The sequence below is a fragment of the Chelon labrosus genome (assembly GCF_963514085.1).
Source record: "Chelon labrosus genome assembly, chromosome: 18".
Taxonomy (NCBI): Eukaryota; Metazoa; Chordata; class Actinopteri; order Mugiliformes; family Mugilidae; genus Chelon; species Chelon labrosus.
The window spans coordinates 24,269,289-24,517,632 of NC_140351.1; the positions used below are offsets into that span (position 1 = coordinate 24,269,289).

At 41.2% G+C, this 248,344-nt stretch overlaps 5 protein-coding genes across 5 annotated transcripts; 2 read left to right on the forward strand and 3 right to left on the reverse strand.

The window, feature by feature from the left end:
• Positions 1–33,909: 33,909 nt before the first annotated feature.
• fars2 (phenylalanyl-tRNA synthetase 2, mitochondrial) lies at positions 33,910–152,346 on the reverse strand. The gene is made up of 10 exons (XM_084565952.1): positions 152,176–152,346; positions 132,405–132,721; positions 130,680–130,766; positions 129,896–129,955; positions 129,226–129,394; positions 128,579–128,741; positions 127,552–127,683; positions 71,102–71,262; positions 67,724–67,881; positions 33,910–37,070 (listed from the first exon to the last, which is right to left on the reverse strand). Exons 2-10 carry the CDS (start codon positions 132,701–132,703, stop codon positions 36,932–36,934), a joined length of 1,368 nt encoding a protein of 455 aa, XP_084422078.1. The 5' UTR covers positions 132,704–132,721; positions 152,176–152,346; the 3' UTR covers positions 33,910–36,931.
• A 4,075-nt stretch (positions 152,347–156,421) lies between these two features.
• Positions 156,422–191,912, forward strand: lyrm4b (LYR motif containing 4). Its single transcript, XM_084566145.1, has 4 exons — positions 156,422–156,440; positions 156,762–156,923; positions 167,536–167,656; positions 191,540–191,912. The coding sequence occupies exons 2-4, from the start codon at positions 156,838–156,840 to the stop codon at positions 191,585–191,587; spliced, it is 255 nt and encodes an 84-aa protein (XP_084422271.1). The 5' UTR covers positions 156,422–156,440; positions 156,762–156,837; the 3' UTR covers positions 191,588–191,912.
• Positions 191,913–198,619: 6,707 nt separating this feature from the next.
• Positions 198,620–199,923, reverse strand: ppp1r3g (protein phosphatase 1 regulatory subunit 3G; the record flags this gene model as incomplete). Its single annotated transcript, XM_084565987.1, has 1 exon — positions 198,620–199,923. One exon carries the CDS (start codon positions 199,921–199,923, stop codon positions 199,099–199,101), a length of 825 nt encoding a protein of 274 aa, XP_084422113.1. The 3' UTR covers positions 198,620–199,098.
• Positions 199,924–204,211: 4,288 nt separating this feature from the next.
• Positions 204,212–207,873, reverse strand: cyb5a (cytochrome b5 type A (microsomal)). Its single transcript, XM_084566771.1, has 5 exons — positions 207,414–207,873; positions 205,849–205,977; positions 205,552–205,581; positions 205,351–205,385; positions 204,212–205,226 (listed from the first exon to the last, which is right to left on the reverse strand). Exons 1-5 carry the CDS (start codon positions 207,549–207,551, stop codon positions 205,142–205,144), a joined length of 417 nt encoding a protein of 138 aa, XP_084422897.1. The 5' UTR covers positions 207,552–207,873; the 3' UTR covers positions 204,212–205,141.
• A 1,544-nt stretch (positions 207,874–209,417) lies between these two features.
• cUnh18orf63 (chromosome Un C18orf63 homolog) lies at positions 209,418–229,469 on the forward strand. Its single transcript, XM_084565653.1, has 14 exons — positions 209,418–209,857; positions 210,740–210,818; positions 211,935–211,991; positions 212,121–212,359; positions 217,100–217,176; positions 217,293–217,369; positions 217,755–217,894; positions 218,133–218,229; positions 219,104–219,189; positions 219,832–220,018; positions 221,702–221,894; positions 222,204–223,000; positions 223,329–223,412; positions 228,975–229,469. Exons 1-14 carry the CDS (start codon positions 209,691–209,693, stop codon positions 229,095–229,097), a joined length of 2,403 nt encoding a protein of 800 aa, XP_084421779.1. The 5' UTR covers positions 209,418–209,690; the 3' UTR covers positions 229,098–229,469.
• The last annotated feature ends 18,875 nt before the right edge of the window (positions 229,470–248,344 follow it).

The following is a 248,344-nucleotide window of genomic DNA, read 5'->3' on the forward strand; positions in this document are numbered from 1 at the left end:
ACTTGTACTGCCTCTTTTATCTTATTTTATTTTCCCTGTTTTTATCTGTCTTTTTTTTCTCTACAATTGGTCTTCACTTTGTGCTCAGTGTACTATTGTGTGTCTCTGAGGGTGTTTTATGTTTTATGTTCCTCTGCGTCTTGCCATTCTATGTACCGTGTATCCTTGTATCCATGTTCACCTTATGTTATGTCCTTCCTTGCCTATACCTAATTTGTACAGTGTCCTTGGGTACCTTGAAAGGCGCTTTTCTAAATAAAATTTATTATTATTATTATTTCCTATCACTGTAGAATTGATTCTCTTTGAGGAAGAGCTATTATTAGCTGGGAATCTAGGAAGTTTGGAAGAGCTATTATTAGCCAGGAGGCTAGCAAGCTAGGACGACCTACCATTAGCTGGGAGGCTAGGTAGCTAGGAAGACCAACAATGCCTTCTTTCACCTGCGTAATATTAATCATATTTATTATTAAAATTAGGAACATCCTGATGCTGAAAAACTAGTTCATGCATTTGTGTCTTCCAGGCTGGATTACTGTAATTCATTACTGTCTGGCTGTCCAAATAGCTCTTTAAAAGGCCTTCAATTGATTCAAAATGCTGCAGCAAGAGCATTGACGGAATAAGAAGGTGAGATTATATTAGTCCAGTTTTAGCTTCCCTTCATTGGTTACCTGTAAAATCCAGAATAGAATTTGAAATCCTGCTTCTTCCACTCAATGCCCTTGAAGGCCTAGCGCCTATCTTAAAGATCTCATAGTACCAAATGATCCCAATTGATTACTTCGAACTCAAAGCGCAGGCCTACTTGTGGTTCCTAAAGAAGTCGAATGGGAGATAGAGTGTGTTGAGGAGGCCGTCACCCTCTCTACTCTCTACAGTTTGCAAGTTAGGCTTAAGACTTTCCTTTTTGATAAAACTTATAGTTAGGGCTGACTCAGGTGACTCTGAACCATCCCTTGCACCGAGCTCCTATCCTCTAATTTCTGTTCTGTTACCACTCACGCAATTGTGTGCTACTAGGACAATCCAGTCACCTGTAGAGGTATTTTTTCTCTGTACTGGCTGTAACACACACTGAAATCCATATGGAGTGTTACTAGACTTTCTTATAAGAATTGAGTTTGACTACACTGGGCTAGTTCTTTTCTGGGTTCCAATCCAAATTTAGACCATTCTACATTGGTCTCCAAACTTGGAAGCACAAACCATGATGAACATACAATAAGATGCTTAAAGGTGTAACAACATCACATCCGCCATCTTACTTGGTTTCTTTGTCCAAGCAGCAACCTCTAATTTCTCAATTTATGATGATTTTTTTTCGAACTATATGAAAAGTAAGAAAAAGTAATGTAGAATTAAGGGCGTAGCAGCTTTGAGTGACAGGTGGGTGTCCTCATGGGTTGCTAGCTGTTTTTAGTCTTGGCTCCACTTACACTCCACCTCTTTGGCCATTTTTGAGTTGACTTCTATTATGCTATGGTCACGCTAGTGGTGAGGGAGCCACAAGCTGCAATGCATTTACAATGGAAGCTGACGTCCTTCACTTGTCTCTGCATGTCTGCGAGACTTGTGACATCAGAATCAGAATCAGAATCAGAAAAGACTTTATTGCCAAGCATGTTTGTATATACAAGGAATTTGCTTTGGTGTTGTTACGCATAACATGAAAAATTATGTCAACCTGATGTCAGCCAATCATGTGCATTTGCTTCACCTGTCAACATCGCAGGCAGTACTGACCGAGTTGTGCCTTTGTTGCTCGTATTGTGAACACACAATTAGGTGTAGTCAAGTACTGTCAAGATGGACACGGCCAGAGGTGCTACAGAACCACTCTTTGGGAAACACATGGGTGACATCGTGGAAGATTCATCCATCCTTATAAACATAATGTAGTTGCTGATGTTCTGCTTTATAAGATATGTTTTGTTTCACTTGGTGGTCTTTCCTCAACAGAGCTGCTCAAAATGCTCTTCAGTTTACCATACATGAATTCCCAAGTGCATCAGCACCAACTAGATTGAGTAAATTTTAGACCTGTGATACCTCAATTGCTAAAGGGGAGCTGGAGCTCGATCTTCTCTGGAGACATTGACCCTGATATGTTGATCATTGGCATCAAAGACTGGTTCTGGATTTGCTTTATTCTTATCAGTCAGTTTAAAAAGCCAGAACTGTACATGTACATTGGCAGATAAAACAGTAAAAAGTTGTCTTCATACGATGTGACCATTAGTGTCTCAATTATACTCCTTAGTGGTTGCTTTCCATGACGCTGCAATGACATAAGGAGCCGTGATGAAAACAGGTATTGTTGTATTGGACCTCAGAGTTCAGCAACAGTGATGACTTCAGAATGAAAGGGAAAGTCACAGAGAGACATTTCATTTCTGAAAGCTGAAGCAGGCCGACAGCTTGGCCTCTGATAAGCAGAACCAAAAATAACATCCTCTGTCTTCACTGGGATTTCAACTCCTGGTATAAATTGAGTGGATATTGGAACGCGTTCCCTCCGGGGGAACAAACCTGAGAATCAGCAGAGAACGGAATCAAGGCTGTGAGCTCTGACTGTTTGGTGGAAAAGGCCGGCCGCCATAAATGTGTCCAGCAGTTTGTCACAGCAGAGGAGGCTAAAACGGAGTTTGCTGATGTTTAAATGGGTCACAAGTTCTTACTTTGAGTTAACAGCCCACATTTCATCTGGAGGACGCGTTGCAGAAGTAGATTAGTGGGTTGGCTGAGAGTTTCTGACAGCAGCTCTGCAGCATTTCTGCCTTTAGAGGATCATACACCCAGACTTGTTCTAAAACAGTGTGCTTTAGAAACAGAACAAGCTGGTTTTTGGTTTACTCAGTAGGCGTTGAGCTCCCAGTGTCCAAGTTTAGTTGCAGTTGTATTCATTTCTGGAGACAAACCGTAATGCTGCTAATATCATAGTTAAAGTTAAAAGAATAGACATTTTGACTTGTGTTGTGGTCTTGTATCTTTCTGTGGTCATTTTGTGATCATATGTGTCTCTTTGTGATCATTGTGTGGGTCTTTGTGGTTGCTTTGGCATCTCTTTGAGGTCTTTTTGTGTGTCTTTGTGTCTATCTGTGGTTGTTTTGCCTCTCTTTGTAGTTGTATGGTGTCTCTGTTAGGTATATTTGAATGTGGTTGTGTGGTGTCTTGGTAAGGTCTTTTGGTACCTCTTTGCGGTTGTGCGGTGTCTGTTGTTGTAAGGAGTCTATTTTTGGTCAGTTGGTGTCTCTTTGAGGTTGTTTTGTGTCCCTTTGGGAAATACTCTCAACTTTCTTGCTGAAATAACTCACATTGTGTGTGGTAAAAATGACTGCAGTCGGTTAGCTTAGTTTAACCTAAAGACAGGAAATACGGGGAAATGGTTAGCCTCTGTCCAAACATAACTAAATCAACCTGTCAACCCTTCGGAAGCTTAGTGACAATTTGTACAACTCCTTGTAGCTAACTTGGTGTGTTCGGGCCATGAAACAAGATGGGATTCCAGGAAGTTGCTGGTATCAACAACAAAAAAGGGACTGAGGGGACCCATTAATCATTTGTTAAATCTGTCCATCATCATCCTGACAGTCTCATCGTGCAGTGATGAATCATCTGGACTCTTTTAAGCATTATAATCGAGATTCATTCTGGGGTCAAATGGAGGATGAAACAGAAATATAAATAAGATTAAAGAGATCTGTTTCCTTTTTCTGTATCTGTACTGAAAGTTGGATTTTCATTTTTGGAAATCATCATGCAGGAATGTGCTTACCCCTGCCAGCACCCTTTAGAAACGGTACTAAATATATTACTGTTTCCAACTCCCTGTACCAACTTGAGGGTGGCAGAGGGCACTTCAGCAGGGCCGAATCACCTGGACGCTGCAGCCTCCAGGTTGATGTCCAGCTGCCTCACACGTGCCTGTCATGTGATAGTCTATTGATAGAACAGCAAAAATAATCTGGCAGGCGAACAGATACACAGTCAACGTCCAAAAAGCCAGCTGGCAGGAAGAAGAGGAAGCCGCTTCGCAGCTTTCCCGCAGAAAACCAACAACATGCTCAGGCTTCCCCAGAAGTTCAGTTTAGTTCATACTCTGGGATTTCTGTTTATCCATTTTCTGTGATTAATGGTTCTGTTCGCAAAATGACTCCGAAGTAATGTCTTCTCGTTCTACAGACAACAGCTTATATCACTGCTTCTACACAGTAAACGGGTTTCTTTTCATCATGACTGCACCATCCATCTGAGATGAAGTTCCAGAAAGAATTTGGTGCAGCTCCAACTCAGTGACGACAAAGCAAACTCTATCTGTTGATGAAAATCATACCATATGACCTCATTGTGCAGAACAGCTATTGAATGGACCTTGAGGAGACAAACAAATAAGGCAGGATTCAAGACAGCTTTTCTTAATCTTATGTGAAATGTTAAATGAAACTAATTAAGGATGACTTGCAGAGACTGATCAGACCCTGTAGCCATATACAACCTGTCACCTCTCCGTATGCCGAGGCAGAGTGTATATAAATGTGTACTCTCAGCCTGGAGTGGGAGACACATTTAAAGCTAAATAAAGAGATTTAAACACCTGAACAGGAAATAATTAACACAAGCACTAAGACTAGAGCTCTGTTTGGGGGTCATTGCTCTTCTTTAGTGATTTAGTGAGTCATTTTGCATCTATTTGCTGTCATTTTGCTTCTGTTTATGATTATTTTGCAGTATTGGGAATTTTTAATGTTAAATTTGTGATTGTATTTTCTCTGGTCATTGTTTTATAATTTTGTGATTGTTTTGCATCTTTTTGTGGCCATTTAGCTTCTTTTTATTCTGGTCAGTTTGCATCTTTTTGTGATAGTTTTGAATTTTTTTTTGTTGTTGTTTTGCATCCTTTATAATAATTTAGAATATTTTGATGGTCATTTTTGTGTTTTCTTTTTGTTTGTTTTGTTTTTTGTGGATATTAGAGTTATTTCCTGATCTTGGTCTCTGCCTATGTGATAATTTTATTGATGTGTATGGACATGTTGCACTTTTATGACAGTTTTGCATACTCTTTGAGTTTTGTTTTTGTCTTTTTTTAATGTGACTACTAAATGATTACTGAGACCCAGACTGCATACTGATGTAAAGGATGACACAAACCCATTTCATTCCATCAATACCTGACGTCGTATTGAGATCTCCAACACACTGTGAATCTTTACAGGGCGATCAAGATAAATACAGTTTTCTAATAGCAACTGCTTCAAAACTGAACTGTTGATGCTCTTTAACTGAACAAAACCGACTGTCAGACAAAGTTTTCCTGTGATGTGGCGACAGGCTTGGATTAGTGTAACAAAACAGGAGGACGTGGCAATGTGACGGACCGGCTCACCCTGGAGAGAAGAAAACCTCCATTAATCAACTGTCAGAGACGCTGAGAGACAGAGCTGGACACTGTAGGTCATGACAGCAAACACACACACAGACACACACACCAGCCTCTTGCTCAGGGAGTGTGCTAATGAGTTTATTACATTCAGCCCTCAGACAATAAATGAAGCAATCAATCACAGAGGGAACATCTGTGGAGCACCTCCTTAATCGCACACCAGCCTCATCAGCACTTTAACAAGGCGAAGATGAAGACGACGAGGAGGAGGAGATGGGCGAGGAGTTGGAGAAAATGGGCATCGTTAGATTTATAGAGGAGGAGGTGAAGAAGGTGGAGATAGGCGAGGAGCAGCCGGAGAAGTGACACACAAAGAAGGCTTGATTTTCACACTTTCAGAGAGGGAACCGGAGGAGGAGGAGGAGGCGGAGGAGGGGAAGCATTAGAGAGGAAGGCAACATCTGTGGAACATTTTAATCACACCGCAGCTTCATCAGCACTTGAGGAGGAGGAGCAATATTAGAGGATATCCTCTGCAGCCCTATAAAGTTGTGCACACAAGTCATTTGCGATCAAACACACAAAGAACAGAACGAAGCAACATCTGTGCAACACTACCTTAGTCCCTCAACACGCCTGACAGGACTGCAACATGTGGAGGAGGAGAGGGAGGAGGTGCAATAAAGACATCATGTGAGAATCACAGCTTGAAGAATGAGGGAAAGACGAGCTGCCAAATTGAAGGCTATAATGCTGATGACTTTGTGTATTCTCCCCGCTGAAGCATCCTCCCACTTATTTCAGCTGCTGTGTTTCCATTTAATGCGTCTGTTGTGTCTTTTATGTTAATTTTGCACTCCCAATCAAACCCAATCAAACAAATGGAACAGAAATATTATACCCGTGTATTTGTTTATTCAAGAAAATGAATAGTTTGTTCATATCTGTGAGCTGAAAAAAAAAAAAGTGAACCCTTTTCAGTATGTGGTATGACCATGTGCAACAATAACCACAACTAAACATCTCCGGTAACTTCTGATCAGTCATCTACAGCAGCTTGGAGGAATTTTATCCCATTCATCAGTATAGAACCACTTCAGTTCTGAGATGTTGGAGGGTTTCCTCACATGAACTGCGTGCTTCTGGTACTTCCACAACATTTCTATTGCATGAAGGTCAGGACTTTGACTTGGCCATCCCTAAACATTCATCTTGTTCTTTTTTTATTCATTCTTTTGTAGAACAACTTGTGTTCTTGGGCTCGTTGTCTTGCTGCCTGACCCAGTATCTCTTAAGATTCAGCTCATGGACAGATGTCCTGACATTTTCTTTTAGAATTCTTCGGTATAATACAAAATTCATTGCTCCGTCAATTATGGCAAGCCATCCAGGTACCAGATGCAACATGTGCAAACAAGGACATGTTTCACAGACGGGATGAGGTTCTGATGCTGGATCACAGTGTTGTTTCATCTCCAGACATGAGCCTCTTTGAACTAAAACCTTTCTACTTTGGTCTCATTTGTCCACTAAACATTGTCCCAGTAGTCTTCTGGCTTGTCCACATGACCTTGGGTTCCATTGTGACCTCTCAGACTATCAAGCGTCTTGCTTTTGGACGGATCATTGTTGGTCGACCACTCCAAGCAGTCGTCTTAAATCTCCTCAATTTGTTTTCAATCAGTCTGACTGTGGATTTGTGGATTCCAAACGCTTTAGAGATGGTTTTTATATCCTTCTCCAGCCTTATGAGCGATGGACTGTGACAAATCCCTGATTTATTCAGACTAAACGGGGCACTGAACAACACCTGAATCTGAGTTCATTGATTGGAAACAGAACAGATCTACTCTAATTTGACCTTGGAAGTAACTTGTAGTTCTAGAGTAGGTCTAGAGAACATGTAATATTGTCTCTTTCCCTGAATAAATACACAAGTATAATATTTCTATTTAATTTGATTGGGTCATCTTGGTCTATTGTCAGGTCTTGTGTGAAAATCTGCTCATGTTTAAAACAGTGTTTTGAAGTGTAACTTCTATCGAAACTGGAAAGCAAGAAATCACTGAGTCCTACTGGTAGCGGTAGTGGAGAATGGTAGCCACACCCACTAGTGATGTCATGACCCTCACCTTCACAACCGCATCAAGGGGACAAAATCTGCAGGTCATCCTGTGCTGAATACTGACGTCTGTTTTTCTGTCTGTGCAGGGGATTTCTACACATTTTCCTCATGACTTTCAGACACACATGATATTTCCCTGTTCACATACTTAATCCAGTTGGATGCCGCTCATGCAACGTGCAGTGCACCTCCTCATCGTGTGTTATTGAGTTACAGCAGTGCTAACTGAGTTAAGGACGGTCTATAAGGCGTTCATCCCTCAGGCTGTGCTAAACTGAATTAGGGAGAATCAAAGAGAGCAGTGATATTTCAGGGAGCGTCTGCCTTCGCGCACAAATTAGTGAGGCAATAAACAAGTCGGGGATCTCTGTCTTATCGCGCTGTTTTCTTTTTGAATTATCTTAGGGAGCGTCCACTTCTACACAACACATTAATGAATTAAATGACTTTGGGTGCGTGGTGGTGACAGCTGAGCAGCAGGAAGGAAATTAAGAGGTCAAATGATTGCCTGAGAAATTTCTACATTTGTGGATTTGTGTGTGCGGTCACCAGTATTAATTTCCTTGTTAAATATCATACAAATGTGAATCTCAGATTTTACTTAAGAGCTATAAAAATGCAGGCATTAGGCATTAAAATATGTCTCCCCATGCGTCCCCAGCCAGCACTTGAGAACTGATCTCAGTTTTTCTGTCTATAAATAACCAGCGCCATCATGTGGTCAGTGTTGCAACAGTTGTTGTCTCTAATGGATCTCTACCTGATGCTGGATCAGAACCAGCCGTATGCTGTGTCTGCGTCATGACTTGAGCAGATGATCCTTATTTTGGAACAAGCTGTAAAGTCTAACTCTGTCACTGAAAACACACACATTAATTTCCTATTTATCTCTTAATCTCTGCCCTCATGTTAGTTATTTTAGAAACAAAGCTCAGGTTAGAAATGATACTTCACATACATCGACATGATTCCATCAATAATGAATTAAATGATGGTAGGTTTCTTAATGACAGAATGATACACAGCCTAATTCAATCATTTCCTGAGTTCAGCCTTGTTTAGATTTATTTATTTTTCAGTTAGTCAATAGAACAAGGACGGAATATTTTAATAGGCTCTCATTATTAATGAACAGACATCACTTACAATGCTTTCGTCTTTTCAGGTGATAAGAGTGGCCTGAAATGAGGTCAAATGTGTGATCTCGGATTAAGATGATTAAATGTGTCCTGGATGTGCCCACGCCTGTAGTTTAAGCTGCACAGTTGCAACTGGATTGCCTAGGGGGGATGTAAATGCAAGTGGCATCTCATTATGTTCATTTGTGGTAGTTTACACACACACATACACACACACACACATATCTATCTATCTATCTATCTATCTATCTATCTATCTATCTATCTATCTATCTATCTATCTATCAAGAGCTTTACTGTTTCATTACATGACTTAACGTAAGAGAAGCAATCAAACTGCTCTGGTTTCGTCCATCTGCAGGAAAGACACAGCATCAAACAGATGGAAGCTTTCCAAAACCAAAATGCTGCAGTTTGTTTAAATGCTTCTGTGACATTTTGAAGTGCAGCCTATGATTTTACTCAAACAACCTTCCCCCTGGCACCTCACTTCATTCAGACACCTGCATTAGATCATTTCCCATTCACATCAGGTGCTAACATTTACCACATTATCAGCGGCAGGATTTACAGCTGACATTTAGGCATTTAGAAGACACTCGCGCCCGTCAAAGGAAATTCCAGCTGAAGATTCTAAATGACTAATTGAGAGGTTAAAGGTGGGAACTGGCCTGTGCACAGCTGCACCAGATTTTAGTGAAGGGGTAGCATCAGAAAGCGTTCAGAGGTCATCAAATCACATAAATAAACTGAGGAGAATTCAAAGCGTTCCTGTTACACAGCGGGGAATGTCTGAGAGCAGTCTGACCTCAGACACACACAAATAAAATAAAAAACTTTCCTCTCTCCCAGGTAGACTACAACCTGGAGCGGTTTGTCTCAAGCAAAAGTAACCTGTTTCTATGACAACACAGTGCAGCTCACCTGTTACGATGTTGTAGCCGATCCCACAGCAGTTTGTTCAGACCCTACAGGTGCAGAGAGCAACTTAATTGATGAACTCTTTGAAAACTGAGATTCCAGGGTAGTCATGGCTTTATTTACAGCTTCATGCAACAAGTAAATCAAATCATTCTCATTAATAGTCGTAGATGATTAGAAATCTATGAGATCATCTTTTAAAATGTGACAGCTAAACTTTCACACCGACACAGCCTCATTCTGTTTCACATGGAAAGAGTAGCAAGGATGATACGATGTAATTGAAAACAGGACAGATTAGAAATTACCTTTGGCTTATGATGGGAAGGAAGAGTGACGATGCTGACGTAGACGGGGGTCGAGGACGGCCAGAGAGAGGATCAGAGAGCGAGGACTACAAGAGTCTCACTGTTTAAATCGTAAAACAGGTTTTTCTTCATGAACCAAGACCTGACAAAAACTAATGTCTGAGATTTTGTTTCAGAAACTTGTCTTTGAGTGAAGAAGCTGCAGGTAAGATGGGATAAAATACATCTGAGCTTTGACGCTCAGCAGACAGGTAGTGTTCACAGCTGCCAGACACATTCACGGGCAGTGATGCAACACGCTGACGAATCCATCCTTTCTTTCTTTCCATTCCTTCATTTCTTTTCTTTCACTCTGTACTCATCATTTTCCTCTTTACATCATGAATTTTTTTCTTTCTTTCCATTTTTATTACTACATCTTCTTCTCCTTCTATTGCTTCTTCTACTCCTTCTGCTTCTTCTGCTTCTTCTTCCACTTCTTCTACCACAGAACAGATTAACAACAAGTACTTGCGCACACCATTATTCTATTTAGCAATCATGCAAGACAAAATTCATTATTTTGTTCCATAATTCACCAGATACTGTAGATTATGCATTATTTTTTCAATGAAGTATAAATATTTAGCACAAGACTGAAATTTACCATGCATAAAGACTTTGTCAACTATTCAAACACACTAGTAACTGCAGTACCTTAGCAACCTCCACAAAACGGAAAGGCAAATAAACACCTCCTTTAATCTAAATATCACCCCCTAGCATCGCCTAAAGCTTGGTTTATTTACTTTTTTTTTTTGCTTCGTAGTTTAAACTCTTTTTTATTAAGTTTCAGACATTATATAAGAGTATAATACTTTTACAAATCTTTTCAGTGCAAAACATGGTCTTCAGAGAAAATAAAAAAAAAACATGTTCGTGCTACAAGTTAGTGTTTTAGTAATCAAAGATTGAAGGCTTTATTTAAAAATGGGTGAATGGACAAAAGTAAATAAAAACTTAAAAAAAAAAAAAGGATGAGGGAGACAGTCAGATTGGGTTGCCATGTTTCATGAAATCAGGTGTTTGTAGCATCCTAAACAGGGCCTACTCAGCTTCCCTGTGAATAAATACCTCCTTAATTCTTTAATCCACCACCTGGTATCACATCCTCCGACCAAAAACAACCACCAAGAAACCTCAACACTTTAGTCACTCTGTTTGTGATCATCCCAAACACTGGGACACTGTCTGCAGTATAAACTGTCAAAAATGTATTTATATAACGCATATTTTTGTTCTCACAGTTTCAATTGTGAGTTAAGTTTTATGCGTCTGACACCAGAGGACTTTCCTTTTTTCCCATGTGACTTGAATGCAGCACAGCTCCCTCTTTACACTTCTTTCTACTGTCTGTCTTTTGACAGAGGATGTAATGGATGAAGGGGGACTCCTCTCCCTATCCTCAGTCGTTTCCACGGAGATAGATCACACGGATTCCTGAGGTGTTTAGTTTCGCCTCCATGGATAAAATGTCTTCATCACAACCTATGTGTGTGTGTGCGTGTGCACGCCTGGGTGTGCGTGTGTGGCAAGATGTATAAGGTGTGCTAACACTTCTAAAAATACCTGCCTATACACACTGATTTAGCTTCTAAGGCATTGGCTTGGAATTTCCAATATGCTGTCTAAATCAAACCCATTACAACCAGTATGTGTATGTGTGTGTTTGAGTGTGTGTGTGTGTGTATTTCTCAGTGTTGAAATATGAACAGGTAGGCAGTATGCAGATCAATTTTAACCGTAAAACACTCTGCCGAATGGAAACAGAGAGAACGAGGGAGAGAAAGAGGAGGAGAAAGAGAGGGAGGGAAAAAAAAGGACAACCCAGTTAAATTGCCATGGCAACCACTACTCATCCTAACAGCACTCCGGTGATGTGCGGTGCAGGCCTTCCCATTTCCCAGTTGCTGTTTTTCTGGAAGACAGAGAGAGAGGGGAATAAGTCTCTGGCAGTACAATAACCATGAGCTGTGTATTTTATTTTGAAAGAACTCCATTTGGGATTTGTAGAGATGTTGGAACTGTTTGTAAGTGGGTTGAGTCTCCTGTCGAGCTTGAAAGAGACAGCAGGACTGACCTTTCTCTCAGGAAGTATTAACTGCATACAGTACACTGCAATGGTCTGAGGCACTGAAAGTAAAATTATTGTCATCGTCAGTAAACTTCAGATAAAGTGCAGGAAACAGCTGCACAAGTTCAGATAACCTGATAATTTCAGATATGTTTGACTCACATGTCCTTGCAATTTGGACGTGCATAGAGGGGAGATGTTGTGGATTTTGTGTGCATATGAGTATGTGTTGGATGGAGGGTATGTAAAAGGTTTTTATCATCATCAAGGTTTGTGCTTCCAAGTTTCAAGACCAATGTGAAACAGCTCAAATTAAGGTAGGAACCCAGAAGAAAAACAGTTCTACGTTGGCGGAGAAGTCCCTTGGAGTCAGGGACATGCAGAACTTTCTAATCTAAAAAACGGTATTTGAACCATTCTACTGGTGTCCTGACTCGAAATTGTTGGAGCAAAGGTGGGATCAAAGTTGGACATTTGAATTTGGAGGTCTATGAGGCTAGTGGACATTAGATGAAATTGTCCTTTTCGTGTTGGCTTTATTTTTTGGCTAGGGTCCACAATGGCAAAAATCTGAGCGAGCTCCTATTACCTCCGAGACGAGAAAGTCAGGAAGAGTTAATATTAGCTGGGAAGCTAGGAAATTAGGAAGAGCTACTATTAACTGGGAGGCTAGGGAGTTAGGAAGAGCTTCTATTAGCTGGAAGGCTAAGAAGTTAAGAAGAGCTACTATTAACTGGGAGGCTAAGAAGTTAAGAAGAGCTTCTATTAGCTGGAAGGCTAAGAAGTTAAGAAGAGCTACTATTAACTGGGAGGCCAGGAAGTTAGGAAGAGCTACAAAGCATCGTACATAGCTGGCCTCTCATGCTAATGAGTTGGTCTACATTTTATTCATTCTAGAGCATCATGTTGTTGTGGAGATATTTGTGGATTTAGTTCTGGTTCTCTGAGCTGATCAGCCAATCAGAGTGATCTCTCTGACCCATTCATTCTGCAGACTGAGGTCTAATTAGAGTGAACGGAGCAGGAAAACGACAGAAAAACTTGAGTGACTGTTGGCTCGGTGTGTCTCATAACATTTAAAATAGAATGTTGTGTAATATCACATGACACTAGTTTGTATTCAGTAAGTAGTTGTGTTTATCATTGAATTTATCATTTATGTCAGCCAACTGATCTATTATAGTTAAACACCTGATTATTACGTTTTACTACAGAGATTATTGAACAGTTCAGTTATTCTGTCCTAGTTTTATATTGTTGCTGCAAAAGTGCCATAAAACATCATGACGTCTTCAGTGGTCACTTCTCATTCAGCCTCTGCTGCTTCTTACTTTTCATTCCAGACACTTTGAGCTCATCTTATTGTCTCACATGAGGGAGGGAAGGAGTGGTGGGGGTGACAGATGGGTGTAGTCACTCACCCTCCCTCCAACCCTCCCACAAGCAGACGCTGGAGACGTGGTGTGGGTGTGTGGATGCATGCGTTTAGTGGATTTGCAAAGATCAAGTCAAAACCTTACAGCACACACACACACAGCGGGGGCACCGGGTTCGCTTCATATTCATCGTGACTGAAACTGTGGACAATTCATTCCACTGCAAACAACACGAGAGAGGCGGGAGGGGAGAAAGGAGTGAGACATGAATGAAAGGATGAAAGGAAGCAGCCGATGGATAGCGATGATGAAAAGATAGAGCCAGAAGTAACTGAAAATGAGTCCATGATAAACTGACATCGGTTTCTTCTATCAGAAATATGAAGCTACTTTTTCTTCTTTCCCCTTCTTTTTCCTTTTCTTTTTACATTTCAAGGACAGATGAGTTTTTATTTAAAATCCTCCTCAGACTTTCTTCATGTCTTCATCAGAATTTTGCTCATGGAGAAGAATATTGCACAAGAATTTCTACTTGAAAGTAGCTCAAAGATAGAATGAAAGTGGAGGTAATGAGGTAGCTGGTATCTGTAATTAGTCCTTATTTGGATTTTGCCATGTGGGGGCCCCACTGTGGGGGGAAAGAAGCTGTTGTAAAACCATGTTGTGTGTTATGTTATACTAAAGTATATAGTTAGCGAAATTCTTGTTCCAGACAGCAAATGCCTGCATTTCCTTTCGGCCAGGATGAGTTGATTAATGTAAAAATCAGTTTCAAGAAAAGATGCATGGAGCTTGAGTTTCTGCTGGGATAAACACTGCTTAGTGCAAACCAGTTTTCTGGGAAAACACGCTCCTCAATGGAAACTAAAGTGTGGATCTCAGCAGTACTAGATAAGTGTATGTTATCTGTGTGTGCATGTACATATTTATATCTTTGATGTGGAGCTGGAGAGGTAGACTGGGTGATGAAGAGTCTAAATAAGGATTGGGAATCACACAAAGACGTCTCCCTGTCAGCTGTTACAACTGTTTTTCTCTCTGTGTAATTACAGTGACATTAGGATTGTTGCTGTGAGAAGCAGTGAGCAGAAGATTCATTTACAGATGATAGATGAAGGTTCACATCTGCAGCTCAAGAGGGTTCGTTACGGGAAGTAACGTCCTCAGAGAACAGAACCGACAACAGTGGTGAGGGTAGGAGACGGAAAGGTCAGAAAGCAGAGGAGACACATGAGCAGTTTGTGTGTCGACAGTTTGCCCTTTGAGAGCAGCGTCATATTTGATGGATGTCCATTTCCTGTGTGTTTGTGTGTCCATGTATTACTCACATTGTGGGGACTTTTATTTCTTTAGGGACATACAAAATGTGAATCTTTAAATCTTATTGTTAGCCATGATAGATCTCACCTGAAGTTATTATTTAAATCCATGTTCTGGTGTTATAATGATTTCTAATATAAAACACACTATGTGCTTTTTATTCCAACTAGTGGGATCAACTGTGCTTCTTCAATTGGGATGTAAATGTTAAAGCGAAGTGTTTCTATAACTAAGAACATAGTGTGACTTGTCTTGACTGGAATAATTCATACAGACTTTCACTGTAACACATACATATGTTCATTTATTCAGCGAAGCATTTGACCAATCGAACATTTCTTCATGAACCGAGGCAGAGAGAACAAATCCCAACATTCATGAGGAGAAGCTGCTGGACTAGAAACATGGGAGCATATAAGACATTCATTTTTGGTGAGTTGAACCAACCAAGAGTCCTGTTTTTTCCATCCATTTAAAAACTATTTTTGTGTGTGAATCTGGTCTCAAACTGCATCAGTATCAAAACCAGTGACAGCTCTGACATTATTCTTTTACCTTGTTGAAATATCCCTGAATTTAATTGATAAAATTATTGTAATTCTTACCAGACAGTGAATCTTGATTCTCTTCACATCATCTAAAACAAATCATTAAGTCTCCTTAAATCATAAAAGCAAATTGCATCATTTGGATCCTTTAAACTCCCTGAAATTCCCTCATATCGGAATTAATCTTTGATTTTTCACAGAACGTCTTCTCGGATCATGAAAATCCCCCTGAATCTCCTTTAACTGCTCAAAGCAACCTTTAAATATACTTGGTATTTGGTATTTATACTTCAATACCAATGAATCACTGAAAGAAAGTCCTTGAAAGTCCCACAGAGAGAGAAACTTCCAGAAATTCAGTGTATCATTAAATGTTCTGGAATCATCTAAAAATAAACTTTGAATCTCACTGAATATCTTTGAATTATCTGCAACAACACAAAAATGCAGAGACATCTTGACAATTTCTCTGCTTCTTTTTGATCTGGTTCAGTAGATCAGTGGTTCCGCCCTTAAAGTCACCAGCCTGCCTGAATGACTACAGGCCAGTAGCACTCACTACAATCATCATGAAGTGCTTCGAGAGAGCGGTACTGGCCCATATCCAGAGCAGCATACTGGACACGCTGGACCCCTGCATTATGCCTGCCGTCCCAACAGGTCCGCCTTGGACGCCATCGCTGCTACCCTCTGTCACCTGGAAAATAAAGACTCCTACATCAGGATGCTCTTTATTGACTACAGCTCCACCTTTAACATGTTCATACCCCACAAACTCACCCACAAGCTTTCTACATTCGGACTGCACCCCATGCTCTGTGACTGGCTCCTGGACTTTCTGACTGGCAGATCCTTCATATCATGAAGTTTGCCAAAGGCACAACCATGATGGGTCTCATCAACAGAAATGTTGTAAATACAGTATACAGGGAGGAGGTGCAGCATCTTACAGCCTGATGTTGAGCCAACAACCTGTCTCTGACAAAACCCAGCACAGAGCGACCTCTCTCCGCTGATCATCAACAGATCCTCTGATGAGATCATCAAGGGCAATGAATTCCTTGTTGTTCACCTGGCGGAGATCCTCACCTGTTCACTCAACACCAGCTCCATCACCAAGAAAGCCCAGCAGCATCTCTACTTTCTGCAGAAGCTGAGGACAGCGCCCCCCCATCCTGACCACATTTTACAGAGAGCATCCTGAGCAGCTGCATCACTGTCTGGTTTTCTAACTACACCATTTCAAATCGCAAGACCCTGCAACGAATAGTGAGGACAGCGGAGCAGATCATCGGAGTCTCCCTACCCTCCATCACAAACATTTTCACCACAGGATACATCTGCAAGGCCAACAGCATTGTGGATGACCCCACAGATCCCTCTCACACTCTCAGACTGTGTAACAGTTTCTTCTCACAAGCCATCAGACTCTAGAACTTGCTGAAACTGGACTTGTACATATACATGTACACACACTCACCGACAACCGCAATCAAAATACACATGCACAATACACACACTCACCCGCAACCACAATCACATCATAACCTATGCAACCTATACTATTTGCATACATCTTGGCGTCTTTGTACACACCATGCTGCTAATCACTTTGTGTTTACAACCCCCCTTACTCTCTGTTAGTCTGTTTATTAGTCAGTGCTGCTCTCTGTTGTTGTGTAAGGTCTTTTTATGTGTACATTGTCTCCCAAGTGTTTTTTACTGTCTGTATTGTATTGTTTGTCTTTGCACTGTTTGCACTGTTTTATGTTGCCCCTTGTATTGTACCTAAGTCCAAGTAGCTCTCTGGTCTTGAAGGAACATCCTCTCATCTTGCTCTGTACTGCACCTGCTATATCTCTTTGACCGTTGACCTTGAAATCACATCTAAGCATTCCATGAATATCACTTTAAAACATCATATCATTGTATCTTGTTCAGTCATCCCAAAGATCCTTGAAATTTCTCCCTGAACTGTTCCCAAATACCATGGAACCACCTAGAAAAGCACTGAACTAAATCACTGAATCAAATCACTGAATCTTACTCAATCATCTAAAACTTTCTTTCAAACCCCCTGATTCTCCCTAAAATGTCTTGAAATCTTTTTTAATGGTGTCTGAATCAGAAATGTCTTGGACACGTCAGCCTGGAAACAGTCTCAGCTCGTCAGTGTGTGAAGTCCTTTCCTGGCAGAGGTCACTTTAAGTCTCTGCACAGATCCAATCAATCGTGACCAGACACAGCGGAGGGCAAACCTCCCAGGACGCCCACCTGAGCACACACATCTATGTGTGGATGTGACGGTGAGAGATGAAGCACTGTGAAGGTGTCTTTAAAGTAATCTACCACTTGGTCCCCGTGTGACGTCTGAAGGACACAAGAGTCTGCTGCTTCAGATGAAAAGCCCATTTTTGAGTCTGTACTGAAAAAAAAAATAAAAATCACTGTAATTACTGCAAACCAATTTAAGTGTAATGGAGGGAGGTTTATAATCAGCACACACAAACATACCCGAGGCCTTCTCAAGGCACACACAGCAAACAACAGTAACACACCAGCTCCTAATGAGTTGTTGTTTACCAAGTTGATTGCTTCGCTTTCTCTCATGTCGACACAAGAAAACACATAATCTGACTGTTCAAGGGCCGGACACATCACGGCCTGACGCACCGACGTCACAGGTTCAAATCTCAGTGTTAACTCTGATGAGATCTGTCTGCAATTAAACACCGCAGCAAAACAGATAAATGCGTTTAAACTGTGTAAGCTTTACTCAGAAAAGTATCCTTAAAGTATCCTTGAGACATTTAGGAAAACATATACTTCCTGAAATCTCAAATTTCCTTGAATCTTTTGGAAAACATCATTTTGAGTTGCTTGAGATTTTCTTAAAACCTCCCAAAATGTTATGAAAAAACGTTCAGTCTGGTAAATAATTTATGTTACAGCAACAACTAAGAGGGTTTTTAACTCCATTCATGTTCTGCTGTCAGACAGGTGGTTTACAAGAAACTCTTGTGTCAACATGCAGATACAGGCAATGTTCGAGGTGAAGAATTCAGTTCAATTAAATTTTATTTATATAGCGTCAATAACAATACAAATCGTCTCAAGACGCTTTACAAAACCCGGCCTGAAACCCCCAGAGCAAGCCTAAAGGTGATGGTGGCAAGGAAAAGCTCCCTTTTAACAGGAAGAAACCTCGAGCAGAACCCAGCTCATATGGAGGGACCCATCTGCCTAAGGCTGACTGGGTAGAGGCAGAAAAGAGAGAGAACAGCATAAAAATGAGATAAACATACATCTGTCATAGATATCTGACTAAAGCGTACATGTAGAATCTGATGATGATACAAATACAAGATATAGCTGATGATGTTACATGACAGTTTGAGACTGTAAGAGGAGTCATAGGCAGATTGAAGAAGTGTTCATTCAGGTGGGAGTGGATAATTGCAAGAGGCCATGAAGACTGGGCAGGTTGATGAGACCATGACAACAGATGTAGTATGGAGCTCTACAGGAAACACACAACTCCAGGCCAGATGTAGAAGTAAATCTGCCTGAAATGTCCTCATATCTCAACTATAGAAAAAACCTTAATAAGAAGAATCTTCCCAAGTCCACGACCTGAGCATACTAAACAGCTTTTTTTTGTATAGTAATGGTCTTCTTGCAATTCTTAAAACATTCTTAAAACGCTCTGAAATATGTTAAAAATTCCCCAAATAATATGACAATCCCTTCAAATCATCTGGACAATTCCTAAATCAATTTTGGTTGGTTTCCACTTTGAATGAACAGGAACAGATTTGAATACCCCATAGTTACTGCCAGATCTAAAAAAAATAATCTCTGAAATTGTTCAGAATAATCATCTAAAGCGTGTATAAATGTCTCAGAATTTCAGAAGAATCTCTTCGAATCACCTTAAAAAGTGGAATCATTCCACCTATTGAACATCTTAAAACCTGAGATAGTCAAAAACCTCCTTCAACCATTGAGGAGAAATCCCTAAATCACTCTGGCTTTATTGAGACAATCTCCTAAGATCTCATTAAATCACATGAAACATTCTTCATATGCCCTTATCCCTGAAGCAACAGAAACCCGTTGAATCTCCTTGAATCATCTGAAACACAAATCCTTGAATTGTATGAAACACACTTAAAACTTCATGTACATTCACAAATCTCTTTGAATCATCTCAAGTATTCATCACTTCACTTTGAATCGATTTGAACATCTCTGAATATTCCAGAATGAGCGTTAAATTCCCTTGATTCATCTGAAACAAGATTGTCGTGAATTGCTTGAAACAACCACCTGAACTCATCATTAAATCTCATTGAATCAGATGACAATGTATCAACAGATTAAAAACAAGCTGAAAACCCACACAATTATCATCTTGAATTGCATGAATCATCTTAAAACTTAAGTGTTTCTATATTCACAGATATCCTTGGATTGTTCCAAAAAATCTTGAATATACAGTCAATGACTTATCTGTGATTAATCCAACATATAAATCTCATTGAATCCTCTGAAAAATCTTAAAAATCTGATTAATTCAACTTAAATCTCCTTTAATCAGTTTAAAAACCATTAAATTCAGCTTGATTACATTGTAAAACTCATTTAAAGTCAGCTTGAACCAACTGAAAAAAAAACTAAAAGAAATGTCATTGAATCAGTTGGACATTGTTGACATTTAGATTCATCACCTGAAGAAAAACAAAAGAGACACATCCTTTAAAGTCGCTGAAATGATCTTAGAACTGTTATATTTATCTAAAACGCCCTTGAACCTCCAAGGATTAGTGCTGAAGTTCCTTGAATCACGTGGAAGAAAAAAAAACATATGTAATTGCACAGAAGACAAGTTTCTTTTGAACCACAGATCTAAGGACACACCTATAGGCCCGGTATACAACCACCAACCCCGCGCTCAGTGTGTAGCGTAGGCTCAAACTAAATTATACTTGGGCGCCAGACAGGAGAGTAAATTTATATTTTCAACCTGCCAAAATTTCTTAATCAATAAAGCCTGGTTAACTCAATAAATACCCATGCTACAAAAGGGATAAAAATAAACACTACCAGTTTCAATATAGTTCACTAAATTCAGGTTTAGATGTATTTAAATTATACAACTCATATACATAAAGACCATATCAATATATCATGTCATTAATTAAACCCAAACACATTTCCCTAAAAGGGTCATAAATCAAACAGAAATTTCCATCAATTCAAAATCAGGTCAAAATAACAACCAATTATAATAACAAGAAAATATGTCAAACAAAAAGGTCACTCTTCAACTTTCAAAAGAAAATCCAAAATGTCCATATATGAATTTGTGACTCGGATGTTTGAATGTCCTTTGTAAATGGAAACAGTCCAGTTCAGTTCAGTTCGGTTTTTGTGGGGAAAAATGAAGATATGTAAGTGATTTGGAGTGGTGTGCAAGGAGCAGGAATATAAGAAGCCAGGAGAGTTGAAAAGAAGACTTAACTTAAGGGAGGGTAACGTCCACCATGGGAAAACAAGTCAGTCCATAAAATCCTCCTCCATTGTAATACGACAGACTCCTGGTAATTCACCGGCAGCTTTCCTCCAAACAGTTTAGGTGTATCCAGCTAGTTTTGGGTTAATCTTTGTTTGTTTCTTTGAAATAAGTAATTAATTATTTTACTTTTAAACGTATTATTTCCAAAAACTGGATGTTCCCTTAGTTATCTTTTTGGTTCCTCTCACTTCTTTGTTCTCCTCCATGCAGCTTGCTTGTTTGAGAGGGAGATTTTTTTCTCAGGTGTGTCCCATTTATCTCCTTCCTCCACTTCACTTCCTGTCTAGGAAGAAAGGGACTGGGTACTCAGGTCTCCGCTATACTCTTCCCCCCCTTTGACAAGGCCACGTTTAGTGGGTACTCAGAATTTCAACTTCGCGGTAGACTATCAAACTAAGAAACCTAGGAACTCTTCCTCGTCTGAGCTTTCCTGGAAAATATCCATTAACTTCTGTTTTTCTAACCACTCTAAATCCTCAGCACTAGGGTAGAAAGGTTTAAGATTACAAATATGTACAGTTCTTACATCCTGACCTGTATCCTCCAAAACCACCTGGTAGTTTATGGGTCCAAGTTGCTGAACTACCCGGTAGGGACCTTTCCACTTTTTGGCAAGCTTTGCAGTGAATTTGTCCTTGGCATGCGACTGAGGAAAATTTCTAACCCATACTCTCTGTTTTGGTTTTAAATGGACAGTACGGCGGTTTTTGTTATAATTCCTTAGTTGCCTTCGTCTTGATGTCATTATATTTTCCTTTACGATTGTCTGAAATTGTTGCAGTTGATGGACAACATCATAAGCAGGTACATTAGGAGGGTAAATCTTCCCTTTCAGTACTTTGTCCATTGGGCTATTCAACTTCCTTCCAATTTGAAGTTCTGCAGGTGTTACACCGGTTGTTTCTTGTACAGCAGAATTGATGGCAAATCTGAACTCTGGAAGGTATTGATCCCATTTACCATGATTGTCATCCACATAAGAAGCCATCATGCACTTTAAGGTACGATTCACTCGCTCTGTCATATTAGTCTGTGGGTGATATGCAGTGGTGAGTTTGGGAGTCACTGTCCATTGCTGACAGAGTTCACGGAAAACTGAAGACACAAACTGAGGACCTCGATCAGATAAGATGTAATCAGGTACACCCCATCTGGTAAAAACTTCCTTCTTTAGAATTCGAGCTACCGTTTGTGCTGTGGCATTCCGTAAAGGGAAAGTTTCGACCCATCGGGTAAAGTAATCGACCACCACCAAGAGGTATTCGTGTCTTTCTGGACTTCTTGGTAGCGGACCCATAAGATCAATGCCTAGCATTTCATTAGGGGCAGTGACGATGGTTTGTTGAATTTTCCCAGCTGGTTTTTTATTATCTGCTTTTAAACTCTGGCAAACTACACATTTTTTGATGAAGTTTTTTACATCTGTCCACATTCCAGGCCAATATGCTACTTCATAAAGTCTCTTATAGGTTTTGAAAATACCACTGTGGCCACTTAAAGGGTTTTCATGATAGTTCTGGATTATCTCCTGAACCAAATTGTGTGGAATGTAAAGCCTATAGTGGAACTGATTTTCGGAGGTTTGTTTCTTGTGATAGACTTTATCTTCGAGAGCAACAAAATCCTGTGCAGTCTTTTTGTTTCCTTCGGCTAGTTCTTTCATGATTTTCTGCACATTTTTATCCTTCTGTTGTTCTTCCCAAATCCTGTCAAGAGATATTGGAATATTCTCATCTGTTTTTATAGAGTACAGGCAGCATTTTATCTGAGAGGGAATCCGTGAAAGGGCATCAGGAGCACAGTTTAATTTTCCTTTCCTGTATTCCACAATGAAGTCAAACCGTTGCAACCTTAGTGCCCATCGGATCAAGCGACTTGTAGTTTTTGTTGATGAAAGGACCCATTGTAGAGCAGAATGGTCTGTAATGACAGTAAAGAGTTTTGGTTCTAGAAAGTGCTGCCATTTCTCTAGTGCCCAAATGATTGCAAGGCACTCTTTTTCGGTTACTGAGTAATTTCGTTCAGCTCGGTTTAGGGTACGACTTGCATAAGCAAGGACCACTTCAAGTCCATCGGCTAGTCTCTGAGTTAACACAGCTCCTAGACCTGTGTCACTAGCATCAGTATAGACTAGGTATGGCAAGTCTGGGTTTGGATGACCTAATATAGGTGGAGAGGTTAGATGGGATTTAAGTTGGTCAAAAGCTTGCTGGCATGCCTGACTCCAGATAAAAGGTCTTCCTTTTTTCTTCAGATCATTCAGTGGTTCTGCAATTTTCGAGAAGTCTGGTACAAACTTATGGTACCAACCAGCAAGCCCCAAGAATCTCTGAACTTCTTTGAGATTCGTTGGTACTGGATAGGATCGAATTGCCTCAGCTTTATCAGGGTCAGCGCTAACCCCTTTACCTGAAACAATGTGTCCAAGAAATCTGATCTCCTGTAGGCAGAATTTAGACTTCTTGAGATTGATTGTCAGATTGGCTTTGCGAAGTCGTTCCATTACAGTACACAAATGTTCAAAATGTTGAGTCACAGATGATGAGTAGACAATTATGTCATCCAGATAGACGAGACAGACTTGTCCCCTCAGTCCATCCAGGACTTTCTCCATTAGCCTTTGGAAGGTGGCTGGGGCGTTCTTCAGACCAAAAGGCATGACATTAAATTGATACAATCCAGAATGGGTAACGAAGGCAGTTTTGGCTTTACTCTCAGGATCCACGGGTACTTGCCAGTATCCACTATTTAAGTCAATGGTTGAAAAAATGGTGGCTCCGGAAAGGGATTCCAGGATTTCGTTGATGTTTGGGAGAGGATAAGCATCTGTTTCAGTGACTGCATTGACTTTACGGAAGTCCACACAAAATCGATGGCCTCCATCTTTCTTTGGTGGGAGAACTACAGGAGATGCCCATGCAGAATGGGAAGACTCAACAACTCCAGAAGCAATCATCTCTCTTAATTGTTCTTCCACGATAGCCTGCTTACCAGGGGATATTCTGTAAGCTCTTTGTTTTATTGGTACACAGTTAGTTGTATAGATGGTGTGCTGTAAAACATCCGTTTTTCCTGGCTGATTGGTACAGACCTGTGGGTTAGACTCCAGTAACTGTCGTAATTGATCCTTTTCACCATTTTGTAGGTGAGCATCAGCCACGGCCATATTGATGTAATCTTTGACTTGCAGTCGCACAGGCTCTAACGACAGAATGGGGGGTGGGACGGAGCTTATCAGTGAAAGGTTCTGAATGGGTTGATTATTTGTCATTTGGGAAATAGTTTTGTCTTTATAATCTCTATTCCGAGAAAGGTGAGCACTGCCTGGTTGGAAGGGATAGCTAACAGAGGGCGTGGACTTAAAACTGTACACCATATCAGTCACACTGATTATCATTCCAACACTAGAAATGAAATTGAGGCCAAGAACTACACCATAGGCTAGAGCTTCTGACCCAAGTACAGCTACAGGTAGAGTGGACAATTTTCCTTGAAGATCTACTGAAAGGACAGCCCAGCCCATAGGGGTAGCTGCCTCACCATTAGCCAAATACAAAGGTCCTTCTACCCATGGTTGAAGGTCAGTCTTTGACCCTTTTAGTTCTACCCATAGATACTCATGAATGAGCGTGTAACTTGCTCCTGTATCAACTATGGCTTTTCCCTGCCATGTTCCTATAGAAATGGGTACAAGGAGCTGTTGGGGAACAGAGGTGGTATCAAGCGACTTGCATTCATTTTCTGAATTTATTTCCTTGGAATTTTTCTGCATCCGTTGGAATGTCTGTTGGGTAGGCTTTTTAGATCTCACAACTGAAACAGAACCATTGCCTTTTTGTTTTGGAGTCCTCTGAGTAGGTTTTTGCATTTGTTGCCGGAAAGGAGTATTGGGATTTTCAGGTGAACGGTAGTGTGGGCAAGAACCAGGAGGATGGTCTCCTTTACATCTCCAACACAAAACAGAAGGTTTGATTTTATCTGGTTGGACAGAGTTGAAGTTTCTTGGAAAGGGGTTAACATTTCTAACACTCATTCTCTGATTGTATTCAAGCTGTTGGTCATGGTCTTTTTCAAATTGATGACCAAGGCGCACTAAATCTTCAACAGTACCAACTCGGCCTCTAAGCTGACTAGCAAGGGAAGGTTTGATGTTTTTTAGAATCATTTTAACAATGCTAGCTTCTGTGAGAGAAGGTTTCCAGCGTTTACAGAGAGCTGTGTAGGAGAAGGCAAAGTCTCTAATGGTTTCATTCTCTTTTTGTCTTCTAATTCTGACACGTTCAGCTAACTCATCCTCGTAATCTTCTGAAAGGAAAGCTGTTAGGAAAACAGTTTCAAACTGACTCCAAGTAGTTACTTTCGATCGAGTTATCTCCCACCAATCACGAGCAGTACCGTGGAGGACAGTTCTGAAGGTGGCTAGAATATCAGTGTCAGATAAAGGATGTAAGGCAAGAAAGTCATGACATTTAGACAAATAATTGAGAGGGTCAGGATCATCATCAGGTGATCCATATGAAGGGAAAGTCAACCTGATATGATCACCTTTTATTACAGGAAGGGTTGCAACTGTAGTAGGGGATGGTTTGTCTGTACAAGCACTGGAGCCACTAGAACCTGAAAGCAATGGGGTAAATTTGGATTCTACCATAAATGATTCCACTTTTTTTTCTAGAAAAGAGGTTTTCTGTTCAAGGTTTTGTAAACTTTCTTTACTCTCTACCTCCACTTTGCCAATGTTTATGGTTAATTTGTTTATCTCAGCATTATTTTCTTCAGTTGATTTTGATAATGCGTTGACACTTTTTTGTGTATCTGCGTGAAAACATTTGAGCTCTTGCTGAATTTCCACTTGAAGTTGTTCAACCATAAAGCGAATTTCTGCCAAAAGGGAGGTTTCAGAATTTTTCTGTTCCTCTTCCACAATCATTTTGATTCCCTTCATCATCTTATCCACTTCCATTTCCATACTCTCTTTGTGGGATGTTATTATTGTAATCAGCTGACGATGATTTGCACTTATTTGAGCATCAAGATGTTTAAGTTGTTCATTTGAGGAATGGTGATTTCCTTTCACATTCTCGGTCAGCTCTTTAATAGCAAGACTTTGTTGTTCCATTACTTTATGCACTTGGTTCCAGTCCTCTTGAGTCTTTACTGCTATTTGGGTGAAGTCCCGGGCAGGAGTAGGGATTATTCCTGGAAGGTCACACTGAGACTGTGATATTGAATATGGAGAAGAAGCTGAGAGGTTTACGCCGTCTCTTTCAAAATTAGGTAAAAGATGCACATCCTCAGTTTCCCAAGCAAGGGATTGGTTAATAGTATGTGAACGGTCTACAGGAGGAAAGGATATAGGATGGCCAGAGACATCAGGTGTCCCTACTTGAGGCTGATGTGGAGACATGAAGTAAGTCTGTAAATGTGCACCAAAAGCACTTCTTGCAGCACCAAGGTTAACAGGGGTTTGAACATCAGGAGCTTCTATATCAAGAGAAACTGATGAGGTTTCTGAGGAAGGCTGATGTCCAGCCATAATGGGAGGGGTGGTATGATCTCTGAATGGAATATGTAATGTGAATGTCCTTTTATGTAAATTAGCACTAGCATTAGCAAAAGATATTCATCAAAATCAAAACGCTTAGCAATTTAAACACAATTGTAGTTGAAAGCAGTACAAAGCAGTACACACAACATTTGCAGAGTATATGCATAGAAAGTTCAAAAGGTAAATGCCATGGTGGGCCCCACGTTGGGCGCCATTTCTGTAGCGTAGGCTCAAACTAAATTATACTTGGGCGCCAGACAGGAGAGTAAATTTATATTTTCAACCTGCCAAAATTTCTTAATCAATAAAGCCTGGTTAACTCAATAAATACCCATGCTACAAAAGGGATAAAAATAAACACTACCAGTTTCAATATAGTTCACTAAATTCAGGTTTAGATGTATTTAAATTATACAACTCATATACATAAAGACCATATCAATATATCATGTCATTAATTAAACCCAAACACATTTCCCTAAAAGGGTCATAAATCAAACAGAAATTTCCATCAATTCAAAATCAGGTCAAAATAACAACCAATTATAATAACAAGAAAATATGTCAAACAAAAAGGTCACTCTTCAACTTTCAAAAGAAAATCCAAAATGTCCATATATGAATTTGTGACTCGGATGTTTGAATGTCCTTTGTAAATGGAAACAGTCCAGTTCAGTTCAGTTCGGTTTTTGTGGGGAAAAATGAAGATATGTAAGTGATTTGGAGTGGTGTGCAAGGAGCAGGAATATAAGAAGCCAGGAGAGTTGAAAAGAAGACTTAACTTAAGGGAGGGTAACGTCCACCATGGGAAAACAAGTCAGTCCATAAAATCCTCCTCCATTGTAATACGACAGACTCCTGGTAATTCACCGGCAGCTTTCCTCCAAACAGTTTAGGTGTATCCAGCTAGTTTTGGGTTAATCTTTGTTTGTTTCTTTGAAATAAGTAATTAATTATTTTACTTTTAAACGTATTATTTCCAAAAACTGGATGTTCCCTTAGTTATCTTTTTGGTTCCTCTCACTTCTTTGTTCTCCTCCATGCAGCTTGCTTGTTTGAGAGGGAGATTTTTTTCTCAGGTGTGTCCCATTTATCTCCTTCCTCCACTTCACTTCCTGTCTAGGAAGAAAGGGACTGGGTACTCAGGTCTCCGCTATAAGTGGACAACTGGTTCTACTGTCCACCACCTGAGCCATGAACTCTCAAACAAGTAGCAAATGAAAGAAAACATGAAACAGCATCACGAAAACCTTAAACTTGGCATAAATTTGAAAAAGAAAAGACCCCAGATCGATCTTGAACTGCAGTCTCTCAGGTGAAAGTCCTGAATTTGCTGAGAGCCTCCATGATTCTTCTGCAGATGGATAGTCCATTTACTTTAAGTATCAATAAATATGGGTGACTATTTCATGCAAGACTTTGATCGCTGAAAATATCCTTAAAATGTATAAAATTAATCCTTTAATCACCTGAAAAACAAACTTTAGAATTTGCCGTGAAGAATAATTTGAATGATTCTATTAGCCCCTGATTCATTTTCTGCTGACTGACTAATACATGCAGCTCTCAATAAAATTAGTCTTGTTGCTGTTTTGGACTTTTATTTGTTGATCAGTGGTTTTGGAGAGAGGAACAAAATCATCAAATGTCCTCTGAAGGTCGACCTACTTTTGATTCTTTATACTTTAAAAAAGTGAACGCAGGCCTTTCCCTCTGAAACAGCGTCACTGATTAAATATTCAGGTGTGTATTTACTGTGTCCAAACAGTAAGCCTGGCCTCAAACTGTCAGAGAATCAGCTCTAACTCGACCAGAGTGACGGGCAGAGCCATCGAAGGCAGACAGCCCCGGACACCATGATTGGCAGGGTGGCATTTGTCTGTGTGTGTGTTGAAGATCCAGCCAGGCAGGGGATAATCGTAGCAGCCAAAGCCAGCACATTGTCTGGTTTATTTCAGTCATTTTGTACATTTTTCTGACTTTTGTTTTAAGTTACTGATGCTATAATTACTGGAAGTGATATCATGATGGCGTTGAGTGTTTGGTGCAGACAACAGAGTGCAACGTTTACCTAATTTGTCTGTTCCAAACCAGCAAATTAAAATGCTCTGTGTCAAGACAGGTAGCTGGGATGGGAGTTTTAGGACCCAAATGCAGGACTTAAGAGCAGGAGTAGGCGAAAAAGGGTTTTTATTTAACAAAAAAGACAAAGTTAACCAAAAGCACTGCTGAGGCAGGGTATCCAAAAACCAAATCACTAACCAAAAAACTATGAAATAAAAACTAGAACAAAACATGGAATATCTGTGGCATGGATAGACGTGAAAAAACTATGGCATGAGACATGGCAGACAAACAGTATGACACAACCAGGAACAAAGGGGAAGGCAGGGCTATATATACACACGCGAGGAACAGAGGGGTGATGAGACACAGGTGAAGCAAATCAAGAAACCAGACAAGGTGAAACCAATGAGCTAATCAAAAGGAAAAAAAGACATGGAGTAACACAAACAGGAAATCCAGAACTTAACAAAATAAAACAGGAAACAGAACAGAAAAACTAAACCCTAACCATGACTATGAAAAACCAGGAACTTAAAATACAATAAACAGAAACCCAAGAAACTAAACAAACCATGACAGAAAACATGACAGACAGAAAACATGACACTCTGCAGTATTGTTGCAATTTTTGGCAAGTTCAAATTGTGTTTTGCCAGAAGTATTACATTACTTTTGTTACAATGTTAACTGGCAACAATTAGTACTAGTTATTTTATTTTGGAAAATAATACGGTAAAAATCTGAATAAGCTTACTGTGTCAAATTATCCTATTAAGTACTAGGGTGGTAAATCCAGAATAGCTCCAAAACAAATCAGGCCCATTTGCATGACCCTGGTCTCTATAGATAGGTAAGACCTCAGAGAATGGATTCTTGGTGTAACATTGTGGTTGTTACTATGTCTGATTAAGTTGTGATAAACTAAAGAATACATTTACATTTTCGTCTTGGCCTAAGTTAGATAGTAGAAAACACCCTGATAGCAAGGATATCATTTACAGAGAACAGAAAAATGTGTCCTTGTACCTGTTAAGAAATATTTCTTATCACCGGTCAACTCAGTCTGGGACCTTCTAAGCCAGTGTTTCCCCTCTGGATAATTTCACTTAGATCCTTAGGCAGGTAATCCACTAAAGGCCACCATATGTCCATGAAACTGTCGTCATTTCCTTTTAATTTGGCACTTAGTCTTTCCATAGGGAAATCTCTAAAAATTTCTTTGTACCACTGAGTTAGAGTGGGAGATTTCTCACTGATCCAATTAAATAATATAAATTTTCTGGCTAAAAATAAGAGTTTATTGAGTAATGTTGATCTTTTCACATCCATAACTATATTCAGAGGTGGCAACCCCAACAGAAACTGGCCTGGACCTTTACATATCCTATGTTTAAATGTTGCTGTCACTTCCTTAGATACACATGACCAGAACTTTGATATTCTTGGACAGCTCCAGAAGCAGTGTATACATGTCCCACTTGTTAAATCACATTTAAGGCACAATGGTGATCTATTAGGGTCAGTTTTGTTCATAACACGAGGTGTCCCGTGCTGTCTATGAAGTATTCTATATTGTATGTCTTTAAATTTATTGTTGAGAAACAGAGAGTGAGTGGTCCCAATACATTCCTTCCAAACATCTTCATCATATACGCTTTGAAGGTCCTCCTCCCATTGCTTAACAAGCCCATCAACATTGTGTTGGTTACAACACAATGTTGAAGGATGTTATAAAAGTATGTGATAAGACCTTTATTCAATGTAAAATGAATTATGAACTTATCAACTGGTCCCTTCAGTGCTTCTGTTTGAGTGGGCTTGACATTTGTGTTGATAAAGTGACGGACTTGAAGATAAGTGAAAAAGTCTTTTTGTGGAAGCCCACTGTGAAAAGGACATGAGGACATTGTTATCATCAAGAAAATCTCCAACCACTCTCAATCCCCTTTCCCGCCAAGAGCAGAATACAGCATTTTCAACACCGGGTAAGAAGTCCCTGTTACCCATAAGTAGGGTCAAATAGGAAAAGGCTCCCCTTCTACCCATAAACCCATGTCTGTCATGCCAGATCTATTAAGACCATGCCAACCCAATACTTTTAATAGCTGTGAAGTATTGGGTTGTCCCTTACTTTGGGCAGGGCAGCTTTTTAACAAGTGAGTTCCCCTAATAATCTAAATGGGACACAAGCCCAGGATTCAGTTATTTAAAGGGTCCTCTATTCCCTTTAAATAACAGTGAACCCACTGATATATGAATCTGCTATGACAGGTCCAATTATATAATATAATATTAGGAAATGCTAGACCTCCACTGTCTTTTGGGAGCTCTAAAGTTTTTTTTTCTTTTGCCAAATAAACTTTGAGATATCCCTTTCAACCCCTCTTTCTAACCTTTTAGAAATAAACAAAGGCAACATCTGCATGGGATGAAGCAACCGAGGTAGAACATTCATTTTTAACAAATTAATTCTGCCCATCCAAGAAATTGGCAAATTCATTCACCTGTTAAGATCGCTCTTGATGTCTTCATGTACAGTGTTGAAAATTTGTCTAAATAAATTCTTAATGTTCTGGGATACAGAAATACCTTGAGAAGTATGAGAATCCTGAAGTAGACCAAAGGAATGGAAAGTATGGTATGTTTGGCACGTTATGACCATATCCCACCGGCATGGCCACTGACTTACTAAAATTAATCTTGTATCCTGAGAAGGATCCAAAGGTCTGAATGACAGACATTAAAGTCGGTACAGACTCATCTGGACTAGTGAGGAAGAAGAACATCATCTGCATATAATCCAATCTTATATGATGCGGATTTCATTTTGAAACCCACTATGCTGTTATGGTTTCTACTAAGTGAGGACAAAGGGTCCCCCTGCTGAGTGGACCTCCTCAACTTAAACTCTGATGATTTCATACCATTTACAAGTACACTCGCTCTGGGGGACAAACATATCAGCTTAATGAGTATAATAAACCCCTCCCCAAGTTCAAATTTTTCCATGATGATGAATAAATAAGGCCACTACACGCGATCAAATGCCTTTTCGGTGTCGAGTGAGATAACAAGACCCTGTGCCTGATTAGTATTTGCATGTTGATGATGTTAAGTAATTTTCTCATGTTGATATAAGAGTTCCTGCTTTTAATAAAGCCCGTCTGGTCAGATCCAATTAAGAGTGGCAAGTAGTTCTCAAGTCTTTTCGCTAATATTTTTGAAAATATTTTACTGTCCACATTCATCAGACTAACAGGGCGGTATAAGCTGTACTCGTTAGGGGGGTTTCATTTTTTTAAGGACTAAAGACATATTGGCAGCATATAAAGAGCATAGTAGGGAGCCTTCCTCTATTGAGTGAAGGTACATCCTTAGCAGAGGTCCATCTATTGAGTTTACTCATTTTTTATAGAACTCTGCAGGGAATTGATTGCATTTTTTATCTCTTCACTGGTTATTGGTCTTCCAAGAGCGGATTTATCTGCTTCTGATAAGGAGGGGAGACTAAGCTTTTCTAGAAAACTCTCTATACATTGTAATGATGTAGTGGATTCTGACATATAAAGTTTTTAATAAAAGCTCTTCATTATCTCCACCATCACTTTGGTCTCATAATGATTTTTCCCAGTTTCGTCCTTTGCAGCCTACCAGCTGCTAAGTGTGTAAGTAGTCACCCTGGTTTATCACCCATTTCAAAGAGTCTGTGATCTGCATAGAAGGTACTTGCTTCTGCCTTTTGCGTCAAGGGAAAAACTTTAGATGGCCTTGCTCTAGGGGGGTTAGGGTTAGGGGGGCCATACATTCATTTTAGATGAGACTTAGTCAGGGGGCTTTGGTCCACCTCAGGGTCCATAACACAGTTAAAGTCTCCTGCAAGTATACTGAATGTTGCAGACATTGTGCATTGCTCTCTTCAATCCTTCTTTGACACCAAGGATCCTGATATTATTCCTCTGTGATCTTGCCTCCTGGTCATCCATGCGGTTAGTGAGTTTATTTTCTGTGTCTGCTAGCATGCTTTCCAAACCAGCAATGATGTCTTCAGCATTGGAAATCTGGGTTTCTACCTCCTCAATACGCTGTGATTTGCTTTCCAGCTTGGCCGTAATAATATCCAGTTTGTTGGAAATCATGCACATTTTCTCTTTCATGATGGCAGCAACTTTAGCCGCAGTCTCTGCTGCTACCGCAGCTACAAGGTTAGCTCCTGCTACTTCGCCATCTTTAGCAGTAGACTGTCGACTTGCTGGCTAATACTTCTCTGGACCGATGCTTTTGCGGTTTTGTTTGTCGGCATTTCTCAGCCAGAGATATCCATCGACCACTCACGTTTCAATATATTAAGTATGGCTACAAATATGACTCTCAAAATATAAGTTTGTGGATAATTCAGCCGGAAGCTATCTGGTTTTGATCCTCTCAGTAGGATGTTGTCACTGGAACCCCAGGACTCTTATTTTTGAACAGGGTTCATCGGGTGAAAAGGATTAAAGAGCCAGTATGGTATCTCAGCTGTTATTTCTTAGACTGTACTGCCAAAAATATAGAAGTATGGGTGAGGCATCGATACCGTGGCTCCACCCCTGAACAATTCATCCAGTTGAATTACCACATTTCTGACAGTGTTTCAACATCAACTGAATATTGTAACAGTCAAGGAAGTGGATTTAAATTCAAATGCATTCGAGTGTATCTAATGAACTGGCAAGTGTATTACCTAACGTTAAAAGAAACATTTCATGTCGTTAACATAAAGTAACTGCGGCTTTACTAGGTTGACGTCCACTGTCTAAACTCTTTAATAATACATCAATGTGATTTCTAAGAGGCAGTGATGGTCCTCACATAGACAAAAAAACGTGTGTGTGTGTGCCGCTCACTACCAGAATTCATTGCATTGCTGAGTGGAGTGACAGGAGACGTCATTTAATGCCTCAGCGCTGGCACACAGGAACCGACAGAGTGGCATTTGGACGCTTGTGTGCAGAGTCTTGTCAGACTTTGTGTGTCCATCAATCGATCGTCAGTTTCACATGAGTAAAACACCAGTGACCCCATTAACCCTAACCCACAAAGAGATGATATATAATTCACTAAATTCCTCCCGACATCATTAAAGACGGTGTAGAGCAGAGAGGGGCGACACATGTCACTTATGTACTGCATTCGTTGTCCAACCCATCCTCTCACAATGGACATGAATAACACTTGTAACCGAGAAGATTAAAACAAACAACACTAATCCACATTCTGTTCACATGTGCAGCAAATGTCCCAGTTTAACATTACCTAAGCAAGTCAGCTGGATTGGGGCTGAGCATCTTAACGTCAACACATTTTCCATAGTGGCTCAGAGCAACTTCAGATGTTTCTTTTTCAGCTGTAAGTGTTGGAAAGCTAAAACAAAGATGGACTGGACTTGTTGGGTTTCTTGAAGACATTTCATGCAAGTCTTAAGTTCTATTAGGAAGATCTGTAAGTGATGTCCACCTGAAAGTCACATGACTATAATGTCTGTAATGATCTGATACTCACCTGAACCTGGAGGATGTAGTTCATTTAAACCGTGGCCGTATTTTCAGTAAGTAACTGGATAAAACTTCTCAAGTCTTCAGTGTAAGTGACTGGTTGGAGATGGCTTCCTTTACTCCTCTTTCAAACCATCTGTCTTCACTGGCTAAAGTGTGGACACTGTTGTCCTCTAAAGAGTGTGCCTTGTACTCCTGACCAGTGTAGGTGTCCTGAGTCCTTATCTAAAGCTTCCCACCTGTCATTTAGATCTCAAGAAGCTGCCTTTGTTTTATTTTTTTTAATTTTTATTTATTTATTTATTTTATTCGGAGTTACATAGTTACAATATTACAAACAGAAATCCTCATCTCATTGTTCCATCTTTTGTCCCAGTGCTCCAAATATCTTTTTAACATAGCTTTTTTAAACAAAAATACACAGACACAAGTCAAATAATTAGACAGTGGAGGAAGAATTTAACCAAACTCTTTTAATGGTTTTATCTAAAGAAACAAACACGTCGTAAAAATAACAACACACAAACTGCAGTTTTAAGTAAATCTCTCTCCATTTAACATAGAAAAGAAAAAACAAAACATTTTGTTACAGTTAAAAGTTTCCTCAGATAAAGTTGAAAGTTGACTTCTGTTCATGTTTCCCTCCAAGAAACTTCAGGCTCAACATCAAGACTTGAGTCTGGTGTTTCAACCAATACAGAGAAACACAGAGTACCTCAGCACCAACTGGATAGTCCTCCAGTCAATCAGAGTCATACAGTTGGAAACAAGTTCAGCTCCATGGTGTTCAGAGGATGTTGGCGTTACTCTTCTCGCGTTACATTTTGTTTATAATGTATTCTGATCAGAGCGACTCCAGACTGCTTGACTAAGGCCCTGTTCAGACCTTACATTAACATCTGTCCTGGGCAATCTGACATTCCCTGTCCAGCTTTATGTAACTGTGTTCACATCTGGCTTTAAAATGCATCTCCAGCCATCACTTGAAATCTGATCTCAGTTTCTCTGTATGTAAATAAACATCACCAGCACACGGTCAGTAAAATAGTGTAACAGCTGCTGTCTCTAATGGATCTTGAAGTGAATACATCTCTACTTCCTTCCATTGGTCAAACTGACACTTGACTTCCAGGGATATAGCAGCTCCATCTTGCGAGTTTGGAGCCAGAGTCTGAGCAGTAGGGTCCAAGAGTGGAGCCATGTGGAGCCGCATAATTGTTGACCCGCCCACACTTCCGCCAGACTCACTCATGTTTTCATTTAATTAATACTACGCTCCCCGGCGAGGAATAAGCGGGTACAGAAGATGAATGAATTAATACTACGCTCCGCTCTACCTCCACCAGTTACAAAGAAATGTTGGATTATACACTGTACTTATTTATTACTTTTATTCCTACTCTCACAGTCCTATGGGACCATTGCACAGAGCGGTCGGCATGGCAACTTGTACACATCATGATGTCACATCGTGTTTCTATAGCGTCAAATAACTAACTGAAACAAAACGTATCAGACACTTGAACATACATCAGCATTATATTAACAAATTACAGAAATGATCCTTGATAAAAATTTAGTTGACAACAATATATTTGGTGTTTTAATTCAGCCCTGCAGTGACTGTTTAGATTCCAAGTTTTGGGAAAATTGTCAGAAAAATGTCCAAAGTGACTTTTCTCATTGTAGGCAAGAATTTTACAGCTGATTGAAATACTGTAATTCCAGGACCCGTGTAGCATGTATGCAGAGGAAGACTGTCAGTGAAAATTTGAGACCCAATCTGCAACACAAATCTGCAAAAATGGCGTGGTAACACAGTCGTCTCTTTCTGATATGTCAGCTGATTAATCTAAGCTTCAGTGGAAACACAGCTAAGAGTTGAAGGGCTGTTTGAAGTCTTTGCAATGTTCCTGATCTTTTGTTTTGTATGTAACAACTGTCTAAATGGCTGTTCATAAATAGAATTTTTTTTAGGAGACAGCATTCTGTTTAGTGTGTTAATGTAAAAAGTGTATTTGAACGCCACATAATGACTTGAGGAGAATCTGAAACTCTCCAAGCTGTGAAATATGTTTATGAAGACTCATTTTGGTTCAAATCATCCATCAATAGTTTCTCATGGTGCATTTTTACTTCTATTTGAAAAGAAAGTTCAATTTTCTGGAGGAATTTAGGAAAAAACGTGCCCTTGTGACAAGAATAAAATCCACAAACATGACTCAAACGTTACCTCATTTTTATTTGTTTGACGGTTTCTTAAGAAATAAAAAAAATACTTCTGAGTTCAGGGTGTCTTGTTTCAACATGGAGGAGCTTCTGGGTCTCTTTGAACTTTCAGTACGATCAGTATGAGGACAAGTGAGTGTGAGTATGATGTTATAAATGATGGGGTGGGAAAAAAAACAGTTTCTAAACATTTAAATGTGTGAAATTCAGAAACAGTCTCAGCGACATGTCTGGTGGATTTAACACTCTGTTCATGCTGCATGTATCAGCTGAATAATGTTCTCTGTGGTCAGTAACAGAACAGCTGCGGAGGTCCGGCTGCCGTCACAAAACCCAACTTGCGCCTGAGGCACTCTGCTGCCGGTGGGTGACCGCTGGCTGAAGATGCACGGGATGTTTTTGGAAATTAAACGTGACACACGTCAAATTCTGATGTCTGAGCTTGAAGAGGAGGGAACACAGGAGAGAGGATGACGTACTGCTGCGTGTGTGTGGGTGTGTGTGTGTGTGTGAACCGCTGACAGCAGCATCAAAAGCAGAGTGTGACGTCTGGACTGAAGTCAACACGTTTCTCCCTGCGGCGAAATATCACAGCTACGAGGACATGACGAAGCCACAGAACAGCTCTGAGTGGATGTGTGTGTGCATAAATATAGAAATATATATATATGTGTGTGTGTGTGTGTGTGTGCGTATGTGTGTGTGCATGTTGTTTGAAAGAGAGAGAGAGAGAGAGAGAGAATCAGTATCGGCCCTGTACTCCCAGCTCACTCTCTGCAGCCTGTTCGATTTGTTGGTGGATGTTTCGAACCTCCTCCTGGGTCAGAGTTCGCTCCATGTGGCGGTAGATGATTCGATAACACTGGCTCCGCCTACCAGACCTGAGAGAGAGAGGGAGAGAGAGAGAGAGATAACAAGATTAGTGCTGAAGTTTATGCTAACTCTAGCTTTTTTTATGCTAACTTCTACAGAGGGATTTAAAATAATCAATCTTAATTTGAAAGATTCGATAATGGTTAATAAATTCCTTGGATCGATTTTTAAATATCTGCCATCTGCTGCATCCTCTCTCTGCAACGAGATTAGTGGGCGTGAGAGGGAGATCCAGAACATGCGACTGCAGCTACAACTCTGAGAGCACTGTCAGACCTGAAAACTTTTTTTGATTTTTCTGACAACAGAAAAGAGCTGGACAAAAGCAAAGACACATGAACATTGAGAAACTCGAGGGAAGATACCACAAATCTCTGGAACCAAAGTATCTAAATGAATCACTTTAGGAAATCAGCAGTGACACCCAGCCCTATTGACTTCATGTTTTTTTATATTCTCTTGTTCTGTCCCCTCCTCCTCTGCCATTTTCTATGGTCTTTATGTTGTTTATAACTTCTTTGTTTGAATTAAAGTATTTTTGTTTGTTAAAGGGGAATTACTGTTTTTTACAACCTGGACCTTATTTCTTTCGTGTTATTTGGAGTCCTTACGAATATATTTAGCTCCAGCAGAGTGCCGCATAGTATATCCATATAGTGGGAGTGACTGGGGCACTGAAACGCAGTCTCTAAATAACACATTATCTGGTGCGAAACTCGTTCATTTCACCAACATTTTGTTATTATACGCTAGTGCTATTCCCCGTTGAGTCTGGAGTTAGCTGTTATCATCATCCGGGGTCTGTAGATTGACCTACTAACTTCTGACCTGGATGATGTCATCTCTGAGCGCTGTGCCAATACCTGTCAATATTGGTGAAATGAACGAGTTTCACAGCAGATAATGCGTTATTTAGAGGCTGCGTTTCGGTGCCCCAGTCACTCCCACTGTATGGATATACGCGGCGCTCTGCTGGAGCTAAATATCTTCTGAAGGACTAAAAATGACACCAAAGTTATATGGACGAGTAAGCGATGGTATTTTAAGCCGGAAATAAGGTCGATTGTAAAAAAAAAAAAAAAAAAAAAAAACGTAGTTCCCCTTTAATGAACATTATTGTGTCAGTGTCCATGGCAGATGTCGTTTAAGTTACATTGCAGAATGTTTGACAAGATATGGATTATATTGTTACCTTGCCAATGAAGTAAGCTAGTTACCTGTTTGTTACATAATGAGTATTGATTGATTGAGACCACTTGATTACGCAACTATGTTAGCTTCTTTTGTACAGTAACAACGGGATGTTACGTTTTACATATAATTTATGAGTTAAGATTCATGAAAAAGCTTATGGGTAAGATATTCATTTAATGATGATTCATTATGAGAATGTTTTTTTGTTCATTTCAACCCATGTATTTTGTTCATATAGTTGTCTAGTAGTTAGCATAGAAGGAGGAATGACCTAGAATGCAAATTAATGCCTGAACTGAAGAACATGATTCAAAACTGGAGGGGAGAAACACTTTGGTTCTGTTCAGTTCTCCCACTAACATCCATCCAGGGCAATCTGATCTCAAATGTCCATCTTTAAGTACCTTCACACCTTGCATTTAAATGCGTCTCAACATGAGTCCCCAGACAGCACTAGAGATCTGATTTCAGTTTTGTGCGAAGTCACTTGAGGCACAGTAGAATATTTTAACAGCGTCTGTCTCTAATGGATCTCTACCTACTGCTGTTTCAGAACCATGAACAATGCTATCTTTCTTGTGTGTGCATCATGACTTGGGCACATACGTTAAGTTATTATTTATTGATCTCCGCCCTGACTTTAGTTATTTTCTAGACCTGCACAAAATCCTGAAAGCTTCCATATGCACCGTAACCTCCGGTAATAAACGCAAATAAAGACACCAGTGTAACTCTACACGGCTCTATGCACATTACCTTGAACGCATCAACAGCTATTGTCTTTTCCGGTGATCATTTATAATAGTGCTTGTTTGTTTTTTTTCTGAATGAATCTCTTCCACAGATCACCCCTGTTGACTAGGAGGTCTTTAATGTGACCCAGGACTCACTGTGCGTTCACACTACCAAAGGACACACTAACAATCCAAGGACCGATGTTAATGCAAGGTCTGAACAGGGCCTTTTACTCCCACTCTTCTCATTCTTTTCTATCCTCTTCTCTACTACTTTCTATCCTCCTCGCCTCTCTTCTTCAACTTGCTCCTCCAGTTGTCCAAGTTACTTACAGGTCATTAAAACGGAGCGACAAAAACTAAATACAACACAATACTCTCTCTCTCTCTGCAGCTCGTGAATAATTGAACATCAGTACATGTGGAGGAAATGTCAGAGAGGGAGAGCGAGAGAGGGAGGGAGGGAGATAAGGCTTTAAACGAATGAAGAGACACAAACACAATTACACATCATATCTGTGTACACACCCCACACAAACACAAGCACACACACAGTCGGTGTGAACGGTATTTCATGTGATAGACTGTTGTTGCTGAATAATTGATGTCTCCATTAGGAGACCGATACAGTGACACCAGTAAAGTCTGCACCCACACGCCTACACACGCACACACAAGGAATAAGGAATATGTGCAATAAATATGTACATTACCTTATGCATGATAAATAAGTTCCTGTCACATATGCATAAACACACACACACACCCACACACCGTATACAGCCACAAGAGTGATGGACAGAGAGAACAAGGACAAGGAATGGAAAATGTAGCATTAGAAACATTAGCTACAGTTAACCTAGATTCATAGGAAGCTTCTGCTGTATTTACCATTAGTGTCTCTATGGCTCAAGCTACCAGGACAAAAAGTTTGAGCTCCTTGCAGCTTTTTAAATGAATTAATTTAAAGGAATGCAGCTAAATACAAAGGCTAGTCTGAAAATGTCCAGTGTCCATGGATGGTGAACCAAAACTGGTCGGACTGAACCATCCAAAATTAAGTTAAGCAAGTCATTTTATGTGCTGGATAACCATAGCATTCGACATGTAAAAAAGTTCAAGTATGACCTGTTGAACGGGCCCAGCTGCCACCACACTAGCCATAATAAAGAAGGTGTCCTAAGCTGAATCCTGAGTAGGGATCAAGTCTGTGATTAAAACAGAAATAAATAAAACAGCTTTAATAAAACATGCAAAGTTCCCTCTGTGATACTCTCCTCTGAGGTATTTATAGTTTATAGGTGCCTCACACACACAAACACAGAGCTAGGACAGAACAGAAAATAAGTTGTCAAGCTTATGTGTTTCAGTTTTGTTTTAATTGGTGCAGCGAGCTATTCATAGGATTTTAATTGCTCGAGAAGAAAATCCCCCACTCTCTCTTTTCCTTTCTTTCACACCACAGCACTTGATCATCCTCTTTCCCTTTAATAAAAATCTTGGCTTCCTTGCTGTATGGTAATGGGTTATTTCTGTTACCTGTACTGTGAACACACTGAACACAGCAACATGTGTCATGGTATAAGCAAAGTTGAAACATGTCCAGTTATCTATAACTTTTTTTTAAACTTTGATTTCCGTTGGATAGTTTTAACACAAACATCCACTGCTGCCTAGTAAATGATGAATTCAGTGTTTAGAGACGCGACAACAACAGCATGATTTAAATAAATATTCAAAGGTGAAAGAATTCTAGAAGGGCTGGATGCAGACTGCAAACAGAAGACAGCAACTCTCATTACATTTCCCTCCAGCATTTACTGGAGGTCATGATCAGGCTAAACCAACAGACATACATCATCTGTAAGAAGAGAAAACCTTGAGATTCAGATTTTATTTACCAGATGTCAGCAGCAATAAAATTCACACTACATCACGAATTAATGATAAAAATACAAGTCCTTCAACCTACACAACAATGCAGGAGTGCGCTGGCAAAAAGCTGACTCATATCCGTGAATCTTGGAACGTCTCGGGTTTAATGACTCAAACCGCATGGACTCCAGCAACTGCATTATCCCAGGACTGTTTGTCTTTTTTAGTCTCCATCAATGATCACCTGACTGTGGAGGAACATCTCCTTGGTCTTATTTGGTCTTCAAGTAGTTCTTCTTCTTCTTCTTAGAGAGGCTACTTGTCCTCTGAGATTTGACTATAGAGCCTTCTTCTGACAGGACACTATTCAGAATTTGGATCAGTCAGTGAACACATCTTGACGTATTAGATCATTGATTTTGGAGTGTTTTAGAGCTCCTTGACCTGTCCCCATTAAAACACACTCAATACTAGGGATGTCCTGATCCCATTCCGTTCTTAAAATGACTAGATCAGACTGGATTGGTATCCATAAACATAACCCCAATATTTGGTAGTTACGTGTTTTCGGTCTGCCATAAACTACAATCATATCCCTGTAGAGTCAAAGGGTCTTCTTCCTCTTCTGTTTTAATGACAGTCAGCTAGCATCAAAGCTGCTCAAAAGAACAAAGATGAAGAAGAAGAAGCCGTCACTGTTTTAGTGGTGGTTAGCTAGCATCAAAGCTGCCAAGAAAAGAGGAAGGAACCAAAATCATGTTACTAAACATGTCTGCTGTGTGGAAGTACTTTACAAAGGAAAATTAAGTAAGTCAGACAGTTATTTGTAAATTGGTCAATGTGGACATTTGGTGAGGTGGTAGCAAGAGATCATCATTCAATACTACCAACTTGATACAACGGCAACAAAAAAAAATCGCAAAACAGAATCCACGGAGTCCACTCAGGCAAAGGCTACACCAAAACAATAATGTCAGTTTATGGCATTGGATGACCAGTCCATTTCTGTAGTAGAGAACACAGGTATGGGCTACCCTCTCCACAGTACATTAACTTTATTGGACTTAATTATAAAGTATTAATAATAACACATTTTATTTGTGGGCACCTTTCAAAGCACTCAAGGTCATCTGTTAAAAAAAAGCATAGTAGAGAGTCTATGGTGCAATATGTTGGATGGCTGAGGAGGATCTGAGAGTACGGGAGGGTGTGTATAATTGGAGAAGTTCAGACAGATATGATGGGATTGGTTGTGAAGGGCCTTAAAGGTATGTGGCATCTTGTATTCAATATGGGATTTTATTGGAAGCCAGTGGAACTGCTGAAGAACTGGGGTGATGTGGTCCATGGAGGGAGTTCAGGTGATGATACGAGCTGTAGCGCTTTGGACCAGCTGTAGTTTTGGAGGCATTTTCGGGGTAGACCAAAAAGAACAGAAATGTAGTAGTTGATACGTGATGTAACGAGGGTGTGGAAAAGTATGGATTGGATCGAGGGGCAACAAAACTTGATCATGACATCCCTACTCAATGACACTAATCCGATCAGCTTGATCGATGACCTAGAGACAGTGTCCAATCTTGAATTTCTGAGCCTTTCCTACTGTTTATTCCTTTGCTTAGAAAGGTCCAGCTCTTAAGTTACAAGCATTGAACAAAATAAAACAATAACTGGGCATTCAAATGCATTTGCAGAGTAGCATCTTGAATCCCTGCAGGAAATGATTATTCGTATCAGCAGTATTGAGCAAAAAAGAAATCAGCTTTGATGGGGTCAGAGGACAGAAATCATGTCTGACAGCATCGCAGCCAAAACATTAAAAAAAGGACAAATAACATGATCGATCTGATGTCAGACGTTCAGCAGATAAAGGGATGGAGAAAGAGATGGAGAGATAAAGGGATGGGGAGGGGCTGGGCTTCAAACAGGAGTGTAGGATTTCACTGGGGGCAGGGAGGGGAGACACTGGACGAGACTGAGTGGATGATGATGGAGAAACTTGAAAGAGGAGAGAAAGGGAAAGAGAGGCATAGGGAAGGAAAGCTAGAGAGATGGAGTTAAAGAGAGAGGGATCGATAGACAAAGAGAGGAGAAGATGAGAGGAAACTAGAGCAGCTGCCAACGCCCTTGAAAGCACCAAACTGATCTGATACAGAAAAAAAAAACAGAGGAGGGAGGAAACAAGGAGACAAGTAAGGTAGGAAGAAAGGACCCCCTTCCTCCTGTATCCCTCAGTTTGATGCCAGTCTGGTATTATCTTCACTTCTGTTAATTTCTTCTTTCTAACGTGAAAAGGCACAAACCCCCCGGGGTTTGTCAGACTTCCTGAAACAAATCTGATCTTGTTTTTTCTTCTGTCTGTGTGTTTTTTTTTCTTTTAATAAAATACCTGTGTGGACATACAGCAACCAGGGATGTCCCAATGAGTAGTTGAGGAAGATGTAGGCATTTTTAAAAATGGTTGGATCAAACCAGGCTTGAACCAAGCCTGATCTTAAGCAGTTATAAACCACCTCCCTGTAGCATCAAAACCTCTTCTTCTGCTTAAGAGGCGGTTAGTGTCAACGCTGCCAAAGTTCCCAGAAGAAGAATTGAAACAAATTTATGTGCCCAAACATGCCTGCTGTGTGAGGGAACTTTACTCTGGAAAATGAAGTCAGTTGTTGAGGTGCTCGTATGTATAGCACTTCATTCACTCATTAAATACATGATAAAGTGAAATAAAGAAAAGTAATAGATGTGGTATTTTTTAAAGAATAAATGCAATGAAACTATTAAGGAAAAAAGAAAGAAAAGATGGCAGGAAAATACTAAAAAAAGGAGAGAGGGTTTCATCATGGTAAATCATTTGTACACATGATTCTATCCTCTTCTTCTTCTTCCACTATCTTTTCTTTTCCCTCATCCATTCCCTCCCCTTTTTCTTCAGATTACATAAACGGATTAAGGTCCATATTTGTCTTCTGGTCTCATCTTTATCTAAATGGTTCTTGGAGAAGAGACTAGCTTGATCCCTCCTTCAAAGACTTCCCATCACTCCCTCCTCTTCCTCCTTTCTTTCTTTGCCTTCATCCCTCCGTCCTCACCCTCCATTGGGCCAGAAAAGAGCTGAAATCAATTAGTATTCTATTAAGTGGCTGTGATGTGTGTGAGTGTGAACCGGAGGCTCTCTCCTCTGGTTAATCTCCCCACTTAGATCCTACCTAATTGGGACGGACAGTCAGATGGAGGTGACGGAGGATGGGAGGAAAACCAGAGGGCAGGAAGGAAGGGGAGCTTTGAACCGCCGACGGAAAACACGAAACACGCAAAGGCAGAAATGTGATGCAGCTAAAAGCACGATATTCAAAAGAGAGTATAAATAAACCCTGATATGAATATTAATAAGCTGGAGAGAATACTCTCAGCTGCCAGAGACAAAGTAGTAAGACAAACTTCACATGAGTCTACAGCAAAATCAGAGCATTCTGAATATTTTTGCTGCTGGTACGAGGTCTTTAGTCCAAGATATGAACAATGACTGTATAATATAATCTTTGACATACAGTAAATGTAATCTGTGCCCCAGTCTGTGCCAATTAAGGCAATCCCCAGGGAGAAAGTACATCTCTGTGTTGCCTCCTCAAAGAATAACTGAACTGCACAAGTACTAGCAGATTTGAGAGAGAATAACCCAAATCAGAACCTTTTTTGTAAGAAAAACTGAAACTAAATCAAAGTCGAAGAGAAACAGACCTTATGATCAATAGAAAAAGACATGTTCTTAGTAGCAAAACCCACAAAAACTAGCTCCTTTAAATGATGTGATGACGCTTCCAGAGCAGAACTGAGCAGAGATTGGTCACTCAGACCTTTGCCCTTGCTGAGGGCTTGTGGAGATGAGGTGATCTTGGCCTTGTGGGAGCAACAGAGTCTGCCTTTTCTTTTCGACTGCACCAGATTGTGGACAGAATCCTGGTGGATTTTTCCGGACTAGAGCCAGAGCTCCTGCACAGCCGGCTAACTGCTACAGAGCGGCTCTGACTAATTTATGCATATGTATTAATAGATCACAGGCAGCTCTCACCAGGCCGCCATGCGTCCTCTGCTCAGAAAAAAAAGGCCAAATAAACAACTGAAGCAGAGAAGAGCTCTGTCTTCACTCGGCAGACTAAAAGGCCGCCGTTCACATCTCTTTGGATTTAGTTTGTTCAGTTATTTTCCACTCAAGTCGACCATTAGAAGAAACCAAAGACAACTTCAAATACCATCAGTGACATAAACAATGTGTCAACATGAAAACAGATTACAAGGCAAATTAATTTTGTCTAAGTTTCTATTCATTGTGCTGTCTGTAATTCTTGAGAATAAGAAAACTCCAGGAAATATTTCTCAAGATACTGAAAGGCATTTAAGATCGGTTTGGCAGTGCCTGATCACGGTGCCAAAGTTGCAAAGTTGTTGTTGCTAATGGTATTCAATACTACATGTGTCTCCTTTCATTTAAGTCATCTGTTGCTGTTCTGTGTTGATTATGTGAGGAGTTATGATTAAAGACATCAAATCAGATGGCAAAAGGACCAAAACTCATGATTTAATCCATTAGTGGAAAAGAGGGGTAGGAGAGTTGGTGGTAAAGACAGAGGAATGAAAGAGGGCTAGATCTTTACTCTGGGCATCCCACACAACCTCAAGAGACAGAGGGGGGCAATGAGGGAGGAGGTAAAGAACGGAGGAAGAGGAGTGTGAATTATTAACAGCTCAGTCACTGTAGCAGGGAAGCAGCCTGTCTGTCAGAGGTAATAATAGACACAAACACAGTTCACTTAGGGTGAAGTCTGATCACCTTATCAATGTTTCAATATGGGGGGAGCCAGTCTGAGCTCATTAATTATTCATGAGGCTGCAATCTGATTAGACCATTAGGACTGTCAGAGATTATGTCACCTTTTACTTTCTTTGGGTTTATGATGAATCTTGTTTGTGTCTTTGTCAAACTCTGGCAGCTAACTTTTATAAGTAATCAGCTGACATGCCCTGTGTTTGTCACTAAAACAGACAAAAACGATGAAAAACTACACTAAAACACGAGAAAACAAGATAAAAATGAATCATGTGGTGGCTTGAAATGTCACCTTGGCACCGACCGGACCGTCTGCGTGTCTTTTTGCCGGCCCAAGTGTCCTTATACTGTATTTATACAGTGTGTGTGTGTGTGTCGCCTACTGTCCATCTGCTGGAGCTCCAGGAGACATGATGAATGTTTACCATGACTCAGATTCACACACTCTCTCCCCCCTCTGGGTGTCTTGTAGCAGGTTTTCTTGACCCATCAATCAATTTATGAGAACGACACAAACAGACGACATGAATCATGAGCAAGTCCAAGTGCTGTTCAGAAGAACAGAATGCAGATGAAAACTGGATGACGCGGAATATCGTTTAGCTTCTTACCGTGTAAATAAAGTAAACCATCACTGAGTCAGTTGTACAACGAACAAATTAACATTTTAAAAATGTGCATTTCACCAAAAATCATCAAGCACTTCACTTGCTTTTTGTTAACTTCACACGTTAAAGTTGAACATTGAGCTGCCAAATCTGTCGGGGAGGGAAATGTGGGATATGCTGCTGTAACATCTAAGATGACTGTGAATGATTAAATTAACAGCAGGATAACCGGACATCACACTGAACAACTGCACTCAGGTAGCAATACCACCACTAACCACTAGATGGCTGACATTTATCAGTTCAGCACATAGACTGTATATAAATATGGACAATGCATCCCCACTTCTTCGCATTGGTTAAACTGACACAAAGTTTCCTGGGGATATTCCGGGGTGGGTGCCTCACGTGGTAGAGATTTGATTAGAGAACAATAATGACACACCAGCACACAGGTAAAAAAGCTCTCAATGCTTGTGGACTTTACCCACACTGAACCTTCTGTTGGATCACTTTTGTTCTGAGTATTGTTTGTCTAATTCTGCAGCGCGTTTTCTGCAGCGCCTTTTCTTCACAGTGTGTGATTAAATTGATTGATTTTGTTTGTCTCAGTAGGATGAGCGGGTTGTCGGTTTGACCCCCAGCACATGGACCACATACTGAAGTGTCCTTGAGCAACAAATGAGATAATGTCACAAAATTCCAGCAGCCTCAATATCGACCTTTACAAACCAGCATCAGTCAAACATTGGAGAGCTGGAAATGCAGATGCACATTTTGCCTGGGGGATAGTCTCATTACCCATGATTCCTTGCCCTTGCTAATGCAAAAACACTTGACATTAGCGCAGTGCGATTGGCTGCTCAGAGCATATGGGCTCCACTTCCTCTCTGTTATCGTAGTGAATAATTCAGACGGCTGTTTAGCTGACGGCCTCGCTGGCATTTCCCCTCTGCTAATTGCTCGTTAAGCGTTTCATTTGACCTTTAACAGTAGGATACAATTTGGAGAGGTTTTGTCTGTCCGTGTTTTTAGTGTTAACTGCTCACACTCCCTTCAGGTCGTACATTATATGTGTGCACACAGTTTAAACTCCATGTGAATCAATGCAACAACAGGTCTGTTCCACCTTGATTTGTGCAGATTTAAATGCCTCAACTGTAAAAGGAAGGCCTATCCAATATTTACATTTTATCCTACTCCTAGTGAACTGAGGCGAAAACGAACTTTCACCAGTTCAAAGGTCACATCTGAATCAGTCTGGAGAACTAACAACCATAATTACAACTGATTAATTAAATAAAGTGAAAAACCAAAAGGCCAGTGAGTCAATGAGTTTATCAGAACACTGAACAGCTACTGGAATCTGTTATGGACACTCGTATGTAGCATTTTTAGGTTAGTCATAGCACAAATTTTATGATAGTTTTTATTGTTTCACTTTGTCCAGTACTTGGTGCATCATCTTTACATGTGTATTACCGTCCCCTACTGGACTGGAGTATGGATAAGTAGATTTACAGCAAGTTTGGTCTCCAATTTAGTTTACTTTTGTAAACTTTTGGGCTGATGCATTCATACATGTGTGTGTATGCATGTTTGGAATTAGAGAGAAGTATATCTGTACCTCCTTAAGTGTGTGATGCATCCTGACTTTAAAATCATTTTAAAACTCAAAGTAGTCCTAGTGCATCTTAAAGACCAAAAATGGTACGGCCTCAATAAAGAAAGACAAGACTTAAGGTAGAGCAATCAGAGGTTGGGATGTTCTGTACAAGTACCAAATGACTGTGGCATTTAAATACATTATTCAGATGATTGCAGTAGTGGACATCCCTTGTAGGTAGGTATAAAATACCTACAGAAACTCTCACATTAAATGTCGGAATTTACAGCAGCTTTCAGAGAGGAAACCTGATTCTTTCCTTTACCTCTACAAAAAGTGACTTTCTGCAAACAGCATTTTGTCCACAGGCAGCAATAAAAATTTAACAACAATACATGCAGCTGTAGGCTGAAGGCCACAAAACACACACACACTCTGTACAGTTAAAAACACAACACAGTTCAACAACAGAGCTGCTGGTTAACACAGCAGCTGTCACTTCATGTACAGTAGCAGCGTCCAGGAGAGAGTACACATAAAACCATACCCGCTTTGTTTCTCTCTCTCTCTCTCTCACACACACACACACACACACACACACACACACACACACACACACACACACACACACACACACAGTGATAAATGTTTAATGGGAAGGTGCCACTCCAATAAAACCAGCAGCTGCAGCAGCTTGTCTGTGTTTCTTTTGCTTTATTTCCCAACTCAACAAATGCCTCATAACAACTTCAAGTCACAACAGAATGAATTGTAATTACAAAATGATCGATGTTCAACAAAAAATCCTAAAGGTGAGAAGTCTGACGTGACGGGAAGCTACAGAAACTGTGGATTCAGGTAAACACAGGTGTCACTGTCCACAACAGTAGACAAGTGCCCACAACAGTGGGTGTAGCATAGCCTTAGCTTTTCTAGGATAGCAATTAGCATTCCGACAATAGCAACTAGCATTCCAAGGACAGCAAATAGGGGTCCTAAGTTAGCCGTAGCATCTGTACAATAGCAACTAGTATTCAGAGGCTAGCAACTAGCAGTCCTAGGCTAGCAATAGCATTTTAAGGACAAGAACTAGCATTCACTAGGTTAGCATTTCCTAACAGCATTCCTATGTATGTTAGCTATTGCTATACTAAGCAGCCACATTCCTGAGGACTATTTAGAAGCCCATATATACTGATCAGGCATAACATTATGACCAGGAGAAGTAAATGACACTGACTATCTTGTTACAATTCAATGTTCTGATGGGAAACCTTTGGACCTGGCATTGGTGTGGATGTTACTTGGACATGTAGCACCCACCTAGATCAGACCAGACACCCCCACCCCCCAGCAATGACACTCCTTGATGGCAGCAGCCATCCCCAGCAGGATGCAGCCTGACACAGACACACACACAAAAACGCTTTAGGAACAACTCAACAAAAATAATGAAAAACAGCACAAGGCGTTGACCTTTTGAGGAAGCAAACCAGTAACTAAAGGGGCTCCTTGTTTCCTTGAATCTCTACAATAAGGGTAAATAGTGCAAGGTTGTCATGACCCACACAGACACAACAGCAATGGGAAAATACAGCCGGTTGACATAAACCCAAATTGTGCTTCAAATCACGGTTTTCTTGGGCACTATATACCATTAAGGCCAACCATTTACAATTGTATAGTACCATTTACCATTCAAAGCAAATACATTTACTTACAACATATTTTAAGCACGTGTATTGCAAATTGTACAAGAGTGTAACTTCCCTTTTGCCACTGTTGCTGCATGTATGTGAGGTGTGCCATCTCTGATTTGCATTTTACTAAAGAAAAACTGCCACAGTGTTGTTTTAATCAAGATCATTATTAGGGAGAGAAAATAAAAGAAGCACATTAAAAACACCACTGTGAGAGAATATTAATTTGAGTCCTAAACTGGGTTTTTAGCTTGAGAAATCTGGCAGGAAGACAACAAGCTTCCCCTCTCTCATTCATACTGTATATTTCTCTTCTCGCTCTCTCTGTTTTTTTTTCCTATCTGTACCTCCCTCTCTCATCCATTTTCACTTCACTTTTATTTGAAGCCACTGGACTTACTGGAGACAAGACTTTAGCCCAACCGTGAATGTGTGTGTGCGTGTGCTGTAGTTCGATATGAGTTGAAAGGCAAACAGGAAGGCACTTGAGTGAGTGTGAATGAGTGTGCGTCTATTAATCATATTAAGATGGAGCGAGAGCAGGAAGAGAGCATCTTTATCAGTGAAATGGAAACAGCAACAGCAGCAGCAGTGCCTTTTGCTCGACCACTAAAGCCTGGCAAAGGGTTTGCATGTCTTCCTGTGTTTGTGAGGACATATTTTGGAGTGAGTGAGGACATTCCTGCATTGTGGGGACATTTTAGCAAGTCTCATCTTTGAGACAGAGCTTCAAAGGGTTTGGTTGAAGTTTCGGACTTGTTTCTAGGGTTCAGACTCAGGGGCCTGGGAGCACATTATGTTCAATGAGGGTCCCCATAACTATAGACAGGCCGGTTTGTTTGTGTGTGTTTGTGTGTGTGTTGGTGTGCCTTAGCGCCTCCTTGCCTGCCATGCAATCATTCATAATACATTTTCATGATCTCTTGAGTAACATGAGCCTTCTGTGATTCAGGCCTGTGAGTGTTCTTGTTTTTGTGAAGTTCTGGGCCATTTCCTGGACAACTGTTTAAGGGTTAAAACCTGTTCAGATTGGTTTTAGGGTAAAGTTTACAATTATGTTATGGTTATGGTTACAGCTCGGCAATGGGAGGCTTAGGGTCAGGGTTAGAGGCTTAGGGATGCATTACTGAAAACCTGATGCAGTATGTAAATATTTTTTTGTACCATAACATATTTACTTTTTATATAGTTTCTCTTGTCTGCCTTATTCTATTTTTTGTATCTTGCACTGTTGTTCCCTGCCGCTGCAACACCCTAATTTCCCCACGGGGATGAATAAAGTCTTATCTTATCTTATCTCATCTTATCTTATGCAAATGGGACAAAGATACCTACCTACCTACCTACGTTTGGACGGAATGTTCAAACAAAAGAACATCCGGTCAGATTAAAAAGCAAAACAGAGAATCATCACTGATTTATGATGCAATCTGTTTCCTGGACCAACAAAATTTATCAGCATCAAATCTGAAACTGCTTCCTGAAAGATCCCAAAACATTTGATTGCAGCCTTTCTAACTTTTCTCCTTATTCCTCTCTCTTTTTTTGTCTCTACCCGACTGGCCTCAAGTAGGTCCCTCCATATGAGCTGGGTTCTGCTCAAGATTTCTTCCTGCGAAAATGAAGTTTTTCCTTGCCACTGTCACTGTCAGTGGCAAGAGTGGTCATGTTGTTAAGCGTGGTTTACGCACGTAGCCTACCCCGGAATATGTTCCATTTTTATTAATCCAAAACAATCAATTCCAAAATTGTGGGGATGGAGAAGCAGCTGGAAATACTAAAGTGGAAATACGTTACTACCAAGCGGACCAGTCATAACTCTTGCGGTCTCCGTCGTTGTGACACAGTTACATTTCTGGAGAGGTGCACGTCAGGCTACAGAGTTAGGTCTGAGTACTGTCTGGGCTGACGCCATAGCTACGACGTTGAATTGATGCAGAAGCCTAAACCACACATTAGAGTTACCATCGCTTAGAAGAAAACGAGGTGTACAGTTCTGATGGATTGTAAAAATCAGTAGTGGGTTTTGATAGCCACCATCACAGTACACTTCCTGTGTTGTGTAAAGTTTTAATGCAACATTTTCCTAAAAAAACATCCAAAACACCTAAAGCTTTATACTGACGCTCTTAATTAGGCAAATTAAGCAGTTTTTAAAGGCAACAGCAGAGCTTCTCATTGGGGGGTCATAAACTGAAATTCCGGCTGTAGAGTGTAGCAATAAATAAAACATAAAATATCTCTCTACCTTTGCAATACCTAACCTCTCTAAGGATAATTCTAATTTAATGACAGGATGAAGTTGCCTGGAAGCCAGACAACCAGACAGACCTACCCCACGCACAAAATGTGCAGTAATGTGTAGTAATGTGTAGTAAAGTTGGTCTGGAGTCTCTCTGTTAGGAACTGATTATGGTCCAGCAAAGATCTGCCAGGTGTTTGTGTGGGCTTCATGTGGTGATGGAAAGAAGAGTAACAGTGGCATAGTCATATATCACATATGAGCGCCGTGGAGTTGAATTTGTTTACAACTGAACGTCTTTAATTGATTGGAGGACCATCCAGCTGATGCAGAGGTATCGGTGGAAACACGCCACATAATAAAATCCAGACAGAGTGTTACCAGACTCTGATTCTGGTAAGAGTTGAGTTTAGTTCTAGTTCACTTTCAGACTCTTTGTAGTAATGTAGTTCTTGCAATACCTTATGGGGTTTTAGGAGCCATGATAAGAGGCAATTTAAGATGTTCAGAAGGCCAATAAGATGGTGCAGAGGTAAGTGGTGATCTCCTGTGGATCATTTGAGAGGTTCTAGGCATAGCTGAGGAGGGTTTATGTCCTTTAGGCTATTAAAGCTCTATTTGTTTCCAACTAAATGGCTGTGAATGGTTGGAGGACTATTCAGCTGATGCAGGGATATTTCTTTCTCTGCATCAGTTTAAACACACCCTGTAATGAATGAGTTCAGTCTGGTAACACCAGGCTATGACTGCAGTTGAAACGTGTAAAATGTCTGCCCCTCTCTGGGGGATAGGAGTTGCCAATTTTGATGGCAGCAGTCGAGCCGAGCAGAAATTTGGTGTATTGTTGTTTCTCTCCATCAGACTCCAAGGAGGAGCAAAGAGAGCATGAAACAAAAGAGGATTTGCTTTTTCATCTTTCATTCTCTCCAGCGAGGCTGCTGCTCGACGCGACTATTAGCACACAAAATGGCTTTCTGCTTTTCAATTACCAGCTGCCCAGCTCACCCGCCCTCTCTCTCTCTCTCTCTCTCTCTCTCTCTCTCCATCACACACAATGAAAAAAGGACAAACACATCCTTCTGTTGTAGAAATCCCTTTAGAGAGTGAGTCATCCCAAACAATATTTACAGTCTCTGACAGTCCCTGTGTATGTCTGAAATACGGAATAAGTGTTATTAAAAGAAAGTATATATTGAAACCACAACTACAGAAGCAGAAGGCTTATACATTACATTCAGAGCAAAAGTATCTGCAGAAGAAGTGTTCACACCCTTAACACAAGGAAAAGCATAAATAGATGAAAACTAATCGACCTTATTAAAGCATGTAATAAAACAAATACAAGCAAATAACACCAGGCGTTGATTGAGTTAAACTGATTTGAATAATTCCAATTAAATGTGAGATTATTTTATGCTGAATTTTAAACACAACTTCGCACTTTTATAACAACTTCCGAATCCTTTACGTAGCTATAAAACAGCCCTTTCAATATTTGTGAAGGTTTAGTATGGTTACAAGAGTTTTTCTGGTGTCTGGTGAGGTTAATGGGGGAGGCAGTCTTCAGTAAATCAATTAACATAATCATTACTAAACTCTATCTGTTTGAACAGAACCTGCTCACTAAAGTATCATCTACATTTAAACTGACTGTCTGGTTGTCCATCTTTCCGTAGCTGACAGCTGGTCCCTAGTGGACGTTCCAGGCGTTGGTTGCCTGGGTAATCCTCATGTATATTTACCAGTGAATTAAGCGGAAAAAAAAACCAATAAAAATAAAAATAAAGAAATAAATATTGCTAATGTTATCAGCATGGTGAATTTGGTAGTAGGAACCAAAGTGGTGGGTGGTGTTTTCTGCAGGTAAATGTTTGGGTAACCCAAACTATGTCACTTATACTCTTCTGTCCTTCACTTCATTGCCGGGAAAATCCAACCTGGCTGGCTTCTTAAATAAAATCTTGCTTTTTGTCAAGGTCAGTGTTGACAACATCTAGAGGTCGTCATTGCCCTCATGTCTGACTGAAAGGATTGCAACGTAGAGGTCTCCCTAAACTCTCTGTTGCAAAATACTGCATTTACATTTGAACACCTAATAATGTGAGGCAAAAGCAGCAATGTTTTTTCTTCCTCTCTGTTGTCTGTCCCCTCCATTCGACCTTTGACAGAAATGATCTGCACTATGAGGTCAACAGAGGAGGCACAGTGTTCATGCCCACGAGTGAGGACTCAGTCAGTGTCATTTTTGCTGAGAGCAACAAAAAACCCTGACGGAGACTCAGAACACAGGGAGACACAGGGTCTCTGGAGTCTTTCAAATTCACTGTTTTATTTATCATCCATTTGGACCTCGTCCCCGACCTTGGCCTACAGTTTTGGAGCTGGTTTGTTGGCTTTAGCTGAGGTGCTCAGATGAGGGATTTATGGTTTCAGGATCGTAATGGAGAGACTCGACTCTGGAACGGAACCAGGATGTTTCGGTTGTTCAAACACGACTTGGCACCATTTTTAAGAATGAAGATGTCGTCTCATTCCACTCACCACACTAAAATGGATGGTTGGAAATGCGGTTAATTGAGGAATGAGCTTCAAAGCATGAAGCAGGTTCATTGATTGAATGTACAACTACTATACAGGAAGCCACTGCACATAGTACTAACTCTGTGGCACTGTATCTCCTCTCGTATCCCCCTTAACTTTCTGTATGTTTATGATCTGTGGAGCAGCTTGTTTCTGATCTACAGAGCATGTTTCTGATCTGTGGAGCTGCATGTGGAGCTGCATGTGGCACTGCATGTTTCTGATCTGTGGAGCTGCATGTGTCTGATCTGTGGAGCTGCATGTGGAGCTGCATGTTTCTGATCTGTGGAGCTGCGTGTTTCTGATCTGTGGAGCTGCATGCTTTCGTTGTATAAAATAAAGCAGCTGCACTGCAGCTAAAACTTGTTATAAGGCTGTTAATTACTGTATAATTTAATAGTCTGACCAGGCAGAAGTAAAGACTACGGACTGAATCTTTTATCAAGGTTGTCGAGCCGGTAATGACTGAATATTATCTAATTATTTCTCTCCAGTGTTTGGGCTTCCTGTGATCACAGAAGTTAATGCACAATGACTGCAACTTTTTAGTGAAAAACTGGAAAGAATCACTGAAAAGGTTTCATAGTGTTTCTTGTCCTCTTTTCTTCTGCAGTGATTCGATGCCTGCGCAGCCTTAAGGACTTTTCTACCTGGATCAAAGCTAATCATGAACACACACTTCAGAGTAGGTCAGAATAAAAAAAAAGGACAGTGTGGCTGAAACTTAATAATGAAAGGCTCTGTGTCGCCCTTTCCTTCCTCCTTTCTTTCATTTTACTGTTCTTCTTCCTCCACTTTCCCTTCCATGAAATGTTTGTTGATTTCATTCAAAATGGGTTTGACTCAGTCGACCTCTGTGTCAGAGTTAAGATTGGTTTATACTTCCACGGTCAGTCTACGCTGGCGTAAACATTTGTACCTGTGTGCTGGCGTGTCAGCATCGGTCTGTAACCGTTTCTATCACACCTACATGATAATGAAAACTCTTCTTCTTGTCAGTGAAACTTGAAAAACTGCAGCAAAATGGAATTTTCTGTGACAGCAGCGAAACGCTCCCCTCGCTCACCCCGAGTGACCCAACCAAAGCTGCTGACTGCATGATTCACCAGGGCAGGACAGAAGGTATCTGTGTTTGTGTGTGTGTGCCGGAGCTGGCAGTGGAAGCAGGCACGACCAGTGTGCGTTCTCGGTTGGCCATATGTATGTCAGCTGCAGCAGCCTCGGCTCGAAACTCCACGTCAGACCGTAAAAATAAATCACAGAGAAATGAGGTGAGAGTCAGGCCACGGAGATCTGGTTTCCTGCTGGTTCACAGCGACCAAATGCAGAAAGAAAGAACACTGAAACACAAGGCGACAAACTCATTTTGCCCTGGAAGTAAAAACTTAATAATTTTCAGGGCCAGAAATTGATCTCTTCAGTATTTATATATTGATACGCACGTCCTCTGGTGATCCCATTTATCCTGAAAGAACAAAGTCCTCCTCGCTGAAGGCTACTTTTTCTCATAAAAGTGAAACATGAAATAACATCTTGTCTCTCACTCTCTTCTGAATCACTTTTCCTGACAGTTAACACTTTCCACTCTGTCTTTTTGAGCTCATCATCTGTGACAGCTGTAATTCTTTCTCTCTGCTTCATTTCTGCACTACACAGACCCTCTAAACTCTGTTTTACTCAACATTCATTTATTTATTCACTTGTAGGAACATGTGGTCAACTGTAGACACTTTTTTTTTCTTAAATCAAAGTTGCTAAGAGTAAGGAATTTCTAAGAATCTAAAAGCTCCCTCCTCCAGTCACCAAAAAGCAACGTCTATTTCTAAATCAATGTTGCAAATATGGTTCACGCAGCATTCACCAAAAGAACCGCACAGGCATGCCTTGTTCATCCACATCTGCTTGCTCAGAGGCTGTTGTTGTTAACTGTAGCAAAGCAAGTTTTGAAATCGGTACCATGAAGACAGCAGAGGAGGCAGAGGAGACTTCTCTTGCTGAATGTATGTGTTTTGCACACAATATGAAACGGAGACAGCACTCAACGAGATCTGGACTGTATCAGTGCTCAATCCGTCACAGTATCACTGCGCGGAAGTACGATGAACAAAGATGAAATGTCTACAGTTGCAGTTTTCTAAACTGTGGAGGCCACATGTGTCTGATCAGTGGAGGATGTTTCTGATTTGAGGAGCTGCATGTTTCTTATAACTATAAAAATCTTCTATATAATATATATAATCTATATAATCTTCCGTGTCAGGGGGAAGTGGAAGACGGACTTCTGAGAGACTTCCTTGCTGGCAACTAGGAAAATTAATGCAACAAACAACCCATAATGCAACACTCTTTAGATGGCACTGTAACACTGGCTCTCTCTCTCTCTCTCTTATGAAAACGAAATGATCTCAATGATATGACTTTCCCACAATTTATAAGAATAATCTGACAGAAGAATTTGCCTTACTTTGTTCTTGTTGTCTTCTGTTCATTCGTGTCAGATGTGTATTGTGTACTATATTTTGTGCTTGTCTTTTATAAACAACACAGTTATGTGCATGTGCATCTGGAATGTTCAGAAACAGTTAGTGTGTACGTTTGTGTGGTGGCATTTGATTTTTTTTTAATTCCCTGATGTGTTTATCATCTTAGTGAGAGTGAAGCCATGTGTATATTGTGTGTGTGTGTGTGTGTGTGTTTGCCGGCGTAACCTCTATGCTCAATTACACCCAGATTACCCAGAGGCCCTTGGGGCTGTGGCAGCCGGTGAGCTGGCTGATATAAATCTGGTCTGTTGTTGATACACCAGCTCTCTAATGGCCATAAAACATTACTGCTACACACACACAGCCATAAACTAACTGTACACACACACAAACACACTCTGTGCAGTTAGCAGCACACACGCACCAATACGTAACACACACAATATTAGGACGCTCAAGGGAGATAGTGGTGCAGTACCCTTATATGCTAACATTGCAAGGTAACCTAGATGGGAGGAGGAGGAGGGGAGGCAGGGGTGGACATAATGAAAAAAAATTGAGAAGACAGGAAAACAGGGAGGAGAGAGGAGGAGGTGACATTTTGAAAAGGTGAATAGGATGATGTTGACATTTAGAGAAAAGCGAGATAAAGTGAAATCTAGATCCCACTTAGAAAACAGGGAGGTTGAAACTCTCAAGAGACATGACAAAACACACTGCATTTGTGTGTGTGGTTTACACACAGTTCATTATCACTATTGGCAGCGAGAAAACAAACGTTGTGGTCGCAGTTTCTTTTAATTTAGTCCTGATCGCAAAGATTAATTGAGGAATGAGCTTCAAAGCACGAAGCAGGTTCATTGAGTGAATGCACAACTACTACACAGGAAGTACAGGGAAAACACTGCACATAGTAGTAACTCTGTGGCACTGTATCTCCTCTCGTATCCCCCTTAACTTTCTGTAAGTATGTTTATGATCTGTGGAGCAGCTTGTTTCTGATCTACAGAGCATGTTTCTGATCTGTGGAGCTGCATGCTTCTGATCAGTGGAGCTGCGTGTTTCTGATCAGTGGAGCTGCATGTTTCTGATCTGTGGAGTTGCATGTTTCTGATCTGCGGAATTTCAGAGATCTGATTGATAAAAGAATATTTTTGTCCAGTATCTGTGCACATTTTGTGTAAGTGGCCCCGCAAAAAGTTCTGAAGTGCCTTTTTTCCAACGATTTACTCGTTGGTTCATTACATGAGCTAAATTACAACATTACAACTGTTTAACTAAATTGGCTGCCACTTTGAAGCCATTCTAAACTTCTGCTTTTACATGGTTATCCACAATTTTGGGCAATTTTGTGGATTACAATTTGTAGTTTACACATGTAGGCTTACAACTGTAGGCCCTGGCCCAATACTGACTGGATATAAAGGTGGTTAAACCCATATTGGCTAATTCAAAAATGGCCAAAGAGGTGGTGTGTGAGTGGAGCTGAGCCCAAAAGCAGCTAGCAAACTGCGAGAACATCCACCCAACGCTCAAACACACTATTTAATTCTGCATCACTTTAAGCCTTGATATAATTTAGACACGTGAGTGCTAAAAAAAAAATCATTATGAGAGACTGGAGAAATTAGCTACAGAGACCAAACCTTTTGGAGCCTCTAGCAGACATCAAAGGCACTGCAGCTTTTGGCCCTTCCTGTATTAGTTGCATTTTTCAGATACAGAAGTTAGAGCTCTGTGTCCGTCTTTTTGTTATAATTACCAAACAGTTAAGGAGTTTCTAGGACTGTGGAATATGTAAGCATTACCAAAAGAGCACAAATATCAGGACTGTCAAGACTTTTTGGTACCAGCTATTGTTCTAATAATTGTAGACCACAACAGAATGATAGGGAAAGAGGCTGAATCAACCTAAGTATCCTGACTGACCACTTAATGCATCCTGCTGAGGTCGAATGATGATAAAAGGAATGATGGTGGTTACATCCTTGTATCTCTCCAACAGCCTGATTGGTTGTGGGAACAGAAAACAATCATACATTATTCAACTGAATAACACGCTGCAACCTGCACGCCGGAAAATGGCAACTTTCTCTCTCGCAGGTAACAATGCTCTCTCTACCAATGGCCCTGTCTTCTCTTTTGTCATCTGTTTCCTCCCTCCGAGTCGTCACTCTCTTTTCCCCCTTCATCTTTTTTGGAAGTGAGGGTTAGTCTTTCTCTCTCTGTTAAATCATTCATTGAGTTGTGGTGGGTGGCTGCCTCTCTGTCTCCTGCTGAGCCTGCAGACGGTGGGATGAGGGGGGAGGAAGAGGAGGAGGAGGATAAAGTGATGACAGGAAGACAGGTAGAGGAAGAGAAGGCCGAACAGAAAGAGAATGAGCGGAAAGACCACCCTGCACCCAAACTACAGCTTTTTTTCAGTCGTCCTGGTTAAACAGCAGATTCACGTCTGTTTTAGCTCAATGTTTTCAACTCACGAAAAACCCAAGTACAATGTTTAAAGACAACTTCCACCAGAACTGTGGAAAGAAGAGTTCATTTGTGGATTTGAGTTCGACTGTTATAGTAATTTTTTGTATTTTTAATTCTGACTTAATCTTACCAATGTAAATTTAACTTCTAATTGCTCTAACACTGCAGCTGCCTCCATCTTTGTGCATGGTTTCTAAGATTACAGTTATTCTGGACTATTTTGAGGCTAATGAAATGTATATCTATTGAATGTAATTTCCTGAACTTACTCACCTAGCATTAGAATTAGCATGGACTGAATGTACTTTTGTTCCCATTTTTAGCATATTTCTTCTTCTGTATTGGAGAACTAATAAACAACAACAAAAACAAATAGGTAGATACAACATAACTAGTTTCAACCCCAGGCTCCCACAACAAGATGTTGCTGTGCTGTAATGTTTGTTGTAATGTTAAAATGTGTCTGAGGAAAATGCTGATATTCCCAACAGCCTCATCATTTCATCATGTCTTTACATTTTCTACATTAGGTTACCTGGTTGTTCGCTTGCTAACTGTTAACCTCTGTGGCTTCAAGGTGCCAACAGTTTCCAAGCAGCGGTGATCCCCCCCAGTTACAGCTGATGTCACCAATTAAATGCCAACCATTTCGTGTGCATGTCTTCCCTTGGTGTAATCACCAGCTCATCAGTTCCATCTGAAGGTGGTACATCCTGGGACACAATGCATATGTCTGCTCTGATCTGATCTGATCTGATCTCTGTCTGACGACATGAAGACTGAATCTCGGTGCATCTTTGTTGAAAACATCCTCGCTCTGCTTATTTGTGACTAAGGCTTTTGCACAGTGCTGGCCGATCTGTTAAGTGCTGAAGCCGGAGTGTGGATGCGTGTTGATGTGCATTGATGTGTGTCTCCTCTCCGAACGAACCATAATGTGCATTATGGCTGTAAATTGATCTAAAACCCACTAAAGCTGCCGGAAACAGAAGCCTCTCAGATATATTTCTCTTCCAAAGTACTTCTAAAGTTAATCGAATAAGGGAGGAGAAAGAAAGAGAACAAAGTGCCTCTCCCTCCCTCTCTCCCCCTTTCCTGATGGTCTCTCCCCTTCTCTCCTGCTCCATAAACATCTCATGTAGTAGCAAATCAAAGCTGATGGCTCGCCATGATTCCCCACAAATCTGCATTTATTGGTTGGTAATACTGTCAGCCACGACCAGGGCACGACTAATCTGATAAGCCGACAGAGCTGTCAATCACGCTGACAGAGCCCTCCTCATTCACGGCTCCCCCGAGAGAAAAGAGAGAGGGTAGAGAGGGGGAGATCGAGTCTGGCTGACAGGTAGGTGTGCTGCTGTGTGGCAGTATTAAAATAGTTTTCTCTGCTTACCTCTGTATACTGCTCTCTGCATTTGCAGATGATCAGCAGTAAAACCAATAGAAGCAGTAGCAAAGGTGTGAATTTATCGGTCAGGCTATTTTTAATCCATTAAACAAAAACCCCACATTCAGCATGTCTCTGAATTCCTCCTGGTGTCTACTTTTGAAATGGTTCACCAAAACTAGACATATTAAAAACAATTCTTCATGGAAGAAGTCCTGAAAGTAGACAAAGAGAACCCAATCAAAGAAATGGAAGAGAAATATTATACTTGTCAGGAAAATGAGCCAATATAACATACCTTTGAGGTGGCTTACAATCCTAGAGGTACACTTACTTTTGCAGCTCATGGATAAGTAATATTGGCTGATTTTAACTTATGAATAAATAAAAAACAATAGCAAACAAACACACAGAAATGTGTGTTTCATTTGTTTGATTGGGTTCTTTTTGTCTACTTTCATGACTTACGAAAAAATGTGCTGATGTAATTAGGTAAGCAGAAATGTAGAAAATTCTAGTATATACACCTAAGATCACTAGGTACACTAGTGAATGCATTCTTCTACCTTCGTGACAGTCCTAATGTTCAGTAGATGATGGAACAGCGTCAGAATTGTGTTAATTCAACTGGATGATCATTTTGGAGGATGGAGTTTGTAGTGCCGTTAAATTGGATTGAATTAAACACACTGACTACATACTTTATACTTTGTCCTAGGTTTATATCCCGATAAGCACAGTTTGTGCAAGGCAAATGTTTTAAATGTCTTTAAATGTATGTCTTATTACATTAGCATGGATCAGTTGGATTAAAGAATTACTACACATAGAAAGGTAAACAGGAACTTTTGCAGAAAATATGAAGCCACTTCATCCACTTTTGGTGAAAGTTGGGGGAGGAGGTAAGGAATGGGTCGAGGAATAAATAATGCCCATACATGTATACACTGCCTGGTCAAAAAAAAAAAGGTTACCACCAAAAAAAAAGGTCACCCACTCTACTGTTTCGTTGGACCGCCTTCAGCTTTGATTACAGCACGCATTCGCTGTGTTTCAATAAGCTTCTGCAATGTCACCAGATTTATTTCCATCCAGTGTTGCATTCATTTTTCACCAAGATCTTGTATTGATGATGGGAGAGTCTGACCACTGCGCAAAGCCTTCTCCAGTACATCCCAAAGATTCTCAATGGGGTTAACGTCTGGACTCTGTGGTGGTCAATCCATGTGTGAAAATGATGTCTCATGCTCCCTGAACCACTCTTTCACAATTTGAGCCAGATGAAGGCCTAGGCTGCTGGGACGATGCACTGAGCACATGTCCTCTTCTCTCTTCTCTCTCTCACACCCTCCACTTTCTCTTCTCCAGCACAGAGCTCTTCTCCTCTAACTTCTTATCTACTACTAGTCATTCAATTCTGTGCTGTTACTGTGTAGCATGTTAACTGCTGTGTGTCCCTCTGCTGCTCTGCTCTTACTTTTACTATTAAACATAGCCCTGAGTTCTACTGTTGTTTTTCTTTGATTTGATTTCACCAAACGTTTGAGTGATCGCTGATCACGATCAATCAGGATTTTTTTTCAAACTACATTTCGTCCTCAAAGACGATGGCTCCCTACTATCCTTCCAGTTTTTAATAATGCGTTGGACAGTTCTTAACACAATTTTAGTAGTTTCTACAATCTCCTTAGATGTTTTCTCTGCTTGATGCATGCCAGTGATTTGACTCTTCATCAGTTGGGGTTAAATAACTTGTTGCCATCTTAAAAATACTTACCAATGCAGTAATTATCCAATAGGAGGCTCATACCTATTTGCTTAGTTAAATCCAGGTGGTGACTTTTTTTTTTGGCCAGGCAGTGTATAATAATAATAAATAATATGATTTGTAATTGTTGTTTTGATACAATGCCTTCAATTTTGTATGTGCTGATGTTAACAGTAACTATAATGATGTCAATCAAATATCCAGATATGAAATATTAGCTCGTTTTCCTGAACAGAGTAAGAGTCATTTGAGAAGAGTTTTGTCGTATGTCCTTTGTTTTGTTATTTGGACAAAAGGTGGTCATTTAACTGGATGAAAAATTGGATTGAATTAAAAGTGTTCCTGTTTGGCTAATCCACTGACTACAATGTAAAAATAATAGGAACATGTGTCAGAACAACATCTACAAACCACAACCTCCAAAATGAAAACACAGTTGAATTAACAGTTCCGTCAGTTATTCGAAACTAATTCTGAACTAGTGTACCTCATGAACTGGTTAGTGAGTGTATTTATTGTCTTGAGCTAATGTTGTTCTTCTTGATATTTCCAATACTTTCTGTCACTTGTCCTCCCCTATCTTTGTTCACTTGTGTGCCACCAGTGATTATAAAAGGGATTTTCATATTATAGTCATGCTCATACATAAAGTTTATACCCTCTGTCTGTTTCTTTTACCTCTCAAATGGACCTCTAACATTTATGTGGCCCTAAAACGGTGTGTAATGTGTGTTTAGGTGGGTTCACGCTGGTCCTGATCAATGTCTGCTCCTCTTGTAAAAATAAATCCAGTAAAGGTAAAGAGGCTCTGGGGACAGACTTGTCGAGCCTCTCTCAGCTCAGAGTCAGAAACCTTTATTGTAAATCAGAGCAACAGACGAGCATCAGTCAATACGAGCAGTTATTAAAAGCTGATTGGTTGATTCGGACGGAGACAGCGGCACTCTGACCGCTGGTTTAGGTTTCTGAACGTTCTTCCTCATCAGTTTTTTGGACCGACTAAGAGCCGTTAGCAAAATTTAATATGCTGACTAATGACAGCAGATGCAAAGCAGCAATCTATCACAGCAAACAGATTAAAGAGAGAGCGATGGTGTTGTGTATAAGGTGAACGAGTCAACCGGGTGCAAATGTCTTCAGTTTGTCTTTTAGAAACTTCCCTGACAAAAGAGTAGAAGATCATTAAGTCCCTAAACAAACCTGATCAGAGCTGTGTCTCTTTAATAACCTTCTCATCCAAACATTTACTTGTCCTCTCTAGTTTTACAACCTAAACAGGAAGTTATTTTTCTGACCACAACTGGAACCATTTTGTTCCTGTAATATCACCAATGCTGCTGCTGCATGCCTCAGAGGACACAAAGACAATTTAATTAATATTTGTCCAAAGTTGTTTAAAAAAATACACAAAAGTAATGAAACGCATGCAGCACATGGCAAAGCTGGCAAAGAATTGCAGAATAACTGGTGTTTAGTGTAGATTACTGAATGTAAAAAGACGTCAAACGTATCAAAACAATTAACTACAGGGAGATAATGCAGCCTGGTTCCATGTGTTCCCCAGGTAAAACATGATCCATCAGACCAGACCACCTTCTTCCATGTCTCCGTAATCCAGTTCTGTTGCTGGACAGGGGTCAGCATGGACACCCTGAATGGTCTGCAACTACACAGTTGTATACAAAACAAACTACTGGTCTACTGTGTGTTCTGACTCCTTTCAATCAGGACCAGCATCAACGTTTTCCTTCCTTGGACCACCTTCCTCCTTCTTTGGCTTCCTCCTCTTCATGACCCTATCTCTGGTTATTCTCCTTTCTTGGATTGTTGTTACAGTAGGTACAGACCACTGCAGACCAGTAACACCCCACAAGAGCTGCAGTTCTGGAGATACTCTGACCCAGTCTTCTAGACATCCCAGTAAGTCTCTCAAAACCTTCCAGTTTAACAATTTCCCATCTTCTAACAACAACTTTGAGGACAAAATGTGTAACTGGATACATCCAGTAACCAGGATACTAGCATTTATGTAGTTTCAGAGGGGCACAAAAACTTTTAGGCTGCACTGTATCTGATATTTATCATGTATGCTGAGACCAGGGATTCTTAAATTAAACCCTGACACAGAGTCTTAATCATGTGCAGTTGTACTTAAAGTTAATTTACACGTCGTATATTAGTGCTGCACAAAATACCTGCATTGCACCTTGTTTCTCCCCTGTCTATCTCCCCCATATTATTTTTAATTTTCTGTGTTGATGATGTCTCTGACAGACTTCATGACTCACTCTGAATTGCAGCCTAATGATAATGACGGAGGGAGGGCTTGCTCTACACTGAGTTAATTACAGTTATCAGTTCTTAGATTAGTGGCGCATAAAATATCTGCATTGCACCTTTTTCCTCCGTCTCCATCTCTCTAGCTTCACACACACTCGTGACTCCACACGCGTTGTCTTTCTTATGTCCAAAACACAAGCTGTACCTCTGACTACTTCAAAATAAAAGCCTTCACTGTAGAAGGTATTTCTATTTTTTAAGTATATATTGACTGATTCAAACGCATCAGTGATCCACACTGTTACAGCGGCTGACCACACACTCCGGTTTTGATGCCACAAATACTCAACCAGAGCACTAAATGTGGATGAATCTGCAGCTGAAAATAGTCCCCCAAATACCGTATTTATGGCACAAAAAATAAATAAATAAACAACAGGAGGTGAATACGTTTTACCTTTTTTTCTCATACATGTATACGGAAGCTGTTAATAGCTACTTTGGAGTGGATCTTGGTTATAAAAAAAAAAAAATCAATTTTCCGATTTAAATCTATCCTGATATGAAAGATCTGATATTCATTCACTAAATCATCGGATAAATTTTTTTTAATATACGCCATTTCCTGCATCGTTTCATGAGAAGTCTCACTGCAAAGACATTAGCTGACGTGTGAGGGAGAACCAGAACAAGCTGCAACTCTGAAACCACCATCAGAGCTGAAAGCTGATGGATTTAAAAAGTATGACAGAGAAGAGCTGGACAACATTTGTTTTAGTTAGAAATAAAATAGTTTTGAAACTGAAATTAATTGATATTGAATCAAACGAGAAATTAGTAGCAATACCCAGCCTTAAACTGCGGAGTGCATAATTTTCCCAAATGCAAACAGTTAAGGTGTTAAAACTGAGGCTCAGGCTGACCTGAAGCCGCTGTAGACAACTAATCAGCAGTTACTGGAAACTGAGTCGTGCTGCATAAGGGTGTCACAGCAGATACTGAAAACTAGGGTTCACTTACCTCCTCACATATATGAACAAGTGATTCATTTTCCTGAATTAACAAATATGCAAGTACAAATTTTCAGTTTAATTTCTTTGAATGGGTTCTCTTAGTCTACAGGAAATCCACTCATGTTTTGAATCATTTTTATGCAAAAATGTAGATAATTTTGAACGTCACTGTATTCATGTAAAATGTAATTAAAGAGAGAACCACACATAACCTTGCAGGTACTTGAAGCATCATTCAACAAATAAATTTTTACCAAAACAACTTGTTCAAAGTTGGTTTGGGGGTAAAGGTTACAGCTACATTATGGTTAGTGTTAGGGAATGAGTTATGTCAATTAATGTCCTCACAAAGGTAGCCATTCAACTGTGTGTGTGCGTATATGTGTGTGTGCAAGCTCAGCGGGGAAAAGGTCGCTATTTAAAAGACATTAAAATCCTGAAAGATGAATAGTGTCGGACATTTTTACGCACTGCAGGGCCCTCACTGCACACACACACACACAATCTTGCATTAGCGTGTGTGTGTGTGTGTCAGGGTGATCTGAAAAAGGAGTCCTCAGCCATAAGGTACCAACCTCCCACTGCTGCCCTCTACACACACTTACTTCCTAAAAAATGAGATGTCAACAGCAGGCACTGCAGGCTCAGAGGTGTACGCCAAGGACAGTAGCTTGTGTGTGTGTGTGTGCGTGTGTTGTCATTTAGGCAGTTTTTACCGTACAATTAGGAGTGTGTGTGTTTTAATTAAAACTGATGACTCTGCCATCAGTAGCCTTTCTGTTCTGTCTTTTTTAAGTTCCTTTCATTCTTTCTATCTCATTAGTTTGAGCTCAGAGACAATATTTTCAACAAGTGTAGACCAGCTGATCAGAGTGATTCAGGAGAGGCCAGCTCTACAAGACTGTTTGTAGCTCCTTTTAGCTTCTTATCCTCCCAGCTAATATTAGCACTCCTTAGCTTCCTAGCCTCCCAGCTAATAGGAGCTCTTTCTAGCTTCCTAGACTCCCTGCTAACAGTAGCTCCTCCTAGCTACTTAGCATTCCGGTTAACAGTGGCTATTCCTAGCTTCCTAGCTTCCAGGCATCTCAAGTAACAGTAGCTCCTCCTAGCTACCTAGCATTCCAGCTAACAGTGGCTATTCGTAGCTTCCTAGCTTCCTGGCATCTCAGGTAACAGTAGCCCCTCCTGGCTTCTTAGCATCCCAGCTAAAAGCAGCTCCTCGTAGCTTAGCTTCACAGCAAATAGGATGGGCTAGCTTCCTATTAATACCCTGTCCTAGCTTCCCAGCTTTTCCTAGTCTAAGCCTCCAAGCTAACAGTCGCTCTTCCTAGCTTCCTGGCCCCCCAGCTAATAATAGCTCTTCCTATATTCCTAACCTCCCAGCTAATTGTAGCTTCTCCCATCTTCCTGGCCTCCCAGCTAATAGTGGCTCCCCTTAGCTTCCCAGCCTCTCAGCTAACAGTAATTCTTCCTAGCTTCCAGGCTAATAGTAGGTATTCATGTTTCGTAGACTCCCAGCTAACAGTGGCGCTTCTTGGCTCCCTAGCCTCCCAGCTAACAGTAGTTCTTTCTGGCTTCTCAGCTTTCCAGTTGATAGTAGCTCTTCCTAGCAAGGACCAATGACTTAATATTTGCATATTTGTATGAATGAATGAAGAAAATATTGTCGAGATTATTGGATATTGTTTGAGCAATGTGACTGAGAGAAGTTTGGTGCCCATAGACCGATTCAACAGAAGTTTTAATCCTGTTTCTCTAACCACAAGGCCACAGTTGCCCAAGTGTATACATGGATTATGGCAGGCATAATTTCCTCATGGGATAAAAAATAATTTCTATGACTTATTTATGTGTTACAGACATACAAACTCAGCTTGTGTGTGCATTTTCCTACTTTGGGTGTGTGAACTCGTCCGTAAGTGAGACTTTCTCCACCAGATCTCCTCCAATGGAGCGCACCAGATCGTAGAAGTCGTTCTCAGTGAAGCTCTCTGAGCCGTCCGGCAGCCAGAAGGAGATGTCGTTGTGGAGTGGTGGGTATTTACTGAGGGGCTGATAAAACACAACAATTATTATTAATTATATCCAACTCTCCTAAATGATCCTTCAATTTCTATTTGTGACATTAGCAATCAACATTTTCAGATTTTACATGTCTTGTTTGGCTGAGGTTGTAAAGACGTAAAAACAAAGATGTTGGGAGTGAAACACAAGTCAGTGCATGAGCTGCAGATACAAAACTAATGTGGGAAAATTATGAAAGATATAAACGCAGGTTTATTGGAAAAACAGAACGTGAAAAACTAAGTGAGGCAAAAGGGGAAGAGTAGCAGCAGTGAGTAAAATTTATTAAAACTTTATCAGGAAGACTGAATAAATTTGGTGTTTTATGCAGCAACAGATAGAGAGAGATTGCCTCTATTCCTTGCTCTTTATGTTAAAATAACCTTTAACACACAACAAAGAAGAAGAAAGTGTTTTCCTTTTGTTCCTGACTCAATTTAATTCTGTTGGTTTTAGTCAGAATAATATTTTAGTTTATTTATCATTTCATTTATTTGAATTCATTTTTTTTTATTATTTCTTCATTGTTTTAGTTTTACTGATAGAAAGGAAAGAAGGAAAGAAGTTCCACTGGTCTTATTATACATTTTTATTACTCAGATTCGTTGTCTTTTGACCACACGGTGCAGATGGAGGAATGTGGTTCAACGCTATTGTAGACTGCTGACACGGGTCAGCTCCCTGGACAAACAGCATTGACATGCTGGCTTCCTGTTGGGGCCCCCGACTGACGGTCACAGTTCATTACATGTGGATGTGGGAGCTGGTGAGTGTTTAGGGGAGAAGTGGAGAGTGTCGGCCCAGGAGAGCTGCACTGACCCCGGGCAGGAGATGAGCCATGCTCTCCTGGTCCCTCAGGAGGAGCCGAGTTCATCAGTTAAACTGACTGAGAGGAGGACAGCAGTGGGACAGCAGGGTCTGTCCTCTCCCTCCATACACCTCCACCTTTTCCTACTCCTTTTCTTGCCTTACACTTTTTTAATCCATTGCCTGCAGGTGTTTCAGCATCCTCTTTTTTCTTTTCATTCCCCTTTTCTTCCCTTCCTCCCCTACTTCATCCTTCCTTTAATTACATTCTTTTTGTTTCTTTCTGTTTTTTTTCCTGTTATTCCACATCTCTCTATTCATCTCCTCTTCTCTTCCAGCCTTTCCCTTTTCATCCTCATCTCGTTCCTTCTTTCTTGCTTCTTTTGTTCCTTCATCTTGTCTTTCTTTTCATCATCTTTCTTTCTTATTTCTACCACCCCTTTCAACATCTCCAGTCTTTCATCTTCTTCTTCTTCTTTCTTTCTGCCATCTCTCTCTTTTGATCATAGCTTTCTTTCTCCTTTCTTTTTCTTTCGTCCCCTTCTTTCATTCTTTCTTTGCACCATATTTCTTCCTTTATGTCATTCTTTCCTTTGTTCATCTCTTTTCTTTCTTTATTTCATCATATCTTTCTGTCTTTATTCATTTCATCATCTCCTTCTTTCTTTCTCCTTTTTATTTTTCTTTCTTTCTCTTTCGCTCTTTCTTTTTCCTCCTTACATATTTTTCTTTTTTTACCCTCTTTTTCCTAAACTTGAACCATTTTAAATCCCATTAAATGTCAGTCCAGTTTCCCTCCATAATTTTCTTTTTTCTCTTTTATTGTTTTCTTTTTTAACTTTTAAAATATCCTCAAACTTCCTCAAACCCTTCATGTATTCCTTCCTTCTTTCCTCGCATATTCTCTCTATTAATTTTCTCCCTCCCTCCCTCACCTCCCTCTCCTCCCTCACCCTTGAAACTTCTTCATTACAGAAGACAAGAGTCGACAAAAAGCTCCTTTGGCCGGGACAGAGTCACCGCTGAGTGAACCCACAGCGAGTGTGTGTGTGTGTGTGTGATGATGAAGGTGGTGATGATGAAGATGATGATGGTGGTGGGGTCGGGAAAGTGGCTGGTGCCAGCTGATGTGAGCCCCCACTGTCAACATGTTTTATACATGAGGTTAAGAGGCTAGAACACACACACACACAAACTCATGTTTCTATCTTTGTGAGGACCTCCCATTGACATAATGCATAACCTGAACAATTGATTCAATATTGTTACGATGTTGCATTTAACCTTGGTTCAGTTTGCAATTCAGTTCAATTGCAACAAAGTTTTGCCATGCCCTCAACTCTGTGTTCTAGCAAACAGTTTTGTTGTTGGTCATAAATTTGCAGAAAAAAATAATCTGCTTTGCTGTGTTTTGTATGGAAAGGTCCCTATCAAGTTTTCTTGCCCCCCGATTTGGTCCCGATCTTTTAATATTCAGTATGAGACAATCCGAGTCATGATCTGATCTCAAATAAACTAAATGTCCTACCCTGGAGATTCATATCTCAGGAAGGCAGCTGACAGGCTGGATTGATGGGCTGGAGGCAGAACACCAAGAACAAAGTCTCATCTCTCTAATAAGACGTGTCAGAGCTAGTCATTATAGAAGCCGTAACTTAATCCCATCGTAACTTGCAGTTTTTCATGACCGGGCCAAGGACCAAGCTCCTATTGGTCACGTTGAGGAATTTGCCATACAAGTTGAGAGTCACAATTTTAAAACGTAGCTTTAATAAACCTGGCTGTTACCAGGCTGATATGTCGAGCTAAACCTGCAAACTACACTTCTAGTTCGACTTCCGCTGTTAAAAACCTTCCTCAGGGATAAAAGTTCCTCCAGCAAAAAGTGAGGCTGAAGGACTGGGAGATTCAGCAAATACCTCCACTGATGCATCAAAAGAACTTAGTCTCAGATTCCCTCCAAATCGTCGTTCTCAGCAAAAATGGACAACAAAATCTAAAATATATTCTGCTCCATAATGATTATTGCTGGACAGTGTAGAGGACATTTTATTACACGCAGTAGGTGGGTGTATGGGAGGTTGTTTGAAGGAAATGGATGGGTTTGAAGACAGAGTAGTGTAAATGTTCAGATAAATAAATGAAATACATGGGGGAAGAAAAGGGAAGGAGAATGAGAGCAGCTTGTTACAATAAATAAAGCCAGACAAACTGTTCTGATGAAAATCCTGTCTTAAGAGGTCTAAAAGACGATGGGATTGTTTTGAAACAAGCATGAACTCCTTCTGATAGTAAAAGTCTGTTCCTTCTAAATAAACTATCATTTGAAAGTGATTTTTATCATTTGACATAAAACCTTAGTGAATTTCCCCGTGTTGTGTTGTGGAGTTGGTGTCGGTACCTGGAAGCAGACATGCTGGTTGATGTCCTGCACTTTGAACTGTTTGAGGAAGCGTTCGTCATGACTCCAGAACAGCCGGATGTCTGGGATGTCATACAGGACCATGGCCAGTCTCTCTAGGCCCAGACCGAACGCCCAGCCCAGCTTGTTCCCTGCCCCCGCTGCAAAAACAAACACACAACAAACTATCAGTGTCTATGCTAACAAATAATTGTATTCATAGAATTAAACGTCCAAACTGCAGATCGATGAAGGTCAGTGTTTCAACCCAGCATCTTGTAAAAGACTTGAGAACAAGTTTGATTTCCATTGTGGGCAGACACTTTTGTGGGCAGACACCAGTTTTCAGATCATAAACCATCCCTTCTAGTGGAACATTTAGCATTTAAAATGCCAAATATTTCCCTCAGGAGCTGATGGAGACCAAAAATATGTCTACAAGCCAATGATATTAACAGTAATTATGTATTAATGTAAAAACAAGTCAGACAGAAAACAGGTGAGGGAATTATCTAATCAAAAAACAGCAGAACTTTGTTCAAAAACATAATTGAGTGTTAAACAGGCCTTGTGTAGTCTGAGTTTAAAATAAATTATAAAACTGCATCCTGATTGGTCAGCGAGGGCTTCTGCCTGGTTCCTACAATAGTGTTCAGTTTTACATGAAAAGCCACCAAAGACGGATGTATCTGCACAGATGCTACTGCAAACCTGGAGTCGACATGTAGTATGAGTTGTGGGCCACTTACACACTATTAGGGGGAATAATATTCAGTGCAGTGCATGCAGGTTTTCAGTTTGGATTTGTTTATTTCAGTGTATTAAATTGATTTTAAAAGTGGTTGTTCCAGGACTGCATCTGAGGTATCATATATATCTTAATAACTTATCTTACACTGATCAGGCATAACATTATGACCTAATAGAGTGTAGGTCTCCCTTGTGCTTCCAAAACATCAGAGAATGGACATGGACCTTCTGAGGGTGTCCTGTGGTGTCTGGTAACAGAATATTGTTAGTAGGGGCCTTTGGGTCCTATGGGTTGAAGGGAGGAGCCTCTGTGGATCATCAGTTTGGGATCTAGTGAATTTGGAGGCCAGGTCAACACCTTGTGCTGTTTTTCATGTTTTTTAGTTGTTCCTAAACTGTTTTTGTGTGTGTGCCTGTGTCAGTCTGCATCCTACTGGGGATGGCTGCTGCCATCAAGGAGTGTCATTGCTATGGGGTGGGGGGGCCTGGTCTGGTCTAGGTGGGTGCTACATGTCTAAGTAACATCCACATGAATGCCAGGTCCAAAGGTTTCCCAGCAGAACATTGAGTTGTTACAAGATGGTCAATGTTATTTACTTGATATCTACAGTCAGAGGTTTCAGTGTTGTGGCTGACTGGTGTATATTAGGTACCAAGTTAAACAAATCTTGACTTTGAGGTGATGACCAATGGGAGTGACTGACGCAGTTGACTGAGTACCCAAACCGTTTGCCTAAAGGATACACCGTCCACCTGGTTTTTGTTTCTTTGGTTCCTACCACCAGATTCACCATGATGATAGAGGGCTTGGAGCGTCAGGTGAACCCGGTGACGCTGATGGTATTTTCTTTTCAAATAGAAAAAGAGATAGCATCGTCCATGCACCAACAATGTTTTTATGTTCTGCTTGTTTCACTAGAGGGTCACCTAGGCTACCAGAGGCTGGAACACAAGAGACCAACTGTCAGCTACAAAGAGATGGACAACCACGGAATTGGTTTATTTGTGGACGGTGCTTGAAACATGAGTATGGAGTTGAGACATTGTCATCACAAGACTGAAGTTCTGGCACCGTGAGACTAGAGAATAGGCTATATTAGACTCTACAATTCACATACATGTCTCTAGCAGATCTGTGGAAGAATTATGTTTCAGTGGTTAAGTGAACAATAAAATTTGTTTGGAGACAAAATATTTGTGCTGGAAGCCTTTATGCCTGCCGACAAAGCTATTAAACAAGAAATATACAACCAATATGAGTCTGCAGTACTGTCAGTTTAAGCACTCTCCATCTTTACTTGGTGCTGTCAGTCACTTTGTTGGAGACTTAGTGATATTTTTCAAACAGTAGATTTCTCATTCCAGAACAAAACTCCTTAACCGCTTCAAGGCAGGTCAAAGCAAAGGGCAAACACACAGTGGAATAAAGGATTATGGGTAAATCCGAGGATTTCAAGCTTTTTTTCAGCCTGGGACCTAGATGAGAGGGAAGCGGTCTCTCTCTGGGACAAAGACTAATTTTGACGAACCAGTTTCCTTTCTGAAGCATAGACCCTCCAGACACTGAGTCTGTGACCCATGTCAGGCTCGTGATGCACAGTTTAAGAAAAAACAAAGAGAGAGAAACTTAGGATTTAATTCTGAAGTTAATTGAGCTCACTGGGGAAGTGGAAGTGGCTACTCAGGCCACATCTCTGTTATGCTAATTCCATCATACAGACTGTCAGACGTTCTAAACGGGTTCTGAAGGAGGTGGAAATCTGGCTAGTAGGAGCTATCCCTGCTCTTCAGGACTGTTTTGAGCACACTGACTGGGACATGTTTAGGGAGGCTGCAACCGAGGGCGAAATTACAAAGTTGGAGGAGTACACAGTGTGTCAGTGACTGGTTACGTCAGTAGTGTATTGAGGACGTGACAGTCTCCAAGATCATCACCACACGCTCCAACCAGAAGACGTGGATTAAGCGTGTGCAGCTGTCCAGACACTTTTTTAGATCAGGTGACAGGAGGGCTGTAACCAACTACAGGACTACTTCACCTGCCTGTGACTGTGATGCAGCCCTTCCAGACACGTTGAACGACTTCTATGCTCGGTATGAGGCGCAGAAGTCCAAAGTCCAAAGTCTAAAGTTTAAACAAGCTGTTCAAGAAACAATAGGAGTCCTGCTAGCAGCCTCAGAGTTAAAGGAAGATAAAAGTTTCCCTTTTATATTGGTAAAATGTTCCCATTTTATTTGTGCAACACCAAACTTTAACATTTAGACCCCTACGGCTGCAAGTCACACACAATTGTTCAGCCAAATTTGGATTGACAAATACAGTACATTCTTCAGGTTCTTCTATGGACATAAAAAATACATCTCATAAATAAAGATCTCAAATTAACAAAACAATCAGTCACTCATCAGACACATGAACAATACGCTATATAAAAAACAATATTCTACTCTTATTTAGTTTTATTATTTTGGGCTTTTTTCCAAATAAAAGCTAGTGCAGATTCAGTTCAGTAGATGTAACGTTATTCAACTGGCTAAGAGACCAGTGAAGTCTGACCTGCTGGTGGTGCTAAAGGAAAAATGAGAGGATTACTTAAATATCTAGGATTCATCCATATCAATATCTGTACCAAATGATCTGCTAATGCATCCAATAATAGTCTACAAAAGCACTACAGAAAGTGGAAAACGCCTGTGAAGGCGTGCGTACGCCTCCAGAAACACTCATATTGACTTAAAGCCGTTTTGCAGAGCCCTTGTTTCACAAGTCTTGAAATCCCTCTGAGCTGCTTCCTCCTTGTCATGACTGAGGAGGATTTAACAGGTGAAATCAATACATGCTCTCAGCTCTAACTGGATTCAGACGGAGTTCTTCATTAAAAGCCTAAAACCTTAAGATCCTTTTGGCATCTGTTTCCCATTTAGTAGCTCACGTGCTGCTTTTTCTCTGACACAAAAATACAGATGTGAGCTTTTTTTCTCAGACTTGAAACAATTCTGAGCCTTAAAAGTTGAGATACTGATAAAGCAGGAAGGAACAGTACTGTCCTGAGTACAGGATGAAATAATATTAAAGAGAAACTGTTGAGGATTTTCGTCTACTTGCATTATTTGAACAAATTTGCCTGTTTGATGAGCTTTTCCTGTCATTTCCCTTCATTCTCTAAATGTCTGTGGCCACTTCTATTGTATTTATTTTTTCTATTTTTGTATTTATTTGATGTTTACTTTTTATTTCTTCTTGGTATCATCCTTAAAGGTGACAGAGAATGAAAAAACGTTTTTACCTTGTCTTAGTTGAATAACGGTAGTCTGCCCGCATTCACGAACATACGAAAAGTGCTAGACATTCTGAACATCTCCTTTCATAGAAATTCCTCCTTTAGAAATGTCAGCCAGAAAATGGCCCAATCTGAACAACGGATACATATTACGTAAAATGCATCTCACTGCCCCCCCACTCTCATTCAATTCCCTCCCCTTCAAAATAATTTGCATACATCCGCCCTCTCGCCTCCAACGGGAAGTACATTGCAGCAGTGCTTGCGGAGTTCAAGGCGAAATGGCGAGTCGCGTTCCGAGGTGTGCTCTTCCAGGCTGTGCAAGCGGTGTGCAAACTTTCCATTACATTCCCACCGAAAGAAATGCACGAGATGCGTGGCTGCTGTTCATTTATAATCGGATTCCAACTACATTCAACCACAGACTGCTACTTCGTTTGTGAACGGCAGTCTATGGCGAAAGATAAATTATTTTCTGGTCCTGATCGACTTGTGCCTTGGATTATACATATGTTGTTTTTCAGAATAAAAAATGATTTTACATGTCAAGAATGTCACAGTTTGTCGCAAGATAGTTAAGTAAAACGCTATGGAAAATACGTAATTAAACGAACTACAAGTCCCGCATGCTGGCGCGTACAGAACCGACCAAAACTCCCTTCGGTAAGTAGAGGGGCGGGACTTCGGCTCTCTATAGCGAAGTTTACATTCTTTTGAGTGGCAGCAAATGCAGCCAATCAGCGTCAAGTGCTTGCATTTCATAATGAGGTTGCCAGTTAAGCCCGAAGGGGCGCCAAATAGGTGCAAAACCACGCGTTTAAAATCCCCCACCCTAATATAGCTTTCTGAGAGAGGTTTTTAGGAAGCTTCTAAGGCATTACAGACCCAACCAAAATTTTGTTGTCTGCATGTCACATCACAGATCAAGGATAAATACCCCGTTCAATCATTCTATGTCACCTTTAAACTGTCTGCGGCTGCAATACTGCAAATTTCCCCACTGTGGAATAAATAAAGGATTATCTTATTTTATCTTATATAAGTAAGGCTCTGTTCAGACCTTGCATTAACATCTGTCCTGAGGAATCTGATTGCAAGTGATCAGCGTAAAGTACAGATGTATGATGCACTTAGGGTGTTCGAGAGATCCGATCTCTGACCACATGGAAGTAGTTGTGAACACACAACCAATCCCTGCTTAGTTTTCTTTATTCATTCAGAAAACTAAACATTCAACCACTATAGCGAATGATCGCCAAAAACTGAAAAAGCACTGTGATGTGTTCATGTTAATGTATAAGGAGATGTGTGTAGTTAAGTTCCGCATTTCCCCAGTAGTCGCTGGTGTCTTTATTTTCCTTAATTACCCAAAATTGGATTGTGCCAAAGTAATGACACACACACACAAAAACAGCGCTTTGGAGTCACTTGACCACTGTGAAGGACGTAGAAGGTTTTGTTCATCCCCCAAAATGTAATACTACATTCATACTTTGTACTTTTTCTTACGACTTTTGCCTGACTTTTTTGCTTTTTGAAAAGTTTTTGCACAGCATAATGGCTTTGGGCTCAAGAAAAGCAACTGGCAAACAACTTTGTTGTTCAACTGACAATGAGGAGTTAGCTGAGCTAGTTAAGCTAGCAGTTGCGGTGGACGTTTAGCTCATGACTAAAATACACTTCGAAGTAAGATGGTTACCATACAAGTGAATATAGTGAAATGCACTGACTACATGAATACACTCGAGAATTGTCTGACCGAGGTGAGCTGGTCAAATGTCCATTGGCAGGCGGGCCGCACTTTCTGCCACGATAGCTGATATGGAGGAACGGTTGCACAGAGAAAACATCCGAGTTCACAGGACACCAGAAAATGCTGAGACAGCACATGCTTTTGCGTACCTATTCCTTATACCAAAATGGTTTGCATTTGGTATAAGTATAACGGTTTGGGTCCAGTTGAGATTAAGTGGGCTCACCACATAGGCACTCCTAAAGGAGGGGCCAATCTTTAACCTGTGCCTTGAACCCTAATTGTAAAGCTGCCGCACTTTACTGAGAGGGACAAGATCCTCAAAGCTGAACGTAACACTGCCATGGAAACGAAAGGAAAGACCATCCAGTTCACTCCTGATTATAGCCTTCACACCTTCAAGCGCAGACTGGCCTTCTCTGACGTGATGGACACCCTGCAGAAACTGGATTTTCGCACTATTCTTTTGTACCCTTCAAAGCTGGAAGCAACATGTTGAGGGATGAGCGAAAGACTTTGTTGATACCACCAAATACTGAACCAGCCACTTATTCAGGTAATTTACTCGTTGTTTTGTCTACTCTTTAATGTTGTGCATGTGATCAACTAGTGTAGTTGTAATATGTACGTTTCAGTTCGCTGATCCAGAATTGCTTTCTGGCGACTGGGGTATCGGGCAGCCTCTGCATTGTTGGACACCAAAACTAGGGGCTCTTAAGTGGTACTGAAACGGAATTTTTCCATAATCATATTTTCAGTGGGGATGGTAGACCTTCTTACATCAAAGCTGTTATATCTGGGCACTAATTTCTTTTATTTAGTTTATGTTCCATCTTAATATGAACCTGATTTTCAACCCAACTTAACCTCAATACTACTGCATCTTGAGGGGTTCTCATTTAGTTCTTGGGGCTGACATGAACTCTTTTGTGAATGTAGCATTGGATAAATCTGTTCAGCATTTCACACCTACCCAGCTATGAGTTTCCAATGATTTACAGAATGTTTTGTCAGTGCTTCGTTTAACAGATCTATACCATACAATTAATCCTACATCTACATCTAAATACACATTTTACTCATCTAGACATCACAGCTTCACAAGAATAGAGAATATCTTAGCTTTGTCTACGTCTTTCTATGAGATCCATAATGTTGTGATTAGGCCTCACGTTAGGGGTTTAATGTTTAAACAAAGACTTTGAGGTTTTTCTTAAGGGCTTGTTCAGACCTGCATTAAGATCTGATCTGGGCGATCTGATCAAGTTAAGGACAGGTGTGAACACCCCTAAGACACACTGAGATCGCATTTGAGAGATCCGGTCTCTGACCACATTTGGAGGTGGCCTGGGTTGCAAGTGTCCACATTCCTTTGGTAGTGTGAATGCAGTAAATCCGGAGTCACATTAAAGACCTCCTATACTCAACAGGGGTGCTTCTGTGTCAGTGGAGTTTTGCCTCATTCATTCAGAAAAAAAACATATGACCGCTATTATAAATGATTGCCTGAAAAGGAAAAGGATGTGTAAGTGATGTGTGTTCATTAGTAATGAGAGCCTTTTAAAATATTCTGTCCTTGTAGCTGTTGACTAACTAAAAAAATAAATAAATCTGGGGTTGGAGTTATAATCTGAGTTATGTGCAAGAGTTTTGATCTCCGCCCTGATGTTAGAGATCAATAAATAAAAACTTAGAGTGTCAGCCACAGTCACGACACACACACATGAAATAGCGCTGTTCTCAGTTCTGGAGCAGTGGTAGAGATCCATTAGAGACAGCAGCTGTTAAAATATTCTACTGCGCCCCAGATGATGTCGGGGTTTATTTGCATACACAGCGTGAAAATGAGATTGGATCTGGAGACGCATTTGGAGACACATGTTAATGGCAAGTCTGAACGCATGCACATAAAGCTGGTCACTTCGGATTGCCAGATCTTGACCAGAGATAGGCTTAACACCTTCATAGAGTTTAATACAGGTTCAGTTAATGTCCCTAGATTTTTACAGGATGCCATAAAATTCTGTTTTAGGGACTCTTCGGTCATGTTTTCATTTCATCTGAAAAAAGGGAGGCCAAACAAGCTAATTGATTTGGAATTACATTTTCGGAGGTTCTACAAATGAAAATGTCAGTGACACAGACTGAACTGAACTCCTTGTTAAAACGCAGAGTTTGTAATGCAAAGAAGCAGAAGAACATATTATTTCATGGACTCAGGCCAAGTAATCTCTTAGCTTTAAGAAGAAAATAAAAATCATGAAAAGTATTCAACCATCATGGCCTTCGGGAAATCAATACAGAATTTAAAACTATTCTAATCTTAACCAATCTGAAATTTCATTTGATACGAGTATGTGCACAAACTTTCTTGAGGAACTCGATCTCCTGTTTTCGCCTGATGATGAGTCCAAGTCACTTAATACCCCTATTTCCCTAGAAGAATTAAAAAAAGGCTCGCATTATCATGAGGAAGGGTAAGTCCCCAGGCTGGGATAGGATTCCACCAGAGCTGTATATTGCATTTTGGGATGAATTGGAACCATCATTTTTATATATGTTTACTATGGCTTTTGACAAGGGTGCATTCAAGCAAAGTACAAACACAACTATAATTACATTACTACCCAAAACAAACAAGGATGTCGAATCCTTGTTAGCTTCAATGTGGTAGTTAAAGACCTCACTCCCTTCTGAATGGGGACGTCAAATTATATGCTAAGGTACTTGCAATCCGATTGGCAATACATCTCAACAAATTAATACACAATGATCAAAATGGTTTTATTAAAGCTGGTTTAGCTTCTGATAATGTGCGCCTGTTGCACATTGTACACGCAGCAGGTAGTACTGACTCTCCCTGTTCCATTCTATCATTAGATGCTGAGATAGCATTTGATAGGGTGGAATGGGAATATCTCTGGATTGTTTTGGACCGATTTAGGCTGGGGACACATTTCCTTAGTTATGATTAAAATTCTATATGCCAATCCCTCTGCAATGGTCTGCACAGGTAATTTATGATCTACCCAATTTTCTGTATTTAGGGGAACCCGTCAAGGCTGCCCTCTTTCACCACCATTATTTATTCTATCCCTTGAATCGTTAGCCTAGAAAATCAGACAACCTCTGTCAATATCCCCACTTACTTTTTGTAATACACATCATCAGTAATCATTATATGCTGATGATGTTCTCTACGTAGATGAGGCTGCCTCTTCTATACTGCATCTTCTATCTACCTTTGAGTCATTTAGTCCATTATCTGGATATAAAATAAACTGGAATAAGTCAGCATTGATGCACTTAAACTCCACTGCATGTCATGCAGAATGGGATCTTGAGAGATGGATGAACCTTCTACTATCATTCCAAGCTTGTATATCAACAATAAAGTTCTACCTTGGGTAAACTTTAACTCTTCTATGAGAAACTGCACAAATTGATTTCTAAGTTTTTATGGGAAGGAAAGAGGCCTCGTTTAAGTCTTACAACCTTCCAGCGAGATAGGTCCCAGGGAGGACTTGCCTTGCCAAATTTCAAGATGTATTTGTGGTCATTTGCACCGAGTCCTCTTTCCAAGCTCTTCTGTCACTTTGAGATTGACTGAAGAGGATCCTTATCTCTCTGATAGACTACACCACAGGACACTCTCAGAAGGTCCATGTCCATTATCTGATGAGTCACAACTGTGTTGGAGTCACAAGGGCGATCTACACGATATCAGACAGGTGGTTATGCCTAATTGATGTATAATTCAGTTTAATTCAATCCAAATTGTTCCAAGACAAACCTCAGCCAAGAGCCTAAAACCCTCCAGAGCAAGGTCACGACAACGGTGGGAAGAAAAAAACTTTGAATACGAAGTAAACTTGCGCAAATGCTAATGAATTACATTCAAGTGAGAGGAAAAGTATAAAAATTACAAATCGTTTAATACAGAGTTCTCTATTTGCGGAGGCTCAAAAGAGATTGGACACGTGACTCAAATTGGGCTTCACAGCTTAAAAGATTTGTGGAATTTCCTAAATTATTTCTTCATCATGAGCTAGGAAAAACATAGAAGGACCTGGACATCCGCGGAAAAGACAACGGTGTTGGATGATCTCAAGATCTTTTCCATGGTAAAGATTAACCTCTTCATAAAATCCAGATAAGTGAGGAACACTTTGAGAGAGGTAGGCATTCCACAATCCAAGTCTATGGCTCTGTATATCCGTATGTCTATAACATCCAACCTGGGATGTGCGTCCCCCACCAGCACTTGAGATCTAATCTCAGTTTCTCTGTCTGTAAATAACCAGCACCATCATGTGGCCAGAAGAATATTGTAACAGCTGTTGTAACAGCTGAATGGATCTCTACGTACTGCTGAATTAGAACCATGAACAGCTGTTAGTCATGAGTGCGTCATGACTTGGGGAGATGATCCTTATTTTGGAACGAGCTGTAAAGTCTATCTCTCTCACTGAAATAAAACATGTTAAGATCTTCTTTACGTGTGTGAAGATGAACTTAACATTCGTTCATTCATCTTCTATACCTGCTTATTCCTGGTAAGGGTCGCGGGGGTCTGCTGGAGCCTATCCCAGCTGTCATCGGGGTACACCCTGGACACGTCTCCAGTCCATTGCAGGGCCAACACAGAGAGACAGACAACCATTCACACTCACATGCACACCTACAGCCAATTTAGAATCACCAATTAACCTAATGAGCATGTCTTTGGACGGTGGGAGGAAGCCGGAGTACCCCGAGAGAACCCAAACAGACACAGGGAGAACATGCAAACTCCACACAGAAATTCTTATTTATTTTAAAGACAAAGTTCAGATTAGAACTGAACCTGGAAACTTCCAATCCTCAGAGTAATGTCACTACTGAGCTGTTTGAAGCAGAGAAAGAAAACTCTGTGCTAATAAAGGGAAATGAAGACACCGGTTATTATTGAGAAAATAATTCCAGGTGCATAATTTACATACATCAACAATGTTTAGTTTTTAGTTAGTTAACCGCTACAAGACGGAACATATTATAAAACTCCCATTACTAATGAACAAACATTTTAGTGCTCTTTTCCCACCTGTACTTTAAGTCGGACACTTGTGATCAGATCACTGAGACAGATGTTAATGCAAGGTCTGAATGGGGTCTACTGTAAAGAGAAGACTTCACAAGTGGCTCAACACAAGGTGGAAAACATCCACCTCAAGAACAAAAAGACCAGATAAGATCCAACCATCCACGCTGAACATCAATATACTCAAATTACGTCTATGAAGATTCTCAGTGATCCAGGTCATGGTTTATCCAAATAAACATATTCACTATATAAGTATGTTTTGAGAAACAGCTTATGTAACAGGAACATGTATCCAACATTTGCGGACCTAACAGCAAGTACACATTCAAGTTCATGTTTGTCTTTTGTTTTATTGTTGGGGTCATGTTGCTCCAAATGAATATGTGGCTGTTCTCATCGATTTGATTTTTTATTGTGTTGCATTTAAAGGCTGAAGCTCATGATCAAATACTCAACAATTCAGATATTGTCTATCGTTTACAAAGCGCCAGTATCATTTTCACTTTAAATCAGAACCAAGATCTACTCTCTTCTTTGTATCAAACATCTCTAGTCACCTAAATTTGATCTTAACACTCAGTGACAAAGATTTCCTGTGTCAAACTACTGTCACCTAAACGTTTCATGTTTTATATTTTCCATTGGAAAAACCAGCCAGAAAGACTGTGTCTCACCGTAGAAAGAACACAAAGCGTTGAGCCACCAGAGGAGAGATTAGATTCCTTTATTATCACTTGTGCATAAATCTGCAGGAATAATTAGTTGTGAGCGGCAGCATCGTGGCCACAGGCTGTTATTTTGCTTTCAGACTCATATTCTGAGGTCAGTGGCTGGGTGAGGAGTGGGCGTTCGGGCTTGGGATGTAATCTGGACATTTTTCTAAATATTTGTGTGTGGGGCCATTAAAATGCATCCCTGCTAATGGACAAACACACCCACCAGCACACAAACACAAAAAGCGAGAGGAGGCCAGAGCACACAAGCAGCAGGAAGAATTACCTGCTTTGATTGGAAATGCTTTTGCTTATTATGATGATGCACACACACACCCTCCCGGTAGGCGAGTCTGGCCGTGCATGCAAACACACACAAACTTCCTCCTTTACATCCTGGTCTCGTCGGTCCCGGTCCAATCAGAAGCTGGGGAATGTGCTTTCTATGCTAATGAGCGCGGGGTTGAGGGGTCACAGGAGACGAGGGAACACGCTGGAATAAATCTCCACTTCATGATAACGCACAATCAATCAGATCTCTGAACCTTCTCCTAATCCTCATCCTCCTCTTCTACACCTGTTGTTTTCCTCCTTTTCCCTCCCGCCTCCTCTACTCATCGTCTCCATCTCTGCTTCTCTTTTATTCTTAATTAATAATTGCCCTCTCTGTAACTCTTGCCTCCATTAACATGAAACTTTCCTTCTCTTTCTTTATCCTTCTGATTTTTAATGCTCGTTTTGTGTGCTCCGTTTTCATTCAGTTTTAATTTCAGGAGAAGATCTGATAAAACGGGCCAAGTTTTATCAGGTTCTTGGGGGAAGAAGGACTTCATTTGTGGCTCTGAAACGTGGTGGCTCCCTTGTTGTACCAGTTGAAGCGTCTCCTTGCTGCTGCACGCCATGCTGCTCCTACAGTGACACCGTTGGATCGCGTTTGATGCTTTGACGCTTGTTTGTGCTTTTAAATTCTTCCATGAAGTTTTAGGCTTCCATTTCCTGCACATGCTGACTCTGATGCAGATGTACTGTATGTGTGTGTGTGTATATATATATATATATATATATGTATATATATGTATATATATATATTATGTAGCTCTAATTACTAAAACTGCAATTCATTTTCCATAAAGTCTAAACTGAGGCGATACCGAACTGCTTTCTTTCTCCTCTGATTCTCATATCATTCATCTACTCGTTATCTTTCTCCTCCGTCCCTCCATCATTTCTCATTCCCTCATCTGCATCCGTTCCCTCCTAATTATATTTGCCATGAATATATTTATGATTGTATTATTAGAGGCTTTACGCTGGTGGTTGTGGTCTTAAGCTGCAGGATTGTGATGAAGTGTAATGATTACATAGGCCGCCGCTGCTGCTGCTTGTAATTAGATGGGGCGACTGCAGGTTTCTGCAGGTGGAATCAGACCTTTTTTTTTTTTATGTGGGTTGAAATCAAATTTAAAACCACCCATTAAAAACAAAAGCAAAAGCAAATAAAGAAGATTTGTCAGAGAAGAGGCAGATTCCTATACACTCGTGGCTGGTATTCACGACACAAAAAGTCCTGTTCAACTGAGGAGGTTTTTTTTAAAACACTTTCCTTCTTGCAGAGCTGATGTTTATACGCTTCATCTTTCGGTTGGAACAACCTCTGAGGCTAAGCAAGGACGATTTACTGCAGAACTAAAATCAGCACTCTTGTCAGATGCATGGCTTCTCAGTGTCCTACACGGACACCATTTTGAAATCATGTCAGCAAAAGAAAGTCTCAAACGTTAAACTTCTTTGACTCAATTCCCTTAAACTTTTCATCTATAATTACAAATTCCCTCCTGCAACTTGAACTGATCTGAAGTTCAAAACTGCTGATTTTGTGTCATCTCATCTTTGAGGTCAGAGTGATAATGACCTGGAGACTTGCAGGTGGAGACATCTGCAATCTGCTGGATGTGTTGTCTATACCTTCAGAGGCTCTGTGTGGTTCTAGCCTATGAAGGTTTGGGGTCAGGACAGATTCTGTGAAATAATGATTTGTGGGTGGATGACAGTGCTATGAAGATATAAAGTTCTGGGACTGGTTTATATTTTAAGATAAATTTAAGGATCTACAAATAGGTTGTAGTTAAACTGGCAATTTGGGGGCAGGTAAGGTCTCTAAACTGCAACCAATTAGTCAAATTTTTAGTTTTAGTTATTTTTTTTTCATACATGTGCAACCAGCATTTTTGTTCATTTTAAAATTTTGTTGAAAATGGAGTAGGGACCAAGTTGCCAAAACGCGTCTGGTAAACAACATAGAAGGGGTTAAAAACTGAAGATTTAATTGACAATTAGGTGAGATCTGTTTTTTGCCAGATAAAAGTATTGAAAGGACTGTGGTTCTACAGGTGTTAAGTAGTGCTGCCAGGTCCAGTGGTTTCATGCACAATCGGGCAGTTTTGAATTTTATAGAGCTGATTCCGATCATAAACTCTTTTCTGATCTCTTTGTAATCTCCTAGATCACGTGTGGACTGTGCGACTGTATTCAGTCCAATAAATAGATCAGTCAAAGTTAACGAGAGGGTAGCGCTTACATTGGTAAGTACTGAATCAAGTTAGTAGTATATATTGACGGTCTCGTACTACCATCCTAACAAACGTTCACACTACACAGTAAAGCTGACCGAGTAAAGTCAGGTGATTTAGATTTTTCATCTTCTTGGATTTTTGTCAGCCTTTGACAGCTTTGACAGCTCTGACTCAGAAGAAGAAGAAGCGTGGGACAGGGTTTTGGTTCATGGCAGACCTCAAAACAAAATGCCTGGATCTGACCCCATACAGATTTTCCTATACCAACTGGGACATCCCTACATCAAAAGGGGAGCTGGAGGACTAGAACTGGACCGTGAGCCTGGTGGATTGTTGTTGTTTATTTGCTGTTTTTGGTTTTATGACTGATATAAAAACCAGAGCTCTTAGGTTCAGGGAATCCAAGATCCCAAGAGTTAGGTAGTGGGACCAGTTTATAAAGTGCATATATGAGGGCATCACAGACTCCTCCACTGCTTTGCACTTGTGCTACAGTGTTTTTGTACGGCTGGAAACTTGTGTTTATTGGCTTTTAAATGTCAGCACGAGGAGTCTTTGCCTTTGGCTGAATCAGATCTGAGCAACTTGGGAGTGTCAGCCCGTCTGGATTGTCTCAACCACAGGGATCAACGTCGAGAGTCATCCAGAGCTGGCAGCAGATTAAATGACGTCAAGGCTAACGAAGAGCTTTCAAATGAGAGAAACCATACATATGACATACGAGACACTGATGTACAGGCGGCCAAGAAGAAAGGCGGGAAAGACGCTCGTCTAACGCTTCAGAGTCTGAGTGTGGCAGAGCATCAGTGAATTAAGCGGCAGTGTGGCGCACACGTCAGCCAAAACAGATTGCACGACACCCAGCAAGGATAGATGGCCCAGAAGCAAATATCAGTGAGTGTGATGAGACAACCCTCTGCCCTCCCTCCTTTTACTCTCACTCTGCTCTGAAAAGCCAGGCCCCCTCCCTCAGCCAATCACTAAACAGGGGTGAGTTGTGTGCGCAGCCTTGTCGCCGTCTGTCAGTGACGTCCGTGCTTAATGGTCACGTGACGGCTGCAGTGACGTGAACAACGTGAACAGTGTGTCATCTGCAGACTGATGTGATTGGATTTGTCATGCAGACAACGAACATGTTAACATGCGGCATTTAATCACGACATCATTTGTCCCACTCAAACAATCAAGGTTCAGAAATGTCTGACGGCGCCAAAATGTTGAACAAAATGAAGGACAAAAAGGACAAAATCAGGCTAAAACACCAGGGCCCGTATTCCTAAAGATTCTTAGCGCTAAGAGTTGCTCCTAGTGGCCAAATTCTAAGAAAATTCTTAGAATCATGACGTTTTCTAAGAATTTCATCTCAAAGTTAGGAGTAGCTCCTAGTAAAGATAAAAGGTATTCCTAAAGAATCTTAGCTCTTAAGAGTGCTCCTAAGGTGAGATCTGCTAAGAGCAGGGAGGAGGACTTTTAGGAGCCTTAGGAGTTTCTTAAGCAGAGGAGAAAATGGCTGAAAGAAGAGGCAGGAGAGATATTCTCCAAACACTGAATGACAATCAAGCTTGTTACAATCGCAATATCACCGGAAATGAAAGTCATCACAACACTGAGGTATTTAGCAACAGGAAAAATGCAAAAATGCAACAATGCAGCAGTGATGACTTGGGGCCAAATCTACGTCTTAAACACTTTTATTCTCATTGACCAGTTGATCCAGAAGCAAACACTGTTCCTCTGTCCAGTTGGGTTTCCTACTTCATTTCTTCTCCACTGCTGTTCGGTTTGTGGAAGATTTGAACGCCAACCAACACTGCTTCTTCTAGGCCGGTTAGCAATCACAGAAATTGATGAAAGCTGAGACATTTCACCCTCGTTAATACCAAATGGATGAAGTGCAAAATGTTACCAGTGTGGTAAATGATTGAAAGCAAATAAATAGAACTATCAGCATGTGAATACTGTGCAAGTGGGACTGAGTTTAATCACACATTTTATAGGATACTTTTTAAAGTATAGCGTACTATTTATTTATTTTTATGTAAAGTATTATTTATAATTATACAGTCTTCATAGAGATTAGATTCTGTTATTAAGTCTATTAATTTGACGTCCATTCTAGGCCAATTATCATCAAAACTGTATTTTTATCTAGCTTTTAGGATCAACCAATCACACCTCTTGGAATGATGACTCATACCTAGCAACGGGGTCAACCACACCTCCTCACTAAGATAAGAGTTTCTGTCCATTCCTTGCTAAGAGTTCTCTGAGAATTTTCTGGAATCACTCCTAAGCTAAGACTCCTAGCTAGGAATTTTTAGGCTAAGATAGGAGCTCTCTGAGAGGATTCTTAGAATCTTTAGGAATACGAGCCCAGATGCACAAGTCCAATAGGATACCCATTTTCAGTTGTTTCTGGATGTCTGAATCCTAGACATTATACAACAAAAACAGAATACGAACATGGCGCTAAAATGGCTATAGCAGACTAAAATATTCTAAAAGACACAGTCAAATGTGTTCAACTTTTGACTTTGTTTACACCAGTGATATGGTGGCTGTACCACTCATACACATCTGAAATGTTCTATCCTGGAAGCAAGACCAAAATCTTCCACCCATAAACAGTTGGTCTGGAGTCTCTCCGTTAGGAAATGATTATGCTCCAGGCCAATCAAATCTTCTGGTTGGGCTTTATGTGGTGATGGAGAGAAGAGTAACAGTGGAGTAGTCCTATACGTCATCTGAGAGCTGTTGAGATGAATCAGTTTACAACTAAATGGCTCTGATTGGTTGGAGGACTAGTCAATTAATTCTGACGTATTTTTTTTATCTGTTATCTGTTGAAACACGTCCCATAATGAAATCCAGATGACTTAAATTCTGGAAAGAATTAAGTATTGATAGGCCAGACTGCATGCTGCGTATTTTCTACTGGATATTTGAGCAGTGAAAATACCAGAAGAGATAGAACCTAACCAGAATGACAACACAGTTAACATTCAATCGAACTGGGGCTAAACCTCCAGAGAATACTTGACTTTAGTGAGGCTAAAACACAGGATCTACTGAGCAAAACGTTCTAAATTGGAAGTATTGGCTGGAGTTGAGCTTAAAGACTAGGGAATACTGGAAAGACATCCAGACTGTTCTATATGAAACATGCGATCAAATGACACAAGCTTCGATTGGTTAAAAAACTAAGCTAATTAGATGTCACTAGAATTTCATTTATGAACAGTGCACTGCTAGGAACAAATCAGACAAGTAGTAGTCGATCAAAGAGACAATATCTGTTAATACTGATCCCAACAATGTGAAACCTCCAGAAAATGAAACAGGTGTATACTGTGATCAGATTTAATCTGCACTGGCTTCATTTCTGTCGATACATGTTGCTCTTCGCTTCAGAAGAATCTGCTTCACTATTTGTCACGCTCTCATTTTTCATTCAGTTCATATCTCCCCTCCCGACACTCGATCACTCGCTCTCCCTCCACTTTCAATTACAATTCCTGTCCCTCTCTCCCTCCATCACTATTTCTTTTCTGCACCTCTCCTGTTCCATCACCCCTTTACACCCCCCTCTCCTGTTTGCCATTCGCGTACGGTCTGTTTTGTCACCGTCTCTTCCTCCCTTCCATCAGTCTTCTCTCCCACTTCATCCCTCTGTTTCCAATCTCCACTCTTCCTCCAGCTCTCTCCATCACTCCTTTCCCCTCCTCCTGATATTTTTCTGCAGCTCGCTGCTCCTCCTCCTCCTCCTCCTCCTCTTCACCTAATCCATTTCTCCAGCACATTTCCACCATCACTCCTTTTGTCTCTTCTGATTCACCCTGCACTCGTTTATTCTAGCTTTCCACTCTTCCACACAGCCCTCATAGCTTCCTCATTCATCCTTCCATCCACTCATCTTTTCATCTTCACTAACAGCCTATTTTATTCTTCTATTCCTGCTCCTTTTTCTTTTCTCTGTTCCTAGGTTATCCTGTGTGACAGAGGTTGGATAAATTGATTCTTCTGACTATATCAACAATAAATCTGACTGTGAAATCTCCTGTGATTTTGGACTAAATACTGTAGAACACATTGAGACTACAGGACTAGTCGATATGTTTAAAAAGTGGACAGAGTCTGTCAGTTTGTTGTTCAATTCTGCCATCTTGCCACACTGCAGTAAGGAACGACACATGTGTTTAGTACTTCCTGGTGATCCAGTCGCTTCCTGTCAGGAGTCTCTTTGTGTATCAGCACCTCGCTGAGCTGAAAATTTTTAGCAGAGCTCCGGTTATAACATGTTAGCAAGGTTCTAAAGCAGCAGTTATTGACGTAATCACTGACGTACTTCAGTGCGTCGCAATGTTTACATCAACTCCTGCTGCCAAGACTACAGAAAAAGACAGAACATCTCCAAACCCCAATGTCAGAAGTGTCTGAACTCATTGCAAAGAGTTCAACTAAATCAGCAGGTCTTAAACTAGGGCTGCAACAACTCGCCATGGATGACGTCCACATCCAATACGTGAATTTCCTTAAGAATACGTTGACACATTGCAATGTTTACTAAAAAAGCCCGAACCCAAACATCAAAAGTGAGGAAATTCAGTCCCCGACTGTTATGAACTGTTTTATCTCGCAGAAGAAGCAAAGCAAAAGAAGAATTAAAGAATGAAAACCACTCCCCACTGTAACTGAGCCTCTGAATATTTGGACGAATCCAGGTAGGATGGCCGGACGGATGGACGGACAGATGGATATATCAGCCAACCTTCCTACACAAACAAAAAACTTCTTTACTGTAACGGCTTATTTTACTTTCTTCATTCACAGTGGTATGTTTTCCTTTGATCAAGAGACGATCCAGCCGATCAGCTATCTGTTCAATGTACTTAAATTGTTTTTTTATGGACATTTTGTGGCTTCATTTTAATGTTATTAAGTTGGAGGCTTCAAATGAAATGATACAAGCACATTATATTGTTATTGTTGCCTTTTGTTATTTTTAAATTATTCAAAAGAACAAGCACAGTAAGAATTGTGCACATTTACACATTTCTGTCTTCTTCATTTGAAAATAACAGATAAATGAACATTCATTGAAGCTTTTGTTGTATTTTTCCTGCTATACAGAAAATATAACTATTCTCTCAATTAAAGCATATAATTACTCCAAAAAACATTAAAATTAACACTGCTGCCCCAACTTAAAGGGAAAGTTAAAGATACCTGGTGATAAATAAATAGTTAAATGTTTGGTTAGGTTTAGAAAAACATCCTAGTTTGAGTTAAAAAAATAAAAAAAAGTAAAAAAAAAATAAAAAATAGTTAAAGTTTATCTGAAACAGGTAATGAATATCAAGCATTTTGTTGGCCCATCTATCTACACCAACCTCCCCTTCGCTCATGTCACAGATACCACGGCCACTCAAGCTTGTATTTAACTATGCGTCTAGCCTTTTTAAACAAAAGACTGGTGCTGAGGATAAATAATAAGAACTTGTTCCTGCGTCAGCCCCAGTTTCAGACAGTTATAGTATTGGACTGGTTTGAAGAACAAGTTAATATGAAGGCTTCACACAGCCACACACTCATCCGTCACCATTAGCAGTCCTAAATAGACTATTGGCAGCCTACACCAGCCTCCCAACACCATGATTTATTGGTGGAAACTCTCAGTGGCAGATCTCGAGGAGGGAAATATGATTGCAGTGCAACATGGGAGTCAAACAGGCAGAAAAAAAGGGTAAATGGACCATAGCTTATTAAAGACTTAAACTCAAAATGATCATATTCTCTGCAATTGCTGCACAGTTTATGACTTTTTACTGTTGGACGTAAGGCTACTTTAGGCACCAGTCACACAGACGTACAAGACACTTTTTGTGTCACTAAAAACTACCTTCAATACAAATATAAAAAAGTTGGATAAACGCAGAGCATTTTGAAATGACTCATATAAACATATATGCTAGAAAGCTATAAAGTTTTTTTCTGCAGAATTTTCCACATTTCTGCTTAAAAATGACGCAAATCTAGACAGTAGACAAAGAGAACCCAATCAAACAAATAAAACAGAAATATTGTGCTTTGATATTTGCTTATTCAGGAAAATTAGCCAGTATTACTTATCTGAGAGGTGCAAAAGTAAGTGCACCTCAAGGATGACAAATTGATTAAAATTGATAATTAATCAGTGTACAGAGTGCCCTGTTTTGTTATATAAAAATAATAATAATAAAAAAAAAAATAATGGACTCATCTTCACATGTTTGTTGAAGTGTATGATGGAGCTTTCTAAGGAGCTTAGAAAAAGAGTTGTTTTTCATCATCAGGCTGGAAAAGATCACAAAACCATCTCTAAAATGTTTGGAATCCACAAATCCACAGTCAGAGATTGAGAACAAATTAAGGAGATTTAAGATGACTGTTACCCTGCACAGGAGTAGTACACCAACAAAGATCACTCCAAAAGAAAGATGCATAATAGTCTGAGAGGTCACAAAGGAACCCAGGGAAACTTCTAATCAACTAAAGGCCTCTCTCACATTGGCTAATGTTACTATTCATGAATGCACCACCAAGCGAACACTGAACAACAGTGGCAAAGACACTGCTCTCCAAAAAGAACATTTCTGCATATCTGAAGTTTACTAAACATCATGTGGACAAGTCAGAAAACTGTTACAGTTACAGAAAAGTTATTAATTGGTTTCCTCTTTACAGGTCAGTATCTGGTCATTAACAGATCCACGCAGGTTTCGTATGGTCAACACCCACAGATGTTCCTAATTAAACCACAGCCCCCCACCAGTCTTTTCGAACTGATGACTTGAATGAAACATTTTTTTAAGAAACTCTACAAGTCCAGTTGTCCATGTTTCAGCTTTGTTATTTTGGATATACCATGAGTTGGATGACTCAGAACCTTTCCAGATGTATCTTCCTCAGATATTGTGTTCATAATAGCTCCAACGTATCTTAAAGACCTCATTGTACCATATCATCCCAGCAGATCACTTCGGTCTGACAGTGCAGGCCTACTTGTGGTTCCTAGAATTTCAAAAAGTAGAATGGGAGGCTCCTCTCCTGTGGAACCAGCTCCCAGTTTGGGTTCGGGAGGCAGACACTCTCTCTATTTTTAAGGTCAGGCTTAAGACTTTCCTTTTTGATCAGGCTTATAGTTAGGGCTGGACTAAACCATCCCTTAGTTATGCTGCTATAGGCCTAGGCTGCTGGGGGACGATGCACCAAACACATGTCCTCCTTCTTTCTTCTCTCTCCTCTCTCGCATCCTCCACTTTCTTTTCTCTGGCACAGAGCTCTTGCCCTCTAATTTCCTATCTACTACTAGTCATGCAATTCTGTGCTATTACTGTATAGAATGTTAACTGCTGTGTGTGTCCTCCCCCCCTCCTCCCCTCCCCTCTTCTCCCCTCTTCTTGTGAGTATCTCTGGCCTGGAGTGGTGTGTTTCCTGTGGAGCTCTATACTACATCTGTTGTCGTGGTCTCATCAGCCTGCCCAGTCTTCATGGAATCCTGCAGTTATCCACTCCTACCTGAATGAACAATTCTCCAACCTGCCTATGATTCCTCTTACATTTTCAAACCGTCATGTAACATCATCAGTTTGTATCATAAGATTCCACATGTACGCTTTAGTCAGATATGTGTATCTATGACAGATGTCTGTTTATCTTGCTGTTCTCTTCTCTTCTCTCTTTGCTGTTCTCTTCTCTCTTTCTTCTGTCTGTACCCGGCTGGCCTTAGGCAGATGGGTCCCTCCATATGAGCTGGGTTCTGCTCGAGGTTTCTTCCTGTTAAAAGGGAGTTTTTCCTTGCCACCGTTGCCTTCAGGCTTGCTCTGGGGGTTTCAGGCCGGGTTTTTGTAAAGCGTCTTGAGACGATTTGTATTGTTATTGACGCTATATAAATAAAATTGAATTGAATTGAATTGAATAAAAACGGTACGGTGAGACGGCAGACAACATGAATACCTCCCACCACAGCTGTCAAAGGTGCAAAGGCCTAACATGTTGCTAGATTTAAGGTAAAATAAATTTTAGATATTCCAAAGGGTCTAATAACTGCAGGAACTTTGGTGTCCACCAGAATTGGACACCAAATAAATAAAGGTAAAGTAGAACTCAAATTAAATATGGTTCATTAACTAACTAACTAACTTTACACTGTCTGCCTCTGCTATTGAGATTGAGAAATAAAATTAAATTACAATTACAGAGCAAGCGCTGCTTTGAGCAGGCCTCCAGGTGAAAATATGGATCATGGAAACAGTCTGTGATGGCTGCCTGTTATTGAGTTTTACTCCTGAATTAGTAAAGAGGGCAACATACATTATGCAGAGTGATTAGTAACCTGGCAGTGCTCACCTCACTGTTAGTGGATCAATATGGTGGGAGAGGGGGTTGGGGTGAGCGACAGAGACAGAGCATCGTGAGAGGGAAAAACTGTAAGACAAATTAAATCAGCTTGAATCAGGCTGGTTTAAAATGGACACCTTCGATTCTGGTCTGCACGAGACATTCCTCTGTTTAAATGAGGCTAAAACTGAGGTGGTGCAAACAGGGCAAACATACTGAAGTTTGATTTTACTGCTGCCTCAGATCTCAGATATAACAGACTTTCCACTAATGTTTGGTTTTCTACATACAACATAATATTTTTATTTCCAAAAAGCAAGCTGAAACAAGAGCGACTACACCTGCAGGGTTTCTAGTCTTCAGTTCTAAATGACTGGTGGGAGTCTTATGTTTTTTATTCAGGAACATCTTTGGGTGTTGTCCACCTGTAACTCACCTGACTATGTTCTGGAACGACCAGATACTCACCCGGAATTAGAGGAATCAGTTTTGATCCACTTTCCAATAAATGTTACTCTAATGAAACATAATGAGCCGGAGATTCCAGGCTCAAGGTGACAACAGGGGTGAAACGTGTAGATGTTGTTGTCCTCTTAAGAGTGTCGCCTGTCCTTCATGTGTAAGTGGACAGCTGAGTCCTGACCTAAAGAGCTGTCTCTCCTGTGCTGAGTCTTGCATTTGTGAATAGTTGTACAAGTCTGTTCATTCCTCAATGCACTGATCTGTAGATCTTTTAGAAGTGAAGACTTGGATAAAAGGTCTTAAAGAAACTTTGCAAGTCCAGGTGTCTTTGTTACAGCTATGTTTTTTGGATAAACCCTGACCTGGATGACAGAGAACCTTCACAGACCCTTAACAATTTGCCGCATTCCAGCATCAGAACCTCATCCCATCTATGAAACATGGGGGTGGTAATGTCCTTCTTCGGGCCTGTTTTGCTTCACCTGGGCCAGGGCTGCTTGTCATCATTGATGGACCAATGAATTCTGAATTATATCAGCAAATTCAAAAAGAAAATGTCAGGACATCTGCCCATGAGCTGAATCTTAAGAGAAACCGGGTCATACAGCAAGACAACAAGCCCAAGAACACAAGAAGTTTTACAAAGAATGGTTGAAGAACAAAATTAATTTTGGAATGGCCAAGTCAAAGTTCAAAACTTAATCAAACAGAAATGTTGTGGAAGGACCTGAAGCAAGCAGTTAATGTGAGGAAACCCACCAACACCTCAGAACTGAAGCAGTTCTGTTCTGAGGAATGGGATAAAAGTCCTCCTAGTTGCTGTAGATGACTGATCAGAAGTTACCAGAAACTTTAAGTCATCATGTTATTGCTGCTCAATAATACTTTGGCAACTCACAGATATATACAAATGCATCATTTTGTTGAATAAATAAGTACACATGTATATTTCAGTTTCATTTGTTTGATTGGGTTCTCTTTAGCCTTATTTGCAATGGGATCAATATTACCTGGAGATGTCTTGTGATTTAGAAATCACCCCCCCCCCCCACGTCTGTGTTTCCCTGGTTATGTCTCTGCTACTTTCTGCTTCCACTCCACTACATGTCAGAGTTAATATTATACTTTTTATACCTCCAGATTCGGATTAATTCTAAAAGATATATTTTTTAAATAAAACCTGATGTGATGAGATTGTATTGATACCAGGGGGGAATTTACAAACTATCTGTCAGTATTTACTGATGTAATGAGCGAATTATTGCAGCCCCAGATAAAATCTAACATATCAAAATGTCCTGCCAGGCATGTCATCCATCTCATCATCCTTTATGTTTATGTTTTTAGACTTTTTTATCAATAAGGTCAATGATATCAAGCAGAAAATAACTCCTCCAGACCGCATCTTACATGTCAGTAGGGACATCCACACATATTTTAGTAATTTTACACCTGTTTTTATGCCTGTTTTATCTGAAATCATGTCCCAGATGAAATCAACTACGTGCAGTCTTGATATTATACCAACAAAATTTCTAAGAGATGTCATTGACACAGTTGGGCCCATTATTTTACTGATTATTAACAGCTCGCTGGAAAATGGCATTTTTCCTTCTAGTTTTAAACATGCTGTGGTCCAACCTCTTTTAAAGAAACCAAACCTTGATCCGTCTGCTCTTAGCAATTTTAGGCCAATTTCCAGACTCCAGTTTTTATCCAAAGTTTTAGAAAAGGTGGTTTCATCGCAGCTTTTAGCATTTATGTGTCATAATAACAACTTTGAGAAGTTTCAATCAGGTTTCAGAGCTTTACATAGTACAGAAACTGCCCTCCTTAAGGTAACAAATGACCTGCTTTTAACAGTCGACAGAGGGGAAAGTGCAATTTTAATACTTTTAGACCTCAGTGCCGCATTTGACACTGTAGATCATGACATTTTAATTGACCGCCTCAGAACCTGGGTTGGCATCAAGGATACTGCGCTTAGTTGGTTTCATTCTTACCTTTTAGAGAGAACCTTTGCGGTCACCATAGGTAATTATACATCATCTACAGCTCAAATAACCTGTGGTGTACCGCAGGGTTCAGTTTTAGGTCCAATTTTATTTTCTATTTACATGCTTCCACTAGGCCACATCATCCAACAACACGTCTCTTTCCATTGCTGTGCAGACGACACACAGATATACCTTCCGCTGAGACCGCATGACCCGAGAAGCCTAGCTGCTGTCTTAGACTGCCTCAATGATATTAACTGTTGGATGGCACAAAACTTTCTTCAACTTAACAAGTCAAAATCAGAAATCATCTTGTTCAGTCCCCCAAACACAGACACCAACCTCATTACAAATAGCCTTGGTCCACTCTCCACTAACATTAAACCCGCTACCAGAAATCTGGGAGTCATATTTGATTCAGATCTCACCTTCGACAAACAGATTAAAACAGTTGTCCAGTCCTGCTACCTCCAACTCAGAACCACCTCCAAAATTAAACCTATACTGTCTCATTCTGACTTGGAAAAAGTTATTCATGCATTAATTTTCTCTAGACTAGACTACTGTAACTCCCTCCTTTCCGGCATAAATCAAAAGTCTCTCTCCCGCCTCCAACTGGTCCAGAACGCAGCAGCTAGGCTTCTCACAGGTTTTAACAGACGACATCACATCACCCCAGTTTTAGCTTCTCTCCATTGGCTCCCTGTTCGTTTTAGAATTGATTTTAAGATTTTACTGATCACTTTTAAAGCTCGTCTTGGCCTGGCTCCACGCTATATAACAGAAATGTTGACCCCATATGAGCCAGTTCGCAGCCTTAGATCTTCGGGTGGGGGCCTCCTGGTGGTCCCAAAGTCAAGGCTTAAATCTAAAGGTGACCGAGCTTTTTCTGTTATTGCCCCTCGGCTTTGGAACGACCTACCTGAGGAGATAAGGCTTGCAGAATCAGTAACCTCTTTTAAATCACTTCTTAAAACTCAATTTTATAGACTCGCCTTTTTGTGATGTCGTCTTCGTTTTACTCTTTAATTTTTAAGTTTTGACTTTTAATTTAACTGTGTTCCTTTTATTTGTTCTGCTTTGTTTGTTAAAGCACTTTGTAAACCCTGTTTTTAAAAGTGCTATATAAATAAAGTTATTATTATTATTATTATTATGATTTCGTTCTTCTGATGGTTTTGGGATTTTTCTCTGTGAAAGTGTCTGCATTATATCCAGCAACATCTTGACTTGCCACCCTAACAGCTGTCCAAACTTTGATTTATAACACAGCCTTCACAATTCTTGAGTGAAAAGAGACAGTGACATAAAAGACAGTGAAAAAAAATCTAACAAGAGCACAAGCATCAGCAGCAGATCTCTGGTTTAAGACCAGATGAAATAAATTATAAAATGAAAGCAGAAAATAGATAAAACCATCATCACTTCCTTTTACCCTGAAATGATGGTGTTCTTCCTGCCTGAGTGGGTGCACACACAAACATGACTCAGTTCTTTGTATTTTTTAGCACTCTCAAATTAAACATACAGAAATACTCTGGTTCATGACGCAGCTTCCCACAGTATTTCGAAAAAATAACTGCTGCTGTTTGTTTCAGAGCTAACTCCACCCGGCCGGCGTAGACGTAGGCAGGTGAGATCAGGCTGTAATTATGGATGGATTAGTGGGAAACGGCCAGGCTCTGGCAAGGGTTAGGTGCTGAAGCTGTTCACACAGCTTAGCGGCCTGATCCCCTTTTTAGTGGAGGTTAAGACACTTTGTCATCCACGCAGCAATAATCAACAGTCCCTGAATGCCGGCCCAGATTATAAAAAGACTAATGAGAGAGGCAAGGAACTGCAGAGGCAGGCAAGGCGAAACAATGACAGAAACAGTAAAGACAGAGTAGTTATGGAGATTTATGGGACCAAAGTATGAGTGAATTACACCTGAGTGACATCTTTAGGTCTTTGTTATGTCCCAAGGGACAAAATGTCATCATTCAATCGCCCATTCCTGATTGATTGTGAATGATTGGACTGTTGTTTCCATTTGACCTGTCTCATTAGGAGTTGAGGTGACTCTCATTTGGTCAACTTATTACAAAGCAGCTGATTGGTCAAGAGTGCCAACATGGCCGCTGACTACTATCTTCATTGGAGCTGCTGTCTTTATAATTGAAAACAGGAAACCAGCATTAAATTCATTCTTTACATGTTGCATGGCCATCCGTATTTTATTATTTCATTCAGTCCAGTAACATCTAATGTTTTAGGTTGGTTTGTTATAGTCTTTGTCAGTTTTAGGCTCTTTTGCTCAAATAATCTCTCATGTTCCACCCCATGTTTCATACAGGACTCTCTGGAGCTCTCTGGAGCTCTCTGGCTTTAGCAGCATGGGAATATTCACTAAGCCTTTAGCTCAACTTCAGTCAGCTCAGCAGTGTCTTAGCTTAGCTGGGAGGTTTAGCCCAGTCTTAGCTCCATGTTTTCTGGTATTTGGTATTTTTACTGCTCAAATATCCATCAGAAAATAAGCAACATGAGCCCTGTCGTAGCCAGACTCCATTCTTATCAGAATGTGGTAATGCTTCATTTGGATTTCTTCATTTCTAGTAATGTACTGTTCATTTATGACAGTACAGAAATATCTAATGTTGTAGCTTGTTGGTTTTAGCCTCTTTTGGTCAAATAATCTCTCATGTCTCATACTGAACTCTGGCTTTAGCAAAATGGGAATTTTTTTTGGCTCCATCATGTTCTGGATCTTCCTCACACATGGACTAATTCCACAAGATTTGTGGCATGAAAGTGGCCCGTGGAGAAAGCAATGAGATTTCTAATGAAAGGATGTAGGAAATGGATATCAGAACTGCAAAACTGAGAAAGATTTGAATGAGAATTTAATTCCATGTTTTTTTAAACCCAACCCTAGTAAAGATTCTTGTCATTCTTCTGTCCCTGACTCAACTGACACATTAACTGACAGTAATGAACTGGAATGATCATTTTAAAGACCCAAATTAAAAGACAAGGACTTTTGCTGATATGGTAACATCTTGTGGTCTTCACATCAGTCCTGTGTATTCCCCAGGTTGTACTGAGCTCTGTTTAACCCTTCCATGTCCCCTGCCTGCTTACTGTTTTCATTAAAAAGCAGCACCATACGGAGGATAAATTGTGTCCTCTCTGGACTAAAAAACTGGATAATGAGACACGAGAACGTCGCCAGCAGAAGGAGGGAAATCCCCTTAACTCCAACACCTCCACAAACACCACTGTGTGTGTGTGTGTGCCTCTCCATCTGTCTACCTCCGACATGGACGGGACAAAAACACTGGTTGTCTCCTCGGTGTTGTCAAGGCCCTTAAGGTTCTGCTGTCTTCAGGGACGCCCACTCATGTTTGCCTGAGCTTCATCTGCTCATCGTCATTCTATAAACCTACACTGACAGTCAAAATGATTATTGATAGTAATCTAATACATGAGGGTTCTCCGTCAAATAAATTTTTTGGTGGTTTCTGTAATTTTAGGTGGTTTATATAATTCTGATGTATGTTCAAGAGTCAAAAAAAAAAACAGGATGTGACATCATGATAACTGACAGTTGCCACTTACAACCGCTACAAAGTGGTCCAGTAGGAAAAAAATAAATAAATAAGTGCAGTGTATAATCCATCATTTCATTGTAAATGGCGGAGGTAGAGTGCACTATGAAGTTCACTATCACATAGTCTCCAGCCTGGAGTTTCGCCAGTTACAGCCAGTAGCAGTCTCCAGCCCAGAGCCTTGCCAGCCACAGACAACGCCATGTTCCAGGCCACAGCTCAACCAGCCACAGACAACACCAGGCTGTAGACCAGAGCCCAGCCAGCCGCAGCCAGCAGCAGTCTCCAGCCCAGAACCCAGCCAGCTGCAGCCAACACCAAACTCCAGCTCAGAGCCCAGCCTTCAACACACAGCAACAGTCTCGAACACTGAGCCCAGACAGCTGCTGCCAGTACCAGAGAGGAAGATGGAAGGAAGAAAACATCATATCCTGTGGCCCAAATCCAGCCAGAAGAGAGTGGGAAACCATTGATTCAGACCTGGTCCTTCTACTAGAACAACAGAAGGGTCCAGTTGAAAGAAAGCTGGAGAACATGGGAGCCATCATTTATAGCTATGGTGCCAAGAGGTTTGGGACAAAGGATAAGAACCAGAGGCAACAGAAAGGCTTTTCAAACCAGCCGAAGTCCAGGAGGCAGCAGGAAATTGATAGGTTGGTGAAAGAAGACAATTGAGAAAGCAGTGGAGGAAGGCCACAGAGACGGAGAGAGTGGGACCTGATGCTCTGATGTGAAGCTGGGAAGATCAGAACACCTCAGACGGCAAGGCAAGAGGAAAGAAGGGACAAGGACCCTCTTCTACAGCAATCCCTACAGCTTTGTCAAAGGCCCTTTTGATCGAGAGAAGTGCCCATGAAAGGCCTGAAGGAGCACCTGAGAAAAACTTACTCTGATGTTTGGAGGCATGAACCTGCCACCATCCCGAATGACATGCCATGAATTCAAGCACCCGAACACCAAATGGATCATACGGGCATCTCGCTGGTTAGTGGGAGGTGAAAGGACCAAGAGTGGCCTGAGTCTGCCGCCAATTGGAGCCTACATAGGTGACGATGACATGACCGGCATTACAACAACAAAATCATGCACTAGACGCTTGCTGCAGCTCCAAGAAAACATCCAGCGGGCACGAATGGAGTTCAAGCCAAGCAAATCTCGCACCATCCCCACCCTTAAAGGCTGAAAGGTGCGGTTCCACATCAGCGATGAACCAATCCCAAGAGTCCTAGAGAAGCTCATTAAGAGTCTCGGACGATGGTATAATGCAGACCTCAGAGACACCCAGCAACTTGAACAACTCCGGCAGGACATGGCTAGCGGCCTCAGGCAGATCAACAACACTCAATAATCCATGCCAACAGACTGGGAAGGCTAGTGAACTCACATGTGCGAAAGTGGCTCGGACTCCCCAAATGTCTCTGCAGCGTCGGACTCTACAGCGACAGACCCCTTTCACTGCCAATCCTTAGCCTGGTTGAAGAGGAAGTGGACCCCAGCCACAGCTGTGCAACAGGCCAAATGTGCTCTCCTCCATCGCAACGTCGTGGACCACGTCCAACAAGGCAGAGGAGGTCTTGGCCTTGGAACTGTAAGACCTCTCTGGCAAAAGGCATCAGCAACCGAACGTCAAGGAGTGTCATTGCTTTGGGGTGGGTGGGAGTGCCTGGTCTGGTCTAGGTGGGTGGAAAGTAACATGCATAGGAACGTGTAACACTGTCACAAGACGGTCATTGTTATTTATTTCTCCTGTCAGTAGTTTTAATGTTGTGGCTGATCAGTGTACACTGCATTTATTTATTTTTTTTAATGCAAGTACTCATATGGATTCAGACTTTGTAAATGCCCTTAGCAACTGCCAATCACAGCTATCTATCATGATGTCACATCCTGTTTTCATAGCGTCAAGTAAAAAAATAAAAACGTTTAAGAAAAATGGACACTTGAACATATACATATATACACATATTAACAACCTAAAATTACAGAAACCATCTTGTAGACATATATAGACATACAGACCTATCTTCCCTTATGACACTGAATGAACTCTGAAGTTTATTTGATGAAGAGCATCATTTGGTAAAAGTTAGAAATGGGTTCTTCATTTATAGAAGTTGTGTTTATTATATATTGGTTAATCAAACCATCAATCAATTGAAAAAAGAAAAACAGAAAAAATAACAGTTTGATGCAGCCCTTGTTATAATGACTCTGTTTGGCCTCTACTTGACATTTACTCCCATTACCATCCAACTCCTCATGTTTCCTCTACCCAAATACTGACAGGTTAAAAACAGGAATAAGACTAGATGTTTCATGGCGTCAGACGTAATTAATCGCTGGCAGAGAGGTGAACAGTGGTTCAACCTGAGCCTGGCTGCCCATTACCTTAATAGAGACGTCTTACGTGTTAACTGGACTGACACAGCTGAGGGAGAGGTGTGAGCATGACGGAGTGTCTCTGAAGAATCACAGCTGCCAACAGTAGAAAGTAATCACTCTCTGTGGAGGAGGCAGCGTTTAGATCGCGAATCGCTGGCTAACAGAGCCTGTCCTTCCGCCCAAAGCAATGCTCAGCAAGACAGGAAGTCAGATAAAATGAGACACTCTGTTACAGCTGCTTTCACACACAGGTAGAGCGGAGAGGAGAGAGGGAGGAGGAAGAGTGGGTGGAGATGGATGACCATCTCATGACCACATTTTCATGGACTCTAGTGTTCATCTACTAATCAGAACCACATCAGACTGATGGATCAGATGTAGAGGGCTGGTGTAAACCTTTCCCAGCTATTGGAATAAATCCATTCTTTCTGAGAATGTTTGCTCCCCATCAGGTGAGGGGTTCCCAGGAGGCACAGAAGCATGGAGGTAGAAAAATAACCAGTTAACACAAGTGTTTGAAAAGATGAACCAAGCTGGAATCCATGTGGGCAGCAACATTGGAGACGTGGAGACATCTTGATCATCTTCTTCTACTCTATCAATTCAGGGTTGGAGACAAAGATGGAGGAAATATTACTTCTCCTCCTGTTTGTTCTTTTTTAACTGCCTCTAGCTATAGCTGGATCACTGAATATTTGGACTCTCGCAAGCGTTCAAGTCTCTGTTTATTTTTCCTCACTTTTGTTGTTTCACTTTTTTAACAAACATTACCAGACATTGACATATTCTATGCAAATTGACGCATTTACATCATGGATGACACTGAAAGTTTTTTCCAAGCAACAAAATCATCTTCTACAGTTTTCCTTGACCCAATGAGGAGGACGACCCAGCAGCAGTGCAAGCTGATAAATCTGATCCTCTGCTTTAATCCTCTATCTTCACAACTCATTCCTCACAGCTGCAGAGAATTTCTGTTATTAATTCTATTTGAATGCAGCATTTCTTTGTTCTACAAAGCTCTGAATCTCAGACTGATGCTGGATGCTCACACTTCACGAGGAGCATCTGAATCACCTCCAAAATCAGAGACGATGTGGACTGGACTGACCTATCCGAAACTTCGATAAATTCTGTTTGCCGAAAGATGGCAGGTAACCATATGTGCTTGGTCTGACTCACTTCATTTGGCTCTGGCACCAAATCAGAAAACTGTAGACACATCAAGTACATACAAATAATAGATACAAGCAAAAAGGCCCCTCCAAAAGGTATCTCTTTTAGTGTCCAAATATTCAAATCGCAGCCTGCCTGGCAGACCTGAGTCAGGGTTTAAAAACCTGTCGATCATGACCAACATGAAGAGCGAATTTGAGTCATTTTCTGTTTCTTGTTGGTGACAGTTGCTTAAAAGCATCGCCGTCCGTCTGATGTTAGGGCAAAGCGGCGAGTTAAATGCATCATCAGAGAGTGATTCACGGATTATTCACTGTGATTTATCTCTGCAGGCTGCCTTCGCCGGCAGTGACCAACCAATCACCTTCTGGATTCCACATGGACATCATTATTAATCAATCAAGTCTGTTGTTTGTGAGCTGATCATGTAACGTCTCTAAAAGGCCACCATGACGACCATCAGCATCATCATCATCATCATGAGCTTCCTCTTAGTACCAATGAAGGAACATGTTTTATAATAGATAAATACTAACCTGTTTCCATGGAGACTAATGGCGTTATCAGATATACGTGTTCACATCAAAACAACAGTCACTACAGAACCTTACTGATGAGAGGAAGGAGGGGGAAGAAGAAGAGGATCAGGACAAGAAGGAGGAGGAAGAAGAATAAGGATGATGAAAAGGAGAACACAAAGAGGAAGTAGAGAAAGAGGAGCAGAAGGACAGCACGAGGGAGAAGGAGGAGAAGGAAGGACAAAAGGAGAAAACAAAGATGATGGAGGATAAGGAGGAAGGGAAAAAGGATAGGAAAGAGTAGGGAGGAGGTGGAGCGTGAAGGTAAGAAGCAGGAGGAGGAAGAAGGAGAAGAAAGATATATAGGAAGAGGAGAAGGAAGCGTAGGAAGAGGAGAAGGAAGCGTAGGAAGAGGAAGAGGGGGACAGAAAGAATTGAGGGAGGTGAAGGAGGAAAAGAAGAAGAAGATGCAGGATTAAGGAAGGTGGAGGGGAAGGAAAAAGAAATGAAGAATGCAAAGTGGAGGGTGGGGAAGGAGAAGAGGAAGTATCTTCTCTATTGATGCCGCTGAATTAATACCACAGAGGAAGAGAAGACCCTTGAAGCCATTTTCTTCAGATTTTTAGCGAAACACTAGAGTCATGGAATCATTCAGACTTTTCTAAAAGTGCAACTCCAACAAAAACAACTGGGCTTGACTAGACTATTCAAGGCCATGTCAATATATTTTTTTAAATCCTACTGTTGCTTCACTAGGTAATAAAACAATCGGGTAAAGGCAAAGAGGGAGCATTAGAACAGATTCTCCTGCTCCTGAGGTAATCAGGCCTACAAACTGAAATACCTCCAGTCTGCTCCAGCGTGTCATGACTCTGTCTCTGGGAGTTTTCTGTTCAGGGCTTTCAGTTATTTTTCCTTCTCTGCGGTGGCTTGTGTTGTTCTGAACGCTCCCTCACCCCTCAGCGGGACAAAGTTTTAGCAGTATGGAATAAATCTCTGCTCCACCAGAGCTCCTCTAATAAATGACTCCTATTGTACTCTGGGTTCTCCCTGGGGTTACACTCTAGTCAACACTTGTATCTGTCTTCAGACGGTCCGCCGCCGCTCTGAGCTGCTTCTTTTTCTGTCACGCTTAGATTCATTCCGCTTTTGAGCCGACACTGGTGGACTAACAGTAACGCTACACAGAGTTTAGATTCAGAAAGTGACAGCAGTTAAAGTCTGGAGCCACACTTGAAGCTACAGACGTTCTTCGACAAATTAAATAGTCAAAGCGAGAGAAGCAACTACAAGAAGTCTGGAGTTAAGTTTTAAAATCATCACACACTCAAGGAGAAACTCGACAGATTTCCGTCTCTCTTTTTCTTTCTCAGGGACGTGATCTCACAAGTGAACGGATGTAAACAAAACATGATGCTGTACAGAAACAACTAGACGTCAGTCTGCTGATCCACACTCCAGTCCAGTAGGTGGCAGTAATGTACCTGCAAGCTGCTTTTTTTAGTTGCCAATCAAACTAGACACAGAAGGCGAAGAAGACGATGGCAAAAAGAAGGAGAGGAAGAAAAATACGGAGAAGAGGAAAAAGAAGAAAAGAAGACAAGGAGAGGAGGAAGAAGAAGACTAAGAAAACAGAGAAGATAAGGAAGAAGACTAAAATGAAGACGAAGGGGAGGAATAAAGATGGCGAAGAAGGTGACGAAGAGGAAGAAGAAGGAAAGGAAGACAAAGAAGAGGAGGAAGAAGAATAAGACAAACAGGATGAAAAAGAGGAAGACAAAGAAGACAAAGATAAAGACGACAAAAAGGCAGAAGAGAAAGAAGAAGACAACGACGACAATGACGAAGTTGAAGAAGAAGAAGACGAAGAAGAGGGAGACAAAATGGGAGACAAAGAAGCAGACAAGGAAAAAGAAGAAGCAGAAGACAAGAAGAAGAGGAAAGTGGTGACGACGAAAAAGTAAAAGTAGAAGAAAAAACAAAAGAGGAGAGGATGAAGAAGAAGAAGAGTGGCTGCAGCAGATGTTAATCACGGTGGAGAGATGTAGAACTGAGAAGTGGACCAGCAGCTCCACTAAACATTTATGGCATAGCTTTTTGTATATATTGTGTATTGTTCTATATTTGTTGATTAAAAATATCTTGTTCTTGCCTGTCATGCTGCTCACATGTGCCTTTAATTGCTGTCCGGGACAAATAACGTTTTCTGAATCTGAATCTGATTCTGATTCTGAATCTGAACAGACTTCCCCAAGTTGAATTTACCACAATGACTTAGTCAGCGCCGGCTCTTAGCCTGATTCAAGGCTTCCTCTCTACTTCCTCCTTCCTCATCACCTTCCATCCTAACGTGCAGCTCTCCTCTCATTTTCCTGTCTTCATTTCAGCCTCGCAATCAGCCAGCTCTAATTACTCTAAGCTTGTTATGCAGCTTGTTGACATGCATTAATTAAGAACAGGAGGAAAATATAAATCCTGGATGCACATTATTTGTCCACTGGTTCCAGGGCTGTATTATCTGGCTACGGGTGCGGCTGCTGAGAAATGACCAGGGAAAGTTCCTCTGTGCACGTCTGCCATTTGTCAGAGATTGAGAGTTTTCACGGTGATGTGACCCGTAGGCAGGTGAAACCTTTTAACTGGCTGTCGTCTCATTTCAGAGATGCATGGTGTCAGAGAGAGGCAACGTTTGCTTCATTCTCAAAGACCCAGGAGCCGATAACGTGATATGTGAGGTTTCTCTAGTCAGTCTCATCTAATACACTTTTAATGCAGCTATGTTTCATCGGTTGGAGAAGAATAGAGAATTTTGTGCTTGTATTAGAGTTTTTTTTTTGTCCTGAACAAAAGTGAGAACATGATTGTCAAAGACAGACAAGAGATGAACTGGACAGATCAATACCATCAGCAGATTGAGCCACATACAAGGTTGTATACAGTACACTGGAATATACTCATAAGTAACAGGACACTGCAGAATGTGTCTGTGAACTTAAGACCATTTTTGTTTTTTGGGCCTGTTGGTCATGTTGGGTTTTATCTGGCTGGTTTTATCTTGTTGTTTTGTGTCTTGTTTCGTTGGTTTGTGTTTGATCTCGTTGGCTTGTGTCTTGTTGGTTTGTGTTTTACATTGTTGGTTTGTGTCTCGTTTTGTTGGTTTGTGTTTTACATTGTTGACTGGTGTGTCATCTTGTTTGTTTGTGTCTTGTTTTGTTGGTTTGTGTTTCATCTTGTTGGTTTGTGTCTTGTTTTGTTGGTTTGTGTTTTATTTTGTTGGTTTGTGTTTTACATTGTTGCTTGTATGTCAGCATGTTCATTTGTGTCTTGTTTTGTTGGTTTGTTTAAACTTGTTGGTTTGTGTTTTACATTGTTGGTTTGTGTCTTGTTTTGTTTGGTTTTATTTCTCTTATGTATCTTTGCTTTTTTATTTTGTTTGTGTGATGGTTCTTGCTCCATTGTGTTTTTAAAGTCTAAAGTCTTCTGTATTAACACATTAACATTTGTACTACAATCTTTGGGAGCTTTGTACTTGGTAATATGCAGCGTTACAGGCCATATAGTATTAGTATTAACACATCAGCGCTGGTAGAACCAGACGTAGAAAGGTCTTTGCGGCCCAGCCGCTTCCAAAGATAAAGACATTTTTAGCCTTGCTGGTGTGTAAAGGTGGAAAGACGAAGCATACAGCAGGAGCAAGCACATCGTTAAGCTCCTCTCGGGTTTGTCCTTCATGTAGGTGAACGCTCCTTTCCTGTCACACAGAGGCAAGATACAGTCCTGACCTTTTTCTCCTCCACTCGGTCTGACACCAAACATGTTCCTCCTTCGAGGCCTGAACACTGCAGGAAGACGCTCTCACCTCGCCGACTCCTCGCTCTCACCTCGCCGACTCCTCGCTCTCATTTTTTACAACCACAGACACAAATGAGGTGAAAAGCTGAAACAGTGATTCACTCACGGAGGATTTTCTCCTGTTCATTCACACTTTCACACATAATCACCTGCCTAGGCTGCAATTTCTCCATGCTTTGCTCAAAGGGACATAAACGACTGCATTAAGTCCAATAAATAGGGCTGTCAGACTAAAGTAGTGTGAAGAGGGGACCTCCTACGATGACAAACACTGTCCAGAATGTTCTTCAGATGAACCTGAATGTGTGTTTTAATCGATACCAAGAAAAAATTACCGCTGCATCAATTGGATAGTCCTCCGGACAATGAAAATATAAAACATTAAGTCATTAGGGAATTCTCGACAAATGTCTTAATCACACTGTTCACCTGTTCAAGTTATATCGCTGTATTTTTTTTTCAACAAACGTGATAGCAGACACAAAACGTCTCACTTCTCCTTCTCTTTGTTGTAATTAAATTCCATTCCACGGCACTCAGATGACGTGGACACACACATTAATAAAATAATGACATTAAAAGGAACTTGAAAGTATAAACACGTCAACTTAACAGACTGAAAACACCGTGAAGACTACAGCGAACCGGCACATACATTGTTGTCTGGTGCTGTGTTCGTAAAATGTTTGCACAAAAACAATTCAGACTCTTTAGATTTCAGTGCGGTTACGTGAAGATTTGAGAGACAAAGGCTTTAGAGTGTTCAGTGTTTAACCTTCAGCTGATTCCTGGTATTGATCCAGCAGCAGGCTCACAGTCAAACAGACACATACAGTAATTGCATTTTATGGTATCTGAGGGTCTGGTATGTCTCGTTATGCTCTGCTCTCTGACCAAAGTGTATCTGCCATCACCGTGGAGACTCAGAGAGACAACGCGGCAGCTCCTCTCAATCTAAACACAGACATCAAAGATCCGCAACTCACTCGGCCTTCAAATTAACCTTTTGCCAACGGCAGAGGAGATGATGGCGAGGACCACTAACGTTCTGTGAATGTGCGGGTGTCGAGCGGCTACAGCTGTCAGGCTGAAAGCTGATGAAGATGACGGAGTCTGAACTGATCAGACACAGATGGACTATAGGAAAGATCCAGTCACTGATCTCAGTAAAGGAAAATTGAATCGTACAAATTCTCAATAAAGTGCTGCTGATCTATATCTAGACTCAAACTAGACATGAATCATTAAACATATTTGTTGCTGTAGGGTTGTGTTTACTGGGACTGATCTGTTACTTTGAATAATTTTCTTAAAAGTTATCCAAAGGTTTTCTTGGGAAACAAAAATGAAGGAGCAAAGGCTTTTGTTAGAGGGACCCATCTTGCCACTGGGCTGTAATTTTCCCACCAATCAGCTATAGCATTCTTACCATCTGCCTAATATTAGACTCCTCTACACCTCTCAAGGTGTGCTGTGGTATCTCCTGGCACCAAGACATTAGCAGCAGATCCTTTGTCTTGCAGGTTAAAAGGTGATGCCTCCTGCCTTGTTTGTCCAGAACATCCCACAGATGCTGGATTGGACTAAGATCTGGGGAAATTGGAGGCAAAGTCAGTACTTTATACTTGCTTTTGTGTAATATACATACCATTCCTGAACCAGGGAGTGTTATCATGCTAAAAGAGGCCATTAGAGAATACTGTCTCCTTAGGTGCTACGTAAGTGGCAGGACCCAAGGTCGCCTGTCAGAGCATTGACCGCATTGAGTGAAAGCTCCATTAAACAGACTTTTGGTATTTCATCTAGTCTTTCATGTGTCATACATTTGGGCCCAACCAATCCTTAGTTATACCTCAGATTTAACATTGTCATGATGGGAGTAGACAAATATGCTTCTTTATGTACGTTTTATGGTACTATTATTGCTTCAGTCCAGCCCAATGACAAATACTGTCAAAAATGTTCTCCAGAAGAACCACAAAGATACTAGCCTGACATATGAGTCTGGTTCCACTTTAATTATAGAGTGTGTTTCAGCTGATTCAGAGAAAAAAATACCTCTGCATCTATGAGATAGCCCTAATGTGACATTAAGTGATTGTTGTGTTTCTCAAATCATTCCTGAACCGGGGAGCATTATCGTGCTAAAAGACGCCATCGGACGGAGAATAACGTTTCAGTGAAAGTATAGACATGATCTGCAGCAATGCTTAGGTAGGTGGTATATAAATGGAGGGACCCATGGTCTTCCAGCATAACACTGACCAAAGCATGACACTGTGCCTCAACTACCTCCGCCTGTCTTCTTCGTATAATGCAGCCTGGTGCCGTGTGTTCCCAGGTAAATGACCAGACCACCTTCTTCCATTGCTCCATGGTCCGGTTCTTACGTTTTACAATAATCATTACAATTTTAATACTATTTGACCAAAGCAGACCAACTTCTATCACCTTTTGATGTTCTCTCTCAACCAAAGCAAGTTAGAAAAATGTCGAACTTAATTGGTTTTGTTTCCGGGTTTTCTATTTTCCATCCAATCCTCACCAACCATGTTGGGAATATTCCCGGATAGATCCTCTAAAAAACAGCTACATTTGTTTTAATATCATCGTCACACTGTCTTTTTTCAAACAACTGGAGACAACAACAGACACTTTTATGATGATTATGGAGCGAAAAGTCCATTTTCACCTTGGCTCAATTATAGGAGACACCAATCTTCAGTTAGTTTAAATATCCCAAGAGGTAGAATGACACAGGATTATGTCAGCCGTTTGTGCTAAACAACGAACCTACTGTAATGTGACACGCATAACTAACAGCCGTGTCTGTATGTGTGTGTTGGGATGGATGTGTCAATGTTGCATTAATTCAGCATCGTGACTGTGGTGCCACCATGCCTGCATTCGACACAGTGTTTAACAAGTCAAATGCTGACCTTCCGCTGACCAGATGAACAGCTACAACAGTAGACAGTAGTATTCGTAGTAAAAGATGGTGTAGCAGCAGTACTATTTTATTTTAAACTTATAATGACTCCATAGCAGTCAGTAAAATCCTCATATAAGTCACCTACGCTGAACACACACAGTCCTCCTCCCTCTCCTCTCATTATTTTCATTACATCTCTCTCTCCTCTCTCTCCACCCGCCCACCTCATCCCGGGGTTGACATCAAACACTGCTGGAGTAGACCCCTCCATTAGAGACGCCAACCTGAGGAACCGCAAACTCTCTGCAACACATGGCTCATTAAACAACAACCACAGACTCTACACTCTCTGTGTATTACTCATGTTGTGGGGACATAAATCTGTTCAAACACACACACACACACACACACACACACACTGGAGGGAACAGCCTTTTTTGGGGGGACAAAAATAAAGTCTCCATAAGAACAAGGTTAGGCTGTAACGGTCTTTGACTTTTTAAGCGTGGAAATACACAAAAATGACAAAAAAAGACTGGAAACTTGACACATTCCTACAGACGGTTTCATGCTATTCAACTAGCTGACAGAAGGTGGTAGCAACATGGCAACAAATGTGGCACATAGATAAAGATGGATAAGAGCGGTCTCTTATTCTGCAGAACCTTAAGCCTTGATATAATTTAAAAAGGTGAGACCTAAACTATTATTATTATGGAATTAGTTCCCAAACTTCTTCTGTTCCTTTGATAGGAATATTGTAAGGAAATGGTGAATTGCAATAAGGTAGATGGATGTGGCCTGGTTGGCTCTTACTGTTGTGTTTGTTATAATTTTATTTTATATTGTTTTGCTGTTGTATGTGTGCCTGTGTGCGTGGGTTGATGATGCAGCCACGCCCCCTTGTAGTTCCACTGCCCCTAGCAAAAGACAACAGAGAATGGGAATAACGAGAAACAAAATACACGAATGAAAGAAGGAGGAGAAGAAGGACGGAAGGTCACAGTAAAGAAGAAACGGTGAAGGAGTAAAAAAAAGAAAATGAGAGGATGTCTGAAGGGAGAAAAAATTAGAAAGGATAGAGTGATGAAAGAAGGTGGATGTAGAGAATGGATAAATGGAGTGATGGAGGAATGAAAGAATGGATAACAATGCAGTTAAATAATAGATGGAACAAAGGAGGAGAGGAGGGATGAAGGGAGGATGAAGAAGGGGGATAAATGGAGAAAAGGAAGAAAAGAAAGACGCAAAGAAGAATGAACGGATGAAAGGTGGAGAAAGTGATGGAGGGATGAAGGAAAAGATGGAGTAATAGCAGAGGAAGGGCAAAAATTATGAAAGAGAAAGGAGGGAGGAGGGAAAAGGAGAAAATGAAAAAGGGATGGAGTGACAAAAAAGAAAGTGAGACAGGTGGAGGAAGATGAGACACATGGATGGAAGGATGCGAGGAGCTGTCAATCATGGCAACGGGTCAGAGCTCAGAAGAGGAGAAGTAGAGAGGTTGCCACACTGATTATCTCCACTACATTACTCCATCTCTCCATCCTGACACAAGTGGAGGGAAAGAAAGAACAGAGGAAGGTAAATACTGGACAGATGTTATAGTCCTCACACAAACTTGTGTTTCAAACTTTGTGAGGACCTTCCACTGACATAATGCATTCCCTAAGCTTTAACCTAGAAACAAGTCTTAACAGGTTTTAACTCTCAATATGTTGTGTGGCCCAGAAAATACCATCACCAGGTTAGTATTCCACAATAGTTTGGATCCCACAACTTAATAAAAATAAGACCTCACACACGCACACTCACAATGCAGTGAAATCAGTGTAGATGTGTGAGTCCTCGGTCATATGAGGACAGCTCATTCCGAGAGAAAGCTGGGCAGACACCAGCTGTGCATCATTTACCATGAAACACACACACACACACACACACACACACACACACACACATACTATCTGCTGAGTCAAGAGTTGTGAGGAGCACAGATGGTGACACACACATCACAACAACAGGCAAACATAGAAGAGGCTTCATACAACACATCAGCAACAATCATAATGACGTTGAATGGAGATGGCAATAATAGTGGTGGTGTTGATAATGGTGATGATGATTACCGTTTCCTGGGAGGCTAGGAAGTTAGGAAGAGCTACTAATAGCTAGGAGGCTAGGCAGCTAGGAGAAGCAACTACAGTGGGAGGCTAGGAAACTAGGAGAGCTACTATTAGCTGGGAGGCTAGGAAGCCAGGGAATGCTAGTACTAGCTGGGGGGCTAGGAAACTAGGAAGAACTACTATCAGGCATGAAGCCAGGAAGCTAGGAAGAGCCAGTATTAGCTGGGGGGTTCAGTTCTGCGACTAGACCCAACGGTGCACAACAGAAGAACTTTGCACATCATAGGCGTCATAGATGCTCTCTGACAGGCCACATGGCAAAATGGACGACTGACGGCTTGGTGTGTCACAGCACATTCACCAGGTGAAGCCAGAAACACAACTCTACCTGACCAATGACCAGTTGTCAACTGTCAATGATTCACTAGATGGGACAACATTTCTGTTTTGTTTTGTTTTTTTTATTTACTTCTCTATTCTTAGCTGTTTTTCTGGAAAGGTACTAAGTTCTAGTGCAACTCCTTCAAGACTGCTGCCTTCAAAGCAAAAGGTTGCTACTTTGAAGAAACTAAAAAATGGAACATGTTCTGGTTTATTTAATATGCTCTACATTTTAGTTGATCTCCCCATCCCTGTTGTTGTGACCAATCCCTCACTGCTGCGTTAAGTCAAAATCCTCACTGCAAGAGTGTGTATACAAGACATCTAAATACGACTGTGTAGTGGGTTTACAGAATGACGATGAGCAGATGAAGTTCAGGCAGCAGGACTTTTGCAGGACAAACCCCAGAGACGCTTGTTAGGACACTAAAGCTATGTCAAACATCCAGAGAGTTTGCAGAGTCACCAACACAGTTACCGGCACAGCTACCGTCAGAGCTACCAGCACAGCGGCATGTTTGGGATTTGTCCTGTGTTGATGATGTCAAGAGGAGGATCTGGTTGGTAGCGAGCTGAGAAGCTGCAGGATGAAGGCTGGCTCAGTCGGAGCTCTGCTTGTCGCCTGAATGCAATAATGTCTACTCCAAGTCACTACCTGGGATCTAGACAATATAACAGAGCTACTCTTGGAAAACTGTTGTATTCGGAGTGATTTTTTAATAAAGTGGAGTCATTGTTACATAAATATGTTATTCTGGCAGGGCTAGGAATGAAGTAAACCCATTTCATTTTGTCTTTTCCCCCACTACGACTCAAGGAAACTGATATTCACACAGATCTAAATGTCTATTTTACAACCTACATTTTATGTCAAATGGTTCCTCTTTGTCACACTAACAAACCGATAAGGTTAACAGACCACAGTCTAAGAGCTGCTCTATATTTAGCAGCTGATCTGCCACTGACAGACACATTAAGTGTCCTTGCTGATTAAAGCCGACCTGATTCTGAAAAGATAACAGACGCAGAGTTGTTGACTTCAAAGCGACTGCAGGCACGTTTTCCTCTGAATGCAATTAAGACCTTCCATCTATTTTTATCTGCAGGGAGTATTTTTAGCAGCAGCAGCAGGGCTGGCGCTCTGCAATGCTCACTTACACCGCTTTAATATTTAACAGTCACAATGAGGACTGCTCAGTCAGAAAATACTGTTGTTGTTTTTCATTCATCTAGCCATTCTTTAGTTATCTGTGTAAAAGTAATCATGCTAATCATTAAAGATAAGTGGGCAAAATGATCCGAGTTGAAGCATTAGTGAGCTAGCTGGCATACACTGTGTGCACAATTATTATTACATTATTATATAATTATTTTTGAAGATGAATTTCATTATTGAACCACTACAGTGCTTTCGGATTTGGTTTTCTTAAGAAAATATGTGCATCGATTGGGCATAATATTATGACCACATTTCTAATACTGTGTAGGTCTCCCTTATACCTCCAAAACTGCATCCTGCTGGGGATGGCTGTTACCATTCCAGAGTGTCATTGCTATGGGGTGGGGATGACAAAAATATGTCTTCAGATATTTCTTGGCCCAGTCTTGACGTTTCAACTTATGTATCTTGTTCAGTGGTAGTCGGGTTTCAGCCATCCTTACCTTGGCCATATCTCTGACCACTAAAACCTTGTACTTTTGGGCACCACGGGTAGGCTGCAATTATGGAATATGACAGCACTGGAGGATAATGGGTTGCTGGTAGCTTCACGTTTGTTTCTTATTCAATCTTTGGCAGTTAATTTGCGTCTTTTTTTGCAACCCTATTGACTATTTGCAACAAAATGTTCGATGGTTCTGTGATCACTCCTCAATATCTTAGCAATTTCAAGAATGCTGCATCCCTCTGAAAAACTTTTTTAAAATCTTTGGCTCTATAGAGTGAATTAAATCTCTTTTTTGGACAATTTTGTCTGAGAAAAAGAAGCTGCCTCATAATTATGCACATCTTAATATTGGGTGTTGATCTCCTTAGGCATTGTCCCTCATTACACAAATACATGTCACCTACACATCACCTGATATGCTTAAACCCAATAAGCATTCACGTTTAGACAGCTTGGAGTAGGAAAATAGGCATAAAAATTATGATATTGGCAAAATACTCAAAATACTTGTCTAATAATTGTGCGCACAGTGTAGGATAAGTGGGCAAAGAAGACCCGAGTGAAAGTGTTAGTGAGCTAGCCAGCAAGTTAAAGAGTTGACAAAATCCTAAAATCACTTGGTTTATGAAGAACGCTGACTAGCTTACTAACTCAGATCACAATTTGTGCTTTTCCTCATTGGATATCTTTTTTTTTTTTTTAATTCAAATGGAGCTTGTGACCTTGTGGTAACGTCAGTAGAAATCATGTACATTATATGTGTGCCATTCAATTGGTAACGTCAACTTTCAGTAGGCGTCTAGAAGCTACAGAGGTTTTAACGGTTTAGTCAACTAACAAGCTGTTAAATTAATGTATAAAATGTAAAAGTATAATGAAAGGATGAGGCTGCTGGGAACATCAACATTTTCTTCTGACGCTATAAAATTAGCATTAAAAACAATGCTGGTGTATTTTTAGCAATTGAAGCTTACCAATACCACCTACTGTAAGCTAATGGGATGCAAGAAGTTAAAGCAACAAGAAATGCGCTAGTTAAAGAAAACAAAGCAAAAATCATTAATTAAAAAAACTCATAAGAGAACATGACAAGCCTCACACATAAAAATTACTAAAAAAAACAACTGCTGCTGCTGAAACAAATGAAGCTAACTAGCGATAATAAACTTCAACTACTAAAGCTAACCTAGACCATATAACCAGATAACAACCATACAGCTAATGTGAGGTAACTTAAGATTAAGTAGTTAAAGTTAAACATTTTGCCAAACAGGATATGCTAAGTTAAAGCAAACAAAGCTAAAATTATTAACAATGACAGTAACACACATAAGCTGGACAAATAAAATGCCACAATCTATAGCTATCTAAGCCGGCACTTAACAGTTTACAGTTAGCGTATGCTAAATAGCTGATATAGAAACAAACCTAAAGCAACTGCAGCTAACTACTTAAACTAAAATGTTTAATAAACTTATTTTGAGCTAAAGAGCTAATCAAAAATCTTTGGCAACTGAAGCTAACCAAGACAGATCATACACAATTGAGAGAACAATAAACAGCTGGCCAGATAAGATACACTTAAGTAATTGTGTCAATTTACGCAAACAAATAATAATAATAATAATAATAATACATTTTATTTAGAGAAGCGCCTTTCAAGGTACCCAAGGACACTGTACAAAGTAGGTATAGGGAAGGAACACAAAACACAAAACACCCCCAGACACAAAAACACCCCCAGACACACACAACAGTACACTGAGCACAAAGCGAGGACAGATAAAAACAGGGAAAATAAAATAAAATAAAAGAGGCGGTGCAAGTAGAGATCAGGGGGCTGACAGGTAAGCTAAGCTAAAAAGATGTGTTTTTAATTGAGTTTTAAAAGTGGACATACATGTATTTTGGCGCATCACGAGCGGCAGGTCATTCCACAGTTTAGGACCTGCCACACTGAAGGCCCTGTCACCCATGGAGCGAAGACGCGTTGTGGGGACTGTTAAAAGACATGCGTCTGTAGAGCGGAGGGTGCGGGATTGCAAGTATGGGGTAAGGAGATCTGATAGGTAAGATGGGGCCAGATTGTGTAGGGATTTGTAGACTAAGAGAAGGATTTTGTATTGAATGCGGTAGTGGACAGGGAGCCAATGCAGGTGCTGGAGGATGGGAGTAATGTGATCCCAGGACCTGGTGCGGGTGAGTAGCCTTGCAGCGGAGTTTTGGACATACTGCAGCCTGTTTAGGGTTTTAGCCGGGATGTCGCACAGTAGAGCATTGCAGTAGTCGAGCCTAGATGTGATGAAGGCATGTATGAGGGTTTCTGCTGTAGATGCGTTAAGGGAGGGCCGGAGTTTGGAGATGCTTCTGAGGTGGAAGAAAGACACCCTGGTGATGCTTTTGATATGTGACTCAAATGAGAGAGTAGGATCAAGGATTACGCCCAGATTCCTAACTTCAGCAGAGGTTGTAGTGAAATAGCCGGGGATAGATAGCTGCAGATGTTCAAGTTTTTTTAGAATGTTAGGGGTGGAAATGAGAATAGCTTCAGTCTTATCTTGGTTGAGTTTGAGGAAATTTTGAGTCATCCAGTTGTTAATGGCATTTAGACAGTTGACCAGATTGGATGATGATAGTATGTGAGCGGGCTTGGTGTGAATGTAAATCTGGGTGGCATCTGCGTAACAGTGAAAATTGAGCCCATGATGTTGTATTATGTGGCCCAGGGGAAGGACGTAGATTAAAAACAGCAGGGGGCCAAGGACAGAGCCCTGGGGGACACCATGTGAGAGGGGTGAATTTGGAGATCTGAAATTCCCAATTGAGACAAACTGTTCTCTGTCAGTGAGGTATGACTTAAACCAGGCCAATGGAACACCAGTGACACCAAGCAAGGTCTCTAACCGAGTGAGTAGGAGGTTGTGGCAAACAGTATCAAAAGCAGCTGTGAGGTCAAGGAGAATGAGAATGCTGACATGGCCTGAGTCAGCAGCTAATAGCAGGTCATTGACAACCTTAACCAGGGCAGTCTCAGTACTGTGCATGGCCCTGAAGCCAGACTGAAACTTTTCCCAGAGGCCATGGCATGTGAGGTACTGTTGGAGCTGGCTGGCAACTGTGCGCTCCAGGAGCTTTGCAATAAACGGGAGGTTAGAGATGGGCCGATAGTTCTTATAGTCCTCTGCGGCTGCCCCAGGCTTTTTTAAAACAGGAGTGATGGCTGCTGTTTTGAGAGGCAGAGGAACAGAGCCCAGAGAGAGGGAGGAGTTTATTATTTGTGTCAAGAGAGGGCAGAGGGCAGGTAGGCCGGCCCTGACCAATGGGGTGGGCATAGGGTCAAGAAGGCAGGTGGTGGGTCTAGACTTATTGACAAGGTCAAAGACATCCTGTTCATTAAGAAGTGAAAAGGTAGAAAAGGATCTGTTGAGTGTTGCACAGGGGGAGGGGGGGGACATCATCAAGGGTGGTCTGGGTAGTCTGGAGCTGTTTGTAGATCAAGCTAATTTTGCTTTGGAAGAAGTCAAGGAATTCACAACAGAGTTGAGTGGATGGGGTAAGTGGGAAGGATTTGGTGGGCTGGGTGAGCTTATTAATAGTAGAGAAGAGGGCTCTCGGGTTGTTTTGGCCTCTGTCAATGATGGTGGTGTAATACATGGTCTTGGCCTGATTTAGAGCCTCCTTGTAGGTAGAGACATGGTCACTGTACGCCAGGGCATGGACAGTTAGGCCAGTCTTCCGACTAAGTCGCTCTAGTTGACGTCCAGCCGCCTTCATTTTACGGAGCTCAGGTGTAAACCATGGGGCAGAGTGAGTGAAGGAGACTAGGCATGTCTTCAGGGGTGCAAGGAGATTGAGAGAGTCAGCAAGATGTGTGTTGTACAGCAGGACCAAGTCATCAAGACAAGCATCCAATGACTCTGTGATAGGTTTTGAATGTAGAGTGTCTAACAGAGCAGCTGTAGTAATGCTCTTTGTGTTCCTGTATGTGATGGAGCGAGAGGCACGTTGGCGATGGAGAGGCTCAGGGACAGCAAGATTGAACATAATGGCTCTATGGTCGGACACAGAGACATCTTTAGGACACACATTAGTTGGCGTGATGCCAGCGGTGCAGACAAGGTCTAATATATGGCCTTTTGAGTGGGTAGGGAAATCAACGTGCTGAATAAGGTCAAAACAGTCTAACAGATTCATAAATTGTTCAGCAAAATTACAGTTTCCAGAATCTACATGTATATTAAAATCACCAAGCACAAGGATGGATGAGTACATGGGACTAACAGATGAGAGTACCTCAGAAAATTCATTAATAAAAACAGAAGACATTTTTGGAGGCCGGTAAACAAGCAATAAGAGGAGCGGTAAACCGCCAGTGAATTTCAAGGCAAGACATTCAAATGATGAATAATCCTGCACGGGCACAGATACAACCCTATAGCTGGAGCGGAAGACCACAGCAAGGCCACCTCCCCGGCCAGTTAAACGTGGCTTAGCAACAAACTCATAACCAGGCGGAGTAGCTTCATTCAATGAAATATAATCATTTGGTATTTGCCAAGTTTCAGTTAAACATAGTAAATCGATACCAGCATCAGTAATGGCATCATTGATAAAAGGTGCTTTTCTATTTAGAGAACGCACATTTCTAGAGGTAGGGTAGTCCAGGGGGGCCTTTGTCAGCTTTATGGAGTGTAAGTTCTCAAAGTCGGCAGTACGCCTCGTTACAGGCCATGTCTCTCTACGATATTTAATATTAACAAGATTGTAGGGGTTGACAGAAAATCGTCTAAATGAAGACAAAACTGGTTTTGTCTTAACCAGAGTAGTTCTTAATAAGTATTAAGAACTACTCATACAATAGATCATGGCATTCTTTTAAACAGGCTTGGGTACTGGGCGAGAATATCAGGGACAGCCCTTGACTGGTTCTCCTCATATTTATTAGACAGAAGGTTTTATGTTACTGTATATAATTTTAAATCATCTTGTGTAATATGGAATATGGTGTTCCTCTTGGGTCGGTTTCAGGACCAATTTTATTTTCTTTATACATGGTTCCTTCTCAACTGTATGGTGTTATGTTTTTCTTTTAAGTGTTATAACTTTGTTTTATGTGCCTGTTTTCAAATTGTAAATTTGTTTTTTAATGTTTTTGTGAAGCACTTTGTAATGTTCATTTGAAAAGTGCTACACAAATAAAGATTATTATTATTGTTATTATTATTAACAATGATGTTAAGGCACATAAACAAGCCTAATAACAAGGATCACACAAAGAAATTGTTAATCAAACCTTAAAAAAAATATACATATTTATTAAGCTAACTAGCTAATCCAAATTATTTAGCAACTGAGGTTAACAAGACAATAATCTAGCTAACTGAGCTACTTGAGGAGGGTAGGTTAAAAAGAAAATGCTCCATTCAATGTTTAAATGAATGAACTATTAACAGCGCAAATACACACAAACTTACCTAAAAATATAAAACAAAACAGAATCTAAGTTATCCATAAACATAAACCAATTTAAGTATTTGTGCAATGAAGATACATCCACTTATTAATATTTATTAAATATTCATATCATATAGAGCTACTGATGTTGTTTTTCTACATTTATTACGGTTAGCTATTAGCAGTTAATATGCTAATGATGATGTTAACAGGAAAAACAAAAAAAATACTTTCTCCTGATTGTATAGTAAAGAAACACTCCCAGGCAGCTGTCAGTCTCTTTTTACCTGTCAGGTAAATTCCTCTCCCACTCTGTCTCTCCTTACACCCTCCCCCATCCACCCCCCTTCCTCTGGTCTATTTGTTATGGAAGAAACAGGCCGGGCTGAGATGGATCGCTGCACAAACAAATGTTTGTTCTGCCCTTCGCAAACCCCTAAGATGCGTACACACACACCCACACACCCACACACACACACACACACCACACTCACACTGCTGTCTGCTGTGTGTGTGTTTGTGTCATTTCTTCTTATTTTCAGAGTTTGTTGTTGTTGTGGTTTATTATTGTGGCTTTTAGATGAGTGTGTGCTATTTATTGTTGTTCAGATGTTTTATAGTGAGTATGTGTGTGTGTGTGTGTGTGTGTGTGGTGGGGGGCACCAGCTGTCCACCAGTTATTGCTCTCACAGGGAGTACTGGAGGTGAAAGGGGCACAGGGAGAGACAGACAGACGAATTGACAGACAAGCGGACAGAGAGACAGACAGAGAGAGAGAGAGATGGATGGATGGATGGATGGATGGATGGATGGATAGAGAGAGAGAGAGAGAGAGAGAGACGGACGGAGAGACTACCAGACGGATGGACAGACAGATGGATGGACAGACAGACAGACAGACAGACAGAAAGATGGACAGATGAACAGACAGATGGAAGGAGAGACACACAGATGAAATGAGAGCAAAAATAAGTGATGACAGGATGAGGAAAGACAGAAAAGGACCAAAAAAGGATGAAAAGACAAAAGAAGCAACAGACGTAAAAGATGGATATGATTGAGGTCAGATGAGAGATCAAATGATGAAGTAGTAGAAGGAGAAGAAAACAGAGAATGAGAAGATTAAAGTTTTAAAAACAGCTGAATGAAAGAAGAAGGGAAGTCACAGTAAAAAAGAAGGGTGAAGTACTGAGAGAAAGAAAATGAGGAGAGGATGTCTGAACGGAGAAAACAGTGGCAAGGATGGAGGGATGAAAGAAGGTTTAGAAAATGGATAAATGGAGTGATGGAGGGTTGAAAGAATAGATAGCAGTGCAATACAATGTTCAGTGGAACAAAGGAAGAGAGGAGGAAAAGCTGGAAAAGCTTGAGGAAGAGGAGAAGATGAAGAATGGATGAGTGACAAGCAGGAAAAATAGCAAAGAAGAAAGGGAGACAGGTGGAGGAGGGAAAGACGGACGGATGGAGGGATGAGAGGAGCCGTCAATCATGGCAACGGGTCAGAGGTCAGGAGGAGGAGGCGGGTCTTTACAAGACGGAGGACACGATGAAGGAGAGAGGTCGCCACACTTTACCGATTATCCTTCCTTTCCTCTGCTTCATTTCTCCATCCCTCCACTCTGACACAGGTGGAGGGAAGGAAAGAACAGAGGAAGAAGAAGAAGAAGAGAAATGCAGACTCAGACATCAGGAAAAAAAAAGGAGAGAAGGAGGAGGAGGAGAAGAACGGATGGAAGCCCTGCGGTGGTGACAGACGAGGTTTAATGAGAGATGGATGGATGGAGGGATGAAAGGAGGGGTGGGGAGGGTTCACATGATTTATTCAGAGGTGGAGATGAGGTGGAGGGGTGGAAGGGGGGGATTAAGACACAAAGCTGCCACCTGAACCACAAACACACACACACACACACAAAAAGACACACAACGTCCCACAGGACTCGAGGCGTCGGTTTGAAAGGCTGTTAATTGTCGCCAACATGACTTTAATCAGATTTCAGCTTCTACTCACACACACTCAGAGACACACACACACACACACACACACACAATCCCACTTCCTTGTCCCATGGGGTGTGTGTCTGTATGTGTGTGTGTGTGTGTGTGTAAATCAGGGTTTGGCGAGGAGGTGTGGTCATTAATGCCAAGTCCCATATGCTGCCCGCCGACACTGGAGGGAAAACCCCTGGGACACCCAGCAACACACAACGACTCACAACATACAGCACACACATGCACTTGTGTGTAAAAGAAGACTACACACGCACTAAAGTATCACAGAAAGACAGCAGCCATAACAGACAGGGAAACACACACAAAAACACACACTTTAATTGAAGACAATAACGCACACACACACATACAGAGCGTGACACAAAGCACAGACACAACCAGACGTAAACACACCTCAAACACACAAAAACATAACACAGACTTACATTAAAATGTGAAAATATACACAAATACACATTTTAAGTATGGGAAATAAAGTAGGGAAAGGGCATACACACAAAGATACAAAGTATAGACACACAGTGTGAGAAAAAAAACACACACAAGTTATTATTAAGACCTGAAAAGACACATTCATGCACACACCTGCAAAACGCGCAAACACACAGTGACACAAATACGAAATCTTGTCCTTGATTACTGCATAAAAATATTTATATTCTAGTATATTGTACATATGCATATTTTATATATACTTTGTATATTTTATATATAATTTATATACATGGATACCAAATTTCCCGAGGGACAAATAAAGGATCTACCAAACTATCCATCTATTCTTGCAAATAAATAAACACACACAGTATAGACAGAATGCTACGTCAAGTACACAAACACACATAAAAATACACATACAGACACTGTAACACAAACACACAACACTGAAGGCAAAAAACACAAGAATATGAAAATGCACACAAACGCACACTATAAGGAAGGAAAAAAAAACAGAAATCTTCAAACTAAGTAGAGATACACAGAAACACACACACACACACACAATATGAACAAAATACGCACTACTACTATATGCACGCATACGTACACACAATAACACAAACGCACAACCTCAACTGAAAACACACACTTTGAAGACACACACTATGACAAAAAAACACAAACGAGACCTAAAGTGACACATTCATGAACACACTTAAGAGTATATGAACAAAATACACACAATAACACAAACACAAGACAGACAGTAATTTGAAAATATACACAGTATGTTACTTGCATCATGTATGCACGAAATACACAACTATACACACACAAACACACATTAGGGAGAGGGAATACACATGGAACGTGTGTGTGTGTGTGCGTGCAGGGACTCCATCTTCAGGAAACCCTGATGAATAAATAAGTAGAGATAAAGAAATCTCTCTCTCTCTCTCTCTGTTCTTTCACTACCTCGCTCTACCACCTCCTCCCCCCTCATCAGAGAATTAATGAAGACATCTCTCTCTCTCTCTCTCTCTCTCTCTCTCTCTCTCTCTCTCTCTCTCTTTCACTCTCATCCCCCCATCCCTCCATCTCTATTAAAACCTCATTTTGTCACCTCCATCTATCCATCATTTCCTTCACTTCTACTCCCCACCCTTCGTCTCCTTCCTTCACCCCTCTTCATCCCCGGCCCTCCTTCCTCCTTCAACTCCTCCTCCCGCCACCCCCGGCACACACACCTCTCTCCTCACCCCATCATCCCTTGGCCTCAGGCAACACATATGGCGGTCACGGGTCCACGCCGTTAAATAACACGCCAACTGGTGTCCCCTGTTGCCTGGCCGCTCGCTTAATCTTCCCCTCATCCTCCCTGTTGTCCCACAATCACCTTCTTTCCTCCCCTCTCTCTTTCTCTCTCTCTCTTTTCATCACAATAATGTCTGTTCTCTCTCGTCTCACATTTCCTTGCTGGCTCTTCCTCATTGTCTCTCACTTTCTGCTTCAGAAAAAAAAAAAGTGTGTGTGTGTGTGTTTGTGTGTTGGAGATGGAGGAGGGGTGTCGGGATGTTGGGGTGGCGGTGGGGTTTGAATGAGTGGTTTCCAAGGCAACGGAGCCACACTGCGGCAATGGATATGCAGGGGGAGGCGGAGGAGAGGGTGAGGAGAGATGAGAGAGTGAGAACGAAGGAGGTGTGTGTGGTCTTGTTTTTGTCAAGTTATGAGGTCCAGCGCTTACAGGGTTGCTAACATTGCGGGGCCGCGTTGTCCAAGAGGGGCCTTTTTCTTTTTTCGTCTCTGGGCCCTGCCGCTTTTAATTGGTTTAAAACATTTCAGACTCGGTTTTGGGGCAAAGGTTGGAATCAGGCTATAGTCAGGGGATGCATTGTGTCAATGGAAGGTCCTCACAAAGATAGAAACACAGTTTTGAGCTTAGTTGTTGAACTTGACTTGTGAAGTAAATGAGAGCAAGGAAGTTCGTGTTTTTACATCTGTGTGTGAATGAATGTGTTGCAGGATAAGTGTGAGTGTGTGGTGTTGTGTGTGTGTGTGTGTGTGTGTGTGGGTGTGTGTGTGTGTGTGTGTGTGTGTGTGTGTCCATGCTGCAGTGCCAAGGACAGAGAGGAGCTGCCGATGACGACTTAGGGGTTTCACATTTTCACAAACTGTCACTACCCTGACTTTAATTCCATGTAAGGGTTCACACACACGTTTGTATGGCTATCTTTGTGAGGACATTCATTCATATAATGCATTCCCTAGCCCCTTACTCTAACCATCTCAGCTAAGTGTACAGCCTCATAAAAAAGTGAGGACCGGCGAAAATGTCCTCACTCTGCTGACGTGAAACTCAAACTGGTCCTCTTTACAAGAGCGAGCACACATACACACACGCACACAAAATTGTGAATGAAGCGCACCGCGACGTCACGTGCACAGCTGCAACTCCTGATGTGTTCAGAGGGAAAGTCCAGGTTGTGTTGTAGGAGGTTTGTCGTCCTGACTCACAGCAAAAAGACAACCGACAACTTTATGATACGACAACCTTGTTGTGAAGGTTTGCTCGCGTTTAGAGGAAGTAACACCAACTGAGATCAGGTTGAAACTGAAAAACAATCTGGTTGCAGTTGTTTTCATCTAAAGGTATTTGCTGTGTTAAAGGACACTCACAGTTCAGGGTAAACGTGTATTAATAATTGATTATTTCTTTGTTGCTTATTTTCTGTGCAAACTTTTACGAAAAAATAAATAATCCTGAATGAAATGACTTTGTTTTCAGGTTGCTCTGAAAGCAACAGGTAAAAAACAAGGCTTTGCAAAGAGACGCAGAGCAGGTGGAGGAGTTTACTATGACCTGTCAACAGGTATACCAGGCGAGTCATTAGAGGATGTGTTTTTTTTGTGTAAGCAGCTTTTCACACCACGCAGGAACCCGTTCACAGCTTCGATTAACATCCATCTTGGGCAAACTAGTCACAACAGTCCATATTTAAGTACCTATGATCACACTTGTGATAAAATCCACGTGTCCCATGCCAACACTTGAGATCTGCTCTCAGTTTCTCTGTATGTAAATAACCAGCGCCATCATGTGGTCAGTATTGTAACAGCTGCTGTCTCTAATGGATCTCTACTTCCTGCTGGATCAGAACCATGAACAGCTGCTTGTTGTGTGTGTGTCATGACTTGGGGACATGATCCATATTTTGGAACAAGCTGTAAAGTTTCTCTCTCTCACACACACACACACACACAAGTTTAGATCCGACTTATTTTTTTATTTTTTTAGAGGCAAAACTCGGATTAGAACTGCACCCAGGACATTTCCATCCTCAGAGTAATGTCACTGCTGAGCTGTTTGCAGCAGAGAAAGAAAAATCTTTGTTAATACACAGGGAAATAAAGACATTATGGTAGGTTATGAGAAAATAACTCTAACTCTAACTCCATAATCATTTGCAGTTTATTCTTGTTTAGATTTATTTATTATTTAGATAGTAAAGGCTCTCATTACTAATAAACGGACATCATTTATGGTGCTTTTGTTTCTTTTCAGATTACCATTTATAATAGTGGTTGTGTGTTTTCTTTCTTTCTGAATGAGTTAAACTCCTCTTCCACAGATCACCACTGTTCAGTCGGTAGTCTTTAATGTGAATCAGGACTCACTGTGTGTTCACACTGCCAAAGGAATGAGATCACATGTGTCCCAGACCATCTATTCATGTGGTCTGAGATTAGATCACTTCAAATGTGTCCTGTGTTTGTTCACCCCTGTACTTTAAGATGGACACTTTTGATATGATTCCCAGGACGGATGTTAATGCAAGGTCTGAACAGGGCCTCAATAGACATGAGGACACCATAACTGAATGAATGTAGATCTGCTAGATAAAGGTTTGGACCAGCAACAGAGCTTCAGCATCAGTTGAACCTCACCCAAACACACTAAGGCACGCCAATGAGTAAAATGGCTACAGGAGTTTTCATGTCACACGTGTGTCCTGAAACCATCCATTTCAGTTGAGGCTCGAAGTCGGAAATTAATTCAGACACACACAAAAACACACACCTGCAGAGATAATGCAGTGTGGTCAGTTATAGACAGTATGAAGTTGATGGTACTGAGTTGATATTTCTGCAGTTGAAAAAGTGGTTCTGCGGGAAGTATAATGGAAGAAGAAGTAGTTTACTGAATTCTCAATGAATAGAAGAACATGAGCGAGATCCCATTTGGGCCATTTGTGGAATGGAAGTTGCTAAGCTAGCATGGACTCGTACTGCTGCACGTGACCCACCAACAGACATGGTCAGAAGCTCAACTTTATTACATTGTCAAATGTCTGTAGAAGAGTAAGAAAGCTGCTATTGTCTTTACAAACAGAGGACAACTACCTCCGTCAGTACACCAGAAATAATCATGAACCCCTACTAAAACCATCACTAAAGTCCCAGGTCCTGGTCACAGCTCCAGAACATGATGCTGCTACCACCATGCTTCAGAATGGATAATGCATTCTTTGAATGTTGTTTTTTTCATTCAGTAGCAATATTTTTTATGTTCTGCTTGTTTCACTTGAAGACATTTGGTTCGGTTGTAAAACATAAAAGAGTTACTTATTTATTTACCTTGGCAACTAGAGTCTTGTTAAAACCTAAATACATATCACTTGACAAAGCAGAGTCAAAGAAATCCAGCAGCACTGAACTTAAAAAACTACAGCATTTCTCCTGTCCACCTCCTACGCATATACAGCCTGAAACTCCTAGCATGCACTTCACCTGAGGGTGCAGGGCAGACCGAGTCGCATCTGAGCAACCGGCTGGTCGTTGCCTTGCAAAACGGCCCGAGGCAGCGACCAGACAATGCTTTACCAAACACAAAACTCTCGAGGTCAAAGCAGCGTATGTGTGTTTGTGTTTGTGTTCTGACCAGAATTCAGCAGCTCCTGCTCCATCACTCCACAGCCCAGAACCTCCATCCAGTCGCCGTGGAAACGCACCTCCATCTCAAAGGACGGGTGAGTGAAGGGAAAGTAACAGTCAACCCACCTGACCTCCAGATCTGAGGGGGGGAGGAAAGGAGGATGAAAATAGGAGGACAAAAATGAGGAGGAGATTAAAAAAAGGGAATTGGAAAAACATCAGAGGAAGGAGAACGAGGATGAAGAAGAAGTTGAGGAGGAGAGAGAGGAGGAGGATGTAGAGAAGGTGAGATGAGGAGAAATAAGGAAGGAAGCAAAAGTTAAAGGAAAAAAACATCAGGCAGAGGGGTGGAGGATGGTAAGAAATGGGTAGGGAAGAGAAAGAGGACAGAAGAGATTAGGATGAAGACAAGGAAAGTGAGGAGAACACCAGGTGGAGCAGAAGGAAGAAACAGAAGGTGAGGAACAGAAGAAGAGGATGGAACAAATGGGGCAGACGATAAGAAGAACAAAAAGGAGAAGAGGAGAAGAAGAGGAAAAAGGAAACACCAGCTGGAGGATGAAGAAGTAGAAGACTATGGTAAGGAAGAGAAGGAGGAGGATGGGGAGAAGGGAAGATGAAGAGGAAGAGTAGAGGGAAGAACAGGACGACGATACGGAGAACAAGAAAAGGAAAAAAGTCAGGTGAAGGAATGGCGGTAGAAGATGGCAATAAGAAAAATAGGGTAGAGGAGAAGAACGAGATGAGGAAGAAAAGGAGGATGAAACTAAAGAAGGGGAAGATAAGAGGAAGAAAAGAGGAGGAGGAGGAGGAGGAGACAAGGAGAAGGAGAATGAAAAGGAAAGAACAGGTGGATGAGGAGGTAGAAGAAGAAGGTGAGGAGGAATAAAAAGAGAGGAGATAGGGGATATGAGGCAGAGAAAGAGGAAAACAGTGATGAATATAAGGAGTTGGGAAAAAGAGGAGAAGAAAATAAAAAAGAATGGTTGAAGAAGATAGAAGACAAGGAAGGAGGAGGAGATCTCCCCTGGTACCTTGGCCAAAGAGCTGGGTGACGAGTTGAGTCAGAGTCTGCTTCAGGTCGAACTCCACGAGCTTCACAGCCTCCAGACTGTGTGTCTTCTGTTTCTGAGGAGTCCGCCGACCTCCTGCCTCAAACAGAGACAGCTCCTCGCCGCTCCGCACCCTGGAGAACAGCTGGAGCACAGGATCGCCATCAGCAACGAGAAAGGACTCGCTTGTCTATAGCTTCTTGTCTACATAGGAAGTTGACATGGTGACGACTGTCATTGTCTATGAGCAGAAGATTTCCTGCACAGCTGGTTTCTGCTTTCAAATGTTATAAATTACAAAAAGTTTTTCTGTTTGAAACTTAGATTTTCACTCCTGTCCACACACAAATATATATCAAAACATAGAGTTTCGTCTGTAGAAAACCAAGTTTCATTTACAAGCACAACATAAAATGTAATAATAATGTAACATAAAAATAGTAGATTTCATTTAATGGGAAATAAATGAAGAGAAATTAATCCCCTAAAGACAACAGAAATAAAAACCTCACAGTCAACTTTGACGTACAGCTGCTTTTTGACAGAGCTTCCTGTAGCCACTAGATGGCAGTGCAAATTTTTGTATGATTTTTGAGACAAAACCGTTCGCAGTAAAATACACCAGACACCTCGTGGTTGGAGAAGAGTCGTACTCCCTCCATCTGGTGGAAGACGGGGTAGTGGTGGGCATCGATCTCGTCTCGTCTGTAAACGTCCCCAGCCAATAGGAATGCATCCAGGCCCGACCTCACCAGCTCCCTCTGGTGAGCAGACGTGTGAGCGCGGAGCATCGTTGTTCTGGCCACAAACATAAAAACAAGTTTGAGTATTTGAATAAGTAAACAGTTTAAAGAATTACGACAATGATTTAAAAAAAATCCTTCTCCTCAACCCCATGATTCCCTGGTCGTCCTTCTCTTGGTAGCTGACAGTTTGTCTCTAGTGGAAGTCACTTTTACTGATCATTAATTATACTTCCGTCCATTTCAAGTGTGATGGAGAATTGTACAGTTTTGAGCAAAAGCATCTTTACGTCTGGTTGTTTGTGTAAACTTCATTTCTCTGCACAGCCAACGATGGCAGTTACCTCTTAGCCAATTATTATTGATGGTGGGATGGGATGATTGTAGTTTTCTATACTGGCTATCAATTCTTTCTAGACGTCCAGACACTGCAAGGATAAATTCTAAACAAAGCTAGATATCACTGTAAATGGCTTTTGTTTATCTTTCTAAATTTAACATGGCAGTTAGAAATTCACTACAAATAAAAATGTGAGTGGTGAGCAGTGTCACTCACCTGTTCAGGTAGTAGTTATCTCCTCGTTTCCTGCTGGGATGGTCGGGTGGGATCAACAAACTGTTGGTCCAAGACATAAATACTTTAGTTTAGTAAAATCATCTGCTTAATGGAAATGTTAAAATCACAATGTCCCTGTTTTAATAAAGAATATCCAGACGTACACTGCAGGTACTTGCAGATGGCTGCTTGTGATCTGATTGCCCAGGTTGGATGTTGGATCTATTTTGGTAAAGTGGTAATGTTTTTCATTTGAAACTTAACGTGTGTTTATATTTTACAAGGATCAAAAACCGTTTGAGAAATGATGTTCCCAGATCTGCGTTTTTGGATTACATTATTCAAGATGAAGCTGGAACAAGGGCAACTAGACTCGTTGGGCTTCTTTAAGATGTTTCCTCATGCCTGCTAGTGTCTTCTTTGGTCCTAAATGACAGGTAGAGACTTGGGGTTTTATCAGGAACATCTGTGGGAGGTGTCCACCTGAAATTCACATGACTCCAAACTCCAACATCTACCGCCCACTTTTGCAAAGGACAATGTTCAAGGGTGACTATTCTTGGAGGTTTTAACTGTGGTCCAGGTGAACAAAGTATGTAAAGCAAAAGACAAATAATGTCTTTTGACCTTATGGGCCTCTGTCCTTTGACACTGCTTTGGAAATTACAGCATGAGAGAGAACATTTACTCCTGGGAAAGTTCTTACAAAAGCTCTTCCGGAACTTTTGGGGGATTTCACATTGTCAACTGCATGAATCAATAAAACAATCGTGAAGCTGCTAACCTGTCAAAATTCTGCTCCACAGTAACCACGGGGCTGAGGTTGTCATGGACAGAGAAGAGTGGGTTTCCCCAGCGGCCAATGAAGGAGCTGTGGATGGATAAAAGCAGTCATTAGTGCATTATGACAAATAAGACAAACTAGCAAACTAAGATGGTGTGATCAGCATGTTGACATGTAGCTCAAAGTGCTAGTGGCAGACTCTCAAGTGTTTGACTTTTGTGACCATTTTTTCTGTTCAAGTGTCTGTGAAGGTTCTCAATCGTCCTAAAACAAAGACAAACTGACTTGCCTGATCCAAAAAAAAAACTGAAACAAGGGCAATAGGACATAGCTAGACATTCAAGTTTCATATGAGCAACACCCCCAGATGTTCCAATTTTAAACCCCTCCCTGGCAGTCTCTTCGAACTGAAGATTTTGTTGAAACATCTTCAAGAAACCCAACAAGTCCAGTTGTCTTTGGGTCAGCATGTTTGTGACGAACTTATTTGAACTTTCTGAAAATGTGTCACCACTCATCCAAGTAGTGTCTTCACCTTATAAAGACACAACAAGTCTAGTTGTCTTTGTTTATGACTCCTCAAGTGTTAATGACACAGATACTGAGGGTTTCATAAATCAGCAAGACACTGCATGGTCCTTCGTTTTGTCAAGAATAGTCCCATGTCGGTGTATTTTGAAGATGCAAATTTGTCTAGATGTTGAAAGTAAAACTGGCATAAGGTTTTTGAGGTTCCATTTTTTTATTTTTCTATAACCCTACATGTCTTGGTTCGTAAACTCAGGTCTGCTTGTCGTCTGCCATCCTGCTTCTATCAGAGCATGCAGGCTTTTCTAAAGACTAAAGGTCACGACCTGTGAAATGGCAGAGTCATAAAGCTCTGTCAGCCCCCGCTCTCAGTGACTGCTTAATGACTTATTAATGCAGCATTAATACGCTCACTGCTGTGCTCGTTTTCTGATGGCAAGTTTCTGCAGTGATTAAGTTTTACACTCGCCTGTCCCCGTAGACACGGTGAGTCTGCAGAGAGTTAGTCAGCAGTTTGTACTCCAAAAATAAAGGAAGCTCTCCAAAAAAAAACATGACAAGGAAAAATACAGCAGCATCTGACGAGGAGACATATTTAAAGGACAAACTGGTGTTATTTAGAAGTGGAATATGAGGCGATGGACAGTATGTTCCAATGAACACCCACAGAGGACGACTCATATATAGGAAAGGAAAGTTTTTACTTTGTCACTGCAGTGATGATACAGTTGATGTAGACCAAACTTAAAATCAGGCTGGTATCTTAAGAGGTGTCCACACAGAAAGCAACCAGAGACCATGAATGAAGACAGTTCGGACTTTCTCTCCCCACAAACTTTAATAATGGACAGAAGAGTAACAGCGACGTAGTCATACACATCACCTGAACGGCATGGAATTTAATTTGGCTGATTGACATATGACTCAAACACAGAGTTCCACCAAAGGTTTGGAACGTTGACTAGAGAACTTAAGATATGAATATGATGTCATTCTGTCTGGAGAGCTGCACATCATAAACTCATAAATGTGTTGCTGTAGTGGAAATGCACATAGGTTCTCTTTTAGCCCTCTAGTTTGGATTTGTCTCTGCTTTTGTCCAGTTAGTGCAACTAAAAGCATCAACAGTCCAGTTACTCATTCACGTTTATTCTTTTGTTACATCAGAATCATGGTGTGACTTTACCCATTGCCTACCTGTAGAAGTGAGCTTTGATTCGTTCCTTGATCAGCCACAGAGGATGATGGGATTGGTTGTGAAGGTTGCGGCCCACCTTGGACAAGATCTTCGAAGTGACATTGGTGAAGTCGTCACGAGGGTAGGAGTGGCCTAACACCTCCACTGAGTCCTGCCATGTCACAGGCGGAGGGGCGTGGCCTCCTGTGCAGAGGCATCTTCGCGACGCTGCACAGCCATTGGCCCAGAACTCTGATAGTAGTCGATGAATCGGAGGGCGGGGCTGAAGGTAGGGGAGGATAGATGAGCTGAATATCATGATGACTAGTCCATGGAGCTGGAAAAACAAAATAGATTATATATAAAGAATTGTCCTGCTTCCAAAAACAATCACTGGAAATTTAACTACGGGTTAATCCATTTCTGAAAACTGTGAAAATTGTCGCTACAATTTTTTTTTAAAACTGTAGAGACCTCGTCTGGAAGCTAGCCAGGCTAGGTCACACAAAATGTTTGTGGTGTAAAGTTGGAGCAGAGTCTCTCCGCTGGGAACATATTATACTCCAGAAAAGATCTGCCGGGTCATTCAAAGCGTTTGGGTACAGAAAAGTAACAGCAAGGTAGTCACAGATGTCACCTGAACGCCTTGAATTGAATTTGTTTGCGACAAAATGGCTGCCGTCTGAGTCTGCCATCACATCTGATGTAAAAGATATTGACAAGAAACAACTCTAAAGGACAAATAGTTGAGAGCAATTTAGGCATTTGAGAAGCATCAACCATCTCTGGACCATCCAATTGCATGGAGAGGTAGCTTTTCTCTGCATTGGTTGAAACACGCGTCACAATGAAATCCAGACTCATATTCTGACAAGAATAGTTTCATGAAATTAACCAATGAGATTGAGTACACAGTATGGAAGTTAGAAACTATTCAGAACCGCATATCGGAGAGTCCATCAATTATCCACTATCTAAAACTCCTTATTCTGGACGATGAGGCGGATGGCAAGAACCTATCCCAGCTGTCACTAGGAGAGAGCTGCTAAACAAATATCGACAAAGCCAAAATTTTTCTTTGGTAGTTGTGGTTTATACATTGTTGGCCATTTGAGAATTATTATATGTGATGCAACTTCTTTCAAGTAACAGCTGGACAAAACCAAACGATATCAACCGACTTGACCACATCTGAATTAATCTCAAGGGTATCCTGTATTATTTTATCTTTGTATGAAATCATTCATACAAATTGATTGTTAATCAGTAGAGGACAGCTCCACCTAAATAAGTTTTTTCACCAAATCAAATTATTATATCAGGTTCTGTTTTCCATGTCCAGTTGTGTTTATGCCCATCTTGTGCGTATTCCTGGTCCTGAGCTAAATATCAGCTGCTAAATGCTGACCTTCGACAGCTCACCTTCAAATCTCCGTTGTTTGCAGCTGGATTTAAGTACTCACAGAGGCGTCAGTTGACAAATGTATGATTTGCAGTGCGGTAGTGAAATGAGCCCGACATGAATCAGAGGCGTAAAAATCTAAATGTTGGCTTCTCGGCAGAGGTCAGATGAGGTGAGAGCTGCGGCTGTCAGCTATGATTCTAATTGAACTAATGGACAAACACGGAAAAGTTTAAAATCAGCTTTCTTTCCATCATTCATTGTCTATTTGTCCCCCTCAAATATTTGTCCATTCACACACACACACCAACCACACACACACACACTCCGGGAGCATCCCAGAAGAAGACAAAGGGTGTTGCATTGCAGTGGCATTGCAGCAAAGTGGATTATAGTTCCTAAATCCATGAAGATTTTACCTCTGCTCTGCTGCTGGTGTCATATTCTACTGGACTGGACCGGTCAGCACCCCCGCAAAAAAAAAAAAAACCCACACACACACACACACACAATATGAATCTGGTTCTGGCAGACAGTACAGCTCAAGGTTATTCTGACTTTACAGTGGTGGCACCGGTTCAAATACAAGACTGAATAGAAGCTGCATAATTCTTCCTCTGAGGAACATTAATATGTTCGTGAAAGGTCACGCCAGCTCAGCCATTATTTGTCTTGCGCACAATGTTTGTAATTTGTCTTTAGACAGGAGCTAAAGGAAAAGGTTATGTAAAGACCAAAACAGACAAACACCCTCTCTGCAGAGCATAAACGTCTTTGTAGGGTTATCCATTAGCATCACAACAATGAATACGCTTGAAGGAGCTCAAACGTTAAGCATGGGGGGGGACAGGAGGAGAGACTGAAATGATACTGACAGTTCGTGACATGGTTTAGAGAGTTTTGTCAACCACTGACAATAGGAGGAAGGGAGCATTTTAAAGATTAAATTAGACTTTAGATGACGCATAAGGATGTCTAAATTAGTCCTCTGGGGATCACGAATATATACCCACCCTGAAATCTTATTCTCTCCTTTGAAAACTGATTATGCTCCAGCAAAGATCTGCCAGGCCAATCAAATCGTTTAGGTAGGCTTTATTTGGTGATGGACATAAGAATAACAGCAACGAAGTCACACACGTCATCTGAGCACCGTGGAGTTGACTTTGGCTCTGATTAGTGGCAGGGCTATCGAATTTATGCAAAGGTATTTTTCAGCATTAGCATTTCGGATCTAATCTGTACATTCCAATCCACAAACATTTCCATGATGATCTAGAATGAATAAGTGTAGACCAACTGATCAGCATGAATAAGGAGAGGCCAGCTCTGTGCGACGCTTAGTAGCATGTGTGCTAGCCTCCCAGATAATAATAGATCTTCCTAGCCTCCCACCTGATAGTAGCTCTTGCTAGCTTCCTAGCCTCCAGGCTAGCAGTGGTTCTTCCAAGCTCCCTAGCCTCCCAGCTAATAGTAGTTCTTCCACACTTCCTAGATTCCCAGCTAATATTCGTTCTTCCTGTTTCCTAGTCTTCCAGCTAATAGTAGCTCTTCCTAGCTTCCTAGCATCCCAGCTAACAGAAGCTCTTACTGTTTCATACCCTCCCAGCTAATAGCAGGTAGCTCTTCCTAGCTGCCTAGACTCACAGCTAACAGTTGTTTTCCCTTTCTTTTCTCACCATTTTCTCTTTCCTCTTTCTCTCTAAGGTCACTCTGCTATACTTTCCTCCATCTTGGCTTTGTATTGTCTCCTCTCGTTGGGACTGCCCTTCTTATTAGCATGTGATCAGCACCATATGTCTGTTCCCGTGGTGTAAAACGCTGCCGCCACACATACACATATGAACGCCTACACACATGAACACACATGTACAGTAAATACAAACATAATAAACTGCAGAGCTGGCATTCAGCCACACTTGGAGACGAATAATCTGCAGGAACATTTACTGAAGTTGTGTACTCTTTATGAGGCTCAACTTAGCCTCTAGAGGATCTTTAAAATGCTCTGTAAACTATATCAAAATGTTTATTTGGAATTTAGTATTTTTAAACTGTGTGATCTGAAAAGCAGTTTGATTTTCTGCTTGAGTTTTATGTTTATTTTAACCCATAACATGAGTTTCTGAGACCTCTGCACAAAAAAAAAAAAAAACTGTCCCCTGGTGGACCACACCACAAACTTTAAACTAGAGCTTTGTTTTTTCCTTTAAGGGTTGACTGCTCTACTAGTTAAACTAGCTAGCAGAGCCGTGTGTCCATCTCCGTTTTCCTTGATCACATCTAGTGGCCTAGGGCCCCGTTAGACTCAAGAATCTCCTCTGCATGCAGGGATGTTTTAAGAGCTCCAGAGAAAAAGACACTAAACTCTGCTCTTTAGTTAATTTTCTGTCTCCGCACGTCAGCAGATAAACCACTTTTGTCTGGTTTTATTTAAATACCAAACAATAAAAAATTAGCAGGTGTGAAACTATGACAAATTAATATGTAACCGAAGCAAGTGGCTCCGGAGGAAGTGACACATGATTCACCATGTGTGAAAGTTGTTGAGAAAATCCCTTATGCGGTTGCCAAGAAGTTGTTCTGACTAACCGGTGTGGCAGCAGCCAACGGCGAAGCTGTGATGTAACTTCTGACACTGCCAGCTTAAGAAAGGTGGAAACAGCGCCGCCCAGAAAACACAGATAAACTCTGAAAGCTCCGAGCTGCAGCAGCGACGCCGTCTGGATGTGATCGAAAGTGAAGAGAGCAAGAAACGTGACGCCTCAGACAAACCCAGCGGACGCCAAGGTTACACTGTGGCAGGACATGTGATGAAATGGACAACATGAAGACAAGTGACATGCTGCTACACAAAAACATAAAGCCTGTAGACAGACACAGACAGTTTCCTGCAGCGGTTTTAGAGCATAAGGATTCATTCAGCCTCTAAAATCTGACGCCCTAATAGAGAGAGGTGATAAATTGCATACTGCAGAGAGAGAGGGAGGGAGGGAAGCAAGGAGGCACATACAGAATGTGTGTGGGTGCACTAGTGTAAGCCAAAGTATTTTACCAAATAAAAAGTTTCATTAAGTTATCTCCATGGAGGAGGCACAGATGTAACTGAATTTATTCATTAATTTACAACTCTACCAAGTCGGCATTTGATCAGTAAGAGCAATATTTACATATTTGTGAGTGTAAATTAATCTAAACAAAAAGGCTAATGTGCAAACAGCTGCAGCCCCAAAACAATGGATCTCAACCATAGACAGTATAAAGACAGAAGGTGGAACAGCTCCTCAAAAGTGAAGCCAAAGCAAGTAGAGCTCCCCCTGGTGACTGGCTGCAGTATAGGTCATAAGCTCCACCCCCTCCATGTTAGTGGATGGGGTTTGGGCCAAACTAAAACACTAAAATACACGTCTAATCTCTGTCAGTAAAGTAAAATGAATCACATGATGATTGATTTTCTTTAATTACACACAGCCTTCTCTTCTTGTTTAGATTTATTTATTATCTAGTTAACAGCTAGGATATGCCATGCGACTTCTATCACCCCATGTCAATATAAACCCGGACCGGTTTAAGCTTTCATAAAGCATGTAATATAAAAGTCTGTGTTATGCTGTTTTAGTTAACATAATTTAAAGTTATTACCACACACCGTGCTATTCTTTTTGTTATTTTTTTTTTGCCAAGACACCTAATTTATTTGAAATTATGCGCAAATAATTCTGAATTAGTTTGGCAATAGTTAAAATCAGAAGACTATATGTTCATGGATTATTACAGACCAATATGTGTCACAGATTCGTCAAAATCCTGCTTTAAATCATTTCTTTTTTTCTTTTTTTTTGTAAGGACATCTCATAATAACACGTCAAATGGGTCAAATTTACAGAGCATCCAGAAAGTATTCACAGAGCTTCACTTTTTCCACATTTTGCTATGTTACAGCCTTATCCCAAAATGGATTAAATTCATTGTTTTCCTCAAAATTCTACACACAACACCCCATAATGACAATGTGAATTTTTTTTTTTTTTTGAGATTTTTGCAAATTTAATAAAAATAAAAAACTAAGAAATCACATGTACATAAGTAGTCACAGCCTTTGCTCAATACTTTATTGATGCACCTTTGGCAACAATTAGAGCCTCGAGTCTTTTTGAATATGATGCCACAAGCTTTGCACACCTATCTTTGGGCAGTTTTGCCCATTTCTCTTTGCTGCGCCTCTCAAGCTACTTCGAGTTGGATGGGAAGCATCGGTGTACAGCCATTTTTGAATCTCTCCAGAAATGTTCAATCGGATTTAAGCCTGGGCTCTGGCTGGGCCACTCAAGGACATTTACAAAGTTGTCCTGAAGCCACTCCTTTGATATCTTGGCTGTGTGTTTCGAGTTGTTGTCCTGCTGAAAGATGGACCGTCGCAACAGTCTGAGGTCAAGAACGTTCTTGAGCAGGTTTTCATCCAGGATATCTCTGTACGTTGCTGCATTCATCCTTCCCTCTATCATCACTAGTCTCTCAGTTCCTGCTGGTGATCCTCATAGCATGATGCTGCCACCACCGTGGTTCACTGTAGGGATGGTATTGGCCTGGTGATGAGCGGTGTCTGGTTTCCTCCAAACATGACGCCTGGCATCCATGCCAAAGAGTTCGATCTTTGTCTCATCAGACCAAAGAATTTTGTTTCTCATGGTCTGAGAGTCCTTCAGGTGCCTTTTGGCAAACTCCAGGCAGGCTGCCATGTGCCTTTTACTAAGGAGCAGCTTCCATCTGGCCACGATTGGTGGATTGCTGCAGAGATGGTTGTCCTTCTGGAAGGTTCTCCCCTCTCCACAGAGGAATACTATGACAGAGTGACCATCGGGTCCCTTCTCCCCTGATCGCTCAGTTTAGGCTGTATAAAGCTTAAATTAGAATGTATCATCCAATTTTGTGTTACACATTTTTAAGCAACTTCTTGTCAACTAAGGGTTTTACACATTGCCAGCTTTGAAATTTAGCTGAAAGTATCAGTGTGTCAGAAAGAGGAAATTTGTCGATAAGGTAAGTAAGTGTGTGAGTAGTCATCTACTGAAAAGTCCCAGGAAGCTATACAACTGAATACAACCCACAATATGCATGAAAGTACTTGGCCATGCATTTTATATACAAAGAACATAGTAAGGAACCACCTATCTTATGGTGCGTTATCCAAGTAGTTGAGCATTTCCTTTCTGAATCAATGAGACAAAACGATGCTTATGCTGAGGATGTTATTTGAGTAGATCGTCTGTCAATGTGACCTAGGACTCACTGTGCGTTTACACCACCAGGAATGAGTTCCAATGTGTCACAGACCACCTCCAAATGTGTACTGGGTGTGGAAAAGCAGTAAAGGCAGTCAGAAGATTCTTCCTCAAACAATCAGAGGAAGGGGAAGATGATCCTGAAGCTCCAGGAGAGACTGGCTCTCATTACTAATGAATAGATGTCACTTATTCAGGTGATCATATCTAATAGTGGTTGAATGAATGAGTTAAACTCCTCTTCCACCGATCACCCCTGTTGAGTAGGTGGTCTTTAATGTGACCCAGTACTCATTGTGTATTCACGCTACCAGAAATGAGGTCAAATCTGTCCCAGACCACCTCCACATGTGGACTGAGATCAGATCACTCAAATGCACTCTGGGTTTGTTAACATTTGTACTTTCAGCTGGCCACTTGTGAACAGATCACCCGGGACGAATGTTAATGCAAGGTCTAAGCAAGATGATTCATATGATAGAAACAGAAATCCTTCACGACTTGAAGACTAAAGATGCTAAAGATGTTTAGTCTGTAAGGGGATGAAGGACATTTAAAAGAGATGGCCTGTGACTGAAAGGATTCTCTAGGAAATTAATGTAAGTCAAAGTAAAGTCCTGTGAAGCGATGGAAACACGACTGTGTGTGGACAGGTGGTGCCTCTCTGTCTTTCTCCCTTTCCCTGCAGGAGTGTCGGTGTTACTCAGCCCCTCCCATCGGAGGGAGTCCCTCTCTGGCAAAACGACCACTTCCTGCCAGCTCACGCCTCTCTTCCCGTTCACGACGCGCCGCTCGCTTGCCAACACGGACAGTTACACAACCTCCGACACCTGCCTGGCTCTGCGTGGAGCTCCTCATCAATGGGGAAGCTCCGGCACGACAGAAACACTTTGGCAAACGGCTGTCAAGAGTTTCAGCTGTCACAAAGCTATAAATCCACACTTGGCTTTAAAATTAGAAAAGGAAACAGTATATACAAAGTATATACAAAGCAGATCTGGCGAATATTTATCAGGAGAAAATTGATGTCTGCAGTAAAATATGAACAAATCTAAGGTCTTTTTGTATTTGTCTGTTAACACAAATCACCTGTGAAGCTCTTCGAACTGCTCACATATGCAAAAGGTGTTTTACAACTAAAGGTTTCCTGACCACACACCATAGACAGTATAAAGATGGATGGCAGAACTGCCCCTCAAAAGTGAAGCTCCCCCTGGTGACTGACTACAGTGTATAGGTCATAAGCTCCACCTCCTCCATGACTTGGGCCAAACTAAAACACTATACATGTCAATTTTTTTTTTTCAAGTATGGTTTCTGTCATTTCATGTAGTTAATATGATGTTGATGCATGCTGAAGTGTTATTTTTTTGGATAAGTTATGTTTTAGTTACTTATTTGACACTATAGAAAAAGGATGTGACATAATGGCGACTACCAGTTGCCATGCGAACTGCTCCGTAAAATCGTCCCACTGTGAGAGTTGGAAAAAAAAAATGAAGAAAATAATTACAGTGTATAATCCAATATTTCTTTGAATTAATACTGTGCTCTGCTCTACCTCCACCAGTTACAAAGAAAACGCGAGTGAGTCTGCGGAAGTATGGGCGGGTCATCGATAACGCAGCTCCGCTTGGCTCCACTTGGCTCCACTCTCGGATCGTACTGTATTCCCAGGAAAATAGTGCCAGTTTGGCCAACGCAAGGAAGTGGGGACACATTGTCCATACTTATATACAGTCTATGTCACACACAGACAGGAGGGATGTGGGTTATTTCAAGATGAAAAAAGGCTAGTTATCAGCCTGACACAACGTCTGTCTATACGTATGGGGGTGTGTGCAGTCATAAAGCAGGCCGGCTGCAGTAGACATATATATATATATATATATATATATGCATGAGTGTGTGACATGATAAGTTGGCTGCAGGGCGGCCACGCTGCAGGATTTACAGCAGCTGTAGCTGAACTGATTTGGCGATACGGTGGCGTTTATTTAAAACAGCATGTCCTGGAATGACCTCACATCCATCTACACTTCCTTTCCCTGCTTGTATTCATTTCAAAAAAGGCCATAAACTCTGTGTCCTCCCCTCTGCATCTGCAACACTGCTCTTTCTTCTACCCTAATTTATCCCCCTCCTCCTCTTTCTCCTGCTTTAACTACTTTTTTCCAGCTAATGTAGCCAAGTAAATTTACTAAACTGAGCTACTTGTTACTGGTCAAGCGAGTTTCTGATTGGTGACACCCACAGATGTCCCCATTTACACCCCAACTTCCCACAAGTCCTTTAGAACTTAAGAAGCTACACAGATGAGTGGTGAAATATATTCAAGAAACTCTACAGGTCCATTTGCCTTTCTTTGATGTTTTTGGATATACTTGTACCAAACTACATTTATAGCCTGGGAGCTAGATCAAACTTCTCCAACCCACAGATATTTAGTGGTATAAAATCTGGAGTCTCTCCACTGATTATGCTCCTGCAAAGATCTGCCGGGCCAATCAAATCATTTGGGCAGGCTTTATGTGGACAGACGAGTAACAGCGACATAGCCAAACACATCATTCAATTCAATTCAATTCAATTTTATTTATATAGCGTCAATAACAATACAAATTGTCTCAAGACGCTTTACAAAAACCCGGCCTGAAACCCCCAGATCAAGCCTGAAGGCGACGGTGGCAAGAAAAACTCCCTTTTAACAGGAAGAAACTTTGAGCAGAACCCAGCTCATATGGAGGGACCCATCTGCCTAAGGCCAGCCTGTAAGGGCCATGTAAGCGCCATCTGAGCGCCATGGAGTTAAATTTGCTTACAGCCAAATGGCTGCCGTCTCAGAGGCCAGATGTTTAGAGTCCACTATCATGTCTGTTGTAAAAGATATTAACAGGAAATAACTTGAGGACTAACAGTTAACAGCGATTAAGGTCATGTCAAGAATGCCTTAATCGCGTAATGTTGCATACTTCTATAATTCTGACTTGTTGTTGGACTATCCAATTGATGCAGAAGTTGTTTCTTTTATCTGTTTTGATGCAGATGGAGTGCTACCAGACTCATGTTCCAATAGCAAGTTTAGGCTAGCTTAAAAATAGTAGCTGGAAAATTGGCTTATAAGCGTTGTGAAGGCAGCATTGAAGGATCAATTTCAATGACAGCTTGTCCTAATATGTTATCAGTTATATCAGTAATTTCAATTGTACATCATTTAGTAGTTTTTGGTAATGTTTAAATGTGGTGAAAAAATCCCACAAATGTGTTTAAATATTTTGTATTATTCTGCCAAAACCCTTGCAAGGAAGCTAGCCCAACTTCCCTAGCCCAACTTGTGGTGTAAAGATGGTCTTTCTCTGGTCGGAGGACTATCCAATTGATGCAAAGGCAATTTCTTCCTCTGTATCAGTTGAAACATGGCTCATCCAGATGGAGAGTTACCAGACTCATGTTCTGAAAGTAACAGTCTGGATATGACAGGCTACTACATTTAGCTTATGTTTACTTTCTAGTCGCACCACAAGGATTAACTGATCAACAAGTTGACTGATTCATCGCTTTACTGATTTTAAGAGAAAACGTAAGGATGCGATTGTAATTGCAAGTGAACACTGTGCCGCTTTAAAGCCTACAAAACTGACGAAAAGACATTTAACAGTGTCGGGCGTCTTTAGCCTTAGCTTTTGCATTGGTTGAAACAAAACTATGAATTGAGGGTCAAATTGTTTTTCATCTTGCAGATTGATTGTCGTAGCAGTGAGGTGCTGGTGAATAACACATTCGATATGTACACACACTTGACTTCAGCGTTTCATACACTAATCAAAACGACAGCATCTTGTGTGTTCTTGTTTTTGTCAGGATGTGGGGGCCAAACTCTGTCTTTGTGGGTTACAGTTTCAGAATTCATTATGTCAATGGAATGTCCTCACAAAAACATAAAGATCATGTTTTTTTGTTTGTGGGTTTGTAGAAACGTGCCTTTGTCCAGACATTACACAAGCAAGTGTTTTTATCTATCGCTGTGGGGACCACTGCGGTCAAAGAAGTATATAGGGATATTAGTGAATGAGTGCGTGTGTTGTAGTAGTGGGTAGTAAGTGTGACTCTTTGCATCTGTCCAGACATTACACAGATGTGAGTGTGTATATCTTTTTGAGGACTTTTTCAGCTTGAAATCAGATCTAAGTAGGAGAATTATAAAAGATGGACATGCTGACATGTGTGTGTGTTTGTATTTTGTACAAGTATCTTTTTGGGGACCAGGTTAGGCTTTAGGCCATTGGAGAGACATTTTGGTCGGTCCTCGTGTGTTCACAGGGCTGTTTGAATGACTTGGTTTTAGGGTAAAGGTTACAGTCAGGTTATGGTCAGGGAATGCATAATGTCAATGAATGTCCTCGTAAAAATAGCAAGCCAAAGATGTTTGTCCGTGACTTCGTGCGTGTGTGAGACCCGTAGTGAGGAGAAACAAATTGGATGTATGAGAGGAACTGCTGGGTGGCAAAGAGCTGCAACCTCTGCACTTTTCTCCTCAGACCATAAAATCTCCCCCCTCCTTCATCTTGTCAGACTCCTCCTCCTATTCATATTCTCCCTTCCTGTCTCTCTCTCTCTCTTTCTCTTTTTCTCCTTAGGGAAGGATGGGGATCCTTCCCTCCTCCTTTTCTCCACCTACTACCTATATTCTATATTCCTACAGGCTTGCCGTGCAGGTTTGATCTAATGCTGCTTGTCAAGAAAACGCCTGCCTGTTCAAGCATAACATCCACAGCTATGACTTTATTATGGAGGAGGAGGAGGATAAGAAGGAGGAAGAAGAGGAGGGAAAGACGGCGAACACACAGAACAAAAATGAAAGTAGTGGAAGATTTATTAAGGAGAAAAAAAAAAAAATTACTCCAGTGCTTCAAACACAGCACATTTATTTACAGCACCCAGAACGGAGTAAATGAACCTCTGTGACTGAAAGCTCCAGTAGGGAGACATTCTATTTTCAAAACTGCCATCAGATAAAAATATAAGAGGTTGTGACATGATTAAATAAGGATCAGATCATTTTACGGTTGTAGGCACAAACCTTGCAAAAAGTATAAAGGGGAAATGTCTGCAACATTACAAAGAGCATAAATAGAGCTTAGAAAACCTGCATACCACAAAGACTACAGCAACGACCAGCTAGTACATGCGTTCTGGACCTGAAAGGGAATAACTTTTCATACCAGCAGGTGGTAGTAGTCTGTATAAATCATTCAAAGGAAGAAACAGAAAGCACTACTATTAGCTGGGAGGCTAGGACATGAGGTTCGAGGGGTGTAAGGCACTGACTCAGATTCCCAAATATAAACCCACTGGAATGGCTTAAATTCACCATTCAGTTGTCTGCTTCCACACCGACCGGTTATGTTTCATATCTCAAATGAGCATTCTGTATGCACATAAACGTAAGGTACATATTTGGCTGAGGAAGAACGCTAAATCTATAGCAGTACAGAGAGAGAGAGAAAGAGAGCCAGCGTGCATTTGCCGTTGCAGTTCTACAGTCATACCCAGTCAACACAAATGAAAGTAGTGTGCAAAAATAAATAAATGTTCCATTTTCGTCAAATATAAAATGCACCAAGACTACACAAAAGCAAACATTTCAATTTGAAACCAAATCTTGACTTAATGGAAAATATTCAGTTAAAGGTTTATGTTCCGATGATTTGATCCATTTTTAATACATACTGTTCAACAAAATCTTTTTCATTATTTACCACTTTCTGTTTTGACGGGAAGTCCCGTGTCGAGAATTTTTGAATCTTAACTATACCTAAATACCAAATCTAAATAACCTATATCTAAAGAAAAAATAAACAGACTGCGACCAGCTACAACCATAACTGCAACAGTACACTTGACTCAGTGTAGAAATAGAGCAGTAACAGCAGAACAAGCATGAACCTGTGGTTCACTAGCACCCTCCTTCATGAGGCAAAAGTACTGGCTGCCTCACCTCATGCTTTTTTCAGTGCGGTTTAATGTCAGATCAGCAAGACTGAATGACAATGGAAAGTTAGGACATATGGTTCAAGTGTGTACAAACATTATATTGGGCATGCACCAATGACACAAGCCCAACCCAGTTTGTGAGAGATTGTGCAATCTGAGGGGAGGCTCAGCTCATTGCTACCTCAACTCATGTCTCTCTTCCTGTATTTGGAGAGGACATACGCAAATTCAGCGATTTTGACTATAAAAATGACCGAAATGACTGGAATCACACAGAAATTACATTAATAGCACAGACCAATGGACAAATATTATAACGTATATGATTTTATCATTATTACTTTTCATTTTGACTGCTTCACCAGCCTCTCCTGACCCCACGTCCCCGCTGGGAGGCTAGGAAGCTAGGTAGAGCTTCTGTTAGCTGAGAGCATAGCCTGTAAAAAACATGAACAACACGTCCCCACTCCCTCCCATTCCCCAAACTGACACTAGCATTCCAGGGATAGACGCACGCAGCGTCATCTTGCAAGGCTGGTGCTAGAGTGGTGCCCCGTACTGTCCGAGACTGGAGCCAGGTTATTGATGACCTGCCCACACTTCCTCAGACTCACTGGCATTCTCATTTAATCAATACTGTGCTCTGCTCTACCTCCACCAGTTGCAAAGACATGTTGGATTATACACTGTACTTATTCATCTATTTATTTTTCCTACTCTTACAGTCCAACGGGACTGCTTCACAGAGCGGTTGTCAGTCAGTTTTCATACAGTTTATCACAGTCTTCTTTGTCCTGTTGTTCTTCTTCTGCTGTACTGGCCTAGAGTGTGGATCAGTAGATCTACACCACTGGCTCGGTTTTGTTTACATCCATTTCCCCATGAAATGACTTGAGATGGTGCATTCAATGCTCCCTGATCTATCACAATAATTTACGTAACTCCCTGGGAAGTGTGTGATGTAACCTGATTTTAAAATCATTTAGGATTTTAAAACTTCTGTAGATTTAGATGAACTTTTCTGTTATTTTAAGAAATGGGAAACAGAGTGCAAGAGCTACAGTCTGTCCTAATTCAAGAGATGTTTTTTACAGCTACAATGTAAAAGTGCGTCATTTATCTTGTTGGATTTGTTCATTTTCATTGGAACAACTGTTTTCTTTCTCCGTGCCATCAGTAAAACCCTTCATCATCATGAAAATTGAGCTTGGCATGTGGAGCTTTGTCCTGCAGCAGAAGCGCTGAGCTGCTTTATGAATACAAGGATGCCGGCAATGTATCGATCGCCACCGTCTTGAATCAATCATCCTCTACAGAGACATCTCAAAGCTTGGTTTTTCTGCCCCAGTCTGTCACATTCAGCACACAGCAGCTTCAGCGAGCAGAAAATGTGTGTAGTTGACAAAACAGAAAGTTAACTTTGGCTGATGTTGTGCTGTGATGCAAGTTGTAAACCTGGTAAAAGGAGCATTTTTCAATGTCAAAAATAAAAACAGGGCAAGTGTTTTTAACATTTCCTGCTGGAGTAGTTAACAGGATATAGACTGACCGATATCCACTATGGTAAAATGAAAATAACTGAAAATACCCTGACATTTAATTAAAATAATTTACATCTTTCTCTGACATTTCACTCTGCACCCTGTGGACGAAGCAGCAAAGACTCAGAATGCAAAGATAAAATGTAATGTTACTGAGACAGATTACATCTGTTGGAGCAATGCTGCACACTCAACGTTCACAACGTACGACATTAGCTTGTTTAGGCTGACATAGTGATAGTGATTTGTAACATTGGTAGGCAGATTGCTGACCTAAAGAATGGTGGGATATCCCGATTGGTGTAGGAGCCGATCCAGGCATTTTTAAAATGATTGGATTTAATCAGGCTTCAGCCAAGCCTGATCTTTTGTAGCTATTTATTTTAGATCAGCCATAAGCCAAGAACATGTCCACATGCAGCATCAAAACCTCTTCTCCTTCTGTTTTTATGGCGTTGGGTAGCGTTAAAGCAGCCACACATGGAATAAGAAGAGGAGGAACCAAAATCATGTTACTAAACATATCTGATGTGTGGAAGCACTTTACAGACAGACAGCAATTTGACAGTTGTACAGTGTGGATGTTTAGTGAGGTGGTAGTAGGAGATCATCAGTCAATACTACCAACTAGATTCAACACCTACAAAAAAACAGGATCTATGGAGTCCACTCAGGCAAAGGCTGCACCGAAACAACAACAAACACTGATCGCTATGTTTAAAAGAAGAGAAAAGTTTCCCGGAGACAGCGTCAAGGAGAAAAAATATTCCAGAGGGGATTAGGGAGTTAATGGCGTTGGATGACCAGAACATTTCTAGAGTAGAGAACACAGGTTTCTCCACACTACATTAACTTTGACAGAAATATTTATTGGAACGAATCCAGTTGTACGGTGCACACGTGATCTAGGAGAATATAAATAAGACAAGAAAAGAATCTCCAGGGGAGGAAACGTTGTTTATTTAAGATCGGATCATGACTCGGATAGGTCAATACTCAATACCAAAAGATCGGGATCGGATCGGGGGGGTAAAATGATCGGGACAACCCTAGAATCTGCATAGTAGACTGAGAAAACAACCTTAGAAAAGTATGATATTGTCGCGACTTCGCAAATCCAAAGAGTCGCTGAGAGACAGAAGATGGGCCCTATTGTCTGACGCGCTACAAAAAATCCACTGAGACTTCGAAACTAAGTTTAACCATTTATTAACGAACAAAAGATAATCAACTCATGATAACATGCTCGAAAATATAACCAACAAATAGTCACAGTGATCAAAGAAATTTAGCGGTCACCAAAAAATACAGCGACCCACCCGCTCTCTCTCTCTCTAACCAAAAATCAACAGGTGAATATCAACTAATATACCCGCCCATAAACATGAGACTCACTATTCAGTTGGGGTCTGGACAAATCAATGATGATCGGACAGGAAAATGATGCCATTGAGTTGAACGCCGCAGGGCACTGACAGCAAACTGTTTCTCAGCTGCAGAAATATAATTTTATTTTCTAACCATCAGTCGGAGTGTGCAGACCTGCAGGATTTAAATCTAATTAGAGCTGAAGAGGCGTTCGCAATATTGGCATCTGCTTCCTCAAAATTTAAACAATTCAGGAGGTGAAGGTCCACCGACGGTTCACTCAGCAAGTACTTTTATTTTCACGTCAATAATTCATTTCTTCCATGAGATAAAAATAAAGTGAGCTGGACCTGTTTGGAATACCTGAACACCTGTTAACCTCCACAGCAGTGTGACAGAGAGAGGAAGTGTGTAGGAGTGTGAATCCTGGCTGCCACGCAGTAAACATATGCTGAGGAGACGTTGGAAAGAGAGTAAATCGCAAACTGAAAATGTGCAGCAAATGCACACAGTGCAGAGCCTTTTAGTTTTTGGTTAATTTAGCATCTATACAGTTCATATTTTCAGAGTACGTGGTTTTAAAGGAAGCTGTCAACCTCAGACAGCACCGTCCCATGGGTGTGACTACAATCAGGAAATTCACTGCTGATGATTATACACGATGCAAACACATTTCAGATTCTTTACAACATCTGCTGTGCCTGAAAAAAAAATAATAAATACATAAATGTTTGCACACAAATGCAAACAATTTTGCCACTACGAGTCAGTGACCAGTCATTTGGAGGCTGCAGAAGCTCAACAAAACGGGTTTTAACAGAAACCATGTTGGCTTTATCCTGATTGTACTGGAACGAGTACTGATATACAGCATGTCAGACTAATGCTGCCATAAATCACTAGCCGTATGTCAGAAATGGCACTGGACTTTTGTGTTCATCCAAAACGGCTGAACGTCTTCCTCATTTAAATGGTCCTAGTTATATTTTGGAATTCATGATCTTATAACAGGGGACGCTGAATACTGACATTTCATTTTATTGTTGTGTTTTTAGAGCTAATTTCGACCCTATTAATGACGATAAGGAATTTGGTGCCTTGTAGCCTGCAAGCTATGAAAGAGAGATCCATGAGTAAACATTTCTAGGGGACACTGGGAAGGTGTTTTAATGGGTGAGTACACTGTGACTTCGACCTACAGCGTGACACACCAAGCCACGATTTGTCTTTGGCCAGTCGGACTGTTGGGCAGCATCCATGACCCTAATTTAGATGATGTGTCCTGCTTAAACTCAGACGTTTCAGCATGTCGAAAAAGTCAGTTTAAGAGATCTCATCTGAATGTTCAAATATTGCCAACATGATGATCTAGAATGAATAAAGTGTAAACCAACTGATCAGCATGATTCAGGAGAGTCCAGCTCTGGACAACCAGAGCCTCCAAGCTAACAGTAGCTCTTCCTAACTGCCTAGCCTCCAAGCTAACAGCTCCTGTTTCCCTTGAATAATGAATACAGACTACTGCCACCTTCTGGTATGAAGAGTTATTTTCTCTCAGGTGCTGAGTATACACCAGCTGGTTGTTGGCTTTAGTCTTTGTGGTGCGTTCAAGTGCAACTTTTTGGTCCAGACACAGGAGACATGAGGCAATGTCATAGTCATCTTTCATTATCGGTGGGTCTTTGGGTCAGCCCCACTACACTAGTTTTATGTTTTTTTGTCCTCTAAATGGCATAATTTATTGATATTTAAAACAATCTGTGCACCTGAAATGTTCCATAATGACTAAACAGATTCCAGATATTCTCAAATATAAATATAATCTGGACTTTCTTTATTTCTCAGTACAAAGAATTCAGAGAATGAAGAGAATAATCCTCAGGTTAATCAAGGAAGGAATTAATCAACAAAGTGAATCCTTGATAAACAATAAACTTTCAATAAGTTTTCCTTAAGATTCGGGCACTTTTTCCTTCCTTAAACTGCCAAATAAATGTTTGTGCTCACCTGAGTTCAGAAGCTGTAAACGCAGGTTTCACTCCTCAACATGAAGCAGCTAATAAAACCAGAAGATTATTTTATATCCACCTGTGTCAAAAGTGGGAAATATTGCGCAGATAAAGCGTCTGACACTTTATGAGCCTTGTGGCGCTCCGGGTTAGCGGAGATTAAGTTGGTTTGTGGAGAACAGGCTTACAGAGTTATCCTTTAAAACTCAGAGCCTGGCTCTTCATAACGAGACTTTTTTTAGTAAGTTTTCTTCTTTGGAAACTGCCGTCACTTTGAGTTGGAAGGGGCGACAGAGGAAGCGGAAGAAGCCAGCGGCTTGCAGGTGAGAGTCACAGGACTGTTGAAAAGTAATTGGCAGCAGAGAGAGGATGAATGGCTGACCTGTAGGTCTAATATTGCCTCTCATAAAGAAATGACTGATTTTTAAACAAAGATGGACTCTGATCTGAACTCTCAATCTTTTGAGACAGGAGACATACATTGATCAAAAGGAGGTCCAACACAGCACTAGCAAGGTGTACCTAATAATGCGGTCAGTGCCTACGATAGGCACACAGCATAATCAGGAACCACAGCCACCCCACACGTAGACTGTTCTCCATGTTACCGTGTGGCAGACAGTACAGGAGCCTCGACGCACGCAAAATAATATCCTTCTGCGTCGATTTGGGCTGTGGCTGTAGCCCTACGCAGACCCTAGCGTACCTCCCCAGAAATGTAACTATGCATCGCGGCTATTCAGACCGCAAGAGCTGTGAGCATGTTTCTGCTTTAGTATTTCCAGCTGCTTCTCCATCTCTGCCATTTTCAAACTGATTGAGAGGAAATGTAATGTCAGGAAAGAAAAGGAAATGAAAGGAAATGAAGGGAATGAAAAAAACAGAGGAAATGTATTGAAAGGGGAGGAAAGGAAAGGGCATGAATGAAAATGAAAATGCAAGGAAAGCACACAAAAAGAAAGGAAAGGGAAGAAGAGGAGAGGATATGTAGTTAAAAGAAAGGAAAGGAAAGGACATGACGCTTCAAGAATCCCTAGCAGGCTGAAGGGATGCGACTGAAGCAGATTTCAATTTCAGTGTAGCTGTCTATCTATTTAGTCGGTGGTGACCTGGACTAGTGTGTTGGTTCCACAAAGGTCTGAAATGGAGGACACGTGGCAAAAAGAGCTGAACACATATGTTTGTCTGAGTCTGTGGCAGGAGTCCAGGAAGTGTTTTAGATGTTATATAAGACAGCAGCTCACCGTGGTCTGGTGGGCTCAGCGGGTTCAGGAAGGGCTTTCTGGAACAGATGGAGTACGCTAACCTCCGTGCTCCAACGTGCCAGAGAAATCAATCTGACATCCTGGCTGATATTTGGAGAGCAAACAATAACTCACACAGCTATTAGCGCGGCAGCTAATCTGTCCTCACCGACAGCAGAACACATGCTAGCGCTAACCGTCGCTAATACACTTAGCATGCTAGGCCACCTAGGCCACAAAAAGACACCTGGTAACTCTGATACCGTGACTGTTCTTGGTGAGGAAGGGAAGGAAAGGAAAGGAGATGAAAGGAAAAGACAGGAAAAGAAAAGAAATAAACAAAACACAACTAATGAATCACAGGCGCACTGTTTCCTCCAGTCCAGTAACTGCAGAACTTCCTCTAGCTCTTCAGCACCAGATCAAAGTGCTGCCTCGGTTTCGCTGCACATTTCCATTTTTCTGCCAATTAAAGCCGAGATCGGGTTTGTTTACATCTGCTGCGCTGATTTCAATTTCCTCCGCCGAGCGTGACATTAAACACACCAAATAATGTCCGATCCCAGGAAGCCCCCGCCTGTGTGTGCGGCAAGACAGAGAAGAAAATATTCCTTCGGAAATCAATGCAAATGTCGACGCTGACATTCAGAAAATTTGGGAGCTGGTTCCACGTCACATCCAGGAGTTTGAAATTGTTTGACGTTCATGTTTTATTCAGCACCCTGGCTAAAGGTCAGTTTTTTAAACAAGCAACTGACATTAGTTGATGGATTTTGTTCCAGTTTTGCTGCTTCGCCTCATCCCTGGATTTAATATTTTTTTCAGTGTCAATAAAATAAAGAGAAATGACTCTGAGTAAAGGATTATAAAGAAGGAAAGTTGAGAGTTCAGAACCGAGATCAATGTGCCGATCAAGACACTGACACAACAGTAACGCATGTGTTCACCTACTTCAGGCTGTAGAACGAATGGTGCAGAAGAGAGGGTCTGTCAATGGATGGATGGAGGGTCAGGTGGATTGAAGTGATCAGTTTGGGGTCACGGGCTGATGCGTCCCAGACGGATTCTTCCGGGGGTCTGAACTCGGGAGGAAGCGGTCGATGGGAGGAACGTCGTGGCCTTGATCCTCCAGGCAGAAAGGAGACAGAGAGCGAAAAACTCAATCTGCAGCTCACAGCGGTGATTCAAAGTCAGAAGCAAGCAAGCCGGCACATCAAACAAACTCATACAGACACCATGAGGAGTTCCTCCTCTCCTCTCTGCCACTCTTCACTTAAGCCAGTTGGGCTTTTGAACAGTTTTCTGAGGATTTTGTCAGAAACAGACGACTGGAATATTCAGTGAAACCAAAAAAAAAATAAGAAATCATGAAAGTTACTTTTCTGAAAGTGAACTTGGGTAATTATCTGGCAGATACAGAAGAAAAAGAACAGTTCATATGTGTTCTGGGCACAGAAAGGCCCCAGACAACAGCCTCGGCTGCAAACACATTTAAGAGTTAAGTTTAATTTATAGCGTGTCACTTTTGGTTACTAAATTATAACAGAACTTTTCTTTATAAGTGTTATTCAGACATAATCATGACATATTTGAACACGATATCCAAAACCCATTTCCCACTTGAAGATTTAGCAAATGATTTTATTCAATAAAATTTCTGATTTATTGGGTGTAATTAGGAAAGATATTTTTACTATATTCTGTCATTAATTACAATACAGAGCTTAGACTGCGATTTAACTTCAATGACTTGTGCTGAAACTTGTGCTGAAGCAAAGGGGAGTGTGGAAAAGAGGTGAGCAGACATGTGGAGGCAGGATGGAATGGGTGTAGAAACAAGCCAGGTGTGTTGTGTGATAAAAGAGTAGCAGCAAGAATGAAAGGGAAGCTTTATAAGACAGTTGGAAGACCAGCGACATTCTATGGTTTAGAGACAGTGACTTTGAGGAAAAGGCAGGAGGGAGAGCTGGAGGTAGCAGAACTGAACATGATTTCTCTGGGTGTGTCCAAGATGGATAGGATCAGGAATGAGAACATTAGAGGGACAGCTCACGAGAGATGGTTTGGCGATAAAGTTAGAGTGGCCAGGCTGAGATGGTTTGGACATGTTCAGAGAAGAGAAGAGATGGTGAATATATTGGCTGAAGGATGCTGAGAGGTGTTAGATGTTAGAGCTGTCAGGCAGGAGGTCTAGAGGAAGACCAAAGAGGTGTGAGAGAAGAAGATACAAGGATAGGGCGAGACGGAAGCAGATGATTTGCTGTGGCGACCCCTGAAGGGAAAGGAAACAGAAGAATAGCAACACCCAGCCCAGTTCACACACACACACTTAAACACCGGTGACAACAACTGGGAGCAAGTCAGGGATCAATGTCTTGCTCAAGGACACTTTGGCCTGTTCGACCTTGCATTAAGATCCGATCTGGGCTATCTGATCACAAGTGACCAGGTTTAGGTATGCGTGTTCAGACCTGGCATTAACATGCGTCTCTAGATCCGATTTCAGTTTTGCGCTCTGTAGGCAAATAAACCTCAACATCATCTGGGGCTCAGTAGAATATTTTAACAGCTGCTGTCTCTAATGGATCTCTACCACTGCTCCAGAACTGAGAACAGCACTGTTTTATGTGTGTGTCATGACTTTGGCACAGTTATTATTCACTGATCTCCGCCCTGACGTTAGTTATACCTGGACAAAGCTCAGATTATAACTCCAACCCTGGAAGTTCCCATACGCACTGTAATCTCTGGTAATAAAAGGAAATAAGACACCGGTGATTGAGGAAAAACTGAACCGCATGCAGTTCGTCATATATCAACATGATCGCATCAATAATTAACACAGGATCAAACTCGTTTACTCATAGTAAATATCTTCATTTGAAAATTCTTAGATTTATTTATTTTTTAGTTAGTGAACAGCTACAAGTACAGAATACTTTAAAGAGCTCTCATTCCTAATGAACAACCATCACATCCTTTTCCTTTACAGGCGATCATTTATAATAGCGGCCTTATGTTTTTTTCTGAATGAATGAGGCGAAACTCCACTGACACAGCACCCCTGTTGAGTATAGGTGGTCTTAAATGTGACTCAGGATGTATTGCGTTCACACTACCAAAGGAATACGGACACATGTGACCCAGACCATCTCCAAGTGTGGTCAGAGATCAGATCTCTCAAATGCGATCTCATTGTGTCTTAAGCCGGGCATACACTGTGCGATATTTTAAATCCTTCGGTTCAGCTCCATCTCAAACTGCACGACTAGATCGCTGAGTTCAAAAGTTCGCAGCCCACGAATCATGTTCTCACACTATACGGCCCGATGCTCTGATGCGACTTGACTGCTCACACTATACGTCCATATACCACACGCCGGACTTTTGTATCCGGAACTGCAACGTCAAAAAAGAAGTAGAAGAAGAAGAGGAACCCGCAAGTGGGAGACGCACACCTAAGTTGTTTTGACGTAACTTCAGCGATCGCACATGCTCTGTGCGAGAGGTTGAGGCAAATCGGCTCATGGCACTGCTTCTACTGTGCGATACCTTCACGAGGAGCGACCAGGATTTGATTTTCTTGCGAGCACATGATTTGTGATCGGGAGCTCGTCGTGAGGTGTTAATCTCCCCTCGTTACTCCACGTATACTGCACGAAGCACGACACGCGATTGTCAAAATGAGCCGACAGTCGCACAGTGCCCGGCCTTAGGAGTATTCACAAGTGTCTTTTTACGTGATTAGATCGTCCAGATCGGATCTTAATGCAAGGTCTGAACAGGCCCTTTGGCATGTGGTCAATGTACCAGGAATCTAGTCGTTAACCCTCTGGTTTGTGGACAACCACTCGACCTACTGAGCCACAGCTGACTAATTCAGATCTAGGACAAAAAGCTGACAGCATGTCCCCACAACTTAATAAAAATGGGTTCAACACTGACGTTACAATCAATGATATTTTCAGCTAGGTTTTTACCAACGCACACACACAAACACACAGCAGTGTCATTGCCCTTTACACTCGAAGACAGCAGGACATCAACAAACAGAATGTGTCTCTGACCTTTCACACATCCATTGCTACCAGCGTAGTGTCTCTGAACCTTCACACAAACCGCTGTCCCAAGGACGATAAGGATGCTGTAGCGTTCCTCTCATTCATACATGAAACTAACAGAAATATTTCCACCACGGTTTGCACTGACTCTTTTAAAAGCTTATTCTTTATTTTTTTTCTTTTTGTCTGTTTCATTTCACATAAACCCCTGGAGAAACTGAAGCAACAGGACTGATTGATTAGATATTAATTGATGGCCGACTAATGAGCTGTGTGAATACATCATCCAAAAGCTTCTTCTTCTTGTTCTTCTCCTCCTCTTCCTGCTGCTCATCCTACTTCTTCCTCTTCTTCACATCCCGTTTCTCCTCCTCTTTCTCCTACTTCTCCTCCCTCCTTATCATCTTTTTTTTCTCCTCTTCCTCCTTCATCTACTCCTGCTTCCACTCCTTAGCCTCCTTGGTCTTCCTTTCGTCCTTTCTCTCCTCCATCTTCTTCTCATCCTTTTGCTCCTCCACACCCTCCTTCGCCTTCTTCTTCTTCTGTCCTATTTCCAGTCGATTTGATGCTCTACGGCAGCAACTTTGCCAAAAAAGTTCTATAGTAATTAATGTTTGCATGTAAACACATGTATCTGATCAGATCATTCTTATTTAATCTCCATGGTAATAATTAATCTCTGATCACAATCATTGATCAGGTGGATCAGCCTCTGACTGGACAGTCTCTCTCTTCGCCCATCTCTTTCTGTTATTGATGGTTCCATATTAAATATGAGTTTGTTCCACAGTGTGTGGACCAATTTTATGCGTTATGTTACAGAAACTCCAACCATCTAAAACTTTAAGTATACTTAAACTAATATATGTGTGTGTATGAGGCTGAGGACAGTGCTGGTGAAATGTTCAGGTCACAGTTTGTTACCTGGAAGGTCACACAGAGTTCCCAGTATCTGCACACAGTAATGCGGCAGATTTAAAGTTGTAATGATATCTGTGTACTTGTGGAGTTTGATAAACTGTTTCATTTACAACAGGCATACTTTGTGACTCCAGTTCAGACAGGTGTGTTTACAGCCTAGTAGCTCACATGGAGAATGATAGTAAGGAGATTTAAGGGGGGAAATAATGCGCCGAATGACTCGACACGCTGCCGGTTTGTATTGCAAAGCCGGGGATTATAACCTCACAGAGTCGTCCATTCTTTTGGAAGCGGAACTACTGTTTAAAAGTACATTTCTAAGAGGTTAAAATGAGCAGAGCTAACTCACCTTCTGTCACACTCCAGCGTTGGGATGCTTTTTAGTCAACACACGTCTGCCTGTGTGCTTACCGCGCTTTAAAACTTATTTACAAAATAACTACGCCATTTGTTCCGAGACTTTTTATAATTCTGACCTCTGTAAATGTGAATGTAAGCTTAAATAAGTAAACACCAAAAGAAATTAATTAATTTGACGTTCGGATTTCTGCTCAGGCGCTCTTTGGACACTCTTGATGAAGGGTCCTGCGGTATAATCGGTCGCGGAGGGAGCGGCGTTGATAGCAACATCATGGCGGCGTCTACACGATCCCAGGTGATTTCTCTGTACAGGATGATGCTGAGAGAGAGCAGCAAGTTCTCCTCGTACAACTTTAGGTAAGAGATATTGTCTGACTGAAGGTATCGACCCTGCTGGCCGGTTTAACCTGACTGTCAGCAGCGGGAAAGATGCTAAATTAGCCGCTAACGCCTGTGTTTACGTCTGACAGGCTGGATGTCATGTAACGGTTATTGGGCGCTTATGAAACTGGCATGTGTTACTAACGTAGAAGAGCTTGTGTTCGGTGTAAGGACATGGATAATTAAAAATGTGCCACTGCTCAAGTTTATGTTTTTATTATTGACATTTCTGATTCACCTCGGTTCAACTACTTTAAACATGGAAATATGGCTTATAACAGTAGCATGCTGAGATTTTGAAACTGTTTTCTGTCTCGTTGTGTTTTTATCTGTCTTTATGGTCAGTGTTCATCTAAATGTAGTCTCTTTAAGATAGTTTTGTGTCTCTTAGAGACTGTTAATCAAGCTCTTTGGGGTTGTTTCGCAACATATTTGTAGTTATCTTGAGGTTTTGTTGGTCTGTTTGGCGTTGATTCTTGTTTCTTTTGTGTGAATGATGAATGACAATTGCGTTAAAAACCGCTCCATGACGCGTGACGGTAAGGAAAACATTTGCAGTCCGTGCAGTCCGTGCTTAATCCAACACTCTTGTGTAACTGACAGAGTTAGACCACAGCACAGTATTAACCAAACCCAAACAAAGTATGGAGGGGTCATCGATAACGTGGCTCTATTCTCAGACAGTACTTCTCAGACTCTGGTTCCAAACTCACAAGATGGCACCTCCCGTATCCCTGGGATTCTAGCGTCAGTTTAACCAATGGAAGGACGTCGTCGTTCATTTTTTCTACAGTCTACGGTTGATGCTAATTATGATGCTAGTGGTTATGCTAATGGTGATGCTAATCACTGTCATGACACCGCTGCTTTCCAGCAGTTTGTTTCTGCATGTGCAGACCTCAGAAACTAGACCACGTAGTTTTCCATTAACATTCTGCCCTAAGTGGGTTTTTACCAACCTTTAGGGGGTTAGCATCACAGCATTAAGGTTCTGAGGTCTAACCTACTGGCCGACTGAGGTCTGTATGTGTTCACATGTTCTTCCTTTGTCTGCCGAGTTTCTTCTCACATAGACATGGTTGTTAGGTTCATTAGTCGTGATGTGAGTGTGGATCGTGACCATCTACAGGATGATACAGCTGACTTTACAGTTTAGTCATACTTAACACGTATGCTAATTGAAGCATACGTGAACCTTGTGTTAAATGCTGTCATTTGGTGAAAGCTTGAATTGGGTTCTTTGTTCATAGATATCGTGTTAAAATACGTTTAAAAGTTTATTGGAAGAGGTTCTGTTTATTATTTATTTATCAGCGTATTCATTTGAAAGTAATATAATAATCAATAGATTAATCATCTTATTTCATTTTCTACTTTCTGGAAGTTACTTTTTTGCAGTGGCACAGTGGTGTGGGTTTGAATCCATGGGCCAACTGGGCCGTTCTGTGTGAAGTTTGCATTTTCTCCCTGTGTCTGCTTGGGTTCTCTCCGGGTACTCCTTCTTCCTCCTACCGTCCAAAGACATGCTGGTTAGGTTCATTGGTGATTCTAAATTGGCCGTAAGTGTGAGTGTGAATGGTTGTCTGTCTCTCTGTGTTAGCCCTGAGATAGACTGGAGACCTGTCCAGGGTGTACCCCACCTCTCACCCGATGACAGCTGGGATAGGCTCCAGCAGACCCTGAGACCCTCCAGAGGACAAGCGGTTACAGAAGATGAATGAATGAATGAATGAAAGTTATTTATTCTTGTTCAAGTGTCAGGAGGAGATTGTGTTCAGATCATTGTGACAGATTTTAAAACCGTAAAGGACTGCTTTCATTGACACAGAAAACTGATCTCAGTGCATCCTGAGGGTGTTCACACCTGTCTTTTATGTAATCGGATCATCCAGATTGGATCTTAATGCAAGGTCTGAACAGGCCCTGTGATGTTTAGGTTATGTTTGAAACAAATAATTAACAGATATATTTGTTGTTTCAACTCTAAGACTATAAGATTGTCTTCGAACGTCTTCTCTGACCATCGGGCCAGAGATTTTCACATCGCCATGCAGACCTTGATGAGAGTATCCGCGGATCTCTCCAGCTCCAGTTCTCGCTCTGGTTATTGAGCTGTTGAACGGTGTCACTGGACTGGATTTGTTTCCTGCGTCCACGAGGAGTCTCTGACTCTCAGCTGATGTGTGTATAGCAGTGCATCACTGCCTTGGTTTTGGAGGTCGGAGGGTTTGTCAGTGCGTCTGCTGCTCTAAACTCAGCAGTGGTCAGAGTGTGGCCCAGTTTTTTCGCTGACCACTGACCTGGTTTGTCTGCTGGCCTCCTGCTGCTCAGGTCCCATCAGGACTCCTGACTGGCTGTGACACACTCTGCAATTATTTATGTAGGAAGTCAGTCCAGTCTGCTGCTGAGGCCTGTTCTGATGTTGGATTACCTCCTGCATCCTCCTTCTCCTCCCCACTTTGTTCTCCTCTTCCTCCTCCTTCTCCTTCTTTCCCCTTTTTATCCTACTACTTTATCTTCCTCCTCCCTTTCATCCTTCTCATCCTTTGTCTCCTCTTTCTTCTCTTTCTTCTAATTCTCCCTTTTCTTCTATTGCTCCTTTTTTGCCTCTCCAACCTTCTTTCATTCTCCTCTTTCTTCCTTTTCTCCTTCTTCCTCCTCCTCCACTTAGTTTTTGACCTCCTTCTCCTCCTCCTTCTCCTCCTTCTTCTCCTACTCCAATTTCTTCTCCTCTTCCTGCTCGTCCATCTACCTCACCTCCTCCTCCAACTCCTTCTTCTCCCCCTCCTCTTCCCCTTTCTCGTCTTCCACCTTGTTTTTCTCCTCCTCCTTATTCTCTTTCTCCTTATCCTCCTGCCTCTCCTCTTCTCTTTCTTCTTCTCCTACTCCTCCACCTCCTCCGTCTTCTCTTTCTTCTTCTCATTGTCTACCTCTTTCTCCCTCACCTTCTTCTCCTCCTTCCTCCGCTTTCTCCACTTGCTTTCTTTTCCTCTCTTCCCCTATAGTCTCCTTCTGCCTCTCCCTCCTACTGCTTCTCATTCTTCTTCTTCTCTTTCTTCTCCTTCCTCTTGTTCTTTCTTCTCCTTCCTCTTGTTCTTTCTTCTCCTTCCTCACTTTCCTATTCTCATTCTTCCTCCTCCTCCTTAACAGGTTGCTGTTGTCGTCTTGTTGAGGACTTCAGAGAGAAACTAAATCACGCTTCTATTTCTAAAGTGACTTTAACCTCCATAATAAATTCATCCACTGTGATTTATGTATATTTGAGGTCAAACAGACACATTGAGTGTCTGGCATAACATGTTGGCCTGTTTAGGTCTGTACTAATCATCAGTCACCTCATCATCAGTGTCGTGTTGATGTGTCTCTCTGCTTGGTAAAGCCTCTGTATGCTTGTGTTTGTGTGTTTTGGTGGGGGTGAGTTTGGGATAGTGCCTTTAACCGTCACATCACACGGCGCTCTGTGTGGACATCAGAGAGCCGCCGCTCCCCACTAGCCTTCATCGGCCCACCGCTGTGTTGAATTATTGAATGGCCAGATGAGAAGTGGTCTCCTCCTGCTGCCGGTCCTAATGAAATATATTCCACCACCCGCTCGGAGATGGGCAGCTGGTTCAGTCTGCCGCCTCATCCCAGGCCTTGCGTGTGGCCAGTCGGCCGTGGAGAGAACTTCATTAATAGCAGCATTTCTACTGGTCTGCTGACGAGGCGTGGTCCTTGGGGACTACATGTACCAGCATGCACTGCACGACAGAACAAAAGGAAAGGAAACTATCAAGTACTAAGACAGAAGAAACCAGAAGCCTAAGTTCTAGCTTTATGGTGAGTTATGTATGTTCAAGAGATAAGGTTTCAGGTATTATCTATTATTAAATTAATATAATAGATAGATAGGTAGATTCTTTATTTTTACGGTATCCAGTAGCAACGTTACACAGATAGGGGAATTTGCTGGTATAATTCAGAATTCATTAGTTCATCAGTGATGGCAAGCCCAAAACAGGCCCCAGCGATGTACTATGAGTCAAAGTAACATCCACATGAATGGCAGAACCTAGGGTTTCCCAGCAGAACATTGACTAGAGCGTCACACTGTCTGAACCAGCTTGTCTTCAGACCAGACCACCTTCTTCCATGTCTTAACGGTCCAGCTCTGATGCTCATGTGTCCATTTTTGGAGCTTTCATCACTGGACAGGGGTCAGTATGGATGCCCTGATTGGTCTGCAGCTACACACCCTTACACACACCAAACTGTGATCCACTGTGTGTTCTGACTCCTTTCTATCAGAACCTAATCTTCAGTATCTCGTCTGTTGGATGGTACCAATCTTACTAGGTTGTCTTCCTTGGACTAGATTTTTGATAGGTACTGACCAATGCAGACCAGTAACACCCCACAGAAGCTGCAGTTCTGGAGATACTCTGACCCAGTCTTCTTTACACCACAGTTTGGTCCTTGTCAAAGTCTCAAATCCTTCCACACATTTTTCCCGCTTCTAACATCAACTTTGAGGACAAAATGCTCATCAGACAGCATCAAACACTTGCTGTCTGATGCTGTATATCCCACCCACTGACAGGAGCCATGATAACCAGAGAATGACCTGTCATAATGTTATGGCTGATCCATGTTTGTTGATGCTCAGAAAGTGATGCTTACATAACTTAACCAGCAGGAAATACTGAGTCATGTTAGACTCAGGACCTGCCCAGGGTGTACCCCACCTCTCGCCCGATGACAGGTGGGATAGGCTCCAGCCCCCCCACAGCCCTTCACAGGAAAAGCGGTTGCAGAAGATGAATGAATGAATGAATGTTGGACTCAGTAACTCACTATTAATTACATTTCATACATGTTGATTCACACATCAGTGTTGTGAATGTATATGTGAAGTTGGCCAAGTAGCAGAGAGACTCTTCAGAAACTGAAATCATTTTAAGGCAGAGATTTACATGGTTTCATTCTGGGGCTCCCCTCATGGTAAAGCTGCACCTGAATATTTGGTGGGTTGTTGTGGAATGACCTGAATATGCCAGACGTCGCTGCAGGCTCTGTTTTGTTGTCTCTCTCTCTCTCTCTCCTACTACAATAACAGCCGATGCAGGCACTCACAGCTCTGCCTGGGAGGAGAGATAGATGAATTTGTCAGAGAGAGGGAGAGGGAGAGAAAACATGGAAATAAACAGAAGCCAGATGAAACATTCATGATTTCTCTGCAGGAAAATTAGTTCACCGCAGCAGCTAATCGTAACAGGAAACACCGAAATTAAATTTGAAGGCGACGAGTTTATGGGTGTACAAAACTGATTATTTTAGCTCTGAAAATCTGCAGGACAATAAAAGAAAAGCTTTATCAAAAAGAAGTTTTCTGTGAGAAGTGACGGAGAACAGGTTAGAAAACAAGTTTTACAGAAGATGTAGCACACAGAGACATGTTGAAGCTCATTCCACCTTCAAGACCAACAGGAGGCCCCATTTGTTTTTGTTGTTTTTCTGTTTTTGTTGCGTTTCTATGCTTTTATTTTGAAAAGCCTTAAAAGAAGTCTTTGAGTGCACAACATTTGAAGGAGAATTTATTTCTAATATATTTTCACTTGTCAACTCAAAAGTCTGAATAGCAGAGTCAGAGTTGTTAGCTGAATTTGGTTTTGTTGGATGTCAGAAAGTTCATTTTTATCGTTCCTGACGTCTTTGTTTTTAAATTATTTTATTTTTTAAAAAAGCATAATCCCTGCAGAGCAAAAACTCTCAGGAGTGTTAGAAACAGAGAGTGAGAGAGAGGGAAAGATGGAGGACGACGGGAAGAAGGAGGACGCAGACTGTCAGAAGTAGGTCACCTCTTTGCACAGGAACAACAAATAAACTCTTCTGTCTTTTGTCTCTCTCTGGTTTGTCTTTAATGTCTCTATTCTCTTTCCTCTTTGTGTCTTTTATGTCTCACTATTAAAAATAACCATCTGCAGTTGATTCACTGAAACACAACGTCATCGTCTGAGTGTGCGCCAGAAAGCTGTCAGCTTATCACGAGATGACAAAGGCTTCTGATGAATAAGTGATGGTGGAAACCTCCTCTTCTCTCTCCTCAAACCTTCCCTCTCCTCCTCTTTCCTCACCTCGTCTCGTTTCCTTTTTTATCTCCTGGAGATCACACGAGAGTATTCCTTCTGAAGTCTTAGTGACGGGACGACACAAAGTTCAATTATTCACACAAGGGTTTTGAATACATGAGCGTGTGTCTGTCAGAATGCAAGAAATGAGCTTCATGGGTAAAAACCTTGCAGCTGTTTTTCTTTGGCAGAAGTTGCAGCCAAACAAAAAGAACTGATTAAAAATCTTCTGGTAATATTTGAAGTTCTTTTTCTTTGGGTGGAGCAGCTGAAGATGTGGAACTACTTTCATCAAGTCCTTGGCCTTCAGCACACACTGTAAGGGCTCGCAGGCAGGATGCTGGAAAACGGTGAATTGTTCTCTCTAATTTGGGGTGATTTCAGGGTGTTCTTTACAAGTGACGGTATAATGGAGCGTAAGATGGTTGCTTCCGTTATGTGGGTACATGCCGTAGATGGGGTGCGGAGATATAGGAATCTCAGAACCAGTTCCTGCTTTTTGCAAATGATGTGGATCTGTTGCTCTCTGCAAGGGCCGCTTCGTGTCCCCAGTCCTATTTATGGTATGTATGGACAGGATCTCAAGACGTAGATGGGCTGAGGAGGTTATGGGAATCTTCTCTCTGAGTTGTGGGTGATTCCAGGGTTTTTTACAAGTGACGGTATACTGCAGCGTGAGATGGTGGCTGCCGTTATGTGGGTGCCATACTAAACAGCCGTGGTAAAGAGGCTTTAGTTTGACCAGTCAATCTACAGTCCAACTAGGAAGGTATCAAGGCTAATTCAGGCATTTTTTTTTAAATGATGATTGATCGGATCTCTTGTAGTTATTTGTTTTAGGTCTGCCATAAACCAAAACCACGTCCCTGTACCCTCAAAACATCTTCTTCTGTTTTAATGGCAGTTCAAAGCTGCCAAAATCCCAGAAGAAGAAGATGACATGTCTGCTATGTGAAAGAACTTTACATGTTTACTCCTTCTTTCCTTCCTTTTTCTTCTTGACATCCACCATTTTCCTTCCTTCCTTCCTTATTCATTATTATTCCTCTGTTCTTGCTTCCTTGGTCCCACCTTTTTCTTTCCAGCTTTAAATTCCTCAATTTCTTACGTCTTTTCGTGCACCTCACATCTTCTCTAAACCTCAGACCGATCCCAACCTGCTCCCTTCGCCATTCTCACCATCACGTCCTTGTGACGGCCGTCGTATTTAACCACAGCATGTAAATCGGATCCATCACACTTTTATTGGTTGTGTCTTAAACCCTAAAGGAGCTGCAGACACAAAGACAGACAGGGGAGATGAATGGGTTGGCCGGGCAGAGCTGTAACTACTCAAGGTCAGTAGTTTACCCACATCAGAAGAGCTGGCAGCTGTAATGACGCCGCGGCCCATCAAGTTAGAAAGATGGAAATTAAACCAATAATAATTTTCCTAGAAATACTTAGGTCGTCATCATTTTTATTTTTTTATTTTTTTATTCGTTTGTTTCCTCGGCTACAGTTGCTGTTTGTGGGCTCCAGGAAGATGGCGCCCAGCGCTGTGTGAGGTTACTGAGGTCCATTCTGGCAGATTTCTAACACCTACGCTGAGATTTTACACCAGCTGCTGCTGTTCAGATCCAGCCTGCTGCACATTTAATAATAATATCTGCAAGAGGTCGTTTCAGGCCCATAACCTTTGGAAGGAAATGCAAAGGGACTGGCTGAGGCTTCTGATTTAAACACACAATCATGACCGTTTTATATTTGTGGACGTTATTGTCCAGTTGAGCTAATCAGCAGTCTCTCAACTCAGATGAGGGATAACAGTGCAGTCGAACAACAATTTGCATGTATACACATATTATCTCTGTCATACAGATTAACACCATCCTACACTCGAACAGAAAGTCTTTCCCTCTCAGTAAATGCTGGTTTGTTGATTGCAGCTTGTCCTGGATACTCTGTAGCTCTTTCTTTCTGTTTTGTGTTTTCTGGTGAGAAACAGAAATGCTGTCACATAAGACAGATAGATTTAACTGCGTCCAGCCTTGGTCTTGTTGATGTAAAGTAAGGCTGCAACAAACACTTACTCTGTTCACTTGATTAATCTATCAATTATTTTCTGAACGATCGATCAATCCTTCTGTTAACCACTAAATGATAAACAGAACTTCTCCCAATAAACTTTTATTCAAACGTAACCATGACATATTGGAACATCCATCAATGAAGAACCCATCTCAGACCTTTTATAGGATGTTAGTACTCTGTATAGCAGAGACCACAGCTAGCGGCTTTTGACGTCTAACAACTGCCATCGTCACCTGTCACTCAAGGTGGCCCCCTAATTATGCAGAACTTTAAACCTTAATAAAAAATAAATAAATGAGTTATTAAAAAAAATGTCATGAATAGTGAAATAAACTCTCAGACCAAAACCAGGCTGTAAACATGTTTAATATTGCTGTAAAGTTGGGCATTTTAACATGGGGGTCTCTGGGGATTTGCTCCCTTTTGGAGCCAGCCTCAATTGCCCACACGATGAACTGCAGTTTTTTGCATTTCCGCATTAGCTTCACTGCTCAGATCCAAAGGTTGCTGCGTGGTTAGAACCCAGAACCGCTGCTAAAGGTTGCTAACACCCCCTTAGAGCAGAACATTAATGCACATCTACCTGGTTTAGTTTTAAAGGTCTATATGTGCAGAAACAAACTGCTGGAAAGCAGTGATGCCATGCTAGCCATTAGCATCCCCATTAGCATCTGGAATCTCTGTTGAGTTCTTTGTTTTATTTCTTTTATTTACGTTCATATGCTTTAAGTATCGTCCATTGCCCATTTCTGCTCCTCCTTATGTGTTTTGTTTTATTAAATCAGTGATCATTGAACAATAACTATCCAGTTCTTGAACCTGTTTTCGCCTGGCTTCTTTTATGTTACACATATGTTTACCCCTAGTGAGCTTGGTGTCAACACCTAGAAATCAGCACATTTAGTGTTTGGAGTCTTTGCAGCCCTATCATAGATTCAATTCAGAGTACTCCCAGATAGCTGAGCTAAAGTGGGACTTGAGGCTCAGATGTTGGTAACTAATAAATAAATTAATGTTGTCCACTGAGATAGCCAGAATGTAAATCTGTTTAAGGACACTGCAATTGAACAACAGGAGGCTTGACTATAGTTTGAATAAGAATAAAAGGCACATTTTTAGTCTGAACTGTATGTCGGATAACTTTGGAAAATCCCACCGCACACCTTTCAGGCATCTCCAAAGCTGTCGGTCAAGCATCGACTTCCACTTCAATTGTGATTTGTCCACTGTGTGAAGACAGAAGCATTGGGTTCGTCTTTCGTACACTCAACTATTCTTGACACTTTTCTTGTGAAGAACCCAAATGCAGCACTTTCCACAGTGTCTCTGTGGAGAGACTGTTATCCCTGTGTTTATAGGAAAGGATCTTCCATCACCCTCTGGGTTAGCTTTACGGAGAGATTGTGTAGAAACAGTCTGAACTCAGCCCCTGAGACGTAGCCGTTCATGGTCAAACACAGCCAGCTTCACAACTTGTGTTGCTGTAATCGTTCCTCCTGTCCATGCTGGACATTAACAAGTCTCCCCCTCATTAGGGCTGGGTTTGAAGAATCAATTTTCTATTTAAATCAGTCTTGATTTGACTTTTTTTTCTTCTTTTTTTCTTTTTTTTAATTCATGCCATTTCCTCTCACCGAGATTAGTCCACATGTGACGTCCAAAACATGACCAAAGATCCAACTCTGAGAGCACCGTCAGGACTGAAAGCGGATAAATCACTGGAACCAAAGACAACATTAGTTTTAGTCACATTGTTTCAAAGCTGGTATGAATGAACTGATCAATTCAGGAAATCAGTAGTGATACCCAACCCTACTTTTTATTCAGTTCCAGTTTCATCTTGCAATGATTCTGTCCTTTCAGTATAAAACAACATCCTGTTTCAGTGCTGAGCTGCAGTGGAAGCTGCGTCTGAAGCTCTGTTAGCATGGCCTGGTAGCGGTTGGATTAAAAGCAGGAAGCCCTTTAGGACTAAAGAGAACATAATTATATACATGTCTAACTTTTGCTAGAGGTAGACGCCAGGTGCAGCACTGTGATATTGAAGTCTTGTTCTCCAGACACGTGGATGAAAAAAAAAACTTGTTTTCTTCACCTCACTTGTTGTTGTTGTTTGTTTTCTGGTGCTGCCTTGAGGTTTGTTTTGATCTCGTCTTCTCTAATTTGTCCCTTTTTTTTTTTGTTAGTTTTCTCTCTTATTATTATTTCGAAGCTCTGGTGTTTGTGTTCATAAACCCCCATGAGGGTTTCAATGACTCCACTGCACATATTTGTTGTTTTTATTATCTTTTCTTTATAACTCACTGTTTTTTTTTTTTTTTTTTTTTTTTTTTTTTCCACTGTAAACGGATTGAATGAATCTAAAGTGTTTGTGTGTGTGTGTGTGTGTGTGTGTGTGTGTGTTGCAGGACCTATGCAGTGAGGCGGGTGCGTGATGCCTTCAGGGCCAACAGGAAAATAGCGGATCCAAAGATAGTAGAGGGACTGATGGAGGAGGGACGACAGTCACTGGCAGTAATACAGAGACAGGTGTGACACACGCACACACACGCACACGCACCCACACACATCTGTGCTTCTGTGTTTGTGAGGACCCTCCTTACAAACATACTAAATGCATACCCAGGACCTGAACCCGTTTCTATCCTGAATCCTTAAACACGCCGTCAGTGAGGACCGGCCGGTCCTCACAAAGATAGACAAAGATGCACACTGTCTGCAGACTCTCCCTAAGGTTAACCAGGTTGACTAGCATACAGATGAACACCTGTTGTACTGACTGACCACCTGTCCTGCACACAAACCCTCATTACTGTAGGACTAATCACCTCGCTGTTGGTGACTTTGCTCTTTTAATGCACCTGCGGCCTCTCGGCCAATCCCAGCGGATGATTGTGTGTCCTCTGTGTTAGTGTGTGAACATGAGAGTAGGATTGCACTATAAACACATCACACACACTGTGTATAAACCATAGACTGTATATAAATATGGACAACATGTCCCCACTTCCTTGCATTGCCAAAACTGGCACCATTTTCCTGGGGATACGGGCGATGCCACCTTTCCATATTAGTCCCATCCACTAATATGGAGGGGGTGGAGCTTATGACCTATACTGCAGCCAATCAGCAGTTGGAGCTTTACTTGCTTTGGCTTCACTTTTGAGGAGCCGTTGGCCATCTTTATACAGTCAGTGCTATAAATGCACTCTGATGAACTAATGAACTATTCACAGAGCCAAGCTCAAAAATCTTTAGACAATGTGTTTTATGTTTCGTTATATGTATGTTTTAAGGTGTACAGCTGGGGTTCAACCTGAACGTTCTGTCAGAGCACCAGCTGTAGCATGCCTGAGTCAGTCTTTAGAGCTTCAGACACTGTGTTCAATAAAGGTTATTCAAACAAGATAGCCATGTCCTCTGTGTTGACGGGACAAAAGGCTGCTGAAACTGCACAGATTTGTTTTTATATTTGAGAGTACATACCTCAGAGACTTCCCCGCGAATTCTGTTCCATTATTTGTATTATATCACTATGTCGGTGCGCACATGCAACAGCAATATGGATATCATCAAGTTATGATGCACAGACAAAGAACAGCTGTTCATGGTTCTGAAACGGCATTAGATAGCAATCCACTGTTTTGAAATAGTAGCTGGCAGAATATTCTGTTAATTCCCCAAATGATTTTGTTGTTTATTTGCATACAGAGTGCAAAACTGTGAATGGAAATCAAGTGACGGCTTGTGACGCATTTTAATGCCTATAGAAGTTCTGGTGAGTTAAAGGGCGTTACTCCCAGTTAGAGCTGATCTTGGATGAAAGGGGAAAAGTTTTCAACAACCAAAAATAAGTCCTGACTGCTCAAGCCAGAAACCATTGTCTTTTCTTAATGACAAAGCAGGTGACTGTTTAAACAATGTGTGGGTATCGATACTCAATACTTAGAAATCTCATTACTGTCTCACAAGACTGTTTTCACACAGCAAATCTCAAGAGACTGAGTCGACAAGATTAGTCCATGTGTGAGGGAATTACAAAACATGACAGAAATTCCAACTCTTCCACCGAAGAGCTGCACAAAGACACACGAAAGATGAGAAACTAGAAGGAAAATATTGTGGAAATAACACAAACCTCTGGAACCAATGACAACATTAGTTTTAGGTCAAATCGTTTTGAAACTGAAACAGCTCAAAATGATTTGATATTGGATCAAATCAAATCTACACCAGTAGCAACTGTGCTATTAACTGTTGGAGTGAGAATTATGGCCAATTAAATGCATTTCTTTAGTTTCCTCTGCTGTATCATGGTAGAATGTCGTCAGAGCTTTCACGCAAGTGGTTCACGTAGAAAGCAGCAGACATCTTTGATGCGCTTGCAGGTTTCAGATTGGCCGGGGAGACCCGCAGTTCATATTCTTCTATATTCCCATTTTACTTGAACCGAGCTGTGTGTGTGTTTGTGCGTGCGTGTGTGTGTGTGTGTGTTTTCTTCTCTGCATCCCGCCCACAGTGACTCATGGATTAAATGCATCACAGAAGGAATATGCTCCCTGTTACAACCCTGTTGCAGTACTATAGAAAAAAAAATCCATACGCACTACTGCTGGATGAGTCTGCTAGTGTTTTGTGCTTTCTGGTCTTAGATTTCCTCCCCTGTGTGCAGATCCATACAGCGTGTTAAAGAAGAGATGCTTGTGTAAAGTTGAAATGTCCTTCTAGATAAATGTAGAGCATTATTAATCATCAGAAAGAAAAGGAGCAGTCCAAACATGAAGCACCTTACTTCATAATCTAAACTGTAATTTTTATCCTTTCTTCCAGTAAATAAATGTCAGAGGATTTGTCCTAATAAATAAGTTTTATATCAGTTCAGACCTGTGACTAAAGGACAATTTATCTATAAGGCATCCAAGAAATCATCCCATTTGATAGATTCTCAGGATAGTCACATGGGGGTAGTTCCAGATGTTAATTACCTTTTTTCTTACCTGAGACTCAGTCTGCCTTAAAATGCACCTCCACATGCATCACATGCCTCCACTCAATATCCAATCACAGTTTTGCACTCTGTAAGCAAATAAATACAGACATAATTTGGGAAATAAATAGAATGGTCTAACAGCTGCTGTTTCAAAACAAAAGATTGCTATCTAATGCTGTTTCAAAATCATGAACAGCTGTTTGTTCTGCGTGTGCCATGACTTGGAGAGATGATCCATATTTTGGAACAAGCTGTAAAGTCTCTCTCGGTGAAATCGCACACATTTCGTTCTTATTTATTTCTAGATCTCTGCCCTGATGTTTCTGTGGAGAAAGAAACGTCTCTGCTAATAAAGGAAATAAAGACATCGGCCACTATTGAGGAAATAACACCGCCTAACACCACGCATACAGTAACATGACCACGTCTGTAATTAACCAAATGAAGTTGTGTTTTTAATGAAGGAATTATACATATCTTCTAAGGTGATTATCTAAAATAATGCTTGTGTGTTTTTTAGTGAGTTGAACTCTGCTTACACAGAGGACAGTTGAGTAAGTGGCCCGACAATATGGCCAGGATTCTGTGTTCACACAGTTGAAGTAACATGGTCACACGCATCCCAGACTACCAAGTTTCCTTAGTGTGTTCACACCTGTACTTTAAGCTGGCCACGTATGATCAAATCAGTCAGGACGATGTTAATACCAGATCTGAACAGGGCCATGGTGTGAATGGTGATCCCTAAGGGTTGTCCCTTGAATGTAGTAATAGTGTTGCAGTCCACCTACTGTTTTGGACTCCTAGCACTTCTTCCTAGTGTATGCTGAGAGCAGTTTTGTTCCGTTTCTGCTGTTAGGTCAGTGACTGGGTGAGAGATTTTTTTTCACTCAAAAATCAGCTCCGGTAGAATCAAGAGTCCAGCTCTGCATTAGTCCTTTACCTCTTCTCTCAGTAATTCTTCTGTTTATGTGTTTATACTCGTGCGTAGGCGTCCAGCATGAATTTATCTGCTGCATGTGGGTGTACTTGCGTCTCCACTGACTGGATACGCTTAAAAAGTAGACTTTATTCTTAATTGTGTCTTTGGGTCCCTGCGTAACAATGTGTGTTCAGTTAAGTGCGCATTTCTGTGCGTTTGTGCCTTTGTAAGTTAGGGAGTAAAGATGATGGATTGCTGCTGCAGAGCCGCTCGACTGTTTGTCGTGGAGAAACTGAACCAGCATGTTCAGTTTAATTAGAGTGTGGAGGAAAGAGAGGGGAGAAATAGTAACACTGTGAATGAAAAACAGCTGAGAGGGAGTTGGAAGGAGATGAAGGGGAAAAGAGAGCGGGTTCAGTTTTGCTTGACAGATTAGGGCTGTTGCTTTTTATTTTAAGTTCTGATACTGATCTTAAACTTCATTTAAAATTCAGCTCAACCTGTTGATTAACTTATCGACCAATTAAGCTAATCAGTAAAAATGGCAGCAAGAAGCACCCAAGGTAATCCTGGCCCCGAAACGTATGAGAGGCAGTGTGTGTGGAACATTTTGGAATCATCAGAACTAATTAAAGAGCTAGACTCGTGCTGCTCAGGTCTTTTGTTGTCCTGATTTAAAGAAACAAAACAAAAAAACAAGCGTCTATCCACTTTGAGAGCTCTGATAGGTAGATATTCATCTGTGACGATGCTTGGCTGCTGACACCAGCATACATAGCATCCAAGGAGCCACTTGGTGGTACTTTCTCTCGGGGCCCAGGGTCGTTGCGTTCTGCTGCTCCCGTCCAGCAGCCAGGACGTCACAAAGTAGACCACATATCTGGGGCTGGAGGACACTTTGTGAAATTATCTGGAGATTCTTGCACCATCTGATCAGGTGGGATCAAACTAAGTCAGTTGACATTTCATTAATTGTCAACTGACCCCCTACCCCGCAAAGAAAACACAGAATCGAATGTCCTCCTCCACCTAAAGACATGTTGTACACGAAGGACTACATGCGGTACAGAAGCTATTCAGGAGTTAATCACCTGATCAATCACAGCTTTGACCTGATGCCAACTTATGTATTTCCCATCTGCTAGGTCAGCCTTTGAGGAGGTCATGTCAGGTTTCGCCTGCACATGTGTTGTTTTACTACTGGATAGCATTTATAATAACACTAATTCATTCACACTTGATCATTTGAGCAGCTCTAGAACAGATGGATGTGGCTCAGTCGGATTTAAACACACATTTACACAAACAGAAATACTCTGTTTGTTGGACTTGTTAATGTTATGGCTTCACTTTATCACCTTGTGTGTGTGTGAGTCTGTGTGTGTGTGTGTGAGTCTGTGTGTGTGTGTGTGTTGGCGGCGGCCTCCGCAGAGCCATTTCTCACCGATTACTGCTGCTTAATGTCACAGCAGTGTCACACAGCCTTCGGCCATTTTGCCTCAATTGAGATTAAATGCCACAGGCCGGTGAGTTATACTTTGCCAGGTCGGGGGAAACCGGCCCCCGTTATGGCTCTCGGGGGTTGGACGGACTCTCAATCACTCCGATCGTCGAGTTAAATAAACACACGGAAGATATGTCCCGGCGTTTAAATGAAAAGACTCAAAGGATGGTGAGATTTACCTGGTAGGGAGTCGGCTGTGATTCAAGTCGCGGTGTTAAAATGTCAACGGTTCTGACAATAGTAATCCAGCGGAGACGCATCTGCAGCAGCCACAACGTCCAGGTGTGTCGCTAACACTGCGGCTAACTGTTGAGGCTGCAGTTCCTCTGATGGCCACCGGATGCTGCTCTAAATCAATGTCAGTTCTTAGCTCTGCAGCGATTTCAGTCATTAATGTGTTTGTTTGTTTGTTTAAAGAGAGCTTTTCTCAGCTTTTCGCTAGCACTGTAGAAAGTTAGAGACTGAGGAGTCACTCTCAAATATTAAATGAGAGAAAGGACAGGCAGATTAATCAGTCATGAACATCTCTCCGTGTATGTCGCTCATTATATACAGTACACTATCACCATATAAAGTATGCTGGATTAGCTATTGGATGCTCCTGTTTGCACCACTGATGTTCAGACAGATATCACTGGAAGACAGTGATATTGAAGAAAACAATTCTCGAGCAAGTTCTGCTATGATTAGTAGTGTCTTTTATCTATTTGTTTCCAAGCAGATTTATAGATATTTATTCGTAGCCAATATTAGCGACTGTGATATCTGTAGAAGGTTCCTCATGTTGTTATATAATGAAGCATTTCATGCAAAGATATTGTTGATCACAGTTCTCATGTTTGTTAAAATACAGTCTAAGCTGCTTGATTTTCTGAAGAAATCTCGAGTCTCGCTGCAGTGGAGGATGTTACAGTGGATGACTTCCTGTACGACCAAACTGATAACATGTTCGGCGCTGCAGGAGACGGACTGAAATCTGTTTGCCTCTCTGACGCAGTTGCAGCTCACTTTAGGGAACCCAGAGATTTCTGGGAAAGCCTGAACCAGACAGGAGCTGAAAAGTAGGGCAACACCCTGCATGAAAGTCTGCCTCCTCGCTCTTATCCTTCTCTTCATTTTCCCTCTCGTTCTTCCCCCCCATTTCGAGCCGTGAAAATCCCCAGCCATCCTCCCTCCATACCTCAGAAATCCCACACCTTTATTGCTGCCTTACCGCTCCTGGTGGCTTTACCGAGCTTTAGACGCGCTATAACACACAATGCTGTGGTTGACTGCCTGCTGCAAAAGAAACTCTATTAAAAAGAGCAGGGAGCAGATTTTCTTTCTTTTTCTGCTTAAAGAAAACAAAACGCTGAGACTGAAGAAGAGGTGGCACAAAATCTAGTGATTCCCATCGACTGCCGGGGCTGTGGCGGCCCACCAGAGTTTCCTAATGGAGCAGAAATAGTTTTACACATCTCAGTTAACCTCTTGATATTTACTTCAGTGTAACTCCTTTCTGCAGAGACCACAACCGCTAATGTAATTAAGAGTCAAGAACAGTTTACAGTTTAATTTTGGCTTCGTAATTTTTTTTCCCCCAGTGCCCAGAAAAACATGACTTCATCTCTGCACAACAAGAGACGAATGGATACATGAAAGTGAAAGAGAGTCAGAGAAGTGGACTTGGTAGCATCAGATCTTTTTCTTCTCTCATCTCTTTGGGCTCTTTTGGTTCTAACGTCATCGCCAGCCCTACAAACTCTTAAAAAAAGAGAAAGAGTACTGAAGTATTGATTTCTCAAAAATTCTAACCCCACTGTTCCCCTGTGAAGCCGCCAACACGCAGAGCGGCCCAGATCTGCTTCAAAAATAGCACATTACAAAATCACACATCAAGTGTCTTGTGGTCAAAAAGCCCAACAAACATATGAGAAGGAATGATTAAAGTTAATCAGACCTTGATTAGTTTGATCATATGATGACGACTGAAAGAAGAGCATTTCTGGAGTTTTATTGGCCTTCTACCGCATTTCCCAAGTGCCCTAGCTGTTGGCAGACCTTCACATCCTCCTGGGGGCTGTACTTGATGAATGTTGTGATCATATTGTCTTGGTAATTAGTAGATTTGAAATGAATGCTGTTTGGTGTCTTAGAGGAATGCAACATGTTTTCTGCTAATATTAGTGTGGCTGATATTAACAGTCATTGTCTGCCAATAGAAAACTGGCCTTTGATTAGATTTAGTCGTAGCCAGACTATGTTCTTATCAGAATCAAGAGTCTTGTAACGTGTCATTTGGATTTCATTATGGGGCGTGCTTTAACTAGGGATATCCCAGTCAATGTATTTATTTTTTTTGCCCCCCATTCCAATCCCAATCGTTTAATATTGAGTTTCAGCAGATTTGAATCCTGATCAAAATGTCCTCCCCTAGATATTCATAAAGCCTTTTCTTGTCGTACTCCTTGATCACATGTGCACCATGCCACTGTATTAAGTCCAGTAAATAGAGATATTAAAGTTAACGTAGTGTGGAGAGGGTAGCTCGTACCTCTAGAAAACATGGGTTCTCTACTTTAGAAATGCTGGTCAGTCAACACCATAAACTCTGGTTTATTGTAAATGATTTAGTGTTATGGTGAATGGTCTTGTATTTATATAGTGCTTCTACTTGGTACTCAAAGCACTTTACAGTCACACAGTCCCACAAGCTCACACACTGGGGGTTCAGAATCTTGCTCAAGCTTTGAAAGCTTGAGGGTTTTGGATTGAAGCTCGGGCATGGCAGCTGCCATATTGGTTGTGAGGGACTCCGCCTCTGGGATTTGAGCCGGCCTCAAGCTGTCACTCGATGTGCTGCAGTTTTTTACACTTCCTCATTGGTTTCGCTACTCAGACTCAGAGGTTGTCGCTTGAGCCTGGATAGGCTCCTATCCCAGAGACCAAAAACGGGATAGTACTCCAATCAGAGCCATTTAGTAAACAAATTCAACTCCACGGGCCAAACGATCTGATTGGCCTAGAGCTGTATCTGCTCCCAATGGAGAGACTTCCAGTCTATTTAGATTTATTCAGTCTCACAAAGATGGTACACCACACTTCTCAGTTATTTTCTGGTGCTTTCTTTTTGTTTGTTTTTAGTACTATTCATAGAAATTTTGGGCTGATGCAACGTGATGATGCAATGGTGATCCTTAATCCTCCTCCTCCACACACACATACACACACACATGCACACACACACTGCATGATGAAATTCACTGACTGGAGAGGGCAATTGTGATGTGAGGACAGCAGTTAGTAATAAGAGGCAGGGAGATGATGCTAGTAAATGAGAGAGGAGGAGCTGTGGAATTGGAAGGAGAGCGACCCAACTTAGTTTCTTCTTTTCTCACTCAGCAGGGATTCTGATCAGATACCTGAGGTCTGGCTATGTTTAAGTTCTGTGGGCAGACTCGATGACCCCTGCTTTGGTTGAAATAACACATATTGTTGTTGCATTTTGTAAATATAGCAAATTCAGTAAAGATAAAGTCACTGAGATTGAAAAGCAAACTCACTGACTGGACTGTTCTTCTGATGCCATCTTGCAAACATGTGGTACCAATTTATTTTGAAATATTTCAGTTTAGAAACCATTTTATTTAGTCTTGAAAGACATTTTCGCCAAATTAATATTGTCATTGGTTGGGGTTGGACAAACTGGTAAAGGGCAGTATGCTGACTGTGCAGCTTTATTCAGTGTAGAAGACTACTTTGTTAAAAGTATGGTTAGATTTTCCTACTCTATTCGGTGGAACAGGAGAACTCGGATCACAATGTCCAAATAGGAAGAATCCCTTAGTATCTCTGCTTTACTAACATGACAGAGTTTACATAGACATTTCTCAACCTGATCAACCTATCTGATTTATTTTCAGATCTATGATATGCTGAGTGGTTTGCTGTATATACTATAGGTCTGGATAATATGTAGATATTGTAAAATGGAAGGCATGAGTTGCTGTATCCTCAGTCAAGGTTGTACAGGACCAACCAATGGATCGATGTCCTCGATTAGTTTAAAGTGGGCTGTTTTTTTATGACCTCTTACTGAAGGACTCGCTCTCACCTCTTCATGGCATCACTTTTTCTCTTACACTCTGTTTGCCTGTTTCTTCCATTTCTCTTCTCATCTTTCCGTCTCTCGACTTCATCAGATTTCCAACCAGCTTATTGATTCACTGCTCTCAGAATCGCTGCTTCTCATTTTCCCCGGCTTGTCTGTATTGATGCGTTCAGGTACAAGTGTTTTTCAGAGTCGTCTTCCTCTCTGCAGTGCTGCGATAGAGAAGTAATTATTGAGTCTGAAGCCATAAACATATTTAAACAGGAGTTTTAGGAACAGTTGTAATGCGTCAGGTATTGATCAACAATCACAACTTCAAATTGTCAGTCATTTTCTGATTATTATCCCTTCCACTGTCTGTCACGTCTTAGTGTGTAATAAATCATTTATTAAGATAAAGGTACAACATATAAATATCAAACTATGAATTAGCAAACTACATTGGCTGATACAATTAATGGGAATTAATGCAAATACCTTTAAATTCCACATATTTTTTTTAACACACTGTCATTATGGCCTTGTCCTGACTGTAGTTTAGCAAATCATGAATTTTATGATAAATGGCATATCTTAATCATAACTGTAGTTTATTTTGAAATTAACCATGCAAATAGAAAAGTATTACACACACTGTTTTGCCCCTTGAGGTCATGAGCGACAGCGTCAATCACACATCACTTTACACCACAACAGTGATACACACGAGCGGCTACTTTTATTCCAGTCAGCATACAAGGGTTTCAGGTGTGGGTAGTATAAGACATTTTCATCTGGATGAAACAATGTTTATTACTAATAAAAGATAAAGCAGAGAAGGAATAGCCAACAGACAGGCCAGCAGAGGACAGCGTAGAAGCACAGCTGCTAGAAAAGCCACCCACCTCTGGAAAGGGGCTCTTGAAATCCATAAGTAGCAAATCCACCAACAATTGGACCAGCCCTCCTCCAAATCCTGGAAGTATAGAGAGGAATTTATCCAGTATAGATTCACTTGCACCATCATCAACGAGGTCCAACGTCCCCAATGTGTAGTGTGCACAGAGGTTCTGGCATATGAAAATCTAAAGCCTGTGAAAATGTTGACACCTGAACACCAAGCATCTCAGCATTGCTGCTTTTTTTCCTGCTACGTGGACAAAGGAAAGAGACAGGTTACACTGGGACAGGGCGCGAGTCTATCACAGGGCTCACAGAAAGAGACAAACTACTCATGCTCACATGCAAACCTACGGCCAGTTTCGAATCTCCACTTAAACTAACAAGCATGTCTTTCAACTGTCTGAGGAAGATGGAGCACCCAGAGAATACCCAATCATGCATCAGGGGAAACTTTAATCAAACCTGTGGTTAGAGTTGTGAGTCTGGTTACGTATAGAGATAACTGACCACTGAACTGGATTCAGTACCTCTCTCTAACGGGACTATTGGTGAAGGGGAGGTATTCTTTACAGTCAGATGACTCCATAGATGTATCATACCCTGCCCAGCTACTTGTATTAATCAGATACAGTTTTGAAGGAGAACTTAACGAAGAGATGCTGCTTTCCACCCAGCTGGAGGGAGCGTGTATAGGGGAGGACATTTTCACAAAACTTGACACCAAGTTAAAAGAAGAGATTGCTTTGTGTACCGACAGCAAAACACTGGACACAGAGCTTAAACATGTTCTTGAAACTGCAGTAAAACTGGTCAACTACATAAAATCACGTCCCCTTAACATGAGAGTGTTTGCTACTCTCTGTAATGAACTGGGGTCAGAGCCTCAGGGCCTGCTGCTCCACACAGAGGTCAGGTGGCTGTCATGAGGGAACATGCTGAGCCGCCTGTATGAGCTGTATTGAACATGGATCCCAGCTTACCTTGATCCTGACTGGCTAACAAGGCTGAAATATTTGTCTTGTATATTTAAAAAACTTAGTATGTCATTGCAAGGTGAAGACATCATGTCACTGAATGATAAACTTCAGGTATTCACGAAGAAACTGGAGCGCTGGACAGCACGAGCTGAAATGGGACGAGTGATATGATTTCTGGGCTGGAGGGATTTATGGAAGAAAATGCATTGAGTGTAAAAACTGTCAAGAAGTCTATCACTACTCACCTTCAAGCACTTCTGGAATACTTTAACTTTAAGTACTTCCCAGAAGAAACTGCTGAACAGTATGACTGGATATGATCACTGTTCACTGTAACCACGGCAAATCATCTGACGTCTGATCTGGACAACACGCTGATTGAACTTCCAACTGATCAATCCTTAAAGACCACTTTTGACTCCAAGACGCTGGGTGAGTTCTGGATATTAGTTAAGAGGGAATGCCCACAGCTGTTCAAGGCTGCTATGCATGTACTGATGCCATTTGGTTCTATGTATTTATGTGAAAAGACTTTCTTGACACTGACTTGCTTAAAGAATAAATATCGAGTGGACTTAACATGGAGGATGATCTGGAGAATGAGCGGGGAGACTGGGGCCTATCCCAGCTGTAATTTGGCAAGAGACGGGTTACGCTGGGACAGGGCGCCAGTGTAACCTACGGCCAGTTTCGAATCTTCGCTTAACCTAACAAGCATGTCTTTCAACTGTCTGAAGAAGATGGAGCACCCAGAGAATACCCAATCAGACATGGAGAGAACATGGAAACACTGAACATAAATGCCCTAGCCAGCTGACAGGTTTGTACTAATCTCTGACCACTACACCACTGTGTCGCCGCCCTTAATGCGATTAATTAGAAGATCTCACAAACTCTCCTGGAGAAATTTCAGCTGCTTAAAAGGAAATAGGAGCCACAGTGTCCAGAAGCTTTTAGTTTCTCCAGAACCCAAACCTTCACCTGAAAAAAACAGATTGTAATATATCAGTCTGAGAAGAAAATTGACTGAATCGGCTGAAGCTTACAGTATTTGCCAGAAAAGGTAATAGGAGCTGTGATAGACCAGTCTGAGACCAAATAAATTCAGGTTTGAACTAATTTCTGTCACAAATGTCTGAGATATTATTCATTTGTATCCTCCTGAGATTTGATAAAGAGTGGAAATTAATATCATAAATAGAAGGAAAAAGAAGAGGAAGAGACTTGGGCAAAGGGGAGAAAATAAAGGAGGCGGAACGACTGACAATTTACAACCGTCCTCTTTTCCTTCTCTCTGTATTCTGGACGCAACGGACTGAAACGGGGAGATCACAGCAGAGTGTGGTCGCCAGCGAGGGAACTCCACATACGTGAACACACACACACGGTTGGACGGTCCTGAAATATGTGCACAGTTTGCCTTCATCTCTTTTCGTTCTCTAATTAGCGCATCCTCGACCGAAAAGAAATATTACAGCTTTTCAAAGAAACTCCTCATTACTGTTGGACTGTTTAGGGAGCAGTGACGCATATGAAACCCCGGTCTTGCTTTTTTTAAACTGTGCGTGTCCCATTTTCCTGCGTGCTTGGCCTTGACTTCACAGCTTAATCACATTTAATTAGTCCTTTAGCTGCATCCCATTGGCCAACACCAGAGTCTCTGGCTCTGACTACTAATTGGCTGCGAACGTTGTCTAGTGGGCGGGGTTTTTCATGTCATTGTAGCCAGTTAACAAGAAGATAGACAAGCCAACAAGCTTGTTAAAGCTGGTGGGTGGGCCTTCAGTGGAGGGGATTTCCAAGGTCACTCAGGAGAGTGAGATGGGTGTGTAAGCAAAGATATCCCATCGGCCCTTTTTCAAGATGTCTGACCCACATACACAAAGAGCAGAGGGAGTCTCTTATTGCAGCACTGTAGAAAACCATTGTGTGTGTTTGGACTTTAGAGGTCTTCCAGCAGCAAAACAACCGCAGGATCAGTTTCTGGTGTGTCTCACAAAAATGTTACTGTATTGGTGACATGTTTGCAGCATTATATCGTTTATTGTGGGTCTGTTTAGATGAGGGCAGGATAGGCAAAGATGGTGGGTGGTCACCTTCATTTTGTCTACAGCTCACTTGAACTTTCACTGACAGGAGTAAAGAGCCAACAACAGCATCCAAAAAATAAGCTGAAACAAAGGCAGTTAGGATTTCCTCAAGACTTTTCTTTCAAATAGCGTCTTCAGTTCCAAACAAACCATGATTGTGAGTTTCTGATGAGCAATACCCGCAGATTTTCCCATTTAAACCTCAACTCCCCACAAGTCCTTTAGAACTGAAGACTGGAGAAAACATGTTCAAGAAACTCTAAAAGTCCAGCTGTTGTTGTTTCAGATTGTGGTTTGGATATACCTTGACCTGGGTGACTTAGAACCTGCAGACATTTTCAGCGAATAAATGCACAAACATTGGATTTTAAACGGCGGTGCTAACAATACAAATAGCTTCACATTATGTGATTAACGGCCAGGATGTGTGTAGAGGCGGCTTTGGGTTGGGGAAGGAGGCCATGGCGGAATCAGTTAGACCCTGGCAGGCTGTCATATTAACACTGAATGGGAAACCCTGAGGGTGTTGCACTGTAGGGCCTTCAGATGGGTTTTATGCCTGAAGGTAGCCCTCTGGGGGCCCAGGTTTCTCATTTTGTTCACAGGGCCTCAAACAATTGCTTGGTTTGCCTGTCTTGATGGTGTTGAGCAAGCATTACGTCTTTGTGTTGAGAATTTTACTTGGTCTTTAAATGCATTCTTCTGTTAAATAAATATTAAGAGGAAAACACTGTAGGCTTTTATAGAAATTATTCTGAGCTCTGGTTTTCTTTGTTCCCTTAAAAGTTGTCAAGAAGCTTTGCAGTTAATGAATGGCTTGAAATGTTTATCAAACTCAACATTAGAGATCTGTGAGTACTTACTTTACATCCATGAGCAAAAAAAAATAAAAATGTTTTCAGTCTTACATCATCATCCTAAATCCTCCAACCAACTTCACAGCCCATTCAAAGACGGCTCATTATCTTCTATCTGCCTTACGCGTCAAGGCCCTAAATTGAAGCAAAGTCGGGAAAGAGTTCAGTTGAGCTCAGTCAGTCTTCCCTGGAGAAATAAATGGTTTTAAAAGAAAAGAGTTAAACTAAGTAAACTGTATATTTCTCTGTCTTGAGCTTCAGGCAGCTGAGTTTGTGAAAACAAACCTAAAATCCCCAGCGAGAGACTAGAGAGCAAAGAAAGTAGATGGAAGTTTTTTTTTGGTTAATAGTCTGTCTGTTGTATCTTCACCTCCTCATCGATGATGCTGACAAAGTTTGCATTTCTCACACAAATTAACTTTTCATCTCCTCAACTTTTTCTCTGGCCAGTCAGTTACCATAGAAACACTTACCTGATGGCATGTGTGAAAACATGGCACATTGCTGCTGGGTATGTACTGTATATTGTGAGCATTTATAAATAGCTTAAGCTTTTCTGACATTTGAAAGTAACTGAATAAACTCGATGAACCACAGCTATTCATCTATCTGTTTTTCTGGATGGAAACTTTTCGATTTATTTCACCATCCCTGGTAATGTGAAGGACTGTCACATAGTGTAATTGACCCTTTGTCAAGCCCTGCCTTCTTATGTTACCATTAGGTTAGGTTAGGTTATACAGATGAAAGCCCCACTTCATATACTTCATTCATATAGAAAAACGCTGAAAACCTGCTGACTTAGGCCTTAATCAGACCTTGCATTATCATCCGTCCTGGAGAATCGGATCGATCACAAGTGGCCAGATTAATGTACAGATGTGAACAAACCCAGAGCGCGTTGAGATTGCATTTTAAAGATCCGACCTCAGGCCACATTTGGAGGTGTCTATGTCGCATTTGATCACATTCCTTTGGTGTTTCCTTTAGAGTTCTGCCTCATGCATTCAGAAAAAAAACATACAACCACTATTATAAATGATCACCAGAAAAGGAACATGCACTGTAATTGATGTTAATAATGAGAGTTTTTAAGTTTTGAATATCACCTCTAAATTGGAGCTCAGGAGTGTCAGGATCATTGATTGTTTCATCCAGATGTTGCGTCCTACGCGTTACGACAGCCTTCACAACGTGTCCATAAAGTTGATTAATAACAGCTCAGAGATTGTTAACCTGGCAATGGTAAATGGCTCCCAATAATAATCATGGTGGTTGTGAAAAAAGGCTGGCTACGATTGGTCAAATTCCAACCAAATTCACAGAAGACAGGTGACACAGTAGTACCAAAAACTGCCGTTCCCCAGGATGGATGTTCCAAACTACAGTTCACCAATTGTCCACTACTGGCTTCAAAAGTGAGTCAATCTTCATCGATGTCCATATGAAAATGTCCAATGTTTTAGCAAAAATAAACTTGTTTGCAGCCTGGTAGGGAAAACTCACCTGTTTAAATTTTATCAAGGAGTAAAGTTACGCAAAATTAAGAGCATGGCAGATTTGAGGGACAGGTGGGTGTCTTCACAGGTTGCTAGCTGTCTTTAGCCTCAGCTGCACTCACACTCTACCTCTTTGACCCTTTATGAATTTTCCAAGATGGAGACAGTTGGGAGACATCACACTGAGCTTCAAAAACCCCTCTCAGGAAATATGGGTGACGTCACAGAAGGTTCATTCATCTTTATGTACAGTCAAAGGTTCCAACAATTAGTCTCACCTCCATGTTTCCTAGGGGGTCTCAGATATCTTCTCAAACATAGGGACTTCAGTGTGCTGATGAGCGTTTTGTACTTGAAGTGTCATTTACAGTTACCTCTATAAATGCTAAATGCAAATGAAGAGAATCCTCATTTACTGTCCATGGAAGAGTTGGCCTAGTTATGTACATACATAGGTACTTTTACTGACAGTGTGGTTGTCCACTCTGCCAAATCTAGAGGCGATACTTCTCAATTTTTACCTTTGGTTTGGGGAAAATGACAAATACCAACTCCACGATTGTGTTTTCATGAGTTGCTGTTACGAGTACCCCATGCACAATTTTTAACATTTTCCTGTTCACTGAGAAGTAAGTTCACTACCCAATGTCTTTGTCTAAGTGGACGTACATTAGCAAAGGTAACCATGCCAGCAACCAACCATAGGCCAACAATAGGTTATTAGGATGGCTGAGCCTTGGTGTTAATGGATGATACAGTTCAGGACTTCCTTCATGCACCCTTGAAAAGTAGAAGTAAAGCAGGTTTCAATCTGTAAATGTCTCACACACAGCTGGAACAACTGGATTTCATTTAAAGACTTCAGGGCCCATTCGTTTGTCTCATGTTACTGTTTATAAGTAAATGAACTCACAAAGATCTTCTGTAGATTACTTAATTAATGCATGTAAATGAATACTGACAGGAGAAATTGGTGAATGAAGTGAAATGCTGTTTTCTTTCCTCCTGCAGCCTGACTCTCAGGTCTGAACATTTAGCTGTGCAGCCAGTCGTTGGACAGTTAAATGTGTTTGTGCATCTGACAAATGGAAGGACTGGAACGGTGTGGAGAGCTCCTTATGCTCAGTTTATTATCATCCTCCAGCTTCCATCGCTCTCATCTCCATCCTCTCTCTGCCGCTCTCCGAGGCCTCCATGAATTTCAGTTTGACAGCGTCAAAACGTCCCAGGCCCTCTGTCTTTTCATCTTTCTTCTCCTCTTTTTCTTTCTCTCACAGGAGAAAACCTCATTTTCTTTGTGTGAGCTGCTCTGCTGGCCTCCTCCAGGTTTCTTCGTCTCTTCATATCTTTCCTCCCACTTTCAATGGCTCTTTAACTTCGATTTTTTGCTGTCTCCTGCTATTCAGGGCAGCGTTTCCTTTTAACCGCACACCAGTGTTGAGGTTTTTCACCAAGATTACCAGCCACCATAAAGCAGACCTTATAATAGCGTAACACATCATCAGATGTATTTTAATGCAAACATATTCAACCGGTTAGATGCTTTTCTATGTTGTCCAGAAGGATCTTTAAAGAATTTGAAGGAGATTTTTGAAGGTTTGCTTAAAATGTGTACAGTGTTCAGTTTTTTTGACCAGCATGCCCATTGACACATAAACATTAGAAACATCCTTCTGTATAAATGGGAATAATTTAATATCACTACAGACAACAGTCTTCAAAATAATGAGTCGATTTAAATCAACTCATTTGCTTCAGGTGCTGGCTGTGTGGTTTGCTTTAAAGACATAGTTTGGATTTTTTGGATGTTTTCTGACTTTATGGGCAAAACCCGCCATAATAGTCCAAGTACTAACTCGACTACCTTGTTGTGTTGAGGAAAGCTGACAGATCTTCTCTGCTGAGGTGTTTTTGTACAGTGGTTGTAAACATGACTTACTACGATTGTTACAATTACAACCAAGCGGTAACCACTGGCTTAGAAATAATGAAGCCAACAAACTGCAGCCTACAGCCTAGTGCGAAAAATGTACCTGTTTGAATCAAGGAAATTCTGCAGAATTAAGGGTGTGGCTGCTTTGAATGAAAGATGGGTGTTCTCACAGGTTGCTAACAGTCATTAGCCTCAGATCCAGTCATGCTCCACATCTTTTACCTTTCTTTAACTTTCCAAGATACAGACAGCCTGAGACACCACACTGAGCTTCAAAAACCTGCCCTGTAGGATTGCTGACCTGATGAGGTTCTGTTTTTAACATTTCACCATTGGGTCAAGTTCAGAGAACATGGCTAGACTGCAGAGCTGCTGTTGGAGGAGGAGCTGTAATATCTCAGACTCAGCACAAAGCTGCTCTTCACTCACTACTCCTCAGTCTGCCTTGTGAGTTGGATTGAGTGCAGCAGTGTGATATTAATCTTGCACCTCCTGCCTGGTGGGAGTAATACTGAAGGTCAGTCAGTCACGACTCAGCAGGTGGAGAGGAGTGAGTGTTTGTGGTTTATACTGCTCCTGAGTGAGAGGGCGTAATGCTGAGAGGATGGATATGATGGTGTATGAAGGAGGCTAAGTTTAGCTTTCCATTATAACACTCATCACTGGGATTGTCGTTATGTAGGAGAGGTCTCTCAGGAGGCTTCAACACTGAGTGTCGCTGCATATGTTCCTTAATCCATACATTTCAGTAAGATTTTTAGTTCAACTTACGATGAACGTTTTGCTTTTTGTGTGATTAATTGTGCATTAACCCTGGAAATCATGCATTTAGTCATGCTTAAATAGTTATTAGGGATCCATATACTTGCTTTATCGTGTAGTTGGCTAATCAGCCAATCACATGGCAGCAGTGCGGCACAGAGTCCTGCAACTTCACATCTTGGGCGGCTGTGGCTCAGTAGGTAGAGCGGGTTGTCCCTGAACCAGAGGGTTAGCGGTTCGATCCCCGAAATGTGCCACATGCTGAAGTGTCATTGAGCAAGACACTGAACCCCCAGTTGCTCCCAGTGCGTGGCACTGGTGTGTGAATGTGCTTGTGTGAGTGAATGGGTAGATGTGACTGTAAAGCGCTTTGAGTACCAATTGGTAGAAAAGCTCTATATAAAAGCAAGCAATTTACTATCAACATGGTGAAAAGGAGACCTTGTGAGTGAAACAAACTCACAAACTGTTGGCAGTTGAAGATGGAAAAGCAAAGCCTGGTCTGATGAAGCTCTTTGTGCTGTAGATGGTAGGTCAGAATCAACAGCATGAATCCATGGATACCACCAATGGTCTAGCTATTACTACTTCTGTAATGTTGCGGGCAATATTTTCTTGAACAATTTGTGCTCCTTCATATCAATCAGTTTAAGTATCTTTGCTGGCCATTTATGGATATTGTCTACCATTTTCTGAAAGGCCCAGGCACAACAAACTGCCATCCAAGAACCACTGGCAGCTAAGGACAAAGAACCAGCTGGTACATAGCTTCTGCGCCTGAGAGGAAATAAGTCTTCATAACAACAGATGACAGTAGTCTGTAGTCTTCATCATTAAAAAGCAGAAAACGGAAGAGCTAGTGTTAGCTGAAAGACTAGAAACCTAGGAAGAGCTACTGTTAGCCTGAAGACTCATCAGCGGCCCAACAGTGAAAAACAGACTATCGTTAGCTTAGTGTGTTGCTGCCCTTGTGGTTCAGTCTCTCAGCTCTCATAGCTTCGTTCTTAGCAGCTGTTTCCAACATTCTCTAACATGCCACTGAGGTTCACGCCCAGCAAACTGCCAATGACCTGGGGCCTCATGTACAAAGACTTGGACTTGGATTTCCTATTGAAACGTGGCGCACACTCAGATCCAGAAGTGTGTTTCATTTGTACATCCCAATCAACGTGGAATTGAGCGCACATGTTGTACCCGACCCCTCCCTATCCACGCCTCCATTTAAATATGCAAATTATATTTAAATTGACCCTGCAGCTGAGATTCCCCTCTCTGTATAATCAGAAAATTAAAACATAAGAATGAATAAGACGGGGAAAAAGAAGAACTTGGAGATGCTACTCACTGGAGTGTAGGCGCGCTAAAATGTACTGTTTGGCACCTGTCCTCCAGCATAAACAATAAACGCAAGAGGAGTGAGTGGTGTGTGTGAGGCCATCTCACCACAGTGTTCAATGATAGGTACCGTAATTTCCGGACTATAAGGCGCACCTGAATATAAGCCGCACCAGCTAAATTTTGGGGAAAACACAGATTGTTCCATATATAAGCCGCACCCGACTATTAGCCGCTGGTGTTTTAATGTTTAATTACCGTAAGGGTTTCTTCTACCACAGAGGGGATTGTCGGGACAGAAATGACTGTTTGGAAACGCAAAGCGTCCCATTTATTTACATTTGAGAAACACAATAAATCTTTCAATCAATCAATCAATCAATCAATGATCAAACTTTCACATCTTTGACATTACAAACAGCATTCATGCAGTGCACAAATAATACAACGGTGCGCTCCTAGCGCACTTCCTGCAGTCATAGTACCGTAGTAGTGCAGTATAACAAAAAACAAAGCTTACAACGCTTGACGAGGCAATAACGTTAAATGGCTAAATTTAATTCGTTTTTAAAAGTGCTTGCCTGTACACGGCAGCAAAAGTGCAGTCACCCAGCTGCTCAACTAAATAACCAGCATCTTTTTCGAAAACAGCCAACACAGCAGTAAAGGTGCAGTAACACGGTTTACTGTATCAAAATAACCAGCCTACTATACCAGAAAAGTCAGCCAGATCGATCGCCTTTAACTTAAAAGCAGCTCTCGTACTGCATTTGGACTCACTTGGTTTGTTTTGCTCTCGTTACCTGGCGCAAACTGTCTGTCTCGCTCTTGCGCTTCCATGATAGTGCGCCCCTGGTGACCGTTAGCTGTAAGAATCCATATATTCGTTGTATAAGCCGCAAGTGACAAAAGTAGCGGCTTATAGTCCGGAAATTACGTTAATTGCCTTTGCGAAAATGAAATGAAAATGTTTCCTGTTGACATATACAAATTCATCATGTGATGGCGCTTTTATATCAATGTGTGTGCAGTCGATGGCTCTGATTACATTCAGAAAACCGGCTCTCGCTGCAAATTGCTCTTTAATGTTGACCTGTTCAGATGCATTGTATGGGAATCTGATATACCTGGCTGACATGCGGATAATTCCGTCCCACACAGCTGGCATGGCTCTGCTCAGGGTCGATCGGCACAGTCCCGATCGGTCGGACTAATTGTTTTCACATTCATTTATTATGACAGTTTTCCAGCATCACCTTTAAGTGTCGCCAAAGGATCAGCAGCTGTAGAAGTCAGCGTACGCCAGCCATGAGGTTGGCATGAGGCACGCACATGTTCACGGTCATTTCACTCTTGATACATCTGAACTTTTTTGTGAACAAGAACGTACGGAATGTTTTTGTGCACTCCTCGTACATGGGGTCCCTGGTGTTGATGGTGGAGATTGTTGGAGACCAAACACAAAGCTAAAACAGAGAAATTAGACCACCTCAACTGAATTGGACTGCTCGTTTATTTTCATCACTTCCTGTTTCTCCTCTCGTGCTCTGTTTCTCTAAGCTCAACAGCCAATCAGAGTTATCTCTTTAACTGAGGCATTTTTTATGCTGTATCAGCAACACAAAAACTGCCAACAGAGGATTAGCGCCAACATCGCAGGATACACCGCAAAAACTGCCCAACGCTGGAAAACAGCCAACAATCTCCTTGGTGTGTTGCAAAACCCCAACTATTTTTTTCAGCAGGATGATCCTTCCAAGTATTAAACAGGCTTCTTGGACAAGACTCTGAGTCACCTGATCTGAACCCGGTAGAACATGTCTGGAAGATTAGTGGCATGGATGAAATAAAGTGATGAATCAGAAGTCAGAGCAAAGGGAGGCCAGAGTTAGGTGATCGCTGATCGTCGTGTTCAACCACGTGAAAACGGAAGTTTAAAATTAGAACCGACTCAGAGAAAACAGTCATTAATATCCCAGCATGCTTCGCTTCATTAGCCGCTGACCTGCTGTGATGGTCCTAACTGAGTTATTTGGACTTAACTAAATGATCCAAATGAAACGTTACAGGTTTTATTATTCATGAAGTCAGGCGCAGAGACAAAGACGGAGAGAGGAACAAACCTGGAGAGAGATAAAACAAACTGATGGTGGGGACAGACAGAGAGAGAGAGAGAGAGGGAGAGAGAGAGGCCATCCCTTTGTTAGGAGCTGCAGCCGCAACAATTTACATGAGGGCCAAGCCTCCTCACAGCTGATTGGTTCAGAGAGCCACCCCCCATCCTTCCTCCTACACCATGCTGCAGCCAATCAGGACGAGCGAGGGTCTCCTCTGATGGAGTAAAAAGAGAGAGAGAGTGAAATAGTTCTTTAGAGAAAGAGAAAGAGGTTGATGGCAGAATTATTGATGAGGATGTGTAGTAAAGGGGTTGGTGGAGTGATTGTGCCCCCTGGTGGTGCTGCAGCGATGCAACATGGCCTTTAATAGCTTCAAGCTTCACTGCACTAAGAGATGACCTTCTCTAATGAACAGGTGTTACACTCTGCAAGATCCTTTTATTATTTTTAACATGAGCAGGAGTGTAACATCTGTGGTCCACTTTAATGGAAAATATCTGTAAAGATATTTTGAATGTTGTCTGTTGAGTTGTGGGACAGAATCCTCCATTCAGTTCTTCATATTTAAATGGGACTTACCAATTCTTCCAGTTAAAGGTTTCCCAGATATCTTCGTGATTCCTAAAAATACCGTGTCACTTATCAAAATTCATTTATGGGATTCTCAAACTGAACTCATGACTACTCAAAGCTCCTGAATTTAAACTTTCCTGAGTCTTAAAAGAAGCTTTGACAAACGTCACATTGAAGATTCCTCACCTCATGGCGAGAAGCGGAAAACGGCGAGATGCTCCTACACAGATCAACCATAACATTATGACCACTTGCCTATAGTGTGTCCCCCCCCAAGGTGTGCTGCAGTGTCCGACACCGAACCATTAGCAGCAGATCCTTTGAGTCCTGCAGGTTGAGAGGTGGGGCCTCCATGGGTCAGACTTGTTTGTCCAAAACATCCTAGATTCTGAATTGGACTGAGATCTGGGAAATTTGGCGACCAAGTCTACACCGTGAAGTCTTCGTTGTTCCTTAAACCAAATCTGGACCAGGGAGCATTATCGTGCTGAAAGAGGCCATCAGAGAATAATGTTTCCATGAAAAGGTGCACATGGTTTGCAGCAATGTTTAGGTAGGTGCTACAAGTCAAAGTAACATCCACATTTCGGTGGACTTTACGAGCTATAGCTCTGGAGATGCTCTGACCCAGTCTTCTAGCAATCACAGATTGGTCCTTTTCAGAATCTCTCAAATCCTTCAACTTGAACATTTTTCTTGAACTTTAAGGACAAAATGGTCATTTGTTGTATGATATATCCCACCCACTGACAGGAACTAATAGTCACCAGTCAGTGGTCATAATGTTATGGTTTTTAATTGTTCTTGATTTTTAATTCTGATTCATTCCTTCAGATGTTCATATGAAGGTTTCTGCAGCTTTGTCCTGGATTAACCGTGTGTTCGACACACATGTTCAAACAGACAGACGTTACATGTTCAGGACAGAAGTGTGTGTGCGGGTCATATTTGTGCCGTGTTCTGTACATCAGTTTCTTGTGTTTCTGTAGAGAAAAAAATGACAAAATCAATTGTGAACTGTGGCCCGTGCACACACAAACACACACACGAGTGTGGACGCTTGTACATACGGTACAGCTGTCCACACTCCACCATAATTGGCTTCTCTATTTGACAGTTCAGCTGGTTAGTATTGACATAACACAATGACAAGGCTCTCTGGACATGAAACACAGAGCATTTTCCTCTAGTAGCATTTTCCAGCCGTCTTATACAGAAAGTTAGATTTGCACAGTTATCCAACATGCCTCGGTGACTAGTTTCCCTGGGGAGTTGGATGCGTGCATAACAGCCATATGGAGAAAGTATGTGTAGGTCTCCCTGCCCTGTCAAAACATGGACTCGTGTGCTGTGGTATTCCAGCCGACAAACCCGATACTGTTCCACAGAGTTCGTTTCAAGAGGTACAAAGGTAGTTTGTCACACTTTGGGTCCTTTTGTTATCTAAATGGGGAGTCCACCTGGTACTATTTTTAAAAACCTTTACAGAAAATGTGTGTATTTCTATAACCTGTTGGTACAGTTATATTCAAGGGGTTGCTCACTGATTTCAGTGACATCTCTGTACAAGAAATCATTGCTATCAGGGTGTTTTTACTATCTAATCTAAAAGGAAATTTTAGGCCAGGATAAAAATGTAAATTTCTTCTTGAGTTTGTCACAAATCAAACATCCAATTTCTATTACCTATTCAAAGAGACCAGGGTCATACATATGGACCTGGTAGACCACTATTGCTGATTTATTTTGTCTTTTTAGGTGAGTGTCCCCTCCCAGCACCCTAGTGCTTTAAGGGTTTAAGTTCCATGCCAATGAAGAAGGTACATTTGTGTACCAATGAACATTGCAGTGTAGCTTTACGTAGTGTTTGTGTCTCTGCAGGTCTCCATAGGAAAGATGTACGAGACCCAGAAGATAGTGGTGGAGTAGTGGCGGCTCGGCTGGAGGTGAAGGAGGATCGTCGTGAGGAGGGAGTCACTGCTCAACGTCAACACTACCAACATCCAGCTTAACTGAACTGTGACGGAGTGGAAGTGTGAAATGTATTGTGGGAGGTGTAGGACAGAGGAATGCTACAAAGAAGCTTAGAGTTTGCATTATAACCTCTTTTAGGCATTTACTGATCAGACTCACTGGGCTGTTATTGACCACTGATTTTGTGTCAGTGTGATCAAGTGATCACTGATCAGTCGCAGGAGCCTTGTAATGGACTTATGACCAAAAGAACTCATTCAATAAATTATTTTCAACATCGGATGTTTTGTCTTTTCTCTTTGATTTGACCTTCATAGATCAGTTCATTTGATCAGCTTTATATACGCTTAGAGGTAAAACCGATACCCAGAGATCAAACCACAGTTTTGGTCACACATAAGTTTTTTTTCTTTGCCTCTCGATGTTTGTCTATTAATAATTTGTTTTGCCAAAGGCGTATTGAGAGAAATATATTTGCTCTGTGCGTTATCGATGGACGGCAGTTGTTCAGAGTTCAAGCTTGATTCCTGTGTTTGCTTCCTTTACGATTAAGTAATGGACAGTTAATAAGCAGCAGCTTGTTTATTCTACATATTCTCCTTCCTCCTCAAAACATGTCAGTTGTACTATAGCAACCGGGTTGAACATTATACATGGCATCTTGTTGTCCTTATCTGGTGCTCTACAGCTGTAACGATCAGTCAACTGAATGACTGCTGACCTGGCAGAAATTAACCGATCATGTTTACGAGTGATCCATTTCTTGAGTCATTTCAAGCAAAAATGGCAAAAGCAGCAACTTCAGAAATCAGAAGCAAGGGCAATTGGACTTGTAGAGTTTCTTGAAAGACGTTTGATCTAAGTTGCTTTGTCAGTTCTAAAGGACTAGGGTCTGTTGATGACCAGATACCTACCGTACCAACATCATGCAAGTCTCTGAAGGGCAACACCCACAAATGTTCCTATTTAAACCCAAACTCCCCACCAGTCATTTAGAACTGAAGACTTGGAAGAAACGCATTGGAGAAACCCAACAAGTGCAGTGGTCTTTGTCTCAGCTTTCTTTCACCTGTGATTAGAAGAATCTGTTATCTTCACCCAGTTTATTTCATATGTTTTCAACCACAGAGAAATCGCAATGTTTGGATTCAGTATGACGTCCTCCTGTGAACCCTTACAGAACCAGTTCAGAAGCTGCCTGAGAATCTGTCCAATTGTAGGTTTCCTTCACTGATCAGTGATTAGAGACATTAATCTATTCATCAGCAGTGAACTGGAAACAGGAGCTGCTCTCAGAGTTCTGCTGCTTTGTTTTCTCAACTAATAAAACCTGAAAATGTCTGCTGAGGTTCTCAGTCATGCAGGTCCCAAAAACAAACTGGGCTTGTACGGTTTGTTGTAAATGTTCCATCCAAGTCTTAAGTACTAATTGACTGGAGGGGAGTTTAGGTTTTATCAGGAACATCTTCCACCTGAAACTCAAATATGAGTCTGGAATGGCCAGATACGCTCCTGGAACTAGAGGGATCTGTTTTGATCCTGTTTTCTTTCTCATGTAGAACTGAATAAATGACTTGGACAATACGTCCTCTACAGACCTTACAAGTCCAATTGCACTTGTGTCAGCTTGTTTCTTTTAAATATCTTAAGTGTTTAAATTTCTGCTTGGGTCAGACCCTTATTGATTGGTTCCTTAAAAGTTGGTTGGCCCATACAGGGGTCAAACCCACAACCGGGGGCTTTATTTGTACCATACTCTAACCAACTGAGCTTACCAGCCATGGAAGCCCTTTGAATCGGGATCAGATGAGACGATAGAAAACAGATTTCTAGGTCTTGTTGTTTCCAATGGAAAGGTCAGAACATGGTCAGAACACTTCCAAGGACCATAGACTGTATAAATATGAATAATGCGTGCCCCCCTTCCTTGCATTGGACAAACCGATGCTATTTGCCCAGGGATACGATGCCTTCATCTTGTGAGTTTGGATCCAGAGTCTGCCCAGAGTGGTCCGAGAGTGGAGTCACCCGGAGCCGCGATATCCATGACCTGCCCATACTTCCTCCAGACTCGCGTTTTCATTTAATCAATACTGAGCTCTGCTACCTCCAGTTACAAGGAGATGTTGGATTATGCACTGTACTTATTTATCCATTTATTTATTCCTACACCCACCCCTATGGGACCGTCTCATGGAGCGGTCGGCATGGCAACTGGTAGTCATCATGATGTCACATCCTGTTTCTGTAGTGTCAAATTACTAACTAAAACGAAACATACCAGAAGAATGGACACTTGGACACGCATCAGCATTCTATTAACTACCTAAAATGACAGAAACCATCCTTGAAAAAAAAATTTATTTGACGCGTATTTTAGTGTTTTAGTTGGGCCAAAGTCCCATCCACTAACATGGAGGAGGTGGAGCTTATGACCTATACTGCAGCCAGACACCAGGGGGAGCTCTACTTGCTTTGGCTTCACTTTTGAGGAGCTGGTCCATGTCCATCTTTATACTGTCCATGTCAAAGACTAACAAGACGAAACTCGAGGTCTGCTATTTAATTTAGTTAATAGCAAGCCCCAACAGACTGGTTCTAGTAGTTTCTGGTTGTGCTAAGTATTTTCACCATCAGTCACATTCAGTCATGTTCCAGACCCTAGTCATTTAGAAGTGAAGACTTTGATGAAATGTTTTCAAGAAACTCAAGATGCCTTTGTTTTAGCTTCATACAGACTCATTTATCTGAACGCTGAGCTGCTAATGAACCTTGATGACCAATGCTGAAGAAGAAAAGAGAGACGTAAAATAGGCAGATGTCGTGTCTGCAGCAAAATTATGAAGTCATTAAATGCACCAAAGCGTTAACATCCAGGCATTTAGTCTGTATACCTTCCTGCTCTGCTTCTTTATGTAAGAAATCTTCCTTTACCATTTTTCCCTTTTTAGCTTTATCAAGGTTCTGCCTCGTGCTCCCATCAGTCTGACACTGAATATGTTTCACTGTAATGGCTGGATGTCTGCAGTGAACAGGTGATCAATAAGAGCTCAGAGTCTGAGTACCAAGATAGCAAAGATGCCCTGATCAGTCACAGACCCTAGATCTATTTCTTTTCTGCATACACTGTGGCCTGGATGAGTGAGAGATTTAACAGAGAGAAATGACTGACTGCAGAAAATAACACAACACAACTGTGTCTGCAGCTAAAAACAACCCTGAGAACATCTGTCTGAGGCCTACCCCGCCTGGTGGGTGCGTTTAGCCGCCATCATACACAAACAGCGTGACTGGAGACGGGCTGAGCTCAGAGGTGCGTTTGGTTTAGGTGGAGGTGAAGGTGAAGCAGGTGACTGACCCGCAGGCACCAGAGGCTGCTATTTTTAGACACGTCTGTTGGTTTGAGGACACACACACATAAAAGATGGAGTTGCTCAACGGATGATTGGCGTTTCGTCACCTGAACACACAGAGTCTGAATTTACCCCAACAAACAATCGATTATGAAACACGGGTCCAGATCTGGAGGCCAACCGATTTGTTGGTCTCAACAGAAATACTAAAAATAATGATTTATTTAAACTCAAGTAACAACGAACTGACAAAAGAATATATAAAATGACTGCATGGATATAAAAGTTGAGCCGATTCTTGTGAAACAAAAAGTGAGCCGAGCATACAATGGAGATAGAACCTCTGACGGCCCTAAAAACTATAAAGAGACTTTATTCTTTAATGTTTTTAATGTACAAAAAATAATAAAACTCTCCTGGGACAAAAAAAAAGTACAGAATAAAAGCCAAAGTACAATTAAATGAAAACAAATAAAAGCTGTTTAAGACAGGATAATCCTTTAGTTTATCCCACAGTGGGATTTTTTTATTGTTTTGGTTTGAGACTGATTTTAGTGCAACACTGAAGATGAAATAAACAGGGGATCTGATTCTGGAGACACAGAGGAGGTGTAGCTGAAGGAGCGCTTGATTTCAAATGAAAAGATACCATCCAACACTTTGAATAAATCTGACGATGTGTTTTATTTTGTTCACGTCGACCTCTACTCTGGCCGCAGGGCCGAGTCTTAAATCGACCAATTTCACAGTGGAGTCTGGTGGCAGCAGCTGTTCTAGTAACAGTGACACAGATCTCTCCGATCGTTACTCTGAGCCTCTGACCGTGTTGACAGACCAAACGACGGACTCAGGTTTGTTAACATGACTATATTCAAGGACTTCTGGACTTTGGTCTGGGGACAGAGGCGACAGACGGCAGTCGGGACAAAGACCTGACGGATCCCGATAAAAGACACTGGCTTGCCAAGCTAAACACATTGTCATGCAAAAATCATGATGAATTTTAATGTGATTTTGGGTCAGGCTCCACTCTGTGATCACGTGACGCCTGTTTTTTTGGCACCATTAGCTGGAGCGTGTTATGCTAACATTAGCATTGGCATGTTAACGTGCTTGTATTTGCCTCGGGCTCTTTAATCTCGGTTTGTCCTGCAGGTGTCCAAGACACCGGCCGCAGAAATCATTTGGGCATTTTTCAAAACACAAGTGTAGAACTTTTCTCCAGGTGGGGCCACTGTTGTTTCTGGTTAATAACCCTGAGAGACTGAAGCCTAATTTATCACCACGTGTTTAAATTCCGATTCAACTTGTAAAGCTGTATCTGAGCTACAAGACGTCCAGGTGTCCAGGAGACAGTGTAGAAGCCTTGAGAGAAAGCAGAGGTATAGACTGTCTCGTCCATTCTGCTCTTCAAAGATCACTTACAAACATCTTCAGCCATACGCTGTTTCATTCGTGTTCTTCAAGGCTCCAGAAAGGTTTGATTCCTCTCACGTTGGACTAACATGGGTGTAAACTTTTCACGGACTACAGTTCCTTTAAAGACGTCATAGGCCTCTTGAGCTCCTCCCTGACCAGCTCTCTCTTTGTCTTCCTATCAGTTTTGGAGCTCCTTGTTGAAGTCACTGCCACATTTCCAACAATCTGAAATGCTCACAGGATCCAACGAGATCCCTCAAACATTCTACACTCTGTGTTTGAGTGGCTCACATCAGGTCGCAGACTGCGTTGGACGGGTTGTAGGACACAAATGAGGAGAGCCACCTTTGTCCCCACCGCTGTCCATCTCCTGAGCTCTGACCCCTTGCTCCAGCATCATATTGATGCTCTGTCCCTCAGTAGACAGTTTTCCTCTCTGTAACTTGACTTCACGTAGCATTTTGGCGCTGAAGGCTTTGTCACTAGGCCTGTTCAGACCTTGCATTAAGATCTGATCTGAGCTATTCAGTCACAAGTGACCAGCTTTAGATACCTGTGTTCAGACCTGGCATTAACATGTGTCTCCAAATGCGTCTCCAGATCCAATCTCATTTTCATGCTGTGTATGCAAATAAACCCCGACATCATCTGGGGCACAGTAGAATATTTTAACAGCTGCTGTCTAATGGATCTGAACAGCACTGTTCTATGTGTGTGTGTCATGACTTGGGGCAATGATACAAATTTTGGAACAAGTTGTAAAGTTGTGTGTGTGAGTCATGACTTTGGCGCACACACATGAAGTTATTATGCACAAAACTCAGGTTATAACTCCAACCCTGGATGTTTCCATACGCAACGGAATTTCTGGTTATTAAGGTAAATAAAGAAATCTGTTATTAAGGAAATACATAACCACACGCGGCTCCTCATACATCAATATGACCGCATCAATAATCAACACAGAATCATACTCATGTACTCATATTAAATAATTTAATTTGTAAATTCTTGCTTAGATTTATTTATTGTTTAGTTAGGTAACAGCTACAAGGACAGAATATTTTAAAAGGCTCTCATTACTAATGAACAAACATCACTTACAGGCCCTTTTCTTTTTGAGGTGATCATTTATAATAGCGGTTGTGTGATTATTTCTGAATAAATGAGGTAAAACGCCGCTGATGCAGGAGCACCCCTGTTGAGTATAGGAGGGCATTCACACATTGCATTCACACTACCAAAGGAATGTGGACACATGCGACCCATACCACCTCCAAATGTGGTCAGTGACCAGATCTCTCTTTGACTGGTGTGTTTTGTTCATGTTGCTGCTCCCTGTGCCTTTTAACTGACCATCAGGGACAAATGATGTGTTTTGAACTGAAGTGAAATTTCTCCACTCTGTCTCACCTGTGTGACACCTTTCAGCAATAAGATCATGTCCATGTTTTTAAGCTTTTTGCGGCCTGTGGCTTTTCTAGAAGCCAAGAAGAGGCAGCCAAGAGAAGCTGGAGTTCATTTGAAGTTAATCAGTCCCTTCAGGTGAAGGCAATTCTGAGCAGTTTCACGAGATCGATGAGTGTTTGATTCTGAACGCAGCTGTACAGCCAGATATAGTAATAGTGTGCGCCCTTTTGAATCAATGTTTCTTTTACCTGCCGATTTAACAGTTTCTATAGCCACTGTTTATCTGGAAATGTAGTCAAGAAAATAAAGTCTGCAGAAGCTGAAATCTCTGTGAATCGACGCCTCTTTTCTCGGGTTCCTGACTGTCTCCCTGAGCATTATGATCGGCATCGCACTAAGAAATAAAAAGCAACCCAAATAAATCATTTATCTTTTTACAGACTGAAGTTATACACCACCGGAACACAGAAGAAGTGGGAGGTATTTAAAAGAAAACCAGATGAAACAAAACCACGGGATTAGAAACTTTTAATTTCAAAACTTTATTTGTTCTCACACTGCAGCACAAAAGTTGACGTAAAGCAACTTTATTCCTTTTTAAAACCTCTAAAGTCAAGCAGCTGGTCACAGATTAAAGTTCAGTCACTGCCTCTTTAAATATTTGTGCATTTGGGATGAAGAACAAGATGCAGCCAGGCTCAAACCCAAGGACCCCACTTCATCTGGAGTCTTCAGCTAAAGCTCCAGGAAAAAAAAAAAACAAACTCAAAAGTGGATTTATTATATTTTATTTCTAGATCACAGACACAAAATGAGACGCTTCCTGTTTGTCTTTCTTCTCACCTCAACAGTGTTTCATTATTAGCAGATATGTTCCAGCAGAGTTTACAAACAAAACTTCATCCTGTGCAGCTTCAACACATCAGGCTAGTGATAGTATGTTTTATTACAGAAAATCTATTTGGTAATTATTCCACATCCTTTTGTCTTGTCAGTGGATGGAGTCCTGGAGCAGCAGAGACCTGGTGTTGGTGGTTTAAAAAAAAATAAAAAATCCTCCAGAACCTGCTGTTGTTTTTGTCCTCCGGGAGAAAGAAAGTCCAGAACTGTCTTTGAGTTGTTGTCCTTTAGAAAGTGACAGCAGGAGAGATAATGGAGGCCCCAAATCAAGAAAGGTTCTCTAATCTCAAAAAGACTCGACACAACACATAATAAATGAAAACAGCAGGTGCAGCCGTGCCCCGTGGGACTTTTACGCACGGGTGGCATGTTTTTACGCACGGCTCAGGTGGCGTGGAAAGCGGCGCTGACAAAGGGCGTGTTGCCGGACATGCTGTGGTACCTCAGGGTGTAGTTCTGCCCCTCGTTGTTGTCCCAGAACTCCCCCTCCTCGTCTCTCAGGTACACGGCGAGGTGCACGGCCGAGCTGGAGTCCATGAAGGGCGGCGTGTACACGGTGAAGACGAAGCGCTCCCCCACAAAGCCCGGCTCATCGGCTGCCACGGGCAGAGCCTGCGCGTCCACGTAGGACAGCCACTCGTTGAAGGTGTACCTCACTCCGACCTCTTGGTCGCTGCGGCCGTTTAAGACCCGGATCTGTCCCCGCACGTCGAAATGGGTGATGGCGACCTTCTCCAGACAGACCCGGAGCTGCTGGACTCTCAGCTCTGCGTTCCCGAGCTCCGGGAAGCAGGCGACCAGCCGGTCTGTGCCCAGTCCGGACTTGAAGCTCTGGCACAGGTCGCTGAGTAGGTCCTGCTGCGGCGGGAAGCTCTTGTGTCTGGACAGGACCTTGCTGGGGATCTCCGGTTCCTCCAGGGAACTGAAGTGCTTGACGCTGGCCAGGGTCAGCCCCATGGTGTCAGCGAACTTCACCCTCTTCCTCCCGTTACTCTCGGAGTCGCCGTCCAGGAGCGCCGCCGGGTACGCGGGGAGAGACTGGGCTCTCCGTCTGTCCTTCATAAACCTTTCCAGATGAGACGCGTCCACTTTGTCGTCCAGGTCTCCTTCATCCTCCTCCTCCTCCTCCTCATCATTCTCCAGGCCGTTTTCTACAGAGTGACCCGATGAGGGCGACTCTCCGCCGGCGTGGAGAGGTGAGCGGGGCATGTCTGCCCGGCAGCCAGGCGGCCTGTGAGCTGTGGCTGCAGGCCGGGTCCGGAGTCCTCAGTGGTCCCACCGCGGGGCAGCTTGTATAGAGTCTCCCGCCCCCTTCGGCAGAGCGCATGAGGTGTCGTCTGACTGAAACTTCCACAAGCACGCGCACCGTCACGTAACAAACGTCAACCTTCACCTGTTTGCGTGCAGCGGTACAACAGTAAACAATAATAATAACACACACTGTCTACTACACGCACTCAGACACACACACACGCAGATACGTGACTGAATCCTGTCCCCTCCAGGAGACATTTAAACATGATCTCTGTTTGCTTCATTCTGACTGCTGTCCTAAAATACGTAAATAATTATCTGTACTGACAAGTAAAGTCATTTTATTCCGGTTTTATCCAATGTTAGTCTGTAAGTAGTCATAAAAATACCCAGTCAAACATTGAAACACAAATATTACACTTTGGTATTTGTTTATTCAGGAAAATGAGCCAATATTACATATCTGAGAGGTGCAAAAGTATGTGAATCCTTGTTTTCAGTATCCGTTGTGACCTCTTTGTGTATCAATGGCATCATCTAAATGTTTCTGGTAACTGCTGATCAGTCGTCTACAACACTTTGGAGGAATTTTAGTCCATTCCTCAGAACAGTAAGACTTCAGTTCTGAGATGTTGGTTGGTTTCCTCACATGAACTGTTTACTTCAGATCCTCCCACAACATTTCTCTTGGATTAAGGTCAGGACTTTGACTCGGCCGTTCCTAAACATTCATCCTGTTCTTCTTTAACCTTCTCCTGTAGATCAACTTGTGTTCTTTGTTGTTTTGACCCTTTTTATCTTCAGGTTCTGCTCATGGACAGATGTCCTGACATTTTCTTTTAGCCGTCCTGGCCCAGTTGCAGCAAACCAAACCCAAACGAGGACATTACCACCCCCATGTTTCATGGAGGGATGAGGTTCTGATGCTGGAATGCAGTGTTGTTAAATCAATGAATTCTACTTTGGTCTCATATGTCAACAAAACATTTTCATTTTCAATAGTCTGCTGGTTAGAGGGTTAGTGGTTTGATCCCCGGAATGTGCCACATGCCTTGAGCAAGACACTGAACCTCCAGTTGTTCCCTGTGCGTGGCACTGGTGTGTGAATGCTTGTGTGAGTGAATGGGTAGATGCATCTATGACTGTAAAAGCGCTTTGAGTACCAATAGGTAGAAAAGAACTATAGAAAAACAAGGCCATTTACCATTCTATTTGGAGAGCAGTGTCTTTGTCCATCACACCATGGTTATTTAGTGTTCATTTATGAACATGGACATTAGCCAATGTGAGAGAAACTGCTTCGAAGTTTCCCTGGGTTCCTTTGTGACCTCTCTGACTAATATGCATCTTTCTTTTGGAATGATCTTCATTGGTGGATCACTCCTGTGGAGGGTAACAGTCGTCTTAAATCTCCTCCATCTGATCACAATCTGTCTGACTGTGGATTTGTGGCTTCCAAACTCTTCAGAGCTAGTCTTGTAACTTTTTCCAGCCTGATGATCAACAAGCTCCTTTGTCTGTGCCATCGTACACTTCCACAGACAGTGTGTCTGTAGCAGAGTGTCTTGATACGTATTGGCTCACTTTCTTGAATAATAAAATACACATGTATCATATTTCTGTTCCATGTGTTTGACTGGGTTCTCTTTGTCTACTTTCAGAACTGGTGCGAAACTCTGCAGATGTTTTGAGTCATTTTTAAGCAGCGCAGTAGATATTTAAAGCACATATTCCAGTTCTTAAAGAAATAACTTATTTCTCAAAGGTCTGAATAAAGCCGCGTGCCTTGTTTCTGTAGTAACCTGTGCTGTGATGAACAGACTCCGGGTGATTCTCGGAACCAATTTTGAAAGTCACAAACTGCTCCCATTGTTATGTAACGCAGCGGGCCGCGTGCTCTGACAAGTGCGTCAAGCTAGGTCAGTAAACAAACATGTGACGCCACCTCTGCCATCGTCCTGACGTCACACCGCTACAGGTACAACTTCCAGCGTGTCCTGATCATATAAAACATCTTTAAATAATAATCCCAAAAGATTTAGATAGTCTGTATGCCCTGAGTTTTCACCCTTTAAGCCAGACATAAAGGGGGATATACGGAGATGGAATTTAATCCCAATATGAAGTTTTGAATCATGAATAGAATCTGTGAAAATGAATGCTTTGCCGAAGATGTTATACTTGTATCAAACCATCGAGAGTAGAAAGAAGCAGTTTAATGAATGGGATCAATTATTATCAATACATTTGGCATGAGAGGAAACCAAGAATGAGATTTCAGACCCTCCAACTGGCAAAGAGTTAAGGAGGATTAGCTCTCCCTTGTCTAAAAGATTATTACTTTTGAGCTCAGTTAAAGACCTGTATGGTTGGTGTGATTCTAATTATCAAGAAAGATGGAATGAAACTGAAGTAAATACATCAGGGGAAGTCCCAGTCAAGGCACTGTGAGGATACTAAAGACAAATTAAAAACCTGATGGGTTTGGACAATGAATGGATTCATTTACCCTTAAACATTTGGCTAACGAGTGTCTCTAAAAGCGGCCTTTAGGAAGAAGTGAGGATTCTACGATGGCCAACCCACGATTTGGACTTTTACCCTGAGCAGGTTGGACAAAGGCTGCAAAAAAAAAAAAAGGGAGAATAGTGGTTTATCCTCATACTGCACCCAAAATGGTTTTAGGTTACTTCAGTGCATTGAAAGAAAATTTGGCTTAAATAACAACGTATACTTTAGATTCCGTCAAGTACGGCATTGCCTAAACAGTTTTATGAAAAAAAGCCAAAACAATTGAAAACAAGTTTTTGTGAGTGCCTATGGGGCAGACCCTGGGTTTAAAATAATATCTTGACTGTACAAAGAGCTACAAGAAGCAAAAACAGCAAACACTATCTACATAAAACTAAAAGTGGGACAGGGAAACAAGAAGACCACGAGAAATCAGATTAAGCACTAAAATTACTTTTAGTTGGATAGAACTGTATACTGGATTTCCAAATTCAAAAAGCTAATATAAAAGAAAAATACCAGTTTGTAGCTGCTAGGAAAGCTATTACCTTTACTTATCATTACTATTAAGTGTCCTAACTTCTCTGGATGACTGGTACTAAATTATACATGATATTTTCATAATGGAAAAAATCACTGTGGAACAAATACACTTACCCCAGACACCCTTCCTTAGTTTAATGTGTATTATTTTTTCTCTTGGTTATTATTTTATGTATATTAACCAAAGCCACCCTATGTTCTGTTTCAACATGGGAAATGTAAAAAAAAAACGACAACAAAAAACTAATAAAGAATTACAGCGTGTCTTCTCTGTAAACGCTTAATCAGTCATCCTAATGAGAGAAAGTCACAACTTTTGATGAACATCCCAATTTCTTCTTCTTCAAAACATCAAATTATTGCAGCTATGATTTCATTTAACCGGGCTGACCTGGCTGATGTGCGGCTGCTTCACCACTTCACTGTCACCACTAGATGGCAGCGTTTCTTTCTTTTTTCAGTTTGTTTCTGTCCACCTGCAGCAGTTTCTTCTATGTTCTATAGTTTCATTAATAATAATAATAATAATAATAATAATAATAATAATAATAATCTGCATCATAAAAATGTAGAAAGTAAAAATAAAAATATCTATAGCACTACTAATGATATTATTAGGACAGAAACTTTGAAGTAAAAAATCTTTGGAAATCAAAAGTCACAGCACATGCAATATACAAACAAGTGTAATTAATTAAAAATAGGAGATGGCAAAATACAAAATAAATGGAAACACAAAATGTTTATGAAATATGATTAAATGTGTCATATAAGATGAGGTGACAATTTATTTCCCTGGATTCATTATATCCTGATGGATCCTTGTTCTTTGTTGTTGCGTTGTTTTTGTCTTGTTGTTGTGATTTGTTGGCTGGAGGGAAATGAGAGCTCCAGGCTGATCCTGAGTCTGACTGGACTGAACTGACCTTCCCTCTAAGTCAACACCGCTCAACGTCCGGCCTTCATCTGCTCCGGCTGATAACCCCCCCCCAGCTAATCACAGAGCAAACTGGGCCACACAAACACCTGCAGCCCGCCACAATAAAAGGAGCGCATCAGCAAATCTCATTTCAAAATAAACTCATCAGGAAGATTTGCTTTAATTTGTTTTCATTCATTCTCGCCCAGTGGCAGCTGGTTTAGGCCCCCACCCCGCAGCCCCTTCGAGGACAAGCAGTTGTGGAAAATGAATGAACATTTCAATTTATCGTAATAACTTCGAGATAACTTTACATTTTACGTCTAAAATGTAGCATCTCGTTTTATTTTTTCTGTGTTTCTGATAAAGAAACATCCAAATATTTACCAGGTCACATGATCTGATAAAACTTTCTGTTGGCCCCAAACCAGAGCAAACATCCGTGATAGCAGTCAGGACAAAAACAACCAGCTTTATGACCAAATCTTTTTTATTGCATAAACATAAAGCTGCAGTTACAGTGAGTTCGGCTGGTGGTTCTGCTCTGATCCTGATCCTTCACTCCACACATCAGTCAGAGCAGGAAGGACTCCACTTCTAGTGTTAAGTGTTTTTTCTGCTTTACTTTTGAATTAATGCTCGATTTCAGCCATGAGCTACAAGCAGAACTCATCTTCAGAGCCTCCATTTAATTAGTGAATCAACGCTTTGAGTAAAAGCACCTGATGGAGGACCGACAATTACACTTCAGTCACAGTGAGCTCAGCAGACTGCATGTTGTGAAGGCAGTTGATTGTATATAAATTCATTTACATTCAGTTACAAAGATATAAAAAGATAAAACAAATTATACATCCACTGTTTGTATACAGGATCTCAAATTAGAACATTCCAGAAAACCTGCATCTTCAAAAATGCAACATGAATTACTTCATTAACATAATGCCATGTGATTGGTCGGTTAAACCGCATGAAAGGAATTGTGGGTACTGTAGGACTGGGACATAGAAGCGGTGCAGAGTTGGTGTTGACGTATCCGGTCTGCCGGTCAGAGCAGCCCCTCGTCTAGAAATGAGATCTTCGCTGGGAGGAGCCACAGCTTCCACGCACCAGCATTGGCCCGGAGAAGCTGTCAATCAAGAGTTGGGAATTGTGACTGTACTGCCTTTTGATGACGTCACAGCTGCAGGTCTGATGATGTCACTCGCTCCCTGAGGTGTAGCAGCGGTACATCATGGTGACGACGGCCGCTGCCAGAGCCGGGATCAACCAGTTAGACCACCAGCTGAAAGACAGAGAGAGACAGAGAGAGACAGACAGAGAGACATGTTGTTAACTGACTAACTGACTCTGAGAGAGAGAGACAGTTGATGAAATAACAGAAGTGAGTCTGTGAAGTGTGTGTGTACCTGCTCTCCTCCTTCACAGTGGTCACCAGAGTTTCCTGTAAAACACAAACAGCAGTCCTTATCATCATTATCTACATCAGCTGCTTCATCACCGCCATCAGCTTCTTCATCATCATCGCCATCAAGAGTCACAGCACTGACACATCAGGGACATGACATGCATATGACCATTGTCTCCATCAGACACACTGCTTCACTTACCACAGGTCTGGCGATCTTGTGTCTATCATCCTGCAAACACACAAAGACCAACAATTATGTTACTTCGATGCACACTTCGTCTGAACATTGAAGTCACACACACACACTTTGTGTTCCATTGACATAATGCATTCCCTGGCCTAACCCTATCTATCACCTAACTGTAACCTTTACCCTAAAAGCAAATCTGAGCAGGTTTTAACCATCAAAAAGTTGAGGGGAGTAGGAAAAATGGCCCCACAGCGTTAGTATTCCATTACAAAATGACTTCCACAACAAGACCCTACACACACTGACCGGGTGCAGCTCTCCTATCACCATGTCGCTGGCCATCTCTCTGGCGTCAGTGGAGTGTCCGACGTCCTCAAAGCTTTCGGTGGCGTCTCCCCCCGCCTGCTCCCTCAGCACCTCCTCTCCTCCAGGGTGCTGACACACGAAAACAAACACACTCGTCCATCAGCTGACGGCTTCCACTTCAGAGTTACACATTAATAATCTCCTCATGTTCTGCTTCTGAATGTTCTGCTGCAGGACAAGTCTGTTCAGCCTGATCTGTGGCTCAAGCCCAGAGAGCCGCTGAATGACTGCACGACAACACGCCCACTCAGTGAACTCTGTACAACCAGAGCCATTCAGACTCTGACATGTTGTGGACTCACGTCATGTTTGTCCAGAATACACTTCCACTTATATAAAAGAGAGATTAAGAGGAAAGTGAATGAGTGAATATTAGTTGGGTTTAAATGGAGCATTTCAGCTCAGAAAGATTTACCGCTGTTTAAACTAAATCACCTTCACATTAACTGTAGAGGTGAATTATTGTCTGTTTGGTCAAAGTCCTTAATTATATCATCACATAGACTGTTAGAAAGTTCACAGACATCAGTTGAGCATAAATGTGATTAAAAACACATATTCTCACATTGGTTTGATTTAACTCTATTAAATAGAAATACTACAGTTTGTGTTTTCATGGTCACACACTGATTATTTCAACATACAGAGTTTTTTCAGAGTGAAATTATTTTTATTTGTATTAGATGATTATTTTCTTTGTGGCTGCAGCTAACAAGTGTTTCAATAACCCAATCATCAGATTTTTTTATTATGTAGTTTTTTTTTTTTAATAAAAACATATTCATTAAATTTACTGTTGCTAGAAAACAGACAAAAAATGACAAAACAACACATTTACGGATAACTGTTTCGCTAATTGTTGCAGCAGTACATTTGTCTCCTAAAAAAAAACCACCAAAAACACCAAAATGAATCCGAATCAGTTTCATTTGTGGTCTTCCACATTTGAACCAGATTAGCATTCATGTCATGGATGGATTATTTCTTGGCGTCACTGATATGATAAATTGTTGTAGTCAATCAAACTTCAGATAACTTCAGTCACATTTCCTACAAAGCATCCTAATGTATAATCAAACAAACACAAAGATGATCATTCTGTGACAGACAAATAAAGAAGCAAATATTCAAAATTTTGAAATTTAGTCTGAAAGATTGAAGGATTATTTAATAAATTATAAAAACTGTTTTAACAGTCTGGTCACCTCTGGGCTTCCACATGGAGTGAAATATCTGAATCACCAAACCTGCTTTATGGCTGCATTTTACTTCAGATGAAGTGATATGGACTGATTATTGATTATTGATGATCTGCTTCCTGGTCTTTTTGATTTAGCTGGCGCTCCCCCAGGAGCCTTCCTCTGGCCCCTGTAATTCTGAATTTGTCTCGAGATTTAATCCAAATAAAAACTATACCAGCTGTTACAGTGTGGAGGTCTGAGCCGTCACAGTGGTTATTTCCTGTTCTTGCTGATTTCATCTCAAACATTGACCGAGCTCCTCACCTCTTCCAGAAACTTGGTGACATCGTAGATTTTGTTGTGGATGATGATCCAGGTAGATTTGAACGAGTTCTGCTGCTCGATCTCTGACAGTCTGTAATATTTGACTCCATCGGGGCTCTTCTCCTCCTTGTCACCCATTTGTGGCCGTGAAGAGTCGGACGGTTCGGACGTAAAGAGCAGTTGACTTAAGAGCACGGAAGCGCCGCCTGATGTTTGTGGTTATATAATCCCAGAGAGTCTGAGACCTCACAAACGAATCGACATTTACCCTAGAGTCCTAAGGTTCAGAGCTGGACTTCTCAGTTTACCGCGATCCAAACACCTAAGCGGGAGACGCTTGCTTCCGGCTCTTGATTCCAAAATAAGAGTCTATTTCAGATTGAATTCAACGCAACAGTTGTAAACGTAACTGTTTGACAAAAAAAATACAAAAATAAATAAAAAAATAATAAAAGTCATATGATATATATCCAGTAGATGGCATTTATGCTAAATACGTTCCTAAATAAGACGTGTTGCATAAAACAACAATCAATTAGAATAATGAAAGTGAAGCCGTATTACAAGACAGACACAATTTAGTTTTAGAAGATTCTCCACAAATATTTTATTCAATTATTTCCGTGTTAACTTTATCCTATTTTAGACACTGAGGAACTCAATCCGAACAGAGCTAAATGGTGAGTTGAACCCACAAATCCAACATTTTCATATGGAATGTTTCTTTTTTTAATGTCTAAACGTCAATTATGTAACAAATTTGTTTTATTTGGAAACATTGAATTCCGGTATGTTGGCTACCTGATGTCTACTTGACGGAGTTGCAAAGTTCCTGATACGGCGACCGAGACCGCCCCCTTTGTCCACCTAGCGCTGATATTGGTCGTTAACTTCGTCGCTGTGACTCAGGGAGTGCTGTAATTGGTCTGTCCGCTGTCAGTCATCAGTTAGCAGTGGGCGAGAACGAGGGTAAAGGTATCTTGAGTTCAACGGCTTTCAAGCCGTTTCTCACGCAAACCTGAGTTCCGAATAACTCACGTATCTCACGTAACAACTGTTTTCGTTCCTCTTGGTGATTCAGCCGGAAGCTTGAACATGTAACTGGCGGTCTACTGGTACATTTTGTGTATGAGAAGTTATTTTACAAGCGAAGCTCTCCAGCGGGAAAACGTTCCTTCTTCATGTCAAAGATTGTCTACTGTTGTGGCCTGTCACTCCACGGCAAAAAAAAAAAAACTAATTAAAACACCTGTCTAAAAGACTTAAACGTTCGTATCATAGATTGTCATACATGATACATAAATAAAATCCTGTTTTGTGAATCAGCTTTAACTTTATTAGTTTGAATTAATCATGAAGTGGATGTAAAATCACATCTGGATTTCTTTATTTTTAACATGTTTAATTGGCTCATTTGTTTCTATCCACATTTAACAGACCCAAATATGGCAACATCGTATAAAACATGCTATTTGTAACTCCATATTTTTAAAATACAAAGATTCCCATAGACCACAGACTGTCCTAAACATGTAAAATTAAAAATGATAATAATGTAAAGTAATAATGATAATTCCCAGCTAGTAAAAGCTTGCTGGTGTGACCGCTCTTCCCCTCATTCAACTCTTTGGCTACAATCCTGGAAGCTATTTCATTTTTCTAAATCTTATTCTATGGAATTGTCTGTTTTCTGTTATAATTGTTGTGAAATTAAGATTTATTTCAGAAAATAACTCCTCTCGTGGTCTACTGTGAATGGGAATACAAAGTTGGTGTCTTAATATTAATGTAAAATCCGTCCTAAAACAGTATTTAGGTAGTTTATGGTTAATTCCGTTTAGCTAACGTTAGCTAAGCATTCGCTTCAGTAAGCTAATTTGGTAGCTTGTTTTAGCTAACAGTAAACATTAGACTTTTAAATTTTGAAGTCAAAGATATACAATTAGTTGAGTGAGGCTGATTTAAACCTTTTAACTAATTGACTTAAATAACTATACTAGCTACAAATATTGTTGTCAGCACATGAGGTATCATTTAACTAGCCTACTGTTTCATTATAACAGCTGTCTGGAGTTCATTTTAAGCCTCTGAATCCTTCCATTAATTGTTTAATGAGCAAATATTATGTATACTTGTTGACCGACTTGCTAATGGATACTGGATATAGCTTGAGCCACCGGTTAAACTAAACTCCACCTGTCACAGATATTTCAGCATTTTAAAGTTCTTTTAATTCACGTGGAACGTCCCAGTCTTGTTGTGCTTTAGGAATCTCACATGATATTAGAAACTAAAAGCCGGTTCTGTTTGTGCAGGATGAGCAGATGCGTCCAGCCGTCGTTGTTTTTCCTCAGCCTCCCTGACCTGAAGAAGCTGGTCTGTGTCACTCTGTCTCTGCAGGAGGAGGACGACGAGCCAAGGAGCAAACAGATCAAGACCTGCAGGTTAAAACTCATGCTGTCTCAACAAAATTATTCACGCTGGTAATAAACTGTTTTCTGAGTTAACGCAGCTGTAGATTCTTTTTCAAACCCTGTTTCCGTTTGAATACCCACAGATATAGCAAAACCTGTGAATTAAATGGCCTTGTTTTTATATAGCACTTTTCTACCTATTGGTACTCAAAGCGCTTTACAGTCACAGACACATCTACCCATTCGCTCACACAAGCACACACACATTCACACACCAGTGCCACGCACTGAGAGCAACTGGGGGTTCAGTGTCTTGCTCAAGGACACTTCGGCATGTGGCACATTCCGGGGATCAAACCGCTAACCCTCTGGTTCGTGGACAACCCGCTCTACCTACTGAGCCACAGCCGCCCATGTGAAAAGTTTATTTATGCATTTTACATGTTAATCCTGAGTAAAGTTAGGAGGGAGGACAGGTGTGCTCAGTTTTTATGGTTCGATAATGACCTGATACTCACCTGGGATTAGAGGAAGTTGTTCAGATTAATGAAGTGGTACTCCAACCGCCCATTAACGTCCAGAGACACCAGACTCAAGGTGTGAACAGAAGTGAAACGTCATGGGGACAGATATTCAGACTGTGTTGTGAATTTTATAACAAATTATATCTCAGTCCACCTCCCCTGTTCAGAGAGGGGTTTCCTTTACTCTTCTTTTAAATCATCTACCTTTTTTGGCTAAAATGTGGACATTGTTGTCCTCTATAGAACATACAATGTCCTTTAGGTGTAGGTGGACAACTGAGTCCTGATATGAGGGTTACCACCAGTCACTTAGAAGGAGGAATCAGTTAAACTCAGCATTCATCTGTGGATGTGTCCAAGACCTGAGTGTGTTTATGTGTTTTCACAGAGAACTGGTGCTGCTGTACTCTGATGTCTTGGCCTCTCCAGCTCTGGATTCCTTCACTGGTATCACAGCAGTCATGGCTGTAAGAAACACACACATGTTTCCATCTCAACTAAGTCACACTAACCCTAGGGTATTTGTAGCCTATACCCTAAAACAAAGTCTCATCTGGTTTTAACCCTTTAAATTGCAGGTTGTGGGGCCCAGAAAAATGGCCCCAAAATAACAAAACCATACACACTCACAAATGCTCCTGTACTTTTAGGACACTTGTTACTGTAATCTCTTCATATGTGTTGCATTACTTATAAGTAATTTTATCTAGTTGTTGGATAAATGTCAGCACTTTAAACATCTAAAACTCTTAACTTGTCACCACAAACAGATAAATGGACACACACTCTTTATTTTCTTTGATAGCTGTGTCTTTCCTTTTTATTATAGTCTTTTAATATTTTATTTAACCTAACCTTTATTTAAATATGTATAGTACATGTTGTTGCTAAATATCCTCCATCATGTCTTGAAATCAGTTCATTAAACATTGTCATGTTAGCAGAGGTACTGGTACTGCTTAGAGCAGTGTGGTTGAATTTGTTTTTCTGATTAGGTGTGTTTGTGTAGTTGGGGGTAACATCGTTTACATCGTAAACCTGATGGCAGGAATGAATTATTTGGCTACGCTGCCGTCTACACACACTACCAGTACATGTAAAACCAGTATGAAGACACAGACTCTTTCCTCTGCTGCAGAGCGTGATAATAGCTGACAGATTTGATTTGTCCTTGCACAATGTACATTGTGAGTTAATTACTGATGTGCACATGTTGATGTATGTAACATTAAAATATCCACATGGAGTTCAGTATTTCCTCAATAATAACCCTTATTTCCCTTTATTAGCAGAGATTTCTGTCAGTGCTGCAAACACCTCAGCAGTGACATTACTCTGAGTATGGAAGTTTCCAGGGTTCAGTTCTAATCTGAACTTTGTCTCTAAAATAAATAACATCAGGGTGGAGATCAAGAGTAGATGGACAGATAGATTGCTTTGATACAATCTTCTGTTGCGCACAATATTCTACTGAACCCCAAATGTGAATAAAATGCTGCAGAAAAAATAATGTATTACTTTGTTTGTTCTGTGAGTGACACTGCTGATGTATTTTAAAATAATCTTCTCTTTTCTTCCTTAAGATCCAGTTTTTCCAGAGAGGCACCCTGCAGATGTTTGGGCAGAGACACAGTCTAGAGGTGGACATTTTGCTAGCTACTCTATGTTTACAATTGATTTAAATTGCAGATATTTTCAACTGACAAAAACTGAATTTTATGTTGTGTGTGCATCTGTCTGTGTGTCTGTGTGTGTGTGTGTGTGTGTAGCTGAGCTCTCCTCAGTGTGTGTTTCCAGGTGATCTCCAGTGTTGTCTATCCTTCTCTCTGATTACCAGACTGACTCCCAGCTGGAACAAAGCAGGACTCTACCTCATCTCAGGTATACTGCTCACTCTTTTTAACATGTCCAGCTGTCTTTACAGTCAAATGCCTTCAGGAATTGAAAAAAAATACAGCATATTAGTGGCTTTACGTTGTGCTCTAAGCCTGTTATTCTGCCTCCCTCAGTCATGAGGCATAATTTGATATGGTTAACAGTTTTTCTGTAATGGGACTGTCCTTCAGAATTCTGTATTGTCATTACAACAAGTCACTGTTTGCAAGGAAAGGCTTGGAAACACCAAACCAACATCAAAGAGTTATCGGCAACAAAGCCTGATTGTGTCTGCACCACAAGGTTGCTCTCACAATGGACTACAGCTAATGACCTGCTTGTACATACAGTATGTTCTGCACCTAAGAGGAAATAACTTTTCATACTGGCAGGTGGCAGTAGTTCATAATTCAAAAGGGGAAACAGGAAGAGCTACTATTAGCAGGGGGGATAGGAGTTAGGAAGAGCTACTGTTAGCTGGGAGGCTATGGAAGAACTACTATTAGCTGGGAGACTGGAAAGCTAGGAAGAGCTACTGTTAGCTGGGAGGCTCGGATGCCAGGAAGAGCTACTATTAGCTGGGAGACTAGGACGCCAGGAAGAGCTACTATTACCTAAGAGGCTAGGGAACAGGAAGAGCTACTATTGGCTGGGAGACTAGGAAGCTAGGAAGACCTACTGTTAGCCTTGGAAGGCTTGGAAGGCTAACAGTAGAGGCCTTAGAGGCTTGGAAGCTAGTGATAGGTACTGTTAGCTGGGAGGCTAAATAGCTAGGAAGAGGTACAAACCGTCTTTCAGAGCTGGCCTTTTCTGAATTATGCTGATGACTTGGTTTACACTTTATTCATTCTAGATTACCATGTTGTTGTGAAATTATTTGTAGATTTGAATGTTCACATGAGATGAAGGTCAAAACTAGCCACAGATGCTCATTGGCAGCCCAACGCTTGCCAATGGCGGACCATAATCAGTGTTTATTTCTGGAATGTATGAATGAAAATCAAGCTGTTGTCTGGTAGCTATCCACAAAATGATGGGTACAAACAAACCGGGTCGGTGTCATAAATAACAAAGCTAGCTTTATTGCAAAGATAGAAAAATGAAATCTGAATCAGCAAGACTATTACAGTTTTTACCCATTGCTTGAACACTGTAGACATATGCTTAAACCAAAGTAACATAACTTGAAGTTGTTGTTACTATGCCTTAAACAAAGTGTAACCATAACCTTAAACCATCTCATTACGTCGATCGTGATCGACCGGTAGATCGCGAAGGCATTGCGGGTAGATCGCGTGCCATTGAAAATTTTTTTTTAGATGTTCGTCTAAAACATTTATCCGTTGCAACTCCAAAACAAACAGCAAGACAAACGTTTATCTTTATTTATTTTTACTTTATATTTGCAACATGCCCTCAGTTCAGCGGCACACATCTATAGCCACGCACAACTTCCAACAACAAGTCAAGACTACCGCCTTTCGTAACGAGACAGCACTATTTTTCTAAAGGTGTTTTCTAAAGTGCACCAATTTTATATATATATACATATATATATATATATATATATATATATATATATACACACACACACACACACGGGTAGATTGCTTTGACTTGGTCATTGTAAAAGTAGCTCGCAAGCCAAAAAAGTGTGGGGATCCCTGCCTTAAACAAAAGCGCTGCTTTGCACTTTAGTTGAAATTCTGTAACACACTTGCCCCTTTCTGCAACACACTTGCTCCTGCACACTACACACTATTTCATACATAAGATACTTAGTTAAAAAATGAAATCTCTGTACCATTGGGACAACACACATAGGTTAATTGAAAGTACTTAGACACACACCTGAAAATACTTACTTAGGAAACTGAACACCAATCAGCCAGCTACAAAAACACCTCACTTAAGCCATTTTGAGAACTTTGTAAGCATGGAGGGAGGGAGAGCTAGAGGCAGAGGAAGAGGAAGACAGAGAGAGGGAGGAGGACGTGGTCGAAGAGCGCATGCAAGGACCATTATTTTGGATGACATAAGAGCAACTTTGGTGGACCATGTCATAAACCATGGCCTAACTATGAGGGAAGCTGGGCAGAGAGTCCACCCTAATCTATGCCGTTTCACAGTTTCATCCATAAAAAGGATATTCTGACTGGAAAACAGGTATGTCTTCAACTCTCTACTCTACTCAGACTGTATCTAGAGTATGTACAGTACTGTACCATATCACGCCACCATATCACATGTACTGTATTGCAGGGAGGCTAATGCTCCTTTTCAAACAAAAGTGGTAGTTTTGTGAAACATACCGTGATAATGTGTTGAGATGTTTCAGTACTGTGTATGAGAAATACAGTAAAGTACAGTATATTCAGTACTGTAGAAAACGAAGCAAACAATAACAATTTGTGGTTGGATTTTTCTACAGAATGGCTAGAAGACCTACTGGGGGGTGGACGCCAACGGAAGGCAGGATCCATAAGCCCACTTGTGCAGAATTGTGTTTTTCTGTGTTTACAGTAGTGTATTATTTGTTTTATTTTTGCTTTAACTGAATTTACTGTACTGTAAAATACAGTACTGTAATGTAATGATTTTGAATTGAATATTTCACTTTTGGTTGTTGTGAAAACTTTCCTTCTGTGGAACTGAATAAAAACAGTGAAAACAAAAGACTGCAGTGTTTTATATAAAGCAGACTGGTGTGTTGCTGCTGATCTGACAGTGTATTCATATGATGCAAGTGGGTATCATTTTGTCATCAGAGTGACATTTTGACAAAGGATTGTTTTGATAGCAGAGTTTCAATTTGACATAGATGTGAATGGTTTATTTCCCAGTGTTGTGTCTTATTTGCTTGTGTGAAGAGTTTTGACAAAATGAGCCAAGTTTTGCAAAACGTGTTCAAGCAATGGGCAAAAACTGTGATATGCTGTCAGTGTTTGAATGACTGTGCTATTTTCTTCACAGCAAAGTCCAGCCTGTAAGTGCTGTCAAGCAGGGTATTTGTAGCTTATCAGGGTAAGGGTTGTAATGTGTGTTCTTGTTTTTATTAAGCTGTGGGGACCAAACACTTGGGGAATACTTACATTGCAGGACCATGTTTAGGCCACTTTTGAAGGGTTTAAGCCAGTTGAGACCTGGTTTTAGGGAAAGTTATTAGGGTTAGGGGTTAGGGAATGCATTATGTCAATGGAAGGTCCTTATAAAGATGAGTGTGTGTGTGCGTGTGTGTGTGTTTGATAAAATCAAAGCTGAGTGTTGCAACACTCTGTCCAACCTTCACCTTGGATCAGTCTGACCTAGAATAAATGTGTGTGTGGATGTATTTGGTTTGTGTGTTCTAAATCAAATGGAAACAGCAGAGTATATTTCCTGTGTTCTACAGAAAAGCTGATATTTTACAAACTGCAAAATAGTTGTATGTTCATGTCAACAAACAGCTGCCAAAACACTTCATTTTTACATATCCACCTCTGCACATGTTCAATAACTAAGATACAGCAAGTATTTCAGACAGATTGAAAGATTGCACCAGCTGGACATATCAGCCTGAAAGCTATTGACTTTAAAAAGTATGACAACAGAGAAGAGCTGAACAAAAGCAAAGACATGAAAGATGAGAAACTAGATGTAAAATATTTTGGATATACCACAAATCTCTGGATCCAACCATCATTTTATACTGACTACCAATCTAAGTCCTGATACAGTTCTTTTAAAATATTTTTTTGCATATTTGTATATAAATATTTATAAATAAAAAATAATTCTCCCCTTGTCTTATGGATGGGTTTGAACAAAACAAATAACTAGGGATGCACCGAATATTCGGCCACCTAAAATTCTCGGCAGAAAATTACCCAAAAGTGCATTTTCGGTTTTCAGCCGAAATACTTTTATCGCCAAAACAACATGGCCGAAACAGGATGTTGTGATGACACAAGCAACAACCGCAGCCAGCACAGGCATGTCTGCCGTGTGGACGTATTTCAGTATATAAAGTATTATATAAATGTTATAGAAGACCCACTGATAGCGATTTGCAAAATGTGTGATGCTGAAATTTCAAGAGGCGTGCATCTGCAAAGAATTTCTCCATGTCGGGATTAATTTATCACCTGAAATCAAAACATCCAAGCCAGGATGTTTCCCAGTGATGATGCCGGTGCCCATTCCGCGATCATGATCTACCGGTAGATCGCGAAGGCAGTGCGGGTAGATCGCGTGCCATTGAAAAAAAGAAAAAAAAAATAGTCTAATCTTTTATCTTCTGCACTTCCAAAACAAACAGCAAGACAAACGTTCATCTTTTTGTTTTGTTTTTTCACTTTTTATTGCGACATGCCCGTTCAGGGACACACATCCACAGCCGTGCACAGCTTCAGTTAAGACTACCGTCTCTCCTAAAGGGAAAGCGCTATTTTTTTTAAAGGTGCAGTGCACCCATTTTTCTTTAATAAAAATAAAAACAAATATGCTCAGTCTAACCGCACAGTGCATCGATTCTGATTTCCAGCTGCAAAAGCTTCTGCTCCATTATTATTTAATGTACACATGAGTGGAGTCAAGTTAAACATTTTATTTTGAATTTTTTTTTATATTGTGCATTGTTGGAATGTGCTAAATAAATATTTTCATAATTTTGGAATTTATTTATTCTTTGAAACATTACTATTAATTTATGCAATTGCAATGCCTTGATTTTACTGAGGGTAGTACACAGTCATAGCCATAAATGCAATGGTACTAATAATTGTCATAATAATTTCTTTCGCTGTTTCTGTTTCGGTTTTCAGCCCCGGGTTCTCCATTTTTGGTTTCGGCCAAGAATTTTAATTTCCGTGCATCCCTATAAATAACCAACTAGTACGGCGGGAATATTTGTGTTCACTGTGTTCTTAGGTAAAGACTTCCTGACCAAACGAGGGAGGCTCGATGCTGTCAGTAAGTGTAACTCCTACATACAGGATTTATGTTCAGTTCGTCATCTTTTATTTAAATGTTTCTATTCTCTATAGCATGAATATTATAAAACATATTAATGTGTTCGTGTGTTATAGGCTTGGAGTTGAGCACGAGTGGGCGCCAAATGTGCATCAGCGTTGAAGCTAACACTGTCCTACTGGCCCCGGCCACAGTAGGAGAGCAAAAATACTGCATGATAATCACTGTTGTAAAGATATTTACACTCAATTAAATCCTGTAGTCCAAAAGAAGCTTCTGTTATTCAGCATTAGTTTTATATGTAACACTGTTGACTCAACTGTGTGTTCATTATGGAGGCTATTTGCCGTACCATTGAATTGTGTTTCTGTTATTTTGACATTGTAGTCAGAGGGTTGTCCTAAATAACAGAAACACTTAAGTGTTTAATTCTATTCACTTTCGCAGCACCCCAAACTACATATGTATATATAATTATTATTATCTGTATGTGTATGCAAATAAATCCCAGATGTGTTTTTTCTTTAAAGAATTAAAGAAATCCAATACAGAAGAGTGTTTGCTCTGTTAGTGTGTAGTGTGTACACCAGTGTGACTTGTATGTGTGTTTTCAGCTGGAGGACTTTGACCTTCCTCCATTAGTCCTGAGGAAGTTCTGGAGCGATCCCGACTTCATCCTCCACACAGGGGGAGCCATCTGGTGTCACGTCCTGCCCAGGTAGGATGGCTCCACCTGCTGGACGCAACACAAAAGGGCTTTTACAAGCTCTGTGAAGAGTTTAAAGATGTGTCTGCTGGTTTTTAATAACCTGTAATTCGAGGATGTTGTTCAGATTAACTGTTAACAGTTGTGTCATACTGAGTGTGAGCAGCAGGTGGAGCTGCAGCTCTGTTTAACAGTCAGTGATTCTGTCCTGTCACCTACTGACAGCTCCTCATCTCTGTGCATTTGTTAGCATGAAGAAAGGTCAGATTATTACCATCAGCCGTCAGCCGCCTAGAGACGGACGCTTCAAGACCTACAGAGATCTGCAGATCCACTGGAACCACCTGGTGAGCTCACTAATGCGTCATCATGGCCTTTTAACCACATACACAGCAACATGGGACAAAAAATACAACAAAAAATTAGTGAGATAGTTGCCACACAAGACAAATGTGACAACTATCTGCTTGGTGCCGGAGAGAGTTGTCATGGCAACAGATGCAACATGACTCAAAGGGAATTGAAGATAATTTGAGGATATTGTATGTACAATCTATTATTAGATTGTACATACAGTTGTAAACATTCAGAGTGAAGACTTAGGCCCCGTTCAGACTTTGCATGAACATCCGTCCTGGCCAGGATTCAACTTTAAGTAGCTCACACCTGACATTAACATGCATCTCCACAACCAGTTCTTGAGATCTGGTTTTTCTGTATGTAAATAATATTGCTGTCTCTCATGGATCTCTACCTACTGCTGGATCAGAACCACGAACAGCTGTGTGTTGTGTGTGCAACATGACTTGGACAGATAATCAATATTTTGGAACAAGTCTGTCTCTCTCACTGAAAGTGTTGTTATTAGAGACAAAGGACTCATTGTGTGTTTACACTACCAAAGGAGTGAGGTCAAACGTATGCCAGATCATTTCCAGATGTGGTCTTTGATCAGATCACTCAAATGTGTCCTGGTTGTGTTTACACCTGTACTTTAAGCTAGACCTTGTTAAAGCAAGGAACAGGAACAGAGCCTTCAATCATATCAGGGAGTGTTGTAAATGATTGTTAACCTCACCTGCATTGTGCTTGATTTTATTCAGGCAAAGCTGAATAAAAAAAGATTTTTGGGAGACATATTAACACTAAAACACTGATTTCATATTAATGAAAGTATGGAGCAGTACTGTTATCATCCCTGACACAGTGTGTGTTTTCCAGTATGGTTACAGACTCCCTGAGCTGCCAGAGGAGGAGCTGGTATACTGCAGCGTCTACTTCAAACTAGTGGGAGAGAGACTCTTCACGTATGCTTAAAGACACTTTTATGTGTATTAATTAGCCAAATGTTGGAATGTTGTAAATTATTGTTAACCCCACCTGCAATGTGCTTGATTTTATTCAGGCAAAGCTGAATAAAAAAAGATTTTCTGGAGACATATTAACACTAAAACACTGATTTCATATTAATGAAAGTATGGAGCTGTACTGTTATTATCCCTGGTATACTGCAGTGTCTACTTCAAACTAGTTGGAGAGAGACTCTTCACGTATGCTTAAAGACACTAAAATTATTATGTGTATTATTTAGTCAAATGTTGGACCTTTTTCTGAGAAATTGTTTTAAAGCACATTGAAGGTGGTTTAACTTAAAACTCTTGATGTTATTCTGCAATAATACAGTTAAAATACCAAGAAAGGAACTGAAATCAGTGTAAGTGAGATTACTAGAATTGGTCAGTGCAGTTATAATCAGTATGAACCTGATGGTTTACTAGTTTCAGTGTAGACAGTGTAGAGTGTAAAGCAAACTGCAAAATAATACCAATTCTAAAACCTTTTTTTTCTATTTTTTTGACACCATAGGAAAGAATGAGAAAAAAAATATGGCAATTAGTTTGTTGCTCTTGATAAAAGTTGAACCTTTCTTTACCCTCCATCCTGAGCAGCTACCCTTTGAGCTGTATCCGCCTGCAGCCAGTGCAGCGCTGTCCTCGGGTCAACCTGCAGGGGGCGCTAGGCTCCTTCCTGTCTGATATCAGGGGTCGACTAAAGAGCGTTTGTGGCTTCCCTGCACATCTGACGAGCCAATCCAGTTACCACACTGTCAGTCTGAACGCTGCGTCCTCCGCACAGGTACACACACAAAACTATTGTTAACTACTTGTTTTCAGTCGTACCTCTGTGATACAAACATTTGGATTTGTCAGAGAAAATGGCCCTTGTGTGGAATACATTTTCCTTTGCTCTGTGTGAAGATCACGGCTTGCAGTGCTATGCTGGAATATCCAAACTCTGAAGAAGCATTCAGATAATTTACCTGACTAAAGTGAGCAATATAAGAATGTATGCGGTATATCGGTGACCATCTATGAACGTCTGCAGCTTTTCAGATTAGTCATCATGTTGAATCAGAGTGAGTTGTTAAGAGAGATCACTCTGGTTGGGTGATCAGTTTCAGAGAAGGTGATGAAAGGAACAAGACGACAAAGAGGCTCTCCTCATTTTTCTTTATCTCGCTTGAACATTGAAATATCCACAACTATTTCCACAACATGATGATCTAGAATGGATAAAGTGTAGACCAACTGATTAGCATGATTCAGTTGAGGCCAGTCCTGCACCACAGTTTGTGGCTCTTTCTAGCTTCGCAGACTCCCAGCTAACAGTTCTTCCTAGCTTCACAGGCTCCCAGCTAACAGTAACTAGTTTCCCGCCTTCCAGCTAATTGTATTCTTCCAGTTTCTTCCTTTGAATGATGAATACAGACTACTGCCACCTGCTGGTAGAGTTACTTGCATATGTACCAGCTAGTCGTTTGCTGTAGTCTTTGTGGTGTGAACAACTTTTTTTTCTTTCTGTCTTAGCTCTGTTATTCTTTTTTTCATTCTTTGACACTAACGCACACATGAAGGTTATTTTATTTGTGAAGACTGATGTGGCAAGAGAGGAAAGAAGGATTATCAGAGCATTTCCCTCCCTGTGAAAATCTTCAGGATTAGGTTTATGACCACTGAGGTATGACACTGAAGAGAAAGAGCAGAGAAGGTCCTCTCAGTGAATTCATCTTTATGATACAGATGTCAAAAAGAAGGTCACTTTTGTGCCAAAGAAAATGTCTGCCTTATCGTCTCTGGCCTCTAAAATGATTTATTTTCTTTGTAGATAACTAGAAGCATTAATCATTTTCTTATCATGGCCTTGTTTTAATGAAGAAGGTTGAGACTTGTTTTAAGAAGCTTGTGAAACACTTCTTGTGAATAAAAATCTGACCTTTTTATGTGAAACACTTCTTTTATAGCCCCAATAAATTGGTAAAACTTGTGCAGGGGATGTTTTTCTCTTTAATACATTTAATAAAAGTGTTCATCCACTCGTCGGTTTCCTGAGCAGCTCTAAAACTTACAGTGAAGTCTGCTGAAGCTATAAACTCTCTGTTCTGACACAGTAATGAAGCTGGAGGAATTAAAGTTATTTCTCATTCTGAAAGCTCATTATGTAGCTGCAGAGGGAAAATACTTTCTTATTCACAGGGCACAGCTGAAGAGGATTTTATGAGCTTGAGAAACGCTTCACAGTGAAGCATCCACAGAGATCGATTCAGTGCTCACAGAGTGAAACTAAAATATTTATAGCGGTCAGCCGGGAGGCAGCAAGACTTAAGAGGTCTTTTCTGTCCGGGGGAAGGCTGAAAACCTCTCTTTAGACTGGAGTCCGTTAAACATAAGCTAAACAATTTTGGCTTACAAACTTTAACATCATGTTCTGTGCTCATGTTGTAAGTTTAACTCTGTTTATTCTCCTCTTCTTCCTCCTCAGGTGTTGAATGGCGAGCACATCAACCTGACCACCTCCCTCTCCATCAGGCCAGTCCTCACCCAGCTCCCTGCACCTCCTCCTTCCCAACCAGTGAGGCCCTCCTTCAGGTCTCAGCCACCAGCCTGGACCGCCCCTCTCACTCAGCAGGAAGGAGCTCTTGATCTTCTGAATTATGGGCGTGGGTTTGGTGAAGGTCTGACACAAACTCAGGGATGTAGAGCAGATGGAGACTGGCTTCCTTCCTCCTCCTCATCCCCCTCTATCTCCTCCTCATGTGGGTCTTTTTCCTTCCCAACTCCATCCGTTTCTTCCTCATCATCTTCTCATCTGCATTGCTTCCCACCAGCTTCATGCCTGTCCTCCTCCATCTCCTTCTCCTCCTCTCTCCCTGCCTTCCAAACAGCTTCATCCCTCACCTCCTCCACCTCATCCTCTTCTCTCCCAGTCTTTCAAACAGCTTCATCTATCACCTCTTCCATCTCCTCCTCATCTTCTCATCCAGGCGTCCAGCCAGCTTCATCCCTCACCTTCTCCTCTTCTCTCCCTCTCCCTCTCTTCCAGCCAAATTCATCCACCACCTCCTTGTCTTCTCGCCGTGTTTTCCAGCCAGCTTCATCCGTTGCCTCCTCTATCTCCTCCTCTTCTCTCCATTTCTTTAAGCCAACACCATCCCTCATCGCCTCCGTCTCCTCCTCAGGCCTCTCACCTCCTCCTCCCCTAGTGAACCCATCTCCTAAACTGGTTCCCATCTTCAAAAACAAGCATCCATCCCGCCACATCAACCTCGCCCTTCTGGGCCAGAAGCAGAAAGAGCAGCTGAGCAGAGGAGGGGAAGAGAGAGGGAGGGTGACACTACCCTCCCTTGGGAAGAAGACTAGTGCTCAAGCTTCTTCCTTTCCTTCTTTGTCAACTGTACCACTCTCAAATCTTCCTCCACCTACAATCCCTTTCTTCAGCCGTCCCTCCAAACAGCTCCATAGCAAAACCACTCCTCAGCCGTCAGCTCGCTCCAAAATCAATCGTATCTCCAGTCTCAACTCTGCATCAAAGTTTAGACCCGGGCTTATCCTTCCTCCAAAGCCGGAGTTCAAGCTTAAATCTAAGTCCAAGCCCAAAACCATCATAAGGGCCAGCAGCTTTGAAAACAACACTCGCACTGACTCCAGTGGAGGAATGAAAGAAAAATCAGCTAAAACAACATCAGCTGCATCACCACAGCCTCTGACATCTTCTGACGTCTCCACCAACGAAACCTCCAACAGTTGCAAAAAGGTCAGTTCAGTTACTTCCAAACTGCCAAAATAAAACATAATTCATTGGCAAATTTAGTTTTTATTTTCCAGATTTTAAAGAATTAAGTCATGCAGATGCTGACTCATTGATGCATCTCAAACTATACTGTTTATTCATCTGTTATCGTCATTTGGTTTCATTGTGTATGTTAACTGTTAAACTGTCATTGTGTTTTAATGCTTAGAAGCTTGTGTAGCAGGTATCATTAGAATTGAATGGCTTGATGATGATAGTAAGCACACACTGCAGCTGAAAACTGAAAGGCTGAAAAAGAAGCATTAGTGACTTCTCAGGTGTTTCCAGACTGTCCTATGGTGTTTTTTTTTTTTTTTAGAAAGTTGTTTTCAACTTAAATCCGAAGAAATCCAGAGCAGCAATACAAGATGTGGATGTGGAGGAAATGGCCAGAAGCAACCAGGTGAGCAGACAAACTGAACTGGCTTCTCTGGTCCTCCTTCCCGCTTCTTCTCCTCTTCCTATCAATGCCTGTAGCAGTTTTGCACAAAAGGGTCCAACAAACAATCAGTAATGACAAAATATAGCGCAAAAGAAGAAAATGGAATCCAGAAAATCCCAAAACCCAAATGACACAAAACACAAGGAACAGAAACACTCGAGGGAAAACTTCAGGAAAACAAAACCTGACTTGAAATTAAGCAGACAGTGGACATTACTCAATACCAAGTATGCAAACTTCAGAATTACCTACCCGGTCCGGTAGTTTGGACTCAATACATTTGACTCTGAAGCACAGATGGGAAGGAACAGGTCATTCTATAATTATCAGCAGCACACTTATTGATGGCCAAATCCACACAAGTTACCTGTCGGTGCATCCTCAATAAAACGGGCGGGGCAAGAACATGTCTGGTCATTTGGGCTGTACTTGGTCAGATGAACTGGAACCATACTTGGGCAGAGGCTGATGACGATTCACAAGGACAAATGCATACTGAGAAAGTGGAAGTTAACTGGAGTATAAAAAGGCACCAGGTTACAAAATTAAAACAGGAAAAGACAACCCAAAACCAAAATGCTTTGATGAGTCATTTATTTCAAATCAAATCAAAATCAAGCTTTACTGTCATTTTGACATACATAGAGCTGTAATGCCGACAAAATGAAATTGTGTTTCTCTCTACGATCTGTGCAGACTTAGAAAAATAGATAAAAGATTCAGTTCCAATACTAAAAGACTTAAGTTAAAATAAAATAACTAAAATACAAAGTGCATGGTGCACGGTGCCCCTCCCGGGTCAGATCAGCAGTTCACCAGTCTAACTTCTAGCTTGTGGGAGAAAACTGTTGCGCAGTCTGTTAGTCCTGCTCATGATATTACGTTACTGTTTGCCTGATGGCAGCAGTTCAAGGAGTTTATTGAGGGGGTGTGAGGAGACTCTGATGATATTCCGTGCTCTATGGAACAGGTCTTGAATAGGAGGCAGTGAGACTCTGATTACTCTTTCTGCTCCCCTCACTATCCTCTGGAGTACCATGAGGATTTACAATAGGTTAGCACACTCTCCTCCACTCCTCTGTAGAAGTTTGTGAGGATGCGGGTGGGAAATGAAGCCAGCTTCAGTTTCCCACAAAGTACATTCTCTGCTGGGCACGCTTCACAATTGCGGTGGTGTTTTCTGACCACATAAAGTTCTCTGAGAGATGAACTCCAAGGAGCTTGATGTTACTCACCCTCTCAACTGTTGAAGCACTGATGCAGAGGGGTGTGTGCTCAGGTCGAGACTTTCTGAAGTCGACGATCATCTAGTTCGTTTTGACTGCGTTGAGCACCAGGTTGTTGTCTCTGCCCTCAAGATGTTTCCCCTCTTTCCTGTGCATTGCCTCCTCATTTCCGTGGATGAGTCCCACCACTGTGGTATCATCTGCAAACTTGATGATCAGGTTCTCCTTCTGACCTCCTTATTTGATGTTGAGATAAGGCTGGATATTATAACTGATTTCCAGATTTGATTCATTGAGAAATATTTTAGATTTAACCAACACATTTTTTTGTGGAGGAAAGTTGGTCTGGAGTCTCTCGACTGGGAACTGATTATGCTCCAACAAAGACCTTCCAGGCCAATCAAATTATTTGGGTGGGCTTTGGGTGCAGTAGAGTTGAATTTTCTTAGCAGGTATGGCAGGAAAAGCAGGAGGGCTGAAATACACGACGCATTCAAAGAAGCAAGATTGGATTAAATAATAATGGTCAGTTTAATAAAGTCTTACGATAAAGGTAACAAAAAGTGCTGCAGAGAGAGGCAGGTTAATCCAAATAGTCCAAAGGTCAAAAAGAGGTCAAGAGCAAAGAAACGCAGGCAAGGAATCACTAGGAAATTGCAGGTGAAACATCCAGAGAAGAACACAGGCATATCCAGGGTGAATTAAGAGAACAGATACACCAGAAAACACCAGTGTAAAGCTTGGTTTATAGTCCTGCAGCCAGTCCTTGTGGGCCTGTGCCATACACCGTGGAAAGCATTTAGACCTGTGCACTGTGCCTGTATGGTTCTGTAATTACTTCACTAAAACACTAGGCGACAGCAGGTCAGCTTTGTTGAGTTTCACTCTGTACTTCTAACAATGGCAAGGGAAACTGAGCAGCTCATTTTGGAGCTGAAGTTAATAAATGTGGATCAGCAGGATCACTGCAGCACAGAACATAGAGAAGACATCTGAGTAGATGGTGTGTGTAATACGACGAGTAGCTAAAACCTGCCAGTGGTTACACACTGACTAAAAGTGAAATTGCTTACAACTGTAGCGGAGCCTCTGAGTATCTGGACTAAAACTTTCCGACTAAATTTGATATTTAGTCTGATGGTTGGTGGTGGTCAGAGCCTTTGAGTCGTCTCTGTGTTCTCATCAGTTGCTTTTGAGAAAGGAACTCTACAGAGACTCCAGAGCAGACACCAATCACGATGCTAGCATGGCAGTGCTGCTTTCCAGTGCATTTACAAGTTGTATGCAGTTAGTTTCCTCTCACATAGACCTGTGTGTTAGGTTGATGTGAGTATGAATGGTGACCCTCTACGGGTTAATACAAAGGGAATTTCCAATTACAATCAGCACAAGTCATTGAAATGAAATCTTAATGTTAAGATGTTAATGTTAATGTTACTTAATGTATGCTAATTAAAGACAGAATACAGTAACATCTTTACTAATTACACTTTTGTTGAATAGTATCAGTTGGTAAAACTGTTTGAACTGGGTTTTTCATCGTTGTTCAGATATATTCATTATGCCTGAATATTTTTTTTTTTTTAGGTTTTATTATAGTTAAGTAGTTAACCAAAAGATTAATTGACTGCTCAGAAAATAGTCGGTACATTAATTAAAGAAATAATCAACAGATGAATCAGTTGAAAAATATTAATTTGTTGCAGCCCTATTTTGTTCACGGTGGAGCGTGAGCTGGTACGGAACAGTTGAGGTGTGATGAATTTCCAGCGTATCCTATTGTTTTGTATGTCCACCTTTGGATTCCACATAAACATCTTTTAGGAGGCCTGCACACATTAACATGATGTATTAAAGTGTGTTAGTGTGATGAATAGCCAAGCAGCGGTCAGGCAGCCTCCTTACAAACATCCTTTCAAAGCAGGGTAAGGACTGTAAAAATGATGAATGGTTAGGAGGAGGTGGGAGTCCACAGGGAGCTGAGCACATTTATAACCACATTCATCAGATTTACAGCTTCAACCTGCAGAATCAAGAACAATAGATCTGTTATATTTTCTGTTTTGCATAGTTCCGTCCGTATATGCAGTGAATAGCGCAGTACAGCAATAGTATGGCTCTACTTTGTTTTACATATACAACAGTATACCCTAACCCTAACCCTTTTGACTGGCCCAACAGATCTTTGTGAGATGAATCGAGCAACCCACGACCAAATTTCTGCTGCAAGACTTTTGTGGGTGAGGGAAGTTCGGGCTAGCTCCTAGGCTAATATGATAAAATTATTCATTCATTCATTCATTCATCTTCTGTACCCGCTTATTCCTGTTAAGGGTCGCGGGGGTCTGCTGGAGCCTATCCCTGATAAAATTATGAGATTTTGAAATTTAATTTACACAAATATGGATCTAAACTGCAACTTGACTGTTACGACCTCAAGGCCGTTCGTGTTGGTGCTCAGTTCAATTAATATAATTACCTTACATTTATCGCGTAGTAAGATTGAAGTCTGTTTCCTCTACTTTACTTGAAGTCCTACTTTAACATGTTCTCATGTTCTTGTTTTGTCACTGCATTAATAGGTGTTTTAGTTTCCCTAATCTCTTATCTCATGCTGGGTGTCTGCAGCTTGATGAGTGTGCTGGTGACGGAGGTGTGATGTTTTCAGCCTGGGAGGTTTGAGATTTACTCCCACAAACAGATTTTATCGCCTGTCATGTACAGCATCTCAGTCGAAAGTCATTTGATTTACAAAGCTGTGATCAGCAGGGGAAACATCCAGAGAAGAACACATGGTGTGTTCAGCTTCATTTCTGCATGTTCATCTTGTACTGATGGACTGTAAGTGACTTCGCAGTGCACTGATTATTAGCAGATTACTGTTTGCACATTAACACGCTAACCTGGAAGCATTTCTGACCTTCACTGCTGCAGCTCTAAAATAATATAATAGATGAAGGTGTATCCAACAAAGGTTAAAAAAGGCAACTGGACTTCAAGTCCAGGTACCTTTTTTAACCTTTGTTGGATATACCATGACCTGGATGACTGAGAACCTTCACAGAGATAGATGAAAGTGTGTTGCTACTGTTATTTGTTTGATGAGTACATTTACATGCACCTGATTTGGATTCAGGAAATGAAAGGAGGAAGGTCCGAAGCAGGAGAAAAGAGTCCATTTTAATGGGACTTAACAAAAAGTGCTTCAGAGAAAAGTAGGATGAATCCAGAGTCCTACAAAAGACAACACAGATTCGTACTTCACCTAAAGAATTATGAGAAAAGATGATGCAGTCAAAGAAAAATGCAAACCAGAAAATTCAAAAACCACAGAAAACATGGAACTCAGAAAACAAGAAACTAGTTTCTTGCAAGTTAGAAATACAGAGGAATGGACAAATAACAACGGGAAAGAAAGGACTATATACTGTACTCAAAGAACTAATGGAGAGAACAAGGTGATCAGGTGAAACCAATGAGCGTGGAGCAAACTATCACAGAGGGAAGCAAAACTAATTAAAAGATACAGATCATTTATCAATCGTTATCTAATCCCTTCTTCATTCTGGGAAACCTGGCTGTACCAGTTCCACACAAGTTACCTTACTATGGGTCCCTGATAAAATGGACAAGGTCAACAACACATCCTGGTATTTGAACTGTACTTGGACAGAGACTGATGACTTTTCTCAAGAACAGGCAAGACTGCATGTTGAAAAATTAATGTAGGAACAAGGAACATTTCACAATAAGACAGGCAGTAAGCAAAATGCAAAGCAGAGAAGAAACCTTCAAAGTAAAACAGGAAAAACATACAAGAAAATCCAAACTGAATAAAAGTTTGAGCAAAATAACAGAAAAAGTCCAAACTAGATCAATTGAGTGCTACAGCTGTAATTTTTACAACTTGTAAAGCTCAAAGTCTTCGGCAAAAGTCAACATTAACTGTGGAAAAACAGTGTGAACAGATTCGTGTTTTAAAAAAATGACAAATCAAGAAAGTAGTAGTGAAAGGACATAAAAGTACAAGTAAAACTACAGGATTGTTTTATATGTCTTTTTGATTGAAAAGTCAAAAACTAAAATATCCAAAGGGTTGGATCTGACATTTTGTGCTGTTGGCAGCTTTTTTCTTGCAGTGTTTGAATGTAGCATCACTCTCTTGTCGTTGGTGTTCACTGAAGCTTCCATTGGTTCTGATGTCAGCTGTCCTCACCGTCTTTTATAGTTGTCTGCAACTCTGCTTGTCGTTCCTCATTTTTGTTTTGTTCATCTTTCCTTTTCTTGCTTTCTCCAGCTATCAAAGCTGAAATCTGCGACTCTGTTGATGTGGCTGAAAGAGAGAGGAGTCTTCGTTGGTGCCAAACACAAGAAGACAGAGCTGATGCTGAAGGTCATGAGCTGTCTGGCTGAGGCCTGAGACACACACACACAGCACACAAACACATCTACTTTATAGACTCACTCTGGAGTATTAACGCTGTGCTAAGCTTCTCATTTAAAGATTTGATGTAAAATCTGGCCGTCTTATCTGCCTGAATCTCCAGAGTGCAGCTGGAACAGATCAGAGCATCTCATCCTAATTGAGATCCTGAAGATTTGCCAAAATGAAATTCTAGTGTCAGTTAAAGCCACAGCCTGGTCCAGTGGAGGAAATGACAAATCCAAATTAGAAAGTTGAATGCAAAAGTGTTCTTAGTTTCTTCTTTTGCCTCTTTGGCTTTGTTTGATTTGTGCGGCATCACATCGTTCCAGTTCATTGATGCTACACACAGGTTTTCTCATGCAGCTATAATAGCTGTTACATCACTTAAGAAGATAAACCACATTTAACATATGTAGGTGATCTAATTCAATTTTTCTGCATGTTGTTCAAAGGTTTGTGTCTTTTTGAATTTTAAATATTCTGTATAATACCACCAGTATTTATCTTTCAACTGCTTACAGTTATATTTATTTTATTTATTTTTACTAAAGAATAAAAATTATTTAGACAAATTAAAGTGCATCATTTTATTCACTAAAATCTCATTCTACTCCAACATTTCCTTTTACTGTTTCTTTGAAGGTTTGCCAGAGGAGCACTAACTTGTGCTGCTATCTTAGTGAGGAACTTACTTTGACATAATGTATTTCCTAGCCCCATTGACCCATTCATTCATTCATTCATTCATTCATTCATTCATCTTCTGTAACTGCTTGTTCCTATTAAGGGTCGCGGAGTTCATAAGTTCATAAGTTCAGATATAACAGTTGTGTTTTATGTCTTATGTCACATTCCTTGTGACACCCTTGTCTGAAGAATCAGACACAAGGTCATGGACAGCCAAGGATCATTGAGAAGACTGGCCATGTGGTCTGATCCAACAGATGAGCTACTGAAGCTTAAACTGCTGCATTAAATAGCTGATGTTTGTTCTGATAGAAAGGAGTCAGGACACTCAGTGGATCACAGTTTGGTGTGTATAAGACTGTGTAGCTGCAGACCAATCAAGGCGTCCACGCTGACTCCTGTCCACTGATGAAAGCTCCTACAGTGAACACGTAAGTGTCAGAACTGGACCACTGAGATATGGAAGAAGGTGGTATGGTCTGAAGACAAGCCGGTTGAGGCAGTGTGATGCTCTGGTCACATCATTTCCACTCTTTCATGGAAACCTTATTCTCTGACGGCCTCTTTCAGTAGGATAACACTCCCTGGTTCAGGAATGGTTTGAGGGACAACAACGAGTTCAATGTGTTGATTTAGTCTCCAGCATTTGTGGGATGTTTTGGACCAAAAAGTCTGATCCATGGAGGCCTCACCTCTCAACTTAAAGGACTTGTTGCTAACGTCTTGGTGCTGGATACCACAGCACACCTTCAGGGGTATAGGCAGGTGGTCATAATAATGTGTTTGATCGGTGCAACGACAGAGCAAAATGTGAGTATCTTTTCTGGTGTCCTCTGTCTTGTGTGGATTTCCCTCTGATTCTGAGCAGTTAGTAGAAGATAAACTGGCAGCATGTTCTGCTATTTTTTTGTCTCTCTAATTCATGTGAAGGTGATAAATTTAAGCATTTAATAATAGCTTGTTTTAGTGCACACTCAGTCAAGAAACATGGTGAATCCAGGCTCTTCTCTTTGTTGACTAAAAATCTCTCTCTTCCTGGGAACAAGACTAAAACAACTCTAAAGACTCCTTTTCAAAATACACAGAGCTCAGATGATCCTGCTGTGTTTGCAGAGGGAAACATTTATTATGCAGTGTAAACATCTTAGTACTCCGCTTAGTGAGAGCAACATGTAATCTGCTCTAAATTTTATTGTGATTATAAAAACGCTAATATTAATTACTTGGCTCGGTGGAGGGAGATCTGTGTGTTTGTTTTTGGGAGATCAGATACCAAATGTGCAGTGAAAGGAGGGTTTTCAAAATAAACCTCTGCTGCAGTGTCTCTATTCTCATAGAACTGTAGCTGCTTTTGTTTTAAGGTCTGTATCATAAACAGTATGGTCTGAAAGTGGAGGCATCTACTACATACACAAGTCAGACAAGTTTGATTTTTCCCGGAACAGATGCTGATTCACAGAAATTCCCACACAATATCAGTTTGTCTGAGCAGACACCTGTTGTTGTTGCGGCTGTTGGTGTATCATGTGAAATCAGTTTATTGTGTCCTGTCCAGCAGACTACCCAGCTCCCCCTTCCTCCAACGCTCTTTCTGGAGTCTAATGTTTCCCACAATGCATTTTGATAGCTTCCCCGTCAGGAAACCCTATCCATTACTATGGGACATTTGGGACCGTTTGGAATTATTCCTTCATTTTAGACACGCTGCTGGTGTGTGAGTGTGTGTGTGCGTGTGTGTGTGGGTGTGTAGAGTCAGATTCCCTGCAGATGAAATCACTGCTGGCTGTCAGGCGGTCATCGTTTCACACTCTGAATATCAACAGTGCTCGGCCTCTGGCTCGATCCATCGAGTCATGTCTGAATCTGAATGATCCAGTACACATAGAGACACACTCTCTCTTTGTATATGTATTTCCTGACAGTTTGGAGTCTGATAGAAAGCTAAACACCTGCTGTCGCGAGGGTCTTTGGGGCGGACTTGGAATCTAAACATAACAGTCGTGTTTCGATTGCTTTAGAAAACTAGGGCACCTGGACTTGTAGAGTTTCTTGAAGATGTTTCATCCAAGTCCTCATTTCTAAATGACTGGTGGAGAGTTGGGGTTTAAATATCATCAGAAAGTCACATGACTACCGTCTGTTAAGTTCAACTGGAACTGAAGGAAATTGTACTATATCATATAGGGAAGGAAAACAGTGTCCTCCAATTACAGGGTAAGTAACTGGTCATTAACAGGTCCTAGTCATGTCAGGATGGTTTCACACCTGGGTCGTTGTTTTGAAACCGGGCGCGATTGTCCCTGAGCTTGGTTTGTCTGTTCTAGTGTGTGAACACAGCAATCTCACTGACAAATGAACCGAGCTGAGTCCAGTTAGAGAGGGTGGCCTCAGAGCAACTGCAACCGCTCCCTGGAGTGGTTCGTTTGCAGTGTGAACATGGGGTACCCATGCCCATGAACCAGTATGACTGTCTTAGAATTATATAATCAACCTGTTGAGTCTTTGGAACAGAGGTGTCTGGCAGCAGCAGAGCTCCTTCTCATCACACATATATGTAAATGCTGGACTAGATGCTGATGAATATGTTGTTCATAGACAGAACTCTGGTACATTAACCACAGAACAGCAATAAATACCAGTGACCACACTCACTGCAGAGGCTGTTTATTTCCAAAAACATTTTTTTTTTCTGCAAGATTATGACAAATCAAAAAAACTGTGCAGGAATGTAGAGTTGGGGGCGTGTCGAAAGTTTGTCTCGATTTAGTTAGCATGTCGGTAAACCACCGTGCGGTGTTCTGGTTTCTGATGAACCTTCAGACACATCACTGGTTCAGTCCTGGAAAAGGTTCCTCTTTGCATAGAAGCCTGCATTTCTTTTCACCAATGCATGTAAAGTTATCCCTATTGATAATGTGTGCTTTCAGCATCTTATTGGAAATACTTGCTTCAGTTTAGCATGACCCAGTTATGGATATAGGACAAGAACATTTGAGATGAATTCCAGATCCTTAACAACACAATAACTTGTCATGTTTAAGAGTCCAGAAAAAAAGATCTTTGATTAAAAAGCTGTTTCAGCTTCAAGCGTCTGTAAGGACCATCCTTTCCTTCTCTTAGCCCTCGTTTCCTGTGATGTGGAGCTGATTAGTTTGAGCTCCCTCACTGCAGTAGTTATCTCTTTTTCATCATCTCCCTCTGCTTCTTCTTTCCCTCTAGCCTCTTTTCTCTCTCTGCCATTCATCACTTTGTATTTTCCCACACCTTCTGCCGGCTTCCTGTCTAGTTTTGCATTTCAGAATGATCACTAAGTTCTGGAAGAAGAGCTGAAAGCAGCAAACACAGAATGTTTGTCACTGTCTTGCACTGGAGAAACAAAAGCTGTGACGAGCTGTAAACACTGCACACACCGACATCACATTCAGTTACATGAATCTTGAATTTAAAAGAGTCATTACTGGTTCATGGTAGACGGTATTTACTGTTAAATAAAGCTTCAGAGGAACCAGTGCAGATGTGTGAGCTGTGAACAATACCAAACACCTGCCACAACAACTTGGACATGAGCAGAAATTATGTTTTGATGTCGTTTTTTGTGCTCCACTTCCTGCTCTCCTTATTGGAGATGCTATTAGAAACACCACAGACTAGTACTGCATAGATTGATGCTGTAAATATGTAAAAATATACAGCAGGTCCAGAGCTAAATAATAAAAATGCTGCAGCTGTCGTCCTGCAGCCACAGAGCGCTCCCTCAATAAGAGTCCCAGTGGAAACAGTACAGTGAAGTGTACTCTGTGTCCTCTACTGTCCTGACCCAGAAACAGGACCGTGGTGGACTGGTCCTGGCAGGACTTCCTGACTGGTTTCCAGGTTTTTCTCGCTGTGCCGATCTGCTGTTTTTGTCTGCTGACATTTCACTCTGAGACGTTTCAGTCCTTCCTCCAGGCGATGACTTTGCTCCTTCTTTTATCCACACAGCAGTTTTTCTTTTCGCAGAGACAGTCAAGCCCCCGCCCCCCCCCCACACACCTCCTCGTCCTCAGGCCTGAAATGGATTCATGGTCTTCTTTTATTCCTCTCTGTCCTTTTTTTCTTTCTGTTTATGCAGAGATATAAAGGCAAAACAAAGTAACAAAAGAGTCCGTGACAGCTGAGGACAAAGGGAGAAGTCTCTGTGTGTGGCTCATAAAACTTTCCTTTGACTATCGCCTTGTGTGTCCTTCATATGAAACTTAACCCGGACCTATCTGGGCCTTCCTGCAAGTTTCCACAGCATATGGAGGTCATTTATCATTATTATGTTATTTATACTTATCATGTTTATTTAATGAGCTGAGATATTTTTTTATGTCTGTGGTGTTCATGCATATGAAGTATTTAAATCCTCCATGGATCAGATTTGTTTGTCCAGAATATCCCGCATGGATTGGACTGAGATCTGGGGAATTTGGAGACCAATTCAACACCTTGAACTCATTGTTTTGTTACTTAACCTTTCCTCAACCAGGAAGCGTTATCCTTCTGAAAGAGGCCATCAGGTAATACTACCTCCTTGAAAGGGTGGACATGGTCTGCAGCAATGTCTTCATCCCATAATGCCTCCTGGTTCCATGTGTTCCCTGGGTAAGGCATGATCCGTCAGACCAGACCACCTTCTTCCATCTGCATCTGCACATCCCCATACAAAACAAACTTCACTGTGTGTTCTGACTGACTGGATTCTACATGTATGCTTTGGTTGAATGTATATATGTAAGACATACATATTTTTTTGTCTCTACCCAGCTGGCTTCAAGCAGATGGGTCCTCCCATGTGAGCTGGGTTTTGCTCAAGTTTTTTTTTTCCGTTAAAGGGAGTTTTTCCTTGCCACTATCGCCTGAAGAGAATTTTTATTGTTATTGCTATTGTCTGTTGTATTAGACCACACAGGCCAGCCTTCTCAATGATCCTTGAGCTTGGTCCATGACCCTGTCTCTGGTTCTTTTCCTTCCTTGGGCCACTTTTGATAGGTACAGACCACTGCAGACCAGTAACACCTTACAAGTCTAGCTGCCTAGCCATCACAGTTTGGTCCTTGTCAAAACATCTCTAATTCTTCCACTTAAACATTTTTCCTGCTTGATCCCCGGAATGTGCCACATGCCGAAGTATCCTTGAGCAAGACACTGAACCCCCAGCTGCCCCAGTGCGTGAGTGAATGTGTGTGTGCTTGTGTGAGTGAATGGATGTGTCTGTGACTGTAAAGCGCTTTGAGTACCAATAGGTAGAAAAGCGTTATATAAAAGCAAGGCCATTTACCATTTACAATAATATATCCCACCCTCTGACAGGAACCATGATCACCAGATAATTACCTCTCAGTGGTCATAATGTTATGGTTGATCTTTGTGCGTTTTGGACTTTGTATATTCAGGGTGCTTGTTCTCTGGTGGAGCAGCTGGAGCAGGTGTATGTGGTGTAAACAGAGTGTACTCAGCCTGGTCTCCTTCACCTTGACCTGCAAAGCGTCTTGCATAAAGATGAAGCCGTTCAATTACTGCAAGGCCAAAGTGTTAATCTGAGACTTGACCTGTTTAAAATGGACGGAATCACTTTCTTCGCATCGATCGACTTTGTCTGGAGCCAGAGGACCAGCTTGGCTCCTGAAACAGATCAGAGTAATTAAAATAAAACAAATTTTAACATATGTACGAGTGTACTGGGGTTTGGCTTGGGATCCACAGACTGTTTACATGTTATTAGCTGTGTTTCTACTGCACAACAAAGCAGTGGAGGGTCACTAATGAGCATCCAGCTCTTTTATATTCGTCTGACTCCTCGTATTGATTTCTTTTGCTACAGAGGAGAAAATGAAAGCTGTTTGTCTGTGATTACACCCTCCACTGTACATCTCTCTCTTAAAAACTTTTCATTAAATGTGTTTGCTTTCATTTAAAATGTCAGGAATGTAGGAGAGTTTTTATTCCCGTCTCTAAAGCGTTATTATACTCTAGTAGACACTGTTCTGAAATGGATGTTTTGTGGCGTTTATTCTCAACGTGATAATCGGTAGATTGCTGATTAGTAAGAGCAGAAGCAGATTTTTATTGGCTGTTCATAACATTACAGCTGGCCATCTGTGGTATCTGTGGTCTGATTCAACAGATAAGTTACTGTAGCTCAAACTGATATCCACTGATGAAAGCTCCTACAATGGACAAAGGAGCATCAGAACTGGACCACAGAGACATGGAAGCAGGTGGTCTGGTCTGATGGATCATGTTTTTACTTGATGAACGCGTGAAACCAGGCTGTATTATGGGAAGAAGACAAGCCAGTAGAGGCAATGTGGTGCTTTGGTCAGTATTCTGCTGGGAGACCTTGGGTCCTGCCACTCATGTGGATGTTACTTTGACTTATAGCTCCTACCTCAACATTTCTACAGACTATGTGCACCCTTTCATGGAAACGGTATTCCTTGCTCTACTAAGCAGCTTAGCTATAGTCATTCTCCTTATTTTCTAACTGCAGTCATTCTGTATATGTATTTTCAATGTTTTGAGGCACATTTCTCCATCATAGTTGTCCTGTTTCCTGCCGTCTGTGATTTTTCCAGTCATTTCCTTTATTGTTTGGTGTATGTCTTCTTGGGTTGTCACACATGGAGCTTCTTCAAAACAACCAGAGCAACACAAACTGTTTTAAACCAGCCTTTGCAGAAGAACACTGCTCTGTTTATAACCACACAAATGTCCAATTAAAAAGGGTTTGATTTAATGTTGTCGTCAAACATCAAAGTCTCTGTGTGGATCTGCCGCAGTTTGAAGTTTTGTTATGTCAAAGCCTTTCTCTGCGAGTTTCCTTGAAAGAAGACCTCTGAAATGTCCCTGCTGTCAGCTTATTATTTTCTGTCTGTTTCGATTAGCCTAAATTTTTAATATTGCTCCATGCACTATATCATATCCATGTTTGTCTTATTAATCTCCCCTCCTCCTTTGTTGCTCAGTCTTTTGCCTGTACGTATGGACAAAGGTTTATTGGAGGTTTTAAAGGAAATGCAGAAAAAAAAGCTGGGCTTCTTGAAGACGTTTCATCCAAGTCTTCTAAATGACTGGTGGAGAGTTGGGGTTTAAACAGGAACATCTGTGTGTGCTTTCTGTTAAAAGGACATTATTCCTACTAAGCTGTTAACATGCAGTTGGTTGTTTTTCACAGGTGGCAGATTGTTCAACTGTATGAACACAGCCTGCCTCATATTTTCCTTCCTCCTTTGTAATACTTGCTTGAAGTTGTTGATATCCAAGTGTTGAATGATGTTTAATGGCTGTGACACTCGAGCCGACAGTTTGCCGCTTTCCAGCCGCAGGTCATCATTAGTCATCTGTACTCCTAGTTTTCGTGGTTTGATGGACCGCGTTGGTACAAGTTAAACCACTGTCTGCTGCTTTTCAGAGCCAGTCAGAGGATCACTCGGTCTGGGTTACAACCATAGACTGTATAAAGCTGGACAGCGGAACAGCTCCTCAAAAATGAAACCAAAGCAGGTAGAGCTCCCCCTGGTGGCTGGCTGCAGTATAGGTCATAAGCTCCACCTCCTGCCTCTTAGTGAATGGGACTTAGGCCAAACTAAAACACTAAAATAAAATACACGTCCAATATTTTTTCAAGGATGGCTTCAGTCGTTTTAGATAGTTAATATAATGCTGATGCATACTCAAGTGTCTGTTTTTCTGATATGTTTTGATTTCATTACGCTACAGAAACAGGATGTGACATCATGGTGACTACCAGTTGCCATGCCAACCACTCTGTAAGACCGTGAGAGTTGTAAAAAAGTGCAGTATATAATCCAACATTTCCTTGTAACTGGTGGAGGTAGAGCAGAGTGCAGTGTTAATTATTAAGTCTGGAGGAAGTCCAGGGCGGGTCATCGATATCGTGGCTCCGCTCTCGTACCGTACTGCACAGACTCTGGCTCCAAAGTTGCAAGATGGTGCCCGTGACCCCGGGAAAATAGCGTCAGTTTGGCCAGTGCAAGGAAGTGGGGACACATTGTCCATACTTATACGGTCTATGGTCACGACCCAGCTCTCTAGGGGCAAATAAGTAACATGAGATTAACCAAATGGCAACAAGTTCTTTCAATGATTGATGAATTGTTCAATGAGAGATGATTTGACTATGGAAATACACATACGAAAAACAAAAATAAATATGACACAAACGAAAGGAGGACTTCATAATTATAGGAAGTCTGCTCTCTCTAATATTTATATCCCTGACAATATTCTAAATTATGTAAGAATGATAAAGGCTCAATTTGGTTGTTTTCTCTAGGCCTATCTGTGATGTACGGCTTCAGACATCAGCTTCATTATTATAATGTAGAAAATATCTTTTTTATTGAAAACCTGCCGCTGCCACGGAGCAGACGTTTTAACTGTGATTTGATTAATTTGTTCCCGGTACCATCATCCATCATGAGCTGGTGGACGAATGATTCCAATATTTCCCATTAAGTCTTTCGGTCTGCCTAACGGCAGGGACATTCATCTTTCTTATCATCTCTTTCTTCCTGTTAAGTGATAAAATAACTTGTTCATTCCCCTGCAAACGAGGATTTTCTTCTGCTAAACATTCTCCTCAGCGAGCAAAACCTGGAGGATGCTGGTTTAAAAGCCTGTTCATCTTCATGCATTCCTAGCCTGCTGCATGCTTTTTGTTTCTTCAGAAATGTGTGGAATAATTTGAATGATCAGATTCATGTAAAGTCAGAGGAAACACAAAGCCTTGTTGATAAAAGACTCTGTAAGTGCTGTACTTTGAAAGATCACCTGGACAGCTGATCGGGTATCTACAGGTTACGCTTTTCTAACTGTTGAACATGGTGAAAAATAAAAAACAATAAACAAATAGTCCCAAGGCGCTTTAAAACACCTGGCCAGGAGCGGGAAAGAAAGAAGGAAAGAAAAACTCCATTTTGGGTTCATTTCGGCAGAACCCAGGTCACATGGGGTGATCCATTTGCTTGAGGCTGGCCAGGTAGAGACAGAAAAACAGAGAGAAGATAGCAGCAGGAGGAACGAGCTAAACATACATCTGACAAGTTAATATCTTCTGCACATCCTAACACTCAAGCAGGCAAAAACCGACACTGAAGAAATGGGAGAAGGACCCAATCAAAGCACACGCACAAAGAGGAAAGGCAGAATGGAAGTAATTATATTCACTTTAATGTGATTTACAAACAAAAAGCACAGTCAATGCAGGTAATCCAAACTGAGCTCAACAAAAGGTCATCTGAACAGCTAACAAGGTGTTTGTCAAGAATTCCGTAATCGTTAAATGTTGCATACACCATTACATTACAACATTACGACCATCCTACTTGTATTGTGTAGGTCTCCAAAACAGTTGTGACTCATCAGAGAATGGACATAGGCCTTCTGAGGGTGTCCTGTGGTGTCTGGCAACAGAATGTTGTTAGTGTGGAGCCTTTAGGTCCTAAGGGTTGAGGGGAGGGGCCTCTGTGGATCAGGAAGCTAACAGTAGCTCTTTGTAGCATCCCAGCCTTCCAGCTCAAAATTAGCTCTTCTTGGTTTGGTGCTTCCCATCTTACCTTAGCTCTTCCTTGCTTCCCAGAATCCCAGCTAATAGTACTATTAGCTGGGAAGAGCTACTTAGCTCTTCCTAGCTTCCCAGCATCCCAGCTAACAGTAACCACCATAGCTTCCCAGCCTCCCAGCTAACAGTAACTCTTCCTAGCTTCCTAGCCTCCCAGCTAACAGTAACTCTTCCTAGCTTCCGAGCCTCCCAGCTAATAGTATCTCTTCCTAGCTTACTTGTCTCCCTGCTAACAGTAGCTGATCCTAGCCTCCCAGCTAACAGCCGCTCTTCCTAGACTCCCAGCTAACAGTACCCCCATAATAAAATTAGATTTTTTTTAAATCTATTTTTCTGTTGTTTTTTTTTTTTTTAATGTGCAACTGAGCTTCAGTGACCAAGCAATTTCCTCTAAGTCTAAGTTGTTCACAGACTCTAACTCTAAGAGATATAAGTAAGAGATGAACAAAATACAAAACAGAAAAGAAACTTTCAAACTAAAAACAGGAAACACCCAAACTGAATAAAAATCCCAAACTGATATTCTTGTCAAAATAGCAAAAATCCCAACTAGAGAAACAAAGAAACTCATGAGCTCGCTACCACGACAGATACTGTAGAACACAGAGTAGAACTCAACTGAATGTTGGTTTGTTTTTCATGATGATGTTGAACTATTCTGAAGCTAGAGGTTGGGGCAACACAAGTGATGGGATAAATGGAGGAAGTGATGAATTAAGAAAAAAAAAAAGAAAAGAAAAGATGGAGGCCATCTGAGGATCAGCAACATGACAAATGTCCTCCACTTTCCCCTTGTGTCAGGTACATGTGATGGATGTTTCTCAGCAGAGGTGATCAATTAGGAAGCCCGCAGGAAGTCTGCAGCTGGAGGTGTGATTAATTAAAGAAGAGCCGCAGATAGAAGTGGGTGCCTGAGGCTTCCTCTTGATGCTCTGTGATAAAACCTTTTCTGTGGATCAGAGGAGCCGCTGCTCTCATCTGTCTTTCCCCATTCACACTGAACAGGAAGTACTTTATATAACTGTTCCGTCTAGACTTTTCCTTCAACATTTATCTCAAGCCTCTGACACATCACATGTTGGGGGTCATTTTTCTAATGCTCCTTATTATTTATCTAGACTTATTCGCACAGAACTAGTTTTACCTGAGAACCTCTAATAATTTGTAATATAAGCAGAGTCTGTAATCTGACTCCTGTGAGAATCAGTCTTTAATTTGTAAAGTAAAAATGACAGCAAGTGACCTGCCATGTTTGAGTCCAGTTACATTTAGGAGATTTGGTGTCTTGTTTTTTTCCTTCATGACATTGTTTTTCTGCCTCTTTCTCTTTTAGAGTTATGGAGGCTGTGTCGGTTATTATTTTTTATAATAATTAAAGTTTGGACAGCAATCACAGGAGGTCACTGCATCCACAGAAAAACCAACAAGATGAACCGAAACTATCAGAAGAGAGAAATCTGGAAGGATGAAGAGACGTATGCCTTGCACACCATCACATTTTCCTTTATTTGATTTTATTAATTGATGTATTAAGCAGAATTTGTACCGGATTAGATTTACCTGGGGACGTCATGTGAATTAGGAATTGCTCCCCTATATCTCAGTTTAATGTGGCACATTAAGGATTAAGACCAAATTAATACCAGAGCTACCTGGCAGCATGTAACTTCACCTCTATTTAAGGAAATGATTAATGCATCAACAAACAAAGTCCAGTACATCAAAATGTGTATTTTGTACTTTTTGATTTTTTAAACTTGTGAAGTTTTATTATTCTGTGAATGGATCTCAGTGCAGCGACATCTTGACTTTGTCCCCAAACAGCTGTCTAAACTTTGATTTATAACACAGCCAACAAAACAGAGACAGCAGAACAGAACAGTACAAAGCTCCTTTTAAAGAAAAATGAAAATGCACACCCCCAAATCACAGAGATTTTTAATCTTTTTAATTAGTATTATAATAGAACCTCTGTGTTTTGAGAAATATGGTAGATCATTTGCAGTGTCATTTTTTTTTTTTTATCATAGATCACAAATGACCACTGCAATTATTGCAAAGAGGTGCCCAGGTAAAACTAGTCCTGTGCAGATATGGCTTTCACCAGGTAGATGCAATCTTAATTACATCATATTTTGGTTTAAAGTAAATCTTTCTTATTAACCTGAATCTGCATTTCTAAATCACATCCCCAGGTTGTTGCTGGTTTCCTGGGTAGAGTTGAGACTTGTGGAACTTGATGCACTAAGCACCTATCCTCTAATTTCTTCTCTACATTCTTCTCTCCTACTATACTACTGTATAGCATGTTGCTGGTTGTGTGTCCCTCTCTCCATCTTCTTGTGAGTGTCTCTGGCCTGGAGTTGTGTGTTTCTGTGGGGCTCCATATAGCTAATGGCCTGCTTTTATCCACTCCTACATGAATGCATAATCCTCCAACCTGCCTATGATCCTGCTTATATTCAATCGTCACAGCGGTTAACTTCCCTGCGATAGAACTGTCACGGGCAGTATGCTCCTATACTCTTGTTTGTCCCTATAACAGTAAATTTATGACCAGTCTTTATACCCACTATACCTTTCTACAATGGGTATTCTGAATGCTAGTTCTATCCATTCTTTTTATTTATTATCAGTCTCTCAGGTAACGTATCAGCTATACCTCGTCCTCTTGTTTATATCATGATTATACTTTAGTCAGATGTATGTGTCATCTCTTCTCCTCTCTCTCTCTCTCTCTCTCTGTCTCTACCTGGCCGGCCTCAATCAGACGGGTCCCTCCATATGAGCTGGGTGTTAAAAGGGAGTTCTTCATTGCTACTGCCTTCAGGCTTGCTCTGGGGTTTCAGGTTGGGTTGTGTAAAGCGCCTTGAGAAAATTTGTGTTGGTATGGACAGAACTGAACTGATGAGGGTAGCGTCATTGACAACCACGGGTCTGTCCTAGCTTTGCTTGGTCCTGTCCTGCTGAATGTTGGATTCTTTTACAGTTACATTTCTTGCACATTGGACCCTCCACAGGTCAGGACCCATCTAGTGTGACAGATGTTTTTGGGGCATGTAAATACTACAGGACTCCTGATTGTCCCTTCTGACTCTGACTGGGTGTTTGTTTAGAAGAATGTGCTGCACCTCCCCAGAGAAAATCACTTCAACTCAACTGTACCTGACATGAGAACTTCACGTCTTGTCAAAGGACGTGGGTTCAGTTGCACTTCTAAGTTAGACTGTGAGTGTATTCCTTTAAATTTTGTGGTGCATTTGGGTGAAATCCTGTTGTTACAGCAGAAGGCACACAGTTCAGTCAGAGTTTCCACTGACTTTTAACTCTGAGCTGTGAAGGAAAAACAGTCCTCAGTGGAAGACCTGAATATCAACCTAACTTAGTCAAAACTTATCTGAAATTACAGATGTGTCAGTAAAAACTTAAAAACTTGTGTTGGTTGTCGCTGCGAAATCTGACTCTGCCAGGTGTGTCGAGGCATCAGATCACGTCATGGAGGCAGAGCGGACCCTGAGGCACTGTAACGTTAAACCAACACTTAATTTGACCCTCTGACTTATAGAGGTCTGGGGTCACTGGAGTAATCATTACATTATGCTACTCTCATTCCCAAAATACTAAGGAGACTTCAAAGAATCTTCAAAGATCTGGTTTGATTAGAAATAAAACAAGTTCCTGGACATATGAGCTGCCCAGTTGGTCCTTCCTTACAGGTCTAAACTGCAAACATCTTATTAGAAACCATCTTTGATGAGCTGGAACTCGTGCTGTGGTGTCTGTTAATGATTTGACTCTAGTAGGTGTGAAGAAGCAACAGAGGGCATCATGGCGATCCACTGAAGAAGAAGAAAAGCAAAGAGCGTATTGTCTGATCCATCAGTTAGTGTCATATGTACGTTGGCTGATACTCAAAAAAACACATGCATTGCATATACTCACAATGCCTGCAAAGCAAGAAGGGCATGCGACAATAGAGTCGTGCTGTGTGAAGATATTTTGGCAGTCGCTAATTATGTCACATCTAAACCAGGGAATAACATCTGCCTCCAGTTGGGGAAATGCTGTCTGGATCCTATCAGGTGTTAGAAAACGATCAAACCCAGCGTGTGTGATGGTCACGTCACATCTGAACATGTGAAACTGTTTACTGAGCTTTTGAGGACTCACATGTCCACGCATACATACATACATACATACATCAGTGCTGGGGCCTCTGGGTCACATCAAGGGCCAGATAATAACTCCATGTTATATTAAACCACAGGTGCTGAAAACTTCCAGAAAACCCCATGAGGCCCGGAGTCAAAACCCAGCGAATCCCAGCTCTGCTTTCAAATTTTGTTTTCTTTAAATGTTTGATCGATCATCTGTGAAACTGAATATAATAAGCAAAGGATTTGCTTTTATTATGACCACCTGCATTCACTGCTGTCTTTCGAAACTTCCAGAGAATCGTTTTATGCTCATGGATCCTTTTAGGGCCTACGTCCCGACTACGTCACAGAGGTTAGCTGGAGGCAAAAACTGCAGCGTTATCAACATGTCATCTTGTTGTGCTGTAAGGGGCCAGAATCACAGTTAATAGCTCCAAACTGAAATTTTATCAAAAATCAGCTGCAACTCAAAAAGATTGTGACAAAATAAAACGCAATAAAATGAGAGCATTGAACTGAAGTGATCATCAAAAATGCGCGGGTGTGCCTTCACAAAACAGCGTTTGCTAGCTTCCTCTGGAAAGTTAGCTAACATTAGAATATTGAGCTATGCTGATACTTAAATAGCAAGCTTCATTTACTTCATATTTTGCTTAACATGACACAGCTAACAACTTTTGTGCTTTTACATTAGCCTCTTAGCTGTTAGCCTGTATAACAGCGTCCGCTGGCCTATATAACTATCGCATATAACAGTTATGTAGTTAAATCTATGGTTGAAAAATACCAGATGTAGGTTACTTACCCAGCCATGCTATTGTGGTTAGCTGTCAAAACATAGCCATTGGTTCTCAAGTCAAGTCAAGTCAAGTCACTTTATTTCGTCTCCCCAGGGAGAAATTTGTATCGGGTATAAGGGAAGTTACTGCATCAACTAACAATACATACACATACCACAAGCAACAAACAGCATTATAAAAAAGAGACAGTCAATGCATAAAAAGTACAAACAAACAACAGACATTTAGGTTTCTGTGCAAACTCGCCTTACATGTGCTTGTGCAAAAGAGCATTCATTCTGTTCTGCCTTACATGCCTCACAAACACTCATTCTTGCTTACATAGTCATCCATACATCCAGTCCATTCTATATACATTCCTTCATCTGTACCTCCATACATTCAACGTTAAAAAGTATTTTACTTCCTAGTCTGTATACAGTCATGTGTAAATACTCCATTTCTGCATTCAGCCCTGACCATGCGTTACAATCCTACAAAAATATACATTTGTTGTTCCATTGTGCCCATACATACAGCCATGTGAATACATTACTTCCTGAAGTCAATCCTTGTCACTATTTCTCATTTATGAGCTTGATTGACAGGGGGATGAATGAATGTTTGTACCTGTTGTGCTTGCACCGAGAAACCCTGTACCTCCTGCCTGAATTCAACAATATATATTCAGGATACAACAGATAGGAGCTGTCAGATAAGATAGACTTAGCCTGACTTGTTGTTGCCTGGTCAAAGAGCTCCTGCGGGTTGAAAAGTGCTGGTACACCCATAATTTTGCCTGCTGTCTTAACTAGGTTAAAAATCTGGGTTTTAGATTTGACAGTTAGATTCCCAAACCAGCTGGTAATACCATACCGAATAATAGACTCAATTGTTGCCCTGTAGAAGATTAGCATGATATTTTTACTAATCCCAAACACTCTAAGTCTACGCAAGAAGTGAAGGCGCTGATGAGTTCTGGCACAAACATCTGCCACATGTGTGCGCCAGCTCAAATCACTATCTATGTGAACTCCGAGGTATTTAAAGGAGGTCACCTGTTTGATGTAAGCACCGTGAATGGTCACAGTGCTATGGTCTCCAACTGATCTGGGATCTACCAGCATTTCTAGGGTCTTTTTTGTATTGATGTGAAGCTGATGTAGATTACACCAATTAACAAACTTATCCACACCAGCTCTGTGAACGCTTAAGTTGGTGTCTTCAGTGAGAAGACTGAGAATGACAGTATCGTCAGAAAATTTTACTATGTGTTGGTTGGGTTCGGAACTAACACAGTCATTGGTGTATATTGTAAACAGGAAAGGTGAGCTGACGCACCCTTGGGGGGCGCCAGTACTGCAGACTGCTGGGTCTGACAGTGCCAGGTTAAATTTCACCTGTTGTGGCCTGTTAGACAAGAATGAGTGGTACCACCTGATTAAGAAGGGGTTGACTTTTAACTCCACTAATTTCCTGAGAAGGATGTCTGGCTGAATCAAATTAAATGCTGAACTAAAATCAACAAAAAGCAGTCTGGCATATGCATTAGGACTTTCTAAGTGCTTAAGTGTAAGGTGCATTATTGTTGCTATGGCGTCACTTGTGCTCCGTTTTTTGGTGTAGGCAAATTGGTGTTTATCTAACATAGGTTCCACTTCTGTACGAAGTACCTTAATCATAAGCCTCTCAAATGACTTGAAGACATTTGAAGTAATGGCCACTGGCCGATAATCATTGTCCTCCTGGGGACATGCCTTTTTGGGTACTGGGATTATGATTGACTTTTTCCAGAGATTTGGTACCGTATGTGTGTCTATAGACAGCTGAAATAGTTTATGCCATACTGGAGAAAGTTCTTTAGCAAAGGTTTTAAGAAGAAAAGCAGACAGATTGTCCGGGCCTGTTGCTTTGTTAGTCTGTATGCTTGTAAACACCTTTGTAACAGTGTGTAGTTCTAACACAATTCTGTCCTGGTTCACATTGCAAATTACATTATCCAGCACTGCCGCACATTCATTAACATTATCTGAATTAAAACGCATGTAAAAATCATTCAGTTCATTTGCCCTTGCCTCTTCATTCTGGGCAAACAGGGGCTTCTTTTTTGGGTCCATATTAGTCATTTGTCTGATAGAGCCCCACAGTTTCTTTGTGTTGGATTCTGACAGATTTTGTTCTGCCTGTTCCCTGTGTTGCAGCCGAGCTGCCTTCATTTGTACGTTCAAGTCTTTTTGCGCAGCCCGGACTCCTGCTTTATCCCCAGATTTAAAGGCTGCTCTCTTTCTGTTGATGCATTCCTTAATGCTTTTTGTAACGTATGGTTTGTTGTTGGGATATCGTTTGACCGTTTTCCGGGGTATAATGGAATCTGAACAGAAAGATATGTATGCAGTGATTGATTCCGTGATACTGTCTATGTCTGCATCCTTGAAAAATATGTCCCAGTCTGTGGAGAGAAAGCATCCTTTCAGCTCCTCCATTTTGTCCCCGGACCACATCTCTACAGACTGAGTCACTGGTTTACTAGCTTTGAAAACTGACTTATATGTAGGAAGCAACTGGATTGCATTGTGATCAGAATTACTCAGGGGGGGTCTGGCTCTGGCTGTGTAGGCATCTTTGATATTGCCATAACATTTATCAAGAATGTTGTTGTTTCTCGTGCTACATTTAACATATTGATGAAAGCCAGGCAATGATTTGTTAAGGCTGCAGTGATTAAAATCTCCAAGTATAAACATTGGGGCGTCAGGTTTAGTCTGTAGATGGCGATGGACACAGTCACTGATTGCATTAGCTGCTCTGCCTGCGTTCCCGCTCGGCGGGATGTACACAACACACACAAATAAATTAGTGAATTCCCTTGGGAGGTAATGTGGCCGCAGGGTAACACACAGCAGCTCCAGATCAGGATTACAGATTTTGTCTCTTACTGCAAAGTTCCGACACCAACTATCCTTGATGTACATACACACCCCTCCCCCCCGTGTCTTGCCTGAGTTAGCGTCTCTATCCATACGTATATGTGAGAAACCTTCAATTTGAATGTAGTTGTCCGTCACGTCTTCGCCAAACCACGTTTCCGAAAAAGCCATTACGCCAGACTCTCGGTATTCGTAGCAGGCTCCCACCTGTTGACGCAAGTCGTCCAGCTTATTTTTCAGAGAACGGGGGTTGCAAAGAAGCATAGGTGGTAGCGGTAGCTTGGTAGCTCCTCGGGTGCGATGTCTGATGCCGCCTCTCCTCCCTCGTTTCCTGGGTTTCCTGCCCTGCTGGGTGCCCGGTTCAGGGTGACCCAAGCCCGGTGCAGGTTTGTTTACCAGGCTTGCCAGAACTACAAATCTTTGTAGGTTAAGTCTTGTTCATGACCATTAGTCTTTAGTGTCTTTCAGAATTGACTTGTTGTTGTTGTTGTTGTTTGAGCCAGCCACTAGTGGAAATTAGGGGAACAGCATTCATCTGGCACTGCGCCATCTGATGACTCATTTAAGGTCTCCGGTCTGACTAAAACGTCCTCACAGAGATGGGTATCTCTGTCGGACGTGTCTGAATCTCCTCGTTCAGACTGCAGGTCACCTTTTGAAGTCTGTAATCAGAGCAGCAGCAACAACTGAAGTCATCACATGTTTGAAAGGCATGCCAGGGAAGCAGGAGAGGTCAGCTGGAACAAGTATGTCTGTGAGAAAGAATGAAATAAAACAGAATGACGTTAGGTTGTTGAAACATGCTCAGACGTGTCACAGCAGTGACATTAAGGGAAAATTTTGCCTCAAGTCCAATTTGTAAGTATCAAGTTCTAACCTCTTGTAGACGTGAAATGTGACTCTGAACAGTTGAAACTGTCAAAACATTAGAGCAGTTTCTCAGTTTCCCACAACAAACTCGTCATGGAAACCTGTGATATGCTGTGGTTGGAATAAATCCATTCTTTCTGAGTGTGTCTCTCTCCACATTTCCTGAAGGGGCAGAAACATGGAGGTAGCAAAACAACTAGTTGTTAAAACAAGT

What these genes read in the sequence shown, in the direction of transcription:
- fars2 (XM_084565952.1), bottom strand. Translation starts at nt 132,703, where the DNA reads ATGATATTCAGCTCATCTATCCTCCCCTACCTTCAGCCCCGCCCTCCG. An exon ending in GACTCTTCTCCAACCACGAG is followed by an intron (nt 128,742 to 129,225) that starts GTGTCTGGTGTA and finishes CCTGTGCTCCAG; the next exon opens with CTGTTCTCCAGGGTGCGGAG. An exon ending in ACCAGCATGTCTGCTTCCAG is followed by an intron (nt 67,882 to 71,101) that starts GTACCGACACCA and finishes GTGTTTTATCAG; the next exon opens with CCCCTCAGTAAATACCCACC.
- lyrm4b (XM_084566145.1), top strand. Translation starts at nt 156,838, where the DNA reads ATGGCGGCGTCTACACGATCCCAGGTGATTTCTCTGTACAGGATGATG. An exon ending in TTCTCCTCGTACAACTTTAG is followed by an intron (nt 156,924 to 167,535) that starts GTAAGAGATATT and finishes TGTGTGTTGCAG; the next exon opens with GACCTATGCAGTGAGGCGGG. An exon ending in TGGCAGTAATACAGAGACAG is followed by an intron (nt 167,657 to 191,539) that starts GTGTGACACACG and finishes GTGTCTCTGCAG; the next exon opens with GTCTCCATAGGAAAGATGTA.
- cyb5a (XM_084566771.1), bottom strand. Translation starts at nt 207,551, where the DNA reads ATGGGTGACAAGGAGGAGAAGAGCCCCGATGGAGTCAAATATTACAGA. An exon ending in TCACCAAGTTTCTGGAAGAG is followed by an intron (nt 205,978 to 207,413) that starts GTGAGGAGCTCG and finishes TTCGTGTGTCAG; the next exon opens with CACCCTGGAGGAGAGGAGGT. An exon ending in ACAAGATCGCCAGACCTGTG is followed by an intron (nt 205,386 to 205,551) that starts GTAAGTGAAGCA and finishes TGTGTTTTACAG; the next exon opens with GAAACTCTGGTGACCACTGT.
- cUnh18orf63 (XM_084565653.1), top strand. Translation starts at nt 209,691, where the DNA reads ATGATATTAGAAACTAAAAGCCGGTTCTGTTTGTGCAGGATGAGCAGA. An exon ending in GGCAGAGACACAGTCTAGAG is followed by an intron (nt 211,992 to 212,120) that starts GTGGACATTTTG and finishes GTGTGTGTGTAG; the next exon opens with CTGAGCTCTCCTCAGTGTGT. An exon ending in TGGGCGTGGGTTTGGTGAAG is followed by an intron (nt 221,895 to 222,203) that starts GTCTGACACAAA and finishes CTTCTCATCCAG; the next exon opens with GCGTCCAGCCAGCTTCATCC.